At 40.4% G+C, this 242,305-nt stretch overlaps 8 protein-coding genes and 1 non-coding gene across 21 annotated transcripts; 6 read left to right on the top strand and 3 right to left on the bottom strand.

The window, feature by feature from the left end:
• Nucleotides 1-2,127: 2,127 nt before the first annotated feature.
• Nucleotides 2,128-21,882, top strand: Vil1 (villin 1). Its single transcript, XM_076866099.1, has 19 exons — nucleotides 2,128-2,202; nucleotides 2,599-2,673; nucleotides 3,891-4,087; nucleotides 5,118-5,226; nucleotides 5,338-5,448; nucleotides 6,658-6,860; nucleotides 6,963-7,041; nucleotides 7,374-7,472; nucleotides 8,160-8,313; nucleotides 8,969-9,069; nucleotides 9,156-9,293; nucleotides 9,789-9,947; nucleotides 11,109-11,288; nucleotides 11,807-11,952; nucleotides 12,626-12,770; nucleotides 13,205-13,393; nucleotides 14,924-14,992; nucleotides 16,008-16,148; nucleotides 21,715-21,882. Exons 1-19 carry the CDS (start codon nucleotides 2,128-2,130, stop codon nucleotides 21,826-21,828), a joined length of 2,484 nt encoding a protein of 827 aa, XP_076722214.1. The 3' UTR covers nucleotides 21,829-21,882.
• A 797-nt stretch (nucleotides 21,883-22,679) lies between these two features.
• On the bottom strand, nucleotides 22,680-112,438 carry Usp37 (ubiquitin specific peptidase 37). Of its 2 annotated transcripts, none has more exons than XM_076866014.2 (24): nucleotides 112,261-112,438; nucleotides 102,817-103,040; nucleotides 91,863-92,034; nucleotides 86,996-87,096; nucleotides 83,271-83,443; nucleotides 82,883-82,957; nucleotides 77,143-77,240; nucleotides 75,047-75,131; nucleotides 67,845-68,003; nucleotides 62,740-62,871; nucleotides 62,474-62,597; nucleotides 61,324-61,514; nucleotides 59,569-59,686; nucleotides 58,055-58,134; nucleotides 53,231-53,395; nucleotides 51,579-51,644; nucleotides 48,739-48,880; nucleotides 46,807-47,062; nucleotides 38,054-38,220; nucleotides 35,456-35,516; nucleotides 30,411-30,526; nucleotides 28,586-28,655; nucleotides 27,891-28,029; nucleotides 22,680-27,343 (listed from the first exon to the last, which is right to left on the bottom strand). In XM_076866014.2, exons 2-24 carry the CDS (start codon nucleotides 102,970-102,972, stop codon nucleotides 27,256-27,258), a joined length of 2,934 nt encoding a protein of 977 aa, XP_076722129.1. In that variant the 5' UTR covers nucleotides 102,973-103,040; nucleotides 112,261-112,438; the 3' UTR covers nucleotides 22,680-27,255. The 2 variants fall into 2 exon arrangements, with proteins under 2 accessions (XP_076722129.1, XP_076722130.1); XM_076866015.2 differs by lacking the exon at nucleotides 112,261-112,438 and adding an exon at nucleotides 107,586-107,635.
• On the top strand, nucleotides 29,467-29,532 carry Trnas-uga (transfer RNA serine (anticodon UGA)). Its single transcript has one exon. It is a non-coding gene; the product is annotated as a tRNA-Ser (tRNA).
• Nucleotides 112,439-112,662: 224 nt separating the features above from the next.
• Cnot9 (CCR4-NOT transcription complex subunit 9) lies at nucleotides 112,663-137,393 on the top strand. Its single transcript, XM_076866324.2, has 8 exons — nucleotides 112,663-113,059; nucleotides 121,303-121,482; nucleotides 122,438-122,553; nucleotides 124,149-124,258; nucleotides 129,261-129,370; nucleotides 133,440-133,538; nucleotides 133,811-133,902; nucleotides 135,450-137,393. The coding sequence occupies exons 1-8, from the start codon at nucleotides 113,036-113,038 to the stop codon at nucleotides 135,616-135,618; spliced, it is 900 nt and encodes a 299-aa protein (XP_076722439.1). The 5' UTR covers nucleotides 112,663-113,035; the 3' UTR covers nucleotides 135,619-137,393.
• A 10,171-nt stretch (nucleotides 137,394-147,564) lies between these two features.
• Nucleotides 147,565-173,025, top strand: Plcd4 (phospholipase C delta 4). 2 transcript variants are annotated; one of them, XM_076866379.2, is made up of 17 exons: nucleotides 147,565-147,733; nucleotides 153,022-153,077; nucleotides 153,213-153,371; nucleotides 155,967-156,195; nucleotides 157,287-157,422; nucleotides 157,977-158,208; nucleotides 162,345-162,546; nucleotides 163,922-164,066; nucleotides 164,675-164,827; nucleotides 167,852-168,034; nucleotides 169,478-169,573; nucleotides 169,689-169,845; nucleotides 170,160-170,276; nucleotides 170,515-170,687; nucleotides 171,424-171,559; nucleotides 172,149-172,298; nucleotides 172,377-173,025. In XM_076866379.2, exons 2-17 carry the CDS (start codon nucleotides 153,056-153,058, stop codon nucleotides 172,493-172,495), a joined length of 2,409 nt encoding a protein of 802 aa, XP_076722494.1. In that variant the 5' UTR covers nucleotides 147,565-147,733; nucleotides 153,022-153,055; the 3' UTR covers nucleotides 172,496-173,025. The 2 variants fall into 2 exon arrangements, with proteins under 2 accessions (XP_076722494.1, XP_076722493.1); XM_076866378.1 differs by lacking the exons at nucleotides 147,565-147,733; nucleotides 153,022-153,077; nucleotides 153,213-153,371; nucleotides 155,967-156,195 and having other exon boundaries at nucleotides 157,299-157,422; nucleotides 172,149-172,496; nucleotides 172,722-173,025.
• On the bottom strand, nucleotides 168,332-192,422 carry Znf142 (zinc finger protein 142). 3 transcript variants are annotated; one of them, XM_076866374.2, is made up of 10 exons: nucleotides 192,315-192,422; nucleotides 191,900-192,042; nucleotides 189,530-189,843; nucleotides 186,040-186,639; nucleotides 184,783-184,947; nucleotides 183,108-183,932; nucleotides 180,326-180,503; nucleotides 176,698-179,596; nucleotides 175,560-175,665; nucleotides 168,332-174,652 (listed from the first exon to the last, which is right to left on the bottom strand). In XM_076866374.2, exons 3-10 carry the CDS (start codon nucleotides 189,813-189,815, stop codon nucleotides 174,183-174,185), a joined length of 5,529 nt encoding a protein of 1,842 aa, XP_076722489.2. In that variant the 5' UTR covers nucleotides 189,816-189,843; nucleotides 191,900-192,042; nucleotides 192,315-192,422; the 3' UTR covers nucleotides 168,332-174,182. The 3 variants fall into 3 exon arrangements, with proteins under 3 accessions (XP_076722489.2, XP_076722491.2, XP_076722490.2); XM_076866376.2 differs by lacking the exon at nucleotides 191,900-192,042; XM_076866375.2 differs by lacking the exon at nucleotides 192,315-192,422 and having other exon boundaries at nucleotides 191,900-192,278.
• On the top strand, nucleotides 192,306-196,574 carry Bcs1l (BCS1 ubiquinol-cytochrome c reductase complex chaperone). 6 transcript variants are annotated; one of them, XM_076866381.1, is made up of 9 exons: nucleotides 192,657-192,674; nucleotides 193,048-193,145; nucleotides 194,098-194,466; nucleotides 194,563-194,702; nucleotides 194,919-195,113; nucleotides 195,371-195,434; nucleotides 195,663-195,832; nucleotides 196,037-196,154; nucleotides 196,266-196,574. In XM_076866381.1, exons 3-9 carry the CDS (start codon nucleotides 194,147-194,149, stop codon nucleotides 196,513-196,515), a joined length of 1,257 nt encoding a protein of 418 aa, XP_076722496.1. In that variant the 5' UTR covers nucleotides 192,657-192,674; nucleotides 193,048-193,145; nucleotides 194,098-194,146; the 3' UTR covers nucleotides 196,516-196,574. The 6 variants fall into 6 exon arrangements, with proteins under 6 accessions (XP_076722499.1, XP_076722495.1, XP_076722496.1 ...); XM_076866384.2 differs by lacking the exons at nucleotides 192,657-192,674; nucleotides 193,048-193,145 and adding an exon at nucleotides 192,306-192,464; XM_076866380.1 differs by lacking the exon at nucleotides 193,048-193,145 and having other exon boundaries at nucleotides 192,605-192,674.
• Nucleotides 196,575-197,161: 587 nt separating this feature from the next.
• On the bottom strand, nucleotides 197,162-203,577 carry Rnf25 (ring finger protein 25). Of its 2 annotated transcripts, XM_076865795.1 has the most exons (10): nucleotides 203,512-203,567; nucleotides 201,119-201,193; nucleotides 200,763-200,865; nucleotides 200,609-200,676; nucleotides 200,443-200,512; nucleotides 199,055-199,126; nucleotides 198,822-198,965; nucleotides 198,406-198,498; nucleotides 197,997-198,131; nucleotides 197,162-197,809 (listed from the first exon to the last, which is right to left on the bottom strand). In XM_076865795.1, the coding sequence occupies exons 1-10, from the start codon at nucleotides 203,550-203,552 to the stop codon at nucleotides 197,240-197,242; spliced, it is 1,371 nt and encodes a 456-aa protein (XP_076721910.1). In that variant the 5' UTR covers nucleotides 203,553-203,567; the 3' UTR covers nucleotides 197,162-197,239. The 2 variants fall into 2 exon arrangements, with proteins under 2 accessions (XP_076721910.1, XP_076721911.1); XM_076865796.2 differs by lacking the exons at nucleotides 200,763-200,865; nucleotides 201,119-201,193 and having other exon boundaries at nucleotides 199,055-200,512; nucleotides 203,512-203,577.
• A 40-nt stretch (nucleotides 203,578-203,617) lies between these two features.
• Nucleotides 203,618-231,930, top strand: Stk36 (serine/threonine kinase 36). 3 transcript variants are annotated; one of them, XM_076866021.2, is made up of 27 exons: nucleotides 203,618-203,793; nucleotides 204,241-204,470; nucleotides 205,703-205,843; nucleotides 205,948-206,025; nucleotides 207,059-207,189; nucleotides 207,456-207,705; nucleotides 209,043-209,136; nucleotides 209,421-209,590; nucleotides 209,773-209,960; nucleotides 210,477-210,573; nucleotides 213,985-214,128; nucleotides 218,041-218,220; nucleotides 219,409-219,506; nucleotides 219,952-220,057; nucleotides 221,367-221,517; nucleotides 221,688-221,815; nucleotides 222,246-222,350; nucleotides 222,693-222,791; nucleotides 222,874-222,962; nucleotides 223,218-223,281; nucleotides 223,457-223,567; nucleotides 225,772-225,852; nucleotides 226,900-227,074; nucleotides 227,329-227,476; nucleotides 227,731-227,878; nucleotides 228,402-229,148; nucleotides 230,616-231,930. In XM_076866021.2, exons 2-27 carry the CDS (start codon nucleotides 204,387-204,389, stop codon nucleotides 230,757-230,759), a joined length of 3,951 nt encoding a protein of 1,316 aa, XP_076722136.1. In that variant the 5' UTR covers nucleotides 203,618-203,793; nucleotides 204,241-204,386; the 3' UTR covers nucleotides 230,760-231,930. The 3 variants fall into 3 exon arrangements, with proteins under 3 accessions (XP_076722136.1, XP_076722137.1, XP_076722138.1); XM_076866022.2 differs by lacking the exon at nucleotides 222,693-222,791; XM_076866023.2 differs by lacking the exons at nucleotides 203,618-203,793; nucleotides 204,241-204,470; nucleotides 205,703-205,843 and adding an exon at nucleotides 206,766-206,815 and having other exon boundaries at nucleotides 205,959-206,025.
• The last annotated feature ends 10,375 nt before the right edge of the window (nucleotides 231,931-242,305 follow it).

Here is a 242,305-nt window from a genome sequence, read left to right as displayed (position 1 = left end):
ACACGCAGCAGGCAATCTGGCTTGGATCAGCAAGGCAGGGCTGGCCAGGCTGGGCAAGGGCCTTGCCCCCCAACTCCAGAGCACCAGGGAGAGCTGCCACTTCTCAGGGCTCAGAAGAGGGTGTCTCCAAGTAGTAAAAGGTCAAGGCATTAACTACTTCAAGATGTGACTCAGAGTCAAAGTGCAAGCAGAGATTAGATAGAGAGATCTGAGTGGAGAGCTGAGGCTGTCAGGGTGCCCGAGGCCTGATCCTGGGGCCACATGATCTTTCATTCATTATTCACTAGTTCAAGGAGCAGTCAGGCAGGGTGCCTCCTGCCAGGCTGGGGCAGGCGCATGAAGAATGACGCGGCCTTCAATCTGGTGGAGGGGGACTGAGAAACTAGGGATGAGAGTAACCAGGGACAAGTGGCTCTCTGTTCCAGCTCATGTCAGGAACCCTGGAGAGTTTTCGAAAGCACCTAGGCCCTACCTCCTATTGGCGGAAAATACAATACCTGTGGCTGGGTCCCACCCTGGTCTAATTAAATCAGGGTCCCGGGGGATGTGGCTGAACACGGCAGTATCAATATTTTTAAAAAGCCCCAGGTGACTCTGATCAGCAGCTGGGGCCCAGAACACAGCTAAGGTCTAAACAGAAAGTCAACATGGTTAGAGAAAGCTTGGGGACGGTGACTTCTGCCAGCCTAGTGAGTAAAGGCTGGTTCACAGCGTGGAGGGTTCAGTCTGTCGTTGGTTCACTCCTTCGTCAATCATTTTCTCCCCCTTTCCCTCCTTTCATCCATCCATTCATCCAGCCATGTCCTGGCACCTTGCTAGTTGCTGGAGAGTTGGTGCTGAACAAGCAGAAGCGGTCCTTGACCTTGTGGGGTCCATAACTGGGGAGGAGCAGGAAATTCTTGCATCTATTTTTCTATCGTGGCAAGACACCATTTTCCCCTTGTGGTGCTGGGGATTGAACCTTGCACATACTAGGCAAGTTCTCTGCCACTGAACTACATCCCCAGGCCTTTCTCTTAATTTTGAGGCAGGGTTGCTCAGGCTGGCCTTGAACTTTTGATCCTCCTGGGGTTATAGGCTTGAGTCACCACTCTTGGCCCATTTTATCCATTTTGAAGCACGATTCGGATGGCATTCAATACAGTATTCACAATGTGGTGCAACCATCACTGCTATCTAGTTCCAGAACTTTCCCATCATCCCAAATGGAAATTCCATCCATACCCATTAGCAGCCCTCTGGCAACCACTGCCTCTGTTTCTACCATTTGCCTATTCTGGGTATTTCATGTAAATGTAGTCACACAGTATGTGGTCATTCGTGTCTAGCTTCTTTTGCTGGTTACCATAGGTGCATCCATGTTGTAGCATGTATGTAGGTTGTACACCATTCATTTCTAGGGTTGCATAGTGTTCCATATACACACCTTTTGGTTTATCCATTCATCTACTGATGGACATTTGGGTTGCTTCCATCTTTTGCCTATCGTGAACACAGTTACTACAAACTTCAAGTGTAAGTTTCTGTTGGAACACTTGGATTCTGCTGGGTGCATACCCTTTTAAGCCTTTATTTTTTATTTTTATTTATTTATTTGCAGTACTTGCATGCTAGGCAAGCATTCTACCACTGGGCCACATCCCCACACCCTTTTTATTTTATTTTGAGATAGGTTCTCACTAAGTTACCCAGGCTGGCTTTAAATTTTTGATTCTTCAGCCTCGGTCCCCAAGCAGTTGAGATCACAGGCTTGTACCATCAGACCTGGCTGAGCCTTTATTTTCTTCTTTTCCATTTTTTAGAAACTTGGTATGATCTTTTAAAAAAATGAACACAGCTTTGATAACACATTTCCAAAAAGAGAAATTGTCTAAATAAAGAAGGGGTTTGGTGCCAGGGGTGGGCTCTGTTCAGCAGGTGACAGAGAGGCAGGACAGGCATTTGAGTGAGAATCAGGTCAGAGCTGGGCCCAGAGTGGGGAGCCAGCTCCATTTCTTTCCCAAGGTCCTGAGCCTGCAGCTCCAGGGAGTGGTGGGTGCCCTGTGGGGCTGGGCTAGCACATGACACCCAGGGCACCCCCACCCTGGGCCCTGACTCCCACCCACTTTCTCCCCAGGCATCTCCACCATGACAAACCTGAGCGCCCAAGTCAAAGGCTCCCTCAACATCACCACTCCAGGGGTGCAGATATGGAGGATCGAGGTGAGCTCCCGCAGGCTGGGCTTGCTCCTGGTCGCACCCTGTGGGGCTGCCTGGAGCCCCTCTGTCACCTGCTGCCACCTGCTGCCAGCTCCACCCTCACTTGGGGCCTCTTCCTCACCCCCTGTCTGCTGCGCCCCTTCTCCTCCCTTTCCTCCATTTCCTCCTCACCTGCCCTGCAGCCTTCCTCTCCACTTCCGTCCTCACAGTCTCTTGCTTCCTTTCTCCCCTCTCCTCTCCCCTCCTTTTGTTCCAAGGCCCTGATCTTTCCTGCTGTGGCCCCCTCCTCATGCATCCTCTGCTCGGCTTCCTGGGTCCCCGCCTCCTCCTCCTCTCCCTCTTCCCTGGCCTCAGGGTTCATGGTGCCCGGCCTCCCCTCTGACCCTCTTCTCTCTGCAGGCCATGCAGATGGTGCCGGTGCCGTCCAGCACCTATGGGAGCTTCTTCGATGGTGACTGCTATGTGCTCCTGGCTGTGAGTGGTTTGGGAAGGGGAGGGGGCTGAGCAGAGAGCAAAGCCCACCGCGTGTTAGGGAGGAGCCCGGGCAGTGGGCAGGCCTGGCTTGACTTTTCCCCCGGCTGGTGTTTCAAGGTGTACCCAGGTACCCAGCCTGTGGCAGCTCCTCAGGGACAGAGACACACGTAAAAGGCTCTCCCTGCCCTTGAGCTTCCCAACTCCCAGCTGAGGCCACTTCTGTGGACTCAGTCTTGAGGACCTTCTGGGGGTGTAACACTGTAGTCCTCAGTTTGGGATTTTTGGATTTTCACCACACCCTGGGACCATCCCAACTGCCAGGGCATTTGTATTCTTTCTGTTGACTCATTTTAAAAATTTAAATACATTATTTAACAACTGAACCCGGTCTTTGATGTAAATAGGAAGCAGTGTTGTGTGTCACGAGTAGAAAGGAGCTGTATTTTCATAATAATGTTACATGTAGCCATCCTCCTCACCTACAGAATATTCTGAGATTCAACCAACCACATGCACAATATTTGGAAAAATAATTGCATCTCTACTGAATATGTACAGACTTTTTTTCCTTGTCATTATTTCCTAAAAAATACAGCATAACAACTATTGCCTTTTTTTTTTTTTTTTTTTTTTTTTTTTTTTAAGGGGGGGACTGGGCATTGAACTCAGGGGCACTCAACCAATAAGGCCACATCCCCAGTCTTATTTTGAATTTTATTTAGATAGGGTCTCACTTAGTTGCTTAGTGCTTTGTCATTGCTGAGGCTGACTTTGAACTCGCGATCCTCCTGCCTCAGCTCCTGAGCCACTGGGATTACAGGCGTACACCACCATGACCGGCTCATGACAACGATTTATAGAGCAGTTACACTTTATTTATTTTGGGGTGCTGGGGATGGAACCCAGGACCCCAATTCTGCTAGGCAAGTTCTCTACCACTGAGCCACATCTTCAGCCCCCAGTTCAGGGATTCTAAGTAATCTAGAGATGATTTAAGATATATGTCATTTTACACAAGGAACCAGAGAATTGGCAGAATTTGGTATCCACAGAGGTCCTAGGGCCCTTATGGACACTGAGGGACACACCAGTGTACACCCCCTGTGCCAAGCTCACCTGTGGCCCAGGCCACAAGTACATGGGAGACTATGCAGAGTTGGACGTGGGACTGTGGGGAGCCCAGGGCCTCGGGTACACTGAGCACCCCATTTCTCCAGATACACAAGACAGGCAGCAGCCTGTCCTATGACATCCACTACTGGATTGGCAAGGACTCCTCTCAGGATGAGCAGGGGGCGGCTGCCATCTACACGACGCAGATGGATGACTTCCTGAAGGGCCGGGCTGTCCAGCACCGTGAGGTCCAGGGCAACGAGAGCGAGGCCTTCCGAGGCTACTTCAAGCAGGGCCTTATGTAGGGAGGGGAGCGCTGTGTGAGGGAGGGAGGAAGAGCCTGGGGCTCAGAGGTGGGGATGGGAGGTGGGGGTTGAGCTGAAGAGGCGAGAATACTGAGACCTGTGGTGACAAGAAGACCCCAGGAGGCGGGGGGTGACCCAGGCCTGGAAGGGAGCCTGAGACGGTGGAGGAAGCCAAGGGACAGCTCACGTGAGCTTCTGCAGATTTTTCGCCTTTCCACTCCCCCACCCTGTTTCTGCTGCCGTTCCTCCTCAGCCCCCTCCCTCTGAGCATGCCTTGGTTGCCCCTGGAGGCTGTTCTAAAATCCATATCTCCACTGAAGTTCTGTCAATCAGCTCCTGTCTGGTGTTCTGGAGAGCTCAGAACCTAAGGAGACCCTCAGGGCATCACCTCAAGTCCCCTCTGCCTCTGGCTGATGGGCAGGTGGCCCCTCCCCTTCTCTAAGCAAGCCAAGCCTCATATCAGGTCGGAGGTTCTGGCCTCCTGGTTTTCCCGTGGGAACACGTGCTCTGCAGCCCAGTTGCTATTGAGCTGTGGAATGGGCTGGGAGCTGTCCTGAGCCACAGTCCCTTCTCCTTCTTGTCCTGCTCTCCTGTCCCTACACTACAGCAGCAATCCACTCCTTTGGGCATTTGAATAGCACCTTTCCTTCTTCCGCTTTCATCCCCTGTCCTCAGGGCCCCGGCTTTATTATTCACTTGTCCTACCATCCATGTCACCATGACCCTGGCTTTGCAGTCCTTCTGAGGGCAAGGGCTAGTGTAGGATGAGTGAGCATTTGGGGTGCAGACTTTAAGGGACTCTCACTACCAGGGTCACCTGCAAAGGCACCTCAAAGAACCAACTTCACACTTGCAGGACACTGACAAACTCCTTAGAGTTTGTACCCCAAGTGCCTCAACCTCTTCACTTAGTCCCAGCAGGGCCCCTAAATGGCCCTGGTGGCAGCCAGACATCCCAGGACCTGGGAGGAGAGGGCTCGGATCATTTCCTAGCCTACTCCCTTAGGTTGGCTCTCCTCTTCCCAGAATCCGGAAAGGGGGTGTGGCTTCTGGCATGAAGCACGTGGAGACCAACTCCCATGATGTCCAGCGGCTGCTGCATGTCAAGGGCAAGAGGAACGTGGTGGCCGGAGAGGTAGACAGGCCTGCTGGGCTCCGGGCAGGGAATGAGGAGGACTGCTGGGCAGGGAGGCGTGTCAAGAGACCATGCTGATGGATGGGCTGAGTGGTGCTGTGGCTCCCCCAGGTGGAGATGTCTTGGAAAAGTTTCAACCGAGGTGATGTTTTCCTCCTGGACCTTGGAAAGCTTATCATCCAGTGGAATGGGCCAGAGAGTAACCGCATGGAGAGACTCAGGGTAAGCCTCTCACCCCACCTGCTCCTGCAGACCCAGCCCAGGCTCTGCCCCCTATGCAAACCTGTAGACCTCTGCCACATCCTGGGTGACCCCAATGCCCTCAGCCTCTCTCCAATATAGGGAACAGGATGGTGGTGAAGGCGGACCTGGGTCTCCACGTGCATGGGAGAGGCATATTGGAGTTGGCCTGTGTATACTCATGGTTAATGCCCTTAGGTGGGATGAGTTCCCACAGTGTGGCAAACCTTTGCCAGGCCTTGGGAGTCCAGAGGTGAATGAAATGGGCAGAGCTTCGCCTCTGGCCTTCAGCATCAGTGGCAGAGACAGACAGGAAGGGAATAAGCCAAGGGCTTCCTGGAGGAGCACGGTGCTGGGTACAGGGAGGCTTCTGGGACACAGTGGGGTGGGAAGGCCCTAGAGCAGGAAGGAGGTGGACTGGTGAGTCAGCAGCAAAGCAGGAGCTTGGAGAACAGGTTGAGGGGCGGGAAGTCTGGGGGTTTCTGCTCAGTGCAGCTGGCCATTGAAGGTCATCTGACTTCTGAGTGGAGATGGGGCCAGCAAGAGGCTAAGACCAGCAGGGAGGCCCTGTGGCCCTGCAGGTGTGACGGAGGCAGACAGAATCTGCTGAATGAGGTGGGGGGCTGAGAGGAGTGAGGCGGACTCCAAGCTCAGTGCTCAGAGAACCCTGGGAATCGATAGGGTCCCGTTTCCTGGGAAGATCTCAGGGGAGAAGACAGAGGTCTGTTTTTGGCATCTTACCACGTCTTCTGGGAATTTAGGTAAATGAGATAAGAGCAGAGACCAAGGCTGGAGAATGAAGCAGGTGCAGCAGGCCCTGGGACAGGAGAGGTGGCTGGGGAGGGCGAGTGCCATGTGTGTGGCTGTGTGTTCGTGGTGAGTCCACAGGCATGCTTTGGTGCAAAGGGACAGTCCAGTACTCTGCTCTTCGGGGCTCAGTTCTTGCACAAAAGTAAGGTCACAAATTTCAAATGTCAAAACCAAAGATCCGTCAAGTCCGCCCTGAACACTCTGTTGCTGACTAGGAAACCTGCTTGCCCCCTGCTTCTCACCTGGCTTCCTCGTGCATGCCTTAAATGCCTGGCCCCAGCCCTGGTGGCTGCTGGGGACTGGAGCTTTTCTGGGGGATTTGGGTGGCTGACACTGCTTTGTCTCCTGAGAGCCTTCCTGGGTCCCTGGGCCTTCCTGCAGGGCATGACCCTAGCCAAGGAGATCCGAGACCAGGAGCGGGGCGGGCGCAGCTATGTGGGCGTGGTGGACGGGGAGAACGAGTCAGCCACCCCGCAGCTGATGGAGGTGATGAACCATGTGCTGGGCCAGCGCAGGGAGCTGAAGGCAGCTGTGCCCGACACGGTGGTGGAGCCGGCACTCAAGGCGGCCCTCAAGTTGTACCAGTGAGTATTCGGCTGGGATCTTCCTGGGTGCTGGGGACTTCCCGAGGGCAGAATGCCCTGGCTGAGGGGCTTGGACCCATCTGCGTCTTTTTCATCCCACAGTGTGTCTGACTCAGAGGGAAAACTGGTGGTTCGGGAGGTTGCCACTCGGCCACTCACACAGGACCTGCTAAGCCATGAGGTGAGAGCGCCTGGCACACCTCTCCCCCAAGCAGCACAAACTCCCAGCTCTAGGGCAGGTGCCAGGGAGGCCAGCCCAACCCAGCCTCTGGCACCAGCACGGTGAGGCTATCATTGGGTCTTTTTCTTTCTTGTCCTGGGGATTGAATCCGGGAGTACCTTACCACTGAGTGACATCCCATTCCTTTTTATTTTTTGTTTTGCGATGGTGTCGCTAAGTTGCTGTGGCTGGCCTGGGACTAGAGATCCTTCTGCCTCGGCCTCCCGAGGTGCTGGGATGGCAGGAGTGCATGACCCTCCCTGGTTCACTGGCTCTCTCTCTCTCCACTGTAGGACTGTTATATCCTGGACCAGGGGGGCCTGAAGATCTACGTGTGGAAAGGGAAATCTGCCAATGCAGAGGAGAAGAAGGGCGCCATGAACCAGGCCCTGGTAGGGATGGTGTTGGGAAGGAGGGTCAGGGTGACAAGGGAAGAAACAGCCGCAGGGAGGGCAAGAGGGCTTAGATCAGGGCCAGGCAGGGACCGGCTGACCCAGCTGTGGCAGCTGAGGGGCCATCTGTAGGCACCTTGGGGGCTCTCTGCAGGCTAGGGAGCCAGCCACCAGGCACCCCTGGCACCTCGTCAGGATGTGGGCTGTTACTCCCCTCGCTCGAGCTTGTTTTAGAGAAGGGAGTGGAATTGTAGCTGACCTTCCTACAAAAGGGGATTGGGTTAGCTTGGGACCAGGGCCCAGTCATTGTTTGGGGTGATGGGACTGGGTTTGCAATAGGGGGCTGGTCATGAGGCTTAGAATTAAGATGGGGTTGAGCGAGAGGTCAGATTTGGTCTCAGGGTTAGGATCAGAAATATTCTTGGGGTCACTATTAGATTCAGAGTTGAGGTCAGAGTAAGGCTTGAGGCCACCGTTAGGTTTGAGATGGTGTCAAGTTTGACCTTGAAGTTGGGGTTGGAGTAGGCTTAGGTTTGGGGTCGGCATTGGGCTTGGGGGTTGTGTTCAGGTTTGGGACCTGGGGCAGGTGTGACAGTGGAGCTGGTTGGGGTGAGAGCCAGGCTTTGGCTTGCCTTGGGGTGGGGGCTGGGAAGGCACACAGTGTCTAGATGCCCCTTCTCTCCTCAGAACTTCATCAAAGCCAAGCAGTACCCACCAAGCACTCAGGTGGAGGTGCAGAATGATGGGGCCGAGTCAGCCGTCTTCCAGCAGCTCTTCCAGAAGTGGACAGTGCCCAACAAGAGCTCAGGCCTGGGCAAAACCTACACCTTGGGCTCCGTGGGTGAGGGCTGAACTGGGGCAGCTTGAGAGGCGGGAGCTGGGATCCAGGAGCTGGGCCAGGGAGCAACTTGGCCTGTACCCCCACTCGCTCCCTGAAGCACCTCTTCTCTGCACACTTTTGTCCTGACTCTGAACTCCCCTACACGGGTTGCATGAAGAGCTGTCACAAGAGGGAGTTAAAAATGACCTGCCTTCCATTTGGAATGGGGTTGGGTCTTCTTGGGATCCAAACAGCGTCTCGCCAGACAGTATTTGCTGAGGCAAACTTGGTGCCAGGCCCTGGGGAAGATAAAAGCCTCTGTCACCATGGAGCTCTCTATTGGGATGGGAGATACTTGAAGACCGATTCTGCAAGGGTCAGCAAAATGTGACTCACTGAAGATAAAGTCTTACTCTTGTCCCTTTCTTGTCCCTGGTGGCTTTTCTGGGAGGAATTAAAGAAGCAGGTGTCTTAATGGCATGGGGATGTGATTCTGTAGTTTCTGCTATTTTCCACGTGTGTAACCTTGGGTAAGCTACTGAATTTCTCTAGTCTCAGTTTCCTCATCTATAAAATGGGTCTAAGAACTGTAGCCACCACTCAGGACTGTTGTGAGGACGCGGGTGACAGTCCTCTTGGGTGGTAACAGTTGATATTATGCTTCCCCCCACTCCAGCCAAAGTGGAGCAGGTGAAGTTTGATGCCACATCCATGCACGTGCAGCCTCAGGTGGCCGCCCAGCAGAAAATGGTGGATGACGGGAGCGGGGAGGTGCAGGTGTGTGAGGGGCGGAGGCCCGTGCTGGGTGGGGGAAGGGAGGTGGAGCTTGGCCTGGACCTTACACTGCCTGATACTGGCCCCAGGTGTGGCGCATTGAAGACCTTGAGCTGGTGCCCGTGGATTCCAAGTGGTTAGGCCACTTCTATGGGGGAGACTGCTACCTGCTGCTCTACACTTACCTCATCGGCGAGAAGCAGCACTACCTGCTCTACATCTGGCAGGTAGACCCTGCCACATCCCACCGAAGCACAGCCCGCTCACGCCCCTCCACCATGCCTCACTGTTAGTCTTGGGTTGAGTATCCCTGGTGATGGGGCGCTCACTCCCCCAGAGGCAGCCCATCCCCTCTTGGGACAGCTTTGGCTGTGAGACCCTATGGGGTGCCCCCACTCACAGCCCTTTCCTTCTTGGTTCTCTGAGTCTCCCTCCCTGGGGTTTGCGTCCAGATGTGAGGGAGGAGGGAAACGCTTGGGTCTGGGGGTAAGTGGGGTGGTATTTCCTTGAGGAAGGAGGAATCAGGAGAGCAGGGCTGGGCTGGGTTGAGATCTCACTGGGTTTGGGGCTGGAGTGGAATTGGGACATGAGTCAGGTTGGGTTATTGGCTGTGTCCTGGCTGAGGTTTGAGGGGAGACAGTGGACTGGGGCCAGGTCAGTGCTGGGGAGGGAGTGTTTCTAAGGCTGACTCCACACCACCCCACCTTCCCACTCATCCCCAGGGCAGCCAGGCCAGCCAGGATGAAATCGCAGCCTCAGCCTATCAAGCTGTCATCTTGGACCAGAAGTATAATGATGAGCCGGTCCAGATCCGGGTCCCGATGGGCAAGGAGCCGCCCCACCTCATGTCCATCTTCAAGGGACGCATGGTGGTCTACCAGGTGTGGCTGCTGGACTGAGGTGGGTGGGCATCCAGGAGACGGGAAAGGGGACAGGCAGTGTGGGTGGGGCTCAGGGCAAAGTCCATTCCTCAAGAGAGCAGGACCATTTGGGGTTCTATCACTTACGTGAACTGCTAATAGAAACAACCACTTGGGCTGGGGCTGTAGCTCAGTGGCAAAGTGCTTGCCTAGCATGTGTGAGGCACCAGGTTCGATCCTCAGCACCACATAAAAATTAACAAATAAAGGCATTCTGTCCATCTACAACTACAAAAATTAAAAAAGAAACAACCACTTGGCAACTTTAGAAATAATACGTAATGAGCCCTTGCCCTGTGTAAGCACAATCTGACCTCCACGCCCAACTCCTTGAATCTTCTGCATAACATGTTTTATGGTTTGCCTAAATGAGGCACCTGTCCAAACTTCATTGGTGTCTTCCAATAATGTGAAGTAGATATTTCATACAGCCATTTAAACAGTAATCTGTTTATTGAGCATCTTCTAAGTACCCAGTTCTTTGTAATTCACCAAGCCAGGAGAGGTGTGGCAGGCTAATATGGCTTACTATCTTTTTGGAAAAGGATAGTGGTGTGGTGTGTCTGAGCCGTGAACTCACAGCCTGAGCCCCTTGTTGTTAAAATGAGCAAAATAAAAGTTGAGTTCAAAGTGGTGCCAGGAAGGCAGTTCCTGGGACCAGGCATGGAGTTAGTTCATGGTGAGAAGGGGATTTTGAGAAGGTCTTGACATTTGGGGCAGAGCTGAAGAGCTTGGTGGAGGTAAAAGGAGGGTTTGCAAAGCAGGGGACACTGCAAGGTCCAAGGCCCAGGGGAAGGCTCCACAGGGAACAGTGAGAAGCTGGCCAAGCTCAACCCCAGGGTTTGGAGAGCACGTGAGCCTGCAGAAGTGACCAGTGTCTTCAGCTGAGTTTTAGTCTATAAAACGGTGGGGAGCTACTGAAAGATTTTGAGCAAAGAAGTGCCGGAATGAAAGCCATTTTTGGAAGCATCAATCTAGCAATGGTTTATCAGAGGACCTGGAGGGTAGGCAGGCCTCGCCTCACCCTCCTCCCTCTCTGGTTCTCTGTGTCCCTGGATTCCCCCACTGTCTTCCTCACTGAGTTGTTCCTGCCCCTCTCCCTGGCTTCTCCCACCCTTATAGGGAGGCACCTCCCGGGCCAACAACTTGGAGCCTGTACCCTCCACGAGGTTGTTCCAGGTCCGGGGAACCACCGCCAACAACACCAAGGCCTTTGAGGTCCCAGCCCGGGCCACCTCCCTCAACTCCAATGATGTCTTCATCCTGAAGACCCCATCCTGTTGCTATCTGTGGTGTGGAAAGGTATGCACGGGGTCTTGTGGCCTCCTATTCCCAAGTGAGCCAAAGCAGACTGAATGAAGGTAGGACCCCTGGCAACCAGACCCTATTTGCTGGGTCTCCAGCCCCTTGGTAGCCCAATCTCCCAGCTCTGTAGCTCTGGGCCTGACAATCTCCCCACCTCCAACAGTCTCTGATTCTCTGCCTCTGTGTTGGGGTCAGACTTGTTCTGTTTGTCTCTGGATATTCCGTCTGTCCCAGTGTTCTTGGTCTGCATCTATGCCTTGGGGCCTTTCACTACCCTATGCTTCTCCCTTAATCCCTGTAGCAGGGACTCACAGCCTCTTTGGAATCCCTCTTCCACCCTCTGAGGTGGGGTGAGGATGCTTTGGTCTCCTATGCTGTTCTTTGGAGTGTCCAGGATGTATGGGCCATGATCCAGGGAGTCAGACACTGGAACTCTGGGCAGGGAGAAGTTGGCACTGACACCAGAGAGGTCTCCCCCTCCACCCCCAGCATGGCCTGTCCCCTCTCCTTCCCAGGGCTGCAGTGGGGATGAACGGGAGATGGCCAAGATGGTTGCTGACACCATTTCCCGGACGGAGAAGCAAGTGGTGGTAGAAGGGCAAGAACCAGCTAACTTCTGGATGGCCTTGGGTGGGAAGGCACCCTATGCCAATACCAAGAGGTAACTGTTGAGTCCTCTGCTCCCAGCACCTCCACCCCATCCAGAGACTGCATGGAGTGGACTGAGAACTGTGTACCTGGTGCCCAGGGCTACAAGATGAATAAGGGGCAGCCTGTGGGCTTGAGGCTCTGGGGCACAGAGCTGTGCCCATGTGCCCACCATGGGATACACAGACCCTGATGGAGTGTTTCCCTGGCAACAGGAGTTCATAGCCACAGCTTAAAGAGAGGGCAGAGCTAAGCATTTGTTTGCTCTTCACAAAGAAGGTGTCAGAGCCTAACTCCTTTCCTTAGGTGCTGACCAAAGCCCAGGTTGCTGAGGAACACCAACTGTAAAGCCTCTTTCAAATGGTCTTTCTAAAAAATATCCATGACTACCACCGAGTTCAAAAGCAAAAGAGCATGTACTGCAGTAGCAGCAGGAGGGATGGGGGAAGATAGCAGGAAGAACTTCCTACTAGGGCTATGGAAAAGCCAGTGGAATTCATGTCCAGAACAGCAGTGGGGATTTCCTTCTTTGAGCACTCTTCGGATGACAGAAGACTTTGTCAATCATAAGATGGGACATTTGGTGAGGCGATGGCCTTTCCATGTCGGAGCCCCTCAGAGTCTGTGTCCTCAGGTTTCCTCTCCCTACAACTTCCTCCTGCCAATGCAATCTTCTCTTTCTGCAGACTGCAGGAGGAAACCTTGGCCATCACCCCCCGGCTCTTTGAATGCTCCAACCAGACTGGGCGCTTCCTGGCCACGGAGATCCCAGACTTCAATCAGGACGACTTGGAGGAAGATGATGTGTTCCTCCTGGATGTCTGGGACCAGGTAGGACCAAGGGCCTTAGTCCCCAGGGCCAAGAAGCCCCCATGACTTTAGGGGTTGGTAAGCATCACTGTTTTGGGATCCCCTGTTCTTTCTCCCTGGGAATGGCATTATGAACACCAGGATCAGAAGGGAGGAAGGGAAAGGGCTGTGTCCCGTAGGGCTGCTGGCAGGGGGGAGCCTTTTCTCCCCTGTCTTCTGTTTCCTGGGTCAGCAGGTACATTTGGACACTCAGGCTCAGGATGCTGGAGTCACACGTGTGCAGAACATCCACGTAGGGCCTGTGCAAAATCAAAGCCAGATGGGCCACCCAAGGTTATTTCACTAGGTAGCACAGGGCTGGAGCTCTACTCTTGGACATCTCAGTGACCTGAGGCAGAGCCCTGAGGGCTGGGGAGGACAGGAAGGGCTGACTGAGCTGCTGGGATGCTCCGCAGGTCTTCTTCTGGATAGGGAAGCATGCCAACGAGGAGGAGAAGAAGGCCGCGGCCGTCACCGTGCAAGAGTACCTCAAGACCCATCCCAGTGGCCGCGACCCCGAGACCCCCATCATTGTGGTGAAGCAGGGACATGAGCCCCCCACCTTCACAGGCTGGTTCCTGGCGTGGGATCCCTTCAAGTGGAGTGTGAGTGGCCCCTGCCCCGCCTGGTCCTCGCAGCCCAGCACATCCTTCTCTAGGAGGCTTCTTCAAGGGACACCCAAGGACGGTAGATGCCACAGGTCTTTTTCCTCCTTTGGGATATGTGACCTGCTTATTTGAAAAAAGGTTAGACAGGGCTTAGAATTAAAAGCAAGACTTAAGTAAAGCCATGAAGCCTCCCTGGTGAGGGAGAGGAAAGGAAGTCTGTCAAAAACCAAGGCTAGAGGGCTGGGGCTACAGCTCAGTTGTTAAAGTCCCACATGCACATATGCCCTGGGTTCAATCCCCAGCACCACGAAAAAAAAAAAAAAACACACAAACCAAAAAACCCAACTACCAACCAACAAAAAAACCACCAAGGCTAGGACTTGGGAGGCTGTGGCAAGAGGATGGTGAGTTTAAGGGCAGCCTCAGCAATTTAGTGACATTCTGTCTCAAAAGAAAAAAAGGAAAAGGGATGGGGATGTAGCCCAGAGGTAGAGCACCCCTGGGTTTACTCCCTAGCTCCACAGGTAGGTGGAAACCAGTGAAGATTTTCCTCCCCAAAGGAGGAAGGCCCAAGTAGAGAGGCCTGGCCTGAAGGCTCTGGGTTTGCTTACTTAGCACAACAGGTGAATTTAGGGATGCATAATTTCCTCAAGTCGAGATTTTGTGTATATGTATCTTTTAAACCTGTAACTGATGGGCCATTTAGTCTTGAGGACCTCGAGGCAGCGAGTCTCAGTGCCAGGCCTTCTAAGACACACTTCAGTGCCCAACTCAGTGGCCCTGGCAGCCCTTCCCTCACCCTAAGTCTGTGTGGGCTTCTCTCTCAGCCTCATTCATTCAGCATGAGAGTGGGGAGTTTGTGATCTGCCAGGCCTGCGGCCATAGAGGTGCGGTCCCTGGGGAGTCATGGTCCCTGTGTTCCTCTTGCTCCTCTGCGGCAGGGCTTCTCTCCAGTGTCTAGGAGCCCTGAGGTCCCCAGAGCCTGCAGAGTGTGGATGGGTTCTTGGCTGCTTATGGCTGCTCACATGGGCTCTATGGTGAGGGTAGTCAAGTGACTCTCCATCCCCACATTGGGCTGAGCAGGGACAGGTTAGCAGCCTGGCCTGCCTGTCTCTGATCTGTCAGCCCCTTTGTCCCATCCTCACCATTTTTTTTTTCTTTCGGTACTAGGAATGGAACCCAGGGAGCTTAACCACTGAGCCACATCCCTAGTCCTTTCTTATTATTCTTTAAAATTTTGATACAGAGTATCACTGAGTTGCTTAGGGCTTCGCTGAGGCTGGCTTTAAACTCACAATCCTTCTGTGTCTGCCTCTCGAGCTGCTGGGTTACAGGCATGTGCCACTAAGTCGACCCATCCTCACCATTTAAGCTCCTTTTGAGAGGCCTCCTCCAGCCCTCTGAGCTTCCTCTTTCCCTTCTCACCACTAAGCCCTAGATCAGCCTTCTTTCAACTCCTGAAGAAAAATGGCCTCTTGTCTCCTCTGCTGAGATCTGGGTCTGAACAGTTGTTTACTTTATATGCAGAATACCAAATCCTATGAGGACCTGAAGGCAGAGCTTGCGAACTCTGGGGACTGGAGCCAGATCACTGCTGTGAGTACGGAGAAGGTGGCTGGGCCCAGTGGGATGCTCCCATGGGTGCTGAGAACTTACCAGACAGAAATGTCAATGCCCTCTTCTCTCCTTCTCCTTCTTCTCATGGAAGTTCTTGCTGTGTAACTGCAGGGCCTCTAGTGTTTTATTTTTCCTTTCCCTAGTGAAATGGTTTTCAATTTTTATCATGCATAGGAGTCTGGGTGATGTTGAGGGGGCAGCATATCAAAATGAAGATTTCAAAGCCCCATTCCTAAATATTCTGATTTTTGGACTTTGGGGTAGCACCCTGGAATTGTATACTTTAGGTAAAGGACCCAGAGGTAGTTTGATGCAATTACCTCATAGGCTGCAGTTGGGGAAATAATGACATCTCTGGACACAATCATCCCTGGGATCATGTCTCCCTAAGTGCAAGTCTTTCATCTCTAAAGTAGTTAAGAGGAATGTATTTATCTGTAGGCCTGGAATATGGGAATATGAAGTCAAAGCCTTTCCTCTGAGTTCACAGGCCAACAGGGAGTAAAGACAGGACTAACTCTGCAGAAATATGAAGTGGTTTCACAAGCACAGTGTGGTCATTGACAGATGGCTCTTTCAGGCTGGGAACCCTGCAGCACTCAATAAGTGGACTGACAGTGCAGATTGGAAAGGACAGATAGGCCAAGGCTAAGTAAATTTCTGGATGACAGTTTCTTAACAGATGAGAGTCCAGGGTTGATCTCAAACTCTGGAGGAAAGCCATGGAGAAGTTAGTAAATCATTGAACCAGAGAGTCATCTAATACCAACTGACTTCTGTCAGATACAGACCACTAAGCTCCCAGCTCCTGGGTCCAGTCTTTATGCCTGTGCATATGTGTGTGTGTGTGTGCGTGTGTGCGTGTCTAGGTGGGGTAGATCATGGAAAATTTCTTGAAGGGGGTGCCCTGAGTCAATGCTGACTTTAGAGAGGAAGGCAGCCTAGGAGGGGGCCACAAGTCAGCTGAAGAAACCAATGCCCCTTCCTTTTCTAGGAGGTCACAAGCCCCAAATTGGACATGTTCAATGCCAACACCAGCCTCAGTTCTGGACCACTGCCCATCTTTCCCCTGGAACAGCTGGTGAACAAGCCTGTGGAGGAGCTCCCTGAAGGTGTGGACCCCAGCAGGAAGGAGGTAGGTCTGGTTCCCCAATCAGGACCAAGAACATATGGCTCTTCTATTTGCTGGACAACTTAATTGCTCCCAGATTGGGTTCTGCAGGGGACTGGGTGATGGGACTGGATGTCCTAGTGTACAAGGCAGACCTGGTTCCACCCTCTTGCCAGCTTACATCCTGGGGGACAGAGATCAAAGGAGCCCGATCACAGCACTCATTTCAGCGATGAAGTATAGGTGTCAGCCAGAGTGTGATGAAAAGGAGCCTGTTTTACTCAGAAATTTCCTTCCGAAAGGCAGACAAGAATTAATTATTGAGGCAAAGCAAGTTATTCTTGGAGAATGAACACAAGTTTGAACCCAGAGACACGAGTCAGCACAGAGTTGGGGAGGAACAGCTGGCTGGCCTTCTGTCTCATATTAAGGACTGTACTGTCCATCCTGCAGTTAAACAGGGGTCATATGGTTGAATCAGTGGCTGTCAGACTTAACAGTTTTGATCATTCTACGCTGGGTGTGGTGGCGCACACCTGTAATCCCAGAGGCTTGGGAGGCTGACACCAGAGAATCACCAGTTCAAAGCTAGCCTCAGCAAAAGCAAGGCACTAAGCAACTAAGTGAGACCCTGTCTTTAAAAAAATACAAAATAGGCCTGGGATGTGGCTCAGTGGTTGAATCCCTAGTACGAAAGCAAACAAAAAGATCACCTTACGTGTCCAGTGAACACACTAGGAGGTGGTGAAAGCCCAGAAAGAGATGTGTTAGGAGATGTGAAGACGGCATTGTCTAAGAGGAGGTGGGAGCCTAGAGGAGATGAAAAAGATGCTCAGAGAAGTCTTTAGGAGGAAATTACTGGATCAGGAGTGTGAAACAGAAAACCCCGGCAGGTAGCAAGGTTCGCATGAGGGGAGAGTACAGCAAGAAGAACTTTTCAAAGTCACATTTCTAATATCATTCCTACTTCATGAGACCCGCAATGGACTGCACATCTAGTTCAAGTGTTTTGAGAGGAAAGTATGCATAGGGGCTGGGGTTGTGGTTCAGTGGTACAGCGCTCGCCTAGCACGTAAAAAACAAAAGTATTGTGTCCACCTACAACTAAAAAAAAATATTTAAAAAAGTATTTTAAAAAAAGTTATAAAAAAGTCTGTGTGTGTGTGTGCTGGGGACTGAACCCAGGGCTTTGTGTGTGCAAGGCAAGCATTCTACCAACTGAGCTATATGCCCAGCCATAAAAAAGTCTTACAAATGAATCAAGGTATCTATAGAAAACAGATGCCCAGTTTCTCCCAGAACATTAAAACCTATGGAGGGTGTAGATTGTTCCAGAGTGCTTCCATCCTGCTGTCTACCTTGGGGGAGAGGAGTGTGTTCTCTGAATCCTCCCACCTGTGAGGTGGCTGGAAGGCTAAGGTCCAGAGAGAAGTGACATGCCTAATGTTAACTAGCAAGTTGCAAAGCCAAAGCAAACACCAGGACTTCTGAGTGCCACTGTTACTATCATATTCTGGAGGCATAAAGGAAGTATTTCCAGATGGAAGGGCAGCCAATGTTATGGAACAGAGGGTTGACAGGAGGTTGGAGTGGGCTATTGATGAACTAAGACAGTTCACATGGCAGAGGCAAAGGGAACTCAGGTTTTTTATTTAAAAATCAGTTGTCCAGGGGCTGGGGCTATAGCTCAGTGGCAGAGTGCTTGCCTAGCATGTGTGAGGCACTGGGTTTGATCCTTAGCACCACATAAAAGTAAATAAAATAAAGGCATTCTGTTCATCTACAATTACAAAAAAAAAAAAAAAAAAATCAGTTGTCCAGCAAGATGTGGTGGCACACACCTGTAAACCCAGCGACTTGAGAGGATGAGGTAGGAGGAGCCCAAGTTTAAGGCCACTATGGACAACCTAGTGAGACACTGTCTCAAAAAAGAAGAAGAAAAAAAAAGGTCGGGGAGGGGTGTTTGTGGTATGGCTCAGTAGTAGAGCGCTCCTAGGTTCAATTCCCAGGACCAATCAATCAACAGTGATTTTTTCTTTTTTTTTTTAAACCCAGGGGCACTCTACCACTGAGCTCCATCTCTACCCTCTTTTATTTCTGTGAGACAAGGTCTTGCTAAATTGCCCAGGCTGGCCTCAAATTTGCAATCCCCAAGTAGCTGGCATTCTGGGCATGCATTGCTATGCCCAGCTGTTGCTGATTTTTTTTTTTAATCATAGAAGTAATATATGTGTGTATATATTAGTACCAGGAATTGAAACCAAGGGAACTTAACCACTGAGCCACATCCCCGGCCCTTTTTAAAATTTATTATTTATTTGGGACTGGGGATTGAACCCAGAGGTGCTTAACCACTGAGCCACATCCCCAGCCCATTTCTGGATTTTATTTAGAGACAGGATTTAAGTTGCTGAGCCTGGCTTTAAACTTTCGATCCTCCGGTCTGAGCCTCTGGGCTGCTGGGATTATAGGCATATGCCACTGTGCCCTGCTATTTTTTTTTTTTTAAAGACAGGGTCTCACTAAGTTACTTAGGGACTTGCTAAGTTGCTGAGGCTGGCTTTGAACTCGATCCTCCTGCTTGAGCCTCTCAAGTTGCTGGGATTATAGGCATGCACCATCCTAGTAGTGTACATTCTTTTTTTTTTTAATATTTTTATTTTTTTAGGTGTAGATGGACACAACACAATGCCTTTATTTTTATGTGGCGCTGAGGATCGAACCGGGTCCCGCCTGTGCTAGGCAAGCGCTCTACCGCTGAGCCACAATCCCAGCCCCTAGTGTACATTCTTGTAGAACTGAGAGTTCAATGCCACGTGGAGAGGTAGGAGAGGTTTTCAGACCTCTCTTCCTTCTGCAAACACAGAAGGTAAGCCAGTAACAAGAGAGTGTGGCAGATCTGGCTGCAGGTAGTAGCTGAAGGTAATTTAAGTGTTCTGATGAGTAAACCTTAGGGAGAAGGATATGGGTGTGGGGGGCAATCAGCTGGCAGACCTGCAGAGTTCAAGAGCATGGAAAGACATAAGTACCCTGGGATGGGCAGTCCCTGCTATCTGGCCTTGGGGCGGGGGCGGGGTGGAGTGTGGGGGGGTAGCGGTCAGAGTCCAGCAATCTTGAAAGAGCTGAGGAGCCAGCCTGGCTGGGCCAGAGAGGGCAGAGTGGAGTCATTTATAGAGACCTGGGACACAGCAGTCATAGTTATGGGGAACCTGAGGTTTGGCAGCTCTTCCCCCCTCCCCAAACTTTCATATTTATTTACCCTCTATTCCAAGACAAAGTGCTCCACTGCCCTGCCTGGAGATAGAAAGGTTCCCAGCATCCAGCTCCCAGAAACCTTGAAGAGAGAATGCCTAGGGGTGGGAGGCAAATCTAATGATAGGTTAAAGAACTGGAGTGCCTGATCCACCTGTGCTTGAAATCCATTGCAGGTGTTTACCAAGCAGCTGTTCGATGTAGGGCTCTCTGGAAGTCCCTTATTGGGGCTCAAGGCAACTCCACTTCAGCAGAGTAGCCTGAGATGTTAAAAAGATCCACTATGCTCATCCCTGCACTGTTCAACTCTCCATGCCTAGGGGAACAGGGATGAAGACTGAGAGATACTGTTAATATAACTTGAAGTATGCCCAGAGGGCAGTTGGCTGCCTTAAATAATATCACAATGATATCATCTTAAAGTTGGGAACAAAGGTCCTTTAGTCAATTCCTGGCTGACGATACCCAAGGCCTAGTCAGGTAGTGACTCCCAAGGTGACCTCCTAGTCAAGAGTCAAAACGCGAAATTGTGCTATCTAGTCTTCATTCACAGGATGAGAGGAGCTGGAATGCTATTTTGCTCTCTAGTTTTCAAAACAGCTAGGTAAAATTTGGCTCAGAATTTGTTCTTTGGTCTTCCTGGCTTTTCCTCCTACAATCCTTTCTCCATTCTACTTTCTGCAGCTACCCTCCCAGAATCTCTAAGCAAAACTCATTCCTACAAAATGATCTGGCTGCTACACTGACCATGGACTAGGAGACTAATGAGATTTAATGTGTTGCCTTTTAGTCAGGAACAAAACTGAAGGCCAGGAAGGCTGAAGCTATCTGTAATGGTAAAACTCCAGTTAACTGCAAGCACAGTAGTACACTTGCGGGTGGACTGAGATTTGAAAGCAAACCTCACAGTATTCCTGAAACCACTCAAGGCAGGAGGAGTCAGGATGGTGCAGTGAAGCATGTACTGATTGAAATCAGAGACACAGTCACCCCTCAGTATCTACAGGGAATTTGTTTCTGGATTCCCCATGATACCAAACTCCAGGGATGCTCAAGTCCTATATAAAATGACAAAGTATTTGCATATAACCTGCATACATCCTCCTGTATACTTCAAAGTATAATAATCAATATAAAAAATCTAAGACAATGTAAATGCTATGTAAACAGTTGTTACACTGTATTGTTAAGGGAACAATGATAAGAAACTGTACACATTCAGTATAGACACAATTTTTTTTGGTGATACTGGGGATTGAACCAGTGCCTTGAATATGCTAGGCAAACGCTCTACTGATAACTAGGTCCTCAGTCCTTTTTAAGACAGGGTTTCGCTAAGGTGCTGAGGTTAGTCTGGACCTTACGATCCTCCTGCCTCAGCCTTCCAGGTAGCTTGGATAGGCATATGCCATCATACTTGGCTAAACACACAATTCTCATCCACTCCAAATGTTCTCAATCTTTGGTTGGTTGAAAAAATGCATGCACCAGAGGGCTAAAAATTTACCTCAGTGTCTTTGTAAGTACATGTGTTAGATGGTTGCTTCCTCTGTCCATGAGGGCCACAATAGGCCCTACATCCTGTACAGCTGATCTGCTAGCTTGGTTCCAAGCAACATAGGGCCAGGAGACCCTTCCTGAGGAGTATGGGTTCTTGTGGTAGCGATAATCTCACATAGCCACACTGGGACAGATGCCCTAAGGCTCATTAGCTTATTTTGTGGGCCAGGTTAGCTTCACTGTTTAATAGGTGAAGGCAGATGAAACAGTTAGCTACTTTTCCCCCCCCAAAAAAAACTGTTTCCTATGCAATATTTTCATCTTCATAAAAGCAGGTGATGGGTTGAGGTTATAGTTCACTGGTAGAGTGCTTGCCTAGCAATTGTGAGGCCTTGGGTTCAATCCTCAGCACCACATAAAGATAAATAAATAAAATAAAGGTATTGTGCCTGTCCACAGCAACAACAAAAATTTTAAAAAAGTAAGTGAAAATTGGCTTTTAATAAAATGTCTCCCATTTTATAGATAGGAAAACTAAGAATGACCTGGAAAGAGCTTTAAACAACCTTAAGTCAAATGTCCTAATTCTTATTTCCAGGCTAATGTGAATTTGACCCTGGCAAAAATAAGGAACTCAATTTACTGCATTACCATTCTTTCATGTTATAAGTTCAGGGATCCTCTGAACCCTCTAAATGCCACCTACTCCTCCCCAGGCCCTCATGACATTGCTTGCTTTTGCTCTTCTTTGACTCATTATATGCCACACCTATATGACTCAGCTGGGCAAACCCTGGCAGATTCTGACCTTTGCCTTCTGGCCCATCATCTCTCCTAGGAGCACCTGTCCATTGATGACTTCACCAAGGCCCTGGGGATGACACCAGCTGCATTCTCTGCCCTGCCTCGATGGAAGCAACAAAACCTCAAGAAAGAAAAAGGACTATTTTGAGAAGCAAGAGTAGTTGCTCTAAAGCAGCACACTCCCCTCCTTGTGAGGCTTCGTTTGTCATTACTGGTTTAGTCTTATGCCAATTGAAATTGCCATGTAAGCAGCAGTTTGTGGCAATGGCACTTTTGTTTAGTAACCTATTCATTCAGAAAGATGCCACCTCCCTAAGGAGGCTGTGATCAGACAAAGGTGGTCAGACTGTTTTTATCCCACGTGTTTTATCACTTTTAATCATCTTGTTCTAGGCCTTTCCACAGAGGAGCAGCTGAACACTCCATGCAACCAACACGGGCGGGCGTTCTGTGGCACCGCCCCAGGTGTTTTCCTAGCATGACTCACTTTTATCTACAGCAGGTGGGCTGAGGCACCTTGCAGTTTTCTCTCCTTCCCATCGCAGTGACTTCTTTTCACATACTTTCCTCACTGCCTTCCTCAGGCCGTAAATTAAAGGCACTTTCTTCTTTTAAGAAGAGCTGAATGGCCAAGGAGAGTGCCCTCTTGGGGGTTTCACAATACTGACTGGCACCCAGTGAGAGCTGAACACACACTGGGTCTAGGAAAGTATGAAATGCAAATACTATTTCAATCTGCCTGCTGGCACTCTAATAAGGCAAAGGAAAGGCTTAGCTAAGGCCAGAGTTATAAACTGTTAGCCAGAAGCCTCTGCAAAGCTTCCTAGGTTCCTTGGATGAAAAGCACAGGAATTCAGTGGTGACTATGGTCAGGCATTGGTTTGCTGCATGAAGTTCAAATTGGAGAGCCAACAGAAGGCCATTGCCCACAATTTCAAATTAGTTATAAAAGTGTCTGCAAAAAATGTGCCCCTTTTAGAAATAACAGTCAAACCAACAGAAGGTTAATAAAGGCTTTAATTTCACACACACAAAAAACTCTATATATAATTTAAAAAGGAAACAAAACCAAAGGAAAAACCGTAAAGGATACAGAGGAACAGTTCTGCTAAAACACAGATAAAGTGCCGCTCCACACAAAACATCAGAATCAGAATCAAAAGTCACTCTGAACACAAAGAAAAAATCCCACCCCACAAATAATGTGGCCAAAGCTGCCAGCAAACCTGGGAGTGGCTCAATTAGGCAAAGTGTAGGAACCTCCCTTCTGTTTTCTTCTCCCTAAGCATAAACACCTACAATAGGCCAGGGAAGTTGGGGAGGGACAGGAGCTCTCAGAAGGAGGGAAACCTGAGGGTGAGAGCTGTGCACACCCACGCGTGCGCTCCTTCTTTGCCTGCTGTTTTAGAAATAGACCAGTTCAGTCAACTGATTTTTTTTGTTCTAGCATTTGACCTGATGAACTTGAATCCTGATCCAGATCCTCATTCCCTCTCTGCTGATGCCAGTGGACGTAACTATACTTCAAAATCTCTGTACTTTAAGAAAAGTCCAATGTCACTAAAATCAAATGCTTATTCATTACTGGCACACTTTTGATTGAAACTTCAAAATCTCAGACACATAGCACACGTGGAAAGGAAACAACTTACTAATTGTGTTTAAATATAACAAAAGTGACTGTCTGAAGCCTGGTAATCAAAGCATGCCATAAAGGAGTAATACACAGCAAAGTAATTGTCACGAAACTCTCAAGGCCTAATAAACTATAGTTTCCCAATAAAATATATGTATTCTTCAGATGTTAATAAGACATACCAAGAGAGAGAAAGATGTTAGAAGGCAGAAATCTTTTAGTTTGGGTACATTCTTGCTAGAGTATTACTTGGTATAAAGAAAAATGAGAAGGAAAAGAACATATCCATTTACTGAGATGCTTTTTATGACTTGCATCTGGTGCTGGGTTGCTGATTTTTCTAAAAATCTCCCCACACATGCAAGCTCCACATCTTGGAAATTGAGCTGTTTCCCTGATTTAAAGCAGAAATCTGCCTCAGGGGTCAAGTAAATAAAATAAAAGGGTTGAGGGGGAGGCTGGATAACTAAGAGCATCCACTGCAGTCACTTCAGAGGACAAAGAAGGAGGAGGAGAATATTTTCTATCCTCTTTTCAGTGTAACACAAATGAGTTTACAAATTACTTTTTTTCTCTTCAGGTGAATTTCATTATACAACTCTCTGTAGGTGCATGTGTGTGGTTACATAATAGTAACTGCAGTATGGAAGGATAAATAAATTCATAGATTACGTTGCAGAGGTCTGTAAATCTTACAGCTTCTCTTTCAGGAGAATTTTACACTTGATCAAGAAGAAAAAGAAATGTGTAGTTTAATATTTGCACCTGGAGTTAATTAACTGCTCTGTAAGTATCACTGCATACTTCTTAAAAATGTAAACACATTTACATTTATTTGCTACTAAGCCATTTAAGTTAGGCCTGGAATTAACAAATCATAGCAAGTAAACCAACAGCTTTTAGAATCAAAATATAAATAGAAGACCAACCATGAATTTGCTTCTTATTCTATTTTGCTGAGGCAAAATTTATGAGTGTGTACAAACATATAAATAGATCCCCAACGAAACAAGAGTCTACCTTCTCAAAGGTCTAAATTATAGTCTAGGTCACTAAAAGGGTAATGGCATCTAGCCACATGCATCTTTCTGGTTTTCCATAATATCGGGATAAAAATCAACAAGTTTAAATTTTTGTTTATTTTTCCCCTCAAAAAAATTTTAACTAAGAGCAAAAGGTTGTGTCCAGAACTGCTATCAAATTCCAATTCAATGTCATTTAAAGTAATCTAATGTAACCACACATTTGGCATTTCAATAGGAAGGTTAATTAGTTATTGTGAGGACTGCCTGAAACTGAAGTACTCTGTTCCTATCTAATTTGTCCCTTCCTGGCCCCAACATGCTAACTGCCCCATCCCCTGCTTCAGTTAAACTGATAACACTGTGCAAAAAATAATATATTATCTATTTATAATATTAAAATATATACAGCCAGTTCAAAAACAAAAGAAAACAAAAACTAAGAATTACCACCATCCCACCCCCAACATAGTAGAGCTCAAATCTCCATCTGTAGTCAAATGAGTAAGTTAAAGGAGTGAAGGGAGAGGGGAAGGCTGACAAGGCCGCAACCCTAGAGAGTGTAAAATCCAAGCCCCAAATTTGCAAGTATGAGCAGTGAGAGAACTCATATACTCTAGTATACCTATTTTCAACAAGTCTTGCCCAAGACATAAAAATCGAACCAAATCAGAGTTCTGTGCCAAGTGCACTTCTAAACCATAAACACATGCAAGCCATGAGAACAATTCAAATCAGGTTGCTGGTAAAGCAATCTAGGCTCATGGCATTACTTCCATTTTTCTCTGTGTCTGAACACAGACGTCACTTCAAATCATTCCCAATCATTTTAATAGCTCAAAGCTCTCATATGCAGAGACAGGGTAGAGAACAACTAGCTAAGAATTTGGTCACTTCATTTACTTATGAGAAAACAATCTTCAGTCAAAACAAAATGAGGCTCCCGATAGAAATGAAACAAAATTTGAAAAGCTAGTTTTTAAAACAAATATTTTCCACTGCTCTAAACCCCTGAATATTCTACCACTACCATTTTGGAACATTCACACCAATAATGAGTGTTGGTAGATGGCAGGAGGCAAAGCATTTATCAGTAGTTAAGCAAAAGTGCTGAGGCCATTTACAATTCAAAGATCAAAACTTTTAGAATTTGTGACTATGTCAGAACACCCAAGTTTTAAGAGTAGGGTTGGAGTTTGCCAAAGGCAATCTTCCAGAAAAGATATTGCATCTTCTGTGATGACATATTTTCTCCTCCTGAAAAACTTGATGTGGTTTTGTCCGTAAGAACTGAAGGGTAATCTCTTCAGTTCTAATAAAAGCAACAACAACAACAAAAAAATAAGATGGAAAATAGCAAAGAAGTTTCATTTTGCTATCCTTAATTGTGCAATCCTAATGACACCTGGGCTTGCAGAATTACACCCTCAAACTCATTCTTCATTAATAAGCTGTTTAACCAAGCTGGTTATGTTGGCTAAGTGATAGCACTTACCCTCAGAGCAACTAAAAAGATATATTGTGTCCTTTTTTTAATTTGTTAGTTCTTGAGATCACCAAAATCAGTCACATTTTAATTCTCACCCTGTTTTTAAGAGCAAAGCCAAACAGTAAATTATTAAATGCTCAAGCTTTGCCTTATAGCCCCTGTTCTTCATTTCACATTTGCAGCAGGGCTTTTAGCTTTAGTGGTCTAGAGCCTTAATAAAGCAGCATATCTCTGGCCCTCTCTGCCTGAGTAGGAGAGATGCTTCTGTTTTTCCTTCTCCCTAAGCATTTCTGCTGGGGAGTCTAGTTGAAGCAATATTATCTTTCTACCTTTTAAAGTTTTGCCTACAATTCTTTAGGGTCATTCTGCTCCATGGAAGAATGATACAGAATAAAATAAAATATTCTATTCTCACCATCACAATAATATAGGTGAATATGATGAATAAAGTGTATGAAAAAATATCTCTAGAGAAAATATGATATGTACAATGAATACCAAGTGTGGGACCATAACACATTCTAAAGCACCAACAATCTATTCTTGGGAACTGCACATAAACAGCAAAGGCAGAGCAGATTCACAAAATTTAAAAAATGAAAAAAGCTCCTTAAGTCAGGTGACAGAAATGTCTCTTGCAAGAACAAACTGTCATTAGTGTAACATGGAGAGCTGGCTTTCCAGTGAACTTAACTCATAAGAAACACACATGAAAGGTCAGACTTCAGTGAAGCTACTCAAGGAACATAAAAGCTAAAAGACAACTGATATGTGTATCTTCACACATTTCTCAAGTGAATGGACTCTCTGACACTTTCCTTTCTCTCCAAACTGCTGTGCTATTAATTTTGAGCAGGCATATTATCTCGTGGCTCATCCTCTTTTTTTTTTTTTCTCCTTTTTTTGTACTGGGGATTGAACCCAGGGGTACCCTACCACTGAGTTATACACACAGCCCTTTTTATTGAGACAGGGTCTCACTAAGTTGCCCAGGTTGGCTTTGGACTTGGCGATCCTCCTGACTCAGCCTCCCAAGTTGCTGGGATTACAGGCGTGTGCCACCGCGTCCGGCTTCATCCTAACCCTTTAAGGCTCCATTCATTCCACGTGCATGTGCGTGTGTGTATGTATATATGTATACGTTTATACATACACACCTATTTACAACATGTATTCCTAAGACAAAAGGAAGTGCCACTCTTGTAGGAGAAAAAGTAGAATCTGCTACAGATGAGAACAAGGTTTCCATAAAATAGTTAGTATGGAGCGTTCTGTGGCTAACTACAATTTTGTCTTTTGGTTTGGCCCTGAGCTGTTTGTTGCTCCCACATCAAGTAGAATTCCAAATTCTCCTCGGGCAGAGAAAAGGTGAGGTGGGTAGCTGTAAGAGAAAAGGCAGTGCACACTGCCAACTTAGGAGTCTGTTCCTCATGAGGCCTGACGAGCAGTCTTCCCCACTTCCACGCTAAGTGCCTGAGAGTTCTTTTCTGTTTCCAGCAGCTCATCAAAGATCTCCCTTAAAATAAAACAAAAAACAAAACAGGGAGTTCAGAATCAAGGAATACACAGGAGAAAAAGTAACAGGAATGGACACTGATAAAGCCTATACAATCCCATTTTGTGTTGCAATTTTATTAAATAAGCAGCCCACTTACTTCATCACCATCTTAACCCTCTGGGTGCTAATTTTGGAGAATAGCAGAAACTGCAATAGTTTTTAGCTTTAATAAAAATGCTATATAGTTCCCATTCATATAAATCAGATTTCTAGCTGCAAAACAAAGACCAAAAACATTTGGGTTAGGACAGTTTCTATCATAAAACAGTTTAAAGTTCTGTACCTAGATACTACTGTGTGATGAGTAATTAGTCTGAGTACAGAGAAAATACTTTGCACTTATAAGGAAATATCAAGAGATGAACACTAAGCAAAGATAACAAAAGTTAAAAAAAAAAAAAAAAGTAAAAAAAATCAACCAATCAAGTCATGGGAACATTTTATTCTCAAAGGAGGAGTTTGGATAATTTTTTGCCTGTTACTTGGGTCTAGCAAAGTTTCTTACTTGTGCATGTAAAAGAAGATGTAGCCACTCCGATCCCGATCACTCTGCACAGCAGCCTCTTGGATTTTCGATACCTCTAGATCATTATAAGTAAACCATGCCTGCTTCTTAATGTCATACACGTCACTAATATAATGACCTGAAACAAATAAAATCTTAAAATTGAGGTTTTCTAAAACATAAAAATTTTTTCTCAGACATAGGAAATTGAGAAACAGTCACCTCTTCTACCTGATCTTCAACAACGTTTTTAAAATCCATTTGAAAAACATACAGAGAATTAAGGGATTTTTTTTTTGGGGGGGGGTACTAGGGATTGAACCCAGGGGCACTTCATCACTGAGCAACATCTCCAGTCTTTTTTATTTTGAGACAAGATCTTGCTAAATTGCTTAGGGCCTCACTAAGTTGCTTGAACTTGTGACTCTCCTGCATTGGCCTTCCAAGTTGCTGGGATTACAGGTGTGCACTACCATGCCTGGAACAACTTAATAAGTATATTCTACTCAGGGGAACAAGGGAATTTAGGTCATTTCTGAATAGAAAAATTGAAGCAGATACACGCACTTAATCCACAGTGTGTGATCAAAGTGTTTTTTTTTTTTTTTTTTTTTAAAGCATTCAACTTATACCTTATAAAACTAGGCAAAGAGCAACACAGTAAGGGGTAAATGCTGGCTAAAATGTCCATTTACCTGAAGAAGAGGTGCTACCAATGTGACTGACAACACTGATGAGCCGATAGGAATGAGGGAGATTTCCTGTCTGGAAAACAGAAGTGGGGGTGACTCTTCATTTGAGTAAACGCAAAACACTGAATTTGAATTTATTATCAAGCTGACAGAGGTAAGCTTCAGTGCATGGTATAGTCATGCTGGTTATGCTCTTCATATCCTTTGGTCCAAGAACCCACTCTCAACTAAGAGTTTATTCTAATGAAATAATTCAAAAGAAGAAAAGAGTATATATGTCAATTATTCACTGTAGCATTATCTATAATAATGAAAAGTAGAGACTAACAATATACCCAATATAGCAGACTGGCTAATGGCAAATCAATTCAATACAGTATTATTGAGTTATATAAAAAATTGTGGATCAGCAATATGTTAACTTGATTTTCAACCTCTAAGAATGCACATAATAACTACAACCCTATAAAAAGTTATATTAACAGGAATTGGAATGGGAAAAAAAAGTTGCTATCTTGCTGTAGGGTTATGGGTAAACTTTTACATTTTAAATGTTTCAAAATGTTATTAAATACTGTCAGTAAAAAAAAAATGAAAAAGTGATAAACATGAACTGTAGACAGCACTGTAAGGTAAAAATTTGTGAAGGAATACTGCTATATGTAAACCAAAAACTATTAAAATGTTCATAAATTTTATTCAGTAATTTATTGCTGAAGATTTATCTTGAATAAAGGCATCTAAAATATGGAAAACACTATAATCACAGCTTGTGAGCACATTATTATTATTATTATTATTATTTTTTTTTTTTTTTTTACAATGAAAAACCATAACTACTTAAATGCTCAATGTTAGTTAAAAATAAATAGTACGGGGGCTGGGGATAGCTCAGTTGGTAGAGTGTTTGCCTTGAATGCACAAGGCTCTGGGTTCAATCCCCAGGACCAAAAACAAAACAAACAAACAAAAAATAGTATGTTAATTTGAGGGCATACAGTGTAGCCATTAAAAATAAAATCCTTACAGTCTTTTTTTGGTGCTATTGGGATTGAATCCAGGGCCTTTTGCACATGAGGCAAACCTTCCACCAGTGAGCTATACTCCTACAATTAGTCTTAAACCAGCAGGATAAATCTTTACTAATACAATAACATTTTTCAAGCACATGCAGAGACAGGGACCACAAAAGAATATGCTAACAGTAATTGTAGTAGGATAGTGGGATTCTGTGAGTTAAATTTAGGGAAAAAGACTATTACTTAAGGAAAGAGATCAACAGGTTCAAGCTGACATCACTAATCCAACAGTTTTCACTATTTAACTATAAAGATAATATGGTTACTTGGTGAATTTAAAGATAATTAAATATACATATGCCTTTATGCATACCATAATCATCAGGTTCTTTTATTTTATTTTTTAATATCGGGGATTGAACCCAGAGGTGCTTAACCACTGAGCTATACTCCCCTCCCTTTTTATATTTTATTTAGAGTCGAGTTCTTGCTAAGTTGCTGAGGCTAGCTTTGAACTTGTGATCATCCTGCCTCAGCCTTTCAAGCCACTGGGATCACAGACGTATGCCACCATATCCAACTCACAATCATGTTCTTATCTAACTAACATGCACATAAGATGGTCAGGATGTATTTGTTTTGTTCTGAATTTTGTATGTAAGTAATGAATAGCAAACTTGAGAAAAAGAAGACCATTTGATGGTGGCTAAAAGGGCACAAATGAAACTGTGGTTGATGTTAAACGTGTGGTATTTGAAAATAAAGAACACTGACAACTGGACCAGTTCTACTCAGGGATAAAACATTACCTCAGCATTTCTTTTTAGTTCCTCAGCTTCAGCTTCTGTGTACTCCATATCAAAAATATCTTCATTTCCAGAATCCTCATCTGAGCCCAATGCATCCAGAAAAGAGTTGTTAAATTCTGAAGAACAGAAAACAAAAAGACTTTTTTGGTGGTACTGGGAATTGACCCTAGGGGTGCTACATCCTCAGCTTTTTAATTTTTAATTTTGACAGTCTAAGTTGCCCAGGATGGCCTTGAATTGTATTCCTCCCATCTTAGTCTCTAGAGTAGCTAGGACTATAGGCATGTGCTACTGTGCCTCTCAAGATAAAAATCGTATAACAGTCCTTGGAATTGAATTGAGATGATTTACGCTGGTGGCACATACCTGTAATCCCAGCAGGTTGGGAGGCTGAGGCAGGAGGATCATTAAATTCAAAGCCAGCCTCAGCGAGGCCCTAAGCAACCAGGTGAAACCCTCTCTCAAAAATTCAGAAAAAGGGCTGGGGATGTGGCTCAGCAGTTAGATGCCCCTGGGTTCACTACCTGGGACCAAAAAAAAAAAAAAATCCAGATAAAAAGATGATCTGGAAGATAAAATAATGCTTGAGGTATAAACTTTATCATTCTAGGCAAACACAAAACACATCATTATTATTATTTTTGTGGTGCTGGGGATTGAACCCAGGGCCTTGTGCATGTGAGGCAGGCACTCTACCAACTGAGCTATATCCCCAGGCCACATAACATATTATTAAGGTTCAAAGTTACTCAGCCCATTCTGGGGTATAACACTGCAGACACAGATACCTGTAAATAAATATTTCTTTTTTCTTTTGAATATATTTCTATGATAAAGGGATCTAACCCTCATAAGAAAAGAGTAAAACTGAAAAAGAGTATATATTTTACAAATAATCTAAGTTCACTAGTTCTATATCATAAAGACTGTTAGGTTTGAAGTACTTGGTGCATATTGTAGGTGGCAATAGCAAATATGAATTATCCTTATAGAAAGGTCAATACCTTTCTTTCCCTCTCCCTCTTGGCTTCTCTCTTTTATGCTACTGGGAACTGAATTCAGAGATGCTGCTCTATCACTGAGTATACCCACAACGCTTTCTTTCTTTAGTTTCTTTGAGATGGAGTATTGCTAAGTTGCCACGGCTGGCCTTAACCATGTAATCCTTCTGCCTCAGCCTCCCAGTAGACGAGATATGGACCTGCACCACTACACATGGCTTCTTCCTTTTTTTCTTTAATATGCATCTCCACTGGAAGAATCCATCTTCACTAATGATTTTATTTTTAAATTACTTGTTCTAATTATTTATACCTGACAGCAGAATGCATTTTGACTCATTGTACACGAACAGAGCACAACTTTTCATTTCTCTGGTTGTACACGAAGCAGAGTCACACCATTTGTGCATTCATACATGTACATAGGGTAATAATGTCTAGTTCTTTCCACCACCTTTCCCACACTCATGCCCCCTCCACTCCCTTCTGCGCAATCCAAAGTTGCTCCATTCCTCTCTTGCCCCCCGCGCCCCACCCCACCTAATTATGGATCAGTATCCACTTTATCAGAGAAAAGATTTGGCCTTTGATTTTTTTGGGAATGTCTTATTTTGCTTAGCATGATATTCTCCAACCCCATCCATTTACCTGCAAGCACTATAATTTCATTCTTCTTTAAGGCTGAGTAATATTCCATTGTGTAAATATACCACGGTTTCTTTTATTTTTATAAAATGTTTTTGGTTGTAGATGGACACAATACCTTTATTTTATTTATTTATTTTTATGTGGGCTAACGATTGAATCTGGTGCCTCACACATGCTAGGCAAGAGCTCTAGAACTGAGCCACAACCACAGCCCCTCACTAATGATTTTAAATAAAGAATCTCAGGAACATTTGTACATAAATGGGTTATTTCTTTAAAAATGTCACTGACATCACCAAAATCACAGCAGAGGACTGAACACTTAAGAATGAGAAGAACTGGTAAAGAGAACGCAGCATCAAAATTCTGGAATCTAACAACCAACAATAAAAATTAATTAAAAAAAAAAATTCTGGAATCTGAAAATATATGGGTGACTGACTCTGTAGACCTAAGAAAGGCAAAGCCATATCCCAGCCAGCAAGAGAACAGCTAAGAACCAATACAATTTACATCACTGAATATTCAAAAGAAAGAAGACATGGAAGTACCATGTACCTCTAAATTGGAGGCTAAGGAGGTGAGACAGTAAAGATTGAATGAAAGCTGTTTGAGAAGCAAACTCCTACATCCACTTCCACCAACTTCATGTTGCTGCACAATGACAAAATTCTAGTCCTTTATTCTCTGGAGAGGTAAAACAGACTCTAGATTGGGGAATGCCAAGCACAGGTGAGGTCATGAGTGCCATACTGAAAACAGAGGAGTACTGATAGTTTGCATGTTGAATGATAAGTACAAAGACTCCCACCTACAGTTCTATCACTTCATACTTGGCTCCCACAGTCACCTTGGCTCTGAGTCACCTCTTTCATCTTTAGGCAAAGGCAAGAGATTTGAAAAATATTTATATAGCCAGGCATGTAATCCCAGCAACTTGGAAGGCTGAGGCTGAGGACTGTAAGTTCAAAGCCAACCTCAACAACTTAGCGAGACCCTGTTTCAAAATAAAACATAAAAAAGGACTGGTTCCTTGGTTAAGTGCCACTGAGTTCAATATCTGGTATCTTCCTCCAAAAAAGAATTTGATTAGCCTAAGAAAAAGGTTCAAAATACTAACATCATTTCCCCAAAAGTCTCACCCTATAAAACTCAAAGTTAACAAGTCCTATCTATTCATGTGCTTAGAGATTCTGATCAATATTTTAGTCTTCCATTCTTAATCATGAGCTGACAGCCAAGGATTACTGTATATATGAAAAAAAATCCTCTAATAAAGAATATAAAGACAATATCCAGGCACAGTGGCACACACCTATTAATACTAGTGGCTCAGGAGGCTGAGGCCTCAGCAAAAGCAAGGTGCTAAGCAACTCAGTGAGACCCTGTCTCTAAAACTTAGAAGAGATAAGGCAATTAATAGGTTTAGCCCAGCACTAAATTTTGAATTTTGCCAATAAATATTTGTGTGTGTGTATGTGGGGGGTGGTAAAGAGGTCCAGCCCAGGAAGTCTGGATTACAGGAGTTTCAAGAAGAGAGAAAAGAAAATATAAGGAAAGAAATGAGAGAGAAAAAAAAATTGAAATTGAAAAACACAGATTTATAGATTAAAATGATTACTATATACAACACAATGATGAAATAGGTTCACAAGGCACATTATTGTTAAACTTCATCACAATGGAAAAAAGAGGAGTTGGGGATGTACTTCAGTGGAAGAGTGCTTGCCCAGTGTACATGAGGCCTGGGCTTGAGCACAAGCACGATGAAAAGAGGAAAAAAAAAAAAAGAAATAAATAGAAGGTCTACAAGTTTCCAGAGAAAACAAGGTCACATCAGGATAAAGAAAGATTTATGTCTTTTCATACAGCAACTCTGCTCATGAATGAATGCTTTCAGGATGACTGCAAATGAATTCTATATTCAGCCAAACTATCAAATACTATGGTAGAATAAAACTTGTAAGAACGCCAAAATATTTAAGCTATGTCCTCTTTCTTCTTTTCTTGTTTTTTTTTTTTTTTTTTTGGCGGGGGGAGGTACTAGGGTTTAAAATTAGGGTCTCATGTATACTAGGTAAGTGCTCTACCGCTGAGCTACACTCCCAGCCCCCCATCTCTATTTTATTTTGTGACAGGGTCTTGCTTTTAGTTACCCAGGCTGGCTTTGGACTATGATTAGCTGAGTCCTTCCTAGTAGGTAGCTGGGATTGTAGGCATGGGCTAAATGCCTTCTTTCTTAAAAAAAAAAACAACAACAACAAAAAAACTAGTGGAGGATGTTCTCCATTACACAAGTAGATCAAGCATAAGGAAGAAAGAGGAAATAAGAAATTTGAACAATAAAGCATTAGAGGGAATTCCCAGGAGAATGGTTAGGAAGATCTCAGTATCTGTGCAGGGATGTACAGGGCAACCAGTCCAGGAGGAAGTGATGTGACTTGAGACAGCTGGAACTGTTACCAATGTACTATCTTTTTAACCTGAAGATAGAATGTCTGGGTGAGCCAAGCTGGGATCCTTATTTGTAACTGTCTCAACCAAGTGCCAGTGAAATCCTTACTTTCACCTTCATACCTTGTTGATTAGATCAGATAAAAACATTTATTTCATACTACTAAAGTGTTCAACTGGAGAAAGACGACAGTGATTTTAGAAATGGAAAACAGAAAGTCAGCCTAGTCTCTCTGATTCTCTCTATGTGCTTCTAGGACCTTGTCTACATATTAGTTTTGCCAAATGCTTTGACTATGTGAACCTTATGCCACTGAATCCTTGCTCGGGACTGCCTACTGATTTCAGAGTGAACTCTTGAAAATTTGTGAGAAAATTGAAGTCACATTACATTGTCTTAGGAGTCTTTTTTTAATATATTTTTTTTTAGTTGTAGATGGACACAATCCCGTAATTTTCTTTCTTTCTTTTTTATGTGGTGCTGAGGATCAAACCCATTGCCTCACACATGCCACATGAGCTCTCTACCACTGAGCCACAACCCCAGCCCAACAAGTTGTTTTTTTTTTTTTCCCATTGAGGGCCCCCTGCAAACTAGACTCCAGCCCTCTTCTAGGAGTCTTAGCAGTGGAAACATTAGTCTTTCATTAAACAGATTGTTCTTGCTATTTGAATTTTTAAAATAAAAAAATGTTGTTTAGGAATAAGGTATATTATAGATGGCAAAAATCATTTTTCAAAAAGTAAGCTAAAGGTAAATACAAGTGTTAAAATAGTTATTTCCTGAGAGGGAGGAAAGGAAGAGATAGGTAGGAAACTTCGAAGGCTCTACTTCTGTACCTGGAGAGACTCAAATCTGTTAACCTTAACGCATTTTATATGTTACTCTGTGTGTAATACATTTTACCATTTAGAAGAATATAATTAAAATGATCTCCACACCTTGAAGACTTAATTCTGTAGCTCTTTTGAGGTCATCATCTTCTTTCTGTTCCCAAGCCTCCTAAAGGGACAAAAATAAAAACTAAGGTATTTAAAGAGATATTTATTAGATACATTGAATGAGGAATTTCTCTGGAAGTATTTTCTAATAATGCTTTCAGTAACCTCATGGATACCTGAAATGTTTTGAGGATGAAAAAACATTCTTTACTTTTTCTAACACTGTTCTCTCTTAAGACACAATCTTGGGAGTTAAAAAGGCTTAAATGATATTTCCTCTGTCGGTGCCATCTGGCTTGCCAATTTAAAAAAAAAAAAAATTCAGTGTGACATTATGACGTACTTTTCTTTCTTCTTAATGTATAAAATGTCTAGCATATAGTAGATACTTAGCAAACAGCTGTCTTTTCTTTCCCCAGATTTACAGCATCTACCAATTTCCATGGTATAAATACTCCCACTACAGCCAATTTTAAGTTACTCACATGACACTGAATGCAGAGTAGGGAAGAAGGGGACAACTGGCTCATATGAGCTAATGATGATCCACCACTAGCACACCACTAACCCTGTTTGTGACAGCAAAATGAACAATATTTCCACAGATATTATGTATAATTTCTATTTTTATTCTTTTTTGGAATTGGGGATTGAACTCAGGGGCACTTGACCACTGAGCCACATCCCCAGCCCTATTTTGTATCTGATTTAGAGACAGGGTCTGACTGAGTTGCTTAGCACCTCACTTTTGCTGAGGCTGGCTTTGAACTTGTGATCCTCCCGTCTCAGCCTCCTGAGTCTCTGGGATTACAGGCATGTGACACTGTACCAGGCCATGTTATTTTTCTGATATATCTGAGGTTCTCAAAGGTTGAGGATGTAACTTAACAGCAGAACAGGGCAAAGCCCTGGGTTTCATCCCCAGTATTGCAAAAATCAGTAAATGAATAATGAAAAATGGTATGTCTAATATCTCCTGACAAATGCCTGGGTTTGATCCCTGGTAACACACACACACACACACACACACACACACACACACACAAAAAAAAAAGGGCAGCACGACTAAAGAAAAATATATAATGTATTTGAGTTTATGCTCATAAAATTTTATATATTTCTTAATTTTTTCAGAATAAATCCATTCTGAAACAAACAGGTAAAAACAGAATTAACAGAATGACACAGATATACCAAACTAGACACTTCATCTTATAATCCTATTCTTATATCTGAGAAAAATAGGCTGTTCTTATCTGGGTCAGTTGACAGGAAAAAAGAAAATAAGGGGTACTTATGTTTTCCTTTATGAAGAAGTCTAAGAAATTAGGCCTTTGTGGGGCTGGAGTTACGGGTCAGTGGTAGAGCGCATGCATGTGAGGCACTGAATTTGATCCTCAGAACCACATAAAGATAAATAAATAAAGGTATTGTGTCTATTTACAACTAAAAGTGTGTGTGTATATATATATATGTGTATGTATGTGTGTGTACACACACACACACACACATACATATGAAAGAAAGAATACACCTTGGCAAGGTCTTTCTATTTTTTTTCCTTCTTCTTTCCACGTTTTTGATGTTTTACATTAGAAAGTAATGTTTCTAAGGGGCTGGAGATGTAGTTTGGTGGCAAAGTATTTGCCTAGCATATAAGGGCCCTGGCTTAGATCCCTAGCACCACAAAAACAAAAATAAACAACAAAAATGGAAAAACAGATTACTACATAAAGCAAAGAACATATAAATGTTCTATTACCAAAGCCTGAAAGTAATATTTCAGATACTATTTCTGAGAATTTTATGTTCAAATAATTCATAGAATGCTGGGTGTGGTGACACATGCTTGTAATCTTGGCTACTCGGGAGGCTGAGGTGGGAGAATTGCAAATTTGAGGCAATTTAGGGAGACCCTTTCTCAAAAAACAAGACAGAAATGGTTGGGAATGTAGCTCAGTGTTAGAGTGCTTGCCTAGCAAGCAAGTGTAATGTCCTGGGGAGAGAAAAAGGGGGAAAAAATCATTGGAAAAGATTCATATCATGAGAAAATAACCAGAACAAATGAACTATCTTAAAATATTAATGATAAAATCATGGTAGTATACTTGCTATTTCCCCAGCTTGAACAATAAGGTTGGAATGGGAATAATCTCTAACATCCCATTTTGCTTTAAGCATGAAAATGAACTATAGCGTGGAACATAACTGATAGTACATTCTGTTGCAATTGGATTTTCAAAATAGGAAAGTCTACTAACACATATGTTTCAAACCCAAAGCAAGTCCCAAATTAGATTTGGATTTTTCTGGTTTTTTTTGGGGGGGAGGGGGGCGTTGGGGGGAGCATTTTAAATTTAAGTTTGTTTTATTTAAGTTTAATGTTAATTCCATGCTGTGTTTCAGTAAGAACAATACAGATACTGTAAAGAGAGATTGTTTGTTTTTTTTCTGATGGACCAATAACAATGTACATAAATTACCTGGAATAATGCCTGAGACAGTAATTAATTGACACATGTTAGTTATTTTTATTATTATTATTCCATTTCTTGGGAAATATAGGTGTAGAGAAAGTAGCAACAGAAAATCTCTTACTTGCTCTTGAAGACTCTGAGCTAATGCTTGCTGAAGCTCTTGTTCTTCCCTTTCACGCTCCATATCGTACTGCTGAAGCCAATCAACCTCTCCCTGAGATCCTTCTGGAGTTTTGTTTTCTTTATTCTCATCACAGTCTTTTGTTATCTCAGGAAAACTGGCAGGATCTGAAGAAGCAAAACATAATATTACTCTGGAAAATTCTCTTTAGAAAATAGAAATTTCTAGGGCTGAGGTTGTGGCTCAGTGGTAGAGAGCTTGCCTAGCACGTGTGAGGCACTGGGTTCAATTCTTAGCACCAATATAAATAAATGAATAATATAAAGGTCCATCAACAACTTAAAAAATATTAAAAAAAAAAAAAAGAAAGAAAATAAAAATTTCTACACTAGAGTGACATCTACTGTTCAGAGAGTAATATACCCTACCAGTCATTTACAACTTGTTTGGACACACAATTCCATCTCACTACACCAGGGTTTCTTTTTTTTTTTTTCATTTTCTTTCTTTCTTTTTTTTTTTTTGGTACTGGGGGTTGAACCCGGGGGTGCTTAACCACTGAGTCACATTCCCAGCCTTTTTTAAATATCTTATTTAGAAACAGGATCTTACTGATTTACTCAAGTCTTGGCTAAATTGCTGAGGCTGTCTTTGAACTCACAATCCTACTTCCTCAACCTCCCTAGCTGCTGGGATTACAGGTGTGTACTACGACACCAAGCTCATACATCAGGGATTCTTAACCTCAGGACTACTGACAATTTAGGTGGATGGGTGTTTTGGGGGAAGGGAAGAGTCTATCTTGTGCACTGCAGAATTTTAGCAGCATCCCTTCTATCTGACTACTAGATGCCAGTAGTAGTCACCCTCTCCAGCTTTGACAACCAAAAATGAAAGACATCTGTCAAATGTTCCCTAGAGGCAAAAGTGCCTAAGAATTTATAGCAATGGTTATGAAACTTAACTGATCATCAGAAGCACACTATGGCTAGGGATAGGGAAAAACAAATATCCATATTCATAGGTAACAGTGTCATATGACCAAGTACTAAAAATATTGTTTAGAGCAAGTGAAATAAGAATTAGGCTAAGGGCTGGGGGTGTGGCTCAGTGATGGCACATTTGCCTACTAGTGTACAAGACCCTGGGCTTGATCCCTAGTACTGGGGGGTAGGGAGGAGCATTAGGCTAAACCGATTAAACTATTATTGAGATGTTCCCATTTATTACACTGTAGGTCAACTGAATGTGTTTTCACGTTAATAATCAAGCAGGGGATGGGATGGGAGAGTTGCTCAGTGGTAGAGCAAATGTACATATAAAGCCCTGGGCTTTAATTCTCAGCACCAAGAAGAAGAAAATTAAACAAGTCTTTTTTTCTTTACAATTTCTAATAGAGATAAGAGTGGGAAAGAAGAAGAGTCTCAAGATATATATATATATATATGTATGTGTGTGTGTGTCTCTCAAACATTTACAAAATAAAAGTTTCTCATCCTCAGAATTAATGGAATTCTTACTTGGTCAATAAGAATTATCTTTATACATTTTATTAATTTATTTAGTGGCACTTGAGATTAAACCCCAAGAGTCTTTACTACTGAGCTACATGACAACCCTATTTATTTATGGTCCTGGGGATTGAACCCAGGAGACTGTATCACAACCTTCAGCCCTAGCCCTTCTTTTATTTTTTGAGGGTCTCACTAAATTGCCAAGGCTGGCCTTAAACTTTTGAACCTTCAGCCTCAGCCTCCCCAGTCACTGGGATTACAAGATGTCACGGTGCCCAGCTGTACAGTCATTCTATGTGACTATTTATTAGTTAGTATATGCTCTTCACCTACCCCAATACTGCATTTTAATACTTTTCTACTGCACAGATAACTCTGAAGCTTACAGCACCTTGATTTTAGAAATCACAACTAGTTATTTTTAATTGTACTAAATAGCTGAGTAAGTGAACATTTATCATTAAAATGAATGCTGAATATTCACTTGAGGAAAAGAAATTCAGAATTTATGCTCCAAATGTTCCATTTATCCTTTTTGGCACTAGGGATTGAACCCAGGGGCACTTAACAAAATAAAAGTTTCTCATCCTCAGAATTAATGCAATTCTTACTTGGTAAATAAGAATTATCTTTATACACTGAGCCACATCCCCAGCTCTTTATTTTTGACAGGGTCTTGCTAAATTGCTGAGGGCTTCATTAAGTTGCTGAGGCTGACCTCAAAACTTGTGTTCCTCCTGCCTCAGCTTCTAGAGTTGATGGTATAACAGGTATGTGCCACCACGCCCACTCCAATTGTTTCTGTTTTTTTTTTTTTTTCTTTTTGGGTACCAGGGATTGAACTCAGGGGCACTCAACCACTGAGCCACATCCCCAGCTTTATTTTGTATTTTATTTAGAGACAGGGTCTCACTGAGTTGCTTAGCACCTCACTTTTGCTGAGGTTGGCTTTGAACTCACAATCCTCCTGCCTTAGTCTCCCAAGCTGCTGGGATTACAGGCATGCTCCAACTGTTTCTTTCTTTCTTTTTTTTTTTTTTAAAGAGAGAGAGAGAGAGAGAGAGAGAGAGAGAGAGAGAGAGAGAGAGAATTTTTTAATATTTATTTTTCAGTTTTCGATGGACACAACATCTTTATTTTATTTTATGGGTGCTGAGGATCGAACCCAGCGCCCCACGCATGCCAGGTGAGCGCGTTACCATTTGAGCCACATCCCCAGCCCCTCCAACTGTGTCTTAAAAAATAAATAAGTATAATTAAAAATAAGTATAATTAAAAAATAATTATACTGGAAACCATTTCTTCCTTCCTTCTATTATTGGAGGAAGAGGCTTTCCAATGGCCTGAAGCTCCAAAGCCTAGATGGTCTGGTCTGTCCCTATGGTCTTTGCTTATTAGACTGGGAATGGGTACTTGACTCAACTAATCAGATCTCTTCTGGAAATTTTAAATTGAGGCATACAAATTATATTTCAGTGGAAGAAAAATCTGAGGGTTGAGATTACTATAATAGAGTATAAAAGGAGCATAATTACTTTTATATCCAAACTTGTTTTTTAATTAACCAATAATTTTCAGCAATATACCAATGTACCTCAGACAATCCTGAATTATACGAATGATATATACGAAAAGAGATAAAGTTTCCTTTGAGATGCAAAATTCAATATATATTTGTCTGTAGCACAAGATTATCAGACAGGTACAGAAACTACTACAGGGATAAATATGGCTACTTAGTAATAATCCATCTTTAAGAAGCTTATATAGGGGTTGGGGTTGTGGCTCAGTGGTAGAGCACTTACCTAGCACGTGTGAGGCACTGGGTACAATTCTCAGCACCACATATAAATAAATAAAATAAAGGTCCATCAACAACTAATAAAAATTAAAAAAATTTAAAAGCATGCTTCAGTGAGTATTCTAAAAGCATGCTTCAGTGAGTATTCTTTATTAAAAAAAGAAAAAAAATTATACAATGTAGGGCTGGGGTTGTGGCTCAGTGTTAGAGTGCTTGCCTAGCATATGTGAGGCACTAGGTTCAATTCTTAGCACCAATATAAATAAATGAATAAAAGATATTTGTAAAAAAAAAAAAGAAAAAAAAAGACAAAAAGAAATAAAAGACTCAATTCCAGGAAGGTTTAAAAGAAAAGAAAGAAAGAAAGAAACTTATACAATGTAGAAAAAGGGATCCATCTGTAAAAACTCAACAGTCTTAAACTGAATATATCATTTGCCTCTTCTTTATTGCAACTAAAATCTGTTTCTTTTCTTATGTTGTATATTTCAGTGAATCAGATCAAACTTATTTTTTAATTAACCAATAATTTTCAGCAGTATACCAATGTACCTCAGACAATCCTGAATTAAATTGTCCAGTTTTTTTTTTCCCCTGTAAAGACAGAAACCTGAGGGTCATTTTTTACGTCTCCCTCAATTACCACTCACCTCAGATAAATCATTATTTCCTATTTCTTGGATCCATCAATTTTTCTTCCTAAACACAAATCTTGGCTTAGAGCATCATTAACTATTTATTTGGATTTTTGCAAGTAACTTCCTAACAGGTCTCACAGGATTACTCTGGTTATTCCTAATTTATGTGCTATCCTATGTATGGCCAGAATAATATTTTTTGAAAACATACATCTTTATCCAACACTTGTTTGCTTAAAATATGCACTAACTCCCTAATGCTTTTGAAATGAAACTCCAAACTCTTTAACTGCTTGGCTTTCTCACTTTCTGCTTCTCCCCCTATAGGGAAAAGATCATTCTGAACTTTTTTTTAGGTCTACTAACTTGCTCAGCATTTCTCTTAAGACTTTGCACACAATATTCCCTCTGGCTCATGTCTGGAGATATGAAACCTTACTCAGCTAGTCTTCTGTCCATCTTCAGGTGACTCACCACATGGCCAATCTATTGCATCACAAATATTCATTGAGAATCCACTATGTAGCTAGGCATTGTTACAAGCTGGGGATATAAAAAAGCAAGATGGTTCTTGCCTTCAAGAAGTCTAATTGCCAGGGCTCTGAGATGACAATTTGAGGGACACAGAGAAGGCCAGCATGGCAAAAGCAGCAGACTGAAAATGGGTTGAGTGAAGATAGGCCATAAGCAGCAGCTTGGATTTCTATATTAAGTGTACTGAGAGGTCACAATAAGTTTTAAGTATGAGACTGACTCATGATGTGAGTTATGCTTTAGAAAGATTTTTTTGGAGTTTTTTTTTTTAATATTTATTTTTTAGTTTTCGGTGGACACAACATCTTTATTTTATTTTTATGAGTGCTGAGGATTGAACCCAGTGCCCTGCATATGCCAGGTGAGCGCACTACCCCGCTTGAGCCACATCCCCAGCCCATGGCGGTTTTGTTTATTAAAAAATCCATAGGGAGATAAGAGTAGAAGAGACATTATTTAGGAATCAGTTACTGGTCCAGGTCAGAGATATAAGGCTAAAGTTTTTGCCATAAAAATGTTATAGATGGTTGAATTCAGAACCTATGATGGAGGACCAGTTGACTGGATTTATTGATGGACTGAATACAAGGTATAAAGTAAAAAAAGGAAACACGTTTTTTGGCCCGAAAAACTGGACAAATGGTGTACCATTTGCTGACATGGGAAAGACATAATTGGGCAGGAAAAGCAGAATCAATATTAGATAGTCCAATGGAGATTTGAAATAGGTACTTCAATATAAAAGCTTAAAGCTTAAGACAGAGATCTATGTTAAAGGTAAGAATTTGACCTTTTGTCAGTATGTAAGGCTTAAGTTGAACCTGAGCATGTGTCCTGGGAATTCCTCAACAGTTAGAGCTCTGATGAGGCAAACAAACTTAAAAACTAAAAATATAAAAAATAAATAAAATGGAAAGTGGCTAGTGTATTAGAAAGAAAATAAATACTTAAGTAGTGAGGTATCATAGAAACTCAGAGGGAAAAAAACTCATAATTTAATGTTAAGGACAGAGTCATGGGGACAAAAGTCTACTTGGAGAGGGTGGTGTTAAGAAAACAGAATGAAAAAAACTCAAGAAATTTTGCTGTAATGGGTAAATTTCAGATTTACACTTCAATTTTTTTTTCTTTAAAAAGAGTGAAATGTATACAGGAGGTTAAATGCTTTTATAAACTTAATTATCATCATCTTCATCTTCCTTCTTTTTCTTCAAGTATGGCAATTCCCATTTTGTCATTATTAGGTTTTCCTCTACCTTGGTGTGCAGCAATATCCTTTTTGTGTTTTTCTTCAGATGACTAGCCTTCTGTTCATAATACTGCTGGTCATTTATAGCAGTGTTGTTCCATCTCTCTCCCAATTGCTTTGCAATGTTAAAAATGGAGGGCTGGGGATACAGCTTAGTTGGTAGAGTGCTTACCTTGCATGCACAGAGCCCTGGGTTTAATCCCCAGCACCACAAAAAAAAAAGGGGGGGAAAGGTGGGACATTCTCCTTTGAATTTTGGGTGATACTAAGAACAAAATAAGAAAAGAGGCCAAAGGAGGTCTGTAAGTGCACTGGGGTTTAGGAGAGACAAAGATTTTCTTTTTCTTTCTTTCTCTTTTTTTTAAAATATGAGGCCTTGCCTGCCTTTGCCATATCTTCAAATTTATTTTTTCTATTTATTTTTTTAAGCAGGCATGCTCTTACCTCTGAGTACTTGTTAGAGGTGTTTGGGTGTTTTTCTTCTTGTATTCCTTATGAGGACTCCTTTGCCCAGGTTTAGTTATTTTTCCTCAGTGAGTCATAAGCCAGCATGTATCTGGCTCTCACTTGCTCCATAGTTGTCTATATGGAGCTCAATGTATCACAAGGGCTACCAAGTGGCCTTTCTAAAAATGGCTGATACTAGGCACAATGAGGATAATGTAAAAGAAAAGGACAACATGGAGCTGGGGTTACGGCTCAGTAGTAGAGCACTTGCCTCACACATGCAAAGTTCTGGGTTCATTCTCAGCACCACAAAATAAATAAATAAATAAATAAACTGTGTATTGTGTCCAACTATAACTAAAAAATAAATATTAAAAAAAAAAAAGAGGACTGGGATTGTGGCTCAGAGGGAGACTGTTCGCCTGGCATTCATGGGGCTGGGTTCGATTCAGCACCACATAAAAAATTTTTAGAAAGGGGAAGACTTGACAGCAGGAGAACTGGGAAAGCACAAGGGTATAAGATTCCTGCAATGAGTGAAGGAACTGGCTTTAATCAAGAACAGGGATATTCTCCCATACATCAAAATGAAAGCAGAGTTTTTATGTATTTGCATCTATTTTCTTTGAAAAATATACACTTAATTCACAAGCCTACTATGTATAAAATGAGAACCAGAGATTTCAGGAAGAGATCATAGGGCCTGAAATCTTTAGCTGCTTGAGAAGGCATGGGAAAGAGGCAGCAAGATGAGTTGTGAAATGGGAAGAGAAGAGAAAGAGATAGAGTACTTAAATACGGCACATAGGCTGAATAAGAGGAAGATAGTGATAGCAAAGAAGGAAGAGTAATGGACTGGAGGTCTTGTTGTTAAAGCAAGAATATGATACTAGGTAAGCAGAATATGATACTAGGTAAGAAAGAAGGGTTAGAAAAAGATATTTGAAAAACAATGATGACAAAGTCTAGAAAAGTGATTCTCAAATTTTGCTGTCCAAGATAATCACTTGGAGGGCTTAACCAAACAGTCTGCCAAGCCCACCCACACAGTTTCTAGGTCTGGGGAGGAGCCAAAAGATGGTTCCAGCCAAGTCCACAGGTGATACTGATGATGGTCTAGGGTTAGGGTTAGGGTTATACTGTGAGAAACACTCGGTCCAGGCTATGACTTCTGCGAGTTAGAAACTGAGATAAAAGATCTTTGGATTTAAGATCAGGAATTGAGAAAACAGTTTGTTGAAAGAATGATTCATGAAGATGCTGAAGTGCCTAAGCTGTCAATGGGAATAAGTGGAAGGTAAAGAACTAGAACTATGGAAAATCTCCGTAAAATTTTTTCCTCCGTTAAAAAAAATTTCCTAAAAAGGAAATCTGATGTCATGTACTTCAAAGGAATTTGGATTTTTGTAGGATGAAAGGACAGCAATGGGTAAGTAGGACAAAACCTTGAGGCTATGTTAAAGAAACAAAAACAAAGAAACAAACAAAAAAAACCCCCAAAACTAAACCAAAACAACAACAAAAAGAAGAGTTCCTACCTTCAGAGATATGGAAATTCTTACATGAAGTGATATTAATATCTGTGATTCATTTCAAATAATCCAGGGGATAGGACAGAGAAGTGACTTAGGTATAGATGAAACAAAATTGGCTTTTTTGGATAATTACTGAAACTGGATGATGGACACAAGGAGTGGAGGAAGGCGCATCATACTCATCTCTCTACTTTTGTCTTTGGCTCAATATATTTTCCAAATGTGGAAAAAAAAAAAAAGCAAAAAGAAATCTTTTCAGGTTTCAGTTACAATAAGAAGGTGAAAGGAGACGTGAACTGCAAAGTAGACCTTCTGCCCATCAAGCCACCCTGGGTGGGGCTGGCTATGTAATTGGTGGGACCAGCAGAAAATGAAAGGAGAACTGAAGTTAAAGAAACAGATAATACAAAAATGACCTATATTTTGCTGAGGAATGTGGCAATTCAAGAATAGAGTATCTATAGAGAACAAAGACATAAAGTATATTTATTAAACAAGACTGTCGTTCCCAAAGTTGCTATAGTGTGAACCATTTATTAGTGATTTTGATAACCTTATGTTTACCTCCACTGGAGTAGATAGATAATCAAGCACTAATATAAACCAATGATATCTGTAGGTAGCCATTATAAAGTTTAACAAGAGAATAGGAATGCATAAGGACACTTCCATCAGTTTCCTGTTTCCAATTAAACCAGGGATACATAAATTCTTATTTTCTTTGATTATAAAATAATTTAAAATTAAATGGCCTTTGGGGGAAGCCATTCTTGACTATGCAAATGTAGAAAATAAAAATCTTGTGATATTCAACTATTCCTTTAATTGCCAAGATCCTAGGCTTGGATTATTTAGAAGCCATTTGTCACAATAAGGCTTTGAAACACACTTATGCTTTAAAATACTTATCTTCATTAAACCTAACTGGCTGGGCTGGGGATGTACATCAGTGGTACAGAGCTTGCCTAGTATGCATGAGGCCCTGGGTTCAATCCACAGCATCACAAGAAAACAAAACAACAACAAAAACTCTACCTGGATCTGTGACTGTTTTGGGCTTCTCTGTTTCTATAGTGTCCAGATTTTCAGGCATTTCTTGAATATCATCTTCTGCAAAGCCAGTGTCTGGGCTGCTGGTTGGTTTATCATCATCTTCATGACTGAGCGTAGGTGAAGCTTCTCTCTTACTGATCTCTAAGACAGCTGCTAGGAGCTCTTCTTCACTCATTCTGTCAAATCCTGAGTTTTCTAATTCAGACTTATCAGGCTCTATTCTGCATAATTTTGAATCCTGAAAGAGACAGTTACTTTCAGAGGAAACCAGAATGTCTACAAATAAAGCAATCTTAGAGTTTAAAGAGGAAACTTTATTTCTTAAAAAGTTTTTGGATGCTTTGAGTTATTTAAAAATCAATAATCAGTAAAAAATGATAAAATCAATCAAAATAAATTGCCCAGTAACAATTACTATGTTGTAATTTTTTTTAGGTATTTTGCCAATCTATACATGGATTATATTGAAATATTCTTTTCATTACACCTATTATTTCATTTTAAATGTTGGCTGATTTGAGAAAAATGTAAACTAAATAAGATTATGTAAATATTAAGAAGTTATCTAATGAATAATTTTCTTCTTTCTATTTAGGAGAATTTCTGACTTTTATTTCTTATTCAAAGTAAGCAACCACAAATCATCTTTAGGCTCTTCCCCCAGCCCCCAAGTGATGGGGATTAAATCTACATCCTTGCATATGATAGATAAGCACTCTTCCATTGAGCCACATCCCCAGCCCTACTTCTAGTTATTTTATCTATCTATCTATCTATCTATCTATCTATCTATCTATCTATCTATCTATCTATCTATCTATCTTGTACTGGGGATTGAACCTAGGGTTGCTTAACTACTGAAACACATCCCTAGCCCCTTGCTTATTTTTAATGCTTTGAGACAGGGTCTCACTAAGTCCTTAGGGCCTCATTAAGATGCAGAAGCTGGCCCTGAACTTCCAATCCTCTTGCTTCAGGTTCCCGAGTAGCTGGAATTATAAGCGTGTGCCACAACACTTGGCTTCTACCTCTAGTTTTAAAGTAAGATGGAAAACAACTCAGAACACATAACTACTATAATTTTATTATTTTACCAAAAAGGAAGTTTTAGTAAGTGTTAAGGTGGAAAATGATGTAGCCAGGTCTTCACACTCATATTTTAATCAATTTGATCACTCAGTTGCTCTGTTGAAGTACAATGTTTACTATAGCTCCCTAACACACAATTGTTACCAAAATAAAGGAAGTAACTATTTGAGAACCAATATGTAAAATTAGACATGAAGGTCAATAGGAGGAAGTAGTTTGTAACATTTTAGTTCATGTATGTGTGTATACGTAGTGCTTTTTTTTTTTGGCGGGGGAGTGGGGTTCAGTACTGAGGATTGAACACGGGTGCTCTACCACTGAGCAAGCTACATTTTTATTTTTTCTTTAATGAGACAGAATCTTGCTAAGTGGCTGAGGCTGCCCTTGAACTGTGGTCCTTGTGCTTCAGCCTCTCAAGTCACTCAGATTACAGATGTGCACTGTGCCTCGCAACAATTTCACTTTCTTAAAATCAGATTGGTTTTTGAGCTAGAGAATGTATACACTTTAAAACTAGTCTGGCCAGGCATGGTGGTACCCACCTCTAATCCCAGCAGCTTGGGAGGCTGAGGCACTAAGCAACTCAATGAGACCCTGTCTCTAAATAAAATACAAAATAGGGCTGGGGATGTGGTCAAGGGTCCCTGAGTTCAATTACTGGTACTCCACCCCCTCCCCGCAGAAATTAGTCTGGACAGAGACAGTAAGTTTGAGATCTATTTTGTGTATTTCTTAAGTTTGCTAATGCTACTTATAGAAGGCATTTGTTTTCACATTGAGAGCTATACAAATCTTTGTGAGATGTTCTGATGAAAAATTACTTACTTTTTCCAGGTCTTCCTGCTGTGGTTCACTGCCTGACATTTCACAAAGTCTCTGGCTGAGGGCCACACAGCGTTTTAGTTCATCCTCGCTGTCTGAATCAAGGCATAAAGCCAAGGAGTTCTTGGACTTGAAGGTGAATTTCCTGTAATTGGAAAAAAAAAAAAAAAAAAAAAAAAAAGTCTGATAAACATCTGTTTTTTTAAAATTCTTTCTGATGAATAAGTTAAAAAAAAAAGGGTTTCCATTATGGAAAATTATTTAAAGGAAAAAAAGATACCAAAAGAGGTATAAATTTAAGCATTACCTTTGACCCAATCCTAAAGAGCCATGCTTTGAAAACTGGATAATTCTTGTACTATTATATATAATCACTAAGACAATCACTTTGTGCCTTGTTTCTGTTTTGATCAACTCCTAATGAAGTTTTATTTTTATAGTTAAGTAGTCTACTGAATTCATGCAGGCATAACAATGAAGAAATGTTTTTGACAACAAAGTGCATGAGGACTAATGTTTTATCTTTTAAATTCTGACCTATGCACTTTTGAAATAACAGTAACATTCCACTTATCCAATTATCTGTAGGTCAGATTTCTGGCAATCTTTACCTTCCAGAACAGAGAAATTCCAAACTAAAAAAAAAAATTGCTCTGAGGAAGGTAGTTTGAAAGCCCACACATTTACAGGGACCCTTTCTTTTCCATGAAGTGGTTTATAAAATATTGTAACCAAGTTAATCAAGAAATGAGAGAGAATAACCACAAAAAAACCCCAAAACTATAAAACTATTTAGTGTATAGGTAAAGGGTCTTATAATTAATTAAGAGCCTCTGATGGCAGAATAACATGAAAACACAGCGTAATAACTGACACTCATAATGCTGATTCTAAATCATTAAGATATATTAAAAATTATCTTCAGTGTATTTAAGAATATAAGTAAAGTGTAACATTTTAGAAAATATTTTATTCAAAAAAAGCTAAAAATTTTAAAGGTAAATGCTTAAAGCTTCAGTTATATGAAAATTGATTTATGTGGAATACCAATCATTCTTCAATGATACCAGATAAGTAAGGTGTTACTGTATTGTCTTCTAGGTAAGCTGAAAATAAACTAAAGGAAAAAGTGATAAAAGTCAAAAAACTTTCTTTAATGGAGGTTAAGATAAATTCATATGCTATACTAAAGAAATGTAAAATGAACATTTGAAAATGCAATTAATCTAAATGTGAAAACTGTAAATAAACTTACAGAATGATGGCACCAAGAAATAAGAGGACACAATGGAAACCAGAAGAATTGCATAGCAATGTAGATCAAAGAAAAGAGGCAAGTGGTCAGTGATAAACCCACATGTAGTCTGTCGCTGAGAGCAGCCAGGATATCATTGCACTCTAGCCTGAACACTTGAACATCCTCACACCATGTGTTCAAAAGTGTTTTTCATAGAACATAGAAATAGCCAATTAGCCTAAGGTACAAATAGCCAATTAGCTTCTTAATTTCTCATTTCTGATTTAATGCTCACTAAGGAAACCTGAACTTTTAATTTGTTCATCCAAATAAAATATTTTGCTGAAGGAGGATGACACCTGATTACTATTTTACCCAGAGCCAAATGTGATAAAGGACATCATAGAGGAACCAATAGTATTCTGATTCGTAACTCAGCCTCTTTTAAGTTTGATCGGCATGACAGGTCTTCTAGGGCCTAAGCATTCTTTGTTGAATCTTTCAAATTTTCATACCAAATAGACCCTGGAGAACAGATGACATGCCAAGGTACAATGATGTCCAATGAAACCATCTGTTTCTTGCAACTATAGTGATTTGGTACATCACTTTTAGTACATAAGGAGTGCATTCCATTAAAAATTACTATATTTACAGAAGGCAGCTTGCCTGTAGCAATGAAAAATATTCATCCTTTAAATGCATCACTTGCTCACTTTCTAAGCAGCCAAGTGGTTTGCTCATTTGTATCTTGAGAAACGGGCAAGAGTATTCATATCGGTACCATTTCAGATTTCTAGTCATGTTAGTCATCTGGTTTTAATTGCACTGAAAAATAATTAACAGGAGGAAAAGAAAAGAGCAGTTCCCAAATGTCATTTTATTGTTATATAACACCCCCCAAAGCCCTTAAACAACAAATGTGTCTCTCTTCTAAAAGTACTTTGGGACATCAAATTTTCAGAAAAACAAATTTTAAAGTCAATGCCAACTATGTCAATTGGAATTGTTTAATCAGGAACTATGGTTCTAGTAAAATCTTAGAGGAGTATAATTTCAATAAAAAGAAAGAAGAAAGCATTTGCTTCCATCCTAGGACAAATTTTTGGCCCTAAACAAAAAACAAAGCATTTGCAGAATAGCTACTTTTTAGTGCATGTTTATTCTCCTGTCTCCTTTCAAAATTCTTCCTACTCAGTGTCAAGAACGAGAAGTTCCAGGCTAGCTAGCAACAGGTAAAAGATATTTGTAATCCCGTGCCTATCTTTGAGGAAGTGAAGCCTTAGACCAACAGAGTTTATTTTATTTCTTCAATTCTTAAAATCCTTTACCAACAATTTTTAGAATTTTTAAGATGAAAATATTAAATATTAACAAATGGTAAGTTTTAAAACATTAAGAGAATCATTTAAATTTATTTTAAAGTTAAAAAAACGTCTTTACCCTAAGCTATATGCTAAACCAGATTTAGAAAAATTTTGGAAGTATGGTAATATAGAGCAATTAACATGCAAAAAGAGAAACAATGCGGGGGGCAATCTCAGATATTAGGATAAGCCAAATCCTTAAAAATACAAATTTTGGGTACACAAGAAATGTAACTCACTTTGAAGTTGTAGAAGGGCTGGTGATGCCGGAATTCACCATTTGAGAGGCTTTCAATGGTCTAGAACTATCAGAAAATTAGAAAATATATAATGTACATAATTACATTACTAAAGATATATATTTAACTTATAAAATGAATTATTCTATACTACAATCTCTTATATATACTCTTGAAAAGCAAACAATTGTAATGCTTTTTTAAAGATTATTAGCAACAGAGGCCAAGAGAATAAATGGAATACCATCTCTAGGCTCCATCTCTCTGATCTAATAATCTAAATAAACAGCTCTGAAATGAAGTCAAACACAATGCATATGAAAGAGGCAGGGAAAATTACCTTGTTTCATTTCTTTACTTTTAAGCAATAAAATAACAATAGCTCTCATTAATTGAGTATTATTAGGAGTCAAGTACAGTACTAAGAACTCAAGGTTTATTACCTCACTTAATGTTCAGAACCACAATATTATTTTGCCTACAGATAAGTCAAGGAAGTTGTCCAAAGCCTGATTTTAGGCCAGTGATCATAAATATCAACATTTATGGCATGATACACTACTACTGCCAGAAAGAATAATAGCTCTACCAGCAGAGGGCAGTTTGCACCAAGTAAATATATCCACTCCAAATTAAAGCCAAAAGAGAAGAAAAACCAAAATTACTAAGACAATCTGGGCACCTGCTTTTATTAGTAGACTCTTGAGGACTTTAGTGTAAACTTGTATTAACTTATGAATCCAAGGGGAAATACATTTTATATAATTGCATCAATTCATATTAACAAATGTTCATTCACTTTCTGAAATGTCTATTCCCTAGTCAAGAAACAGCCTTTTCAGTTACAAACTGACCTTAGAAAACCACTTTATCTTCTTGGATCTCCTCTGCAAAATTAAGTATTTGGATAAAATTTCAAAAATCCTTCTCATCTCTAAGTTCTAGACCTTTATGATTCTACCACACTAGAAAAGAACTACAGTATAAGGCTTCAAAGTAAGAAGGTATTCAGAAAAGAATGTGACATTCTGAGAAGTCCTAAGGTTTTCCTGGCATTGCTTTAATGAAGCAAAACCTAAAGGTGATTTCTTTTCTCATTGAGAAATTTCTAGGGACCACTGATGTCTTTACATTGGTGACAATTTACATTTATGAAGGCATCATCTATTTTGGGGGCTCCAGTTTAACACTGAGTACATGGTTTCTCAAATTTGCATGTCCCAAAGAGTAAGATAAATCATTTCTTAAAAATATTGAATCCCAAGCCTAATCTCAGAGTTACTGAAACAGAACATCCAGGAAAAGAACTGAGAAATTAGTATTTTACTGTCCAGGGACACTTATGACCAGCCAAATTTGATTTAAATTCCCCTATGTATCAAATGGTCTTCAAGTGATCTAGAATAGAAGCATTCCCTAAAAAAGTACCCATTATGAAAGGTAACTAATAAACTTGGAATAATTTTGTTTAGGCATTTTCTTCAATTACTTCAATCAGGCAATTAAATGCTAAAATTCCAAAATAAAGCAAAATTAAAATCTCCTCCTTAGTCTGATTTTATGTAGGAGTCATGTGTTCAGTCATTCTTTTGATTAGATACTAAAGTACGTTTCAAAAGAGAAAGGAAAGACGTTGTCCCTGAAGGACTTACATTGCCATATGTGCACTCCAACCAAGAGTAAAAGGTGGTTTTGTATTTTCCGTGCAATGAGATGACAAGGTCAGGTATCTTGGAATGATGACTTGCTGCCCAATCTTGTTGTTAAGTGAGAGAGCCACATTGAAGCTGTATCGTTTCAAATGAAGAATGAGGACCCTAAAAAAACAGGAGATGATGACTCCATTGACTCATATATAATATAGGTAGTATTTATAGCTTAAAAGAGATCACTCTAACCATATTGGACAAACTAAGAACGCATTTGCAGCTGGGAATTAGCTTAGTGGTAAGGCGCTTGCCTTGTGTGCTTATTATTCCCAGCACATTTGGCCCAACTAAATACTTCAAAGAACATTCAGTAAATACCTGCCATGTGTCAGAGTCTGGGCTAGGTACAAATGAAAACAAAACCTGGACATGGTAGATTAAGGAGGTTTGAGTAAAATACATATAATTCTCCTAGAAAAAAAATAGCAATAAATAAAACGTTGCTATTGATGTTGGGTTAAATCCCTACTTATTTCACTAATTTTAAATGGAGTAAGTGTTGAATAGCTACATGGTAAAATAATATCTATTAAACTGAAATGTTACATAGTCCTTACATTTGATAGTACATTAATTATTTCAAGATGACTTTTTATAAGTCTCTAACTTCAGAATAATTTTCTCTGAGGAAGCTAAGAGGGAAACAAAATTTTTTGAACCCACCAAAAATTGTACAAAACATCTGCATGCCATATCTAGTTTGTGAGTCTTTGAAAAGGCTTTTAGCTCTTTAGAAACATTTAGTTCTTTTTGGTTATCATTGCTGTAACCTTTTCCATCTCTCATACATAATGTAATATCTGCCTGATGGATTAGATACATTTCATAGCCCACAAGAACTTTAGAAATTGAATTTCAAAAATCTTATGGGAAAAAAAAAACTTCAGTCCAAGACAAAAAAAAAAAAAAAAGTCTGATTTATGGAAAATTGTGTCCTTTCTATTGTTTATAACTCTTCTTCACAGAAGCCATAAATTCAAAAAATTGTAGACTTAAGTTATTGTGTCTTTAAAAAATCTTGCTAAGCTGGGGTTGTGGCTCAGTGGTAGAGTGCTTGCCCGGCATGTGTGAGGGTACTGGGTTTAATCCTCAGTACCATATAAAAGTAAGTAAATAAAATAAAGGTATTGTGTCCACCTACAACTAAAAAATATTTTAAAAAACCATGCTAAATTCATGATCTTCAAATTTACAATGTGAAAGAACACAAGGATATGACTGATGTGAAGAAACCCAAATTAATGTCAAAAATCAAATTAATGTCAATAATCCTCACCAAAACAAAAGGCAATATAAAACAGGAAGATGATAGTCAAAATCATCTGCAAAGATGAGACAGACTGAATAAAAATAGAACAAGTCTAATCATTACAGAATGTTCTATTTCATGTACATTTGGAATTAACCTTTAATACAGGTGTCCTAGTAGGGGAAAAAAAAAAAAAACAATGAAAAAAATTCTCAATGTTTTCTTTTCCATTTGAAAGACCAAACAGTTTGAGAATGGGAAACTTATGAGGTCAAATAAGTCTTTTAATTGTCTGCTGCTTTCCTGTTAGTGACAGCTGGTAACAATCAATCCTTTGCCTTAAGATTTCTTCCTCCCTCCCTCTTGCTTTAAATATCCCAAATATGAAAAAACAAAGTCTCTTGGATAAAAAATACTGACTATGATCAAAACAATAATACTGCTATGATTTATAAAAGCAATTTCTTTGAAACAACTTATTATTTAGAAAGAAACAGATCAGGCATGTAAAAGAACTAGTCTCTAGGGTCTGAGTTCCAGAAACCCCACACAGAAAATTGAAGCTAATAAAACAAAGTACAGCACTCTGGAGGCAAAGAGCCGCATAAATACTTAATGTTAATAATAACCTTGTTTATGATCGATTCTATTTTTGGAAAGAACCAAAAGCTGTCCTGCAACCACACTAATTTTTTGTAACTAGCTTTGCTTTATGTTTCTTTATATAGTGCTAATACAGTGTAAGTTAATTTCATTCCCAAATCAGAAAATCTATTTTATTATTACAGAAACTTACTAACTTATTATTATTTAAAAAAATTTTTTTGGTAGTGGGGATTGGACTCAGGGGTGCTTTGCCACTGAGCTACATCCCCATTTTAATTTTTAATTTTTAAAAATTTTGTGGTGCTGGGGATTGAACACAGGGCCTTGTGCATGTGTAGCAAGCACTCTACCAACTGAGCTACATCCCCAACCCATTTAACTTTTTGAGACAGGGCCTCACTAAATTGCTGAGGTTGGCCTTGAACACGTGGTCTCTCCTGTCTTGGCTTCCCAAATCACTGGGATTTAGATTTCCAAATTACTTGGATTAAAGGCATCAGTAACCGTGCCCAACATAATTTGTAAGATGCTCTGAGAAAGTAATGCACAAATTGCACAAAATTACTCTTTCCATTTTATTTTCACATACACATGTGGGTATGTGTCTGCAAGCAGATTTTTACTGACTGTGTGGAATAAGAAAGGGAGCCAGTTGTGGTGGCACACGCCTATAAACCCAGTGCCTTGGGAGGATATGACAAGAGGAGCACAAGTTCAAAGCCAGCCTCACCAATTTAGCGAGGTCCTAAGCAACTTAGTGAGACCCTGTCAAAAAACAAATGAGTAAAAAGGGCTGGGGGATGTGGTTCAGTGGTTGAGCACCCCTGCATTCAATCCCTGATAGCAAAAAAAAAAAAAAAAAAAAAAAAAAAAAAAAAAAGGAAACTATAACACAACAAAGGATAACAAATTACTGGTTGAAGAGCTCTAATCTGAAAATTCAAAATAAAAATGCTCCAAAATGTGAAATTTTCATAGCACTGAAATAATGCCACAGTGGAAAATTCCACATCTGCCCTCATTTGACAAGATGCAATCAAAATGTAGGTATTCTAAAAATGTTGTTTAAATTACCTTCATGTATATAATGTGTAAGAAATGTTAGTGAACATCACACTTAGACTTGGGACCTACGCCCAAGGATCTTATTACATACATGGAAATATTCCAAAATCTGAAACACTTCTGGTCCCAAAATTTTGAATAAGGGATACTCAAGCTGTAACTAAATGTTACATATTATTAATTTTTTTTAAATTTTAGATATACATGACATATTTTGACATACACACATGGAGTATAACGTATTCTAATTAGGATCCCATTCTTGTGATTGAATATGATGTGGAGTTACAGTGGTTGTACATTCATACATGAATATAGGAAAGTTATGTACAATTCATTCTACGGTCTTTCCTATTCCTACCCTCCCCATTCCCCTTTGTCTAATCCAATGAACTTCCATTTTTCCCTCCCCTCCCCTTATTATGTGGTAGCATCTGCATATCAGATAGGACATCTGACCTTTGCTTTTTTGGGATTGGATTATTTCACTTAGCATTATAGTCTCCAGTTCCAAACATTTACTAGCAAATAACATAATTTCATTCTTCTTTTTTTAAACATATTTTTTAAGTCATAGTTGGACACAATAGCTTTGTTTTGTTTATTTGTTTTTATGTGGTGCTGAGGATTAAATCCAGTGCCTCGAACATGCTAGGCAAGCACTCTACCAATGAGCCACAATCCCAGCCTAATTTCATTCTTCTTAATAGCTAATTAATATTCCATTCTGTGTGTGTGTGTGTGTGTGTGTGTGTATCTATCTCACATTTTCTTTATCCATTCATCTGTTGAAGGGTACCTAGGTTGGTTCCATACATTACCTATTGTGAATGGAGATGCTATGAACATCTATATGGCTGCATCACCTGAATATGCTATTTTAAGTCCTTTGGGTATATGCCCAAGAGTGGGATAACTGGGTCAAATGGTGGTTCCATTCCAAGTTTTCTGAGGAATCTCCATACTGCTTTCCAGAGTAGTTGCACCAATTTGCAGACCCACCAGCAATGTACGAGTGAAACTTTCCCCCGACATCCTCACCACCAACATTTATTGTTACCTGTATTCTTGCTAATTGCCCAATTGTCACATATTATTACTAAATTAAAAGCCTATTAGCTAGTCTTCAGCATCACTTCTGAGTCTCACCAGCTGCATCCTCCTGCCATCTTCTTGGAACTCCCAAGACCCTTTCTTCTTAACCATTCCAAACCACCCTTCTTTCCTATGCAAGGGTATTCTCGTTTTCTAACCTTCACATCTTAGCTTGCTGACCTCTCACCAATTCATTCCTACACTTCACTTCTATTTGTAAGTATTTTTAAAAATTATGGGCTGGGGTTGTGGCTTAGTGGCAGAGCGCTTGCCTTGCCAATGCGAGGCACTGGGTTTGATCCTCGGCACCAAATAAAAATAAATAAATAAACAAAATAAAGATATGTGTCCATGTATAACCAAAAAATATATATTTTTAAATATTTATTTTTCAGTTTTCGGTGGATACAACATCTTTATTTTATTTTTATGTGGTGCTGAGGATTGAACCCAGCGCCCCGCGCATGCCAGGCGAGCACGTTACCGCTTGAGCCACATCCCCAGCACTAAAAAACATTTTTTAAAAATTATGTATTTTTATAAAGCACTTTTTGGGGTGGTGGGTATCGGGGACTGAACTTAGGGGCACTCAACCACTAAGCCACATCCCCAGCCCTATTTTGTATTTGATTTAGAGACATGGTCTCACTGAGTTGCTTAGCCTCTTGCTTTTGCTGAGGCTGGCATTACAGGTGTGCGCCACCGCGCCCAGCTAAAGCACTTACTTTTAAAAGGGTAATTAAAGGGCTTACCTAGGAAGCCTGTTAAACTTGTGCCTGACAAGAGCACACTTCCCACCACACTTTTCACAGGAATACTCAAGTTCTTCTGCCTACAAAAAGATGAGAGAAAAATAAAGAAGGAGGAAATTGAATCCCATTAGCTCATTCAATGCAAATCATGTTCTTTGGTCTTACTAGTTCAGTTGAAGGACAACTCTGAACCAATTTAAATTTTAAGTCTTGAGCCATAAGACGTACCAAATTAAGACTTAATCTTTAAAATATAGTCATCTTATAATATCATGTCCTCTTTCAGAATTCCTAATTCCGTCTTTACCAAGGAAACATCCCAGTTTATGATAGTAAACTGACTCTTAAGTAGCAGATTCTCAAACTTTTCCTCATGGATACACATGAGTTGCTTCCAAGAGTATATCCAGATTTTAACATATGGCTATAGCAGAGTTAAGATCATCTTCAGATTAGGTGGAGTTCATGGTCTGTAAGGTGTAATTCTACCCCTTATGATGGAACTCAATCTTCTGGTGACAGCCCACTAAGAACAACTGCTCTAAATGGAACAAAGTTTGGGGTGGATATCATTACCTAGAGAAAACTGAAACAAGAAATCCTTAAAAAAATGGGGATAAAGATGCACAGGAAAGTCTTAAGTCTATGATTACAACAGGAACAGTACAGAAAGACTAAACAACAAAAAAGCAGAGCATTGGGGCTGGGGTTGTGGCTCAGCGGTAAAGTGCTGGCCTAATGTGTGAGGCCCTGGGTTTGATCCAAAGCACCACATATAAATTAATAAATAAAATAAAATAAAGGTATTGTGTCCAACTATAACTAAAAAATAAATATTAAAAAAAAAAGAGAATTTATCTTTGGGAGGAGATGAACATTCATGTTAAAAGAATAGAGTTTTCTTTTTTTAAATCTTAGGAAGACAACCCTGCCAATTTGCTGCAACAAAATAAGGACCATATTATATAGATAAAGAGATCTTGGCAAAGTTCCACTAGTTATAATGTCTCTATGTAACAGGTCTGATCATGCCCCAGAACTTTTCTATCTGTGACAGTGTATCAGTGTATAGTTTACCTACAGTTTTGGATAAACATAATTTTTTTCTTCCTATTCTCATCAGGGTACACATACAAACTAAGGAAATGAAATGAAAAGCAAAAACATTTTTTTTCATTACTCAACTTTTATACAGTATCTTCATATTTAATTCATGTTATCAAATTGTAGCATTTCACTTCAAATACTTTAATGTTTACAAATAATGAACTGCTTCTAAGGTTGTTTAAAACATTGCTACTAACTTAAATATATAATCTACTTAATCAACCAATTTTCTTCTTCAATGAACTATAGATTTATCAATCTTTATAAAACAAATGTTACGTATTCTTCATTTGTTTTTCCTGAAGATAATTTGATAGAAACTCTTGCCTTGAAGAAACCAACTTTAAAAACAATTACCTATGATATATAAAATTTACTTATGTGAAAATACAAAAGATTTTACTTACTCTAAAGAAAAGATCAAGAGAATCTTGAATTGAACGAGGAGGGAGTGGCTTTTTCCTACGAGGAAGGTCGATGGAGAGGTCATTAAACTGTTCTCTTTTGGGAATAGTCTCTCCACATCTGTTAACAATAAAAGGGGACAAATATGTGTATTTAGAGCAATAAAAGATACAAATATACTTGAAACACTCTTCATCCCTGCAGAATTTAAGAGAAGGCATAAGTAACAGACAACACTTAGACCTTTTATGCTTATTTTAATACTTAAAAAAAATCTTAGTTGTAATATTTAAGTTCTTTCTTAAAATACTAAACTTTAAACTTTTATGTTTTCAAAAACCCACAAACTTTTTTCTTTTTTTGGGTACTGAGGATTCAATGCAGGGGCACTCAACCACTGAGCCACATCCCCAGCCGTATTTTGTATTTGATTCAGAGACAGGATCTCACTGAATTGCTCAGTATCCTGCAGTTGCTGAGGCTGGCTTTGAACTTGTGATCCTCCTGTCTCAGCTTCCCAAGCCACTAGGATTACAAGTGTGCACCACTGTGCCTGGGTGGATATATTGTTATAAATTAAAAAAAAAAGAGCTCAGAGATCAAAACACCTTATTTAATTTACTTGAAATTAAACTGATTCTTTTTAGTTTAGCTAACTGCTTTTCACTGGTCCTCTTTGTCAGCATTTTGATTTTCAGCCCAGTTCCCTATTGCCACAATTGAAGACTGGGGCATAAGAACAGTTTTCATTCAATAAAAATTTGCTGAATGCTTTCCTGACAATAAAAGCTCCTCTCCCCCACCAAAGAAACAATTTACTTAGAATAAAACAAAAGCAGCTAAACTGTGAGAAAGCAGTATAATTGAGCAACAGCTACTTTAAAACTTGAGCAAAAAAGAAAGGGGGAGGGGTGCGGTTTCTTAATTTTCTAGAACTCCTATGTACACAGCATAAGGCAAAGAGGTCAAGTTTTTCTACTTAAAACACCAGCTTTGGCATCATACTTGCAGATACACATAATGGCACTTGACAGGTAGAGTTCTAATTTTGTAAAATTCCATATCCTTTGAGTTTGAGTCGAAAAACTCCTGTCAACCATGAGCTATCACTCCCATGGTGAATGCTACTCTACTTCGTTAAAGGAATTTTGCAGGGGCTGGGATGTGGCTCAAGCGGTGGCATGCTTGCCTGGCATGCGTGCAGCCCAGGTTCAATCCTCAGCACCACATACAAACAAAGATGTTGTGTCCGCCGAAAACTAATATATAAGTATTAAAAAATTTAAAAAAAAAAAAGGATTTTTGCAAAACCTTAAAATTAAGGTTATTAATCTTAACTTTGAGTTAATACATATTATCTGTGTGGAGCCCTTTTAATCTGGGTCTAGAGAACAGAAACAGAGGAAGATTGAGTGAGATGTGCTCTTGCTGGCTGGGAAGCAAACCGCAATGTTGTAAGCTGTCTGTGGGGGCCACATGCCAAAGACCTGGAAACAGCTAGATGCTTATCTCCCACCTCCTACCAGCTGCCACACTGTGTGCCAATGCCTAGCCTGGAATTCTCTTCAATTCTTACCCCACCAAACATTTTTATAGAAAGATAATGACTTAGAAAGGTTCTGTTTACTCTGTGGGTTTATGCTTTCTTCTGATGTGGAAAGGAAGATAAGAATTCATAGAATTTGGTACATCAAAAGAAAGTTTTATTATTTGCCATAAAGAATTAAGAGAAAGAAGTCTTCTCAGAAGTTACTTACGCTTTACAAATGATGGAGTGCTGAACCTCAAACTCCAAATTAGTAATAACTGGACAAGTGTATACTCTGGTAGCTGAAATATCTGATGAATTTTCTTCTCCAGGAATAGACTCAGTCTTCCAAGTTTTATTCAATTTTTCCATATCCTCTTTCAGCTGGTCTAAGCACTGACTTAAAAATTCATGAGCATCCTAAGAAGATAATAATAACATCGTAAGAAGATAATAACATCTGTCATCAAATCAAAACTTTTTTTTAAATTAATAATAAAAACAGTTTGTTATCCTGGCACAGTGGCGCACGGCTGTAATCCCAGCAGTTCGGGAGGCTGAGATAGAGTTCAAAGCCAGCGTCAGTAACTTGCCAAAGCACCCTGTCTATAAAAGGGCTGGTGATGTCGCCCAGTGGTATAGTGCCCAGGGTTCAATCTTCAGTACCAGAAATAAAATAAAATGTCAGTTCAAGATTAAAAACAAAACAAAAAAACGCAAGGCTTGTGGCTCAATGGTAGAGCATGCATGAGGCACTGGGTTCAATCCCCGGCACCACATCAAAATAAACAAATAAAATAAAAGTATTTTGTGTCCATCTACAAATTAAAAGAAAAAAAAAAGCCAGTTTGCTACCAATGTGATTCATATAAGCACCTGAAAGAGAAGTATGTGAACAAGGTCAGATTTATTCTAATAAGGATTTTAGGGCACATATTGTGTGAAGAAAAACAAATGAAAAGGGCTTGGGGTGTAGATCAGTGGTAGAACACTTGTCTGGCATGCACAAGGCCCTGGGTTTGATCTTAGCACTGCAAACCTCACCTCACCCTAACCCAAAACTACAAGTAAAAAAAAAAATAATAGATTTTATATTCTTTACTATTCAGTTGCATTAGAATGAATGAATGAATGAATGAATGAATGAATGCCTCTCCACTTTGCTAAAATAAGGTTATTTTTCACTGGCACACCAAACCTATATATTAAAATACGATAAAACAAGAAGAATCATACAGAACCTTATAACTTCTTAGATTTTTCAATCCATGATGATCACACTACCCAACTCACATTTTAAAACAAAAATCAGATTAAATACTAAAATAATTACAATTTCCCATATCTCTGAAATATTTAAAAACCATTTGCTAACTCACATTCTGCATGTAACCAGAGAATCTCTCTGCTGTAGCTGAAATGGCATTTTTAACTTTCTTGAGTAAGTCCTTTTTGGTCTCTGAATTGCAGATATCTTTTTTAACAAGCAAATGTGCAAAGCGTCTGGTAAAATAAAAGACACAAGGTTAACATGTCTTAGAAAACATTAGATGGTATAATAGCACATAAAATTTTAAGCATTAAAATTCCATTATTCCATAATCAACAAGATAAGAGGTTACTAAAGAATGTATATAACAATTACCTGATAAGGGCATTGAGTGGAATTTTCTTCCATGGGATACCTTGTTTAAGCAAGTCATTTGCAAATGATTGAAGTGAAAACAGAGACTGTAAAATAGCATTCATATAGCACGTATTTCCCAAATTGGAGAATCTGAAAAAAAAAAAAAAAATAGCATTTAAGGTACATTCAGCATAGCGTGGGCAGTTCCTAAAGTCTGTGTAGTACAGTAGTACAAAGGGGTTCTCCAGTTAGTCATGCATCAGAATCACTAAAGGGCTTATTAAAACTACACATTATTGGATGGCACCCCAGAGACTCTAATTCAGTAGATCTGGACAGAAAGGGTGCAAAAATATGCATTTCTAACAAGTTACTAGATGATGCTGACACTACCAATATGGAGAAAACCACTTTGAGAACCACTGCATTATAATATCACGATAATTTAGTTTCATCTAATTGAAAATTAGATACTTGCCATTACGCTAAATTATTACCTTCCTCTCACCTCAATTTATACCTTTTTTTTGTATTTAAGGGTATCAGCCCTTTATACATAATATTTGTAGCAAGTATTTACTCTCAATTTATCATTTGCCTTTGTTTCTGGCCATGAAAAAAATCTAATTTTTATATAGTCAAATTAATCAGTCTTTTATTGAATCTTGATCCTGAATCAAATCTATAAAGCCTTTCCCCTACATTAAGATAACAGAAAAATTTGCCAAAAATTTCTCCAAGTACTTGAAGAGTTTAATTTTTTATGCTTAGAACTGTTTCGTTTGGAATTTATTCACCAGAAAGATGTAACTGTGCCAGGAGTGGTGGTGCATGCCTGTAATCCTAGCAGCTCAGGAGGCTGAGGAAGGAGGATCAAGAGTTCAAACCCAGCCTCAGCAAAAGAGAGGCACTAAGCAACTCAGTGAGACCCTGTCTCTAAACAAAATACAAAATAGGGCTGGTGATGTAGCTCAGGAGTCAAGTGCCCCTGAGTTCAATCCCCAGTACCTAAAAAAAAGATGTATCTGTATATTTTTCAAAATGATTGCATATTTATTCTAATGTTTTAATAAAGTCCATTGTTCTATAATCAGGCTATCTATTCTATTCTGTAGCCCATCTACTTACTCATTAGTACAAAGTCGTTTTAATTATAATGAATTGATACTATCTTAAAATATCTGGTAGGACTATTCTTCTTCCTATTTCTATTCATCATTTTCCTACTATTTTTCTGTATTTATTTTTCCATATGAATTTTTTTCACAGAAACATTTCAATTACTACAGCTTCATAAAAAAGCTGATCGCATTTTTACTGGGATCACATTAAATTTACTGTAGAGATAACTATGCATCTTAATATGGTAAGATGTCCTAACCATGAATAATTGATATTTTTCTATGCATTTCAATTTATTGTTGTGTCTTTTGGGAGTACTTTGTAATTTTCCCCAATTTGAAAAATTCTTAAGTTTATTCCCAAGTATTTTTCTTTTTTGGTGCTACTGTAAATTGGATTTTCTCTTTCTACATCTTCAAACTGGTTATTTGTATTGGCATGTCTGCTAATTTTCGGTCCTGCTTATCTGGCTTAAATACTTTAATCGTTTAAGCTACTTTAACATCGACTCACTATGGTTTCTAGGTATTTCATTTACAATTATTATGCTTCTACTTTTTTCCATATCTAATTACATTGACTAATACCTCCAATACAACATTAAACAGAAGTAAAAATAGTAAGTATCCTTGTTATGGGTTAGCATCCACAATTCAAGGCTGGGGGTATAGCTCAGTTGGTAGAGTTGCCTTGCATCCAAAGGACTTGCATTAGGACTTCTTGCAGCAATATTTATAAGTGATATTTACACTTTTTTTGTGCTTCTTGAATAGGTTTGGTTATACCTGTTTCATGAAAAGTAAGCACCGGAATCTTTTCCTCATGAATTCTAAACATGTCACAGAAATTTACTGTGAAATCACTTCAACCTGGTGCTTTTTATGTGAGGAAGCTCCTTGATAAGTTTCATTTCTTTCCATATAAACTGTTTTAAGTTTTCTATCTTGAGGGATCAATTTGGTAAAATATATTTCATTTAAGTTTTAAAAACCTTTTATTTTTAATTTTTAGATATATATGACAATAGGGTGTATTTTGACATATTATACATAAACGAGGGTGTAACTCATTACGATGCTGATTCCATTCTTGTGGTTGAACATGATGTGGAGTTATACTGGTCATGTACTCACATATGAACATAATAGGAAAGTTATGTCCGATTCATTCTACTGTCTTTTCTATTCCCACCCCACCCCCTTCCCTTCACTCCTCTTTTGTCTAATCCAATGAACTTCTATACTTCCCCTCCCAACCCTCCCTTGTTATGGGTTAGCATCCAAATATCAGAGAGAACATTCAACCTTTGATTTTTGGGGGACCAGCTTATTTCACTTAGCAGGATATTCTCTAGTTCCATCCATTTACTTGAAATTCTTTTTTTTAAATATTTTTTTTTAGCTTAGATAGACACAATATCTTTATTTTTGTTTATTTGTTTTTATGTGGTGCTGAGAATCAAACCCAATGCCTCACACAGGCGAGGCAAGTCCTCTACCCAGGACCACTTGAAATTCTTTTTGCCAAGTACAAAATAGTCTCAAATGATTCTTTAAATTTCTTTTTTATCAACAATTATTTCCTCCTGTCATTTCTTATCTTGCTTCCCTTCTTCCTATATTGTCTAAAAATCCAGTGACTTATCTATTTCATCATTTTTTTTCAAGTAACTAGCACAGATGCTCCTTGACTTAAGAACGGCTTATTATATCCCATATAAAACCATTGTAAGTTGTAAATATTTATAAGTTGAAAATGCACTAAATACATGTAACCTACCAAAAATCACAGCTGAGCAACAAACAGCTATACAGTGTCAGCTGTTTACCCTCAGACTGCATGCCTGACTGGGAGCTGTGGTTTGTTGCCATTGCTGTTGCCCAGTATCACAGGAGTGAGTATAGTGTCACATATTGCTAGCCTGGGAAAAGATCAAAATTTAAAATTTGAAGTATAGTTTCTTCCAAATATGTATCACTTTTGTACCATTTTAAAGTAAAAAAATACTAAATTGAACCAATGTAAGTTGGGGACTATGAACTCTGATTTGTTAATATGATTCACTGTTTTTCAGTTTACTATTTCATGCAACTCTTTTCATTTTTAGTACTTCCTTCTTTGTGTTTTGTTTTGGTTTGTTATTTTTTCATTTGGAACTCAGAATTGATTTATTTTCAATCTTTTATTTGCATTAATATATACAGGTGTTCTTTGGTTTAAGACTGTATACTTATGTATTCCCACCACTAATTTTTCTCTGATGATTACACTTTATTTCCAATTTTATTCATTTTCAGAATATCTGCAATTTGTTTGTTTGACCCAAGAGTCTCTTAATATGATTTTTTGAGTTTCTAGGTAGAAGGTACCTTTTTGATATTTAGTTTTGTGCTTGATTTTTTTTTTTTTTTTTTTTTTTTTGGTACTGGGGATTGACCATAGGAGTGCTTAACCACTGAGCTGCATCCCTAGCCCTTTTTAAAATTTTATTTAGAGACAGGGTTTTGCTGACTTGCTTAGGATCTTGCTGAGTTGCTGAGGTTGGCTTTGAACTCAAGATCCTTCTGCCTCAGCCTCTCAAGCTGCTGTGATTATAGGTGTGCACCACCATACCCAGCTTCTAAGAATGTTCTTAAACAACTACCAACATTGAAATCTAAATTTAGTATGTTCGTAGTTAATATTTAATTTTCCCTTTCTGAGAATGATTTCTTCAGGTTTCATAAGTCTTCCCCTCGTATATGTTTTTTTCAAGTAAATACTTGAGTCTCTTGTCTCTTTCAATATTTACAAGATTAGACAGCAGAAACAGGAACACTACACAGGAATTTTGCTTGCATATCTACTTAGAAGACCTGGAAGTTTTCTACTCATATTTTTTTAAAAAAGGAATCCCTAGTCCTGAACACTGTTTTTGGTACCGGAAATTGAACGCAGGGGCGCCCTACCACTAAGCTACATCCTTAGCCCTTTTTATTTTGAGAGAGGGTTGGTTTTGCTAAGTTGAAGATACCCATCAATGCTAAACTTAGCAAAGCCTTAAGCAAATTATAAAGACACTGCATTTAATAAAAAATTTTAAAGGGCTGGGGACGTAGTTTAGTGATAAAGCACCCCAAGGTTCAAACTCCAATAAAAAATAAATGAATAAATAAAACAGCTTTCCTTAGTCTTAACAATTTCAACAATTTATCCTATAAAAGTTTCATGAAGTACTATAAAACATGTGTGTGTGTGTGTGTGTGTGTGTGTGATACACACACACACATATAAATGTTCATTCTATCTTGGATTATATTTGGAAAAAAGAGAAACTTAAAATGCATATTAACATATTTTAAAGTTCTGTATTAATACATAAGGATTATTATGCAGTGAAAAATTAGAGAACAAACAATATAGCACAATGCTTAAGAATTCAACTGGAGTCCAACTGCCTGGATTTAACACTGCTGTCCTATTGACTACATCACTTTAAGCAAGTTAATTAACTTTCCTAAACCTTAGCTACTTAATGTATAAAAGCAGAATTTTAATATATCTATCTGACATAGCTGTTGAAAGGGTTTAAAGAAAAAAGGACTAAACCCTTAGCATACAAAATCTGGCACATAATAAACACTTTAGGTGTGACAGCTACTATCCTTTTTTCAGTTATATTATGATCTCATTTTTTATGTCTAACAAAAATATAATCATAAAGGTGCTGAAGAGAATACATTAAAAACGACATTGAAAGTATATCAGTACTAAGAGGCAGTGTATAAGCTTGGAGAATCTTTGTTTTTGCCTTTAAAAAGAAAATTATATATACTTCAAAAAATCATCTGGAGATCAGATAATGGACTCAACATTTCTTATGGATGTGTGAAATCTTTCATAAGTGATCTAATTTGTAAATATTTTAGAGCTATAATTAATGTGACTCCTTTCATTATTTTTTTATAACATAGCACAATTCAATTGAATTATTTTATAAAACAAAGTGAAAAATTACCCACCCCTGCAGTTGTTGCTGTTGGTGAGAGGAAAGGGGCATTCTTGGTTTGTTCCAGCCAGTGTAATCCTGGTTACACCTCAGTTTTTTAACAGAAAGAGGAGTTGGCTGAGGAAGAAATCCCAAACTTCTCTTGGCAGAGGGAGTCTGGCTTGAAACAGTCCTATTTAAAAAAATAAATAAATAAATAAGGAAGAAGCAAAATAAAAATTTGAAAGCTACCACCGTACTCCAGTAGATTCAAAGAAGTCACTATCTAGGGGAAGAAATTTTAAACTTAGGGTAATAATGGTAAAATGGTAATTAAAGTCACTTGGAGGGGAAACTCATAAATATTAATTAGTAAGTTTACGGACGGAAAGCTATATAATAATATTTAACCCATAAGCAAAATAATCCAAGTTAATGGCTTGAGGAAAACTATATAATTACACTAAAACTATATAATTATACACTTTATTATTCACTTTTATCCATTTTAGAGATATCACACATTAGTTTACCTAGTCTTGGACAGATTTAGGCAGTCAACTTTTTCCACAATTACAAATAGCAACACTGAAAAAGACAAATTAAGGGTCCCTCTATAAGAACAACTTCCCAATAGCATCCTGTATTTCCTCATACTGAGAGTAAAGACTGAAGAGTTGCCTCTCCTGGCCTGAAGGATGACAAGGAAGCTGAGAATAGAAACTGCCCTCTGCTGTGGCCTGTCTAGCACAGGAATTAAATTCGCACATGCCTTTTGTCCCACTTTGCTGCCTCTTATAAAAGCTTTCCTGGCTCTTGAATTTTCCAAAGACGGAAATTTAAAACAAAAAAGTTTCTATCTTGCTTCAAAGCTGACATGAATAAAATCCATTTTCCTGCCAATCTGACTCTAGGTTTGTGGAGCAACAAATGGTAAAGCCCAGTTTCTTGCCCCTGCAAGGTATAGTTCTTTCTGGTACCAACACAACAAACATTTCCTACTCAATTTCCTTAAGAAAAACTTCTAGTTTATATGTTTGTAAGTGGAAATATTATTTTTATTGTCTTAGATACAGTGTTTTCCAAAAAGCCAAAAGCAATTTATATTTCTACCAAAATGAACTGTTATTTTCTCACTTCTCCATTGCTTATTATTATAAGTTTTAATTTTAAACAGAATAGTGATACTTGAACTTGATGTTATCTATTTTGCACTTCCCTGACTACCACTAACAATGAACATATTTTTATATACTTTTTCTTTGAAATGCTTTTCTATATACTTTGTTTTATACTGGGTTCTTAATGATTTGTAGTTCTTTACATATTCTGTATAATAATTCTTTGTCTATCATATATCTAAGTTTAAAAGTTTTCGGTAGTGAAATTTATTTTTTCTTTCATGGCTTTGATTTGTGTGTGTTTTAAAAGAAATCATCCTGTGCCATAAGCTCACAGAAATATTTATCAGTATTTTCTCTAAAAGTTTTAAATTTGGTTTTCCTCTCTAAGTCTTTAATTCACATTTTCCTGGCATGTTGTGAGAAAAGAATACAAATTACTTTATTTTCCTTTCATGGTACTGGGGATTAATAAGAGTCTCTCAGGTGGTAGGCAAGTACTCTACCACTGAGCCACATCCCCAGCCCTTTCCATTTTTAAAAATCTTGACACAGGGATTTTGCTCAGTTGCAGAAGCTGACCTCGAACTTGCCATAATCCTGTCTCAGCTTCATAACTAGCTGGGATTTCAGGTGAGCATCAACACACCCAGTTTCATGATTTACCTTCCTATAAGGAAAACCAGTTGCTCCAAATTATTTATTGTCTGGCTAGGCCATGCATTAGGCACTACTTTTTGTTGTTGTTGTTTTTGTTTTGGTGCGGGGGAACCCAGGATTGAACTCAGGGGCACTTGACCACTAAGCCACATCTCCAGCCCTATTTTGTATTTTATTTAGAGATAGAGTTTCACTGAATTGCTTAGCATCTTGCTTTTGCTGAGGCTGGCTTTGAACTCTCAATCCTCCTGTCTCAGCCTCCCAAACCGATGGGATTACAGGCATGTGCCACCGCATCCGGCTGCTTATTTTTGTTTCTATACTTAATGTCTTTTTCTTTTTTTTTCAATTATTATATTTTATATACTTTTTTTTAGTTATAGTTGGACACAATATCTTTATTTTATTTATTTATTTTATGTGGTAATGAGAATCAAACCCAGGATCTCCCACATGCCAGGCGAGTGCTCTACAGCTGAGCCACAATCCCAGGCCCTTAATGTCTTTTTTTCTTCCAGTATCTTTACAATAATTTCCTTTATCACAGGTTTTAAGCACTAATTATACTGTACTTGATATAGCTTTCAGTATGCTTTATGAGGCTTCTTCCACCTGTGGTTTTATATTATTCAGTAAACTTGAAAATCTTTGAGATTATTTTCTTGAAATACTTGTTTTCTCACTTTTTCTCTCCTCCTTCGGGACTCTAATTTAAGAGATATATTTGGGGGGCTGTGGTTGTGGTCAAGTGGTAGAGCGCTTTCCTAGCATGCAGAGGGCACTGGGTTCGATCCTCAGCACCACATAAGTGTAAAATAAAGATATTGTGTCCACCTAAAGCTAAAAAATAATTTGGCCACCTGAAGCTGCTCCTCAGCTCACTGTAGCTCTGTTAATATTTTAGTCTTTTTAGTCTTTTTGTTTCACAGTAGATAATTTCTATCATTATTGTTTAAATTCATTAATCTTTTCTTTTGCACTATCTAATCTGCTGTTAATCTGGTGTATTTTTCAAATTGCATTGTAGGTTTTTTTTTTTTTTTTTTTTTTTAAGAGAGAATCTTTTTTGTAGATGGACACAACACAATGCCTTTATTTTTATGTGGTGCTGAGAATCGACCCTGGGTCGTGCCCGTGCTAGGCAAGCGCTCTACCACTGAGCCACAATCCCAGCCCCATTATAGGTTTTTTTTTTTTTTTAATATTTATTCAAATTTGTTATACATGACAGCAGAATACATTTCAATCCATAGTACATACAGAGCACAATTTTTCATGTCTCTGGTTGTACAAAGTAGAGTCACACCATTCAAGTGCATTATAGTTTTGATATCTAAAATTTTAAGTTTTAAAAAAGATATCTTCTGCCAGCCACAGTGTTGCATGCCCATAATTCTAGCAGCTCAGAGGCTGAGGCCAGAGGATTGTGAGTTCAAAGGGAGCCTCAGCAACTTAGCAAGGCCCTAAGCAACTCAGCAAGACCCTGTCTCTAAATAAAATATAAAAAAAGGGGTTGGGGTTGTGGCTCAGCGGTACATTGCTTGCCTAGCACATGTGAGGCACTGGGTTCAATTCTCAGCACCACATAAAAATAAATAAAATAAAGCTATTGTGTCCATTAAAAAAAAATTATATATATATATATATATATAAAAGGGCTGGTGATGTAGTTAGTTCTGTGGTTAAATACTCCTGAGTACAAAAAAAAAAAAAAAAAGTATCTTCTATGTCTATTTGATGTTTGTTCTTCTATTTTCAACATGCAGAATATAAATATCTGTTTACTAATTCTATCATCTATGTCATTTCTGAGTCAGTATTTATTGAATCTCCTTCTTAGAGTTTATATTTTCCTGCTTGTTTGAATGTCTACTAATGTTTTCTTGGATGGCAGGTAGATGTGAATTTTACATTTTTAGGTGATGGATATTTCATATTTCTACAAACATTTTTTAACTCTGTTCTGGGATATGGTTAACTTTCTGGGAACAGTCTTTCAGGGTCCTGCTTTTAAGGTTTAGTTTGTGGAACCAGAACAGAAATTGGTCTAGTTATAGTTTTCCTCACTAACAAGTCAAGACCTTTCTTAGTTTTCAAACTGCTGCTACTAGGAACAGAAATTATGCCTAGCTTATTGTGAACATCAAGTATTATTTCCTTACATCTTAGGCGAGCACTCTACCACTAAGCCACAATCCCAGCCCCTCTCATCTTTTTTTTTTTTTTGTTGTTATACCTTTATTTTATTTATTTATTGTTTATGTGGTGCTGAGGATTGAACCCAGGGCCTTGCATGTGCTGGGCGAGTGCTCTACCACTGAGCCACAACCCCAGCCCACTTCCTTACATCTTTTTGAGTGGTCTTTCCCTGACCTTGGATATTCTCAGCCCCAAACAAGGTACAAACATTATTCAACTAAATACTCAAGGAAGATCCTCTACAGATCTCTGCAATTCTTTCTTTGTGAAGCTCTGTCCCCTCTGGTACTCTGCTGTGTAAATTCTAATCAGCCGGCCTCCTTGGACTCCCAGGTTCATTTCCTCAATGTAGGAAGAGCACAGGGCTCTGCCTGTTTCCCTCACCCAGTGCTATGAGTTGGGAACCTCTAGGAAGTAAGCTGGGGCAGTCATAAGATTCATTTCATTTGTTTTGCATCTCTCAGGGGATCATGGTCCATTCTTTGATAATCAATGTCTTAAGTTCTTAGCTGTTTCAGGAGAGAAGATAAAACCAGTTCCTAGTACTTCACCTTGGCGAGAAGAAACAATCTTTAACTTTTTAAAAAAATATTTATTTTTTAGTTGTAGTTGGACACAATACCTTTATTTTGTTTACTTATTTTTATGTGGTGCTGAGGATCAAACCCAGGGCCTCGCACATGCTAGGCGAGTGCTCTACCACTGAGTCACAACCCCAGCCCACAATCTTTTTTTAATGTGTCTATTTAACTTAACTGCAGCTGCTTCATAAATAAGGAACTTTAATGTTTTCATATCTCTGTACCCTTCCTCCCTCTTGTATTTCTTCTCATTGTCCAATATTTTATTCATTCTTTACTTTTAATCCTACCAATTCCCATTTCACAAAAACTATCAAAATGTATTTATATACATAGAATAACCTCAAAAAGATATTGTTAACGGTGGTTGCTTCTGGAAAGAAATAATGAAAACTAGGAGATAGGAAAGAAATATTTTTTTACTGTATATACCCTATGTCTTTTGAACTTTATACCACATGCACTTATTAGCCAAACATACTAAAAATAGTTAGCTTTTTAAAATATGCTTTTTAAACTTCCTGGCTCACTTATTTTTTCTACTCCTTTGTTTAGTTTCCTTGTTTTTGCATATCTAAAAACAACATTCTTTTGTCTATGTTCTTCAATTGTAATTTAACTTGGTATAGAATTTTTATGTTATAAATCTGTTACCATCTGTCTTCTATTCCTATGGTTGCTTATGTCAATCTGACTTTCTCTTCTATAAGTCATTATTTTCTTTTAAATTTTTATTTAGCCACCATCTTCTATAATGATTTTTTAAAAGAATATTTGTTATTTGGCATTTGTGGAGGTTTTTCAATGTGAGGACTTTCATTATTTTTATCCATTATTTCTCTGACTATTCCTTGCCTTTATTCTCCTTCATCTTTTTTTCCTGTAATACTCAGAAGACATGGAGGATAGACCAAGAAGCCCAACTTAATTATCTTATTAATTTTATTTATACAGATCACTTCCTCACTCTACTGCATTCCATGATCTTCTTTTACCAAATGCTTGGTAACTGCCTCTGCCTTGTCTTCTACTGAACACAGGACTTTATGTTTTGGATTCTTAATTCTTGCCCCTATATAGGTAACACTGAAGCAGATGCCATTTGTTATAAGTCCCATTTTTGAATCTTTTGTTTTCTATTCAGAGAGCATCAGTAAGCAGCAAATTAAAAGTCCAACAACAGGTAGTTACACAGAAATGTTTTGCTCTCATTTATTAGCTCAGAGAGTTGTTCTAGATACCCAGCTTCATAACTTCTAAGTGGAGTCACAATTCCCAACCTCATTTTGGTTTTGAAGCCCAGTTCTCAATACTTGACTCCATTTTGTGTCTTCCCTGTGCCTTATGACTTTAGTTTTTGCTCATTATTGGTTTTCACACCAATCTGGAAATTTTCACATGATATTTGAGGGTGGCTTTGCACTAACATGATTTTTCTCCCAAATGTTCCTATCTGGAACGAATATGCTCATTCTTCTATTTTAATAAATTTGTGTATTTAATAAACCATTTGCAAACCAAATTTAGGCATTTTTTAAAAAATCAATTGCTTTAAAATTCTTCTAATGAGGCGAAATAAGTCAAGATTTTAAGTATAAATAACTTAGTTACCACTGTAGTCATAAAGCACTTGAGAAGGCACCACACAAGGTTGAATATACATAAATATGTAGTATCTAGTTGTTTACTTCATCTTAATCATTTTTACAAATAAGATGTCTTTATCACTTTGAATTAACCTCCAATAAAAAAACAAAATATGACAGGTCATCATATAGAATATACATTACACACCATATATATTATACATGCATATAAATTATATACCTTCACTTTTTACATTTTAAACCATCACCCCTCTGTATCACATTCTACAATCATGCCTTCTCAACAAGTGCTTAGCAGTTGTCTTATATGTATCCAATAAACCTAAAAAAATATATAGAATCAACAATTAAATTTCGGACTAACTTTTTCCAATAAAAGATACTCGTGAAATTTTTGTTAAAAAAAAACCTTAATTTTTAGAAAGCAGTTTAACAAATACACTAGAAACAAAGGCAACATTAAAAAGGCCTCAGGAGAAATCTTACTAGGCTCATTACTTGGGATGATGGAAAATACAGTGGTCTAGAATCTGATAATATCACCAATCACAACCTGTGGCCTCAATGTAAGTTTTCTGAGATCTAAGATTATTCACTTGTTGAAAAAATTTTTGAAAAGAGATCAAGTTAGAGCTGAGCATAGTGGCACATCCCTATAATTTCAGCAACTTGGGAGGCTGAGACAGGAAGATCACAAATTTAAGGAAACTTGGAGCCACTGATTTAGCAAGACCCTATCTCAAAATGAAAAATAAAAATAAAAAGGGCTGGGACTGGAGAGTAGCTTAGTGGTAGAGTGCCCCTGTGTTAAATCCCCAGTACCACAAAAAAAAAAAAAAAAAAAAAAGAGGGAGACAGAGCAAGAGAGTAGAGCGAGAAATATCAAACTAACACAGTTCTAAAGTAATTTCTAACTGAACTGTCAAAATTCTATGTATCTCATTTAATTTTGATATGCTTAAATTAGGTAATTCATTTAGAAACATAATGCATAGCTCATTCCATCATTCAAGATTCTGAAAAAGAAAGCTCTTCAAATTTTCTATGAGGCACACAATTAATGCATACCTGTCTAGGTTAGAGGCACCAGAAGAGTAGTCCTTAGACCCAACTCTGCTACCATAAAATGATGATGACTGCAAAGGCAAAAGCCCTATAAAACAAACAAACAAAGGAAAAATTTAACATTTAAATCAACCATTCAAATTCATTTAATAATAAATTATACACTGGGCTTGTTTACATTAAACTGTTTTTTCCCTTTGTTTTCATCAAATTAAAACACATGTATATTTAGAGATTAAGTACTGTGGGAAAAGAATAGTAAAGCAAGGTTCCCTGGCCCAAAAGCTCTATAAACTTTTGATTCTAGTTTCTAACCATTTTTCAAAACTTAGTTTTTCTTCTTCTAAACAGTGCTAGAAGTCTGTGCTTTCTACTATTTCTTTTTTAAAATTTTATTCTAATTTGTTATATATGACAGCGGAATGCATTTAAATTCACATTACACATATAGCACAATTTTTCATATCTCTGGTTGTACACAACATAGAGTCACACCACTTGTGTCTTCATGCATGTACTTAGAGTAATGACATCCATCTCATTCCACTGCCTTTCTACTATTTCTTTATGTATTCATTTTAAACAGTATCAGTTGACTCTTCATTATAGAAAATTAGAAGATTTTCATTCACATGACCCCAAACTGAGGTCCACAAAGATGTGTAACTGAGGATACTTTTTGTCTCCTCTCTCCAACCAATTATTAGTTGTGTTAACTTTAGTTCTTTTACTGATTAACCCTGTGACTCTACTGCACATGTATGTATGTATGTGTGTGTGTGTGTATGTATATGTGTGTATATATATATACACACATATATGTGTATATATATATGTATATATTTGTAGTTGTAGATGGACAACATGCCCTCATTTTATTTGTTTATTTTTATGTGGTGCTGAGGATGGAACCCAGTGCCCTACACGTTTTAGGCAAGCGCTCTGCCACTGAGCCCCAGACATACACTTCTATATTTTCCTTAACTTCAACATTATTAAAGTTAAGGAAAATATATTTTTCTGCTTTCTAACTATTGGCTGATTATAAAAGCTGAAAACCAACAAGTTGAGTTTATATCATTTAAGTATTAAATATTTCAGAGTTAAGACTCATATTAGATACTTCTTTCTGTAGGAATCAATATAACAATCCCAAACCACTAATAGGAGAACACTTCAGAGACCTAAGTAAATTCTTAATTATCAATTTATCAAAACTACAACATATTTTAGCTTGCTTCAATTTAAGCTGACATGATATTCCAATCACTACCAGATATCCGAGTCTCTAAGAATTTCATATAATCAGACACATAGGTCAATGTGGGAAACATCTGACAAAAACTCATAAACATCCTTTCAGTTTTTATGAAAGCATTATAAGGCAATTTTAAACAACGGCTTTAGACAACACTTTCAATATCTTCTAAATAAGATTATCTTATAAGTAGCAACATTGATTAATTTTTATTTCAACCAATTTAACTTCTTTGATTCAATCTATGGTCCTAGTAGCTGTGACAACAAAAGAGCTTAATTTTAGACAGTCAAAAAGAGAAAGAAGGTAAAGTCTGGATCCTGTAAAATATATATATATAGAATACAAGTTTCCTTATATTTCTAACACTATAAAAATATCTTAGTAGGTTGTGAATGTGGCTCAGTGGTAGAACACTTGCTTAGTATGTGTGAGGCCCTAGGTTCAATCCCCAGCACTGCAAAAAATAAAGAAATAAAATTAAAAATACACACACAAACACACACACATTCTTTGGCTAAATACTGGATATGAATTAGAGTCGAATGACTACTAATGAATTGCGCATTATTCCTGAATAATGTAGACATGTGTCCCAGTTTAAGTATTTATTTATTTTTTTTTTTTATTTTAAGAGAGAGAGAGAGAATTTTAATTATTTTTTAGTTATCGGCAGGCACAACATCTTTGCTTGTATGTGGTGCTGAGGATCGAACCCGGGCCGCACGCATGCCAGGTGGGCGCGCTACCGCTTGAGCCACATCCCCAGCCCCCAGTTTAAGTATTTATTTCTAATCTAATACAGTATCAAATAAATCTTATATAGAAGACCTAAACTTACCTGATGTCCGATTTTCTTCTGTCTGTTTCAAACTCAGTTGCTTTTCTCTACTACTGAATAAATACTTTCTGGAGGGATCTGTCATAGCCTTGTTGTTCCTATAGTTAATAATTTTAAATCAATGTAATATAAATATATAAAGATATTAATAATTTTAACAGCTGTCATTAAAAAAAATTACATTTCAAGTGCCAAAGTCATTGATATGCTTAAAAGTTAAACAATGAGGTTGTTAAATCTTCAAGTGCTCAGTGAATTAGCTAAGAATTATGAAAATAACCTTTTATTACCAAGAGCTAGTTTAATGTATAAAGAGTTAAACAAAAACCAAAATGTTTGCCAGGTGTGGTAGCACACATGCCTGTAATCCCAGTGGCTTGGGAGGCTGAGGCAAAAGGATCACAAGTTCAAAGCCAGCCTCAGCAAAAGTAAGGCACTAAGCAACTCAGTGAGACCCTGTCTCTAAATAAAATTCAAAACAGGGCTGGGGATGTGGCTCAGTGGCTGAGAGCCCCTGAATTCAATTCTTGGTACCACTCCCCACCCCACCCCCCCCCGCCAAAAAAAAACCCAAAAATGTTCTTTCATTGTGTATGATCTATAATACTATTTACTAAATGTCATTATCAGTTCGACTTATAATAATCAAAGTATTTTAAGTTAATAAGTATAAAGTTAAACCTTCTCAGACAAGCCCATTTCCCCCTCCATTATTCCCAGATACCTGAACTCATAAGTAGACAGTGTCCATTCAAATGAAAAGTTCATGCTTTGGATAAAAGTGCTAACTTAGGGAAATCATCATGAATTAAGTCAATGGCTAACAATGTTAAGTGCTCCACTCAAAACCCCTCTGGCCCCATTTTTATGATCTCTCTTCTACACCCTCATATCATCCTAGATCAATGTTTCAGAGCCAGTAACTAGGCTTGCCCTCAAGGTATGAGATACTTTCTCTAGGACCAGGATGAAGTCTAACCTCTGTGTGATTTTGGTCCAAGACAACACTCATGCTTAATTTCTTGCCCTTCACTACCTTGGTTTTCTTGCTCCCTTCCTGTTTTCCCCTGTGAATATTTCCTTAATAACTCACTGGTATACTAACCTCCATTTTAAAGTCTAATTTGGGGGAATCTGATCTACAACAGTTGGTACAAGAAGTGGGCCTAGGAAGCATACTTTAAGGATAAGGTTCTGGAATTGGGGCACTTATCTGACAATGGCAAAAGAAATTCCACTGTTGGTAGTAATACTTACGGTATCCAATAGTATTATAATTCCTAAGAATTTCATTTGTGCTCAATCGGGACAGGATAAATAAATGCAATCTCCACAACATTTAAAAATTTGGCAGAATGATTGTAAAACAGACAGTACTGGGGTAACAGAAATGTTCTAAAACCAGATTACAGTGATAGAATATAAGTGAATAAATTTACTAAAAATCATTAAATTGTATATGTAAAACAGGTGAATTTTAAGATGTGTAAACTGTACCTCGATAAAGTTGTTTTATTCCCCTTTGTATCCATGCCTCTCATCCAGAAGTACAGTCTAATCTTTCATCCTTTAATGGGGTTAGCTTGATTTCCTTTCCACAAAGAATGTGATAGAGGTAACAATGTGTGAGTTCAGATCCTAAGTCTAAAGGTGTCTTGTAAATTTCTCCTCTCCTGGAACCTCATCACTGTTATATGAGTAACTCCATGCCAGCTTGCTAGATGGCAAAAGATACATGGCCCAATCACCAAAACCAATAGCCAGCCAACAGCCAACCATATGAAGTTTGATTGCACCAGTCAAACCCTAACCAATCCACCTAATGACTATAGATGCATGGGAAAGTCAGAAAATCCAAGCACTAGAGGCCAAGCAGAACTAAGGTGAACATAAATTAATAAGCAATAATAGTTACTATTTTAAGCTACTAAATTACAAAGCAGTTTATTATATAGTAGTAGAGAACTGTTACAAGTGATATGGAGTAAATAATAACCATAAAGATTATGGGACTGGTTGGTTGTTACTAGAGTATTGATATGCTCAAGAGAGAAGATTACAGGCTCTGTGGAGCCAAATACCAACTTCAGGACAAAGACATTGTGCAGAGTCACTTATCCACAGAAGAGGTGCAGCCTGGAACCTTAATTCTAGAGCAAAACTATGCTGTCTACAGCAGAAAGTTAACACATCATCTATAAAATATGGCATAATATTTTTTTTGTGTGTGTGTGTGTTGTATGGTATGCTGAGAACAGAACACGGGAAGGTTCTACCACTGAGCTATGTACCTAGCTCCTTTAAAATTTTATTTTGAGATAGAGTGTTGCTAAGTTGCCCAGGCTAGTCTTGAATTTGATCCTCCTGCCTCAGCTACCCGAGTCACTGGGATTACAGGTGTGCACCATTGTGCTCAGTGTGGCATACTACTCTTGGCAAATTACTATGCCCTGGAAGAGTCTAAGCATTTGCCTATTGGTCATCAAAGGACTATGTACCCAGAGGTAACTCTCATGATCTGGGTGCTACCATATCCATGAAGTCATAAGATCAGAGAAGCATAGCATCGATCCATCAAAAAAAGGAAGCAGGTCTATTTCGATTAAGCCCAAGTAATCAGGAACTGAAAACAAGAACAGGCCTAGGACATTCCCAAGATCAGCTGAAAGGAAAGAAATAAATATGGATGGATCATCTCAGGACACTGTTCCAAAATGAAAATGAATTATAGCCCCATTAAATTACTTCTCTGAAAGACAATGGTAAGGGTTAATCCTTTACTGGGCAGAGTTCTGAGAAATGCATCTCCTTATCCACTTCATGTGAGAAAAAAGTGGGACATGGACTCCTGGGTGGTGGCAAGGAGTTTAGATAGATGGTCAAAGGAAAGGAAGATCCAGAAATTATTTTTGGAAGTATATGGAGAGGTTTATGGAAGTATGTACAAAGGTAAAGATCTGTTTTACCAGAGAACTCGACTAAAGAGACAGTATCAATCAGCAGGCTAACTTATTAAGTGAAGTCAGCTAATCTCTGACCTAACTCATTCCAATACTTCCATAAAGGGCCCATGAATAAAACAGCCATGATGGCCCAGATAAAAGCTACAGAATAGGTTTCCCTTCACAAGGAGTCTACTCTGCAGGAAAAAAGACAAGACAAGGGCAGATGACCACAGAATCAACTCATCTTATCACATTTGTTATTGTCCCAAAGCTGCTAGCCTGGTAGGCATTGCAATAGCTTCTTAATTTTTTTCCATAAGTATTCTTATATATGCATATACATGTATAAATGTAAATACATACATAATTTGAAATCTAAGTCAAATCTGAGACAGTTTTAGGTGGCATACTATAATAGCTTTTAAAAATGCAGCTTAGAGATGATCTTATTAGGAATGTGATGCCCTTCAAGATAAATATAGATTGAGTTGAATATCCTTTATCCAAAATGCTTGGGACCAGAACTGTTTAATGTTTTGAAATACTTGCATACATATAATAGCTTGGGGATAGGACCCAAATTTAAACACAAAATTATTTTGTTTCATATATAACTCATACACGTTACCCTAAAGGTAATTTTACAAATTATTTTTAGTGCAACCTGTGTTTAAAGTACTGTGAGGAGGTCAGATGTGGGTTGTTCCATTTGAGGTGTCATGTTAGACTCAAAGAGTTTCAGATTTTGGAATTTTGGACTTCAGATTTTTGGACTAGGGATGTTCAATCTACACCTTAAATCAACAAATCATTACATTTATAGAGAATACCTGGATCTCTGAACCAAGGGGTAGAAGTAGGAGTAGTCCCACTCACCATTATTTTCAAAATTCATTTGGTGAATTTGTTTCCTAGTCCCCCACCCCCTGATTTAAATTGCTATAGGCTCTGACTTTCAGATATTTTACCAGGAGGCATAGTAAGAAAATAATTAAAACTAAAGTTATAGCTGTTACCTAGTCATTTTGGGCCCCTCATCCTGGCAGAGCAACAAACAAGGAAAGAGGTTACCACCCTAGTAGTGAGGAACCCAGCCTAATTCCATCTTAATATTGGGAGCCATCTCGTCACAAAGTCATGAAAAGTTAATTTCTGTTTTACTACAAATTACTTAAATTTCTAAACTTGTTTGGAATTCCTGCCCATGCCTTGAACTCACCCATGCCTGGCTTTCCCTGACCAGATAACAACCCTCTCTAAAACCTTATGGTGCCTCATAAATCCTGGCTCCCCCTGACAAGATAACAACTCTCTCTGAAACCTCATAAATTCTGATGTTGGGATCTAAATTTACTCCCTACCTTGAAATACCACATAGATCATTAACCTACTATCTGCCTTTGTATTATTATGCTCATCAAAATCCTGTTAGCTGTAAGTTCTCAAGATACTCCCCTTTGCAACTTTCTGTGCTATAAAACCTTGTTCTTAGAGAGGTGGGGGGCTGGTCTCTAGCCCACGTTAGGAGAGACAGCCGCTGATCAACTCTCTTTGTGCACACAAATATAAGATTGCTTTAATTTGATTTAAAATTGGACTTGGTGGTCTTTTCTCTGTGTTGGGGTTCAACAGTAGAGGTAAATGACTAATTATTAAGAGGAAAGGTTGCTGCTACCTAATAAGGACAGAGAGTAATCTGTTCAGAATAAAGGGAATTCACTAGGGTACCACTTGCTGCTCTCATGCTTGCTGGTAGTATGGTTCCCACATAACAGCAATGGGCAATTACATCAACAATGGCCTGAAAAGCACATGGTGACCAGAGGCTCAGATCAGGTGACTGTAGTTTCAGGTTCCCATTCTATCATCTACCCAGACTTTCATATCTATTACAGCATCAGAACCAATTATTATTCGAAGTTTCATTGACTTTTTTCTAGCTCCTTTCTTGTGACCCCTTGATCTGAAATATGAGTTAAATAGTAACTGATTTTTATTAAAGTATTGAGATATTAAGTACTGACTATGTACTAAGTATTCTTATCTTGAAGGAAAAAAAAAATCCTCATGTGTTAAGAAAGAGGACTATGAGTTGGTTACATCCCTGTTGCAGATCTATTCCCTTTTGTCCAACCCAGAAGATATCCCTGAAAGATGAACACTCCTTGCCTACAACCTATGAAGGGCTCACAATCTTTTAACCCCAGGCTAACTACTTATGCAAGTAAGGTAAAATAATTATAATAATAATAGAAGGAAGGAAGGATAGGTTCAGACTCAAATAGCAAGAAACATTATTTGGAGTTCTTTGGCTGTAGTCTTCCTGTGAGTATTCCAAATTTTAGGCAGGAAAGAACAAGTACAATGAAACAAAGGCAACAGCAATGGATGAATTCCCTCCATTGAACCTACAACCCATTGTCACCAAAATACTTTAAATCCTGCTCTTCAATCTATGGAATGTCCCACAAACTGAACATTCCTCTAATCTTATCCTAGTTGTTATAAGAAACACTCATCTGGGCCAGGAGTGGTGGCGCAGGCTTGTAATCCCAGTGGCTCAGGAGGCTGAGGCAGGAGGATCATGAGTTCAAAGCCAGCGCCAGCCTCAGCAACTTAGGAAGGCCCTAAGCAACTCAGCAAGAATCTGTCTCTAAATAAAATAACAAAAAATGGCTGGGGATGTGCCTCAGTGGATAAGTGCCCTGAGTTCAATCCACATACCAAAAAAAAAAAAAAAAAAAGAAAAGAAAAAAACCTCATCTAGTATTAAAATGGTTCTTAAAGCAACTTACGATGATGAATCATTTTCCTTAGGGTAATCTTCATTCAGCTCTGATCCAGATAACATTCTTTTCCTCTTTTCAGTGCTATAGAGAACAAAGAAAAAAAAGATTATTTTTAAAAGGTAATATCTCATACCATTAAAAATTATACACCAATATACTTAAGGACAGAAAACATGACTACTAATTCTCTATACCATATTTAAAAGAATATACTGTATATCTGCATGCTTAATACATACATTTCACTGACATAAACTACATAAGACAAATACCTATAATTATCTGCAAAAATGTAGTGTATACTTTAAAAATTTTTTTTCTCAAATTTCTAAAAGGCCTAAAAGATATTTATAAGCAGATAATCAAATGATTAAGTAAGGAAAATTTTTCCTACCGGTTTTCTAATAACCCTGATCTAAGAGGTGTTGATGTTGATGTCAAAGAAGGAATTGTCCGGGTTATTCCATTTCCTGCTACTGTCTTAATTGATCCTCTACCAGGAGTACCAAGAACTTTTCGAAATGGAACATCATCTTTATTTTCCAAACTTCCTCTTTTTGAAGAGGCCTGTATGAATGAAGTTTGAGCCAGTTAATCTTCAAATTAATTGCAATATTTTTAAGACCTATGATTCTTTCTTTCTTTTTTTCTTTTTTTTTTTAGAAAGAGTGAGAGAGAGAGGGAGAGAGAGAGAGAATTTTTTAATATTTATTTTTTAGTACTTGGCAGACACATCATCTTTGTTTGTACGTGGTGCTGAGGATCGAACCCAGGCCGCACGCATGCCAGGCGAGCGCGCTACCACTTGAGCCACATCCCCAGCCCAAGACCTATGATTCTTGATGGGAGCTTTAAAAAATATAACTGCAGACCTATTTTAGTAGAGTCTAGCCTAATTGGTCTGGAATGAAACTCATTCATCAATATATAAATTATGTATATTCATCTATATATAAATATGTATGTATACACACACACACACACACACACACACACACACACACACACACTTAACTACTGGGGATCAAACCTAGCCCCTGCACCTGCTAGGAAAGTGCTCTACCATTTAGCTATACCTCCACTCCCTAAGACATATACATTTTTAAAAGCATTCCAGGTGATTCTAATGCATATTCATGTGTGAGAAACTGAGCTTGATACCTGTTTTCCTATAATATTCTTGTAAACTTAAAAATTCCACAGCATACCTGAAGGAGGCAAGATCCACACTCTGAAGTATTAATTAAAAAAAAAAAAAGACATAGTTCTAGTGGTCAGCATGAATATTAATCTTTGGAGAAAAATATACAATCATGATTATGATAAGTAAAGATGGAGTGACAGGAGCTAGAAGTGTAGTTCAGTGGTAGAGCCCAAGTTTAGCATCATGAAGCCTTGGATTTGGTCCCTAGCACCACTATTAAAAAAAAAAAAAAAAAAAAGCAACAATGATATTTGGTTGCCACAACTTGAACAACAAATTCTGTGTGCTAACACACTGTCATGTGCCTCTTAAGGAGGTTCGAGTTTGGAGGAATAAAACATATATAATGATGAGAAGGAAGATGAGAAAGAGTCCACTGACAGAAGATGAATCAAAGAATCTACCTTGTAGACAAAGCAAGGACATTCAGAGAAGAGTACAGTAATGTAAACACATTAGCTGGGAAATAGTGCTTTAGGTGAACATTCGTCACTTAAGTAAGTTATGTATTTCTCTATGGAAGACATGTCCAATTATAATCTTCTTATATAATTACGATCTTAAGATAGAAAATAAACCTCTAAGGTCACCTGGATAAATGGGCTAAAAAGTTAAAATTTATTTTCAGAGTGTGATAAATTTTCAAAGTTCAGGGCTGAGGATGTAGCTCCTTTGCTTAGCACGCACCAGGTCCTGGATTTGATCCCCCAGTACAAAAGGAAAAAAAAAATTCAAAAAGTAATACTAAAAGCCACAGACTGAGAAGTCTCACTATCACCTCATCCCCACATCCCCAGTTCTTCCACTTGCTACTCTCACACCCTTATATTCTTCCCTAGTTTCTCCAGGCAAACAGAATCAATACTTCATTTTTCTCTCATATGGTAGCATAAATCTGTATACCCCTGCATCTCTTTGAAATATCCACCATCTCAAAGAAATATTTTACATCAAATTCTATTATACAAACATAAAAATAAAACCAATAAACTTTTCAGAAATCAATATTTATTTATTTATTTTTATGCAGTGCTGAGGATTGAACCCATTGCCTCACACATACTAGGCAAGTGCTCTACCACTGAGGCACAACCCCAGCCCCCAATATTTATTCTTAACATAAATAAAATCTTCTATTCAACTTTCTTTGTAATTACAACCCACAAAATTGATTTTAAAATCCCACTAATAGGGGCTGCAGTTATGGTTCAGTAGTAGAGTGCTTGCCTAGAACATGTGAAGCACTGGGTTCAATTCTCAGCACCACATAAAAATACAGTTCTTATGTCCATCTACAACTAAAAAAATGTTTAAAAAAAATCCCTCTAATGGAATTTTTATGGAAGTATAAATATATCTGCTATGTACATTAATACTTAAACACATTTAAGAAATATTACAGGGGCTGGGGATGTGGCTCAAGCTGTAGTGCGCTCGCCTGCCATGCGTGCAGCCCGGGTTCGATCCTCAGCACCACATACAAACATGTTGTGTCCGCCAATAAGTAAATATTAAAATTAGAAAAAAAAAAAAAAGAAATATTACAAAAATTTAAATCCCTACTTAAAAATCTATGAATCTGGGGTTGTGCCTCAGTGGTAGAGCGCCTAGCATGTGTGAGGCCCTGGGTTCGATTCTCACCACCACAAAGAAATAAATAAAAATAAAGGTCCATTGACAACTAAAAAAATTTTTTTAATATAAGAATCTAAAAATAATTATGCTCAGTGGGGAAAAATACAGACTCTCCCTACAAAAGTCCACCCAAAATACAAATTGATTCCACCTACAGAAAACTACAGCAAATACAACCTTATCTATAGTGACAGAAAGCAAAACAGTGGTTGTTTCCATACAGGGACCAGAGAGAGGGGGAGGAAGGAGGATTACAAAGAGGGATAAAGAAACTTACTGGGATTATGGTTCTGCTCATTGCATTAATTATGGCAATGATTTTAAGGTTTAATACCTAAGTCAAAACATATCAAATTATACTTTAAATATGTACAATTTGCTCCATGACAATTATACCTCAATAAAAAGTCCCCAAAAAATCTCATCTATGACAATCCTAACAAAACTTTTTTCTTATTTATTGCTTAGTCCAGAAGAGGACTAGTAATCACTTTTCTGCCAAGCCAATAGGACTCCTAAATTAACTTATAAAAGAGATTTGAAGTTTCTGACTTTATGCCTGGCTTACCTTTGCAACACAAAAGAGACATGAGTACTGCCAAGTTGCATTAGTATGATTTACTGGTACACAGCACATCTCATTGCTGGCAGAATAATATGTATAAAAGAAAAACTATTTAAAAAGTAAACAGAAGTTCTCAACAAAACAGAATTATTTCATACAGTATACAGGCAAAGTCCCTAATGTAGAACAGATCCAAAGTGCATCACAGAAATAGTAGCAAACTTTTCTAAGGTTGTTAGTATGCGGTATAGTATACAATGAATTAAATAATTTTACATAAATTATATCACAGCAATCCTTGAAATATTACTGTTGTTGCAATTTTACAAGTAGATGCTGAAGCTCAGGATACTTTAAAAACTTCCAATGACCCCTAACTAATAAGTGACACATCAAGTCTTGATCCCATACCTAATTCCAAAGCCATGCTTTTTATTTATTTTTAAGTTGTACAGGGACACAATACTGAGCTACAACCCCAGCCCCCAAAAACTATGCTTTTAAAAACTATACTTAAACCTTAGATTGTCACAAAACTAATTGGAAGAAATCAAGGTGGCCAAAATGATGAATTTCAGCTCTGTGGAAAATATCCTGTGACAATGCCAGAAATGTTAACCATTATAATCTAAATTCCACTTCTTCCAACCTCTTAGTATATCTGTATATAACTATCATCTTTTTAAATAAGCTAGAAAGATTCAAATGAACATACCTGATTGTCTGAATAAGAAAGCTGCCTGTTGGTTTCTTTCGGTGAGGTCCTGCTTCCCAGAATGGCTCCAAAACTACCAGAACCCTGAGAAGGTTTCATGGCTGGTGAACAAAATCCAAAAAAAGATTTAGCATTATTATTATCACATAATATTTAAGAAATGGAAGAAACAGAGTGTAAAAGATAGAACAACTAATTCTTTCTGATAAAAATATACACCTGAGATATAAAGTTATTAAAATTGTGTGCTAAATCAAGCACAATGGTACATACCTATAATCCCAGCTACTTGGGAAGCTTAGGCAGAAGGATAGCAGCCTAAGCAACTTAGTAAGACTCTGTTTCAAAATTATAATTAAAAAAAAAAATTTTTTTTTTTGAAGGGCTGGGGATGTAGCTCAGTAGTAGAGCATCCCTGGACTCCTGGGTTTAATTGCCAGTACTGCCCACGCCCCCAAAAAAGAACAAAACTCCCCAGTAAAGAAACAGATAATACAAAAATGTGAGATCATGTAATAGGAGATAAATTTTACAAACCAAAAAGAAAATACTAGCCATGTGCAATGGAACATGCCTGTAAGCCCAGGTACTCAAGAGGCTGAGAAATAAAGATGTCAAGTTTGAGCCTGGACAATTTTTTTTTTTTTTTTTTTTGGTACCAGAGATCGAACACAAGGATGCTTAACTACTGAGTCACTTAGCACCTTGCTTTTGATGAAGATGGCTGTGAATTCTCAATCCTCCTGCCTCAGCCTCCCGAGTCGCTGAGATTACAGGAAAAAAAAAAAAAGAAAAAAGAAAATGCTAGAAATTCTCCTATGATATTGGTAATTAACAGTCTGAAAGAGTTAAAGGTCACTGTTTATTTAGAGCATGAACACTGACTCCAGATGCCAAGGAAACATGTCAGAAATAATGACACACCTCCAACAACACACTCTAAGGCACTGTCTACAAGTTTATTAATTAAAATGTATACATTAATTGAAACTCCACATGGAATCCCACAAAGATGTACAAAATAGTTTATATTTTTTATTTAAAAGTTTGCAAATTTCCCATTGATGATTATTTTGGAAGGTTTATTCAAAATTGCAAACAATATTTAACATCATTCCACATTTCCTCTTCTACTAATAGAATAATTTCTGAAACATTTATTTTTTAGTTGTAGGTAGACACAAAACCTTTATTTTATTTTTATTTGGTACTGAGGCTTAAACCCAGTGCCTCCCATATGCTAGGTGAGTATGCTACCTCTGAGCCACAACCTCAGCCCAATAGAATAATTTTAGTAGAACAAACTTCTTAGAATAACAGTTGCTGGGTTAATGGGTCATTTCAAACCAAACTGACATTAGTACATAGTCTTCCAAAAAATATATCTAAGTTCCTATCAAATACATGAACATCTCCCCTCACACCAATGTCATTGTGACAGTAAGAATTTGATTCAATTACTGAAGTTGAAAATTATTTTACAATTAACGGCCGTCTATTTTTCTTCCTGAATATTTTGCAGTTTTTGTCCATTTCTCTATTGAGTTGTCTTTTTTCTTACTAATTTGAAAAATAAGTCTTTGTATATTAATGGTATTAATATATCATTCTGGCTAATAATTTCCTTCCTTTGTCTTTTTTTCCCCCATGATACAGACATTGTCTAAGTTTTTATACAGTCCAGAGTTTTTTGTTTTTGTGTGTATTCATGTGATGCTGGGGATCCAACCCAGGGCCTCAGACATGCTAGCCAAGCATTCTACCATTAAGCTACATCCCCAGCCCAATTCATTTTTATGTAGTACTCAGGAAGGTCTTTTCCAACCAGAGATTATATTGTAATCCAGTCCCCACACACCTTTTTTATTCCAGTATATGGTCTCCTTAAATTGCTGGGGCTAGCCTTGATTGTATATATGTGTTGGGGATGAAACTGGGGACTGATTCCAGGGGTACTCTACTACTAAGTTACATCTCTATACCTTTTTGTGTCAAGAGTCTTGGTAAGTTGCCAAGGCTGACCTCGAACTTGAGATCCTCCTGCCTCAGTCTTCCAGACTGCTGGGATTACAGGCTGTATCACCATGCCTAGCTAACTCCACCTTTTAATAATACTTAATCATTTTAGCTTTTCACATTCAAATTTTCAATCAATCTGAATCTATTTAGATGAAAGAAGTGAGATAAAAAATTTTGTTTTACCATCTTAAATGATTACTTATAAGCTTTGTTTATAAACAGAGTTTACCAACTGTTAGTGTTTTTTCGCATTGATTTGAATGCTACACTTAATATTAAATGCTTTATATTTCTCAAAGTATTTTTATATTCATTGTCTTATTCTAGTCCCTGCAAAGTATATAAAATCCCCTTTGGAAAGCTAAGGTAACTAAATCTAAAAGATTAAAATGAGTTGTACAAGATCAAAGAATGAGTATCAAGCCTACAGCCAGCAATTTTAATAATAGGAATGACTTGCAAAACACAGTCATGTTTTACATAAATGAGCCCTCATTCTTTAAAATGCCCCATACTAAGATAACATAACTTTCATTTTAGAGACAAGGAAACTGAAACTAAGTTAAGTGACTTGTCTAAATCCACAAATGAAATAACAATCAGAGGTAGGACTGAACCCAAAATTGTTTTAGGTCTGAAGCAGAGTCTTCTATTATGTTATTTAAGCTTGGGTACCTGTCTACTATGCTTTCCACTGCAATGCATTTAAAGACATGCTTTTCTTACATCAATTTTATGACAGCAATTCACTCAATATCATTGATATGATGGACTAAAAGAAAAACAAAAATGTAGACAAAATTCCTGACATAGTTGAAGAATTTTATTATTTATTTATTTAATACCTAGGATTAAACCCAGGGATGTCTTTTTTACTTTTTGAGACAGGATCTCACCAACTTGCTTAATATCTTGCCAAGTTGCTGAGGCTTTGAACTTTGGACTCTATGCTTCAGCCTCCTGAGATGCTGGGATTACAGGCATATGCCACTGCACCTGGCCTAAGAATTTTAAATAGTACTGTCCTCAATTTCTTGATTCTAAAATTCAACTGTTTAGGGGCTGGGGGGATACACAGAGAACTTGCCTAGCTTATATGAGGCCTGAGTTTGATCCCCAGCACGAAAAATAAATAAAATCCAATTGCTTAGTAAGTTCACTTAGCTTAGATTTGGTGGCATGAATGAGTAAGTACTAAATGGCAAACAATCACAAAGTTTTTATTTTATAAAAATGCTGTGCCAGCACTAGGGCTATAGCTAAGTGGTAAACACTTACCTAGCATGTGTGAAGCACTGGGTTCGATTCTCAGTACCCCATTTAAAAAAAAATAAATAAAGGTCTACTAACAACTTAAAAAAAAAAAAAATCAGTGTGCCCAAATAGCATTATCAACTAAATATAAAAAGTAATGCTGTTACATTTTAATTTTCTAATGCTTATGATTTTGTTGGGATTTTTTGGTGACAGGAATTCAACCTAGTACCTTGTACCTGCTAAATATGTGCTCAACTAAGCTACACTCACAACCCTTCTAATGTTTTTAATGTTACACTTAAATTGAGAAATACTCTAATAAAATTTTGTCAACTATAAAATATTAGAAAAGTATTCATGATAGAGCCTGAAACAAAGATGCCTATAAAAACATTTAGGACCTGAGTATATTATGTGATTTTCTATAGAACTCAGTTTTCACGGAAGAATAAAACTTAGGAATAAGATTCACACAGATTCATAGATAGGCAAGTCTATTAAGATTAATGCAATAAGGCAACTTTTCCAATTGTAATTTAAATCCTCCTCCTTTCCTAGTTACATATTTTTATAGAATCTGTAGGGCTTTCTACATATAAGATGAAATCATCTGTAAACAGAGATAATTTTATTTCTTCCTTTCCAATTTGGATTCTTTTTATTAAGTAATTGCTCTGAGACTTCCAATGCTATACTGACTAGAAGTGGCAAGAGCAGGCATCCTTGCCTTGTTTTTCTTTTTTGAAGTAGTGGGATTAAATTCAGGGGTGCTCTACCACCATGCTATTTCTCCAACCCTTTTTCTTTCTTTCTTTCTTTTTTTTTTTTTTTTTGATGCTGGGGATCGAACTGAGGGCGGCAAACACTTTTATCAACTGAGCTGCATCCCCAGCCCCTCTTTTTTCTTTTTGAGACAGGGTCTTGATAAAGAAGTTGTCCACTCTGGCCTCAAACTTGTAATCCTCCTGCCTCAGCCTCTTTAGTAGCTGAGATTATAGGTGTGCAACATCACACCCAGGCTTTGTCTTATTATTGATCTTAGGGGAAAAGCTTCCAGTTTTTTCACTGTTGAGTATGATAGCTATGGGTTTTTGACATATGGTCTTTATCACTGAAGTTGTTCCCTTCTAAGTCTGTTGAGTGTTTTTATCATGAATGGATGTTGAGTTTTGTCAAATTCTTTTTGTGAACCAATTGAGATGATCCAACAGTTTTTGTCCTTTATTCTGTTAATGTGATATATTATATAAACTGACTTTCATATCTGAACATTACATCCTAGGAATAAATTCTTTATGGTCATGGTGTACAATTAATTCTTTTAATGTTTTTTAAAATATTTTTTTAGGGGCTGGGGTGGTGACAACTAAAAAATATTTTTTTAGATGTTGATGAACCTTTATTTTATTCTTTTATTTATATGCAGTGCTGAGAATCAAACCCAGTGCCTCACACGTGCTAGGCAAGCGCTCTACCACTAAGCCACCACCCCAGCCCTTTTTTAATGTTCTACTGAATTCAGTTTACCAATATTTTGTTGAATACTTTATCAGTTTTCATCATGTCAGACCCTGGGATGATTAGTGCTTACCTGTATGAAGTCTGTTTTGATGAACTGCATCTAGAAACAACCTCATTTCCTCTGCTTCCTTACTTGGTACTTTGTCAATAGACAAGAAGCTATTATCTTGTAGAGTTAACATTAGGCGGCTTTGTTTTGCTCCACTGGGCCGAAGCACCACATTTTTAATGTTATGACTTAGCTGACAAAAACAAAAGAAGTATTATCTTAACATCAAAAATATAAATTAAGTACAATAAGTTATATAATGAATACTAAACTCTATACTTTCCAAGCAGTGTTTCTCACTCTTCTCCATACTGATTCAATCTGTTTTTAACCAAAGAGTTCCCATTTCTTGATACATTTAAATCAAAGATTATGCTTTTAAAAGATACAAACATACTTCTAAACTTGACTTTAGAAAATAATCCTAGCTCTCTTGCTCTTATGGCAGAAAATTCCTATTTTAAGATATAGTTCTAAAGTTACGTGAGCTAACCAGTGAGCTAACCATTTTTGGAGCCTGGACAGTTATACTATCACCAAGACAGAAAACCAAATTGGATTAGTCTCTTTTTCTTTTTTTCTTAGAACAAACACTCTGCAAGATTATTTGGTAAATCATTTAGGTAGTTGCAATGTAAAAGGATACATTAATCCAAGCCACCATCCTCACACTCTAAAAACACATCAAAAATAAACTTTCAACAATACTAATATTTTTAAAAAACAGTTTAAGCAAACTTATTTGACTTTCATTTCAATCCAAAATCATGAGGCACCCTAGAACTCTCTTAGCTTATAGTTATCACTTCCAGAACTGGTTTAATAATTCATCTTGGATTCTCTTAGCCCTTGGAAATGTACAGTAAAGCAATACTTTCATTTTTCTTGAATGAAACTTTGACAACACTAAATTAATAAATCTTAAAATTTCTTTATTACCTAAATTATCCCTGCCAGCCTTATCCTCTAATATTCTTCCTTAGCAGAATATACAAAGGTTTCTTTTTTTTTTTTAAGAGAGAGAGAGAGAGAGAATATTTTTTAATATTTATTGTTTTTTAGTTTTCAGCGGACACAACATCTTTATTTGAATGTGGTGCTGAGGATCGAAACCAGCGCCGAGCGTGCATGCCAGGTAAGTGCACTACTGCTTGAGCCACATCCCCAGCCTATACAAAGGTTTCTAAAGCTGCCTTTTGCTGAAGACATATCCTTTAAATAGTATAAAAAAGAAATAACATTCATTAATTTTAATTAGGGAGAAATATTCTTTGTCACTTTTTAGATAAAAATGAAAAACTCTTTACTGATTTTCTCTAGTAAAACATAAAAATAGGTAACATAAAGACATTACATCAGGGCTGGGGATGTGGCTCAAGTGGTAGCGCGCTCGCCTGGCATGCGTGCGGCCCGGGTTCGATTCTCAGCACCACATACAAACAAAGATGTTGTGTCCGCCGATAACTAAAAAATAAATATTAAAACACTCAAAAAAAAAAAAAAAAAAAAGACATTACATCAGTCTATTTACCATTTTTTTAAAAAAAATTTTTAATTTTTTAAAAAATGTAAGTAGGCAAGTTTGCTCATTAACAAGAGAATAATTCTGAAACTGGTCACTTCAACAACTGAAAATCCCATGTAGCCCCCACAATTGCAGCCCTAACTCCTTTTTTGTGGTGCTGGGGATTGAACCCAGGGCCTTGTGCACACAAGACAAACAAACACTCTACTAACTGAGCTAAATCCCTCATTTTTTTGGTACTCAGGGGCACTCAACCACTGAGCCACATCCCCAGCCCTATTTTGTATTTTATTTAGAGACAGGGTCTCACTGAGTTGCTTAGCACCTCGCCATTGCTGAGGCTGGCTTTGAACTCACAATCCTCCTGCCTCAGCCTCCCAAGCCTCTGGGATTATAGGTGTGCGCTACTGCAACCAGCTAAGAGTTCCCCACTCTTTATCCCAAGTCCAGACCTCTCCGTTAGAACTCCAGGCTTGTTTACCTTCTGAATGCCTGAAATCTCAAACAATTCATCTCTCTCAATCTTCAAACCACAATTTTTCTTTTTACCCCTCACAGAATGCACAAAAGGGACTGCCATTCTCTCAGACAGGGAATCTCCCCAGACTCTTTCTCTCTCACCTCCTAAATCTAATGAGCTGAGTCTTTTAACAATCCTTTCTTGCTCCTGCTTCTTTCACTACCTTTTCCTTTCTTTAGGACTTTTCATTCTTAACCTCCCATGAAATCTCCTACATGTCCTTAATCTCTCAATATCTTGTCTATCCCCAAAGGACATTAATTTGAGATGCTAGGCTCCTTAGAACTTGAGATACCCTTGGGACAAAGAAGAATCAGCAAAATCTGCCACTCACTCCCCACTGCCCACTTATTTTAAATTAATTTCCTATTTCCTGAATGTTGACTCATATTTGTGTTTGTCCATGTAGAGAAATTACTTCTGCCTTACCTCTACTATGTTTAGAAAACTCCTATTTATCCTCTAAATTCCCAGAGTACAAACCACTCACTTCTTTTGTTAGCTCAGTATCACTAAAATACTTTTACAGCTGAAAATGCATTTGGTTACATTTAACTGAGGGGAATGGTGTTTCATTCAGTTCTGTATTCTTAGCCCTTACCACAGAATCCACAACTGTAACCTGTAGATGGTTAGAAAATGACTGTTGAATGTAAACTGACCCAGAACTGAGATGAGGCTGGGAATGCAAATATAGTCATTGTGCGCCTATCTATGTTTGCTTAACTATTCAAATACTCAGTGTCAACCTTGGCTGAGGACTGAAAAAAATGATTCTATTTCAAAACAACTTTCTTTTGTTGAGATGAACAATCAGTAGATATTTCATTTCAATTACCAGTCACACCTCCAACTCATCCTGATATATAAAATCACAAACAATTCATTTTCTTAGTTAAAAGCAAAGACAAACGAAAATTTTTATTTCTTAAGCATAGTTATATACTGCTCTTCAACAGAGTATTTTAGTTTAGAACAAATATTATACCATTGTATAACCTAATTAACCAATACAAGATTTTTTTAATAAAAGATTTTTATTTATTTATATATGACAGCAGAATGCTTACAATTTTTATTACACATATGAAGCACAATTTTTCATATCTCTGGTTGTATACACGGTATATTCACACCAATTCGTGTCTTCATACCTGTACTTTGGATAATAATGATCATCACATTCCACCATCATTAATTACCCCATGCCCCCTCCTTTCCCCTCCAACTCTTCTGCCCTACCTAGAGTTCGTCTATTCCCCCCATTCTCCTGCTTCCTATCCCACTATGAATCAGCCTCCTTAAATCAAAGAAAACATTCGGCATTTGGTTTTTTGGGATTGTCTAACTTCATTTAGCATTATCTTTTCTAACTCCATCCATTTACCTACAAATGCCATGATTTTATTCTCTTTTATTGCTGAGTAATATTCCACTGTGTATATATGCCACATTTTTTTATCGATTCATCTATTAAAGGCCCAATAAAGGATTTTTTGTTTATTTTTATTTATTTATAAATAATTTTTTAAAAATTTATTGCTTCATAAAATAAATAAAGGATCGAACCCAGGGCCGCACACATGCTAGGTGAGAGTGCTACCGCTGAGCCACAACCTAGCCCCCAATAAAGGATTTTTAAGGACAGAAAAATGTGAGACATTATGTTTTGTTTTGTTTTTGTAGTGCAGGGGATTAAACCCAGGATTGCTCTAATCCAGATCTTTTATTTTATTTTATTTTATTTTTTATTCCAGGACAGTCTCTCTAAATTGCCTAGGTTGGCCTTAAACTTAAGGTCCTCCTGCTTCAGCCTCCTGAATAGCTAGAATTACAGATGTGTACGACACCCAGCAGACATTATGTTCTTAAATTCAACATATAAGTAACTCATATTTGCAAAAGAGAAGTAGTAGAAAAGTGAAAACAAAATTAACAATTTTCTGTAGTGATAAAATAAAGAGTTTCCTTCAAAATCTTACAAGAAAATATTTATCTAAACATTCTTGAACAATTATCCTTAAATAGTCCATACTATGACTTTTGGCAGAATTATTTAGGAAATACACACTGGCTTTAAAAGACACTAGTAAATCCTCTTAAAAGTTAAATACTAACCTAATGATGAATTCATCATTTATGTTAAAACCAAAAAGGAAGGCTGGGGTTGTGGCTCAGTGGTAGAGTACTTGCCTCATATGTGTGAGGCACAGGGTTCAATTCTCAGCACAACATACAAATAAATGAATAAAATAAAGTGTCGGGAGCCATTCTCACACGTGACTGGGTGACTCCCGGTTAGGGTCTGAGGCGCTCTGGCTGTGTCGGAGCTTTCCCGGCCCTCTCCTGATGAGAGAACCTGTCCGTGTGGGGGTGTAACTGACCACTGACCCCGGAGGCCCAATCACTGACCCTGACCTTGGAGTACCGGCCCCCCCTTCAACCTTCATTGGATGGAATTCTCCCCTGAATTTCTTGCTCCCCAATAAAAGGCTACTCCCTGGCGTGCTCACTCTCTCTCTCTCCTGCTAGCCCTGAGTAATCCTTGCTGCCCTGCCGGGCGGTTAGAGGAGGGAACCAGAGAGGGGAGCCGTCTCGGACCTGGTCATAGAAAAAGGTAACTGAGTCTGTGTGTTTATTTCGATCTCGCTAGCTAACTTTTATGCCAAGAACCTCATTAATGAAACCATTGCGCTGGCCGCATGGTAGAATTGGCGCCCAACGTGGGGCATTCTAGATTAGCTAGATTGAGTGGGAGCGCGCGCTATAAAGATAAAGAAAAAAGTAAAGATAAAGGAAGTGGTGACAATTTGGGTCACAAAAGGAAGTGGTGACAATTTGGGTCACAAAAGTACCTTAAGATATTGAAGGAAAGAGACGTTAAATTAATTAAAATAAAAAATTCAACTTCTACCTATAAGGAAATGTAACTATTTTAGACAGTATAATTAATCAGAAAGGAAAACAGATAAAGAAAGCTCAGTTATTACAATTCTTAGAGATTGTAGGTAAATATTGTCCTTGGTTTTGTGAACAAGAATCTCCAAATTTACTTACTTGGGAGAAATTAGGAAGAAAGTTACAAAAGGTCTGTCTTTCAAATGAATTACCGGGAGGCATAGATAATATTCAGAGAACCTGGACGGCTTTGGAAGTTTGTCTTTTTGAATATATGGGCCAAAATTCGTGGCCCCCTGAAGACCTGCTAAAAGGCATTCAAGGGGCTATCAAGTCTATTCAAATGGAAAATCCGCCTGAGGCTACGTTAATTCCTTTTCCTTTAAGCTGCTTAAAAACGAAGGCGTTAGGGGCCAAGCCCAAAGTTAAAAATGTAAGTTTAAACTTGCAAAATCAGGCTACTCTGCAGGAAGATTATGGAGAGCAATATCAGAGAGGAGATACCGCCGAGGTCCTAGAGAGCCCTCCAAGGGAGGTAGACGATCTTCCTGGAGAGGAAAATCTGGAAGAGGTTCCTAGAGGGGCTCAGAGTTCTTCTCAGCCATTTTCAAAAGCCCAATTTCAAAATGGCGACAGCACAGAACCTTTACCAGCTAATCTATGGGGGAGAGATATTTTAACCAAAATGGGATTATTATTAGTTACTCCTAACTCTATAAGGTCAGTTGAAGAAGTTAGTCAAAGGTATTTTCCTGGAGATGATAAGGAGACCCTTCAGGAAGAGTATCTGTTTACAAACCAGTCTCCACGACAAAGATTAGTAAATGCTCCAAGCCAAAATTTTTATTAGGGGCCCTGAGTACTTCCCCGATCCCTAAGACAGCTGAAAAAATCACCTGGCTCATAGAGGAGCCTATATGGATTTCTCAGTGGCCCATCTCAGGGGAAAAGCTTAAAATAATTCATAGGTTAGTTGAGGAACAACTTCAGGCTGGTCATATAGAGCCAACGCTTAGTCCTTGGAACACACCTATTTTTGTTATTAAGAAAAAGTCAGGAAATTGGAGATTGCTGCAGGATTTAAGGGCAATAAATCATGCATTTCAGCCTATGGGATCCTTACAGCCAGGACTTCCCTCTCCCACAGCCATTCCTTTAGATTATAGCTTGATGGTAATAGATTTAAAAGACTGTTTTTTCTCTATAAGGTTACATCCTGGAGATTGTGAGAGATTTGCTTTCACTGTCCCAACAATTAATTTTAAGGAACCTGTTAAAAGATATTGCTGGAAAGTACTCCCACAGGGAATGCGTAATAGTCCTACTCTGTGCCAAAAATACGTAGACCAGGCGATAGATCCCATAAAAAATAGCTTTCCTGATGCATATATTATTCATTTTATGGATGATATATTATTGGCTCATGCTAATCCCGAGGTACTTTCAGAAATTTTTACTCAGTTAGAGACTTCGCTTACAGCAATGGGTTTATGCATAACTCCTCAAAAAATTCAAAAAGTGTCTCCTTTTCAATATCTAGGTCAGATAATTCAAGGACGTACAATCCGTCCTCAAAATCTTCAGATAAAAATTAAGGAGTTGCATACCCTTAATAATTTTCAAAAACTATTAGGAGATATTAATTGGCTGAGGCCATCCTTAAAACTAACTACTTCTGAGTTAAGTCCTTTATTTCAGATATTACAAAGAAATCCCTCTCCAACCTTTCCACGTCAGCTAACTTTAGAGGCTAAAACAGCTTTAAGGAAAGTTAAAAATGCAATTAAAAATGCACAGCTTACTAGAGTTGATCCTAAGAAAATGGTGTATTTATTAATATTTCCAACTAAACATACACCAACAGGAGCCATATGACAAAAATTAGGAGTTATTAAGTGGATTTATTTATCCCACTCCCCTCAAAAAACATTAATTCCTTTTCATGATTCTATAGCTCAATTAGTAATTAAGGGTAAAACTAAGATTTTACAATTAATTGGATCTAAACCTGATATCATAATTATTCCATTTTCTGTTCAACAGATTAATTGGCTTTTTCAAACTTCTAGCCCATGGCAAATAGCTTTTGCTGATTTTCCTGGCCAGATAGATAGTCACTATCCTCGTGATAAAATTATACAATTTACATCATTAACGTCACTTATTTTTCCAAAGATTGTACGTGCCCATCCTATAGATGAAGCCTTATCAGTGTTCACTGATGGATCAAGTTCAGGTAAAGCAGGATTTTACAGTCGTGTTCACACAGAGGTAATACAAACTTCTTATACTTCTGCCCAAAGAGCAGAGCTTCAAGCTCTGATTTGTGCCTTAACTTACTTTGCAAATGAGCCTATTAACATTTATTCTGACAGCTTATATGCAGTCGGAGTTACTAAAAATATTGAAACTTCAGTTATTGGGTATACTTCATCACAAGAGTTATTTAAATTATTTCATAATTTACAAAAGACAGTGCTAATGCGGAAATATCCATGTTTCATAGGACATATACGAGCTCATACTAATCTTCCAGGACCTTTAGCTTCAGGTAATAACAAAATTGACAGACTCGTAACTTTTTGTCAACAGATGTCTTCATATGACTGTGCACTAGCTTCCCATTCCTTACATCATCAAAATGCTTTTAGCTTACGTAAAAAATTTAATATTACTAGAGAACAAGCTCGTCAGATTGTAAGCCAATGCCCTAAGTGTGTTATTCACACTCCATCTCTGCCATCAGGGGTAAATCCCCGTGGATTAAAGCCAAATCAAATCTGGCAAATGGATGTAACTCATATTCCTCAATTTGGTAAGCAGTGTTATGTGCATGTCATAGTGGACACTTATTCTAGATTTATTTTTGCCACAGCACGTACTAAGGAAAATTCTCAAAATGTAATTTCTCATTGCCTAGCAGCTTTTTCTGTTTTAGGATGCCCTATGCAGATTAAAACAGATAATGCTCCAGCTTATGTGAGCTCTTCTTTTCAACAATTTTGTCAAGAGTTTAAAATTAATCATAAAACAGGAATTCCTTATAACCCCCAAGGTCAAGCCATTGTGGAACGAGCTCATTTATCTATTAAACTTCAATTACAAAAATTAAAAAGGGGGGATAGGCTTATGACTCCCCAAAATAGCCTTAATCATGCCTTGTTTGTTTTAAATTTTTTAAACTGTGACGCAGAAGGTCACACTGCTACTGAGAGACAAATGTCTCCCTCAGTAACAGGCCCTTTAGGCAGAGTTTTGTGGAAAGATTTACAGACCGACCAGTGGAAGGGCCCAGACCCGGTGCTTATATGGGGCAGAGGGCATGCTTGTATTTTCCCAGAAAATTCTTCTCGTCCTATTTGGGTGCCTGAACGTGCTATCAGACATGGAGGAGATAGAACCCAGATTCAAGCGACTGAGGATCGACCCAGAGGAGCCCCCATCCAGAAGGAGGAGATATCGGAAAAGGATGAAGAAAGACCAGATTGACCCAGCCAAAAAGCTGATTTCATGGAAAGACGTGAAGAAGCTAACAACCCAGGCTTCCCGAATACTTCGAGACCTAGGAAAAAACAGGACCCCAATGATGATGGTAACAACAGTAATTGCCCTACTGGGCTGTCAGGTAAAGGGGGATCAAGTAGACACTTACTGGACATATTTCCCAGATCCACCCCTGGTACACCCAGCTGTGTGGACTGGAGAATCTATTCCAGTATTTACTAATGACTCATTCATGATGGGAGGATTTACAGATACTCATATTACTCCCAATCATGTGACTAGATTTAATTATTCTGGCTATAGTGCCCAATTACCCTTGTGTTGGTCCCAGGATAAACATGCTGGCTGTCTGAAAGTATCATTCGAAAAAAAGACAGCGATTGGTAGACCTAGACTGACAAATAATTATATTTATGGAGATTTAAAGCCTAATACTAGATCAGTAATTAAGATGGGACTTTCCCATAATAAGCCAGTCATTTCTGCAAAACCTCCACAGATACACCACTGTCCAAATAGTTCTACAATTGAGATTGGCACCTTTCCTAAATGGATGGATTGTATAAATCCCTTTCCTGTACAACATAAGGTGTCTAAAGATAGTGGGTATATTTTAGACTGGTCTCCAAAAATTGATAAGAGACAATTACGAAGAAATTCTGCTATGACACCTACAAGATTTGTTAGTAATATTTTGACTTATAGTAAAGGTGGTGTTCAAAAAGATATTTGGCGTTTAATTGCTGCCTCAGAATTCTTACATTTTACAGACAAACCCTTACCAAGATTTATTGGCAAGAACTGTAAAGAGGGATCTTGCTATGGCTTATGAGCTTGTGTCCAATCTCCTTATGTTTTAATTATTGGAAATGTAAAAGTTAAATGGATAGATGACAGATATATTGTTACTTGTAAAAAATGTAACCTAACCAATTGTATTACTAGGTATAATGGAGGAAAAGGAGTGCTGATACTTCATCAGCCCTCTTTCGTTTTATTACCTGCTAATATTTCAGAGCCATGGTATGCTGATGCTGGTTTACAAGTCTTACAGCAAATTCATGCCCAGCTGGCAAGACCTAAACGTGCTATTGGAGTTATAATTGTTGGTGTTTTGGCGCTAGTCTCTTTTATTGCCTCAACTGTCTCTGCGTCTCTGACATTGTCTCAAAATATTCAGCATGCAAAATTTCTTAATAATTTAGCTCAAAATACTTCCAAGGCTCTGCGTAATCAAGTAAATATTGATGAAAAGATTGAAACTAAATTAAACGCCTTAGAGGCAACTGTTATTGACATAGGTAATGAACTTTCAGCCTTAAAATTTAAAAAAAGGCTTAAATGCCATGCTAATTATAAGTATGTGTGTGTTACAGCTGCCAAGTACAATACTTCTCTCTGGGATTGGGAGAAGGTTAAAAACCATTTGTTAGGTATTTGGCAAAATAGTAATAATAGCTTGGATGTTCTGGAACTTCATCACCATATCCAAGACATTCAAAATAATAGAGCTGATTTTTCAGATCCTTCTTTTTTGGCTAACCAAATATTGAAGGAGTTAAATGGATTCAACCCTGGAAATATTCTTAAACACTCGGCCTGGTACATTATTGGATTATTCTCTTTGCTGCTAATTCTCTATTGCATTATAATTGTAGGATGGCGAGTCTTCAGAACAAGAATGCAAAAACTCCGGAGAGTAAACCGCCGCCTCATTTTTGCGAAAAGAAAGGGGGAATATGTCGGGAGCCATTCTCACACGTGACTGGGTGACTCCCGGTTAGGGTCTGAGGCGCTCTGGCTGTGTCGGAGCTTTCCCGGCCCTCTCCTGATGAGAGAACCTGTCCGTGTGGGGGTGTAACTGACCACTGACCCCGGAGGCCCAATCACTGACCCTGACCTTGGAGTACGGCCCCCCCTTCAACCTTCATTGGATGGAATTCTCCCCTGAATTTCTTGCTCCCCAATAAAAGGCTACTCCCTGGCGTGCTCGCTCTCTCTCTCTCCTGCTAGCCCTGAGTAATCCTTGCTGCCCTGCCGGGCGGTTAGAGGAAGGAACCAGAGAGGGGAGCCGTCTCGGACCTGGTCATAGAAAAAGGTAACTGAGTCTGTGTGTTTATTTCGATCTCGCTAGCTAACTTTTATGCCAAGAACCTCATTAATGAAACCATTGCGCTGGCCGCATGGTAGAATAAAGGTCCATCAACAACTAAAAAAATAAATAAAAAGAAAAAAGGATTAACTAAGCTTGTCCTAATGTGTTTTCTTAAATAACTTAAAAATACAGTTATTTAAAAAGATATCATCCTTCTAAGTTCCTGCACACTGGTTTTCTTTTCAATACTGGGTGACTTCTTGCTCTCTTATACATACCCAATACTGGTGCTAAACACTTTATAAATCATGTACACAAAAGTATTAGTGTCTTGGAAATGAGAAACAAGAGACACTACTCTGTTACTTATGTCTTTAGCAATTTACTGATGGACCTGATCCAAGAATCATTAAAAACAAAATTTAGTTAATACCTGAAATATCCTTGGAATTCCTCCAGTATTGTAGTGAACTACTAGGCTGACTTTGTTCTCTTTTTCCACAATTTCAAAGGATCCTTCTTTCCACTTTGTAATTCCAGTCTGCATACTTCGAATTCTGATAGGACCATGTATCTTCAAGGGAGACATATTTTCTTTAAAAATAAATTGCTTCTAGCCAAATTAAAAAGCAAAAATATACCTTCACCTGACAGGTTCTAAAGAAGGAAAATAAAATAGAGAGTTAAAAGTTTTTTTAAAATTAGAGTTTAAAAGAGAATACTTACTGAACCGTCTTGTATTTCTCCACTTCAATAAACACTTTTATGAAGCAATCTCCAAGGCCCTTATCAATTGTAGAACATAGGTAACAAAGAAAAAAAGCAGGTACTAACATTCAATGATGGCATCTAACCACATTTAATTTCTTCTGTACATGTTTCCTTCTTTGCCAAGAGTCCAATACCTATGCCTATTAGTTCCTAAATTCTATATTTTGCAGAATGCATAAACAGTTGTTGCCAGTAATGATACATCAATTTAGGAACAAGAGAAGATGATGTCTTTCTCAATGTGATTGCCCTCACCATTATTAAATGGTGTTGAATTCTTTTCTTCTTTTATGAATGTTTATAGGTCTTAACTTCATGTACAGAAGACATTAAAGGAATAAAAATGTTTGAGAATCATCAAATTAGTCTAACTTCCAGAATTACATTATTTGAGAAAAACATTTAATCTTTAGGAAGAACAAAAACTGCTCTCTTCCTATGAGCCACCTACCATTTATATTTAACATTACCATTCTTAGAAGGAATCTTTAGCAATTTTAACTTTGACAAATACATTCCTGAATGAACTTTTAATACTTAAAAATTACTTACAGCAATGATAGGATGTCTCAGACCCTTCTAGCTTTGCCAAAAGCCAGCAAGTAAATAAATAACAGTAATAGCAGAAAGTGTTATATACATAAATATTCAACCATCTAAAATTGCTAAGCCGAATTTATACCATTTCAAACATTTAAAAACACACTGCCCCTAAAATGATTCTTGCTCATAATCTAATAAATTAAAAGTCTTTAAACAATGCCTTTGCCTACATAGCTCATCTAGAAAATTTAGAAAAGGAATTACACAAGGAAAAACATGAGGTCTAGAAATCAGGAGCCAGATCTGTCAATTACTAACTTGTAACATACCTTCTCTATTTACAAAACAGGAATAGAAAATATTGTAATATTTCAGAATGAAACAGCATATATTAGGCACTCAGCTGACAGTACTATTAGTATTAATGGAATCAGTGTTCACTAACTGAATTTATTTCTTGTCTACAATTCCTCTTTCTCCAAAAACCTCTATAAATAAGATGTTAATGAAAGTCACCCACTCAACTGCCTATAGGGAACAGCCAAGTAATGACTTAGGTAAAACATGAACAATTACTACCCAATCCAGCCAATTATAGCATGCAGCAGTAGTGAACTTAGCACTGTCTTATCACCTTCTTTTTCAAGAAAATGAAGACTCTCAACTTTTATATAAAAGTTTTAAATTTTAAATTGTGAATTTTAAATTGTGAACAATGAATTCAAACTTATCTGAAAACTATGAATCAAACAAAATCCACCTGTAGGCAGGACACAGCATAGGGGGGCCCCTATTCAAGGCCTTTAGCTACTGTTGAGCAAAAAACTGGGGCTAAAAGAGATGTGGAAAAAACTTTGCAGAGTTAAAAAGTGTTATTCATTTTAAGTTCTCTATTATAATTCACCCATCTCATCAGAGTTTTCTGAATGCCTACTATGGACAGATTTAGATATTGGTAAAAGTGGCTGAATGTATGAATTCCTTACATACATTACCATACACAGACCTCTCTATTAATATGATGCTTTGCTCAAACTAGTAACTGAAGAAATCTGAATAAAAATTGTATTAATAATTTTTTTTGAAATTAATTATTTGTGGCTTCGTTGTTAGCGTATGTCCTTAAAATCATTTGCACTCTACTTCTCAATATTGCAAAGAATATGTGGTTGCTCTTCTACCATAGATTCCATGCCAGAAACATTACAGTTCTTTGATTTCTTTTTCTTTTTTTTTTTTTTTAATATTTATTTTTTAGTTTTTGATGGACACAACATCCCTGTCTGTATGTGGTGCTGAGGATCAAACCCGGCTGCACGCATGCCAGGCGAGCGCACTACCGCTTGAGCCACACCCCCAGCCCTCTTTGATTTCCTTCTTGATGATTATTGGTATTAGTTTGGAAATGGTAGGTAGTTCTGTAAATTCTACCTCCATATACTTTTTATACAGTTTTATAATGAACTATATAGATCAAATCATATCACATTTTAAAAATATCATTAAATGGCTTTCCTCTGTCCTTATAATAAAGTCTAAACTCATTAACATGATATAAAGGTCCCATGATCTAGACCCTGATTACCTCTATTCCCAATATCAATAAACTTCCCCAAAATCCAATCATCTGAACTGCTTGCAATTTTCCCCTAACGCCATATATACACTTGTACACTCTGTGGTGGATGTCTAGAAAATTTTTTATTCTTTTCCCCATCTTCAGCCCTCTTAAAATTTATTTTCTTGGCTCTAAAATCAAGGATCAACTCTTATTTTTTTTTTAAAGGAGAGAGAGAGAGAGAGAGAGAGAGAGAGAGAGAGAGAGAAAGAAAGAAAGAGAGAGAATTTTTTTATATTTATTTTTTAGTTTTTTTGGCGGACACAACATCTTTGTATGTAGTGCTGAGGATCGAACCCGGGCCACACGCATGCCAGGCGAGCGTGCTACCGCTTGAGCCACATCCCCAGCCCCAAGGCTCGACTCTTTGAAGTAAGTTTTCCTAACTTCTTCACTTGTTCTCTTCCCCATATCCACAATGGGACTGTTTAAATCCTTCTGTCTTCCTGGTGTGTTAGCTCTAGCAGAATAGTTATCACATTGTATTATAAACTGTTTATTTCTTTGTCTGTCTATCTAGACTCTGCAGTTTGAAGACAGGGAAGATGTTCTTTAATTTCTCTGTCCCCACTAAGACAATGTCTGATGCACAGGAGACAGAAACGCATTGTTCAAGAATAATGAACAAAATAACACTAATTTTATTCAATTTGCTATTAAAATATACAATAGCAGATAGCAGAATCATAAATCTCTTTTATATGGCCAATGTAGGATTATATCTAAGCTCTTTGTAAGAGTACTGCTATGTGCTGTATTATATGTAACTCATTTTTTGAAGATTACATCTAAAGCTTTTTCTATGTGCATCTAAACTTCCCCACTGAGTGCAAAGCTGTCCTAACATCTTGTTAATAACTCAATGGAAGACTAATCATTTATTAATATGAATTAATATGCAGTAACAGAAAACAATACTTAAGAACCTAATAAGCTTTCCCAAATTGGAACTAGTGGTATTCATTGCTTAATGAGGAAACTCCATATTAACAGTTTTATCTTTTGTCAATTTCCCTCAGCTTTCCTTATGTCTCATTTATTGGTCAGGCTGCCAAAATAAGCCCATTATTAAAGTTTGCCTTATTAAAAATGACATTATTTAATAAAATTTAGATGAAGAGTTCAAAGTTCACTAAAATAAATGAGAAATTAAAATGTTACTGGTTACTTCTGTTTCTAGCTAATTGTTTATTCCTCTCAAACATTTTGATGCAGAGTTTTGATTAACTGCATAAAATTTTACTTTAGATACTAAACATTTTCTTTCTTTTCTCTTGGTGCAAGGGATGAAATCCAGGGGCATTTTATCACTGAACTACATTCCCAGCCCTTTTATTTTTTTTGGAGACAGAGTCATGCTAAATTGCTGAGGCTGGCCTCAAACTTGTAATCCTCCTGCCTGAGCCTCTTGAGTTGCTGGGATTATAAGTGTGCTTCAGTGCACTCTAGACAATGAACATTTTCTTAACCATTTCTGCTAGAAACCTTTCCTTCTTCTAAGGAAAAATACTAAACCATGCAGGACATAAAATTAATAGAACCTGGACTGAGGTTGGGCTCAGTGGCAGAGCGCTTGCCTCCTACAGGTGAGGCACTGGGTTCAATCCTCAGCACCACATAAAAATCAATACATGAAATAAAATATTATGCCCATGTATAACTAAAAACATTTTTAAAAATGAATAGAACTAATATAATAAACCTTTTTTTTTAACGCTTCAATTTAGTCTGCTAGCTGCTTTTGCACTAAATGAATTAACAATAACTACTTTTGTACATTCATCACATTATCAGGGCTTGCCCTTCTTGGTCACAGGAAAAAAACTACGTTTCTTTTTCAGTACGAAGCATGACTTAGTAACAGTTAAACTTTTTATGAACTTAAGATAAAGTTTCCTTGAACTCTATAATGCTAATTCTCTAATCAAAGCAATATTAGAAAGAGGATAATTAAAATGAATTATTCTCTAAGTATGTTCTAAGAGTATCCCCTTTTCCTAAACTTCTTTGCAATTAAAATTATGGTCCAAGTTGCAGCACTTCATCATAGCTCAATCAATAATATTGCAAAAATGTTTCTATAACCAGTTTATTTATTTAAATGCTACATTTAAGGTGCGGTTTTGAAAACATTGTTCAGAAGGTATTCTGTGGTCAAGAAAACATGCTAAAACATAAAATTATTACTAAAAAATAAACAGAAATCTTGTCAGTTCTCGCAGATTTGCATATACTCTTGGAAACAGATCAAAAACAAAAACATGACTTACTTTTCAGTGACTTTTACTAAAAAGCCCTATGTAATAACAATTCACCTTTATTCTGATCCTTGTGCCAAAGGCAATGCACTCTTCTTGGGAAACTACTCATATTCTGCAGCTATGCCAGTTCTCCAGGAGCCATCAACTCAGCTAAAGAAAATATAAGTGTGCCTTTTTAAAAATGATTCAATATACAAAATTAAAACTTAAGAAAGAAGAAATTGATCATTTATATAACAGTTAACCCCTCAATGATTTACAAACCACAAATCACTTACTGAAAATATTTAAAATGATGCACAACACATACAGGCATGCACATCAACAATTTTAGGAACGAATCTGCTGTGGTAAATAAGGGACTACAGAGGAGGCTGCACCTTGATCGCCTTTTGTTCTTATTTATTTATTCCTGCTACATTTTGAAACTAAGAAGCCTGAGCAAAAGTATAGCCTTTGTTGTCTTTATAAACACGGTTACAATGACATCTTAGTCTTAAAACATCACTTTCATGATGTGTTTACACAAATAAGGTGAGTAAAATTGTTTCCAAAATTTAAAAAATAAAACACCTATTTTTCAATTTTAGACCTTTTTTAAAAGCCTGAACTTGCCCTGAAATTCTACCCAAACATCCTTCACTGCCTAATTAAATGAAACAACATCAACTCTAAAAATCTGATCATTTAGTACTCAGAGTAAACTACAAAGTGGTAGGAATATACATGTATGTGTGTGTGTGAGAGAGACTGAGTGAGAGAGTGAGAGAGAGAAGATGCAGTCCACGGCCTCATTGAAAGGTTCATACTTTTCTCCTTCTACCATCATACAGGCAAGAAATCTTAACATCAGGTTTAATATTAAAACCCAATCTTTCCAGAGTTACTACCCTAATTCAAAAAGTCATCATTTTACCATCAATGCATTAAATATGCATTATGCAACATTTACTAAGCACAGTGCTTAGTACCATACATGCATTACTTCATTTAATTTTCACCATAACACTAAAGGACAAGGATCATTACTAAGTTATCTAATTGACCAATGAGAAAACTGGCTTAGAGAGATTAAGTAATTTATGAATACAGAATCAATAAGACACAAAGCTATGTGTCTCTGACAAGAACTCACTTCCACAGTTCATCCTCATCAGTGAACTGAAATCATTTTACAAGTCCCCATTCTCTCAGGATTTTTCTGCCAACAAATCCTTTATACTACAATATCTTTTCTGAAAAAATACTTTTTATTTTTTAAAGTATGTACTAGTCTCCTTAACTGTCTCCCTAAGGTGGGGGGTACAGGGGCCGGGCAGGGGTGGGGGTAATGACACATAGACACAGAACTTTTATATTCTAACAAAATAACATTTAGTAAGTACTAAATATTTGTGACTGATGGTACTAATTTCATCTCAAACTTTTTCCCTAGCTTGTCACTACTTAGAAAATAAATTCAACTACCTGACATTTGCATATTGTCTATTTTTCAACACAAATTCTATTTTAAAAAATTATTTTAATATTTCATTTCTCATTCACTAGGAATTGACCTAAGTATGAATTTTTCTTACTTATAAAAACCTCACCTTCACTGGTCTCATAGTTTAACCTGTTGTTAAAATATATATACCACTATTCTGATACCCAAGGGCTTTCTTTCCTAATAAAAAGGTCATAAAACAAATGTGCAATGGAAATAAAATTAGTGTTAAAGTTGAGAGTAAAGAAGGATGTTTGTCTAGACAAAGTTTATCTTCAATTCGAGCAGTTTAAAATCTGAATAATTTTATGAGACACAAAAATCTCATAAAAAGTTTATGTTCTCTAAGACACTACAACTTAAGCTGAAAATTGAAGAATGAGTTGACTGGGGATCGTGGTACTGGAATAATTCAAGTAAACAGAACAATATACACAAAGGCCCTGAAGTGGAACATAATTTGGTGTAAAAGTACCCAAAGTTGGATGTCAGGCATGGTTGTACATGCCTATAAACCCAGCTACTTAGGTTGTTGAGGCAGGAGGATCATAAGTTTGAGGCCAGCATGGGCAACTTAGTGAGACCCTGTTTCAAAATAAAACTTAAAAGGAAGGATGTTAGTCAGTGATAGAGCAACCCTGGGTTCAATTCCTAACTAGTTCCAGTGAAGGGGTGGAGTTGGAAAAAAAGTTTTCAAAACTGAAACCCTGCCCCTTTTTTGGATGCATCCTTTAATTTGTCTGCAGAATGGAAAAAAGTGTTTCTCATGATAAGAATATCATTAGGTTGATACTTCTAAGACACAACTTTTTTAACTTCCTGTTTTACATTAAATACTACTAGTTATTCAAAATCACATTAAAATACTATTGATTATTCAAAATCAGAAACAAAAACACAGGATCATAACATACATTTGAACACAAGAGATTTGTGTGAGCAAACAGATCCTCAAAACCATCGTATGTCTATCACTGAACCTACCAAGGCCTATCAGAAAGTAGACGTGATGATTCTTATAGCAAGTTCTAGTTTTCTTCTTCATTTAACAAATTCTTTTTTTTTTTAAATTTCTTACATACATGATCATTTAACAAATTCTTGAGGAATAAAAATAAAATAATCACTCTCATGCCAATGAGAAAGGCTTCCAATAAACATACAAATAAATCTATAATTACAAGTTCTGAAAAATGATATAAAGTAAAATACAGGGCATGATGAAACTTATGATTTAAGACCTGAAGATTCAGAAGGGGGAAAAAAAAAAAAATCAAGATTTTTTTTCTCTGTTTTTATTCTCTAAGAAACTACAACTGAAGATAAAAATTGAAGAATTAGTTGATTGGAGATGGTGGCACTGGAACAATTCAGGTAAACAGATCAATATACACAAAGGCACTATATTGGAACATAATTTGGTATACTAGGCTACTAGAGGTGAAAGAAAGAAGGATGGTGTAAGATGAAGCAAACAAGAATCAGGTTATGCAGATGCAGATCACAGGAAGGATTTTGAAATTTTATCCTAAATGTAATAAGCATTTAGCAACAGGAAAATACAATAAAGGATTTCAAGAAAAGAAATGATATATTATTGTTGCGTGGAGAAGTGATGTGGTTTGTTTAGGAAGGAGAGTAAAAAGAAACAAGAATGAGGAAAAAAAATTGGGCAATCAGATAGGAAAGTACTGAAATTGTTCAGCTTACAACAATTACAAGAACAATTAATTCTTACCAATTTATGTGTGTCATGTGCTCACCATGGTTATTTCATTTAATCATCATAACAATCAAGTAAAGTACAAACTTATTATTCCTATCTTATAGATGAGAATGCTGGGAGCCAGAAAAATATAAAGCCCAGGTAGGAAGAACTGTAGCTTGAATTAGAAAAATGATAGTGAGATGTGCAAAAATAGATTCACGAAATAGAAGTAGAATAGACAGAACTTGGAGAGGGTATGTGTGCATGGCAGGAAAAATAACTCATTTTCTAGTGAAGACATGTATACACAATTTAATGAAATGGGACACTGGAGGAGAAAGAATCTGGGTATGAAGAAAATGACCAACACTTTGGTTTTAGACATGTTACAATTTAAAATTCCTAAGAAAAAAGTTGAGATGTCAAGCAGACAGTTGGCTATTTGGATATGAAGTAGAAAACAAAATAGGCTGGAAATAAAACTTCATAACACATCAGTACATAGGTGGAATTTAAAACTGAGGAAAGAATGGAAGAGCAAAAGAGGAACTAGGACTAAACCCAAACATCCCTAAGACTATTAATTACTTTTACGTCACTGCGTTTCTCAGTCCAGCTTCAATTTTACTTTTCAGCAGACACTATGCATGACTTCTTTCATCTCTTGCAAGATTCATCCCCTCTATCCAGTTATTAGACATCAAGAATATCTAAATGCTCCACCTTAAGTGTCTTTCTTTTCTACCACTACTATCACTTTAAGCACCTCACCCAAAACTATCTACATGGCAGAGACATACACATATATATTCATACACAGGTTATATATACATATCCAGCCTCTACTACCCCTGATCTCTAACCCACGATATACAATGCCTATTTAACATTCTCTCTCTGATATCTCTCCTAGTTGAAGACTTGTCATGCATTGCCACCCATAAAGAGGCATTTACGCAGAGCTGAAATTTGGAGAGCAATACCAGGACATCACTCCAAAATACAGCATTTTGCAATGAATTATCATTTCCTTTCTTGGACATCACTTAAAATGGGTAAACCTGACAGCCTGATGTGATGGCTACATGTGGGATGCAAGCAAATGCACGACAAAAATACCCTCCATGCCTTTTAATGGAGACGATTAAGAGAATGATTAAGAATGGTCAAGACAGAGAATAAGTATCATGTCCAAGACAGCAGGCCTTGCTAGGGGGCAAGCGGCGGACGAAGACAGCCCCAGAGAAAAGGGACCAGGTTTGAGATGCAGAAGGAGCAAGTGACAGTACAGATCAGGTCAAAGGAGAGAGAAAGTCTAGGGGAAACACCCAAATAGGATACCAGTGAAATCCAGAGAGTGCAGAGGAGCTGCGGGCCGGCTGAGCAGCGGCGGGGCGAACTCCACAAGCGTGAACGCTGAGTGGGCGGACCGCACGGGGGAGGGGGGTAGAGAAAACGGCTGAATTAAGAAGCTGTCCTGGACGCCTTACCTGAGGCTGAGGGTCCGAAGCCCCGGAACAGGCCTGCCGGAAGCACAGAGTCCGCGTGGAGGGGGAGGAGCCAGGGGTACAGAAGGAAGGGTCACTGAGCCCAGAAAAGCTAGGCGGCTCACTCCCCCTACACAGCGAGAGCGGCTGATGGCGGGAACTGTGACCACACGCAAACACGCACGCACGCACGCACACTCGACGCGACCAGACCAGGCGCGTGCGCGACGGCTGCAAATTCCGCCCCGCTTACGTCTTCGCCCCGCCCCAGCATCTAGCGACGCCCAATCCAGGCAGCCCCGCCCCTGCTGTGACTATAGTACGCATGCGCACTTATCACTTTTTCCTTCCCAATTTCGACCTCCCATTATTTCCCTTCTACTCAACCCTGTTGGGCATGCGCAACGCTTGTCCTCCCAAGCCTGTTGGTCTTTTCCCGCCCTTCCCTGGCCTTTGCAGGAGGGACAGAGTACACACTCCACTAGGGACACCTGCTTGATTCCGAGGAGTGCGGGAACTAATAGGTCACAGAAGTCCTTTTGGTCTTAAATTTTCAAGGGACAAAGGACATACTCTGGGACTGTTAACTAGGCCGAAGGCCCGGAGGCGGGAAGAGGTTGTGTGGGTGGGGTCAAGGGTGAGAGGTCAGAAGGCAACGAAGGGGGCGGAGCGAGTGAAGGCGGATGGCGGCTCACCTTCCTTGGCGGCGGAGGCGCTGAAGCTGGGACGCGGGTCGGGCGCGTCCAACGAAAGAAGGAGAGCAGCGACTGCTCCCAACATGCACAGCCTGGCGACAGCAGCGGTGAGTGGCTGGGCCCACATCCTTCCTCAGCCCCGCCATTCGGCCTCCCCTAGTTCCCTGCGTCGGGCCCGAGTCTAGCCGCTTCTGCTCCCCGCCCGCGAGTCCCCGGCCCCCTCAACACCTCTCCGGGACGGTGTTGGAGCCAGCCCCCACTTTTCTCGCCGGATGCCTCTCGCGGCCTCCCGCGCGGCACTTCGTGTTCTTTTTTTTAGCCGGCGGGGCCTGTTCCTACGCCGGCAGCGCCCTCTGTGCAGCCCCGGCCGGCCATTCATTGATTCATTGCGCTGGCCGACAGTTTCAGGGCACCAGTCGTGTGCTGGGCGCTGGCAGCGATGAGGGAAATTCCATGATCAGACCGACTCGTCTGCTGCGCTTCAGACTCACCGCCTAGGTACATCGCAGCGGGAAGGAAATGGTCTCTGGTTCTAACCAGTCGCTTTGCATAGAGGCCCGTAGAAATGCATAATTATTGCATCTGACTTGTGGTTCTCTGCATTGAAAACCTTTCTCGCACAACTCGTTCGACCAAAGTGATCTTTAAACAAGAAATACCGATAGTGTTATTCACCTGTCTGAAACAACTCTGTGGGCTTCCTATTGCACTTAGGTAAATCTGGATTTCTCCGCATGGTCTGAAAGGCCCCATGTAATGTGGTCCTTATATACATTTACCGCTTTGTTTGATGCACCTTCTGGCCTCTATGCCTGGAATTTCCTTTCTACCTCTCCAAGCTTACAAACACATAAAGCATATGAATCTAACTGGTTCCTTTTCTCGCGTGTCTCCACCTAAATGTGCTGCAGTGAATTTCCCTGAGTACACTATAGAAAGTACTCGTGACTTTTCTGTCAGAGCAATCTTTACAGCACTCATCCCAATGTGTAATTATTGGATTTGTTGACTTGTTTGAAGTCTGTCTCCGTTGTCTGTCTCCCTGTTGAGTGCAGATAAGGACTAAGGGCAGGGACAGGGATAGTGTGAATCCTGATAATTTCTTTTCCTCAATGCCAGGACAATTCCTGGTACAAAGCAAAGACTCAATTTGCCGATTGAAAGACTGCGGATGAGGAAACTGACCACTGGGAGTTCATAACCATAAAGGGGAAAAGGGATCGTTTGATTTGCGCACACTCCTCTGAAGGCCATTTCCACTTTAATTTCACCAAGGGCAAGTGATTTAAGGAGAGTCATATAAAGTTGCATTATGAGGAAAAATGACAAACACAAAATAGAACACAAAAACTGCCATAATTTTAAATATAAAATGAAAAATTCAGCTGATTATAACTAAGCTATAGAAAACATTGTTCTTGAAATTTGATCTCTGTTGTCTTGGCATTTCCAGAACCAGTGATATCTGGGCCTCCTCTCACCATGTTTCTGGGTGTTTGTAACTATTCAAAGTGGAGAAGTATCTTTTGTAGCTCTCAATTAAGTAAGTCTAATTTCTTTACCTCTTTTGTTATTTGAAATTGTACCTATAATTTGAGAAGAAGGAAGTTGGGAGGTGTGGTTCCTGCTTGTAAGGAAGAGGCTGGATAAAGGAAATCCTTCCAAGGTTGGCTGTCAAAATCTGATTGTGTCCTCTGCAGGATTTGTACCTTTGATATCAATACCTTTGATTCTGGCCTCTATGTGTGGAATGCCCTTCCTACCTCTCCCCACTTAGAGAGACATTCAGCTTGTGAATCTAACTGGTTCCTTTTCCCTCTTCCCTATACCTCCCCAGACTCTATATTCAGTTTGTTTTCAGTTGCACCCTAATGCATCTTTTTTTTTTTTTTTTTTTTTTTAAGTACTGGGGCACTTAACCACTGAGCCACATCCCTAGCCCTATCTTGTATTTTTATTTAGAGATGGTCTCACTGAGTTGCTTAACACCTCACTTTTGCCAAGGCTGGCTTTGAACTCTGGATCCTCTTCTCTCAGCCTCTGGAGGCTCTGGGATTACTGGAATGCACCACCACGCCCGGCTTAATGCATCTTTTGAACAGCCATTAAAACTGTAGTACATTACTTAAATATTCAATACATGTTTCTTAATTACTTTACAATTCCTCACGTTAGCTTAAAGATTTGAATTTTTCTTGCATTTGCACTTGTTATGCTGTTTGCACCACTCATACAAGGATATTTAATTAGTGATGAAACTGAAACATAAAAAGTTGAACCACCTCCTTCTCAATCCCTCATTTCTTCTGTTCTGAGTAAAAGGCCAGTAATGATGTATCATTCACTAGAAATTGAGAAGAGTTAATACTTGCAACAACGCCTACAGTACGCTAAACTAAACAGCAGGAAAATCATCCCTGTAGGAAGGGAGACAGAAAGTACTATCAAAGAAGAATGTAATCACATGTGAATGTAGGATGTTCTTCATTAGTGGGAGAAAGTGATTTAGAGATACTTGACAAAATATCTTAAATTTTATCTTCAGTACTATTTTACTGTACTAAAAATTTATAGTTAGTTCTTGTCATTATGGATATATCCTATCAATTTCATTGCTGTCACCAGAAACTGTAACATCCTTCTGAAATTATATTTTGAAATCCAAGTGGAAATGGCCTTCAGAGGAGTGTGCTCAAGTCAATTTTCTATTAAATGGGGACAGAAGTACTACACAGAATTAGTCTAAAAATTAATAAGAATAACAAATTGCTCTCCGCTTGGCTAGGTTCGCTTACTGGTTAAATGACTCGATTCTTTTCTTGATAAAGTAACATACTACTATGTTGCTTCAGATTAATAGAACTACCGATCTTCTTGTGCCATAGGTCTTCTGTAACAGAGGTCTCTAGTTATGCTAGTAAAATAGACAAATGTAAACCTTTATGTGATGCATTAGATATGCATTGTAAAAATTCTTTTCACTGATTTCTGTTGGCAGTTTTAGCATCTGTCAACTTTTGTGTTTCTCTCGCTGCCCAACTAACCAGCAGCATCATTAGTTGTTTTATATCTTTATGTTGAAGCTGTGATTGACTCCCAGATGCCCTCCCCATTGACAAGTAGAACTATGCACTCTACAGTATCTAATTCATTGTTTTCTCCTAAGTCTCCTACTGAAGCTCTAAGCAAGTTGCTGAACTTTTCTTAACTTTATTCACTTCCATTTTTTAAAGTTATCTTGGGGGGAAAAAAAACAAACCATTTAGCTCTTAAGTTAATGAGGATAAGACTTTTAGGTTTCAGTTTGGTGTAGTTTGGTTTGTGATGCTGGGGATGGAACCCAGAGCCTCATGCATGCAAGCAAGCATTCTATCACTGAACTACATCCCTAACCCTAGAAAGTATATTATATAATAGTATCATTATTATGTTGATGTGCAAAACCACATGTTGAGTCACAGACTTAAGATAATAATTTTCATTTCAAACTAATCCTGTATTTTATTTACTGTGACATTTTCTTTTCTTTTTTTTTTTTTTTTATTAGTGACAGGGTCTTGCTGAGTTGCTAAGTGCCTCACTAAGTTGCTGAACTGGCTTTGAACTCGTGATTCTTCTGCCTCAGCCTCCTGAGCCACTGGGATTATAGGCATACACCACCTCATCTGACTTGGACCTTTAGTTATTTATGTTTCTGAGAATTGAACTGTTTGCCAGGCAAGCGTTCTACCACTGAGCTACAACCTCAGCCTTACTGTCCATTTTCATTGGTAGGAAAATAAAGAACTATGGCCCTTAAAACATAAAGTGATATTGATAATTTGGCTATTTTCTGTTTAAGAAAGTCATCAACATCAATTTTTTAATTTACTCAAAGGGGATGTTATCAATTAATTTGAGTGTGTTTTATTTAAAATAACTTCTAAATATCTTTCTACTTTTCATATTAAATGTTAGGATATTTCATAGATAGAAGACCTACTGTCCTTATCATTGTATTTGTGATACTTGTAATTAACCATTGATGTCCTACTTTCGTAAATGTCTTGCCTGTGCTGAGCTTTGTGGAAAGAAAAATAAAAGTGTTACTCAAAATACATTTTCTGCATACAAACCATTAAACAAAAATAGGGAAACATGCCTGCCATGGTGGCACATACCTATAATCCCAGCAAGCTCAGGAACCTGAGACAAGTTCATCGCATTTTCAAGGCCATTCTGGTCAACTTAGCAAAACCCTATCTCAGAATAAAATAAACACTTGAAAAAGGACTGTGGATGTAGCTGAGTGGTAGAGCTCTTGCCTAGCCTGTATGAAGCCCTATTTCAGTCCTGAGGACCACAGAAAAAGAACAGTTCCCTAATAAGTTTTGATAATATTTTTTCTTTTTTAGTTTTGTTTTTAGGGTTTTTTTTAGTTGTTGATAGACCTTTATTTTATTTATTTATATGTGGTGCTGAGAATCGAACACAGTGCCTCACATATGCCAGGCAAGTGCACTAGCACTGAGCTCCAGCCCCAGCTCGATAATATATTTTTATTTTTTTTATTTTATTTATTTTTTTTAGAAAGAGTGAGAGAGAGAGGGAGAGAGAGAGAATTTTTTTAATATTTATTTTTTAGTACTTGGCAGACACAACATCTTTGTTTGTACGTGGTGCTGAGGATCGAACCTGGACTTCACGCATGCCAGGCGAGCGCGCTACCACTTGAGCCACATCACAACTGTTGAAAGGACTATTGACTTTAGCAGGTTATAATTAAAATACAGTAATGTACATCAGCCCTTTTAGTTGTAGTTGGACATAATAACATTTATTTTTATGTGGTGCTGAGGATCGAACCCAGGGTCCCGCATATGTGAGGCGAGCGCTCTACCATTGAGCCACAACCCCAGCCCTGGTAAAACACATTCTAAATCATACTTCTCAAATAATTTTGTGTCTGAGTATGTAATTGAACTGTTTATCCAAATCCAAATTAGTGAACTATGTCAGAATACTAAACTTGAAGTTCTGTATATTCTTTTTATATTTTATTTAGAGACAGGGTCGTGCTGAGTTGCTGAGGCTGGCTTTGAACTCACAATCCTCCTGCCTCAGCCTCCCAAGCTACTGGGATTACAGGCGTGTGCCACCAAACCCTGCAAAGGCAGCTCTGATCAGCAGAAAATATTCATGGGTACCTAGGACTGGTTGTAGGGCTTACTGAAAAGGACATTAAAGAACTTTCTGGGATAATGGAAGTGATCTACATCTTAATTGTAGTGGTTACTAGATGTATAAATTGGTCAAAATTCATTGACACATACACTTAAACTGGCATGCTTTGTATGCAAATTATACCTCAATAAAACTGATGTCTCAGAACTGAATGAAATAATTTCTAAGGTAGAAATGACTAAAGCCAGTAATTATTTAATTTAGTTCCTGCACTTTAATAAAATTGAGACTTGAAAAGTTAATGACTTATCCTAGGTTGCAGAATTCTAGAAATGGCTAATCTGGGTTTTAAAGCCATGTGGGCTTGCAATTTAGTGTGCATTCATTCCATTTATGCACTTATATAGTTATTTGCAAATTGAGGTCTTTTCTGTTATTTTTTAATTTGATAAACATTTTTGTATTTGATTCTGCAAGAAGTCCATGAATTACCTAAAATTATGTGTAGGTTTTTACGTTTTTGTATTGTGTTTTTCTGAGGAAAAGACCCATATATATATTTTTTTAATTTTAATATTTATTTTTCAGTTTTCGGCGGACACAACATCTTTTGTTTGTATGTAGTGCTGAGGATCAAACCCGGGCCACACGCATGCCAGGCTAGCATGCTACTGCTGAGCCACATCCCCAGCCCCCATATTTTCATTTGATGCTTTTCTTTTTTTTTTTTTTTTTTTTTTTAGTTGTAGTTGAACACAATACCTTTATTTTATTTATTTTATGTGGTGCTGAGGATCAAACCCAGGGCCTCGAACACGCTAGGCGAGCGCTATACTGCTGAGCCACAACCCCAGCCCCTTCATTTGATTCTTGTAGGGTCTGGCCTCAAAGAAATGTTAACCTCTCTTCTTGTGGTCAGTACCCTGCTATTATTGATAATGTTTTTAAGTTAGGTAATCTCTATTAGGGAATCTACCACTAGGCAGTGTGTGCTACTACATTGAGTTCCATATCAACCACAGCTTCGGAAATGTGTTAGCAGATTAAAATAGACCTATATCTGAACTAGAAATCTTTAGAGAGTTTGAGAAGGGTCTCACTGTGTTACCCAAGGTGACTTGAAATCAGGCTTACCTGATCCTCTTGCCTTAGCCTCCTAAGTAGCTGGGACTACAAGTGCATGCTACTACACCTGGCTTGGTGATCTTTAGAATGGGATGAGGAGGAAATCTGCCCACTGTTTTGCTGATTGTAAAATGAGGATAATAAGTACCTTTGTTGTAAATTTTAAATAAAACTGCCTTTAAAAATACACACAGTTCCCTCTTCTTCCTCACCCATTCTACCCCTTGTTTCACTCCTCATCCCCTTTTAGGAAGAGTTTAATTTTTAGATCTTCTGTTTTTGTGAAAGGTATGCCTAAATAGTCCTTGGGATTCAGAAAATAAGATACATTTTACATTTTATTATCATCATGATCTAATGAAGACCGGGGCAGTGGTGCAAGCCTGTAATCCCAGCAACTTGGGAGGATGAGACAGGAGGAATGCAAATTTGAGTTCAGTCAAAGCAATTTAGCAAGCTCTAAGCAATGTAGCTATGCCCTGTCTCAAAATAAAAAGTAGATGGGTTAGGGTTGTGGTTCAGCAATCAGGCACTTGCCTAGCCTGTACAAGGTGCTGGGTTCGATCCTCAACACCACATAAAAATAAATAAAGTTATTGTGTCCAACTACAATTTAAAAGTGCCAAAAAGTAAAATTTAGCCTGTGTTTCCATTCATCTTTTAAGGTGCTGGAAAACTCTAAATAAATAAACACATACCCTTTCTTCTGGTAGGAATAACAAATACTATAGTTTTTGAGTTAGAAGCTATCTGCAGCAACATGGAAAGGGTAAGTACTTGAACAGTACTGCTTTTGCTGGAGGAATGTTCTTTCAATCTTCTTGTTGCCCTAGGAGCCTTTGATTCATTTAGGAGCATCACCAGTCAGAATTGCAAAGCAGCTTTTAGCAGTTTACTGTAATAGAAGTTGTAAGCTGCATGATAATTCAGTCTGTTTTGCCAACTTGTGGTTCATTCTATTAGGCAAGTGAAATAAGTACCAAGATAAAAGCTTCTAATCAAGCTTCCATTTATAGAAGGCCATCATTCAGGTTAGATAGAGGAAATTTGAGTCCACCTCAAAGTCAATCTTATACTTCATCCTAATCTTCAACAAGAGCAATTCTTTCTGTTGTCTTTCTATCTATGCAGTGGGTAATAATGGATGCTTTGAAAAGGATGGATATGCAGTGTATATGTAAGAATCATTTGGGGCTGGAGCAGTAGTAGCTCAGTGGCAGAGCACTTGCCATATGTGTGAAGCACTGGGTTTGATCTTTAGCACCACATAAAAATGAAACAAATAAAGGTATTTAAAAAAATAGAATCATTTGAAGGGATTGGGAATGTGGCTCATGTACAAGGCCCTGGGTTCAATCCCTAGCACCATTAAAAAAAAAAAACAGGAGAAAGAACTTTTCCATATTGTGGGTTTTCTGATCCAATGAAAAGGTTGTCAAAATTAATAAGAAGGAATCAGTAATGGATGGGAAGAGTATAATTTTTTCCCTCTCAGTAATTAATGGTTTGAACAAATGTTTATGCAGAAGCTTTTATTATATATAGTGAAACTTAAAGCTCCTATGTAAATCTGTAGCCTTGGAAATAACTATTGTTAACATGTGTCCTAGAAATGTGATATGTAAATATAAGAATATGTTTGTATATATTAGTGGGAGCATGTTATACAGGTTATTCTTTTTTTTTTTTCTATTAGTATATATAGAACTGTCTTTACTAAACTTCATAGTATTCATTATAGACGTGCACCAATACTTATTTAACTAGCCCCTTATTGATAAATCGTTGTCAGTTTCTGCTTTTAAAAAGCACAACAGTAAACATCCTGGTGTATATTCAGTAAGACCAAATAAACTTGGGATAAATTCCTAAACATGTAATTATTAATGCATGTGAGAATTGATAACTGACAAATAGGTTGAACTAGTTTACATGAAGAGTATATATTAAGAATAGCTCCCCTGATGTTTATGAACATTTCCTCTAAAGCACTGTTGCAGGTTAAGATTTTGTTCGATTCTAATTAACTCACATTTTCTTTTTTCTTTTTTTCCCCCTGAAGCCTGTGCCTACTGCACTGGCTCAAGTAGATAGGGAAAAGATCTATCAGTGGATCAACGAGCTGTCCAGTCCTGAAACAAGGGAAAATGCTTTGCTAGAGCTAAGTAAGAAGCGAGAATCTGTTCCTGACCTTGCACCCATGCTGTGGCATTCATTTGGTACTATTGCAGCACTTTTACAGGTGAGTATATATCTCTGAGTGACAGTTCAGTCAGATTCATTGCACTTGAATTTTTCTGTGCCTTTGCTTAAAGGACTTTGAATACTTTAAACGGATGGAGGTTTTTTTGTTGTTTTGTTGTTTTTGTTTTTTGTGCTGGGGGATCAGAGCCTTGTGCATGCGAGGCAAGCACTCTACCAACTGAGCTATATCCCCAGCCCAGAACTTTTTTTTTTTTCATAGTAGTAGATGGACACAATATTTTTACATTACTTACGAATTTTATATGGTGCTGAGGATTGAACCCAGTTCCTCACACATGCTAGGCAAGCACTCTGTCACCAAGCTACAACCACAGCCTCTTATAAGAACATTTTGCATAGAGGTTTTACAATTAAAATAAATGGAAATTGTATTCAGCAAATTATCACTTTTTGATTGAGTACCTTTCATATTCACTGCTGTTTATACATATCCTCACTCAACCGGCTAAGTATGTCCTTCTGCTCCTCTTTTGAAGTTGCTACCTAACCAAAATAAACTTCTTTGTGAGTCACTTTGGTTGACTTACTAGTAGTTTCTGGCCGGTGATTACATCATTATAACTTAAAGCAGGATGACAAAAAGAGAAATTATAAAAATATAAGGGTCCCTCAGGTGACAGACTCAGTAGCTGCAGAAAGAAAAAATGTAGATGACTACAGTTGTTTCTGTAGAATCCTCCTAGAGACACATGTAGAAATGCCTTAGGTAATTAGTCAAATATGTTTGTGATCAAAGGATAAGAGCATTGTTTATTTCTACTCCTTCTTTGATACTTCAGTTTTTGTAGGATACATATAGTTCAAAGGCTTTTTTGTTTTTGTTTTTGCTTTACTTTAATATGAATTAATATTATAATTAGTAGTACTTTAATATGAATTAATTTTATAATTAGTTACTCCTCGTTCATCTGGTGCTGATTTCCATTTTTTAGGAAATTGTAAATATTTATCCATCTATTAACCCACCCACGTTGACAGCACACCAATCTAACAGAGTTTGCAATGCTCTGGCATTACTGCAGTGTGTGGCATCACACCCAGAAACCAGGTAAATGCTTTGAGTGAGTTGGTAGGGGGAGGTTTATATTGAAAACAATTCTAAACTGTTGCTGAGTGAAAACAGAAGGGATGTGTAATGTGGGGTTTTTTGTATCTTCAGGACTCTTACTTTTTCCCATTCATGACAATGAACTTTAAAAGAGCAATATTCATACCATAGGAAAGGTGATACAGCTGCTTCTCCATCCCAAATCTATCATAGACAACTATGCTATACATAATATATAATAGTAATTCGTAAATATTATTTAAGCATTTTTCTCCACTAAACCCTTATTTGACTTCAAAATCCTTCTCAACATAGGATTCTAGGAATTGGCTTGAAAGTTAACTTTTTTTTTACCATTTTTGCATATCTGGAAAATTAGGAAAAGCCTGTTCAGGAATCTGTTTTGTGGCTCTCATGGTCCCTGAAACACTTGTTAAAGCCTTTTTTCTCTTTGTCCAGTTTTCTTATGACATCTGAGTGTTTTGTGGCACTGTGACCTTTCAGAGATTTAGAAAATTAGGAAGAAAATTATTTTTAAGCACTTAACAAAAACCCAAGAGTAATTTGTTAAAAATCTTGGGTGTTGATTCTGCTACAGGTATAACAATAAATAATACAAAGTAATAGACTGGTTTTAAGAATGCTTAGTATATTTGAAATGCCCTAACAAAAAAGAAAACTGCATTTAAACATAGCATATAAACCTTATGACTACTTTGTCTTGTCATCTTGGTTTATAAGTTTTTATCTATTCAGTCCTAAATTAGGTGAGGAGATAACCTAGGAGAATCTCCTGGGCACTTAATAGCATTTAGTCATCTGGGGGTTTTTTGTTTTTTGTTTTTTTTAGTTGTATGAACACAGTACCTTTATTTATTTTTATGTGGTGCTAAGGATCGAACCCAGTGCTTCACACATGCAAGGCAAGCGCTCTACCACTGAACCACAACCCCAGCCCCTATTGATATGTTTTTTAAATTCACAGTTGGCTATTTTAAGTTAAACAGTCTTTAAGGTACATGGTGCTGATTACAGAGAAATGCGTTCCCTTATCCACCCTGGCCTGTACTAGTGTTGTTCAGTGGAGGCACCATTGACATTTTGAATTGGATAAGTCTTGATAGTGGAAAAAGAAAAGCAAGAGAGGACTGTCATATGCATTGTAGGATGTTTAGTTGCATCTTTGGCATCTATCAATTGTTGAATGCCAGTACCTTCAACATCCCTTAATTCTGGCAACCAAAATGAATCCAGAGATTGTTAAACATTCCGTAGGAGCTAAAGCACCCTATTTGAGAACCATTCGTTGAAACTAATGACCCATAAATTTCCCCTTTCTGAGGATTGTTATAGGCCTTACAGAATAAAATGCTTGGATTTGAATGTTCAAAATACTTAGAAATCGAGCTGGGGTTGTGGTGGGTAGTAGAGCACTTGCCTAGCACGTGTGAGAACCTGGGTTTGATCCTCAGCACCACATAGAAATAAATAAATAAAGTGGAGATATTGTGTCCAACTACAACTAAAAAATAAATATTAAAAAAATACTTAGAAATCATCTTCAAGCTCTGAATGTGATTTTTTTTTTCTTCCAGGTCAGCTTTTCTTGCAGCACACATCCCACTTTTTTTGTACCCCTTTTTGCACACTGTCAGCAAAACACGTCCCTTTGAGTATCTTCGGCTTACTAGCCTTGGAGTTATTGGTAAGTTGTTAGGGTTGTTTTGTAAGCCTGAAGTCCTCATTCTGAAGTGGTCTAAGTTGAAATATTTTGTCTTGCTTCTTATGTCTTATTCTTTTTGTCTTTGAATTTATTCCATTCATTAATATCTGAGTTATGGGAACATGATAAATGATTGTCAATCACCATACTACATGTTCTAAGATTTTGAGGACTAATATTTAGAATTCAGTTCAGTATGTATATAGAAACATTTGCTGGCAAGGGAGAGTAAAGAATAATAATTTGATTCAACAGAATATTATTACAGGAATAAAAGTAATTCTGGACTTACCTTCTTTTAATGTTTTTTTTTTTTTTCCCCACTTATAATCTCTTCTCCCATAAGTTGAGGGAGAAGAGCTACTACTTTAATAAACTACTACTTTACCTAGTTATTTTTTTCATGCTTCAGTTAGTGTTTTTATGTATAATTACTGTGAGGGATATAGGTGAAATACTTATTGCTCAAGAATATAACATATCAACTATTTCAGACCTCAGACTCCTAGGTAGTAAGGAACTATCTTTGGAATATCTACTATATTATGGAATATAATACATTCAAGAAGATTTATTTTCCAAATCATCCTTTCTTTCTTAGTGTCTTTTAAGTTTTGCTTTTGTACTAACCAAAAAAAAAAAAAGAATACTAATTACACGGACTTGGTAATGCATTGTTTTAATGCTCAACCTGTGTTTGTGTCCCTATAATTATAGACCGTAAATCAGGAAATGATTTTAAAAGTTGGTATTTCCAAGATGTATGTCTCAAGTACATTTTATTCTTCTAAGGAGTAACCATTACCTTTTTTTTTTTTTTAAATTGATGGACAGCATGTCTTTATTTTATTTGTTTTTTTTTTTTAATGTGGTGCTAAGGATCGAACTCAGTGCCTCATATGTGCAAGGCAAGCACTCTGCCACTGAGCTACAGCCCCAGCCCAACCATTATCTTATATGCCTCAAATGAATGTTTCTGGTTTTTACATCTCCCAGTTGGTACTCTAATTAGAAATTTTTCCCAATAATATTCTTTTCTGCTTTTAAGCTACCAGAATTTTTCATGTAGGGCATCAGTATAATTCCAGCCAAAATAAAATAGTTAGATCCTTAATTCTTTCTTAACTCATCTTACTTCTGCTGGTTTTATTGACCATTACAGTGGGGTGGTAAATTTATGAGATATTAGGATAAAGGTTAGGAATGAGGAGATAATAAAGTTCTAAGCCAGCTTTAGCAACATAGACCTTAAACAACTCAGTGAGGCCGTCTCTAATAAAATATATATGTATTTTTTATATATCTGTATATATAAAAGAAACTACCAAAAGAAGCAAATTAAATCAAACAAAAAAAAAAGGTAATGGTAAAGACTGACAGTTAATGAAAAATGAGAACAGAAAAACAAAACTGGGAATGTAGCTTAGTGATAGAGCACTTGTCTAGCGTACACGAGGCTCTTCCCAGAACCACAAAAAAGAAATGAGTGAAACCAAAAGTTGATTCATTGGGGGAAAAGTCAGTACAGATTACAAATATGAATGAATGAGGGTACATCACTTGACTCTTCAGACTTTAAAAGGATAATAAAGGAATAGTAACAGTTCTGCTTAAAAATTAACAACTTAGATGAAATAGTAAAATTCTTTAAGAGACACTATTTGTCAGATTGCACTCAAAAAATAATAGATACAACATCAATGTTTATAGCAGCTCAGTTCACAATAGCTAAGGTATGGAACCAACCTAGGTGCCCTACAGCAGATGAATGAATAAAGAAAATGTGGTATGTGTACACAATGGAATATTATTCAGCTATAAAGAAGAATGAAATTATGGCATTTGCTGGTAAACAGATGGAACAGGAGACTGTCATGGAGTTGAGAGATGTAGCATTTTTAAATTGCCAATTCTAAATTGAACTAAGCCAATCTCAAAAAACCAAAGACCAAATGTTCTCTCTAATATGTAGATGCTAACACACACAATAAGAGGGGGAGGTTAGAATAGAAGTTTAATGGATTAGACCAAGGGGAATGAAGGGAAGGGAGGGAGGATGAGAATAGGAAAGACAGTGGAATGAATTGTACATAACTTTCCTATGTTTGTGTAGGAGTACATAACCAGTGTAACTCCACATGGTGTACAACCACAAGAATGGGAAGTTATACTCCATGTATGTATAATATGTCAAAAAACACTGTACTGTCATTTATATCTAAAAAAATAACATAATTTGAGTAGTCTTGTATCTATTAAATTGCTTTTCTAGTTAAAAACTTTTTAACTTAGAACACTGTAGGCTCTGATGGTTTTATTAGTGTCCTATACCAGAAATTGAAAGAAGAAATAAACCAGTTCTGCACATTTCCACAACATAGAAGGAAGGGGGAACCTTTCAACTTTTGTGAGGCCTGCATTACACTGACCATAAAAGCAGAGACTTTACAAGAAATGCAAATCACAGGCTAGTATCCCTCATGAACACTGGTGTAGAAATCTTCAATAAAATACTAACAAACTCAGCAATAAATAAAAAAGATCATTATGAATATAAATTTGGTTCAACTTTTCAAATATCAACCAATATGACCTGTCAATAGAAGAGAGAAGAAAAAAATCATACAATCATTTCTGTAGATAGATTATTGTCATGGAATTTAGAGATGAGCCTTTTGGGACTCGATTAAATTAAGATGAGGACAGGACCCTATGATGAGATTAGTATTATAAATATATAGACAATGAGCAATCCTGCTTTCTTTCTGTCCTTGCCACACGAGGGCACAGCAAGAGGGTATACATCTTCAAGTCAAGAAGAGAGCCCTTACCAGAACCCTTCCTTGTTGGCATTGTGATATCAGGCTTCCAGCTTCCAGAACTGTAAGAAAATAAATTTCAGGTTTTTTTCAGTTATGTAAGTCAGCAGTCTATGGCAGACTGACCCAATGCACTGATCTTAAAATTCATAAGGAAAGAGGGTTGGGGGGAGGTTAGTGTTAGAGTGTTTGCCTTGTAAGCCTGAGACTCTAGGTTCAATCCACAGTACTACAAAAAATAAATAAAATTTACACGGAAAGACAGAGGAACTAAAAAATTCAAACACTTTTTAAAAGAAGAGCAAAGTTGGAAGATATATACTACCTGATCCAGACCTACTGGAAAACTACAGTAGTCAAAATATTGTGGTATTGGATAAAATTAACTTGTAAATCATTGCAGCAGAATGGAGAGTCCAGACATACATACATGGTCAGTTGTTGTTTGATAAAAGTGCAGAGACAATTTAATGGAGAAAAAGATTGTCTTTTCAACAAATAATACTATAAAAAATGGAATATCAGTATGTAGAACAGTGAATCACGATCCATACCTATATTCTAAATTAATTCAGGGCTGGAGTTGTAGCTCCGTGGTAGAGCACATGCCTTGAATGCGAAAGGCACTGGGTTCGATCCTCAGCACCACATAAAAATAAATAAATAAAGATATTGTGTCCATGTACAGCTAAAATATTTTTTAATATTTATTTATTTATTTTAGTTGTAAGTAAACACAACACCTTTATTTCATTTTTATGTGATGCTGAGAATCGAACCTAGGGCCTCACGCATGCTAGGTGAGCGCTCTGCCTCTGAGCCACAATCCCAGCCCCAACTAAAATATTTTTTTTTTCCAAAGAGAAAGAATTTTTTTTTTAATATTTATTTTTTTAGTTTTTTCGGTGGACACAACATCTTTATTTTTATGTGGTGCTGAGGATCGAACCCAGTGCCCCGTGCATGCCAGGCGAGTGTATTACTGCTTGAGCCACATCCCCAGCCCCCAACTAAAATATTTTTTAAAAATTAATTCAGTATAGATCATAGGTCTACATTTTAAATCTAAATGAAAAAATTAATTTGATAGCTGCCTTAGGCCACATTAGAAAATTATTCATGCTGGTTGATGTGGAGTTTAGAGATGTAGCATTATAAATTACCAGTTCTGGCATTCCCCATTCTTTCTCAAGATAATTGATTTTAGTTATTACAGATTTAGGTATTTATATAAAAGCTAGTGATGCATTGAGCAGCTTAAGTCATTTAAAGGGCCCTGCTTCCCTGTGTATAGACTGAAAAAGATGTCACTGAGCTATGTCCATTGCCTGATCAGCTTTATCATTCGTTTTTATCAGTGACTAGAAACTCACAGAATAATAGAATGGAATGAATTTTAGGAGTCATCTGTTCTCGTCTCATTTTATTGATAAAGATCTAGATCTACAAAGGGAAAGTAACTATCAAGTTGGTAAACTAACTTGGGGACACAGGATTATAATCTAGGTGTGTGTTTGTTTCTTGTTTGTAATTTAAAAAAAATTTTTTTAGTTGTAGATGGACACAGTACCTTTATTTTGTTTATTTTATTTTTTTATGTGGTGCTAAGGATCAAATCCAGTGCCTCACACTCTACCACTGAGCCACAACCCCAGCCCTGTAATTTTTTTTTTTTTTTTGTAATTTCCTTAGTTTTATCCTACAATATTTGTGCTCTTTGAGAAAACAGGCAATTAAATAACCTGTGAGTGGTGTTTCAAATTGACACCATTTCTTTGCTACCTGGAAATATGCTTTTATACTGATGTAGAATTCTCCCTAACCTAAAATAAGTAGAGGACAGATTGGTGGTATTGTTCTAAGATCGTCTAACAAGAATGATAAACATATTATTTAAAAGGTGGCTAAACCACTGCTAACTGTAGGATGAACCAAACTTGGTGTCTGGTCTTTCGGTGATGACTAATAAAATCAACCTGTGCTTTTCTTCCTTTTTTTTTTTTTTTTTTTTTTTTTAATAGAGGTGTGAATCTGATTCTTTGGCATAGAAACCTCAGTTTGTGTTCTGAGTTATTTAAATTCCACAACTAACTTGACAGTACAAAATTGATTTAACTGAAAATCCTGACTCAAAAAATAATTTTGTTTTGTCATATTTTCTTTAGGGGCCTTGGTGAAAACAGATGAGCAAGAAGTAATCAACTTTTTATTGACAACAGAAATTATCCCTTTGTGTTTGCGCATTATGGAATCTGGAAGTGAACTTTCTAAAACAGTATGTGCCTTTACTGGTCTACGTTGTTTTGGCTCTTGAACTGCTGCTTTTATGATCCAAGGATCACTTTCTGCCTCTTTTATCTCATTTTTCCCTCTGAGAATTTTGTTGTCCTAGCCTTATTGTCTTAAGACATTAATGTTGTGTCCAAGTCTTGGGCCATCCTAATGTTTTCCTTTTGTAGGTAGCTTGGCTTGCCTTTTTTTGTGTGGATATCTATAAGCTTCTTTATTAGTTTTTAAATTCTTTAATAATCTGTATCAGATTTTTATTAGAAGAGCATATCCCTGCTTTTGTTTTTGTTTTTATGGTTTTTTAATTTGTTCTAATCTCTTGTTTCAGCAACATCAGTTATGTTACTTTGTCTATCTTTCATACTTCCCCCCCTCTAACATTTTATATTATTTCATATCATTTGATTTTTCTCACGGCTTCTTTTCCATTTTGCTGACTCTATTTTGCAGTATCCAACTTCTGCTCTAATCACAATAAATTTTTTTAAATGAATGAATATTACAACATCAGATCTAAAATATAGATAATTATTACTTGTTACCTTTTTTGGGGGGTATGTCTCCATAGTTTCCATGTGGAGATTTCTATCAAGGATTATTATTTTAAGTGATAGATAAGGAGAAGTTCTATGAACTTTAAGTCAAGTACTTTACCTCCAGATACCTTTTTTATTTGGTACTGAGGAATGAACTCAGGGGCACAACCCCAGCCCTATTTTGTATTTTATTTAGAGACAGGGTCTCACTGAGTTGCTTAGTGCCTCGCTATTGCTGAGGCTGGCTTTGAAATCGCAATCCTCCTGCCTTAGCCTCCTGAGCCTCTGGGATCATAGGCATGTGCCACTGCCCGGGGCTCCAAATACTTTTCAGTAAGTCCTCCATTCTGTGATGTGTATGTGTGTGTGTTAAGGAAATTTATACCTCTGTCTGCAGTTTTCTGCTTATACACACAAAAGACAAGTGACATGTGAACCTTTATTTCATGCTTTTCATAATTCTTCCCTAATTTTAGTTATTTTTATTAATTTCAGTGTATTTCAAGGACAGGATTAAGAATGCATAAAACTGTATGCTCATCTTTTATTATTATTTGCCTGTGAAGAATTTGGTTTTGGTATTGTTTTTGTTTTTCTCTCTTTCTTTTTGCAGTACTAGGGATGAAACCCAGGGCTCATGAATGATAGGCAAGCTCTCTCCCTCTTAGCTGTATCCCCAGCCTTGTGAATAGGTTTTTCAAGTTGACTTCTTATAACTATGGCAGAAATACTCATTTCTACTTTGGTGACATCTCTTTAAATGTAGGCAAAACATCTCTGTTAAGAAAACATTTTCGGGGCTGGGGATGTGGCTCAAGCGGTAGCGCGCTCACCTGGCATGCATGCGGCCTGGGTTCGATCCTCAGCAGCACATGCAAACAAAGATGTTGTGTCCGCCAAAAACTAAAAAATAGATAATAAAAAATTCTAAAAAAAAAAAAGAAAGAAAACATTTTCCAAGCTCATTTTATTATAGAATACTCTGTAAGTTATATTTGTCTGAAGACCAACAAGACTGAGATATAATGAAACCTTAAAATACATTAAAGAAAGGTCTTAAGCAGATTAATTGCTGTAAGAAATTAAGGGGGAAATATGTTTTAAATGCCATAAACATTACATATATTGATTAGGTAATCCACATAATATAGACCAGTGATAAATGAGTAGACAACATAAATGTTAATTAGTAAGTAATCTTGTTATTCTTAGGCATGGTGTTCCTGTTTCATAAATACTAATTATTGCATAATTTGTTACATTTACTAAGTGTCTGATATGTGCCTTTTTTGGTACTGGGGAGTGAATCCAGGAGCACTTAGCCAGCCCCATTTTGTATTTTATTTAGAGATGGGGTCTCACTGAGTTACTTGGGGTCTCACAAGTTGCTGAGGCTGGCTGTAAACTTGTTTTTGGGTTTTTGTTTGTTTGTTTGTTTTTTAGAGTGAGAGAATTTTTTTTTTTAATATTTATTTTTTAGTTATCGGCGGACACAACATCTTTGTTTGTATGTGGTGCTGAGGATCGAACCAGGGCCGCACACATGCCAGGCGAGCGCGCTACCGCTTGAGCCACATCTCCAGCCCCAAGGCTGGCTGTAAACTTGTGATCCTCCTGCCTCAGCCTCCCGAGCCACTGGGATTACAGGCTTGTACCATCACGCCCAATGCCAATTATTTTAACCACTATATGTACATTATTCCGTCAGATTCTCACGACTGTCACCTCCATAGCACAGATGAGAAACAAAGGCTTAGGGTACTTAATTTACCTAAAATTTCATGGAAATGATGAAACATGAGATTTGAACCTAGACACTATGAAGCTGCTTTGATCCACTGTGCTAACAAGAACAATTACATAAGTATTAATATTTTTATATGTTAATTAGAAAAATTTTAGAAGAAAATAACATATTCTAAATGCTATCCTCACAGCACAAATTCAGAAATCTCTCTTTCCTTCCATTTGTTTCTGCCCTCCCCTTTGGAATAAGGTATTTGGGAAAGTTACTTATGTGTTAAATCGCATTTTCTTGACTTATTTGGAAATCACCATTTAAGATAAATACTACCATTCAGATTGCAATTGAATGTTTTAGCTTAAGTTTGTAACAAGGTATGTATGATTCTCTTCAAATTTATCCTCTCCTATATTATATTTTATATCATATCAAATTATATCTTAGTATTCCTACTTTGTTTCTTATATTTCAACAGCGAGGTAAGGAAATAAGCCAAGCAAGGTGGTACAAACTCTAATCCCAGCTACTTGGGAGTCTAAAGGCAAAGGAATCTCAAGTTTGAGGCCAGTCTGGGCGATTTCACAAGACTCTGTCTCAAAATTTAAAAAAGGACTGGGCATGCAACCCAGTGGTTGAATACCCTGGGTTCAATCCCCAGAACTGCCCCCCCAAAAAAAAGAAGAAAAAAAGGAAGAAGAAAGGAAACAATGTATCTTAGGAGATATTAAAGCAAATTCATGTTATATGTCATCAGCTTTTCATTTGATGATATCAAAAACATGGTAAAAACTTGATTGGGAAAGTGATTCTGAGGTTTGGGGGTTTTCTGGTTTGTTTTTAGTTTCAGAATTTTAATTTTATGTGAAATTTTAAATTTCACATCTGGAAAAAGTAGAGAAATTTCAGAATAATTAGAGTAAGTGGAAACTTAAAATAGACTAAGGATAAGCATTAGAATATTTCGAGAAAACTACTAAAAGTGTTATATGGTAACCAAGTATCCTCAGTTACCCCTGTTCTTCAAGCTCTGAATATTTGTGGCCAGTCTATATTCAGAATCCCAAAAGAATTCTCTGCCACCTGTAGAATATGGGTTTTTATCCTGAGTCTTTTCTTTATTGCACTCTTCAGATTTTCAAAGGAATATATGACCTCTCTCCCACAAACCCACAGAAAATATAAGAACCTAGCCTTCTCCCAAATTTATCAGGCATATAACGCTGATCTTTCATCCACTTAATCCACATACTGAGGCTTTTCCACTTTTTTTTTTTTCATTTTTGTCAATCTTGGGTTTGTTCTTGTTCTTGTTTGGTGGTGTGGGGATTGAGCTTTGTCACTTGATAGCTTTGTCACTTGGAACCTTATCCTGGCACTTTGATTAGTAGTTTATGCATGGCACATAATAGATGTTCTATAACCTGGATTTTTAAAAATCTGTAGGACTTGCCCTTTTATGTAAAGTGAAAATAACAGTTTCTACCTCATAAGTTTATTGGAATAATTTATTGGGTAGATAACAGTGTCTACCTCATAAGTTTACTGGGAAGATAAAATAAAGGCTTATAAATCCTTTAGAAAAAAGTCCTGATATGTATAGTGATGTTCAGTATGGAGATATTGTTAACTTTTTGTACTAAGCATATGTGATAGAATAAGTTGTATGTGGTATACAGGGGTCTCTGCTTGTGCAATTTACTGATTGATGGGAAATTGAGTGGACAATTGGTTAGTAAGTCTGAGCAACTTTTTAAACTCTTTTTGTTTTACTCCAGGTTGCCACATTCATCCTCCAGAAGATCCTCTTAGATGACACTGGTTTGGCTTATATATGTCAGACATATGAACGTTTCTCCCATGTTGCCATGATCTTGGTGAGTTTTTTCACCTACTTCATTTTCATCCTTGGCCCCCCACACTAGAGATTAAATCCAGGTGTGCCCTGCCGCTTAGCTTCATCCCCAGCCCTTTTTATTTTGAGACAGGGTCTCACTAAATTGAGGCTGACCTCAAACTTAAAATTCTAGTACCTCAGCCTCTTAAGTAACTGGGATTACAGGTTAGACAATCTTCTCCAATGTCAATTACAATTATTTTCTGTTTTGTGTTTTTTTTCCTACCTTTCCCCCTATTTTGGGCAAAACAGGGTAAAATGGTCCTGCAGCTATCCAAAGAGCCTTCTGCCCGTCTTTTGAAGCATGTAGTAAGATGTTACCTTCGACTCTCAGATAATCCCAGGTAAACATTTACAGGATTTATATTTAAGGGAAATATTCTGCTGATTGGACACATATCATGGCATAGATCCCTGAATCTTTAACACAGGAAGGGATATAATTTTATTTAGTTGGTCTTAGATAGAGTTCCTTTTAAAATCTAAAATTCCTTTTAAAATCTAAAATGCTAAATTTGAAAAATCCATCATATATATATATATATATATATATATATATATAGGTATATCTTCCCAATGTAATTCTCTATCCTATTCTGAAATTCCAGAGTCTAGATAATTGCAAGGGAAACCCTATGTAATGGGTTACTCCTGTGGTTTGAGCTTTCTGTTGCTATTCCAAGTGGTCAGAAAGAGCAGTATACTTCCAAAGATCATCTTAGAAAGGACCATAACCCAGAAGACTCTAAAATTATATTTCTAATTCTCTGGTTCCTGTAAAGTCCTTTGAGCTAATTATTTCATCTCCTTACGTTGATAATCTTTCTGTCAGAAATCATACGTTGTAGTTATAATTGATTTTAGAAATGTCTGACCTTTTGTTTCATAAATCCATTATTTATTTTGAAAGCTACTTGTTCAGATTCTGCCAAACCACATAATGGAGTGATTTCTGTATTCCTAGAAATAGGGATAACTGATTTAATGTGAACTCCTGCCACTAGAGTTATTTTTTGTTTGTTTTGGGGTTTTTGTTTGTTTGTTTTGTAGATGGACACAATACCTTTATTTTATTTTATTTTATTTTATTTATTTTATGTGGTACCGAGTATTGAACCCAGTGCCTCACACATGGTAGGCAAGTGCTCTCTACTGAGCCACAACCCCAGGCCCAGCCATACCTATCTCTGACCATTTTGTTCTTTTCTTCAGTGGTTCTGTTTTCACTGTGATTTGAAAATGTGTTGATTTAATATTCTACTTGAATAAAATAGCTATAACTTTGTTTAAATTAGCTATAAAGTAGTTAACGTTTACCTTTTATAGGTTTTCAAATTTGACTTTCTACTATTCATTATTTCAAAGAAAATGAAATGTTTAAAAGTTTATCTGATAATTTTTGGTTTTGTCATGTATCCAATATTTTAAAATATAAAATTGAAGCAATTTCTGTAAAGATACAAATTGGTAAAGCTAGTACAAATTTAAAATTTATTATTTGTCATATACAAGTGAGGTCATCTGCTATTTAATATACTGATTTTTGAAATTATTTCATTTACTGTAACTCACCTATTTCCAACCTGAGTATTTTGACAGTATTGACTGTAAAAATATCCGAAAGCAGTTTGAAGTAAGTTATTACATCTTTTTTTTTCCATTTTACTTTTGCATGAAATTCTACAGTGGGGCATCATTCTGAAAATATTTACAGACTACAGATTCTGGAGGTCTCTGAGCCTATGAACTTATTTAAGTGGTTTCTTAGTATAACTTGACAGAGCAATAGATTCCCAGAATACTGTATATCTAAGAAAGCAACTCTTGCCTAGCCCCAAAATGTGGATTTATTTGTTGGTCTTCCTGGTTGGTTTGTTTGTTTCTGATGTAGGGCACGTGAAGCACTCAGGCAGTGCCTCCCTGACCAGCTGAAGGACACAACTTTTGCCCAGGTGCTAAAAGATGACACCACCACAAAACGCTGGCTTGCACAACTGGTGAAGAACCTGCAAGAGGGACAGGTCACCGATCCCCGGGGTATCCCCCTGCCCCCTCAGTGATCCTCCCTTGTCCCCTCCCACCACTCCCCTAAGTTGGGAAAGGGAAGGGGAACCTAAGAGGAAAACAGCTCAGGTTTTATCACCGACTGGGAATAGAGAACCTCAATGCTGAACTGCACTGGAGAAAAGGGGCAGTGTACTCCCGCTGAGGTGTACGGGCTGCCATCTCAGGCTGCCTTGAGGACCTGGGCTCTCTGCTACTCCCAGGAAATGGGCTCCTAACACAGCAGTCTGCCACCACAGCCCCAGGAGGATGTCAACACCAGCAAATGCTGTATTTGCAGCATGCCCAAGATGACCTGCTCTTCCACCTCTACCTAGCTACTGGCAGGGAGGGGAGACAGTGGTGAAAGCAGCACTCTAGGCATGATGAACGCCTGGGACCAAGCCATGTGGCGTTTTTTACTTGCCTTCCTGGAAGACTCAATATGTGTCTCTTAATTCTCTCTCTCTCAGTATTTGTTTACTTTGGATTTTTTGTTTTTAATCTCAGAGAGAGGTGTGTTTAATGGACACAAGCTGTAATTTTCAGCAAAACTTTGTCAATTGGCACTGTTTACAAGTCTGTTAGCTGCATAAGCTTAATAAAAAGTTGGTCTGGGCATTACATCCCCTCTGATGCAGGCCGATAGCTGCATCAAGCTGTTGGGAGAAATGGGAGGCAGGGGTAAGATGTAAAGCCAAAGGACAGCAGGAACCCAACGCCTGAATACCTTCCTTCTCTCATTCTTTTACTCTCATTCCTGAATGCCACAAGGACCTTAACCTTGTTTTTGGCTGTAGCTGCTAGCTTTTCCAAATCTTAATGCTTTTCCTTTTTCCACTTCCCTCCTATTAAACTTAAAACAGACGTCTTAATTCATCTGGCTATCCTGAAAGGGTATAGTATTGGGGCAGAAAACGGGTTGTGGTCTTCAAAGATATACTCAGATGACTTTTAAAAGGGAGGTGCCTGGGATTAAGGTGATTAGCCACCTGATCCCATTCTTTAAGTGTGAATTTCAACAGCTTCATCTGTCTTCATGATTGTACTTGAAGCAGTATTGATTGAATGAGTTTATTTTATTCAGATTTAAGATGGAGGGCTAGACTCTGCTCGCAAGTTTGTTTCTTGGGGTGTTTTTTTTTTCTTTTTTTTTTTTTTTTCTCCTTTTAACACAATTTCTTGTGGTCTGGGAATTACAGGGTTGTCACAAAATATTTTTTCACTTGTTCATGTTGTGTGGGAGAATTGTTCTTCTTCCTTTGGAGCTTTAGATGACTATTCACAATTTTCAGGCTTGAATCTATATCTTAGTGTAAACTGCCTTGCTTTTCCCTTGTTAGTCCCTGTTCTTTCTCTCTCATCCCCATCTCCAGTCAAAGATGGAATTGCTGATCCAACTCTAGAGAGGGACCAAGTCTTTCTGTCCACATCTCACAAAATTGAAGATGTCTTTGAATAAGTTTGGGGAGGGTCTATAAGGGGAAAGTTTAGAGAAACCTTTGCAGAGGCAGTTTTGCCAACCCAAGGGCTTTCAAGCCGACTTTCACAAAAGGGAGCCGGTCTTATTAGTTGGCTTCTGTCTCTTTTAGAGCCAGGAAAGTAGTAATTAAGTAGCCTAGATGTAGGAAGGGTAGAATAAGCACTTATTCCCCTCCCTACCAAAAGGAAGAGAACCTGGACACCTCAGTAGTCTCAAGCCTGAAGAGGAGAGGTCTTGGAGAAAGCAGAGGACAGCATGGAATCGATAGATGTCTTGACTCCCTTCAGCCACAGCCTGCAATCTGAAGAATCCAACTAGGGTAACCCTGATTTTGACAACCGCCTTCCTGCTGAGCCAAAGTTTTCTCATTCCCCCTCCACTGGGGAAGCAGCTGAGGTCCAGGGCCTTGCTCCTGGAAAATTCTATGTCCATCTTTCGGTGCATTGGCCATGTTACTGTGCCAATAGTGTCTTAATTCTTATCCCATCTATTCTCAGCTGGCCTTGGAACCCACATAGGAGTTAATGGGGGAGGGGTGGGATGGGTATTCTTCCTGTGGTTGGTCCTAATGTTACATGTATTATATAAAGAGACCCTCTCCCCTTATTTTGTGTTTTCCATCCCTCTCACTCCCCCCCCCAACAGGATTGAAATAAAACGTGCTTCTGTTTTTATACAAATATTTTTTTCCTTTTAACTAGAGATTTAATTCTGTCAACATAGAGATAGCTAAGACATGTTGGTCAGGTGATTCATGTTGTGCCACGCGCTCAGTCTGCCTACATATACTACACATACACTGCTAAGAGGGCAGTGATAGTTCTTTTTTGGACAGGTTATTAAGGAGTCTAGAAGACTACAACTGATGTACAAAATCTGAGAAGCTGAGATGGTACCCTTTACCTGAAAAACTGTTTCTTGCAAAGATAGAACCTCACCTCCAGCTTTCAGGCCAGTGACAGATTTCTATAAGTGAAGAGGTAATGCTTGAAACACTTATTATGGACATCAATTTTTATCTCCTCTGGAGTTCAGAGCTTAGAACCTGTCTTAAGAGTTGTTCTAGCTAGGCACAGTGGCTCATGCCTGTAATCCCAGCAGCTTAGGAAACAGGAGAATCACAAGTTCAAAGACAGCCTCAGCCACTGCGAAGCACTAAGTATCTCGGTGAGACCCCTTCTCCAAATAAAACACAAAATAGGGCCGAGTTCAATCCCTGGTAGCCAAAAAGAAAAAAAAGTTGTTCTAATACTTGGCCTATTGGTAGGATGCATTCTGCTCCTGTTTCCAGCTTTTTTTCAAGGGCTTTAGAGGGCTTATGACTGGTGGGACAGGGAAAGGAGAGGACGCATCACTTAAACTTCAGAGCATGCCTTCCTCACTGTCTCCATAGGATTCCCCTGTTCACTATCCCTGCTGCTCACAGGTTAGGAAAAGGGAGACATACAAATTTGTTGCTATCAAAAAGCCCAAGTGGGGCTAGGGTTGTGGCTCAGTGGTAGAGCACTCACCTAGCGTGTTCGGGGTCCTTGGTTCAATCCACAGCACCACACAAAAACAAACAACAATAAAGATTGTGTACAACTAAAAATAAATATTAAAACAAAACAATGGGGGCTGGGGATGTGGCTCAAGCGGTAGCGCGATCGCCTGGCATGCTTGCGGCCTGGGTTCGATCCTCAGCACCACGTACAAACAAAGATGTTGTGTCCGCCGATAACTAAAAAATAAATATTAAAATTCCTTCTCTCTCTCTCTCACTCTTTAAAAAAAAAACACAAAACAATGGGTTACGGATATATCTCAGTTGGAAGAGTGCTTGCCTCGCATGCATAAGGCCCTGCCTGGGTTCAATCTAGAACTCACTCCCACCCCCCACCCCCTACCCCCCAAAAAAAAACCCATGGATGGCCAGGCAAGGTGTGCATGCTTGTTTTTCCAGCTAGTTGGAGGATTGACGTAGGAGGATCACAAGTTAAAGGTTATCCTGGTAACTTGGTGACACCTATCTCAAAATTTTCAAAGAGCTCAAAAGGAAAAGTATTCCTGGTTTCAATCTCCAGTGTGGGGGCAGGGGAAGGAGGGCTGAGGGCATAGCTCATCAGTAGAACACACACTTACTATGCCAAGGCCCTGGGGTTCCATCCTCAGAATCAAAAAAGGAAACATTTGAAGGAACCATAGAGTGAAATGAGATCTTTTTTGCCCTCCTGATACAGTGTGGAATTTAATTTTTTGGAGAAGTATTTTGATACATTTATTTCAAAAGCAGAAATAACAAGCAGAAATTTTTAGTTATACACTTAACCTAGTTTAACTGACATACATAAGACACTGCACTCTTAACCAATAGCATGTATATTCTTTTATTTTTTTTAAATATTTTCTAGTTGTAGTTGGACACAATACCTTTATTTCACCTATTTTTTTTTTAGTGATGCTGAGGATCGAACCCAAGTTCTCATGTGTGCGAGTCAAGTGCTCTGCCGCTGAGCCACAACCCCAGCCCTGCATTTTTTTTTAATTGAACCTAAAGCATATACAAGAATTGATCATAACTGGACCATCAAGTAAGCTTTAAAAAATTCAGAACTGAAACCATAGACTGCAGTGGGATCAAGCTAAATAGAAAGAACTGGAAAGTCCCTCATTAGAACTTAGGCATTATGTTTCTAAACCTGTGGGTTAAAGGAAAAAAAAAAAAAAAAAGTCATAGGAAATGAAAGTATTTTGAATTAAATTGATAATGAAGACATTATCAGAACCTGAAGCATGTAGCATTTAGTAGTGTTTTTTGAAGTATATAACCTCATAATCACACATTACAGAAAAAGAAAGGCTAAAGCTGACTTCATGTCAAAAAACTGGAAAAGAATAACATTCAAAAAGTAGGAGTCAGGTGCAGTGGTGCATGCCTTAGTCCCAGCAGCTCAAGAGACTGAGTCAGGAGGATCGTGAGTTTTAAAGCTAGCCTCAGAAACTTGGTGAGACCCTAAGCAATTTAGCAAGACCCTGTATCAAAAAGTGCTGGGCATGTGGCTCAATGGTTAAGCATACCTGGGTTCAGTCCTAGAACCAAAAATAATAATGTGAAATAGAAAGTACATAAAAAATTACTAAAGTGAAGTGAGTCCCTGGAAAACATCAATAAAATTGATAAGCCCCAAGTAGGCTGGTGAAAGGAAAATAAATAGCGTTAGAAGTGTAAGTAGTGCTGGGGATATAGCTCAGTTAGTAGAGTGCCTGCCTCACATGCACAAGTCCCTGGGTTCAATCCCCAGCTCCACACATACATACATACACACAAAAAAGTAAAAAGTACATTGCTTTTATCTTACAGTCACCAATCTTTTGTAAGTTCCCAGAAAATAGAAAAAAACAAATAGATTACAATTCATTTGTGAAGAATCATTATTCAGCCACCTTAAACCTTCTCAGTAACATGATTATGAAAACCAGGGTCCAATCTCTGTTGTGGAGATAGGCAGCATCTACATACACAAGCTATTGGCCAGGTTAAGGCAGAAGGATGAAGAGCTTTAGACCAGCCAAATTCTGGGACTCACGTGTAATTCCAGAAACCTGGAATGTTGAGGCAGGAGGATTGCAAGTTCAAGGCCAGCTTCAGCAATTTAGTAAGACCCTGTTATCAAGGGCTGGAGTTGGAGCTCAGTATAAAGCACTTGCCTGGCTTGTGTGAGGCACTGGGTTCAATCCTTAGTACCACATAAAAATAAAGACATTATGTCCAGATACAACTAAATATGTGTGTGTGTATATATATATATATATATATATATATATATATATATATGTGTGTGTGTATATACATATGTATATGTATACATATATAAATACATATATTACAAAAAATAAAAAGGACTGGGGATGTTGATCAGTAAAAGTATGCTTGGGTTCAAGCCCTACTACTGCCAAAAAAAAAAAAAAAAAACAGCATGAGAACTAATTTGGATTTATTTAAAAATCAAGATCAAGGCTGGTGTTGTGGCTCAGTGGTAGATGCTTGCCTAGCATGTGTGAGGCACTGAGTTCAATTCTCAGCACCATATAAAAATGGATAAAATAAAATAATGGTATTGTGTCCATCAACAACTAAAAAAAGAAATTTAAATATATAAGATCATTATCCAGGCATGGTGGCACATATCTGTAATTCCAGTGGCTCAGAAGGCTGAGGCAGGAGGATTGCGAGTTCAAAGCCAGCCTCAGCAAAAGCAAGGCACTAAGCAACTCTGTGAGACCCTGTATCTAAATAAAATACAAAATAGGGCTGAGGATGTGGCTCAGTGATCAAGTGCTCCTGAGTTCAATTCCCAGTACCAAAAAATATATGTAAGATCAATTCAGTACTTAACCAATTAATGCAATTCACATAGTCAACATAAAAGGCAAAAGATCACACAATACATGAAGAACACTACAAAAGTTAACACTCATCCATGATATTTTTAAAAAGAAACTGGACATATAACTCAGTGATAGAGCATGGGTTTAACAGGCTTGAGGATTTGCACTTGATCCCTAATACTGGAAGGAAAAAAAAATCACTTTGAAAACCAGGAATAGAAAGATAGAAAGTTATATTCTTAATCTAATAAGTATCAACAGCTGAATTCAGTGGCTCACATCTGTAATTTGTGTTGAAGCAGGAGGATGGCAAGTCCCAGGCCCCCCTCCACAGTTTAGCTTTTTCTAAAAAGCTAAAAAGGCTGGGGGTATAGCTCAGGGGTACCCCTGGGTTCAATCCCCACTACTGCAAAAAAAAAAAAAAAAAAGTATTATGATCATTTCATGAGGTAGCTATGTCATTAACAGACCAAAGTTTGTGTCTTTTCACGATGTCAATTTATTGAATAACAATTCACAGGTTACACTGCTTTCAGTGCTAATTCACTGAATACTCATGGGTCATCTGATAGTCATAAACCAGGCAAACATAGGAAAGTCTTTTATTCTAGTTTTAATTTCTAATATCTAGAACTCTAGTCACACATCATACTTCACACAATGAAATTATACACACACACACACACACACATATACACATATATATGCCACAGAAAGACTCAAATTGCCATTGTTTTTTCCAGTTTTTTTTTTTTTTTTTTTTTTTTAGTTGTAGACGGACACAATACCTTTATTTATTTATATGTGGTACTGAGGATGGAACTCACACATGCGAGACAACCCCAGTCCATAGCGCCTTGGAACTTTCCATCCTCCTTCCTCAGCCTCCCTAGCCTCTGGGATTACAGATGTGTGCCACTGTGCCCAACTCAGAAAAAGATTTTAATGAGCCAGTCCCACAAAGTTGTCAAAACAGAGGGTCTAGACCGACAATTTCAGAGTGTCAGCTTAGAGTGGGCCATGCATGGTTATCACAAGCAGGAGAAAAAGTGCTTTGCTGAAACCCAATGGAAAAGAAAATGCAAGCTTTGTCGATGTGGTGATTTTCCTGGAAAGTGACCTGATGACAGAATCAGGGTGCCACCATGTCCAGTCTTGGAGAGGCTCCTCCTTTTATGGGTCTTAGGTGAGGGGGTTGCATATGGTGATTTGATAAGCTCCAGTGTCAAGTGTTCTTAATGTGATTTGGGATGTCCACAGGTCCAGGCACTCCTTAATTTAGTTTGATAAGTTAGCACATATAAGCTATTATAAAGGAAAAAGACGAACAAACAAACAAAATCTCAGTATGTGCTGACAAATGGTTGTGTACATATATGATCCAAAAGAATCTACAGCTGGGCATGGTGGGGCATGGTGGAGCATGCCTATTATCCTGGGGGCTTGGGAGACTGAGGCTGGAGAATCACAAATTTGAGGGCAGCCCGAGCATCTTAGCAAGACCCTGTCTCAAAATAAAATAAAAAGGGCTGGGGATGTAGTGGTAGAGCAGCCCTGGTTTAATCTCTAGTACTAGGGGGGGGGGGGGAAGGAAGAGGAGGAGGAGGAGGAGGAGGAGAGAGGAGGAGAAAGGAGAAGAATCAATATCAATATACTCTCAGAATTAGTAACTGAAGCAAAGTTAACAGAATCACAAAATACAAAGTCAATATACCCAAAAAATCAATTACATGTTCCTGAAATAAAATAGAAAATGATATTTTAAAGATATATAGTGTATAGTAGCATAAGAAATCAAGTAGTTAGAAATAGGTATGTCAAATGATGTAAGAACCTTTTAATGAAAAACAAACATTCTGGGAAGAAAGTAGAGACCTATAAAAATTGAAGGATAAATCATTTCCATGGATTGTAAAAAAATATTATACAGCTGCCCAATTTTTCAAATTGATCTGCTGGCTAAACTCAATTCTAAGTAAAATTTCAGCAGGTATATTTTTGTGAAAATTGACATATTCTAAAATCTGCAAGAACAGCCAAGATAATCTTGAATTTAAAAAATTGGAAGCTATGTGTTCTGGTGCATACCTATAATCCCAGTGATTCAGGAGGCTGGGGCAAGAAGATCATAAGTTTGATGAAACTGCAACTTGGTGAGATCCTGTCTCAAAATATAAGGGCTGGGGATGTAGCTCAGAGGGTTCAATCCCCAGTACCAAAAAAAAAAAAAAAAAAAAAAAAAAAGGAGTCTTACTATTCCCAAATATCTTTCTTTAATTTCCTTTAACTTTCAATCTTTTGTAGAAATAACTTATAAAAAACATATGCTAGCTTGGCTTGGTGGATCATACCTGTAATCTCAGCTACTCTGAAGGCTGAGGCAAGAGAAAAGTTCGAAGCCAGCCTGGGCAATTTAGCAAGACCTTGTTTGAAAATTAAAAGGGCTGACGGGGGATAGGTGATAGCTCAGGGGTAGAGTACTCCTTGGTCAATCCCTAGTACTGTGAAAATAAGCAAAAAAAAAAAAAAAAAAAAAAAAAAGTTTCTACTTATATTTTGTTTTATGATCTTTTCTGAAAGTTAAATTTCTTGGCATGGAATATTATATCATTTGTACTCTTAATTTTGCCTTCTATCACCTTATTCTCTGGTATTTTTGGTTTGTTATTGTTGTTTTGTTTGGGGTTTTTTGTTTGTTTGTTTTGTACTGGGATGTTGAGCTCAAGGGGCACTTTACCACTAAGCTATATACCTAGGTCTTTTATTTTTTATTTTGAGACAGAGCTTTCACTAAGTTGCTGAGACTGACCTTGAATTTGCAATCCTCCTGCCTCAGTCTCCTCTCCTGAGACACTGGTATTACAGGTGTGCACCATCACACCTGGTTCATATTTATGATTTTAAAATGGAATTTGATATTTTGAGTTACTTTTTTGACCACCATTCATATTTCAGTAATTTGAGTAGTTTGCTGAATAGTTTGGGGGAATTTGCCTTAAACTTTCAGCTGGAATGTCCTGAGAAGCAAAGGTGTTTATATATAAACTTTCAGCTGGAATGTCCTGAGAAGCAAAGGTGTTTATATATGATGTCATTTGCCCTAAATGTCTAGAGGAGGGTCTAGGGAGGTCTGAGTGGCAGAGGAAGAGTGCTGTGTTTAGGTCTACCTCTGCCAGCTGCTGCTTCATTTCAGTTTAGGCCTTCTAGGCCTTTCCTGGGCATTGTTCCCAGAAAGTCCCTCTGCTACTGCTGCCCTGCTCAGGTTTCTGAATCTGTTAATAATAGACATCAGTGGGGGGAAGGGCCAGGATCTTTGCAGAAATAGGAATTACCAAACCAGATGGACAGTTCCTGTGCCTGCAGCCATCTGTTCTCTCTCTGGATTTAATGAGAATCATGCCTACTTTCTAAGAGGGCATGCCTTCTAAGCAGTCTTGGGAGCCATTTAACTTTGTGAAAGTCCAAAAATCAGATCCATGGACTGTGGAGTACTGGTGTGTTAATGAGGATGTTGAAATTTAATATTTGAAATCTATGCTCTCCCAGAAAATTCAGGATGTGTGATAGCATCCCTCACAGATCACCCAGAACGAAAGGAGGTTGAGTAGCATTGAGCTGATAATGACTCAGAAAGACACAAATGAATATAATCCTGGGGTTAAAAGAGGAGTGATATAAAAGAGGGGGGATATGAAGGTGAAGCTCAGAAAAAGGAGATAACGATGTCAAGCAAGTTGGAACGAGAAAACGACAAGCATGGAAGACAGGGTCTATATTAAGTCAAATCTGAATTCTGCACAGCTTACATTTTGACACCCCTATTCCCTAAGAATGGTCTCCCTTTTAATGCCTCCCCCCTCCCTTCATTCTCTCTTCCCCTATCAGTAAAGAGCATGATCAACTTAACCTAGGTATAAATTATTTAAAACCACGAAGGCTTCAAAAAAAATTTCAAAGTTTGAAAACCTTTATTTGCAAAATATAACACAGATATAGAAAACTACATAAAGATAATGTCTGGTTTAATAGTTATTATAAAGTCCCCTGTTAGCACTCAAGACTAGAAGTAGAACTTAGCCAGCTATTTCAAAAGCCAGTTATGTGCCTCATCCCATCACAACACCTTCTTCCTCTCTATTTTATGGCCATTACTTAGGAGGATTTTATTTTATTTTTTTTAGTTGTAGATGGACAAATACCTTTTTTTTTTGAATTTTTTAATATTTATTTTTTTTTAGTTATCAGCAGACACAACATCTTTGTTTGTATGTGGTGCTGAGAATCGAACCCGGGCCGCACGCATGCCAGGCGAGCGCGCTACCACTTGAGCCACATCCCTAGCCCCATTTTTTTTTTTAATTTTTATTTGATGCTGAGAATTGAACCCAGGGCTCCACACATACTAGGCAAGCGCTCTACCATTGATCCACAACTCAGCCCTGAGGATTTTATTTTAATGGTGCTAAAAGTTTAGCTATAAATAACCACTAGTGGAAGAATATTAGGCAGTTGAAGGATGTTTGGGGGAACCACAAGAGACAGCCTGATCTCAGCACACTTGAATCCCACTGTTTCACACAGCTGATTCCCTCTGTGGCTATGATTAAAATTCACCTCACCGAAAAAGGATCTCATAGACATTCAAGTACAGGGCTCTGCCCTGTTCCCTTAACCTGCTTACAGTCATCCATTGGTCCAGAAAGAACCATATCCCACTGTCTTCCAAAGACAGAGCAAAAGCAGATCTTAGCTCACAGTGTTTGGGATTCGTGATGGGGCTGGTCGTCTCCATTGCCGACACAGGAGTCTAAGTCGTTGCGTAAACTTCCATGGGCTTCAGTTTCTCATTGTGCAGTATAGGGTCATGATCATAAAGCTCTTTACAATTCCCTGTTTCTGTCCTAATCTGGTCCTCTTTCCTCATTGTTGGTTTTTGTTTCAACCGCCAATTCAGCCACTCTTGTAAGGAGCTCCTCACCCTTCTTTCCTAGTGAGTATCTTTCTGGTCTCTACTCCTTGCTGCTCTGGGTTCTTACACATCATAAGCCAGCTTCATCTCTACCCACCCCTTTGTAAACATACACATATGTCCTGGCACTGGACAGATGCTTGTAGAAGGAATGAATAAGTGTAAAGAAAGAACAGGTGTGCCAGGCTCAAGAGCTGAGGCAAGAGGATCACAAGCTCAAAGCCAGCCTCAGCAACTTAATAAGGCCCTATGCAACTAAATAAGAGAGCTGGGGATGTGGTTCAGTGGTTAAGTGCCCCTGAGTTCAATCCCTGTTGAGAGAGAGAGAGAGAAGAAGGAGGAGGAGGAGGAGGAGGAGGAGGAGGAGGAGGAGGAGGAGGAGAAGAAGAGGGGAGGGGGAGGTGAATTGTTTCACATATGCATTTTTTTTAAAGAGAGAGAGAGCAAGAGAGAGAATTTTTTTAATATTTATTTTTTAGTTCCCAGCGGACACAACATCTTTGTTGGTGTGTGGTGCTGAGGATCGAACCCGGGCCGCTCATAAGCGAGGCAAGCGCGCTACCAGTTGAGCCACATCCCCGACCCAATACGTGCATTCTTTTAAAGAAATTCCTTTGAGTACTTTAAATATACATAAACACTACCTGCCCCCCTACACTCCACGATCATTCCTCTCCTTCCTTTCTCCTCATCTTCCTCCTTTCCCATCCTGTTTCTTCCTTTTCCTGTGCCACAGAGTTAGAACAAGTACCCTGCAAGGCAGAGGGCAGAGAGCAAGCCGATGGAAAGACACTGTGGAAAGCAGCGAGATGAAATGAGGGCGAAAGCAGCTGTGTTACATGCAGAGACTGGTCAGAATGAAAAGCAGTGATTCTCGGAGCACTACAATTCAGACATTCCTTGGGTTTTATTTTGAGAGCTTCTGTAGGGTTGGGGCCATGGGGGGAGGTAAGGGATCAAGATAAAAGACAGCAGCCAGGCTTTTCCTCTCTGGAGATGGTTGTCAAATCCATCTTAATCCTTTTCTCTCACCCCACCCCCACCTCGAGTAACTGGTGTCCTGGGCCTTTAAGAGTTGAATGGGCTGGACTGAGAAAAGTGCTCCCACCTCTCACCACCCTACTCTTTTCCTTGGACTCTAACGGATTGTAACGCTGCTAGTCAGAACAGCAGACTGCAGTAGAAGAGGGAAGGAAGCAGGCGAGAGCAAAGGAGAAAAGGAGCCAGGCTGGGATTTCTTACCCCACGGTGGAGATCAACACAGAGCTCAGGAGGGCACAGCTCATAGACACAAGACGGCTATATTGCCCAGGTAAGGGCCAGGAGGCTTGGTTAGACTCTGCCCATGCTCTGCCCTACATGACTGACTTACTTTGCTCTTCTGATGCTTACTTGCCCTGACTTTCCCCACCCCAAAGGCTCACAGTGATGCCTCCACCTGGTTCTCTCCAGTGCGTCTTCCTCTTTGACTTTTCTAGTTTTTGCCCTGTGTCAACACTCCTTTTAAGAAGAACCTCTTAGCTATCCAAGGCCAGGAGTGCTGACCCTAGCCACTTCTCAGCGGTGAGTCCACCCCAATAAGAGAAGAAAGAACTGGAGTAGACAAGTTGTAGCAGAGACTTATTAATGGATCCTTGAGAGTTTCCAAAGGAGAACTGGCCAAGACCCAGGGAGAAGCAGAAAAACTCCTGGTAGCAAGGAGTTATGAGACTTCCTAGGAAAGAATTCTGTGCCTTGTTCTTCACCTGCTTAGGTAGCTAGGACAGTTTCTTGGTACACCAGAAGATTGTGCCCTGGGACTTTAGACCATAACTTTTTTGATCTGTATTAGGACAAAGTTTAGGGCTCCCCAGACTTGCCTTTGTACCAGATATGCTTGTTTAAAAAAATATATATATATATTGGGGATGTAGCTCAGTTGGTAGAGTGCTTGCCTCACATGCACAAAGCCCTGGCAATCAATCCCCAGCACCACCACCAAAATATATATATAAATCACTGAGCCCCATCCTTGGAAATTTTGATCTGGTAGATTTTGGGGTGGGAGCTAAGGATTCTCTATTTTAAGACACTTTCCCTGGGACATTGAATTATCCGTGAAACCCTGGTTTATATGTGCTATGAAAGAGCCTTCAAGTTCTAACATTCTGAGAGCTGTGACCTGTGAGTAGAGCATTCTATCCTTTTTACATGGCATAATCCTAGACATAATCCATGACATAAGGCTAGACATAATCTTCTCAGAAGCAAGGGAATAGTCAAAATGATTGTCTTTCTTCCTGCCCCTCAGAGAGAATTGAGACATCCTGACTCCTAGTGTAATGTCATTGGCACCAATGGCGACATTGCCAAAGTCCGTCTTTAGGTGACATGAAGACACTTGGGAGTTGAGAACTAAATCTTGTTCTGCAGCCCAAGGTTACTTCCCATCTTATTTTAAGTGTCTTTTGTCATACCTGTAGTATCCAGGCAACTATCTGTATCCTCTAAGGTCTCCAAATACATGTCTAAGAGATAACATTGAAAGCCTAATCTTTCTTACTGTCAGTTTTCAGTCTCTGTGCCCTTAAGTGCCCCCACTCACAAACCCTTGGTTCCTTTTCTCCACACTGCACCTGCATCAGCTGTAAAATTCTTTCCTTTCAGACACAGAAGAAACACCAAGACCTAGAACACTAGGTTCTAACTAACATTCTCTGAGCACTTTGTTTAGTCAATCTCCTAGGATACAAGGAAAAGTGATGCTGAGCAGAGGGATATGCTACTGAGTGTCCAAACTCAAGTGTCCTTCCTCCTGGACCATAGTCTCAAAATCCTCAAAGGAAATGATAATCAGAACTATTGGCAATTAGTGGAGACAGAGGAGGGAAGTGACAGGAAGAGGTAATGGAGAGAAGAGGCGAGGAGGGCAAAAAGAGGCTGACCAGAAGAGAGAAGAGTGAGCTGGGAAGAAAGGGAAAGGATGAGATCAGGCATGGGATGGGGAAAAGAACGAAAAGAAAAGCTATTTTATGGGATACAAGAGGAACAGAGGATGATGAAGAGGAGAGATTAAACATCAGCATCTCTCACTGATCCCTAACCTCACTTTGACCTGCTTTCTGGAACAAGGCAAAGTTTCAGCAAGCTCTCTGATTGGTTATATGGAGACTTTGGTTCTAGTCCCAGTTTTGCAACTCAACTAAATGACTCCAACAGATCCACCAATTTTTCTAGTACTCAATCCTCCTCTGTAAAGAATGAAGTCCATTCTGACATTCTGCAACTCCCTGAATTAAAGCTGGTGCTCTTATAGCCATGTCACCTGGATACAGGTTTAGAATAATAATTCGGGAATGGGAGCAAAGTTAGCTAGGGTGAGGGAGGGCAAGCCCCAGGGTTTGACAAAGGAGGGTTTCCTAAGGCTGGTTTGAGAGGAAATAGTCTATCAAATAAGGGTGTCTAGGCAGAGGACCTGTGTTCTCAGGTTTCTAGTGCTGTAGGACATTATCGAGGCTCCTGATCAGAGGTATAAATGAAGGTAGTTCTGTCTTCTCCCAGGCCCTAGCTCCACCCCAGAGTCTCTATGCCCCACAGATGGAAGCTGAAGTTCAAAGAGAGGCAAAGGCAGAATGATACCACTGAAGATTATACTTCAACCTTGACCCCTAAGAACTTTAAGAGAGACCTATCACTTTCTACTTCAATGTTGATTTAACTTCTGTAAGTTTCAGATTATTTCATACTGTGCTTCTTCACCTGGATATGGAGATAAAAATATCTCTATCTCTCAGGAAGCCCGGGAATCCCTTCCTCTTTTCAGAGGTTTCTTCTGATCTTACCCAAGACACACAATAGCCAGCCTTAGCCAGAAAAATATCTTATTCTTGCAACTGTCACAAGACTGTTTTTCTCCCAAGAAACTGCTTCCCAACATTCCCTCTTCAATCTATTACCTTTTTAGAAAGGCATCTTTAGGTCCTCTAGTCAGGGCATTTTCAGTGATCCCCACCTTCTCCCTGAATACCTAATCACTTTCGAGTGACTTTATAGGTTCTTCTTCTCATCAAAGAGAGACAGAATTCTAATATGCTGTGTGACCTCAGACAAGTCACATCACATTTCTGAACCTCCTACTTTATTCCTCTATAAAATCTGGAGTAGCTTATATGACTTTTTTGTTTCTTTTTTCTTGGTACCAGGGATTGAACTCAGGGGCACTCAACCACTAAGCCACATCCCCAGCCCTATTTTGTATTTTATTTAGAGACAAGGTCTCACTGAGTTGCTTAGCACCTTGCCATTGCTGAGGATTGAACTCTCAATCCTCCTGTCTCAGCCTCCTGAGCCACTGGGATTACAGGCATGGACCACCATACCCTGCTTATGTTGTTTGTTTGACAATACTGGGAATTGAACCCAGGGGTGCTCTACCACTGATCTGTGTCCCCAGTCCTTTTTAATTATAGATGGACACAATACCTTTATTTTGTTTATTTAGTTTTTTTAATGTGGTGCTGGGGATCAAACCCAGTGCCTCACACATGCTAGGCAAGCGCTCTACCACTGAGCCACAACTCCACACCCCCTATTTTTTTTTTTTTTTTTTTTAGTACCAGGAATTGAATCCAGGAGTGCTCAATCACTGAACCAGCCACATCCTTAGCCCTTTTATTTTTTATTTTGAGACAGGGTCTCACCAAATTGCTGACGGCTCCACTAAGTTGCTGAGGTTGACTTTGAACTTGCAATCCTTCTGCCTCTGCCTCTCAAATCTCTAGAATTACAGGCATGTGCCACCATGGCAGCATAGCAGTATTTGCCCCAGATTTTTTTTTTTTTTTTTTTCTGATGCTGGCCTTGAATTTATGGTCCCCTTGCCTCAGCCTCCTAAGTAAGGTTGTTTTAAATGTTCATCACCGTCAAAAGTTATTTTTTAATTTTGGTACTGGGAATTGAACTCAGGGTTGCTTTACCTCCTGCCTCAGCTACCTGAGGATAACAGACATGCACTACTATGCCTGGCAATTTTTTTTTTTTTTTAAAGAGAGAGAGAGAGAGAGAGAGAGAGAGAGAGAGAACTTTTTAATATTTATTATTTAGTTTTTGGCAGACACAACATCTTTGTTTGTATGTGGTGCTGAGGATCGAACCCACACACATGCCAGGCGAGCGCGCTACCGCTTGAGCCACATCCCCAGCCCTGGCAAAATTTTTAAACGTTTTAATTAAGAAACACAAAGTGCTTCTATTCAAGTGTAGGTCCTTTGTTCATTAAAGAGAGAGAGAGAGAGAGAGAGAGAGAGAGAGAGAGAGAGAGAGAGAGAGAGAGAGAGAGAAGGAGGGCGCTTTATGTTTCATAAGCTTTGTCAAAACAATCTGGTCAAGATTGAATATGTTTTTGGGGTAGTACTAGAATCAAAGTGGCCACATATTAAATACTGTAGGGTTTTTGTGTGTGTGTGTGCATGTGTGTGGTATTAGGAAGTAAACCTTATGGGTGCTAGGCAAGCACTCCACCAGAGCTATATCCCCAGCCATTTTTAAAAATAGTATTTTGAGGGCTGGGGCTGTGGCTCAAGTGGTAGCACACTTGCCTAGCATGCATCAGGCACTGGGTTCAATTCTCAGCACCACATAAAAACAAAATAAAGATTTTGTGTCCACCTAAAATTAAAAAATAAATTTAAAAAAATAGTATTTTGAGACAGGGTCTTGCTAAATTACCCAGGCTGGCCTCAAACTTGCAATCCTCCTGACTTGGCCTCCTAAGTAGCTAGGATTACAAGTGTGCTACTGCTCCCAGTGCTTCTAGTTCTTTTAAAGGGAATTTTGTGTTAGCAACTAGGACAGTTTAGCCAGCATATAAATTGGGTAGCATATATCTTAAAGGATGTGCCCTTTTTTAGTAAGTAGAGACAAACTTGAAAATGTAATTCCAAGACTTGTGTAACTTAATCACTCCATTAAAAACTGTGAGAATAACTGCTATGTAAAAGAATATAAAACATGCTCTACAATGTGAAGGCAGAAAAATACAACTAAGTGTTATAGCAGAGACTCAAGAAGTGCTCTGTCCTAGCTCTTCAGGAGCCAGACAGGGTTTCCAGAAGAGGAGGCTGGGATGATTCTTCCTGGAGAAGAGACAGCTAGGGTGTGGGGAGAGTCCAGGTTCTGAAGGGGGTCACCAGCAAGATGAGGATGTGAGAATAAGTGTGGAGCAAAGCTACCTAGTGGGTTGTAGGTGCCCTTGTTTAGCATTTCCTAGGAATAGCCATGGGAAAGAGCAGAGGCTCTGGGATAAGATATATCTGATTTAAAATTCTGATCTTTTTTAAAAAAATATTTTTAGTTGTTGATGGATCTTTATTTATATGCGGTACTGAGAATTGAACCCAGTGCCTCACAAAAGCTAGGAAGGCTCTCTACCACTGAGCTACAATCCCAGCCTTAAATTTCTGATCTTTATGAAATTTGAGGCAAGATTCTTAGGCTACCTAAGCCTCAGAGTCACCAACCTCAAATTAGAAGTAAAATATAGCTGACTATGGAGATGAAGTACCTGACCCATATATTTTGCGCACTAAGGAAACAGCAGTTTCCTTCTCTTGCTTCTTTTAGGTAACTCTGGCGCCAGCTGGCGGACCAGTGAGTGATGGCATCCCTGATACAAGACCGTGAGTACCTTTTCAGGAGAAGTAGGCTTAGGAAGAAGCCCAGAAAAGGAAAGGAGACTGGACCCCTGTTCTAGAGCTCCTTCTGGGCCCTCTCCCCTCTCCACTGGCTCTCTCTCCCTGCTTTTCTTGTCCCAGGGCTTACCACTGATCAGGACCTGCTGCAAATGCAAGAAGGCACACTGATGCGCAAGGTGAGATCGAAAAGCTGGAAGAAGCCAAGATACTTCAGACTTCAGAATGATGGCATGACAGTCTGGCATGCTCGTCAGGCTAGGGGCAGTGAAAAGCCCACCTGTGAGTGACGTGGATAGCTGCGGGTGGGCACAAGGGTGGAAGGTCCCAGAGGAACCTGGCAGCCTGAGCGTAGGGGAGATACCAGAGTCTTACAATAGTATGCCCTTGTGCTGTCCCACTGTGGCAGTATCTGAGCCTGTGCAAGGCGATCATAGATAATATTTGCTCCTGTAAGGCTGTTATGGAGGATTAAATTAGTTTTTGCAGGGCTAGGATTGTGGCTCAGGGGCAGAGCGCTTGACTCACATGTATGAGGCAATGGGTTCTATTCTCAGCACCACATAAAAATAAATAAACAAATAAATAAATAAAGGTATTGGGTCCATCTACAACCAAAAAATATTTTTTAAAAAATTAATATTGCATATAAAGGACTTGAAAGAGTCTTGGCACACTATGTAAGATTCAATAAGTCATAGGCTATATCTTTTTTATTATTGTTATTATAAGACCATGACCTTAGGCATCAGCCTGCCTGAATTAAAATCCTAGCTCTTCTACTTTCTAGAGGAGTGGCTTTGGACAACTTACTTAATTAAACTGAGCTTCTGTTTCTCATCTGTAAAATGAGTATTAAGCAATACCTGCCCATAGGTGCAGTGGTACACACCTATAATCCCAGTGGTTTAGGAGGCTCAAACAGGAGGATCATTAGTTCAAAGTCAGCTTCAGCAACTTAGTGAGTCCCTAAAACAACTCTGTGAAATTCTTTCTCTAAATAAAATATATAAGGGGGCTGGGGGAGCCAGAGTTTGGGGCTCAGTGGTAGAGCGCTTGCCTAGCATGCAGGAGGCACTGGGTTCGATCCCTGGCACCACATAAAAAGTAAACAAATAAAATAAAGGTATTCTGTCCATCTACAATAAAAAATATAAAAAAGGGGGGGCTTGGGATGTGGCTCAGTGGTTAAATGACCCTGGTTCGATCTCCTGTACAAAAAAAAAACAGTACCTACCTACTAGGTTATAGAGACTCAATGAGTTGATTTGTAAAGCACATACCTAGCACAGGATCTGAAACCAGGATGCATTTAATAAATATTAGCCATTATGGTATTTTTTAAAAATATTTTTATTAGTTGTTCGTGGACTTTTATTTCATTTACTTATTTATATGCGTTGCTGAGAATCAAACCCAGTGCCTCACACATGCTAGACAAGTGCTCTACCACTTAGCCACAACCCCAGCTCCATTATGGTACTTTTTAGTATCTATTTATTTATTTGTTTATTTTTAAATATTTATTTTGTAGTTGTATTTGAATACAATACCTTTATTTATTTATCTTTATGTAGTGCTGAGGATCGAACCCAGGACCTTACACGTGCCAGGCGAGCACTCTACCACTGAGCCACAATTCCAGCCCCAGTATTTATTTTTTAGTTGTAGTTGGAAATAATACCTTTGTTTCACTTATTCATTTTTATGTGGTGCTGAGGATCGAACCTAGGGTCTCACACGTGTGAGGCAAGCGCTCTACCACTGAGCCACAATGCCCCCATTATGTATTTTTAAAACATAAAAAAACACATCAAAGTTGGATGTGGTGGGGCACACCTATAATCCTACCTACTCAGGGGACTGAGACAGAAGGATCACAAGTTCAAGGCCAGTCTGAGCAAATTGGTGAGACCCTGTCTCAAAAAAGAGAAAGCATGGAGGTATAATTCAGTGGTAGAGCACCCCTGGGATCAATCCCCATTACTGAAGAAAAAAATAACAGTGTTCATCCTATTCGCCAAGCTCTTTGTGATACCTCTAAAAAAAGAAAAACAATATTTTATTTTTTTAGAAAATCACTTTTATCAGGGATTGACCCCAAAGTCACTTAATCACTGATCTACATCCCTAGACCTTTTTGTTTTATTTTATTTTATTACTTTTTTTGTTTTGTTTTGAGTCAGGGTCTTACTAGATGGCTTACCACCTCACTAAGTTGCTAACACTGGCTTTGAATCTGTGGTCCTCCTGCCTCAGCCTCCTGAGCTGCTGAGATTATAGGCATGCACCACTGCACCTGGCATGTCATTACAAATTTGATCATAGGATACATTTAAGAGAGTCTTCTTTAGAGACATAATTAAAGTTCACAGTCCCCACCACACCTTCCATAAAAGGAGTGGAAGAATTTTTTTTTTTTTTACTCCCTCCAGACAACTGGAAAGAAGAAACCCTCAAATCTGAATGTGAGCATGAGCTGCTTTGTTGTAACTGCTTTTCAGCGTGTTCTCGTTTATCATTCCTGCCAGTCCTCCTATGATCACTATTTAGACTGACCATGGAAAGGACTATTCTTATTTAAGATGAGGACACTGAAGAATTAAGTTGTTTTGATCTGTGTCACTCTGCTAACTTTGTGACTGGAAATTATGTCTTGCTGTTCAAAGCACAGGTCCTTTGCCCAGCTGCAGTGATTCACATGGGCTCTGGAACCCTACTATGTCTCTCTGTACTACACCTTTTGGGACTCAGTCTGCAGAGACTAGAGTTCCTCCTTTCTATGTTTTCATGAAGAAGTAGGCACTGGTCCTTGCCCCTTAGCCCGTACAATTTGTTGGACCCCTTTCTCAGTGCTCCCACCTGCTTCTTTGGCAGTCTCAATCTCCGATGTGGAGACAGTGCGTAAAGGTCATGATTCTGAGTTGCTGCGCAGCCTGGCAGATGAGTTCCCCCTGGAGCAGGGCTTCACCATTGTCTTCCATGGCCGCCGTCCCAACCTGGATCTGATTGCCAACAGTGTTAAGGAGGCCCAGAACTGGATGCGAGGACTCCAGCTTTTGGTGGATCTTGTTACCAGCATGGACCAAAAGGAGCGGCTGGACCAGTATCAACAAGTTGGAGTCAGGGTGGGGACTGGGAATCACTGAAGAAGCCAGATATTATAGAGCTAGGGAAGATGGGAAGGGGTGAGAGATAGGAAAGCTAAAGGGTTCAGATTGTATGGGCTGAGACATCTTAGGTTAAGTGTAACTGAGGATTCTGAAGGAGAAATGAATGCTAGGGATGGCACAGAGTTTGGCATGAATGAGGACTTGTAGGATTTGGAGGAAGGGACAGTGAGAGACAGAGGTGCAAATAAGGCACTGCTCCTGAAAGCTGAACAGAAGATCCAAAAGCATTTACTACTATAGGGATACCATAGTATTGGACAGGAAGCCATTTCTTAGAGGGCTCAATGATATAGACAACTTCAAGATTGCTGGATTGTACACCAGTTCACTTATTCATTCATTAATCACTTATTAAACAGAATGTTTCAGGAACTATACAAAGCTTTAGGGTTCCAAATATTAATGAGATACAGATATTGCTTCAGTTAGTGGAGAGGAGGATATAAATAATCTAAATTCCAAAGAATTGTCATTCTTAGATGATTTGTATGTATTCAAAGGAAGGATATTTCATTCTACTTAAGAGTATATTGATAAAGCTTCAGGGAATAAATAGTTTGTGAGCTGGGTCTGAAAAATGGAAGAATTGGAACATGATGAGTGGAGGAGGGAAAGGCACTTCTGCCTGGGAGAACAGAATGAGTAAAGGTCTGGAGATAGGAAATTGAAGAGCAAGAGAGAAAGTCGAGAGCAGGGAGTTGCTGAGTCTAGCTATAAAGTGCAAGGAAGACAGAGATATATTGAACACACTGTGTTGCGTAAGATCCAAGGGGTGAAGGGAATCTTAATTTCTATGTTAAGGAATTTGAGTTTCTTTCTTCAGGCAGCAGAGAGGTCCCTGCAGGTACCTGAGCCATTCAGTGACAAGATAGATTGTTAGTCTGGAGAGATTATTCTAAAGTTGTGTGGGGAATGGATTGGCATGGGACTGGCAACAAAGACAGGGGAGGGATGTCAATGGATAAACATGCACATACTTCTGGACACACAAACACATACATACAGTGCTTTTGCCTTGACTCAGACCTGGATGGTTGAGTGATTTGTTCCAGCGTGGAGACAAAAACCAAGATGGTCGGATGACTTTCGAAGAAGTTCGGCGGTTGTTGCGTCTGATGAATGTGGAAATGGACCAAGAATATGCCTTTGGTCTTTTTCAGGTGAGTCTGCAGAGGAAGAATTTGCAGGAGCCAACCATCTACATGCAGGCTTCTGATGCCAGTCAGTAACATTCATTTGTTGAATCCCTACTGTGTGCCCTAGCATCATGACAGGCTCAGTGGAAAGTGTAGGGAATGATTCTTGCCATTTAGTCTTGTTGGAAAGATGAGTCATAATCCCATGAAAGGTAAATAACAATATGTGATTATGTTGGACCTCAAGGACCTCTCTGTTTGTGGCCAGAATTTCACAGGTGTCTAGAACAAACCCCAACTGGAATATGAGTAATAGAAGGAAGTATATCCTGACCTAGGGAGCTTTGGGAGGAAGAACTCTTTTTGGTTGAAATTTTCTCTACTAGCAAATGATATAGCTGCAAGTTTGCTTTTTTCTTACTGAAGTGACTTCTATGAACACAAGGTGTCAGGGGTTCTGTGGAGTTTTATGGAAGCATCTTCGAATATGTGTGTCAATGAGATGTCCTTAAGAACAAGTGAAGGTCATAAATTTTCCCACTGAAATGTCTGTCCACTCTCTCCTAAACCTGTTGCAGGAAGCAGACATGTCCAATTCTGGGACTCTAGAAGGAGAAGAATTTGTATATTTCTATCAGGCATTGACAAAGCGCACTGAGGTGCATGAAATGTTTGAACAATTTTCTGATGATGGGCAGAAACTGACCCTGCTGGAATTTGTGGATTTCCTTCGAGAGGAGCAGAAAGAAAGAGAGCGAGCCTCTGACCTTGCTCTGGAACTCATTGACCGCTATGAGCCTTCAGAAAGTGGTAAGGGAAACTAGGTGTACAGAGGTACCAACCATGGTGTGAGGGGGACAGGCCATGATTATAAAGATCCAGAGACAGTCTTTTGACTAACTTATGGGAGACTGAGTCCATCCCTACTCTGGCCCTCTGCCCAATCATCTCATTTAACTGTTCCTTCTAGAGGCGAACTGCCATTTCCTGCCTGGATAAGACAGGTGTCTTCTTTCAGGAGGAAGATTAAATTCCCCTATGCTCACGTTTCATATTCTTTACATTCAGAAAATCCTTCCTGATATCAACTTTGTCCTTAGTAGCAACAGAAAACTCCTAGTGCTCTTGTTTTGGCCTTTTCTTTGTGCAAATTATACTTTTTCCTCTAGTTCCCCTTCATGGTTCCTATCTGCTGTCCCATTAAATCCTGGCTTTTTGTCCTTTCCTTGGATTTCTTCAAATTCTCCAAGTGTTCTTGAATCTCTAAGTTCCTCTATGAAAAATAGACAGCTCTGGGCAGGGGCATGATGAAGAAGCCAATAATTTAGCATTTAACAAGTGCAGCTAAAATATACCTTCTTAATCCTTGAACTTTCTTTGACTTTGACTGTAGACTTGTTTCTATCTCTCCATTCCTTTCAGAGTGAGAAATTTACATTAACAGTAAATTATTTACAAGGCACTTTCTCATTCACTTAATTTAGTTCTCACTACAACTTATAATTCAATAGCTATACTCTTTATTGGGTCTTTGGTAAGTATTCCATAATTTGCTAATATCACTACATATCTTTTCTCTTCTAATCCTAATCCTCTGTTAGAATGGGTTCTATTATTAAATCAGTTTTATAAAAAGGAAAGTTGAGGTTTAGAAAGATTAAATGACTGGGCTGGGTTTGTAGCTTAGTGGAAAAGTACCATCTAGCCCTTATGAGGCACTGGGTTTGATCCTCAGCACCACATAAAAATACATTAAAAAAAAAAAAAAAAAAATATATATATATATATATATATATATATATATATATAGAGAGAGAGAGAGAGAGAGAGAGAGAGAGAGATATTAAATGATTTACTTCAAGTCAACAGATAATGAGAAAAGAATTGGAGTTCAACCCAGGTCAATTCTTAATTAGTGCCTCTCTAGAAAATAAGGAAGAGATAAGTTGATTGAGAGCCAAAGTGATCCAGGTTTCCTGAGTCTCAACTCCACCTTGTTTAATCATATATTCACCACTTAGATAATGCTTATCAAGTACCTGTAATGTAACAGGACCTACACTGAGTATCAAAGATAATTGGCACTTAGATTAGACAAGAAAACTGTCCTCATGGAACTTAGAGTCAAATAGTGTTAGAATATCAGTGATCTCAGATTTGTATGGTAGTTTAGAGAAGAACAAGAGTTGTAAAGCAATAATTTCAGAAAATAAAATTGAAGAAGGATGTCAGAGGATTAAGAAATAGGATATTCCGTTCTTAGTGCAGGATCTAGTATACTTCAATTACTTAGGGTTTGAATGTGTCCCCCAAAGTACCCGTGATGGGAACTTAAACTCCAACACAACAGTGTTGAGAGGAGGGACTTAAAAATTGATCAAATTGGGCTGGGGCTGGGGCTCAGCGGTAATGCACTTGCCTGGCATGTGTGAGGCACTGGGTTCGATTCTCAGCACCATATATAAATAAATAAAAATAAAGATCTATCAACAACTAAAAAAAAAATTGATCAAATCATAGACAGATATGGTGGCACTGCACCTTGTAATCCCAGTTACTTAAGAGACTGAGGCAGGAAGACAGCAAGCCTTGGCAACTTAGCCAGAACCTGTCTCAAAAAAATAAAAAATAAAAAAGGCTGGGAATGTAACTCAGATAGAGTACCCCTGCGTTCAATCCCTAATACCACACACACACACACAAAATATTACTAATTCATGCTGGGTGCATATAATCCTACAATCCCAGCAATTTGGGAGACTGAGACAGGAGGATAGCAAGTTCAAGGCCAGCCTCAGCAACTTAGCAAGATTATTATTATTAACTTAGTGAGAACCTGTTTCAAAATTAAAAATAAAAGGGGCTGGGGATTGGCTCAGTGCTTAAGTGCTCCTGGTTCAATCCCCAGTACCCCCCCAAAAATTACTAATTCATGAGATAAGCCCCTTTCCCCTCTCTTGCTCTCCCATGTGTTCTCTTGTCTTTCCACCTTCTGCCATGGGATGACAGCAAGAAGACCCTCACCAGATGCAGGGCCCTCAACCTTGGACTTCTCATTTCTTCTAGAATTGTAAGAAATAAATCTTTATAAATTAATTATCTTTATTAATTTATAAATTAATTACCCAGTGTGCTTTATAAATTAATTACCCAATCTGTGGTATTCTGCAATAGCAGTATAAAACAGACTAAGACAATATTTACTCTACTTCCTACCACTCCCGGTAGTCCCTCCCCTTTCACTTGGCAATTAGATACTATATTCTGGTTGCTAAGTGTATTATTAGTCAATTGTGCTCAAGTCCCTACTCTGTTCTAACTGACTGAGTAACCTTGAGCAAGTCACTTAACCTATCTGAGACTCAATTTCCTCATTTATAAAATAAGCAATCAAATAAAATGATGCACATGCAAAGTATCTAGCAACCATGGACTTACCTGAGCAACTGGATTATCAATGGCAAAAATGAAACTTCCTGCCCAATATCCACCATTCTCTACTGCCTACAGGCCTTGTCAAACCTGGAGCAAAGAAGCTGAGAATGTCAGTCAGGTTGTTTAACTTTCAAGGGCATCTCTCTGCAGCAGCATTATCCTCAGTAGCACTGCATAGCCCAGTGGTACAGGACAAAACTCTGACTCCTGGCTGCGTGGATATAAATTCCAGTCCCTCCACTTACCAATATGCGACTGCAACTAGTTTTCTAACTTCTCATAGCAGATCATATTGTGTTGTGAGAACATTAAGTGAGATACTGCACGTAATGTCCTTGGCATAGAGCAAATGCTCAATCACAACAGTTAACAAGTTGCTATTGTATGATGCCCATGCTGAGACGGGTGAGAGTTACAGAAGGAGAAACAGGGCCCTTTCCTCAACAAGAGGGTAGTTTAAGGCAATGTTGACAAATGCTCCCTAAAATACCACTTAGGAGTGTTGACAGTAGAAAGAACCCCTCAGATCATAAGTAACATAGCTTTACACAGCCCAAGGAAGAAAACACAGGTACCTTGGCCATGTCACTAACAACCTTCTTTGTGATTCTCACTAGGCTTTGATTATAAAATTAAATCTTTAATTTTATATTTAAAATCATAAATTTTAAAAACCATCTATAAAATTAAATCTTTGGACTGGACACTGTGCTGTCCATTATGGCAACTGTGAATTTCTTGTGACTATACATTTAAATTAGCTAATATCAAATAAAATTAAAAATTTAGTGCCTCAGTCATACAAGTCACATTTTCAAGTGCTCATAGCCACATGTATATAAAGGCTACAATATTCAACACCATAGAATAGAACACTTTCATTACTGTGAAAGTTATATTAGATAGCACTGGACTTAAAATGATCTTTTTCTTCTTCTTGGCCCTGGGGATTGAACCCCCAGGGGCACTTAGCCACTGAGCTACATCACCAGTCCTTTTTTATGAAAGTAATATTCTCATCAGCCAGACTGAAAACCTCTTTTTTTTAAAAACCTTTGTTTATTTATTTTTGTGTGGTGCTGAGGATCAAACTCAGTGCCTCACATGTGCTAGGCAAGTATTTTACTACTGAGCTACAACTCCAGCTTCATCCCCAGTCCTTTTGGCTTTTTATTTTAAGACAGGTTCTCACTAGGTTGCTTAGGACCTTGCTAAATTGCTGAGGCTGGCATTGAACTTATGATCCTCTTGTTTCAGCCTTCTGAGTTTCTGGGACTCATAGTGTACCACCATGCCCAGTTAGACTAGAATAATTGTAATGGCTCTCTGAGGGTGGGAGTGATTGAAATGACACACACTGGGTGAGGCAAGTTGGGGATCTGGAAGCTGGGAACGGGAACCATCTGAAAGACAAGACCCCATAGGGAGTGGGACAGAGGATGATCTGTAGGTATGCCAAGGGGCTCCCCTGCAGAGCAGCTCACTCTAGCATTCTCCATTCTACACTGTAGGCAAACTGCGGCATGTGCTGAGCTTGGATGGCTTCCTCAGCTACCTCTGCTCAAAGGATGGAGACATCTTCAACCCGGCCTGCCTTCCCATCTACCAGGATATGACTCAACCTCTGACCCACTACTTCATTAACTCCTCTCACAATACTTATCTCGTTGGGGACCAACTTTGTGGCCAGAGCAGCGTCGAGGGATATATACGGTGCAGTGGTAGTAGAGAAAGGGTCCAGCTCATTAGAGGGACCATCTGTGGGAAATTGGGGGGTGGTGAGTGAATAACAGGGATTGAAGAGACATTTTTGTAGTGCTTTCAACATTTTGATATTGGGGGGAACCGGGACTGAGGAACCCTGGATACCTAAGACATTTGAAGAAGATATTGAAGACTGATGGGAGAATGGTAAAGAAACCCTATGGGTAAATGAGATTTCTCTCTTTCCTGAGCTATGAAACTCTTGGAACTCAGAGACCCTAACAAATATTTTGAACAAATAAGCAAAATGTTAAAGAGGAAGTAGTATAGCATAGGAGTTAAAATCATGGGTGCAGCCAGGCACGTGGTGCACACTTGTAATCCCAGTGATTCGGGAGGCTGAGATAGAAAGTTTGCAAGTTCAAGGCTAGTCTTAGCAACTTAGCAAGACCCTAAGCAACTAAAATGAAAAGGGCTGTAGCTGTGGTTCAGTGGTAAAGCGCCCTTGGATTCAATCCCTAGTTCCAAAAAAAAAAAAAAAGGTCGGTTCTGGAGTCAGACGGGTGGATCTCAAAGCCTAGCTTCCTCACTTGGTACTATCTATATCTTGGGATCCTTATATATGAAATAGGGAGATAACAGTACCTGTTCTTTTCAGGTTGTAGTGGAGATTAAATGAGACAATCCATGTGTCAATAGCTAATAGGTGGTAGCTGCCTTTATTGTGATTTATCATGGATTAGATTGAATAGTCAAGACGTTTTTGTAGTGCTAGCAACTCAACTAGTAGCTTCAAGGGATATGAAAATGAGTGAAACTTTTACTCAAAATTAAGTGAAACTTCCAAGTGGTAGAACACATTCTTAGCATGTGTGAGGCCCTGTGTTCAATCCCTATCACCAGAGAGAGACAGAGAGGAAGAAATTAAGTGTAAATATGCAGAGAGCTTAACTAACCCAAGTGCTGTATAGGGATATACAACCAGAATACCAGGAGTATCATGAAGTAACGTGTGATAGGTGGCTAAAAAGAATTGTGAGTGGGGTGGGATGGGTGTATGAGCTGCAGCCATCCTCAAGTGGACAGAGAAGCATCCAAGAATACATAGCTTGAGGGGCTGGGGTTATAGCTCAGAAGTAGAATGCTTGCTTAGCCTGTGTGAGGCACTGGGTTCGATCCTCAGCACCACATAAAAATAAATAAAATAAAGCTGTGCATCTACAACTAAAATAAATAAACACACACACACACACACACACACACACACAGTGTACATAGTTTGAAGAGGTGTGGATGGGTAAGTGCTGATGAGCATTGATCTCTCCACATTGGGGAGAGGGTCAGAACTTGACCTCTTCTGCTTCTGGGGTTGGGGTTCTTGCAGGGCCCTGAAACGAGGGTGCCGCTGTGTGGAGGTAGATGTATGGGATGGACCTAACGGGGAACCCATTGTTTATCACGGACACACCCTGACTTCCCGAATCCTGTTCAAAGATGTTGTGGCCACAGTTAAACAATATGCCTTCCAGGTAGTAGCCCCAGGCTGGGAAGAGGGCTGAGACAAAAGAGCCTAAGGGAAAAGTGACTGGCGGGGAGGTTGAAGGGGTGCTGGGAAGGTTATTGCAAATGGCATGATATATGTAAGATAGGTTTTTAACTCCAGAGCAATGTGCAGATATTAAGGGATTATTATGAATAAGTGTTGGATGTGTTACTAATAACTAGTAGTCATAGTGGTACTAACCACTCTCCCATCTGGGAGAGACTAGATAAAGAAACAAACAGTATCAAGTAAGGTTGGGAAACACTAGGAATCTGGAGATGAAGTCTAAGAATGTAAAGACCTGGTCCTCCCCTTCTGATCCTAAAAACTCAAAAGGTCTCAGAGGACCTGAGTCAGACTTGGCACAGGTATGAAACTGGGGATCCCAAAAATGACCTTTAGATGTGGATCTTGTCCCTGTGGGTGGGCCCCAGACCCAGCAAATTCTCACTGAGCTCTATAATGGGGTTGGAGGAATTTAACAATCAGGGTACTAATTTGAGTAAATAGAGGGTGGGCTAGGAACTCAAATGTCTGGAACAGGAGAGTATAGGGTTTTAGAACTCTGATGTAGCATGCCCCACCCCCCAACAGGCATCAGAATATCCACTCATCTTGTCCCTGGAGAACCACTGCACCTGGGAGCAGCAGCTGACCATGGTACGCCATCTGACTGAGATCCTGGACGATCAGCTGCTGAGTTCCACCTTGGATGGGCTGCTACCCACTCAGCTTCCCTCACCTGAGGTAAGGACCTGGTATCCCCTGACAGGCTTTACTGTGGCTTCTGCATTCCTTCATCTTGACTTCTTCCTTCATGTCCCTCTTGTTTACATCTTTCTATCCCAGATGAACCATCTTGCTCTTTAATATCCCTAGAGACAACTTTAATTTTGAAAGATCTAATTGAATACAGGATTCCATTTACAGTTCTCTAAGTTTTAAATCAACTATTTACTTTTTATTTAATTTTCTTTTTTAAAAAACATTTATTTTTTAGTTATAGTTGGACACAATACCTTTATTTCACTTATTCATTTATATGTGATGCTGAGGAGCGAACCCAGGTCTCACACGTGCAAGGCGATCACTCTACTGCTGAGCCACAACCCCAGCCCTTTATTTAATTTTCAATGGAAATGTCTTATTTTTCCGGATAGTTGACAGTTGGTGTAGACTATACAGACAATACAGAGAAAGGGAAATCTTTCCATCATAATCCCAACTTTTTCCATAATAACACCTATCAATAATTTGGTTTTTTTTTTTTTTTGGTACTGGGGATTTAAGCAAGGTCTCACACATACTAACCCCTGCTATACCTATTGCAGAGCTATACCCTCAGCCCCTAGAATACATTTTTAAATGCTTATATAAAAATAGATATATATTCACACTTTTTGTCATTTTGCGGGTACCAGGGATTGAACCCAGGAGTGCTTAACCACTGAGCAATATCCCCAGCCCTTTTTGTGTTTCAAGATGGGGCCTTGCTAAATTGCTGAGGCTATCTTTGAACTTGTGATCCTCCTGTTTCAGCCATACGAGCCACCAGGATTATAGGCAAGCACCCCGGAACCTGGCTATGTTCACATTTGAAAAAAGACACGAAGAAAAAAAGAATGAGGTCGTTTTCCATATCCTTTTCCTTTTCTTTTTTGTACCAGGTATTGAACCCAGAGGTGTTGAACCAGCAAACCACATCTCCAGCCCTTTTTAATATTTTATTTAGAGACAGGGTCTCGCTGAGTTGCTGAGGCTCGTTTTGAACTCATGAACCTCCTGACTTAGCCTCCCTAGCTGCTGGTATTACAGGCATGTGCCACCAACCCAGCTTCCATAACCTTTTTATATGTGAAATATATATATCATGGATGTCTGTTCTTGTAAAAAATTTTTCCTTTTTAATAGTTCTACAGAATTCCATTGTATGTCATGAAGGAGAATTATTCAACCAGTTGCACATTTGGTAGTGATTTTCTATTTGTACCTACAGCTTTTCCCATTGATTCTTTATTATGGATTCCTTGAGGCAAAAAATGTCAAAATAAAAACTCTCTGGGTTAAAGAGTTTTTGACATTTTTGATTATTATTGCAAGTTGCCCTTGGGAAAAAAATACCAAATTATACTCCAACCAACAGGGGAGAGTAACTACAAACAACAGTGAGATGATTGATAATAGCAAATACTGAAAAAAGATCATTTTTTAAAAAGTCCATATTTTCTTTTCTTGAATTATCTGACAATTTGTTTACCCAATTTTATTAGGGTTTATAATTTTTATTGATATTGTAATGATCCTATTAATGATTCCTATTAAGATATTAATGGTTTGAGAAATACTTTGTTGTCTATTTTTGCTTTTGTCTTTTAGCATGTTTTTCCTTACAAAAGTTTTTAAGACTTATGTAGCCATATCTGTCAATATTTTAGATATCCTCTGAGCTTTCTTTTTTTAATTATTTTTTACTTATAGGTGGACACATATCTTTATTTTATTTTTTTTATGTGGTGCTGAGGATTGAACCCAGGGCCTAGCGCATGCTAGGTGAGCGCTCTACCTCTGAGCCACAATTCCAGCCCCATCTTCTGAGTTTTCATATCGTGTTTCTAAAGTCTTTTCCATTATGAGATTATTCAAAAAAATTCTCTATTCAAGAAAATTCTGGGTACAGTGGTGCATGCCTGTAATCCCAGGGGTTTGGGAGGCGGAGGCAGGAGGATCACTAATTCAAAGCTAGCCTCAGCAATTTAGTGAGGTTCTAAGCAATTCAGTAAGACCCTGTCAAACTAGGAGGCTAGGGTTGTGGCTCAGTGGTAGAGCGACCCCCTAGTGGTTGAGAGGCCCTGGGTTTGGATCCTCAGCACCACATAAAAATAAATAAATAAATAAATAAATAAAAAGGTATTGTGTACACTAAAAGAATTATTTTTAAAAAATACAAACTAGGGCTAGGAATGTGTTCAGTAGTTGAGTGCCTCTGAGTTCAATCCCTGGTACCACCATCCCCCTCCCCCCAAAAAAGATTCTTGTGGGCCTGATGGTGCATGCCTGTAATCCCAGCAACTCAGGAGGCTGAGGCAGGGAGGACTGCAAGTTGAAATCCAACCTCAGCAACTTAGTGAGGCCCTAAGCAACTCAGTGAGACCCTGTCTCTAAATAAAATATAAAAAATAGGGTTGGAGATGTGACTTAATGGTTAAGCACTCCTGGGTTCAATCCCTGATACCAAAAAGAAAAAAAAAAAAGATTGTTTTCCTCTCATACTTTTATGTTCTTTATATTTTTTGTACTTTTTTTTATTTTTATTTTTTGTACTGGTGATTGATTCCAGGGGTGCTTAAGCACTGAGCCACATTCCCAGCCTCCCCTCCCCCCTTTTTTTTAATTTATAGAAAGGGTCTCACTGAGTTGCATAGGGCCTCACTAAACTGCTGAGGCTAGATTCCAACTCATGATCATCCTGCTTCAGCCAATGGGATTACTGGTGTGCACCATAGCCTTTGATATATGTAAATCTTGACTAAGAGGATAAAAACTCTTAGTGTTTCAGATGTGAGGTAGAAGCCTACATTTATTTATCTATCTTTCATATGGCTACAGATGTTACAAATTTGTTTAACAATAAGGGAATCCCTCTGGTATGTATTAAGCAATCAATTTCTTCATGGGGGAACTTCCTACTATTCAATGCCTTTGAGGGCAGCAGGACCTGCAGGATTCCCAGGAACAGACTGGTAGACATTTTTCTTCATTTTTGTTCCCTAGCAGCTTAAAGGGAAGATCTTAGTGAAGGGGAAGAAGTTAGGAACACTTGAGGATGATCTTGAAGATGAGGAAGAAGTGATAGAACCCCAGCTGGAGAGACATCAGGGGTCAGAACTACCATTGGGGTCCCCCTCTGAGCCTGTGACACTGGAGCTGAGCCGTCTGAATAAGGACAAAAAGAAGGTAGGCCAGGAGTGGTCTTTCTGTGGTGGCTTTTGGTTAGTGTGCTTCACAAGCTGAAGGCTAAATTGTGAAGATAAAAGCCTGGCAGAGTGGAGGGCCAAGGAGAAAAATGACCCTTTCTCCCAAGAAAAGAGGTATAATAATGCATAGATGGCATCACTGTGTGGGATACATCACCAAATAAAGATAATTGCAGTGGCTTTCCAACTTTTCTGGGAAAGCCACTGCAATGTATCTTTATTTGGTGATGTATCCCACACAGTGATGCCATTTTTTAAATGAAATCTTATATGGAAACTCAGTATACAAAATAGATAAACAGAACCATTCTAATTGAACCCCTCATTTGGCTCTCTCATGGGTCCCTTAGATGACTCTAGACCTATTTTGTACTTCTCAATCTCCTTAAAGTCCAGTTTGAAAACCACTGTGTGTATTTGTGTGTGTGTGTGTGTGTATTTAGCACTATTAGGTTGGCTAAATAGGGATTAGTGGAATGATTACAATGACTTTAACTCCAGTGGGCTTAGAGAAAGCTTCTTATAATGGGTGGAATTTGAGTTTGAGGTACAGCCAGAAATAGCCAAAGGTTTGGAGAGGGGAAGGTAAAAGCTTTGAGAAAGTTTTGCCAGTGTGGTCCATATCCCTATGGGGAAGGGCAAGGCTAAGGGAGAAGGGGTGCCATTGGTGGGACCTCTGAGATCTGGGTTTGGAGTCTGCATTTCTCTCTTGTGGGCTTGCTTGGCCCGCTCAGCTGACTTCTAGCTTTCCTGTTCTCTCTGAGACTGTGATGTTTAACTTGCCACCATGTCCAGGGATGGAAATGGGAATTCAGGAGACAAGTCCAGTGATATTACTCTAGGACCCTCACATCTGAACAGGAGCAAATTCCACAATCATTTGCATATCTTGACATACCTCTCTGGATTCATGTACATTTTGTTGTTTTTGTTTCTGTGGTACTGGAGATTGAATCCAGGGGAGCTCTACCACTGAGCTTTGTCCCCAGTCCTTTTTTTTTTTTTTGCCCCAGGCAGGGTCTTACTAAGTGGCTAAGGCTGGCCTTGGACTTGTGATCCTCCCAGCATGAATTCATGTACATATATATATTTAAATTATTTTTTAGTTGTAGTTGTACATAATACCTTTATTTTATTTATTTTTATGTGGTGCTAAGGATCGAACCCAGGGCCTTGCACATGCGAGGCAAGCGCTCTACCACTGAGCCACAACCCCAGCCCGAATTCATGTATATTTTGATCAAGATTATTGTTCATTTGTTTTCAAACAAGAGAGGTAGGGAAGATAGCACATCTCTGTTTAAAAATAACGATAAAGACCTGTTATCCTAGATATAACATAGAATGAACTCTCCAAGCCCAGCAGCTGAAATTGATCCCAGCAGTATATGCAGACTGCCTTTATTCCCATCCCTACCCCCAGGTTGTGATGTGCCCGCTGTTTTGTCCGCCTATCTGTTGTCACATTGTGGCCCAGGCTTCTAATATCAATCTTGGGTCCCTTCTCTTGCTTGAGCAGGTGAGGCAGGAGGGAGAATACAGTGGGGAGGCAGTGGGCAGAGGTGTAGATTGGATGGAGGGTCATTAGCGTCTTCCCTCTCAAGCTGATGATTCCTCTCCACTTTTTCCTCCAGAAATCCAGGTCCGTCTTGTGTCCAGCCCTCTCTGCCCTGGTTATCTACCTGAAGTCTGTCTCATTCCGCAGCTTCACCCATTCAAAGGAGAACTACCACTTCTATGAGATATCATCCTTCTCTGAAACCAAGGCCAAAAGCCTTGTCAAGGAGGCTGGTTAGGACCAAAATGGAAGGACAGGGAGGGAAGCGCGGGATGGGTAGGTTCAGACTTATGGGCAGGGATATGGTGGTAAGTCCCAAGTAAGAGGACAAGCGAGTTCAAAAGAGATGATGGAGTTAAGAAAATTATCACAGCAGGCAAAGGGAAGGGAGTTAGGAATAGTGAGCACAAGGCTGATGACACTGGGGGAAAGGGACATTGAGCTTTAGATGTTGGGGAAAAGAGTGGAGTGAGTGGGCAGGGTCCTTGGGGCCAGGGAATTGGCAGGAGCTACCCCACTTCCACCTTCCTCCTCCTTTCTTTTACAGGCAATGAGTTTGTGCAGCACAATGCCTGGCAGTTAAGCCGTGTGTATCCCAGTGGTCTGAGGACAGACTCATCCAACTACAACCCCCAGGAACTCTGGAATGTAGGCTGCCAAATGGGTGAGGAGGCAGCAGAGACAGGAGGTGGAACTGCAGGAGTGGGTGGAGGGAGATAAGTTCCCTAATGGAAGTAGGGCCAGGGGGAATGACCTTGAATGCCAGGTGAGGAAAAGGCTACCTATCTTTGAAGATGTTCCCAGCAGGCACTCTTACACCCAATACCTGTCTTATTCCCTTGGAAGAGAACCCGGAAGTCTTCTGAGATGAATTTTCCCCTTCTTTTCTCCTGGGGCCTCAGTGGCTATGAATATGCAGACTGCAGGGCTTGAAATGGACATCTGTGATGGGCTCTTCCGCCAGAATAGTGGCTGTGGCTATGTGCTGAAGCCAGATTTCCTGCGTAATATCCAGAGTTCCTTCAACCCGGAGAAACCCCTCAGTCCTTTCAAGGCCCAGACTCTTTTGGTCCAGGTATGATGGGAAGAGAAGCTGTTGAAAAGAACCTGGGATAGAAGTGGGGGGAGATATGGCTAGGCCTGACAAGAGCATAATTGGTTGAAAATTCCTTGTGAGATGTAGAATAACCTGATTGCTAACAAGACATTGGAGCCAACTGCCTAGCTTAAAATCTACTTCCTAGTTGTATAATACTGGGGAAGTTTGTTAGCCCATCTGTACTTCAGTTTACTCACCAGTAAAATAGGAATGATACTACTGCCTACCTCACAGGATTGTGAGGATTGCAGGAGTTATAAGGTCAAGTGCTTACACCACCTGGTACACAGGAAGTGCTACAGAAAAGGCTGCTGTCAATAGCATGTCTACTTTCAAACCTCTTAAATTTCTACTTTGTGCATTTAAAATTGCAGAAAGGGCTGTGTATGCCTGTAACCTCAGTGACTTAAGAGGCTGAGGTAGGATTACAAGTTTGAAGCCAGGCTCAGCAAGTTAGAAAGACTTATCTCAAAAAATAAGGGCTGGGGATGTAGCTGAGTGGTAGGGCATTCCTGGATAATCCCCAGTACAATAAATAAGTGAATAAATTTGCAGATAGACTATAGAGGAAAATACGTTTCTTGCAGAGGATTAGTTTTGCAAACTGAAAAGCTAGTGCAAGGTCCCTTGTCCTCTCCTCTGGGGCGTCAGAGATTGGGGGGGTGGGTTGGACTAGGTAGGTACTCATGAGGTTCCAGTGCCCTGGTTGCAGGTGATCAGTGGTCAGCAACTCCCCAAAGTGAACAACACCAAGGAGAGGTCCATTGTGGACCCACTGGTGAGAGTGGAGATCTATGGCATCCGTCCAGACACAACCTGCCAGGAGACCAACTATGTGGAGAACAATGGTGAGACAGCAGTGCTGGGGAAGGAGGTGGTAGGAATCTAACTGTTGGTTCCCTTCCATACTGTCCTGTCACCACCCACCCCTACCTCCACCCCTATAGCAGAAGGGCAGTATGGAATAGTACAAGGAATCCCGGCCTTCCATAGCTTCCAGTGACTTGGAGGTAGGATTACAAGTTTGAAGCCAGGCTCAGCAAGTTAGAAAGAAAGACTTATCTCAAAAAATAAGGGCTGGGGATGTAGCTGAGTTGGGAAAATTGCTTACACATTCTGAACCTGTTTCTTCACCTATATAATGCTGATTGACATTCTAGATTAAGTGAGAATACAGGTAAAACAGTATGGGCCAAGAGAAGCTGGGCATGGTGGTGCATGCCTGTAATTCCAGCAACTTGGGAGGCTGAAGCAGGAGGATCTCAAGTTTAAGGCCTGCCTTAGCAACTTAGCAAGACCCTATCTCAAGGAAAAAAAAAAGGGGGTAGAGGGTTAGGGATGTAGCTCAGTGGTAGAGTGCCCCTGGGTTCCATCCCTAGTACTACTAAGTAAAAAAAAAGTCAAACGTGTTTCATTCCTTCTTACCCGCCACCTCAGGTTTTAATCCCTACTGGGGTCAGACACTGTGCTTCCGGGTGCTGGTACCTGAACTTGCTATGCTGCGTTTTGTGGTTCAGGATTATGACTGGAAATCCCGAAATGACTTTATTGGTCAATATACCCTGCCATGGACCTGCATGAAACAAGGTGAGACAGTCCTTGGATCCCTGGCCAACACCCTGGCTCTGGCTGCCTCCCTAATGTTGTTGTCCTGCCCCTTTCCAGGTTACCGCCACATACACCTGCTCTCTAAAGATGGCATCAGCATCCACCCAGCTTCCATCTTTGTGTACATCTGCATCCGGGAAATGGAAGAGCTTCAACCTGGGGAGTCTGAATTCTGAGGTGGGTGTTTCATAGTGTGGATGGGTATACTGGCTTTAGAGGGTGAAAGAACAACCTGGATGCTCCAGAAAGCAATTAGAAAAGATGAAAATCTTTGGATTGTGCATTCCAGGCATATTACCTTGCCCTTCCTAACATGCAAGTCTAGAACCTGACTTTTCACCTTTTTTCTCTCCCTTTGTTTTCATGTCATTGGTATCTTTCCTGCCTTTTCTCTTTGTGTAGTCTATGCTGGAGTTCCCTCCTTCCTCTTGCTGTAGGCTCAGTCCCATATTCAGATCTACCACTAATCTCTCCCATCAACTCTGGCGTGAAAGCAAACTGCAACTAGAAACTCAGAGAGGGGCTTGGAGCAAAGAAACTTATAGAAGTCTTATACCTTTAACTTCCTCAAAGCCCTGAGCCAAGGGAAGGATAAATCAAGGCTCCTCAGGCAAAGGCTGAGGAAGGAGACCTGACCCTAGGACTGTACCATAACTCTCCAGAGAACCGCACACAGCCATGTCCCCACTGGATTGCACCTCTCCAGTTCCCCTGGTGTAAATAGAGCTTCTCTCTCCAATTTGGCTCTGGTATGGTTATTGGGCAAGGGGAGGCATAAGGGTTGGGGGGACATTTGGGTAGTCGGATGGGTCAGAGAAAAGGTAGAAAACCAAGCTTTCCGGGACATTCCTGCATGTGCTGAATAGGAAGGACACAAAAGAGAGGCTTCTGAGAGGCAGGGCAAAAGGAGACAAAGGTTTATGTGATCTGGCCCTCCTGGAAAGTTTGCCTAAAACAGTCCTGGTTTATAATCTGTTGAATCCCAGCATAAATATTAATGGCATCTTCTTTGATTTTCCCAGAGTGTCTCAATTCAGATGATCAAATACATAGTGAAGCAATTACACTGTGGGAATTCTGCATGAGAGATTTACCTTCCCAATCACCTGCCTTTTACAATGCCTTTGTGCTTTCACTCATAAGTGCAGTTGTGGGCCAGTCTAAGGATTTATGTTGAATTAAAGCTGCTTCCAAGAGGAGGCTTAGTGAGTGGCAATCCTCCCTCTATACAAGTAGAAAGAGGGGCTTGGAAATAGAGAGAAAGTGAAAACATCAGGACAGGCTTAACGACAGAGAAGGCAAACTTGGTTCTGTTTCAGAACCTGTTTCCAACTGAATACAGAAGAGATAAAAGAGGAGCAGAGGTCTAAGAGGGGACTGGGCAGATCAAGATCACAGCTTAGAAATGCCAAGTCAGGAGTTTAGATGAGTCTATAAGTTGGCAGTCATTCTGTTTGACATGCTTTATAGAGCATCAGACATAATAGCACATGCAGTTAGATACAACTGTTTTGAAAGTGCTGAAAGAAAATAGGATTTGATACAGTAAGAAGAGAAGAGAAGACAGAGTGGATAAAACCAAGATCTTATAGCCAGGTGTCTAAGAAACTAGAAATTCACAGGTTAAAAACACTGCGCACTTCAAGAAGAAATCAGTGCTTTGGTCCATGTCTCTCTCTCATATAGCTGTTCATTTCAAAGTACTATGTCCAGAGTCCTGGGGTGGGGATAGGGGGTGGTTTCCAGTCGCACTGACACCGCAAAGCCAGTCCTTTCTTAGGCCCTGAGCTCCTCAGGCTAGCTTTGGTCCCAGTATGCACACCTCTTACCACACTTTCTTCCTGTCTTAGTGGTAGCAGGCTCTCAGCCCTCAGGTCCAGTGGGAGGAGCAGCAGGAGCTGGAGGGCTGGGATCCTCCAGCTTTACATCATGTAGGTGCACTGTGGGGGTGGTGGGGTCTTTGCCCACACCCTGGTTTGGGTCAGCCTGTTCAGGGTGGTGCCTGCGCACGTGCTTGACCACCTGGAATTTCTGCTTGGCCTTGTAGCTGCAGAGGCGGCAGAAGAAGGGGTGGCGGTCTGTGTGGGTAAGGGCGTGATGGCGCAGGCCAGCAGCCCAGCGGAAAGCACGGTGGCACACATTGCACACGTAGGGTTTGGCCTCACTGTGCTTGCGAAGGTGGGTGCGCAGCAAGAAGCGCGTCTTGAAGGCCTTGCCACACTGCTCACACATGAAAGCCCGTGCTTCTCGATGCCGTGTCTCCCGGTGCACACGCAGTGCATCAGCCCGGTTGGTACAGTACTCACACTCGGAACACTGGTATGGCTTCAGTCCTAAAGGCAGGGAATAAATCACCATCGAAGGGGGGACAGACAAGGCTCAATGGGTCATAAGAATCACTGTGGATACATACTGGGATATAAACGACAGAAGTGGCAAGTTAATGACCATTATCTTTGGAATGTTCCAGTCTTGACATTCTTTCAACACACTCTTTGAATACATGGAAGCCCAATGATACTGATAACTAACTGGACCTCTAACCAACTAGCCATCTGATAGTAATGAGTACTCAAATATGGTAGGTTATCAAATGGGAAAGTCCAGCCCTCTTTTGGTCACAGAATTTGAAAACACACTTAACACAGTTCCTTGTTCAACTCAAAAAGTCAAAGAAAATGTTTAAGAGGGAAGAGGTAAAAATGAAAGAAGCATCATTCATAGAAGCAGAGGGTCTTGAAATGCACCTGATCAATTCCTCCACATATGGGGGAACCAATGCAATAATAAAAGGCAATCATTAACCCTTTTCAGAGAAAACCATATGCAATAATCAAAAGGCAATCATTAACCTTTTTCAGAGAACCACATCAGCACAAAGGAGTTCTCCTCTTTCTTCTTCTTATTTGTGATAGTTCCATCATATCTGTATACAATCAGGTAGACCTGTCCTCAATCACTCAAGTTTGAGTTGGGGTTCTCTATGGGGGGTGTGTGACCTTACACCACAATCCCTGAGAAATCTGCCAAGTACAGATGCCCAGACTCTCAGGTTTACTCTGTCCTATTTCTGACAGGTATTCAGTGTGTACCATTATGGTACACACACTCCCAGCCTACCTGAACCCTCAGTATAAAAATCAATGATGGCCCTCAATCTGGGCAAGGACATACACCACCTTGGTGAAGTCAAGTTTGATAGTGAATGGGAGAACCCTTTAACTCAAATCACAGACTCACCTGTGTGCTTGGTCATGTGATACTTGAGTTGGTTGATCCACTTGCACTTGTAGCCACATTCAGGACACAGGTACTTCCGTTCCTCCTTGTGTATCCGCATATGGTACTAGAAGAGGGAAGAGCAAAAAGCAGAACACATGCTCTCCTTGGAACTCACTGGATATAGAAGAGGGGACAAGTAGGCAGAGAAACCATTGGTGGATAACCCTGCTCCTTGAACTCATCTCATCTCTACTTCCCTTACCAACTGGGTCCCTCATAATGGTCACTTTGTTATCAACCTTAGCTATTCAGTCCCTCTCTAGGCTTTCCCTGACTATCTTAGTTCTGACACCTGACAGTCACTGGGTGAGCTAACCCATAATTCTCAGTCTACTAATCTGTAAGATGGGGAGTAGAATAAGTATCTATATCTCTTTATTTTTGAAAAGATTAAAATCATGGTACTAGGCATTATAGTAACTGCTCATAAATGTTAGCGTTATTATCCAGATTATCCTCCCCAATTTTTTTTTTTTTTTTTTGGTGGGGGGATCCTGGGCAGTTTACCACTGAGCTACATGTCCAGTCCTTTTTATTGAGATAAGGTCTTGCTAAATTCCAGAGGCTGATCTTGAACTTGTGATCCTCCTGTTTCAGACTCCCAGGTTGGTGGGATTACAGGTGTGCACTACCATGCACATATAAATTATTATGTCTTTATCACAAGGCAAGTCCTTGTTCTTCTTAAGCATGTATTAAAGATTATATTATTATTTTTTTTAATATTTATTTTTTAGTTATAGGTGGACACATATCTTTATTTATTTATTTAAAAATATTTATTTTTAGAAGTAGTTAAATACAATACCTTTATTTTATTTTTTTATTTTTATGTGGTGCTGAGGATCAAACCCAGTGCCTCCTGCGTGATAGTCAGGTGCTCGCCCTTTGAGCCACAATCCCAGCCCCAAGAATTGTATTATTATATGACCCCATGAAGTTGGTAAATATTATCTCTTTTTTATAGATGGGGAGTCTGAGCCTTAAAGAGGATAAGGAACTTGTCCAATCACAGATCTAATATTTGGAAGGGTCAGGATTAAAGAAACTAGAGCCTGCATTCCTTCCATTCCCTGTCCCATAGCCCAGATCTTACCTTGAGGCGAGAGGGGTCCGCACAGGCATACGGGCAGAGGTGACAGCGGTAAGGCTTTTCCCCAGTGTGGATGCGGCTGTGCCATGTGATCTTCTGCCGGTTCTTGGTGCTATAAGCACAGTCAGTACACTTGTAGAGCCGAGTGCCCCCATGCCCTTTCACATGGTGATCTAGCACAAGCTGATGGCGACATGCAAAGTCACAAAAGGGGCAGCGCAGAGGGGGCTGGCCAGCATCCCCGTTTGAGGCTGCTGGTGCAGCTGAAGTCTCTTCATGCTGTTCTAGGTAGTGCTTCACCAGACCTGCTCGCTCCCGGGCAGCAAAGTCACAGAGTTGGCAGCGGTGGCTGAAATGCTGCTGCCTCCGGTGCTCTTCCAGGGCTGGCCGGCTAGGGAAGGCCTCCTGGCAGGCCCCACATTCCAGCCGTGGGTGCTGCTTACGGGTATGTCCCCGCAGGCTTGCGAGGTTGGGGCACAGCAGGCCACAGCGGGAGCAGTTTAGGGGCCCCTCAGTGGCCTCTGCAGGAGAGCCAGGGGCAGGGTTTAGGGGCTCAGGGTGTCGGCGCAGAGCATGCTGCTTAAGTGCTGTCTCTGAGCTGAATTGGGCCTCACACTGGGAGCAGGCAAAGGCTGGGGTGCCCTGGTGGCAACTGTTGACATGGCGAGTGATGTCATGGCGAAGATAGCCACTATAGTCACAGAGTGGACAGAAGTGGGTGGGTGTTTTTTCATGTACCCTTAAACGGTGCAGGCGCAGTTTCGAGTTGGTACCAAATGTCTGAGGGCAGGAGCTGCAGGGGATACGGCCAACACCTGTGTGTCTGGACTGGTGAGCCTCTAATCGGTACCGTCTGGTGGTAGAAAAGTCACAGAAGGGACACTGGTGTGGCTTTACCCCTTCATGCTTGAGTTGTCGATGCTGCTGCAGGCACCGATTCTGTTTACAGGTGAAGCCACAGTCCCCACACTGCAGGGGAGGCCGGGGGCCACGGGTTGAGATTGTAGTAGGGTGTCTCCGTTTCTGGTGGAGTCTCAGGGCAGCAGCAGCAGGAGCAATGAATGGACAGAGGCCACAGTGCAGCTCTCCAGACATCCCAAGGGGGCAGCCCTTAGTCTGATGAGTCCTCAGGGCCCGTTCCTGCTGGCAGCGAAAAGGACATGTGGGGCAGGAGAAGAGGGCCCCCTTCTGCTTCTGAGTCAGAGTTGTGTCCCCATTACTAGGGCTGGACTGTGTATTCCTATTACTCAGGGGAGCAGAATTCTCATTGTTCTGCAGGGAAAGAGAAGGCTGGGTTTGAGGCAAACCTCGCTTTCCTCCCCGGCCACGTCCCCCTCGGCAGCCTTCAGCCACATGAGAGGTAATAGAGGAGAGTCGAGAACAAAGGAACATGCATGAGTTGCAGCGAAATTTGCCCTGCTCAAAGTAGAACTTCTCTGGGGTCTCTGTGGGTGAGGAGATCCCTATAGGAGGGGCTGGGGAAATAGAGGGTGTGGTGAGAGGCTCCTCTACTTCTGGCTCCCTGGGAACTTCAGAAGGAGCATCTTTTGAAAGCAACAGCTCTACTTCTAATGGTACAGGTGGGGGCTTCCCACCCTTGGCATCCTCTGAGGCCTCGGTGCCTGGGAGCTGAGGATGCAGGGGGATGGGAGTGTCTGCTCTAGGCAAGCCCTTGTTCTTCTTAAGCAAAACAGGGCACTTCTTCAGCAGGTGGGTGCTGAGTCCACGTTGTTGCTTAAAGCTTGTCCCACACTCAGGGCATAGCAGGGGCTCTCGGCGGGCCTGGCACCCTGTTCTGGAGTGCAGGTTCAAAGCCTTCTCCCGGCGAGTGATAAAAGGGCAATGTGGGCAGCGGAAGGCTCGCCCCTCTCCCTGGATCACTACCATCTGCACGCGCCCCTCCAGTACTAGGGCCTCTGCTTGCTCTTTGTCCTGTTTCCGTAGGGCCTTCAGTAATGACTCTGTCTCGGGCAACTGAGGCAAAGGTGCCATCTCAGCAGGTGCAGTTACTTTAAAGGTTCCCACCCAGCTATTAGGGGCCTCCTCTGAGGATGAAGGATTTCTGGGGGACTCAGACTCTGGTTTCTCCAGAATGGGCTCTTCTTCAGCACCCAAGCCAGGAGTTCCAACACTTTCAAAGCTGGATAACACAGGTCCTTCCAGTCCTAGGGGCACTGAGGCATCCAGGGACCTGAACTCCACAGGGGCTGTTTCAGTGAGTTCCTCGAGAGATGGCTCAGACACAGGTTCCAGCTCTACTCCCAGGGCCTCTAAGTGTAGCGTGCAGCTGCCCTCCTCCACTTCTGCTGGGCTGGAGCTGCCAACCAGGTCATTCCCATGGGAAGCCTCATTGCCATCCTGTCTCTGAGTGATGACCTCCTCACTTGTTTCTGGTAGAGCCTGATCCAAGGTGGGATCCACGTCAGGCTTGTGGCCTGGTCCCTCAGGCTGGGCAGATAGCTGGCTTGAAGGCTCTGAGTCTGGTGGTGGTGTCAGTGACTGCCTTGCTCCAGGCTCTTGGCTGGTATCACGGAGCTGCCAGACCTGGTCTCCAGGCACATAGCCATGGGCCTTGCGCTTGTGGAAGAAAAGTGTGGTGTTGCTGAAGGTACGGTAGTCACAGAGGGCACAGTGGAACTCACGGAGACGGGTGTGCTTGCAGTTCTCATGGCTCAGCAGGGCCTGCTTGTGGCGGCTCTGGTAGTTGCAGTAGCGGCAGGGGTAGAGTGGGGCTGGTGTGCCAGGGTGGTGCTGGGAAGCCATATGCTTCTGCAACTCATACTTTCGCTTGCAGGCAAAGGCACATACCTCACACATCAGGGACTTGCCCTGGTGCCTCAGCTTGTGGCTGCTCAGCTGATCAGCCCGATGGCAGCGATAAGAGCACTGGTTGCACTGGTATCTGACAAGGAGGAAAAGAGGGTGATCACAAGGAGACAGGAGCTAAAAGTCTCTGAATAAATACTTTCCATGGCAGGCTTTAAACTCTGAATTGTACATGAATCATCTAATTTAACCCACCTTTTTACTACCCCATGAAACAAGCTTTTCTGTTTTACAAATGAGGAAGTCAAGACATGAAAGTTAATAACCTGCTTGAGGTTTGTTCCAAAAGAAGCGAGGCAGAGACAGCTTAGCTTCAGGGCTGGTGTTCTAAGACCTACTCTCTACTGCTTCCTCAAGGAAAGTAATAATGGGTCAGTACCATCCACTGACATGAATACAGCATTTCAAGACAGGTTTCTATGTCTAGGTCCCATTCTCCCATGGAAGCATGAAAGCGCCTACCAGCTTCCTGGATTAGGAAGTAGCTAGGATGGCACCATAAATAGAGATCCTATCCACTTTCTCAGGACCAGTCTACGAGAACTTAAGTACACTTTAGTCTATAGGCTTTTCCTCTAGGTCTAAACTCTCCCCTGGGCTCAGAGAGTGCTCACTATGCAATTGGGCTACAGGCACAGGGGCTAGCCACCTGTAGGTGATAGAGTTGAGATGAGGGGAGCAGAGGGCATTAGGAGGAACTCTCCAGCAAATGGAAAAAGCAGTGGGGCTAGAAGTTGGATCTAAGAGAAGACTAACTTGGCATAAGGTTCTTGGGATAGGGACAAAGGCATGTGTGTGTTTGTACCTGAGGTCCCCGGCATGTTTTCGCATGTGCACGCTGAGGTAGTGCTTCCACTTGGTGACATAACCGCATTCAGTGCACATGTAATCCTTGGTGTTGGAGTGGGTGAGCATGTGCTTAGATAGGTAGCTTACATCTCGACAGGTGAAGTCACACAGCTCACACTTGTGAGGTTTCTCACCTTATGTGGGAAGTGAAGATAAGAGGGGAGGACACATGTCAGACACAGATCACATGTGTGGCCAGACCATTTCCTCTAGCAAGTTTGCCCTGATGCCAGGCAGGGGCAAAAACTTCATATGTAACTTGAGATACTAAAAGTCTCACAACAATCAAGAATGCTTCATAGCCCTGTCAGACAACTATTCCCCAAACTCCTAAACAAATGGAAAGGAGAAAGACCGAGCTTTTCAAAACTAGGTCTGAAGTCCATTCTTGATTTGTTCCATAGCTTACTGGCATTAATGACCAATTGTTCCATTTAGACCATTCCTTTCAGTTTTCTGGAACAGAGAGAAAAAAATCAGGCAACAGAACAGTAGTTAAGATCTGACTAGCTGGGTGCAATGGAATATGCCTATAATCCAAGCAATTGGGAGGCTAAAGCAAAAGGATTACAAGTTCAAAGCCAGTCCTGGCAACTTAGTAAGACCCTGTCTCAAAATAAAATAAAGGGCTAGGGATGTGGCTCAAGCGGTAGCACGCTGACCTGGCATGCGTGCGGCCCGGGTTCGATCCTCAGCACCACATACAAACAAAGATGTTGGGTCTGCCGAAAACTGAAAAATAAATATTAAAAAAAATTTAAAAATAAAATAAAATAAATAAAAGGGCTAGGAATGGGGCTGGGAATGTGGCTCAAGCGGTAGCGCGCTCGGGCCTGGCATGCGTGCAGCCCGGGTTCGATCCTCAGCACCACATACAAACAAAGATGTGTCCGCCGAAAACTAAAAAATAAATATTAAAATTCTCTCTCTCTCTCTCTCTCAAAAAAAAAAAAAAGAATACATTAAAAAAAAAAAGGGCTAGGAATGAAGCTCAGTGGTAGAGCACCCTGGGTTCATCCCGTTTCAAAAACAAACAAACCAACAAACAACAACAAAAAACCCTGTCTCTGGATTTCAATATTATAATAAGTATTAATGCCCAACTATAGGCATTAATATTTGCATAGTACTCACTATGGGCCAGGCACCTTTCTGTGCACTTACAAAAATGTCTCTTCAGGGGGCTGGGGTTGTGGCTCAGCCGTAGAGCACTCGCCTCACATGTGTGAGACCCTGGGTTCAATCCTCAGCACCATATAAAAATAAATAAAGGTATTGTGACCAACTTAAAAAAAAAAAAAAGTCTCCTCACTAAATCTTCATAACATGACTACAAGGCAGGTACTATTATCATTCTCATTTTATAGATGAGGAAATTGAGGCACAGAGAAATCAGAGTTATTAAGTGGTGGTTCCTATTATGTGTCTCAGTTTCCTGGTCTCTAAAAAGGGAGCAACAAAAAATACTGACCTCTTTTGGCTCATGTGAATATTAAATGAGATATCCCAAAGTTGTCAGTGGTTCTCAGAGTGAATTCAAGGATGGAGTGTCCAAGTAGTTGGTCAAGACCAGACTGGGGGCCTTGTTCTACCCAGCCCCCTTTCCGGTGGCGAAATGCAAGCAACATGGCATGCTAGTTCTGGTTCTGACACTAACTGTGAGACCTTAAAGTAGGTCTAAATTTAACTTCCCATAGTTTGTCTCTTCTTGCCCACAAGATTGATATATTGGATAGTACACATGAAAGATCTTTGTAAACCATACAATAGTGTACAGACGTAAGTTTTAGGAAAGGCCTCAGAAACAAGAAATTTTATAAAAAATCATGTAAAGAAATGAACTATTCAATGGGAACAACAGTGGCTTTGTGCCCCAAATTGTCTAAAAAACTCTCCTCCCAAACCAGATTTCTTTCCCTAGTAGTGGGAATTGAACTCAGGGACTCACACAAAAGGGCATGGGTCTCCTACCACTGACCTGCATCCCTAGCTCTTTTTATTTTTTGAGACAGGGTCTCATTAAGTTGCTGAGGCTGGTCTCAAACTTGTGATCTCCTGCTTCAACTTTTCCAGTCGCTGGGATTATGAGTGTGTTACCATGCTTGACATGGTGAAAAGTTTCTTAATGTCTTCTTGACACACTGGTCTTTATATAAAGATTCCAAAGGGGATGATGCTGTAGCAGGAAGCATGATTTTGTTGTTATTTAGCATCTAAAATGCTAGCAACGGACTGAAGAATCTGAGGTGAAACAAATACAACTTCCAGGTCATTAGGGATGATCTTATTTCAGTGTCATGAACGCCCCAACTTTGGAAGCCCATGTGTATGTATGTTCAGTCACCTTGCCTCCTGTCTCTCACAGCATATCCCCAAACTTGAATTGAAAAGGAAGGCATCTGTCCTGGTCTGGGTTTCTTTATTCTAATAGGCTAGGTGGTGTCATCATCCCACGCCTAAGGATGATGCATAACTGTATTGCAGTTAGAGCACAGGCTGTGGACTCAGACTGCCTAGATTCACATCCTAGCCTGACCACTTTATTTAAATGACACTCAACTTATGGCTCATTTGTAAACTTGGGATACTAAAGCAGTGCTTAGGAATTCTAGGCAAAGTGAAACAATGTATGTAAGGCCCTTCCTGTGATGTCTGGTACACAGTAAAAGCTTATGTTAGACACATCACCACCATCATTATTATTACATTATCTTAAGGATGGATGGAAGCCATCTCACCAGTATGCAGCAGCATATGTCGGATGAGCACCCTCTTGTGGGCAGTGGCAAAGTTGCACTCGGGGCACTGGTGAATTTTCTCATGAGCATGCATCTTGCCTACATGGTCCTGGTAGGCCACTGGGTTATAGGTGGCAAAGGGGCAGAAGGTACAGCGCAGTTCTTCGCTGCCAGGGTGGCCTTGCTTCTTGTGTTTGCGGAACAAGTGCTTGTTAGAACAGGCAAAGTCACAGTGGGGACAGTGGAAAGCATAGTGGCTCTTGTGATGGGCCTCCATGGCTTCAGCTGTGGCAAAGAGCATGGGACATGAGTGATGGCGGCACTCCACAGCCCGCACCCCATGGGTCTCCTTCAGGTGCTTTACAAAGGCCTTGCGATCAGGGGCTGCATAGCTGCAGCCCTCCTGAAAACAGGGCAGGGGTAAAGGCTCTGCTGCGGCTGCTGCTGTGTGGCTCTTGAGGTGCTCCTTGAGTGCCTGGCTGAGGCGGAATTCCTCACGGCAGACAGGACAGACATAGGTGTCTGAGTAGAAGTTAGAAATATCCTCATGCATGCTAGCCATGTGGCGGTTGAGTGCATTTCTCTCCACTGCACTGTACTGACACAGTGGGCAGCGGTGGGCCTTCTCGCCCAGCTCCCGCAGCAGATGGGTCTTGAGTTTGCTTTTACTGGTGAAGAACTTCTGGCAGTTGGGGCACTGGAGGGTGGGGTCTGGGAAGTGGAGATGCAGGTGCTCTACCAGATGGGTCCGCTTCTTAAAGCAGCGTTTGCACTCTGGGCACATGTGTGTCTTAAAGAGGCATTCCGTGCTAGAAGTCACATCCCCTGGAGGGATGGAATACAGAGAGGTAAGAGCAATATTCTTCAACAGCCCAGATGCAAACCTTTTGTGGTGTCTCCAAGAACCCAAACAATAGTCTCAAAACACTGTAGCCTCAAAGAAGAGGGAGAAACTCAAAAGTATTAAGAGAAACCAAAACACAGGGACTTCTCAGGCCTGTTTCAAGTGCTTCTCTCAGTCATCCAATGTTCTTGAGCCTCTCTTTAGAGCAGCTCAAAAGAACAACCTGGATGGACCATTCTTGTTCTTGCCTGCTATAGGTGTAGGGAGAGGTGTCAGGGTTGGATAGAAGGAAAAGAGCCCCAAAAGGAATGAGCAAAAGGGAAGACGATAAAATACTCTTACTTCTGAACCCTAGTTCAATGGGCTCTAGATAATAGTGAGCTGATAATAAATATAGTCAGATCTTTCCTATTCACCTGACAGTAAATATGCTCCCTATGGGATGGTTTCAGAGAGACTATTGAGCTGAAAACCTGGGAAGCAAAGATTCAGAAAAAAGTCCCTAAGAAGCTCAATACCAGGCAAAAGGGGCTGCTGGTAATCAATAACCTCTGATATCTTTATATTGTGACCTCACAATTTTCATTTTGCAAAAGAGCTTTCTACTTGAGGAAAACTAGCCTAGAACAAATTCTATTTACCTCTACCATGTGTTACTGGAATCTTGGGTCTATTGAACATTTTCCACTTGACTTTTGAGTCAAGGCAGAATAAAAAGAATGATCTGAACCAAAGGTTAGAAACCCAAACCCTAGAGCCTCCATGTCAGCTTTTCCACTATCTATTCCTCCCTACCATCGAGAGGTTCAAGCTTACTCATGATGTCATTACCTTCAAACTGCTGAGCCCCTTGGCCGTTATCCAGAGCTTTCTGAGAGACCTTCTGGGTGCCACTTTCTTCTTCCTCTACTTCTTCCTCCTCAGCTGACACCTGCCCAGGCACAGTTGTATCTGCTTCCTCTGAAGGTTCTCCCTCTCCTAGAGGCAGTTTGGGAGCTGGAGACACATAAAATTTAATGAAGTCCATAGGGAGCCAATAACAGCACTAAATGCTGTATTTCTCCATTTACTGCTTAGCAGAATCACCCCCTCCCCTTTAAGCAGAAGGGAATTTTGGGTTGTAAATAGTTAAGTACATGCCCAATCAAGACAGGGATATGAACTAGGAGCTAAGCTACCAGTAGTAATCACTTTAAAGTAAATCAAATCTCAGATAATAGCAGCCTCAGACCCCTTGAAGCCTAGAGTTTTGAGGTCACTGGGGTCATAGGGACTGAGAGGTAGAGAAGGGCAGATTATATTTCTTTGGTTCAGGTTCCCAGGGATAAGGGCTGGGTTGGCTCAGTGCAGGTGAATATATCCTTACAGCTCAACTGTTCTATTGAGAAATTCAACTTAGTGAGTCAAGACCACATCTTGCTCCTCAAATGTATCCCTTTATCCCTCAACAGCTGACTCAGACTAAAGGTATGACTGGTTTCCAGGAAAACAGTCTTCCTTTTAGGCCCTAGACCTTGAGTGGATCTCAGCAAGCCAAATTCTCTCATCATAAATCTGTCCTCTTCTGGGCCTCTTTTCTCTCACTTATTTCTCTACTCACCCAACATTGGGAATTTTTGTTGTTGTTGCTATTATTATTGTTTTTTGAGATTAAAGAAATAGGAATTAATAAAGTGCCATTCCTCTTGAAGGTTCCTTTTAAAAACAACCCCAGCTTCTCCTGCCCAATCTCATTTGCTCTACAGGGAGTCTTTAGGCATTTGTGGCTACAGCCAGTGGTGGGCACTTTTACTTTTGTCCTTAAAAAGTAAGTTCTGAAATGGAAAATGTTGCTTAAGTAACTTCAGGTCACATGTAGACTAAGCCGAATTTCACTCAGTGTCATGCACCAAGACTTCCTCTTTGTTCCATATATTCTAAATGAGTCAAGGTTTCTAGATGCCTTTCTATCCTTCTCCAGGAATTCTATCCTCCTGACTTTCTGTTTAGAAAGTCATTCATGGCACTGGAAATAAGTGTGTCTTCTGTAAGATCAACTGTGGCTATATTTTAGGCAGGGCACTGATGGATCCCTGGCTTCATTCATACCTGGTGGCAGCTCCTGGAATGGAAGGCCCTTCACAGCAGAAAGTTCTCCCTGTGTCACAGCTCCATGGCTCCGCTGATGCTGCCGGAAGAGTTTGATGTTGGAGCCTATGAAGCTGCAATGGTTGCAGTGGAAAGGGTAATGGGTCTGCCGGTGCAGTTCCATGCCCTGCTGGCTCCCAAAAAGTAGGGAGCAGCCTCGGAAAGAACATGGCACAGGGACTGCTCTGTGGTTCTGCCTCAGGTGGTGCTGCAGACCTTTGCGATCTTCAGCAGAGAACACACAGCCAGACTCTGGGCAGGAGAAGGTGTCAGGAGTGGCCCGGTGAATCTTGAAGTGGTTCTTCAGGGCCTGTGGTTGGGAAAACTCCTGTCTACATACAGGACATGATAGGGGGCTATCTGTCAGGCTTTGGCCCTGCAGAGGGCCATGGAGGGTGAGGTTGTTGGAGGGCAGTTCTACAGAGCCTGGGGGGCTAGACAGGCCCTGCACAGGCTGTATGTGGGTCTCACTGCACTGGTGTAGGGACAGCAGAGTAGGCTCTGCAAAGCTCTGTTCACAGCGCTCACAGAAGTACACCTCCACCACCTTTACCAGGACACCTGCAGGCAGAGGACCGACAGAGAAAGGAATAGAATCAGATCGAACAAGACTCATAGGAGTTAGTTACTAATAGAAACGTAGGTGAATCTGTTCATATTCACTGAATGCATGTGGACTTCAAGACTGACTCTGCAGACTATAAGCCCATAGATCAGGGTCAGTCTATCTGGTACATGTGTTTGGATTCCTAGTATCTGCATAATACCTGGCACAAGATGGGTACTTAATAACTGTGTTCAATGAATGAACAAACATCAGTGTAATCTAGGAAGCATTAAGGCAATAATAGATTAAAAACTTCCAAAAGAGAACAATGACAACTAGAGAGATGTATCTGCAATATATATGCAATATAAAAATATCTGTAATAAATGACATATATATGCAGTATCAAAATATCTGTAATAAATGATACAGGACTGTCCTACATTTATTCTGTGGGTCCTTTTTTTCTTTTTAATTGTTTTTTTAAAAAGTTCAATGCAGGGCTGGGGAATGTGGCTCAAGTGGTAGCGTGCTCGTCTAGCATGTGTGAGGCACTGGGTTCGATTCTCAGCACCACATAAAAATAAAATAAAGATATTGTGTCCACCTAAAACTAAAAAAAAAAAAAGTTCAATGCAACAATTTAAATGATAAGTATGCAAAGGAATAACTATCCCCATAGTCTGGTCTCTTTTTGGTACCAGGGATTGGCTACAGGAGTGCTTAACCACTGAGCAACACCCCCAGCTCTTTTTATTTTGAGATAGGGTCTCACTAAGTTGCTTAGAGCCTGGATAAATTGCTGAAGCTGGCTTTAAACTTGTGATCGATCCTCCTGCTTCAGCCTCCTTGAGTTGCTAGTCTCTATCTTTTTAGGCTTTTTTTTTTTTTTTTTTTAAAAAAAAAAAAAAAAGATGGGGGTCTTGCTATGTTGCCCAGGCTGGACTAGAACTCATGATCCTCCTGTATCAGCCTCCTGAGAACAGGTGTGTGCCACCAAACCCAGTTTCTTCCAGCCCTTTTGTGGTCATTATCCTACAATTTGCTTTGTTTAAAAAATTTTTTCTTGTCTCACTTGCTATATAACAATGACATTTTATCTATCAATAAATCGGTTTCATATTTTTGTCCAGTTCATGGAATTTCAAAACACTGATAAATCAAACCAGTACAAATAAAGCTTCCCTACGTAACCCCATCCTCATGTGCATGTGTATTTTCTATAAGACAGATTCCTAGAATAAAATTACTGGGTAGAGTATGCACATTGTAAACCTTGCTATGTAGCTAAACTAACCTTCAAAAAATATATTAATTTATATTCGCCATAATTTGTTTCACAGTCTCACCAACATTACACAAATTGTTTAACTTTTAATTTTTTGTTTAAGGTATTACCTAAATTGTTTAACTTTTGCCAAAGTTGAGAAACAAAATGTCACCAACCTTGGAGCTTGAGACAGAGTCTTGATAAGTTGCCGAGGTCTAGCTAAATTGCTGAGAGTATCCTTGAACTTGTGATTCTCCTGCCTTAGCCTCTTAAATCTCTGAGACTACAAGTGTGCACCACTGTGCCCAGCTCATATAGTTACTAATTAATTTATTTTTTGGATACCAGAGATTGAATTCAGGAGCACTCAACTACTGAGCCACATCCTCAGCCCTATTTTGTATTTTATTTAGAGACAGGTTTTCACTGAGTTGCTTAGTGCCTCTCTTTTGCTTAGGCTGGCTTTAAACTCATGATCCTCCTGCCTCAGTCTCCTGAGCCACTGGGATTATAAGCGTGTGCCAATGTGCCCAGCCTCATATAGTTATTTTTAACTATGGAATTTACTTATGTGAGATTAAGCATCCTTCATACATTTATTGACTATATTTACTTCTTATTTAGCAAAGTGAAGAGAAATTTCTTTTTTGCTTTCTTGAAAACTATTTTTCTTATTGTGCAGAACTTTGAATTTTAAAGATATTAACTCTTTTTTATATATTACCAATTTTTGTTTTGTTGTTATTGTTTCACTGCAGAGAAGGTTAGAAATACTATATGGTCAAATTAGCCAATCTTTCCCAGTATTCTTTGTCACTATATTACATTGCCAAGGAAGTGGTGAAAACTACAGCTAGAGGATGACAGTTAAAAAAACAGGTAAGTTTCAGAAAAATAGGAAGTTGTAGGAAAAGGGGGAGAATCTTTCTCCTAGGATAAAAATGCTCAACTGTAGTTATATTTGTAGTACTTTTGGGGACTTGAACCTGGGGCCTTGAACATGCCAGGCAAGACCTCTACAACTGAGTTACATCCCCAGCCCCGTTTTTAATTTTATTTTTGAGACAGGGTCAACAAGTTGCCCACATGGGCCTCAAACTTTCAATCTTCCTGCCTTAGCCATGTGTACCACCATGCCCAGCTCAACCCTTCCTCTTAACATGCTTTGAATGAGTGAAGTACATTATACACAGGAAGTTAGGGCAAGGAAATACCAGTTACCTTTGGAAAGCCCTGCCAACTACAGGGTGGGAGGCAGGCTGGGCTTTTGCCTAATCCCTGGCTGCAGTTTCTGGGTGTAAGGTCAATATGGGTAAAGAATCTGTGAAGACTGTTAAGAGTAAGGACAAGCCAGGATCGGGCAGGTGTCAGAAAGGTCTTCCCTTGTGGATCCTGCCTAGCAGACAAAAATCCCTTAAAGGACAGACTTTGCCAAAAGCTTGGTTCAAGATTGTGCAGTAATCTGCCAGCCTTCCATCATTGGGCTCCAATTGCAAACCAAAATACAACATCTCAAAGTATAAAAATAGCATACTATTTTATGCTCCAATCATATTCATAACAGAAGGATAAAAATAGAATACACAAAACCTCAAGGCTGCCTGTCCCACTAGCCTGCTAGCAACTCTTTGTACCTGGGGTCTCTTCAGGAGCTCCTGTGGATAAGGTTCCAGCTACTGTTTCCACAATGATCTCCATGTTCCCTGGGCCCTCTTCATTAGCTGTGGCCTCTACCAGCAGGCAGTCTGGGTCAGCAGGCAAAGGTGCTGTGTCCCCAGAAGGACAGGTGCTCTGGACAGGTCCCAGAATTCCACGGTCAGAGAGAGGTGGGGGGATCAGCAATAGCTCAGGGCACAGGCCATCCATCTCCACAGTACTGTTGGCTGGCTGTGAGTCCAACACAGGATCTGTCATCACCATTGATTTGTGTGTTGTGGCCTCTTAAATGCTGACAAACCAACCAAAAGAAAAACAAAATGTGCTTAGAGCCCTCACTTTTTTCCCAGTTTGTGTGTGTACACAGCCCAGTGCCCTCCAACTTAGGCATTTTCTTTATGGCAGCATGTTCAGAACAAAACGTATAAAAATAATAGGGTCAATGGGCTGGGGTTGTAGCTCAGTGGTAGAGCACTTGCCTTGCATTTCGTGAGGCACTGGGTTCAATCCTTAGCACCACATAAAAATAAATAAATAAAATACAGATATTGTGTCCAACTACAACTAAAACAAATTTTAAAAAAATATAATAGGGTCATAGGGTTAGAAATGATGGTGGAATATGATGGACATTATTATCCAAAGTACATGTATGAACACACAAATTGGTGTGAATATACTTTGTATACAACTAGAGATATGAAAAATTGTGCTTTATATGTATAATAAGAATTATAATGCATTCTGCTGTTATATATAAAGACTTAGTTTACATAAAAAATATATGTATAATAGAGTCAATATTAGGAGAAAGCCAACAAGTTTTGGCCAACATAAGAAACATATCAGGTTATGTTTCTTGATACGAAGTGAGTCAAATCTTAAACTAAGTTTTAGTTTTCAAAACTGGGTGGGGCCAAAGGATTTCAAATGCCCTTTACTTTTTTTTTTTTTTTTTGGTACTGGGGATTGAATCCACAGGTGTTTAACCACTGAACCACATCCCCAGTCCTTTAAAAAAAAAGGGTCTCACTGAGTTGCTTAGTGTCTTGCCAACTTGTTATGGCTGGTTTTGAACTCACAATTCTCCTGCCTCAGTCTCCTGAACCTCTGGGATTACAGGCATGAGCCACCATGCCCAGTTCCCTTTTGCTTCTTGATGCTCTCATTCCTCAGTGAGGTTATAGGGCCTTTCTATCACAATCTGGTTCTTGCTGATTTCTCCAGGCATGGTTTCCACCTCTGACCTCAACAGACCTCTGAACCTGATGATGTGCCATTCTCTGGAAGCACCATACTCTCTTTTATTCGCATACCTTTTTACCTCTCAGCTTGATGCACTTTTTCAATCTCTTCTCTGTCTAATCAATGCCTTACTGTCCTTTAAGAAGCTACACAGGGCTGGGGTTGTAGAGCACTTGCCTCACATGTGTGAGGCAATGGGTTCAATCCTCAGACCACATAAAAATGAATAAATAAAATAAAGATATTGTGTCCATGTTAACTAAAAAAATTTTTTTAAAAAGAAGCTACACAAATGACATTTCCATTCTGATGACTTCCTGACACTCTTATTCTCAGTCTTCAGGGGTCCTGATGGTACATTGTACATATCAGAAACTCTGTCACGCTGCACTGTTGTTTACCGATCAGTTTCTCTTCCTGATGTGGAACTTTCTGAGTAGATTTTACTGACATCACTTCAATGAACACAAACCACCAATAAACTATGCAAGTTAGACAAGTAGATCTAGTGAAGAACCACTGAGAGGGAGGGACATCAGAGTAAAGTTAAGTATGTTGTACCAAGGTATGAAACCAATGGTTTGCCACATAAAGAAACACACCAAGAAATTTCAAACTCATTAAGGTCTCAAACTGGAATACAACCAAGAAACCAATAGCAATTAAACTGTATATCCCGTTACACACGAATTTTAAGCCAAGTAATTTTTGTAATTTATAAGAATGACAATCATTTCATGAAATTGAGTCAGACTCAACTCAAAACAACAGATCACAAAGGTGACAGGGAGGGGCACTTCCGAGGTCCGAAGGAATATCTTTGGAAACCGGCCTCCGCTTGCTTACTGCCCGTTAACTGGGCTCTGGGAGATCTTTCGGCAAGGCAGTACACCGCCTCAGGGGAGAGCCAAGAGGACTCGGCGCTGTCTACACTGAGAACCTTCACCCGCAGGAAGGGGGTGGGGGGGATAGGCGCGAAGGGAATCTGTCTTCCGGGCAATGGCAGTGAGGAAAAAGAAGGTCAAATTAAGGGAGAGGAAAGGCTTGGGGAAACAAGGAGCCACTAAGTATACGGGTTCCCACTTGCCGCTGGGCGGACTCACCGCGTGGCCCTGGACAGATGCAGTCGCCACGCTTCTCTGGGCCTCAGCTTTCCTCTCTGAAAAGTGGAGGCGATGACAGCATCCACACTGTTGGACGGGAGCTGGCGCACAAGAGCCACAGAACGGGAAAGATGTTTTGTAACCTGCAAGGTTTGGGATGGAGCACCACCATGACTGTGGTCCTGAGGAGCGGTAGCGGGTACCCGGGTGGGGTCCAGAATGGTGACGCGGCTGAGGCGCCGAGCGGCCACTGAGATGCGCCGGGGCCCCCCTCGTCGGCGTGTTTCTTTCAGCACCTCCTCCCACGGGTCCCCACTGTCCAAGTCCACTTCCATCCTGGAGCTCGAGAAACTTTTGTCTCCAGCTCTCTCCACCCAAACTCCCCCCAGATCCCGCCTCGCAGCTGCTCACTCACCTCTAGACCCACCGCCGGCGGAAACCGCATCTCTATGGTCGAAAGCGGCTGGAGCGACCTCCCAGGGCTCCTTTTGTACTACCGCCCCGGCCCAGCCGCCTCTAGGACGTCGGGCATATGGCGGCCACTCTATCTACCTCTTGTTGGCTGGTGGGTACTCTATGGTTTTCTCTTTTTTCTCTCCACCTTTTCCCTGAAGCCAAAGGAGGACCATCGAGAGTTGTGGGGCAGAGTGGCAAGAAGTTCTTGGTGGGCGTGGCAGGAAGTAGATTAAATAATTCGGGGGGCGGGACGGAACGGCGCTTCCCCAAAGTTCGGCTGGGCGAAACCATCGAGACGAAGGGCCAGAGAGTCATGGCGGTAAGGGGGTGGAGTGACTGAGAACTCCAAACCAGGTTCCTGGAGGCTCGAGCCTTGGTGTAGAGAGGGGTTCGGTAGGGTTTCTGGGTGTCTGGACCGCGAAAGAGGAGAGCTTTGTTTATGATCTTCCATGGGTGTTTTGGAATTCTGGATCCCATTCTGAGCCTCAACCGAGGTCCCTGCTGTCAATTCGCTGCTCTGCGTGCCAGGGGCAGGGCAAAGTGGCAGGAATGGAGTGAGGTGGGGTGTCGGAAGAGTGCTAAAAACTATTTGGCTTCCCATTCCTCATGATTTTTTCCCGGCGCTGATAATTGAACCCAGGGGCACTTTACCACTGAGCTATATTCCCAGTCCTTTTGATTTTTTGAGACAGGGTTCTCCACCAGTTGCTTAGGATCTCCATAAGTTGCTGAGGCTGGTCTTGAACTTGCGATCCTCCTGCCTCATCTTGCCGAGTGGCTAGAATTACAGGTGTGCGCCAAAACTGCCGGCTTCATGATCTTATTATCTACAATTAGACCTAGTCAAATCTTACTAGGTTGAATTTGGGAAAGACTCCATGGGCGAAATAGCAGGTGGGCAGGATTTCATTTGGGGAAAATGCAGGGAGAATTGCTTGAGGTAGGAGGTGGGAGGTGTTTTGCTTATTTGTTGGATAAGGAGTATTAGGAGTTAAGCCAAGAAAGGTAGGTGGGTGGCTGTTGTGAAGGGTTTTGAGTACCAGACTGAGGAGTTTGTACCCAATTCAGGGATCTATTTGAAACCAACCACTGAAAGTGCTGGAGTAGGGAGAATTCTGATCCTTATGATGAACGATCTGGATTTTTGCAGCTGTTTGGTGATACAAGAGTTGAAGATCCATTAAAATGCCACTTCCAGAAGTAAAATTTAATTTTAAAGGGAAAGTTTAGGTGGGAAGTAATAAAGGTCTCAACTCTAAACAGGACATTAGGAATTGGATGTGTGGGGGAAAGAGAGGGTATTTGAAGAATGTTATTCATGCATGGTAGTAAATAAAGCATGTGGTCACTGACAAGTTAGTGGAAGCGCCACTGCTGCTGACTCCAGCTAGTGCCCCCAACCTCTGACTTTAAAAAAATTCTCAGCTTGTTCCATGGGCCACAAAAATTCTACCCATCCATTATCCTGATGTGAATCAGGTAATATTGCTTTCTCGAGCTTAAGGAATTTCCAAACATGGTCCTCTGACAGGAAATGAGATATAAGTAGGCTGATGGGAGGACAAAATGGAGTGAAGGGTCTGCATTCCAACACTACCCCCACCCTGAAAAAGGATATTGAAACATATAGACCTTTGACCTGTCCTTGCTACTTCTGGAGAAGGGAGTGGGGCAGGTTTGGGCACATACAATGGAGTCTGATTCTAAACTAATTTTGTGCCTTGTCCCATCTCTACCCCTAGGTTTCAATAGGGCCTGAGAGCCTGTAAACTTCTTTGTTTCCCATTCAAGATGCCACTTTCAGACTTTGTTCTGGCCCTGAAGGACAATCCCTACTTTGGGGCTGGATTTGGCCTGGTAGGTGTGGGCACAGCCCTAGCCCTGGCCCGAAAGGGTGCCCAATTGGGCCTGGTGGCATTCCGGCGCCATTATATGATCACACTGGAAGTCCCTGCTCGAGACAGGAGCTATGCTTGGTTGCTTAGCTGGCTTACCCGCCACAGTACCCGTACTCAGCACCTCAGCGTGGAAACTTCATACCTTCAGCACGAGAGTGGTCGGATCTCCACCAAGTTTGAATTTGTTCCCAGCCCTGGAAACCACTTTATCTGGTAAGACTGGGAACCAGGGAGGGTTCTGATATAAGAATAGAGAGCTGAATTTTATCATTTTCCTTCACTCACCCGGTTTTGACCATTCTTATTCAGGTATCAGGGCAAATGGATCCAGGTAAAACGAAGTCGAGAAATGCAGATGATAGACTTGCAGACCGGGACTCCTTGGGAATCTGTCACCTTCACAGCTTTGGGCACTGACCGCAAGATTTTTTTCAACATCCTGGAGGAAGGTGTGGGATGGCACAGGCAGGCTGCAATGGGGGGTGGGTGGTTATAGGGAAGGGGACATTGGATATTGGAGGAAGAGCAGTTTGGGGAGGAAGAATAAGAGGATGTGAGTCCTTGGGAGCATGGGGCTAGGAGGCCTTTATTGCATAGTTCTGTCTAACTGAAGAACAGCCATGTTGGAGAGAATTATTGGCATTGTCTTATCTCCCCTTTTACAGCTCGAGAGCTAGCCTTGCAACAGGAGGAAGGAAAGACCGTGATGTACACAGCTGTGGGCTCTGAATGGCGCCCCTTTGGCTATCCACGCCGCCGCCGGCCACTGAATTCTGTGGTTCTACAGCATGGTCTGGCTGACCGAATTGTCAGAGACATCCGGGAATTCATTGATAACCCCAAGTGGTACATTGACAGAGGTGAGAAGTAGCTTAGATCTGGGATAGGCTATTTCTAACCATATTGTTAAGGCAGACAGGCTGGTCTTTGGCTAGGAATGATGTAAACCTCTAGCTCAATTCCCAGACAAGAAGGGGCAAGAAAAGTTGCCTATGATTTTTTTTTTTTCATACCAAGACCATCAGGCCAATAAGAGGCACAGCTAGGAACAAAGTGGACATGTGGGACAGGGTATATAATTCACTTTAGGTCTTATTTATCTTGGCTGTATCCCTAGGTATTCCCTATAGACGTGGCTACCTGCTTTATGGACCCCCTGGTTGTGGAAAGAGCAGTTTTATGTGAGTAGTCAAAATTTCACTCAAGTCTGCAAAACAGCCTTTGTAGAAAAACTGGGCAGAAGAGGCTAGACAGTGGAATGAATCTGGGGACCAGGAACCAGGAAAAGCATGTGATATGTGGAAGGAGTGGGAGAATTGGGCCTCTGAGATATACCTCCCACAACAGGAGGAAAGGGTCTGGACCCAGGAGTAGTCCCCAAGTTGCCTACCACCTCCTCATGTTCACAGCACAGCCCTGGCTGGGGAACTGGAACATAGCATCTGCCTGCTGAGTCTCACAGACTCTAGCCTCTCTGATGACCGGCTCAATTACCTGCTGAGTGTGGCCCCACAGCAAAGTCTGGTGCTCCTGGAGGATGTGGATGCTGCTTTTCTCAGTCGAGACTTGGCTGCAGAGAGTAAGTGAAGGTGTCAGGGAAGGGGGATGGTTCTCAATGAGGATAGTGAGGTGTAGGAGTATGAGGAATGGGAGGACATGGAATTCCACAGGGCTGACAGGATGCCTAGGTTGGCTGTAAGCACTAGAGTCAGGGACTGTGGTGGGAATGGAGGAGGTGCTAATTTTAAGCAAGGTTATGACCTTGCTTTTCTGTCTTTTCAAGACCCTGTGAAGTACCAAGGTCTAGGTCGTCTTACCTTCAGTGGACTGCTCAATGCCTTAGATGGAGTGGCTTCCACTGAGGCACGCATTGTGTTCATGACCACCAACCATGTTGATAGGTAAGGAGTGAGGGAAGAATCCATTCCATGTCTTGGGAGAATTAGGAAGTTGGGAGACCATCATTTTTGGTGTGCTAGTGAGACTGTTGCTTGTGACTCTCCTCCTCCTAGGCTGGACCCTGCCCTGATACGCCCTGGGAGAGTAGATCTGAAGGAGTACGTGGGCTACTGTTCACACTGGCAGCTGATCCAGATGTTCCAGAGGTTCTATCCAGGGCAAGCACCTTCTTTAGCTGAAACCTTTGCAGATCATGTCCTTCAAGCTACAACCCAGATCAGTCCAGCCCAAGTGCAGGGCTACTTCATGTTGTATAAAAATGACCCCACAGGGGCAATTCAGAATACCGAGTCTCTGAGGTAATCAGCCAGGCTGTGCTGGGCTCTCCTCCTAGAGAAAATCAATAAAAACTTGCCATACTACTCTGGTCCCTGACTCTTTCTCCCTCTCTCATATTGGTACTTAATACAAAACAAGGGCTGCAATCACATGGGACTATATAAGGGTTAATCATTCCAAAACCTATACAGATGATGTGGGGTGTAGCCTAAGAGAGGAGGAAGAGGCTCTAAATCGGAAGATACATGCCTCCATCTAAGGGCATCCAAGTGAGGAACATGTATTAACATGGTTGAATACATAGTGGGGGGTGCTGGGGTTATGGCTCAGAGGTAGAGTGCTTGCCTAACATGCATGAGGCACTGGGTTCAATTCTCCAGCACCACATAAATATAAATATAAGATAAAGATATTGTGTCTACCTATAATTAAAAAATAAATATTAAAAAAAAATAATATACAGTGGGTTATGTTATAGTGCTTTCTAAAAATTCCGCCCAAAAGTCGACCTCCTACTAGTTTCCTCTGAAACTCATTACAGTAGAGGAGCTGAACCCATTTCACCCTGATTTCTTGGGATAATTAAGAATGAAGGTAGGGACTACACTGTCATACCCCAATCTTGCTAGGAACTCAGAAAGAGAGTCGTACATTACAGGTTAGACACTACTGAGAAAGAAAACAAACAAGGCTTAATTTCTTTATTGCTTCCCACCCACCCCTAATTCCCTGTCCCCCCACAATAGTGCTAGGAACCATCTTCAGATTCCAGACCCAGGGGCTCCCTCCGAGTACCAGGCCGGTATGCTCCCTGACCCCGAGGCAGGCGAGGGTAGGAAGAACCCACTGTCCGGCCTTTGGAGCGCTCCCAGCGAGCACAATCCCGAGTCCTGCGGGGTTGGGGACCCTGCCAGCTGCCAGGCCCCTTCTCTTGGGGCGGACCTTGGTTACGGGATTCCAGCTTTAGGTCCAAAGGCTCTTTGAGGGGCCTCTCAGGAGGTGGTAGTTCCTGGGAATCACTGGAACCTTTGGGAGCACAGCACTCCCCTCCCTTCAGGTGCCTCCGACTAGGCTGTCGCCAGGGGCTTTGACTGGACCCGGGGGGATCTAGAGTAGCTTTCTGGGTCTCACCCAACCTCTGTTGATTTGGCCCAGTCCCTGGGAACTTCTCACATGTATACTGGGTAGCCATAGAAAGAGGAGTTGGCAGGGTTGGCTGGGCAGCTGGTGAGTTGGACTGTTCTGTGGCAAGGGCATTAGGTGGGTGGGATCCTCTGGAAACATCCACGGCTGACTCAGCTTCCACAGGGGCAGGAGGCTAGAAAGAAGAGATGCACTAAGGAAGACGACGCTCCTCCAAACAGGGAACTTCAGGCTCCTTTCCCACTATTAGCCAGCCACCACCAGCCTGGAACAACTGAGCAGAACACCCTAGGGCCATGGTGCAGGGGCATTTGTAGGAGGGTTGGTGATGTTGGGCGACAAATGGGAAACCCTTCCCTTACCTGTTGAAGGCTGATGAAATACCGGTTCCGCTCAGCCTCAAGGTCAATGATGCCACCCCGTTCCTGCTGCCTCTGATAAAGTCGCTTTAGCTCTTCCTGCTGACGCAAGCTCTCTGCGCTAGGTTGGTACAACTCCTGGAGAAAGGAAGCAGAATGGCAGGGAAGAAAGAACAAACAGGAAAAGGCAGCAGACTTGAACCTCTATTCTTTCAGGTTGGCCTCAGGAGAACGACACAAGGTTTTTGATCTTGTCCCTCACAAGCCAGTGTAGGCTTGTGGTTTTGCAGACAGTCCTAAGCAGATCAAAGATCCCATTCCAAAGATCCCATTCATTGGAGACAAGATGCCCTTCCTCCCGCCTTACAGAATGCCATCATTCCTGGCTCAGATTAGAAGGGAATCCCCTTACCATGGGTTGTTGGGGCTCAGGGGCTGCTTTCAGTGATGCAAGATCATACACGAGAGGCTCTCTGCACACAGGACACTGCACACCGACTGCTTTCTAAAACAAGAGGAGAAATCACACCAGCTTCCAGTCAGCCAAACTAATATGCAGAAAATTGGGAATAAAAGGCACAGGCATACCTATTTGGCAATGAGGGGGAACAAAGGAAGGACTTCCCCGAAGAGGTCTGGGGACCCCTAGAAATTGCATGCAACATATAAGTATACATAAAGATATCCTTTTTTCTGGACAGGAGTAAGATTTCACTCATATCAAAAGTATCCATGATTCTAAAAAGATGAAAGCCATTAGAGCAGAGGAGTGGAAATAGTTGTCAAAGTCTAAGGGTGTCAGGTGAGACAGGCACTGGCCAGACCTACCTGTTTGGTGGCAGCATGCTGCCGTTCCTGTTCCTGCTCCTGTCCTTGAGCCTTTAGCTCTTGCTCCATGTGTTGGATATATCGAGCAAGACAGTGGCAGTGGAAGTAGTGGTAACAGGGCGTTTTGGTAAAGGCTTCCTTGTCCTGGAGGAGGCACAGTTGTATGATACTGCATTAGCACTCACTCAGAATCCTCATCTGCTGTAAGCACATCCCAGGCCCCAGAAACCTACCTGAAAGCCATAGAGACAGATGACACACTGGCCATGGGGGATGTTGTTATCTGTGAGAATTTCTTTCCCTTTCTGAGATGAGAGAAGACAACATGGAGGCAGGGACAAGAACTGTGAGCAAGGCCTGCCTGCTACTTCCAAGAGTGAGTGGCAAGACTCCATGTCCTCAAACCAGCTTATTGCCCTGTGTTTCTGCATTCCTGTCCTGTGTTACCTCACGTTAATGAATTCCTGTTCTGGTCCCTTTGCTTACAAACAATCCTCCATATCACCATCCCTCCCTGACAAACTGGATCTTCCTGGCTTCAAATTCCAAGTTAATTGTTTTCCCTCTCATAAAGTCACTTTTAATATATCTTGGAGAAGAAAACAATATACCTTGGAAAGAAAAGGCATTAAATTAAAACTCATCTTCTATGAGGCCTCTTTTATTTATTTTTTGAGACAGGGTCTGGATAAGTTGTCCTGGCTGGCTTTAAACTTGCACTTCTTCTCCCTCAGCCTCCCATGTACTTAGAATTACAGGCATGCACAACCACAAGGGAGGCCTTTCTTGATTAACACTCCTCGATTATCACTCCCCCATGGTGCCATGAGTTTGTTCTAGAGTTGGCTTGAAGAAAGTCAAGGCACACACAATCCAGATGGACAAAAAAATCAAAAGGCATCAGTTGGTCCATAAAATATGTATTTGCATCATTATTTGAATAGCTAATCCTCTGGAATTTCAGAGTTCAAAGCTGCATTGTGGAGGCCTGACCCAGGAGTGCCATAGTGGTCTAACACGCCCACTCCCTGACTCTGGACCACCCACCTTCACTCTGTTGTGAATATTTTTCTCAAAAATTCCAAGTAGAGGAAAACAAGCTTGACCTTGATTGTGTTTTTAATCTTAAACAGGAAAAGTTATCTGTGTATATTAATTTGGGGCTCTATGTGTTGCAATGTATAGATTGTTTCCTTAACCAGGGTACAAAACTGAGACTGCAATCCCCCTGTCTTAGCTTACCAATTGTTGGGATTACAGCTATGCACTATGACATCCCACACAAAACTTTGAGCAGAGAAACCATAATTTTTTCTTGTCAAATCCAATGGCGGGCTGGCCTTCAAATGTTCACTAATGGTTAACCTGACCAGGGAAGATCCCCATCTTTTCCACTCACAGTTGCTAGTGCCAAGAAATCAAGAAATGCAGTGAAATGAAGCAAGAATAAAGGCAGCTAAAGAGGAAAGGCACTTTTCTGTTGAGATGCTAGAATAGACAACTTGGATAAGAGTTATCATCTTTCTAAATTAATTTATGGCTTACCTAAATAGAGTCCCTTGGGAAAACAAATGGCTATAGTTTAAAGGGAAGAACATTTTCCCAGGCCAGCACACCTTACCTCAATTAGTTCATAGAGCATGGCAGTGCCCAGTCCTGCCTTGGCCACGTGGCCCAGTGCTTGTGAGATCCTGGAAGAGACAGAAGCTTATATTAGGCCTGTCTTCCTCCTTCACCAGGCAAAGCTGTGTGCTGAGCTTCCCCTGCTAATGACCAGCTCAACTTACTTGTGGATCTGCTCATCTGAGAGTCCTCGGGGGTTACGGATAGATATCTGTGGCACCTCTTGGGGATACTAGTGGGGGAAAGTAACAAGTTACTGCTAAAGCAATACAACTTTGGGGACTCTTCCCTTCCTTGTTTGTATAGTAAGAGCCTCACCTGCACTGGGACCTGAAGCACCAGAGTAAAGCAAACATACTGTGAATCTTGGTCCTCTGCAGTGGCAGGGTGCAGAGTGATGAGAATTTCCCATGGTGAAGATCTGCAGGTGGATGAAGTGAAGACCCAGGATGTAACAGAACAGAGGCTCGAGGAGAGGAGCAGGGTGAGACAGTAAAGCAGGCAGAGGAAGTGAGCATTGGACACTTTCTTTTGAAGAAATTAAGGAACAGCCTTTGTCTACACAAGAGAAACATTATCTCTGAATCAAGGCTCACAGTGTCTTAAGACCTAATTATGCACAGAAACTGGTCATTACTAAGAGGACTCCTATTCACCCCTAGCTGAGTACATACCTGCCATTTCCTTTAATCACCTGTAGTTCATCCAGATAGATAGACTCTAATACTTCGACTTCAGAGGGAAGGACCCTAAAAAGACATGGGGAGACTTACTTACTATTACAGCTCTCCCTGCCAAAGCCTGTTAAAGCAAATGAAGGCTGGCTTTGTAGAGAAGTGGCTATTTGCTTGATAGCTTTCTCTTGCTAAATTCCTTAAAAATTAGAGAAAAATGTTTCCCTACATTGTCAGTGGCCAGGTAGGAAACTTGGAATCAGAATCTTGGACATCATTCATGTTAACAGATGGGATGGAATCCCAGAAAGTGAAATGACCAACCAAGGCTTAACATAGGCAGAACTGGGACCAGAGCCACATTTCTGACTCCCTGATCAAGTTTCATTCTACAGTTGAATATCCCTTAGTGGCCATCTCTATGACCCAAATATATGGCATCCATCCATTACTAACACAGTTACCAACATTAATCCTGCCTTTTGCTACATCACTGTTCAGCCTGGATCTCAGTGTCCTGGCTACTGTCTAAATATACTGCCAACATCAGTCACTCCAAGCCTTCTCTAAGGAGATACTAACATGAACAGAAAAGCTCTCAGTGGTTTAAAGGCTGTGTTGTAGGAGAAGAGTCATCAACCTTAGAGTCAGTAATATATACCAATCATTTACCAGCTATGTGATCTGGGTAGTCACTTATTCCTGTAAGCCTAATTTACTCTGTCTACACATACATATAATACCACCTACACCAGAGTTTTTGTGAAGATTAAAGGTGATTTGTTTATGAAAAATCTCTTATAGTGTCTGGGCCATAGTAACTAGACTAAGTCATCTTTTCTGTTTGTATATACCCTTTTCACTTAAAAGAGGGAATAATATAGTCAGTAGATATGTTTATAACCTTAGCTGTCTGGTTGACCTAGATCAGCGTAAATTAGGATCCTTGTTTCTGATGTAAATCAGAGGACACAAACTTAGTCACAGAAACAGCATTAAGTAATGATACTGAAGATGAATAATTTAAGTCCACAGCTCTATCCAGGTGATAGAAGGAAAGACACCTGCTTTGTTCTCTTACATATTGTTCCCTCTTCACAAAGAGCAGGGCTGCCCTAGCATGAGCTATATCATAGGTTCTTTATTATTACCTTTTAAGCCTTAGGTAGAAACTTCAAAATATAAAATTATAAAGTGTTATATCTCACAGATAACGGTGGAATAGTTCTGATTGATATGGGAGTGGAAGTTTGGGAGTACCACAAGCTGCTGAATTCACTAATGGCTCTCACAGTCCAAGGTATCCTCTCAGAATCTCAATGTTCTCCTCAAACACTGAAAACCACTAATCTAGATAGTCCTAAAAAAGACCAGCCAGTGAGGTTTAGCCTAAATTAATGTAACACTGAGGTGCAGTCTCAGTCAAGAGACAATTTTAACACTTCTCCCACTCTAGCTGTGGCTTGGGTCCTAGATACCAGACACAATATGGGAGGGTGGTAAGGTGGTGTCAAAAAACAGGGGAGAGGGATGGTAGAGTGTCCTAGTACTAAGAATATGAGATCTAGAGCATATAGAACTGAATTCTTAGTAGTAATTGTGTACCTGTGGCAAATCACTTCACTTCTTTGGATTCATCAAGTCTCCTCAGGTCCTACACCTCAGATTTACTAATGAAAAAGGCTTTTGTATCTTACATATCCATAGTGATCCTCTCAACTACTCTATGAAGTAGATGCCACACCCACTTTTTTTTTCTTTTCTTTTGCAGCTGAGGACACTGACTCACAGAAGCTAGGAGGCCTGGTCAGCATCAGACAGCTAATAAAATGTAGAGTGAATCCACATTTATCCTGTTTCCAAATCCCAAAGCCCTTACAGGTTCTGGTCTCTTGTTGAGAATGCTTGCGAGAAGGTCTAGGGAGGTATTTTTGTAGGTTATAAGGTTTCTCTCTAACAATAGTCCTTATTAGTGCTGCCTGGGAGAGAAGGCTGAGGAAAGCGTAGGTGGAAATACGTTGAGCCAAGGGGCAAAGGGGCCCGGAGCTGAAGGACATCAGTTCTGGAAGGTGGGGAGATTTGATGAGCAGGTAGCCACAGATCCCTGAGAAAATTCACTTCAGGAGAGAATGGGAGGGGTGGGATCGAAGGAGGAGGGATCAAGTCGACCAGGTGGGGCATCAGCTGGCCCGGCCCGAGCTGACCCAGACTCTCCTCACTTAGATCAGCGCCCCTCACCCTCCCGTTCCCAGTCCAGGAGCTCGCCTAGGCAGAGGTGTCAGCATCTAAGGCATCCCTTATCCCTCGCTCCATCCCAAATGCCCCCCGTACGGACAGTCTAGTTCTTCGAACCAGATCCAGGCAGCCAGCCAAAGCCCATGACCCAAAGTTACCAGTCCTCCTCCCCGGCAGCTGCCGACGCAGACGCCGCCATGTCTTCTCCGGCCGGCAGCCGGAACCGGAAATGCCCTGGGGAAGTCGGAGGCGGAAAACTGAGGCGGGTGTGCTGCTACGGTTTCTAGGCAACCTCAGACTCCGGGTCCTTAATGGAGCCGGATGGCCAAACGACAGCTTGGAAGTGCTCTAGGAAGTGCCTGTGGGCGGTCCACGTCCCTCCCAAACCTCTGAGAGCCTTTGTCTTCTGAATTTTGGGCCAGTTCTAGCGAGTAAAATTGGTAAGAATGGGGCCCGAAAGAGGCTGGCAGTCGGCAACGGAGAAAAACTAGTTAAGTCAAGCCAAAGTATGGAGACAGGCAGAGGGGACCAGGCTGGAGGCCGCCACCGGCGCCTCCCGGACTTAGCGCGCCTATTTTTTTTCGGGGTGTTTGGGGGAGTTTGAGAAAGATATCCGGATCAGTGAAATGCACGGGCAAGTGTCCAGGCCGGGCTGCCTAGGAGTGAGAGGTAGGAAATTGGGGTAGGCTTGAACCAGCAGAGTCCCTTGGGCTTGCGGGATAGGAGAGTAAAAACCGGGGAGGAACTCCAAGAAGATGCTTCGTTTGTTCCAAGATCCCATTATCTTTCTATCTACTCCACCCGACCGTGTTTTTGAGGCCCGGATTAGTGTGAAAAAGGCAAAGGCAAAGTGGCTAACGTTCACCTTTTCCCCCGTGCCGAACCAGGCCTCCCAGATGCGTGAAAGTGACACTGGATCTGTAGCTCTTCAGCACCAGAACCAGGCCTCCCAGATGTGTGAAAGTGACCCTGGATCTGTAGCTCTTGAGCACCATCGCTACCTTCTTTCCTGAGAGATCCTGAAACCTTTGTTATGGAGAAGTACCACGTGTTGGAGATGATTGGAGAAGGCTCTTTTGGGAGAGTGTACAAGGGTCGGAAAAAATACAGTGCACAGGTGGTGAAGAAAGGGATATATTTTCAGTGGGATTCGGTATCCACAACTCCAATGGAATATGGGGCCAAATGTGTTTAAACCGACCTGTATTCCTAAGGCAATGACTGTCACATTTCTTATGAAGTATGGCCACTAAAGTTGGGTTATGTGGGTTCAGATTCCAGCTCTACCACTTTCTGGCCTTGAAACGATGGACAAACTACTTAACCTCTGTGTCTCATTTTCCTCATCTATAAAATGGGTATAAGAACTTATTGATGAGGTTTGAGGACTAAATATGTTTTTAGACTAAATCCCTTAGTACAATGTTTGGTACCTAGAAAAAACAAATTATTATTATTTTATTATTATTATTATTGTTATTATTTTTGTGAGCCACATCCCCAGCCAATTTTATTTATTTATTTAATTTTTTATTTGTGGTGCTGGAGATCAAACCCAGGTCCTTGTGCATGCAAGACAAGCACTCTACCAATTGAGCTATATCCCCAGCCCCCCATTTAATTTTTTATTTTGAGACAGAGTCTCACTAAGTTGCATAGAGCCTTGCTAAGTGGCTGAAGCTGGCTTTGAACTTGTTGTCCTCCTGCCTCAGCCTCCCCAAATTGCTGGGATTACACTTCTGGGCCACCACTCCCAGTTTATTATTCTGAATAGTTTGATCTATCATACCATTGCAGGAAGAGACAAAACACCTGAACTCTATTTTTCCATCTTTATTTTGCCTTCACTTTTCCCTAAAATCACAACTGAAGTCCTTTGGTTAGATCAGAACACCTTTCTCAGAATCCATGAATAGAATCTGTTTAGCAAAGGATGTCTGGGTGCAGTGGTGAAATGCCTGCAATCCCAGAGGGTGGGGAGGCTGAGGCAGGAGGGTGGTGAGTTCAAAGGCAGCCTCAGCAACTTATCCAGGCCCTAAGCAACTTAGTGAAACCTAAATAGAAATACAAAAAAAAAAAAAAAAAAAAAAGGTTGGGGATGTGGCTCAATGGTTAAGTGCCCCTGGGTTCAATCTCTGGTACAGAAAATGTTTCCTCCTAGGTTGAGGGGTGGGCAAAACCTGGGAAAGGCCAGCGTACAATGGGATAAGAGGTGAGAGACTAGCCAGTGTATTAAGAGTTGCTCAGTCTAAGGTCTTGAGTTCTGGACTTCTGAAGTTAAGGTTGAAATCCTAGCTTTTTTTTTCAGTAGTATGGTTAGGCCTTGACTCTTCCCTTTACCAATGATAGGTGGTGGCCCTGAAGTTCATCCCCAAATTGGGACGCTCAGAGAAGGAGCTAAGGAATCTACAACGAGAGATTGAAATCATGAGGGGTCTGCGGCATCCCAACATTGTGCATATGCTTGACAGCTTTGAGACTGACAAAGAGGTGTGCTTTCATGGTTTTGGATCACCTTTCTCCAAGGGTCCCAATAATTTCCTAACCCCAGAATATATGAACATTCCATTAGTGATGCTGCCTTCTCCCCACAGGTGGTGGTAGTGACAGACTATGCTGAGGGAGAGCTTTTTCAGATCCTGGAAGATGACGGAAAACTCCCTGAAGACCAGGTATGTTTCTTGGATAAAACTTCTCTTCACCCCTGACCACTCTGTCAGTGAAGGGCTGGGAGGGCAATTAGAGGGCAGGGAGAGTCTCCATTTTTGAAAACTCCCAAGAAGAATACAAGAGTCTGTGTGCATATAGAGGCAGTATGACATGAGAATTAAGTATGTGAACAGTGGAACCAAAATATCTGAGTATGAAGCTTGGTTCTGCCTCTCACTAGCTGAATCTCCTTGGACAAATTAATGGAAGTAATATAAAATCTACCTGATAAGACTATTGTGGAGATTAATGAATTAATTCACATTAAGTATTTTAACAACTATTGTTAATGTCGTGAAGATTTTTATTTGGGTATCTTTGAGAAAAAAGGGGCTGTGTGGTGGTACCAAAGAAGGCAGTGAGAGATAAGGATGTGCCACCAGGACGTAGAGGTTAGCAGCGGGATTTGGTTGAATGAAATCTTCAGTCAGATTCCGTAGGACCCCCTCAGAATTACTTATCACAGTTCTCTTTTTCCTTTTGAGCATTCATCACTGTTTGAAATGTCTTTTTCATTTCTTCTTATTTTTATGTGTGACTACTTCTCTTGAGAAAAGATACTGTCTTATTTAGTGATAGCTAATGTGTGTTGAATGTTTACTCAATGCCAGGCACCATTTTGAGCAGTGCTTTACACGCTTTTATTCATTTGGTCCACACAATAATCTAGAAGATAGGTGATATCATTATTCTCACCTTATAGATGATGAATCTGAGAAGCATAAAAAAAATTTGCCCCTGGTCATGCAGCGAGTAAGTGAGGTTCAATACTTTTCCTTGAGTGAATGAATGAATGAATGAATGAATACATGCATGAATTAACTGGGGAAGCAAAAGCTGCCCTTGTTCTTGAACAAGTAAGGTATGGTGTGAAACTCTGGGAGAATGGGAGAGAAGAAAAAAATCACATTAGTGGCAGTATTAAAAGTCTTTGGCTTGTCAGCCAACCCTTCCCTCCTACCTTTTATTTTTTCACCCTGCCTATCTGAACCCTAGGTTCAGGCCATTGCTGCCCAGTTGGTGTCAGCCCTGTACTATCTACATTCTCACCGCATCCTACACCGAGACATGAAGCCTCAGAACATCCTCCTTGCCAAGGGTGGTGGCATCAAGCTCTGTGACTTTGGGTAAGGATTCTGAGCTTCTGTCTATGTCTCCAGTTCTGCAGGGGGTCTTAGACTGTATGTGTAACTTACGTGAACGTCCCTTGAGAACCTGAACTAGAGACTGAGCCTCCAGCTGGATCCTTTGGAACTAAATCAAATGTACTCTCTGTTCTGGCTTGAGATAAATCATACAATGACAGGTAGTAGTGAGCAGGTTTAATTTCCTATTAGTGACCGGGTCTAGAATATCTTTTCCTTTTCCCTTTCCATGGCATTTGCTGCTGCAGATTTGCCCGGGCTATGAGCACCAACACTATGGTTCTTACGTCCATCAAAGGCACACCACTCTATATGTCTCCAGAGCTGGTGGAAGAGCGACCATATGACCACACAGCAGACCTCTGGTCTGTGGGTTGCATTCTGTATGAACTGGCTGTAGGCACTCCTCCCTTCTATACCACAAGCATCTTTCAGCTGGTTAGCCTCATCCTCAAGGACCCTGTGCGCTGGCCCTCCACCATCAGTCCCTGCTTTAAGGTAATGAAAATTGAAAGGGAAAATAATTTTATATCAGAAAACTGTCTCTGTCTACCTCTATTCCCTTTTCCAAAATCTTTTTCCAGAGCTAGGGCAGGATTTTTCAGGAGCTGGGCCAATAAGTCTTGCTTTTCTACTGCAAGGGCTTATGCTGGGCTGGGGATTGTTCTAAAGCCTGCCAAACTTGGTAGTGGTAGGCCCTGTTTGGAGCAGGGTAAGCTTTATCACAATAAAAAAGTAATTTCAAAACCTAAGAAGTAGATACTGGTTCTTTTACATGACCTCTGTTCTACTTATTTCGTATCATATGCAGAGTCCAGGTGATATTTAGATGTTGCCTATGTTGCTTCCAGTCCTCCTCAGACATCAGAATGGCCAGTGTCGGAACTGGCTCCATGATTAGGGGCAGATGACAGAGGTGGTGCCTGTTCATGGTAGCTAAGTCTCAATGGGTTTTTGGAGGAGGGGAGGGAAAGGGTTTGTGCTCTTTATTTTTTATCTAGGGCAAGATTTTGGATCCTCAATGGAATTTAAGTGCAGTTTTATCCTAGAATAAAATCTCATTATAACTTTCCTATACTCTATCTAAAATGAAAAGGGACAAATTCCTTTACAACCTGTTCAATTGGGGAGACCCAAATAATTAGAGAAAAAATCTAAACAAAGAAATCTCAAATAGGAGAGATGTACACAAAGATAATCATTCTCTCCTATGGCACATTCTCAGATATCTTTAGCAAAAGCCATAGTTATACAAATCACCTTGTTTTTAGAACAGTGGTCATAATCTACTAGTACCTTTTTGTTTCTGGCCCAGTTGAAGATTTTTCCACCAATAATTCATAACATATACTTCTTGAATTATAGTCTCTATTCCCCTCAACCATCTAAAGATTTGCTTTTGAGTGTTCCCAAGCATCTCTACACCATTACTGTGTGTCTTCTTAACTATAGATCCATCTATTTCTATGCAGCCCAAAACAAACCCATAATGAAAGGGAGGCATCAGTCTGACTCCCTTGAATGTTTGCTTTCTGAAGATGATTGTGAAGGTGATATCTTCCTCTCAATTGTTTCTCCCTTCTTCACAAAGTTGGTGACATTGAAATTCTGTACTCATGTCTGAGGGTACAAAATCTCCATGAATAGGGATTGGTGCTCCCTGGGAGGTGAGGCAGTAGTCTGTCTGGAAATGGGGCCCACATTAACAGTTGTCAAGGTTGTGGTCAAGTCTGTTATACCAATAGGAGTTTGGGATTACCAGTTCTGTTGACAGGTTAGAGAGAGTCTAGAAGGAAGGGAAGGAAGAGCTGATGGAGTATTATTTCTCTCCACAGAACTTCCTGCAGGGGCTGCTCACCAAGGACCCCCGGCAGCGTCTGTCCTGGCCAGACCTCTTACATCACCCCTTTATTGCTGGTCGTGTCACCAGTGAGTCATCAGGATTCCCAGGGCTCTGGCACCTCCCAGTATTTTTTCCAGCCTACCTCTCTGCCCTCAATATCTGGATCCAACATATTACCATTTCTCTACCAGCTTGAGCTTTCTCTTCCTAGCCCTTTGCCTAACTTTGGCCACTCCTGCTCCCTTTTTGTTATTGTCTCAAATGGCTGCCTTCCATAGAAGCCTGGAGACACTGAAGTAGTCTCTGGCCAAGTGGCCATGGTGTCTACAGCCCTAGTATAATCATGTTTTCTCCTGCTCCCTCCCTGCAGTAATAACCGAACCAGCAGGCTCAGAGTCGGGTACCCCATTTACCAGTCGCCTACCCCCAGAACTTCAGGTTCTAAAAGATGAACAGGCCTATCGGCTGGCCCCAAAGGGCAGTCAGTCTCGCATCTTGCGTCAGGCCTGTAAACGCATGGCTGAAGAGGCCAAGCAGAAGGTATGTGAGATACAGAAAAATATGTAACATGTAAAAATATATAACTAACCAGGCTAGTCATTGGGGGAGTTGGAAAAGGAGGTTGACTTTCTAGGAAATTGGGAAAGGCCATGAGTAAGATCCATACCGTCCTATAGCATCCAGACAGTTCTGGTCCAGTATCTCCTACTCATCTCCCACAGAAACACCACAACACAGAATCTGCCCTTGAGCAAGAGGACAGGAACAACAAGGTGACTCCCAGCACAGTCCCTCTGCCTGGACTACGGGCTTCTCCTAAGGAATCAAACCTCCTGGCTGGGATCTTGGCCTCAGAAATGAAGAACAGCTGGGCCGAGTGGGGGGCTGGAGAGGCCCCTCCTACACCTCGGTGAGGGTTGTATAGCTAAGGGTTTGTGTAGTGGGAAGAGGTATCTTGTAGATTTTGGGCTTGAGCTAAAATAAATTTGAAATGGTTCCTGTCACTAGCCATTGCCTAAATACAAACCAGACCTTCAGAATTTGAGTCCTGGGTGTTGGGTTCTAATTATAGACCCTTTCCTGACTTGTTGGGAAACTTAAGGATTTTCTCTTCTTCATTTCTCACGTGTTCTTTGACTAAAAGGGAAAGGATTATTTCCAACCAAAAGTGCAGATTGTTTGAGTTGAAAGCCCAGGTAAAAACTGTAGACTTGAGTATAAGATCCAAAGTGGGAGCAGTTAAGGATTTGTGTGTAGAGATACATATCCTGTACTGGCCATATCCCATACCTGAGGAAAATTCCTCTATCTCCCTCGATGGCTTATACCTCATTCTTTTTCCTGGGTCTCGAGGGAGGGACAAGTTACTGAACTCTGAGCCTCATAGTCTTGGGACTCATCCTACTTCCATCCTGACCTCTGGCAGGGAAAACCACATCACCCCAGGTTGTGAACAAGCATTCCCAGAGCTGAGGTCAGAGGTCGGCCAGCGGAGCATTGATGCAGTGGACCTAGAAAATGAGGTGAGCCTTAGGGTTTCTTCTTGGCCTCATTCCTGCTATGGCATGTTGGGCCCAGGTGGGTGTTTTTCTAGAACAATGATTCTCTTAAGCATGAGCTCCTTTTGTGTTAAAAATTACTTTTATATCAATTTATAGATTTTAATAATAGTATCTGGACATGTAATTCTCAAAGATGAGAATGCATAGGTAAAATCAAAAGTGCCAAGTTGGGCATGGTAGCACATACCTATAGTTCCATCTACTTGGAAAGCTAAGGCAGAAGGATCACTTGGGCCCAGGAGTTGCCACTATATTGCCTGCCTGAGCAGTATACTGAGACCCCATCTAAAAAAACCAAAACCAAACAAACAAAACCCTTCTTATATCAGTTCCAGATGTGACTACTGTTATTAATTTAATCTGTGTCCTTCTAAACTTTCTAACTTTGTATTCACATATGTTCACAAAGGGAAATAGTTTGGCTGTTTACTGAGTTCATCCTATATGTATTGCTTCATATCATGCCTCTTTTACTCTTTGATTTGTTTTAGGGCTTTTTCTACATCATAGCATATATTTCCACCTCAGTCTTTTGTGTTTTATGATTCTAATTTTTTATTTTGAAATCATTTCAACTTAAATATTACTTGTGAGAATACTATGTAGAATTCCCATACATCCTTATCTTGGCCCATTTTGTGAACCAAAATAGAACACCCAAGACTAGATAATTTATAATGAACAGAAATGTATTTTTTTTAAAGTTGTGGAGGCTGGGAAGTCTAAGATGAAAGTAAGCAGGTTAAGGCTCAGTCTTTCTCCTTCTAGCATAGTACTTTGAATGCCACATCCTCTGAAGGTGAGGGATACTCGAACAGAAGAGATCAAGTGAACCTACTCCCACAAACCTTTTCTATAGCAGCATGAATCCATTTATAGGGGTGGAGCCCTTGTGACCTAAAAACCTTCTATTAGGTCCCACCTCCCAACAAATTTTTGGGGGGATTATTTAACACAACTCTCTCTCTCTCTCTCTCTCTCTCTCTCTCTCTGTATGTATATATAATGATATATAATGTTGTTGTTGTTGTTGTTTGTTACTAGGAAATTGAACCCAGGAGTGCTTAACCACTGATCTACATCCCCAGCCCTTTTTATTTTTTATTTATTTTTAATTTTTTAAAATATTTAGTTTTTGGTTGTAATTGGACACAATTCCTGGACCAGTTCCTTGGTTTTCTTTGTTTTTTATGACAGTTTTTAAGGTATATGTATTACCTTTATTTTATTTATTTATTTTTATGTGGTGCTTAGGATTGAACCCAGGGCCTTAAATGTGCTAGGTGAGCATTCTACCACTGAGCCACAACCCCAGCCCCTTTTTATTTTTTATTTTAAGACAGGGTCTCACTAAGTTGCTTAGGGCCTTGCTAAGTTGCTGAGGCTGGCTTTGAACTTGTGATCCTCCTGCCTCAGCTTCCCAAGCCACTGGGATTACAGGCATGAACCACCACAGCCAGCAACACAAATATTTTGGAGAGGACAAAGACATTCAAACCATAATCCCCCTTATACCCAGATTCACCTGTCAAAATTTTGTCAAATTTGCTTTACAATTCTCTCTCCATATAAGTTTGGATATAGCATCTTTTGAATCATTTTGAAGTAAGTTGCAGATATAGCCCTTCACCCCTAAACACATTATAAGGTCAATCACTTGACTACCACCGTACAAAGAAATTTAATATTGATATGTTATTATAATAATAGTAAGTAGATTAATGGACTAATCTACAATCCATATTCTGATTTTGCGAATTGCTCCAGTAATGTATTTTATTAAAAATTTTTCTGGGGCTGGGGATTTGGCTCAAGTGGTAGCACGCTCGCCTGGCATGCGTGTGGCCCAGGTTCGATCCTCAGCACCACATACAAACAAAGATGTTGTGTCCGCCAATAACTAAAAAATAAACATTAAAATTCTCTCTCTCAAAAAAAAAGATGTATTCTTATGTTAAAAAAAAAGATTAAAAAAAAAATCTCCCTGCCCTTAAAAAAAAAAAAAAATTTTTTTCTGTTCTGTGATTCAGTCCAGTATCATACGTTGCATTAAATTGTTAATACCTCATTAGTATCCTTTAATCTGGACCAGTTCCTTGGTTTTCTTTTTTTTTTTATGACAGTTTTAAGGTACATGTATTAGTCTGTTTTTCATTACTATAACTAAATACCTGAGCATGCTAACTTTGTAATGAAAAGTGGTTTGTTTAGCTCATAGGTTTGGAGATTCAAGGGCAAGATACTGGCATTGGCTTTGCTCTGGTGATGATCTCATGGCTGATGGCATCACAACAGGGAGGTGGTATGTGTGGGAGGAAGTGTCACACCTCAAAATAGGAAGCCTGAGAGATTGGGTGAGTCCAGGTTCAGGGTTTTATAACAACCCCCTCTCAAGAACTAACTAGAGTCCCTCAAGAAATACTTAATTCCAGGTTGGGAATATAGCTTAGTGGGAAAATACTTGACTAGTTTACATGGGATCACCAGCATCGTTCCCCCTCAAAAAAGAAAAGGAAAAAAAAAAATATATATATATATATATATATAAGAGAGAGAGAGAGAAATACTTAATTCTTTCTGCAGGCATATCCCCTTCCCACTTGACCTAAAGACCTTATAAGTAGGCCCCATGTCTTAAAAGTCTCACTACCTACTGGTACCACCATGCTGGGACCCAAGCCTCCATTATATGATCTTTGGGGAGAATACACATGTCCAAAGAATAACAGTACATTTATTTTGTAGAATGTTCCTCAAACATTAGATTTGATTAGATACAGGTTATGCATTTTTGGCATAAGTAATACATGCTCAGTACTACATTCTTTTCAATAACCTCATAGTATTCACTAGTAGGGATGGATCCCTGGTTGTTTATTTACTGACTGAGTTTATGATGTTTTCATTTTTTATCATAACCAATCATGGACAACCTTCTAGATATTTTTTTGTTTTTCTGGTTTTGTTTTTGTGTTAGTACTAGGGATTGAATTCAGGGGTACTTAACCACTGGGTCCTTTTCAGTTTTTATTTTGTGACAGGATCTTGCTAAGTTGCTGAGTGAGGGCCTCATTGAGTTACTAAGGCTGGCCTCAAACTTGATCCTTCTACCTCGGCCTTTTAGGTTGCTGGGATTACAGGTGTGTGCCAGCACACCTGACTTCTTAGTATCTTCTTATGCACACTTGCCAGTGCCCTCAAAGGCTTTCCAGACCCCTCACATACTGCCCACTACACCCTTTTATGACTGGAGATTGAAGGAGGCACTTGCTGCTTGCAATTGCTTCATGGCCCCAAGTTGAGAGGATGATCCTGAGACTTTTACACTCCTCGGACCTCTTTCATCCTCCCATCACTTCCCTTGTTCCCCAGGAGCCAGAAAGTGAGGATGAGTGGCAACAACTGCTAGAGACCACTGAGCCTGTGCCCATTCAGCTGAAGGCCCCTCTCACCCTGCTGTGCAATCCTGACTTCTGCCAGCGCATCCAGAGTCAGCTGCGTGAAATTGGAGGGCAGGTAATGGGCAGAGGGTACTGTAGGCAGGATTTGGGGCTATTTTCAGAGAGGAAGCATTGAAAAACATCAAAAGGAGAAAGTTTGTCCTTCCCCAGTTCTTCTAGTTTATCTGCATAAATAGAAGAGACTCACTAACCTCCTTTAGTAACACAGAAAGAGAAGGCCTTTTCTGAAGGAAAAAAAATAACTATCTAGAGCAGGCATCGTCAAACTTTTTTTGATGGTGTATATTTTAGGCATTGTGGGCCAAGAGGCAAAAAATTCATAAGTACTTATAAATATTTAAGTATTCATATAATGAAGAAAAACACATTTCCACAAAATATTTATGGACAAGCCTTAAAAACAAAATTGTAACAATTGAATATGCAATATTTTGTACTACAGGTATACCAGTGAGAATGAAGTTCTTTGTTGGGGGGTAACATTTTTCTTAATTAACATTTGCTTAATTAAAAGTTAGGATTTACTCTTATGAATGCCTTTTTTCCTTATCTGAAACAGTGCTCTCCCTTACTAGGAACTCGCCAAAATATGCTGCTTATATTTATTTCCCTCTTTTTTTTTTTTTTTTTTTGTGGTACCATGGATTGAACCCAGGGTCTCACACATGCTACGCAAATGCTCTACCACTGAACTATATCCCTAGTCCTCCCTCTCTTTTCTTTAATATTTTTTTACAACAAATTTATTGAGATCTAATTTATGTGCCACAAACTTACTGATTTTTAGTATACAATTAATAATTCCAGCAGAGGCAAAAGGATTGCAAGTTTGAAGCCAGCAGCCTCAGCAATTCAGCAAGGCCCTAAGCAACTCAGAGAGACTGTCTCAAAATAAAAAATAAAAAAGACTGGAGATATATCTCACTGGTAAAGCACTCCTGGGTTCACTCCCCAGTACCAAAATAATAACAATTTCAAATTATGAAACTATCATCATATTCCAATTGTAAAACACTTTTATCATCCCATAAGGTTTCTTATACCTATTTCCAGTTAATCACTTTTCCCAGTCCTAGGCAACCATTAAGCTTTCTATCTTGTAGGTTGCTTATTCTGGACATTTCACATGATTGGAATTGTATATGATCATTGTGACTGGCATTTTTCACTTAGCATGATGCTTTCAGGTTTATTCATGATGTAGCATGTATTAGGATTTCATTCCTTTATATTATGTATGAGTATTTCATTGTATTGATAGATTACATTTTATTTCATTCCTTTATATTATGTATGAGTATTTCATTGTATTGATAGATTACATTTCATTTATCAACCCACCAGTTGATGGATTGTTTTTATTTTTTGAAAACATTGGGTTGTTGGTGCTATAAATATTATAATCTAGGGGCTGGAGATGTGGCTCAAGCGGTAGCGTGCTCGCCTGGCATGCGTGCGGCCCGGGTTCGATCCTCAGCACCACATACAGACAAAGATGTTGTGTCCGCCAAATACTAGAAAATAAATATTAAAAAAAAAAATATTATAATCTAGCTGTGTGCTGCTGTACGTTTTTGTTTCCCTTGGCTAGATACTTAGCAATGGAATTATTGTCATGTAGTAAAAATTTGTTATTTAGCATTTTAAAAAACTGCTGAACCATTTTCCAAAGTGGCAGTACCATCTTACATTCCCACCAGCAGCATGTGAGGGTCACAGTTTCTCCACGTTTGCCAACATTTATTATTGTCTGACTTTTTTGATTATACCCAATCTAGTAAGTGTAAAGAACCTCATTGTTGTTTTAATTTGCACTCCACTAATGATAAATGATGAATACCTTTTCATGTGCTTATTAGTCATTTGTATATCTTTGGTGAAATATCTGTTCTAATCCTCCATTAATTTTTTTAAATTGATTTGTTTATCTTATGGAGTTGTAAGAATGTGTTGTATATTCAGGATATAGGACTTTTACCAGATAAGTGATTTGCAAATATTTTCTTCCAGTGTATGGTTTGTCTTTTTTTTTTTTTTTTACCATCTTATAAGAATGTCTTTCAAATCACAAAGATGTTGAATTTTCTCCTTTTGTTTATTATGCTTTTGATTGTAAGATTATATTGTTTATAAGAAATCTTTTTCAAACTGAATGTCTTGAAGATTTTCTCCTAAAAAGATTTCAACTTATTTCTAAGAGTATAAATTTTACCTCTTACATACATAAAGTTCTCTGACACAATTTGAGTTAATTTTTATTTATGATGTGAGTTAAGAATCTAAGTTTATCTTTTTGCATGTCTATACACAATCCTAGAAGGATTTTTTGAAAAACAAACAAAAAAACCAAAACAAAACAAAAAAACTGCCCCCGTTGAATTGCCTTGGCATCTTACTCTTGATTTTTGTCAATAACACATTGTTGTCCTGTTATTGAATGGTTGCTGGATTTTTTATTTTTTTTTAAATCAGCATTGACTAAATAATGTTGATTTTTTTAAAAAGAATCTAGGGCTTTGTATAGGTTAGGCAAGCAACTCTACCACTGAGCCATACCTCCATCCCCTGTTGAGCTCTCTGAGTTGGAATTCCAATTCAGCTCCTCATTAACTGTGTGATCTTTGACTATGTATTTAATCTATCTAGAAGCTTCAGTTTTCTCATTTAAAATAGATAGTTTGGGGCTGGGGTTGTGGCTCAGTTGTAGAGCGCTCGCCTAGCACATGTGAGGCTCTGGGTTCGATTTTCAGCACCACATATAAATAAATAAAATAAAAGTATTGTGTCCACCTACAACTAAAAAAATAAATATTTATATAAAAAATAATAAGATAGTTTGGGCTGGAGTTGTAGCTTGATGGAAGAGTACTTGCCTAGCACCTGTGAGGCATTGGGTTTGATCTTCAGCACTATGTAAAAAATAATAAATAAAATGCGTTCATATAATATAAATAAATTTATAACTAAATCATTTATAACACATATATCATAAATTTAAAAAATAAATGGATAATTTTAGCCAGGTGTGGAGAACAAGGCAGGAGGATGAAAGTTCGAGGTCAGCTTCGGCCACTTAATGAGACCCTATCTCAAAAAAATTTAAGGCTCGGGATGTATCTCAGTGGTAGAGCATCCCTGGGTTTAATCCCCAGTGGGGGCCAGGGGAAGGGATATTTCTATTTACTTTACAGGGTTATTGTAAAGATTGCACAGGAAAATTAATGCCAAAATTTAAAAACAGTGAATGGTAGGTTCTAAAACATTAGCTGCAAATGTTACTCCTTTATATTTAAAATTATAATACTGTCCCAAGTTTATAGGCTGTACAAGTAAGTGTTAGGCAAGATTTGGTTGGTGGGCTATAGTTTATGATTTCTTGACCAGAAGTTGAATGACCTTCAGTCTCTTTAAAGTTTAGTAGCATTGTTTTGTGTTCATTGTTTTTTAATTTTCAGAAGTGCTGGTGTGTGCATGTGTGTGGTGTGTGAAGGACTGGAGAGTAGAGTGGGAGCAGATAGGATTGTTACGGGGCCTGATAGATCCTGAGGGGAATTGCCCTGCTCCTTAGTCTCAGGTGTTCTGTATCAAGTGACCTGACTATCTATAATCCTCTTCCTTGGAACAGTCGCCCTCTTTCCTTGCTTTTCTTCTCTGGATTTTAGATTCCAAAAAGGAAAGCAAACATTTGGCCTACTTTGCCAACTCCTTGGGGACATTTGGTATCTGTGACTCTCCTTTTTCTTGTGTGTGTGTGTGTGTGTGTGTGTGTGTGTGTGTGTGTATTTTAGTTGTAGATGGACAAAATACCTTTATTTTATTTATTTTAATGTGATGCTGAGGATTGAACCCAATGCCTCACACATGCTAGGCAAGCGCTCTACCACTGAGCCACAACCCCAGTCCCTCTTTATTTTTCTTATGATCCATTTGCCTATTAATTGCTATCTCCTTCCATCATGTCATCCAGATCCTGAAAGGCAGCCTGGAGAATGCTTCCCATATCCTCCCTGCACTCCGGGTCCTCAGCAGTCTTCTGTCCAGCTGCAGTGACTCTGTTCCCTTGTATTCCTTCTGCCAGGAAGCAGGGCTGCCTGAGCTGCTGCTCAGTCTCCTCAAGCACAGCCAGGAGAGCAACATTATACAGCAGGTAAGCACCAGGTCAGGAGCTTCTGAAGGCTAACAGAAGGTTCTTTTGCTTGGAATTCTGTCCTTTGGGCTTACAACTATATTTTCCCTGACTGCCTTTTATTTTATTTTCTCCTTTTTCTAATTAGCACACCATCAATTGCAAATTCTCTGCCCTTCTGGGGCTAGAGAGGTAGTGTCAGTCAGTGAAGTAGGCTAAGTGTATAACTATGTGAGAGGTAGGGAATCTGACAAACAGGTTTAGAGGCCCCCTCTAAATGGACCATCTTCTCCTTGCTCCAGCCTATTGTTGCTATGTGAAAATTTGGGCCAGTGTTGCCATATCTTCAAGTTTTCAAGTAGAAATACAGATTTTATACATAATTCCTTCATATTTAGAATACCATGGTTTGAAACATTGGATCCTAGGCTTTACTAATGTGATTTTAGAGGGCAGAGTACTGAAGTTCAGAGGTTAACTCATACTTAGTCACTAATCTATAGATGGTCACAGAAATTATAGCTAGGACTGAGACACACTGTATTTGGAGCCAAATCTCTACTTGCCTACACTGTCTGCTGCAGCTGAGCTGTGAAGATAGGAGGACCATCATGTCACCCAGAGAGGACAGAGTTAGAGTTTACAGGGCATAGGCTAAGGCAGCTGGCAAGCTGTACTCTGCTGATGAGTATTTGGGGGGATTTTAAGGAATTTTTATGAATTTTTTTTTTGAAAAATAGAATCTCCTACACTTGAAAAAGACACATTTCAGGCTGTTTATAGTCCACTCACTGGCTGACATTTTGTCACCTCTCGATCTTCTCTCTGCCCATACTTCTTCTCTCCCCCATCCCTTTCTTTTTGGTCACTTTGGCTGGATTTCTGTAGGCCATTTTTATTTATTTATTTATTTATTTTGGTACTGGAGAGTGAATCCAGGGGTTTAACCACTGAGCCACATCCCTAGCCCTTTTTTGTATTTTATTTAGAGACAGGGTCTCGTAGAATTACTTAGGGCCTCACTAAGTTGCTGAGGCTGGTTTCAACTCATGGTCCTCCTGCCTCAGCCTCCCGAGCTGCTGGCATTATAGGCATGGGCCACCATCCCGGGCTCTTCTGTATGCTCTTCTTTTTACTATTTTTTTTTCTCTTTGCCGCCATCCCCATGTTGTCCTTACTCTCTCATTTTTTTTCCCTCTTCCCTGGCAGCAACCCTGGTATGGGGCCTTCTTACGGGACCTAATGGCTGTGATTCAGGCCTATTTTGCCTGTGCCTTCAATCTGGAGAGGAGCCAGACAGGCGACAGGTGGGATAAAATGCACTTTTACTCTGCTGACCAGTTTGGCTACAGTTTCAACCCCATTTCTTCCCCTGCAAATTAGGAAGATGCCAAGTGAAAAGAAGTTGTGATTTGTGACAGAGCTAAGTGGCCCTCAGAGTTAAGCTGTCCTCTTAAGGTCCTCCAAGCATCTCTAGCTTCACCCCAAGACTTTCAGGTTCTAAGAGTCAGCAGTCACCATGGCCTCTAAGTGGAAAGATCAAGATATGAAAATGGCAGAAAAGAGGCTTGGAGGCTGTGTGTGTGTGTGTGTGTGTGTGTGTGTGTGTGTGTGTGTTTATTGGGGGAGACAGGAGAACATTCTGTTGTGTTTCTTTGTAGAGATTCTCCTATCAGCCAGATCTGACCCATTCATCACATTGGGGCTTTTAGTAAAAGGATGAGAAGAAACTATGGATTCATTTTTTTCCAGCCTACAGGTGTTTCAGGAGGCTGCCAATATCTTTCTGGACCTGTTGGGGAAACTGCTATCTCAGTCAGATGATTCTGAGCAGACATTGAGGAGGGACAGCCTCATGGTAATCTGATCCCACCTCCATATTTCTGTCTCTCCTGTCTTCCTCTGTGTTTCTCCCATCCCCTTTATTATGACTATAAAGAGGTAGAGCAAGTTAATAAAACAAACATTTGTTAACTCCTACCATATGCCATATGCCTCATGAGTCCCTGCCTTTAAGGGACTAGGAATAGTCAAGAAGGGAAGAGTGAAAAGTACTTTAGAACTTTGATAAAATACAGATGCTCTGGAAAAGTTGCCATTAACATTATTTGAAGGGTTATGGAAGAAATCTTGAAGAAGGAAGTCATCTTTGTTAGGCCTTAAAGAACACATAGCAGTTTGCCAGTGGATAAGGCAGGAAAGTAGAAAGAACATTCTAGACAGAAAGAGCAAATTTCTAAAGGCCCAGAGGCATCAAACAACTGGTGTATTTTAGGGGACCACAAATAGAAATATTTCTTCTTGAAGAGACTTATGGATCTTTTAATATTTCCCAACACTAAGGACTAGATAACTATGTGGATTCTTTCCTTGGACCCTGGCAGTCAGGACAAGAGAATAGAGAATTCAATGGGAAAACAGTTAAGTTCTCACTGATCTCAGAGGAGATAATTTGAGAAGAGCTTGTGCAGGGAACTAAACAATCTCCTGGTCTTTATTTAAATTGATAATTAGGAACACAGATCTGGGCTATATTTCTGCCTCCAGAGAGCAGTCCATTCAAACTTTTCTAATCTTCTAATTCTAATTTCATATCCCTCACCCTTCCAAGTCAGGAAGTTTTGAATGTCTAACCTAAATTTCAGCCTGCAGTGACACTTGTTATTCACCACTTCTCCTGTCATTGTGCAATGAGTAGCATGGGGAGTTTAAAATAACTATCCCTCCTCCCAAAATTTTGTATCAGTAAGATTAGGTTGAGGGGGGAGGTCCCAGGAATCCCTAGGAATTCTACTCATGGTCTGTAGATTACACTTTGATAAATATCATGTAGGGAAGAGATCAGAAAATAGAGGGATTGGCTGAGACTTGGGGATGGCTCAGTGGTAGAACGTGTGCTTAGCATGCCAGAGGCCCTGGGCTCCATCTCCAACCAAAGACAGGAAAGAAAGAAGGGGGAGTGGAGGTAGAAGGATTGACACCAAAATCCTTTTCCTTGAAATGGGAAGGCAGTTGTACATTTTCTGTGTAAGGACACCTTAGCATTAGATACCTGCCCCTGGATCTGTATTCTCTCTCCTCATGTTCTCAGGGTACTCTTGGTTCTTACACTCAGCCCAGTCAGTTTTCTGATGCTCTGATGTTACTTCTGCCCTTATATCCTTTAGTGCTTTACTGTCCTGTGTGAAACCATGGATGGGAACAGCCGGGCCATCTCCAAAGTGTTTTACTCCAGCCTGCTGACTACGCAGCGTGCTGTGTTGGATGGGCTCCTTCATGGCTTGACAGTTCCACAGCTTCCTTTCCACACACCCCCAGGTGACCATAGTTGGGAGGGGAAGTTCTCTTTGTTTGTTACATAGAGCTCTGCTCTTCCGACTGCCATCACCTAGAATAGTGCCAGCCTTTAGTAGGTACTAAAAAATAACTGTGAACTGAAAGAGGGAAGCCACCAGACCTCGCTCCACATCCTTTACTTTTCTCCACAGGAGCCCCACAAGTGAGCCAGCCACTGCGAGAGCAAAGTGAGGATCTGCCTGGAGCCATTGCCTCTGCCCTGGCAGCCATATGCACTGCTCCTGTGGGACTGCCTGGCTGCTGGGATGCCAAAGAACAGGTCTGAGCTGCAGCTTCCTGCTCCTCCCTTCCCTGCTGCCAGAGGAGTTGGGAAGACTGGCCCCAGTTTCTTTGAAGGACAGAAAGAGAAGCTTTTATGCTTCTCCTTGCTGAGGACTTCCAGAAACAGACTACCACCCACCCTGTTTGAGCTCCTTATAGAATACAATACAGCCAGAATCCCAGAAACTGTGGCCAGCTGGTGATGAAGAAAGCTCAATGATAAGCTATCTGGGTGGTAGGACAGCTGGTCGGAAGCCATTGGTAATGCTTCCACAAGGGCTCAGGATTCAGTTTTTCTGTTGCCCTGCCTATACTAAGGCCAAACTAAGACATGACTTTCATTTCTCCAATTCCCATGAAGACTGATTCCTATATTCCCCTATTCCTGTAAGGGGAATAGGATTGAGTCTTAAAGTATGTTTCCACAGGTTTCTTGGCATTTGGCAAATCAGCTGACTGAAGACAGCAACCAGCTGAGGCCATCCCTCATCTCTGGCCTGCGGCATCCCATCCTGTGCCTACACCTTCTCAAGGTACTTCCCACAACTTCCAGCATCTCAGATTTTCTTTTTTAACTCCCAGGACAGAAAAACAGACACAGGGTCTGAGAGAAAGAGTCTGAGAGATCATGAGTCTCCCTTGGAGGACTCCATTCTACCTTTAAATCTGTTCAACTGAGGTGACCCCATGTTAGCCATTCCTCTCCAGAACTGAGAAGCATCCCTGTTTGACTATCAGAAACAAGGGGTAAAGTCTCCTAACACCCCAAGTATGGGCCCCAGCTCAGTAGAGGCTCATCTGGTTTTCAGCTTGGCCTTCCAGTCAAGGAGCCTGAGCTGCTCTGCCCACTGATAGATACCTTGCCACTCCTCCAGGTTCTCTACTCCTGCTGCCACATCAGTGAGCGACTATGCCATATTTTAGGGAAAGAGCCCTTGGCCTTGGAGTCACTGTTGATGTTGGTCCAGGGCAAGGTAAGCTGCCAAAGCAGGTAGGCATATTATAGTGATCCTACCTCACCCAGAAGTGGTTCTGACAGCTCGGGTTTCCTTTTAGGTAAAAGTAGCAGATTGGGAAGAGTCCACTGAAGTGGCACTCTACCTTCTCTCTCTACTTGTTTTTCGACTCCAAGATCTGCCTTCTGGGTGAGTCACAAAGTTGGGTCTCTCCACTGGTCCTCTGCCCACACAGCCAACCCTGACACAGAATATTGAGAATAGCACACTTTAGCCTATGCTAAAGGGATGAGAATGAAGTTTTCTTCACAAAGAACAGACCTGGATTCCCATCAACTTAGGGCCTTGGAGGTGGACATACAGCCTGTGTGAAGAGCACAGTCCAAGGGAGAGGGAAGGCCACCTTTAACATGCTGTATCTCTCGATGTATCTCCCTATTCCAGAATGGAGAAGCTAGGCAGTGAGGTTGCTACTCTCTTTACCCACTCACACGTCGTCTCTCTTGTGGTGAGTTTTCAGCCTTCCCCAACCTCTCCCTCTACTCCTATCATCATGACCCTTTTGAGTGGGGCAGTCCCTCTCCCATTTGCAACCTTTTCAGGATACATTCTATTAGAGCACGACAGAGACACAAATCCTACATCATTCAGATTCAGACAGTCTTCCTCTAACTTTCCTACAGAGTGCAGCAGCCTGTCTGTTGGGACAGCTTGGTCAGCAAGGGGTGTCCTTTGACCTCCAGCCCAGGGAATGGATCACTGCAGCTGCACATGCTCTGTCTGCCCCTGCAGAGGTGAGGCCTACCAGAGAAGGCCCAGACATGTTTTCTCTGAGTCAAATCCTAGGACACCATTCTGGGTGAAAGACTGAAATGCCAGCAAGCCTGGAGAAAACAAAGGAATGGGAAAGGAATCATCCTTTTACCCCAGATAGTAGTCCCCTCTCAGCCCAGACTGGTCAGGGCTTCAGATTTCCTATGCAGGGCTTCTAAAGACAGAGGTAGGAACGATACCAATTGACATGATCTAAGGTTTCCTGTCTGCTTTAGCCCCCCAGGAGTTCACGTTCTAGTTAGAGTCCTCCTGTTTTTTTTTTTTTTTTTAATATTTTTGTTTTAATTGTAGTTCGACACAATACTTTTATTTTTATGTGATGCTGAGGATCTAACCCAGCACCCCACACATGCTAGGGGAGTGCTCTACCGCTGAGCCCCAGCCCCAGCCCTGGAGTCCTTTTTTATGCTTCTTCTCTTCCCCTTCTACAGCAGAGCCCACTCTACTTTTCTTGCTTTCTTAACTGAGATGGAGAAGGGGCTGACACATTCTTCAGGAATCAGTCCATTTGTAGTCTCCTTTCTGCCCTCTTCCTTTTCCAGCCTTTTGTTCTTCATTTTGAGACCCTTTGGAATCCATATTTCCTTCATTTTGTGAAAAGAAGGGTAGACTTCATATCACATTACTCTTATGTTATATATAGAATTCTTTATAATTTATAAAGCACTTTTCACATGTTACCACAAAACACTTGACAGATAGACATAGGAAATATAGTAATAATCGTCTGCTTTTCCTTGATAAAGTTGACCTTCAGAGAAATCATATAATTACTGATAGCACTAACATTCATCCAGGAGCCTGAGTCAAGACCCTGGAAACCATTTTCCCCATCATTCTCCTTATAAATGGCTCCCCAGTTCCCATGTATTCTACCTTCTGATTGACATACAGATCCCTTCCCTCCGTGGCACCATCACTGCCTTAGTTTGTATTCATACCATCTCTCTTCTGGTCTTTGGCACTTGCCTAAAGGATCTTTCCTCTCAGACTTTACTGCTGCCAGAGCTTTCTCTTTTTCTTTCTTTTTTATTTTTATTTATCTATTTTTTAGTTGTAGATGGACACAATACATTTATTTTATTTATTTATTTATTTATTTATTTATTTTTATTTTATTTATTTATTTTTATGTGGTGCTGAGAATCGAACCCAGTGCCTCATATGCTAGGTAAGCACTCTATCAATGAGCTACAACCACAGTCCTGAGTAATCTCTCTTAAAGGAAAATGTGATCATTCACTCAACCAGTGTTTATTGAACACATAGATATGTATCAAGTGCTCAGCACCATTCCAGACTCTGAGGATATAGTAGTGAATAAAAGAGACAAAAAATGTTACTGGTGCAGAGCTCATGTTCATGATCAGTCGCTTCCCACTGCTTCTGGGACAAAGTCCAGACTCTGTTGCCTGCTGCTGGAAGTTCAAGTATCAGCTCTGGGCTCTATTACTCTGCTGTACCAAAAGAGTTACAGGAGGTGAAGTTTAAGGCCTACCTACTCTTTTCTTTTGAGGGGGCTGTGGGGTAGGTACTAGGGATTGAACTCAGGGGTGCTCTACTACTGCTCTTTTTAAATTTTTTTTTTTTTTTTTTAATTTTGAGACAGGGTCTCACTAAGTTACCCAGGCTGTCCTTGCACTTGCAGTCCTCCTGCCTCAGCCTCCTGAGGAGCGGGAATTACAGGCAAGCACCATTGCACCTGTCTTTAAAATTTTTAATCCAGAGGCTGAGTTGTGACTCAGTGGTAGAGCTCTCGCCTAGCATGCATAAGGCACTGGGTTTGATCCTCAGCACCACATAAATGTAAATTAAAGATATTGTGTCTACCTAAAACTAAAAAATAAATAAATAAAAATTTTAATCCATCAGTTTTCTATCCCAAGAGGCAGCATTAGGCACTCTCACCCATGCCCCTAACTTCTTGTTTAGCAAGTATCTTTCTAACTATAGTTGCTTTTTTGTCTGCTTACCCTACCAAACTCTATATTTATGACACGCACTTAATAGAATAGGCAGGACCAAGACTCCTAAATCCAGAAGAACTCTTCCCACTCTGCCAGACTCAGGAAGAACTTTCCCACTTACTGGGGATTGGGTGCACAGGCCTAAGGGCAAACTCATCCCTTTTAGGGATCTGCATTATTCTTGCTCTCTCCAACAGGTTCGGCTGACTCCACCAGATAGCTGTGGGTTCTATGATGGCCTCCTCATCCTTCTGCTACAGCTCCTCACCCAAGTACAGGTGTATTTTAGGATGGATGAAAAGAAGAGAGAGAAATTGGGCATTCTGGGAGCCATTGGATAGAAAGAAGCAAACATACTTGCCTTTCCTCTCAAACTACCATACCTACCATAGCCTGAGAATTGCCCCACTTGCCATCAGGAGGGCCCTTTAAAGGAAATCATTCACCTGTATCCCTGGGATCCAATGGGAAAATAACAAATTTTCTTGTTTTGTTTTGGGTTCTGGGAATTGAACCCAGGGGCATCTTACCACTAAACTACATCCCTAATACTTTTTATTTTTTTATCTTGAGACAGGGTCTTGGCACAGTTGCTGAGGCTGGCCTCGAACTTGTAATCCTTCTGCTTCAACTTCCCACATTGCTGGGATTACAAGTGTGCACCACTACACCTGGCTGTTGTTTTATTGATATTTAAAACTTTTTATTTTATAGACCTGTGCATCATTTGGCCTTGGTGCAAGCCAGCCCCAGTAGGGCAATGCTCTGGTTTTTAGCTGACACACACATGGGTTGATAGGTCAGGAGGTTAAGGTGTGATAAGAAAGGAAAATAAGACAACATAAATGCTAAGTAGGAAGATGAGGAATTATTTCTCTCTCCCTCTTTTTTTTTTTTTTTTTTAAAGAAAGAGTGAGAGAGAGGAGAGAGATGGAGAGAGAATTTTAATATTTATTTTTTAGTATTTGGTGGACACAACATCTTTGTCTGTATGTGGTGCTGAGGATCGAACCCGGGCCGCACGCATGCCAGGCGAGCGCGCTACCGCTTGAGCCACATCCCCAGCCCTTTTTTTTTTCTTTTTTGTACTGGGTGTTGAACCCAGAGGTACTTTGCTGCTGGGCTACATCCCCAGACTTTTTTTTTTTTATTATTTTCATTATTTGAGGCAGGGTCTTGCTAAGTTGCTGAAGCTGATCTTGAATTGAGATCCTCCTGCCTCCTGACTGAGACTCCCTTTCCTTTTAGATCAGGGTCAAGAATGAAAAAAGGTAATGGACTTCTAACCTCTGCCTCCCCCGTCACTCTTTCACTTTTACCTCCAGCAGGGAAAGGCTAGCCTGATCAGGGATGTGGCTAGCTCAGAAATGTGGACCATATTGTGGCACCGCTTCTCCATGGCCCTGAGGCTACCTGAGGAGGTAGGAACACAGGAAGAGGAACTGTCACTGTCCGATCCATCCATCCCTGAGCCAGACTGGACGCTGATCTCACCCCAAGGTATCTTTCTGTTAGCATAGCCTCCTCTGTGAGGCCAGTATATGGGTCCCTCTTCAAGTGGATTGAGTCTGGAACTGGGTTAACCACAGAGACTGCTGCTGCTACTGCTGTTGCTATCGGGGAGACAGCAGTCTTCAATAGAGCTGTTCAAGGATGGAGAGGGACTGAATAGGTGATGGTCCTGGGAGCCATGGGGAAAAGGGCAGCAAGGTCTCTTGCTTGCTTCACTAGGTCTTCTTTCTCCATGTTTTCAGGCATAGCAGCCCTGCTGAGCCTGGCCATGGCCACCTTTACTCAGGAGCCCCAGTTATGCCTGAGCCACCTGTCCCAGCGTGGAAGTCTTCTTATGTCCACCCTGAAACACCTTCTTTCTCCCAGCTTCTTGCATCACCTGAGTCAGGCGTGAGTCTGAGCTAGAAGAAGGAGGAGAGAAGATCCAGAATTAGCAATAGGGAGGTGGTGGCTGGGAGTGCAGGAGAGAGGGAGCTGACAGCTTGAGTTACAAGACCAGAAATGGGATAAGGATTAGTCTGGAAACCTAAGGAGTTGCTGAGGTTGGGGACAGGGTGCTGGGGAAGGAAACTTGAGGTGTGGGGTGGAAGTATCATAAAGGATAGGTGAGCAAGACCAAGTATATTGTACACTCTCCTCCTTAGGCCTCACGGGGCTGAGTTTCTGCCTGTTGTGGCGGTCTCTGTCTGCCAGCTCCTCTGCTTTCCCTTTGCCCTGGATGTGGATGCTGACCTCCTTGTAGGTATCCTGGCTGACCTAAGGGACTCAGAAGTTGCAGCCAACCTGTTGCAGGTATTTGGGAAGCTACCAGGTATGAAGATGGGGCAGGAATATGGCCAGTCTTGTGTTCTCTAATTCACTTCCCAATAGGTCTAGGGTTCTCCAGGCTTGACCTAAAAGTTGGAACTGAGGAGAGACTCAGGCCTGAAGAGAGGCATATGGTTGGAGCTGGGCTAGTGTTTTCTTCTCTCTGACATTCTCTCATCTGGTTCAGTGGGGCAATCATCCTAGTCCAGACACTAGGGGCTCAGCTTCTTGACCTGGAACCCATTCCCTGGCAGTTCTTGGCATTACCCCCATAAGTCTTTGGATGCAGAGACCCAGTCCTTAGAGAGCAAGGGGCGTGTTCTTGGAAAGAACCTGCCCCTTGGGCGCCACCTGAGTTCCATGTGGTGTGCCATGGGTCAGGACTTAAGCTTCATTCTCTCTTCAGCTTGGCTTTTCTCTCCCCCAGCTTTTGGGTCCCTACTTCCTACCTGTGGTATACTTCTCCCTCATGTTGAGCTCCTTTTTCCCACTCTCCCCACTCCCCCAGGTCTGCTGCCACTATCTTCCGTTGTCACAAGTCGAGCTGCCCATTAGCCTCCTTACACGCCTGGCCCTCACGGATCCCACTGCTCTCAACCAGTTTGTGAACACAGTGGCAGCCTCCCCTAGAGCTATCATTCCATTCCTCTCTGTTGTCCTCCTGAGTGACCTGCCACTGCTGACCTCTGACCTTCTCTCCCTACTGGCCCACACAGCCCGGGTACTGTCTCCCAGCCACTTGTCCTTTATCCAAGAGCTCCTGGCTGGCTCTGATGAATCCTATAGGCCCCTGCGAAGTCTCCTGGGCCACCCAGAGAACTCTGTGCGGGCCCGTACTTATGGGCTCCTAGGTCACTTGCTCCAACACAGCATGGCCCTGCGTGGAGCACTACAGAGCCAGGCTGGACTGCTTAATCTTCTGCTGCTGGGACTTGGAGATGAAGACCCTGCTGTGCGGCGCAGTGCCAGCTTTGCTGTGGGCAATGCAGCCTATCAGGCTGGTCCCCTCGGACCTGCCCTGGCAGCTGCCGTGCCCAGTATGACCCAGTTGCTTGGAGATCCTCAGGCTGGGATCCGGCGCAATGCCGTATCAGCTCTGGGCAACTTGGGACCTGAGGGGTTGGGGGAGGAGTTGTTACAGTGCCAAGTACCTCAGCGGCTCCTGGAGATGGCATGTGGAGACCCTCAGCTGAATGTGAAGGAGGCTGCCCTCGTTGCCCTCCGGAGCCTCCGACAGGAGCCCTGCATCCATCAGGTACATCCCAGGGGACTTTTGAGCCATGATGATCAGGGCCTCTATAGTTCACACCAGTTCTCTGAGATAGTCTGTAAGGAACTGGGACATCTAGAAATCTAAGCTATTACTCCAAGGATGCCGGAAACTCAGGGACAAAGCCTTGGAGATGCGTTTTCCATTTACCATCTCACACTCTTGAGAAGGGAAAGGAGCTAGAAGAGGGCTTCACTGGGCTAGGACATGCCTGAGATCTCAAGGTCCACAGCTTATCTCTTCCAGAGGCTTGGGTGGAGGGAGAAGATAAGAAGATGTTGAGGCCATGAAGATAAAAGATAGTTTTTAGTAGCATGCAGAGCATGCTAAGCATTTTTCCTTTGTTGACTGGTTTAAGTTATTATTATCCTCATTTTGCAGGGGAGGAAACTGAGGCACAAATAATTTAGTAATTTTTCCAAGTTACAGAGTCAGCAGGTAGGGTTGGGCTTGTGATCTCAGAAGTCTGGGTCCAGAGCCCATACTCTTTTTTTTTTTTTTTTTTTTTTTTGGTTCTGTAGGTTGAACCCAGGGGCACTCTGCAACTGAGCTACCATCCTCAGCCCTTTTATATATTTTATTTAGAGTCAGGGTCTCTCTGAGTTGCTTAGGGCCTCACTAAGTTACTGAGGCTGGCTTTGAACTTGCGATCCTCCTGCCTCAGCCTCCCAAGCCACTGGGATTATAGGCATGTGTCACCAGAGCCCATACTCTTTTTTTTTTTTTTTTTTTAAATATTTATTTTTTAGGTGTAGTTGGACACAGTGCCTTTATTTTATTTACTTATTTTTTATGTGGTACTAAGGCTCTAACCTAGGACCTCACATGTGGTAGGCGAGCGCTCTATTGCTGAGCTATCACCCCAGCCCCTAGAGCCCATACTCTTAACCACTGTTTTATTCTGCTCAATTTTCAGTATATAAGGAATCCAGTGGAAATTTCACAACTGCCTACGATAACATAAATTATAGTAGCTCAGTGTGATAGCATTGGGTAGTTCATGCAGAACAGAAATTTGACAGGGTGGTGATGATATTATAGGAGTTTCTGGCAATCCATGTGAGGAAATAATAAAAAGGTTTCTTGGCTGGGAATGAGGGATTAGCTTGGGACTAACTGATCTGGATCCAAAGCTGGGAATCAGACTTTGCTGCTCACTGTCAGTCACTGCTACATTCATTATCTCTTCTGGGGGACAAGTGGATGGTCCCTTGGTCCCTTGGCTTTATGGTCTGCAACCAAAGAGAATGGAAGTAAATCCCTAGTCCTGATGATTCCTGTCTCCAAGGTTTCTCTTCCCCCATTCAGTCTATCCAAGTCCCCAAAAGCCCATCTCCTTTTTCTTCCTTTGGGATGGGCATTGTAGGACTAAATTAGAGTCCTCTGCCTGTGCCCCAAACACAACTGGTTCTAAGCCTCCCATCCTATTCTATCATCTACTCTGTCCTACAGGTGCTGGTGTCCCTGGGTGCCAGTGAGAAATTAGCCTTGCTCTCTCTGGGGAATCAGTTACTGCCACATAGCAGTCCCAGACCTGCCTCTGCCAGGCACTGCAGGAAACTCATCCATCTCCTGAGGCCAACCCACAACACATGATCTCAGATTCGTGGAATCCAGCCTCCAGCCTTTGTTGCCCTGCTATTGCCAAGTCTTCCTTATTCTCCTACATAAGCCGTCAATTCAACTGAGAGCTGAAGAGACTGAAGAAGAGCGATAAGCTGCCAATTCACTTGAGAGTGAGAAATGAGAGGAGATTTATGTATAAAGCTCTTTCCTTCCCCCAGATTCAGAATGATTTCAGCCAGTAAACTTCGTTACTGCTGGTGCCAGAGAAGATTCCTTTCTTCTCTGTGTCCAGGGTCTTTTTCCAATAATGTGCCTTGAACTTCAGGAATGTGCCTCCCAGACTTTAGGGAAATATACCTCACCTGTCCCATCTCCCCCATTCTGGAGCTACTGTAATCCTCCCATGATTGTGCTTTAGGTGTACTGGCTTCTGTCTCAGCTCTAGGCTATGGGGGATAAATGCCATCAGCCCCTGTTGTTGAGGGGTTCCTAGCCCTTAGGCCACATTCCTTCCATGGGTGAGGGTTGACCAGTATATCTTTTTTTAATTGTAATTCTGTTTGTAAACTCTTTTAATAAAAAATGTGCCTCACCCTACTTGGAGCTCCCAGGGTAGGGGGTTGGGAGGCTCAGCCCACTCTTTGGCTTCTACAGGGTGCAGAAGCCCTGGGGTCCTGTACTCACAGGATCCTGATTTGGGGGTTTGAATCTTCTCTAGCTTTCCGGCTTTCTCCATTCTAGATGAGACAAATGTGGTTGCCTACTTTTAAACTAAGGCCAGTGGAGCTAAAATAGGAAAGAGTAAGATTTAACAAGTAAATTGGATTGCTTTGAGATCTCAGATGTTAGTTTGGATATTTAGCACAGTTTCAGTGTCTAGGGAAGCCTGGTAGCTTTAGGAGTGTAGCTATTTAAAAAGGGGTGTTTGACAGACCCGTTAGAATTATAATTTAACTGAACATATATTGGGAAGTTTAAACCTGACTTATTGAATGACTTAGGACAAGCTTTCAGGGCCCTGATTTCTCCATCCCCAAAATAGGGAGACTCCTTTCTGTCCTTCCTTAAATTACAGGGTTTTTTTTGTTTTGTTTCGTTTTATTTTATTTTTTTAGAAATGAAGGATGAGGGCTGGGGATGTGGCTCAAGCGGTAGCGCGCTTGCCTGGCATGCCTTCGGCCCAGGTTCGGTCCTCAGCACCACATACAAACAAAGATGTTGTGTCTGCCGAAAACTAAAAAAAAAATAAATATTAAAAATCCTCTCTCTCGCTCTCTCTCTCTCTCCCCCTCTCTCACTCTCTCTTTAAAAAAAAAAAAAAAAAGGAAATGAAGGATGAGTAAGATGTGCTCATTTATAAGGAATTTTATGGTGTCCTCATCTCACTGCCTACTGTGTTTACACTTTAACAAAAATAACAGGAGTGATGCTTTCTTAGACTGGGGTGGATGGTAAAAATTGAGATGACCTCAATTATGTGCTATCCAGATCACTTAAATTCAATCTATATTTATTGATTCCTTTTTTATATTAGATCCTGTTCAAAACAGTGGAGATAGAGTTTCCATTCCGGTGGGGACATAGGGAATTTATTAAAGTAAGTGAATTAAAGCCAGACTTGGTAGCACATGCCTATAGTTCCCCTAATCAGAGGCTAAGGCAGGATTAATTGGACCCAGGAGTTGAGACCAATCTGGGCAACACAGGAAGACCTCATCTCAAAACAGGAGAAAAATGTGTGTGTGTGTGGGGGGGGGCGGGGGTTATGGCTCAGCGGTAGAGCGCTTGCCTAGCATGAATGGAGCACTGGGTTCAATCCTCAGCACCACATAAATAAAAAATAAAGATATTGTGTCCAACTATAACTAAAAAAATAAATATTAAAAATGTGTATGTATGAATTAGATATACAAATAAAAAACTGATAAAAGCTCTAGAGAGAAAGCAGGGAAAGAGGGGTTTGAGGAGTGCTAAGTTGGGTGGTCAGGGTAGATCTCATTGGAAGGTAAATTGTTTTTGTCAGTGCCAGTGATCAAACCCAGGGCCCTGCACATACTAGGCAAGCACTCTACTGCTAATCTACATCCCCAGTCCTAACTTTGTTTTTGTTTATTGTTGTTGTTTGAGATGATTCTCATTAGGTTGCCCCCAGACTGGTCTCAAACTCATGAGCTCAAGGGCCTCACTTCTTAAGAAACTGAGACTGCAGGCATGCATCACCCAACTGAACATTAGATGGTGAATTTGAACAGACACTCAAATGAAGTAAAGTGAGCAATGGAGCTAGCTATCTGAGGGAAACACCTAGGTAGAGAGAATGATCACTTCAAAGGCCCAAAGATGGAAGTATGCTTGTCACGCTTAAAGAGCTATGAGGGGGCTGGGGATATGGCTCAAGTGGTAGTGCGCTCACCTGGCATGCGTGCGGCCCGGGTTCAATCCTCAGTACCACATATAAACAAAGATGTTGTGTCCACTGAAAACTAAAAAATAAATATTAAAAAATTATTTCCCCCCCCCCCCTCTCTCTCTCTCTCTCTCTCTCTCTCTCTCTCTCAAAAAGAGCTATGAGGGAGCCAGTTTGGATAGAGAGAAGGATGGAGAGGAGAAGAAATGGAAGAAAGGAAGATGATGATGGAGCCAGATGTCATAGGTTTAACTGAACTTGGTGAAGAGTTGGGGTTTACTCTGCACTAAGGATCTAATGAGTTTCTTCTCCAGAGGAGTGACGCTTTCTTAGACTGGGGTGGATGGTAAAAATTACCCAAATTTTGCTCTGAACACAGAGCAAATTGGATTTCTTGGTAGTTGATTGGATGTTGGGCGTGTGACCAAAGGAAAGCAGACATGGATGATTCAAAGTTTGTTTTTTAATATATTTTTAGATGTTGATAGACCTTTATTTTATTTATTTATATGTGGTGCTGAGAATTGAACCCATGCCAGGCAAGTGTGCTATCGCTGAGCTATAGCCACAGCCTTCCAAGTTTTTTGGCCTGAGAAATTGGAAGGATGAAATTGCCATGGATTGAAATGGGGAAGACCACCAGTAATGAGTAGGAAGATTCAATTTAAGTTATGAACTTACTATATTCTTTTAGTAAGAAATTTTCAAACACACAGGAAAGTAGAGAGATTAGGACTTTTGTTTTTAGCAAAACCACAGTACTAAATCGTACTTGACAGAAACTAACTTGATTAATATTAAATATCTGACTTTAGTATTCCTTGACTTAAAGTTAGTTTGTTCAAATGCCAGATCTAAACAAGGTCCACTCATTGCTTGCAAGACTTAATATATTTTATTGAAGAAACCAGATCATTTGACCAGCAAAATTTCCCACATTAGAGTTGGCTGATAATATATTGGGATGTCACTTTTTCTGTTCCAGTATTGAAACAGACTAAATCTGGGGGGCCTCTCTGAAATTAAAAACTTTCCCATGTAGCTAGTAGAAACTGAGGGGCTGCCTTCAGTGGCCTGACAGGCTCCTAGGGAGCTAAAAGTGGAGATTGTCCCCTCCTCAGGCCTGTGTAGCAGCAGGCTAACAAAATTTGCATATGTACATTTCCTGTCTTTGGTCTCACTTCCCTGCCTCTTCTCTTTAAAAGCTTTGCTCACCTTCAGAGATTTCAAAGATGGAACTTTTGAAACAATTTCCTCTATATATTCCTTCAAAGCTGGCTTTTTTCCTACCAATCTGACTGAATATTTCTGGAGCAGCAAGAGCTTTTAGCCTAATTTCACCCCAGTCCCTCAGACTATATTGGCATTACCAAAGTAACAGTTTCACTTTCTTTAAATATGTAAATATATCCTGGGGCAATGGCACATTTTTGTAATCCCAGACTTTGGAGGCTGAGGCAGGGATGATCACAAGTTTGAGGCCAGCATCAGCAACTTGTGAGACCTTGTTTCAAAATAAAAAAATAAAACGGGCTGGAGGCGCAGCTCAGTGGTAGAGCACCCCCAGGACTGGATCCCCAGTAAAAGGGGGAAAAAAAAAAGAATTCTATTGGTTGTTGAATCTTGAATATGGGTCATTGAATCTAAATAGATGATGACACTAGAAGCACTTTTCCTTTTGAAAATTCCCTTGCTCAGATCTGCAGTATCTATTTCTTGATCAGGATCTAGGCAACCATTAAACCATCTCTGATTTGGGCAAATATAGTATTTTAAAACTTGTATGTTGTTCCTAAAAGATAAGTTAGGGGAAATAATTATTTTTAAAAAACAATTCATTAAATACTAGCTTGAAAAATGCTTTCTGGCACATAATCTATTTTATTTTATTTTGGGAACTAGGAATTGAACCCAGGGGCACATTATTACTGAGTTCCATTCCCAGGCCTTTTTATTTTTTGATTTTGAGACAGGTTGCTAAGGGCTTTGCTAAATTGCTGAGGCTGGTATTGAACTTGCAATCTTACTGCCTCAGCTCCCTGAGGCACTGGGATTAAAGGCATGCACCAAGGTGTCAGGCAGGTACATAAAAAAATTGATGTAAAAAAATTAAATTCATATCCAAACTCTTTAGGCTATTGCATAAAGCATTAATTGATAATTTTTTATAAGCATTGTAAGAAAACATGTTCAATATCTTTGGGAGCAAACACATCATATAGAGGATTAGAAAAATAACAATTTTACATCTAGTAATTATTGCAAAGTGCTAAGAGGGTTTGAAGTAAATAGTCTAAGTAGCACCTGGAATTTAGAGAATGTCTGGAAGGCTGAGGATTTGTGCCTGTGTTTGGTTTGTGTGTATGAGTTTGTGTGTGTTTTAGCTTTTTAGGGGAGGGAGGAGGCTCAAAGTGCTCAAACATACAACAAAACAGAATGGCATAATGAACCCCTCAGTCCTAATGCCACAGATTCAGCTGTCATCAGCATTTGCCAAATTGGCTTGTCTATGCATTTCTTTTTTTTTTTTTTTAAATAATTTTTTAATATTTATTTTTTAGTTCTCGGCGGACACAACATCTTTGTTTGTATGTGGTGCTGAGGATCGAACCGGGGCGCACGCACACCAGGCGAGCACCCGCTACTGCTTGAGCCACATCCCCAGCCCCTCTCTTTTTTTTTTTTTTTTCAAGAGAAAGAGAGAGAATTTTTAATATTTATTTTTTAGTTCTCGGCAGACACAACATCTTTGTTTGTATGTGGTGCTGAGGATCGAACCCGGGCTGCACGCATGCCAGGCGAGCACCCGCTACTGCTTGAGCCACATCCCCAGCCCCTATGCATTTCTTTTTAAAATTTGTCTTTGGTGTAGTTAAAAAAATTCTATTTGAGGGTTGGTGATGTAGTTCAGTGGTAAGGTGCTTGCCTACCATAGGAAAGGCTCTAGGTTCAATCTATTTTACCACCGAAAATTTTTAAAAATTCTATTTGAAAGAATTTAAAAATTTTTTAAAATAGTACAAAGAATACCCATGTACTCTTTGCCCGGATTCAGTGATTATTAGCATTGTTAACTAATTTACCATTATTAACTAATGTACAGCCCACATTCAAATATTGCCAATTGTTTGAAACAATGTCTCTTTTGTGTTGCTGGGGATTGAACCCAGGGCCTTGTGTCACGTGCTAGACAAGTGCTCTACCACCAAGCTACACCCCCAGCACTTACACATTATATTTACTTGATATAATCTGAAACAGATTCTCAGATTTTCCTTGTTTTTGATGACCTTAACAGTTTTGAGGAGTACTGGTCAGGTATTTGGTAAGATACCACTGAGTTCTAATTTGTCTGATATTTTTCTCATGATTAGACTGTGTTATGGGTGTTAAAAGGAAGATCAACAAGCATTGTCTTTTTTTTTGAGACAGAGTCTTGCTGTGTTTCCCAGGTTCCCAGGTGGGTCTCAAACTTGTGGATTCAAGCAGTCCTCCTGCCTCAGTCTCCTGAATAGCTGGACTCTAGATGTGTGTACCACTATGCCCATTTTAAAGTGTCACTTTTATCATATCCAGGGTGCATACTGTCAGCATGATTCATAACTTTATGTTGATCCAGATCAGCTGAAAATCATTGGCTGGTTGTTTATTTTTGGGTACAACCAGAAAATAGTGAGATATTGAATTATGGGAGGCTTGGACTGCCTCGGTTGTCAGCTTATTAAGCTGATTTTACTTCTTAAAAAATCATTTACCGGGGCTGGGGTTGTGGCTCAGTGGTAGCGCACTTGCCTAGCATGTGTGACGCACTGGGTTCGATTCTCAGCACCACATAACAAATAAATAAAATAAAGGTCCATCAACAACTAAAAAAAAAAAAAAAAAATCATTTACCCTTAAAAAATGGAATGTGGTGGGATTCCCTCCTTTTTTTTTTTTTTTTTTTTGTTGTTACCAGAGGGGCTTAACCATTGAGCTGAATCCCCAGCCCTCTTTATTTTGAGACATGCTCTTGCTCAGTTGCTTAGGGCCTTGCAGTTGCTGAGGCTGTCTTTGAACTCCGGAGCCGCTGGGATTCCAGACCAGGATTCTCTCCTTTTAAAAAATTTTTCTAGGGCTACTAAAATTTTGAATTTACAAAATAGTTGAGCCCGGTGCAGTGGCGCAAACCTGGAGTCCCAGTGGCTGGGGAAGCTGAGGCAGGAGGATGGTGAGTTCAAATCCAGCCTCAGCAATTTAGCGAGGCACTAAGCAACTCAGTGAGACCCTATCTCTAAATAAAATACAAAAAAAGGATCGGTTAAGCACCCCTGGGTTCAATCCCTGGGACCAAAATAAAGCAAAATAAAAAATATTCCTCTGGATTGTACCAGAAGGGAGAGGACCACTGATAAGACAAGGTGAATGATTAATCAGACTTAGCTTCTTTCTCTTCTGCTTCATCAGAGGCTGGACTCTGTCCGTTTTTCGCTTCTCAGTTTTCTGCAGGTAAATGTTCTCTAGTTTCTTGGTTAGCCACTTCAGCCTGTTTTCCCTTTGCTCCCCCTTTCCCTTGTGTGTGAACTTTTTTGTCCGAAGATTTATCCTTGCCGCCTTCCAGGACCTGGCCTAACTCCTTCTGGGCTCCTCCTTCGCCAAGGCGCCGGCCGCCCTGACCTTCCTCTAGGGCACTGTGGCAGCGCGGGGCGCGTGGGGGTGCTGCGGGAGCGCTGGAGGCTTCCCAAGCTGCGCTGCCTGGCCGCTGCTGCTGCTTCAGTCACCCGCCCTGCTGCGACCCACCAACATTTCCTTTCTGATATGACAAGATGTGCCAGGCTCATCTTGTATTTTTCCTGCCCCAGCCTTTTCTCCAAGGAGCCTTGGTTCGTTTTTTGGAGAAATGTTTTAGAAAATACCACCTAGATGTTAGGTGTGCTCCTTGCTGCTAAGGGGTCTGCTGTAGTATTTTAAAGCAAAAACAAACCCTAGCATTATGCCACTTAACCCTTAAAACTTATATGAATCTCTATAAGGATATTTTCTACAGAAACAAACTGCCAGAATGCTTATTTTAATATTCTGTGGCTACTATAAGAAATTACCATAAACTGAATGACAGACGGAATATATTGTCTGACATGCCACTGCTTACAATAAGGGGGCAAGGGTGCAGGGAAGAATAGAGTTACTTTAGATTAGCTGGAGGGGAATGAAGGGAGGGGAGGGGCTGTGGGAGTAGGAAGGATGGTAGAATAAACCAGTATACGGTATAGTATACGGTATACATACGGTAATATGTGCATATATAGTCATATATGCACATATTACCGTATGTACATATATGACTATATGACCAGTGGGATTCTACATATACATAGAGAAAAATGAGAAATTATACTTCATTTATGTATGATGTATCATAGCAGACACAGCATTCTACTGTCATGTTTAACTAATTAAAAACAAATAAACCAACTAAATTATAGCAATGTAGCTAGGTGCGGTGGCACACACCTGTAAACCCAGTAACTCAAAGGACTGAGGCAGGAGGATCGAAGGAAGCCAGTCTCAACAATTTAGCAAGACCCTATTTCAAAACAAAAAGGGATGCAGCTCAGTGGTAAGTGCCTCTGGGTTCAATCCCCAGTACCAAAACCAAACTAGCCAACCAATATGTATTCCCTCAGGGTCCTGAAGACTAGAAGTCTGAAATTAGACAATGATCAGTACCCAATTCCCTCAGGCGACTCTAAAGGAAAATCTATACCTTGCCTTTTCCAGCATCTGGTGCTTGGGATTCCTTGGCTTGTGTCCACATCACTATAATCTGCCTTCAGGAATCACATTGCCTCCTCTCTTCTGTGTCTTCTGTCAAATCTCCTGCCTCACTTTTTCTTTTTGTATGGGGATTGAACCCAGGGGTATTTCACCACTGAGCCACATTATATAAACTGATTTATATTTATGAGACAGAGTCTAAACTGCTTAGGGCCTTGCTAAATTGCTGAGGGTGAACTCAAACTTGTAATCTTTCTGCTTTAGTCTCCTGAGCCCCTGGGATCACAGATGTGCATTATGACACCTGGCCTGCCTCACTCTTTAGGAGTTGATGGACTTTATTTTATTCATTTATTTATATGTGGTGCTAAGGATTGAAGCCAGTGCCTCATACATGCTATGCAAGTGCTCTACCACTGAGCCACAACCCCAGCCCCTGCCTCTTACAAGGATACTTGTCATTATTGGATTTGGGGTCTACCCTGATAATCCAGGATAACCTCTTCCTCTCAAAATCCTTAATCTCATCTTCTGCCATTTGAGGTAATAGTCACTGTTTTGCCATATAAAGTAACAGGTATTTACTTTTTCTGGAATTAGGACATGTTGCAAGGGATGCTAGTAATAATCACTCAGAGGCAGACTGTCTTTAAATGCAAGTGTATATTTGGTCACACCAATCATCAAATATAAACAATGCAAAAGTGTTGGGTGTGCAGGAGCTTCCCAACTACCATTGAATGCACACTAATTAAACATTATAAGCAAATCACACAATCCTAGGGCAACCACGAGCCCCCAAATACCTACGATGCCACACAACTCTCTTAGCCAAAGAGCAGACATTGTCCTTGTCTGGTGGTTTTCTCTAGCTGATGGCTGGAGTCAGTCCGCGAACGGATATATCGAAAGGCTGGCGGCCAATCTCACTGATGTCCTTGGAGCAAAATTCTTCAATGTGCCAGGACCAGTAATTTAAATACAGTTCCAAGTTGGTGATTGGTTACACCAAGTGAAAGTCAATGTCCATTGGTTATGTCCAGTGAGGTGATATAATTGCAACTGGGTATGTTATTTATGCATGTCCATGGAGCTGGGCTCCCTATCAATTGTAAACAGTCATTGCTAAGCATGTCTATGGCTAGTGCCCCATACAGCTCTTTATCAATTTTGCAAGCAGACATGACTAAACAGTTCAATGGCTACTGTTCCTTATGGCAAGCAACTTAGTGAATCTCAGCATGACTATGGCAGGTGCTCCTTAGAGGACATGTATGTATTTTGGAGTGTGCCATTCAGCTCATTACAATAACTAACAAAATTAATAGTGGTCATTTTTATTTTTTTGAGAATGGGGACTAGCTACATTGCCCACCCTGGCCCAATTTCTGGGCTGAACAGATCCTCCTGCTTCAGCCTTCTGAGTAGCTGTATTTCTTTCTTAAAAATACCATTATTGATGGGCTGGGAGTATAGCTCAGTTGGTAGAGTGCTTGCCTTGCATGCACAAGGCCCTGGGTTTAATCCCAGTACCCCCACAAAAATATTAATATTTAGAACAGGATAGAATTTGGGTTCAATGTGTCACTTGGATATACTACTTATTTTTCTATATTGTACTATATCAAGCCCCAATTTCCCTCCCATTATCTCATTTATACAAATAGTAGTTTCTTAATATCACTTATGTTCTTAATGTCCCCAGACCAAATTAAGATTTCTCTATTGTCTCAAAAATCATTTTTTAGTTTGAATCAGGATACAAACAATGTGCATGCATTGTATTTGATTACCTCTCCTTTTTTTTTTTTTTTTTTTTTTTTTTTTGATACTAGAGAGCTAATTCAGGGGCCTTTACTACTAAGCCACCCTCCCACTTTTTAAGGAGACAAGGTCCTCCTAAATTGCCCAGGCTGGCCTCTTACTTGCAATCCACCTGACTCAGAGTCTCTTGGATTACAGGTGTGTGCCATCACATTCAGTTTGGTTGTATCTCTTAATCCCCACCACCATCAGTACCCTTTTAAAATTTTTTATTTGTATATTTTGGGGTACCTGGGATTGAAGCCAGGGGTCCTTAACCACAGAGCCACATCCTCAGCCTTTTTTATTTTTTGGTACCAGATATTGAACTCAGGGGCACTCAACCACTGAGACACATCTCCAGCCTATTTTGTATTTTATTTAGAGACAGGGTCTCACTGAATTGTTTAGTGCCTTGCCATTGCTGAGGCTGGCTTCGGACTCAAGATCCTCCTGTCTCAGCCTCCATTTAAAAAAGTTTCTTTTTATAGTTGTAGGTGGACAGAATGCCTTTATTTTATTTGTTTATTTTTGTGTGGTGCTGAGGATCGTACCCAGTGCCTCAACACATGCTAGGCAAGTGCTCTGCCACTGAGCTACAGCCCCAACCCAGAGTTTATTTTATTTTGAGACAGGGTCTACTATATTGCCAGGCTCTTTTCAAACTTGAGATCCTCCTGCCTCAGTCTTTCAAGTAGCTGGAATTTCAGGATGTTCAACTGAACTGGATCCATCTCTCTCCTCTTTTTTGAAGAAAGAAGTTGTTCATCCTATACATTGGCCCAAATTCTGTGTATTTGTCTGATCACTTTCTTGTAGTGTTAGTCAACTGTTTCTTGAAAACTGGAAGCTAGACCCAAAGCTTGATTAGATTAAGTTTTGGCTTTTTTTACTCCAAAATATACACTGTGCTTCATAAATATCCTGGGCTTGGTGGTGCATGCCTGTAATCCCAGGAGCTCAGAAGGCTGAGGCCAGAGAATCTCAAGTTTGAAGTCAGCCTCAGCAGTTAAGCAAGGTCCTAAGCAGCTTAGCGAGACGCTCTCTCAAAATAAAAAATAAAAGGACTGGGGATGTGGCTCAGTGGCTAAGCACCGCTGGGTTCAATTTGTACATATCCTGCTGTACAAATCTAATTGCAACACATTAGGTGACACAATGTTTCTGTTTCATGATCTAAGAATGATTAGTATATACAGATAATGGCAGACATCCTTCCGGTATAAAATTCCTCCACCAATCATCTAGTAGTTTAGTAGCCACCCATGACTATTTCCTAAGTTAATTATTTATTGAGCATCCTTGTCCCAGTCCAAATTATTTTCCTCAGGGTAATTTCATCATTGATTGTCCTCTTTGTTTTTATAGCTGATTGTTTAGAAAAGATCCTTTCACTGATAGAGTGCTTGCACAGCATGTGTAAAGCCCTGAGTTTAATCCCTAGCACAGAGGTGGGGGGCCAAGGATCCTGGAGGAATTCTTTTATCTTCCAGATCTCTGTATCCCTTCAAATTCATCAGATCCTGGTACATCAGAGACAGGAGGCATGATCTGTCTTTCCTGGGGAGACAATAAGATAATGAAGGGAGTCAATATTCCTAAAGTTCAC

Source organism: Callospermophilus lateralis, chromosome 9, assembly GCF_048772815.1.
Source record: "Callospermophilus lateralis isolate mCalLat2 chromosome 9, mCalLat2.hap1, whole genome shotgun sequence".
In the NCBI taxonomy this organism is placed as follows: domain Eukaryota; kingdom Metazoa; phylum Chordata; class Mammalia; order Rodentia; family Sciuridae; genus Callospermophilus; species Callospermophilus lateralis.
This window is presented reverse-complemented; position numbering and strand designations above follow the sequence as displayed.

Coding starts and splice junctions, on each gene's coding strand:
- Plcd4 (XM_076866379.2), top strand. CDS start 153,056: ATGGCATCCCTGATACAAGACC. Junction 153,078..153,212: donor GGCATCCCTGATACAAGACC/GTGAGTACCTTT, acceptor TTCTTGTCCCAG/GGCTTACCACTGATCAGGAC. Junction 164,828..167,851: donor CTCAGCTTCCCTCACCTGAG/GTAAGGACCTGG, acceptor TTTGTTCCCTAG/CAGCTTAAAGGGAAGATCTT.
- Bcs1l (XM_076866384.2), top strand. CDS start 194,147: ATGCCACTTTCAGACTTTGTTCTGGCCCTGAAGGACAATCCCTACTTT. Junction 194,467..194,562: donor CCTGGAAACCACTTTATCTG/GTAAGACTGGGA, acceptor ATTCTTATTCAG/GTATCAGGGCAAATGGATCC. Junction 194,703..194,918: donor TTTCAACATCCTGGAGGAAG/GTGTGGGATGGC, acceptor CCCCTTTTACAG/CTCGAGAGCTAGCCTTGCAA.
- Vil1 (XM_076866099.1), top strand. CDS start 2,128: ATGACAAACCTGAGCGCCCAAGTCAAAGGCTCCCTCAACATCACCACT. Junction 8,314..8,968: donor CTACACCTTGGGCTCCGTGG/GTGAGGGCTGAA, acceptor CCCCCACTCCAG/CCAAAGTGGAGCAGGTGAAG. Junction 11,953..12,625: donor CCCTATGCCAATACCAAGAG/GTAACTGTTGAG, acceptor CTCTTTCTGCAG/ACTGCAGGAGGAAACCTTGG.
- Rnf25 (XM_076865795.1), bottom strand. CDS start 203,552: ATGGCGGCGTCTGCGTCGGCAGCTGCCGGGGAGGAGGACTG. Junction 198,966..199,054: donor TCTGTCTCTATGGCTTTCAG/GTAGGTTTCTGG, acceptor TGCCTCCTCCAG/GACAAGGAAGCCTTTACCAA. Junction 198,132..198,405: donor CTGAGCCCCAACAACCCATG/GTAAGGGGATTC, acceptor TCCTTTCTCCAG/GAGTTGTACCAACCTAGCGC.
- Cnot9 (XM_076866324.2), top strand. CDS start 113,036: ATGCACAGCCTGGCGACAGCAGCG. Junction 113,060..121,302: donor ACAGCCTGGCGACAGCAGCG/GTGAGTGGCTGG, acceptor TTCCCCCTGAAG/CCTGTGCCTACTGCACTGGC. Junction 129,371..133,439: donor GAAGTGAACTTTCTAAAACA/GTATGTGCCTTT, acceptor GTTTTACTCCAG/GTTGCCACATTCATCCTCCA.
- Usp37 (XM_076866014.2), bottom strand. CDS start 102,972: ATGTCTCCCTTGAAGATACATGGTCCTATCAGAATTCGAAGTATGCAG. Junction 87,097..91,862: donor TCAAAACAGACTTCATACAG/GTAAGCACTAAT, acceptor TTTGTTCACCAG/CCATGAAACCTTCTCAGGGT. Junction 27,344..27,890: donor ATCTTCTTTTACATGCACAA/GTAAGAAACTTT, acceptor TTTTATTTTAAG/GGAGATCTTTGATGAGCTGC.
- Znf142 (XM_076866374.2), bottom strand. CDS start 189,815: ATGGTGATGACAGATCCTGTGTTGGACTCACAGCCAGCCAACAGTACT. Junction 186,640..189,529: donor AGCTCCTGAAGAGACCCCAG/GTACAAAGAGTT, acceptor CTCTGCCTGCAG/GTGTCCTGGTAAAGGTGGTG. Junction 184,948..186,039: donor ATTCCAGGAGCTGCCACCAG/GTATGAATGAAG, acceptor ATGTGTCTCCAG/CTCCCAAACTGCCTCTAGGA.
- Stk36 (XM_076866021.2), top strand. CDS start 204,387: ATGGAGAAGTACCACGTGTTGGAGATGATTGGAGAAGGCTCTTTTGGG. Junction 209,591..209,772: donor CTGAAGAGGCCAAGCAGAAG/GTATGTGAGATA, acceptor CATCTCCCACAG/AAACACCACAACACAGAATC. Junction 223,282..223,456: donor CACACGTCGTCTCTCTTGTG/GTGAGTTTTCAG, acceptor ACTTTCCTACAG/AGTGCAGCAGCCTGTCTGTT.